The sequence below is a fragment of the Crocodylus siamensis genome, chromosome 1 (assembly GCF_052110815.1).
Source record: "Crocodylus siamensis isolate JL-2025a chromosome 1, ASM5211081v1, whole genome shotgun sequence".
In the NCBI taxonomy this organism is placed as follows: domain Eukaryota; kingdom Metazoa; phylum Chordata; order Crocodylia; family Crocodylidae; genus Crocodylus; species Crocodylus siamensis.
In genome coordinates this window covers 147,309,369-147,597,726 of record NC_143395.1, presented here as the reverse complement: position 1 = coordinate 147,597,726, position 288,358 = coordinate 147,309,369, and the positions used below count along the sequence as shown (strand labels likewise).

At 43.4% G+C, this 288,358-nt stretch overlaps 8 protein-coding genes across 22 annotated transcripts; 4 read left to right on the top strand and 4 right to left on the bottom strand.

Annotated features, from left to right (window-relative positions):
- Positions 1-79,152: 79,152 nt before the first annotated feature.
- LOC149873461 (sulfotransferase 6B1-like) lies at positions 79,153-95,667 on the bottom strand. Its single transcript, XM_090031511.1, has 7 exons — positions 95,572-95,667; positions 84,776-84,888; positions 84,459-84,548; positions 83,368-83,494; positions 82,354-82,448; positions 81,913-82,069; positions 79,153-79,629 (listed from the first exon to the last, which is right to left on the bottom strand). The coding sequence occupies exons 1-7, from the start codon at positions 95,606-95,608 to the stop codon at positions 79,499-79,501; spliced, it is 750 nt and encodes a 249-aa protein (XP_089887637.1). The 5' UTR covers positions 95,609-95,667; the 3' UTR covers positions 79,153-79,498.
- Positions 95,668-96,265: 598 nt separating this feature from the next.
- On the top strand, positions 96,266-104,740 carry LOC149873460 (protein CEBPZOS-like). Of its 4 annotated transcripts, none has more exons than XR_016442017.1 (5): positions 96,266-96,683; positions 97,682-97,726; positions 99,887-99,950; positions 100,069-100,188; positions 101,071-104,740. XR_016442017.1 is itself a non-coding variant. In XM_090045199.1 (4 exons), exons 1-4 carry the CDS (start codon positions 96,539-96,541, stop codon positions 100,124-100,126), a joined length of 312 nt encoding a protein of 103 aa, XP_089901325.1. In that variant the 5' UTR covers positions 96,281-96,538; the 3' UTR covers positions 100,127-100,313. The 4 variants fall into 4 exon arrangements, 2 of the variants coding, with proteins under 2 accessions (XP_089901325.1, XP_089901339.1); XR_016442018.1 differs by having other exon boundaries at positions 96,364-96,683; positions 99,887-99,971; positions 101,071-104,732; XM_090045199.1 differs by lacking the exon at positions 101,071-104,740 and having other exon boundaries at positions 96,281-96,683; positions 100,069-100,313.
- Positions 104,741-106,137: 1,397 nt separating this feature from the next.
- Positions 106,138-126,988, top strand: LOC149873459 (protein CEBPZOS-like). Of its 4 annotated transcripts, none has more exons than XM_090045185.1 (4): positions 106,138-106,372; positions 112,586-112,630; positions 113,192-113,276; positions 115,973-116,195. In XM_090045185.1, the coding sequence occupies exons 1-3, from the start codon at positions 106,270-106,272 to the stop codon at positions 113,272-113,274; spliced, it is 231 nt and encodes a 76-aa protein (XP_089901311.1). In that variant the 5' UTR covers positions 106,138-106,269; the 3' UTR covers positions 113,275-113,276; positions 115,973-116,195. The 4 variants fall into 4 exon arrangements, with proteins under 4 accessions (XP_089901311.1, XP_089901302.1, XP_089901294.1 ...); XM_090045176.1 differs by lacking the exon at positions 115,973-116,195 and adding an exon at positions 125,894-126,988 and having other exon boundaries at positions 106,139-106,372; XM_090045168.1 differs by lacking the exon at positions 115,973-116,195 and adding an exon at positions 113,434-113,618 and having other exon boundaries at positions 106,139-106,372.
- CEBPZ (CCAAT enhancer binding protein zeta) lies at positions 113,335-132,112 on the bottom strand. Its single transcript, XM_090045148.1, has 16 exons — positions 131,957-132,112; positions 129,284-130,803; positions 127,879-128,110; positions 125,813-125,981; positions 125,464-125,552; positions 124,684-124,737; positions 123,752-123,854; positions 123,562-123,630; positions 121,316-121,382; positions 119,649-119,749; positions 118,539-118,599; positions 117,323-117,522; positions 116,255-116,341; positions 114,236-114,297; positions 114,053-114,134; positions 113,335-113,474 (listed from the first exon to the last, which is right to left on the bottom strand). The coding sequence occupies exons 1-16, from the start codon at positions 132,077-132,079 to the stop codon at positions 113,335-113,337; spliced, it is 3,159 nt and encodes a 1,052-aa protein (XP_089901274.1). The 5' UTR covers positions 132,080-132,112.
- A 182-nt stretch (positions 132,113-132,294) lies between these two features.
- NDUFAF7 (NADH:ubiquinone oxidoreductase complex assembly factor 7) lies at positions 132,295-145,287 on the top strand. 4 transcript variants are annotated; one of them, XM_090045120.1, is made up of 9 exons: positions 132,295-132,519; positions 134,661-134,741; positions 135,929-136,039; positions 138,175-138,328; positions 138,908-138,966; positions 141,779-141,892; positions 142,980-143,123; positions 143,501-143,674; positions 144,055-145,287. In XM_090045120.1, exons 1-9 carry the CDS (start codon positions 132,331-132,333, stop codon positions 144,271-144,273), a joined length of 1,245 nt encoding a protein of 414 aa, XP_089901246.1. In that variant the 5' UTR covers positions 132,295-132,330; the 3' UTR covers positions 144,274-145,287. The 4 variants fall into 4 exon arrangements, with proteins under 4 accessions (XP_089901246.1, XP_089901236.1, XP_089901255.1 ...); XM_090045110.1 differs by having other exon boundaries at positions 138,175-138,388; positions 144,055-144,427; XM_090045129.1 differs by having other exon boundaries at positions 132,426-132,566; positions 138,175-138,388; positions 144,055-144,415.
- Positions 145,288-145,645: 358 nt separating this feature from the next.
- On the bottom strand, positions 145,646-210,108 carry PRKD3 (protein kinase D3). 2 transcript variants are annotated; one of them, XM_090045087.1, is made up of 19 exons: positions 209,961-210,108; positions 205,032-206,054; positions 188,214-188,352; positions 180,954-181,085; positions 179,872-180,029; positions 177,284-177,473; positions 171,291-171,368; positions 169,956-170,139; positions 168,057-168,180; positions 167,276-167,353; positions 165,267-165,543; positions 161,571-161,623; positions 160,911-160,983; positions 156,646-156,752; positions 155,911-156,072; positions 155,174-155,272; positions 152,446-152,713; positions 151,538-151,623; positions 145,646-149,456 (listed from the first exon to the last, which is right to left on the bottom strand). In XM_090045087.1, exons 2-19 carry the CDS (start codon positions 205,320-205,322, stop codon positions 149,283-149,285), a joined length of 2,673 nt encoding a protein of 890 aa, XP_089901213.1. In that variant the 5' UTR covers positions 205,323-206,054; positions 209,961-210,108; the 3' UTR covers positions 145,646-149,282. The 2 variants fall into 2 exon arrangements, with proteins under 2 accessions (XP_089901213.1, XP_089901222.1); XM_090045096.1 differs by lacking the exons at positions 188,214-188,352; positions 209,961-210,108 and having other exon boundaries at positions 205,032-205,170.
- A 15,692-nt stretch (positions 210,109-225,800) lies between these two features.
- QPCT (glutaminyl-peptide cyclotransferase) lies at positions 225,801-247,377 on the top strand. 3 transcript variants are annotated; one of them, XM_090045062.1, is made up of 8 exons: positions 225,986-226,118; positions 229,004-229,192; positions 230,523-230,669; positions 234,636-234,917; positions 240,207-240,383; positions 240,897-240,996; positions 242,605-242,721; positions 245,776-247,377. In XM_090045062.1, exons 3-8 carry the CDS (start codon positions 230,595-230,597, stop codon positions 245,919-245,921), a joined length of 897 nt encoding a protein of 298 aa, XP_089901188.1. In that variant the 5' UTR covers positions 225,986-226,118; positions 229,004-229,192; positions 230,523-230,594; the 3' UTR covers positions 245,922-247,377. The 3 variants fall into 3 exon arrangements, with proteins under 3 accessions (XP_089901198.1, XP_089901180.1, XP_089901188.1); XM_090045054.1 differs by lacking the exon at positions 229,004-229,192 and having other exon boundaries at positions 225,804-226,118; XM_090045072.1 differs by lacking the exons at positions 229,004-229,192; positions 234,636-234,917 and having other exon boundaries at positions 225,801-226,118.
- Positions 247,378-252,506: 5,129 nt separating this feature from the next.
- Positions 252,507-285,312, bottom strand: SLC30A6 (solute carrier family 30 member 6). Of its 3 annotated transcripts, none has more exons than XM_090045022.1 (14): positions 285,183-285,312; positions 279,440-279,526; positions 277,747-277,831; positions 276,522-276,564; positions 269,792-269,857; positions 269,108-269,188; positions 265,867-265,902; positions 265,215-265,309; positions 260,168-260,216; positions 257,858-257,977; positions 257,479-257,581; positions 257,087-257,134; positions 255,897-255,965; positions 252,507-253,765 (listed from the first exon to the last, which is right to left on the bottom strand). In XM_090045022.1, the coding sequence occupies exons 1-14, from the start codon at positions 285,183-285,185 to the stop codon at positions 253,265-253,267; spliced, it is 1,386 nt and encodes a 461-aa protein (XP_089901148.1). In that variant the 5' UTR covers positions 285,186-285,312; the 3' UTR covers positions 252,507-253,264. The 3 variants fall into 3 exon arrangements, with proteins under 3 accessions (XP_089901148.1, XP_089901168.1, XP_089901157.1); XM_090045042.1 differs by lacking the exon at positions 285,183-285,312 and adding an exon at positions 281,243-283,212; XM_090045031.1 differs by lacking the exon at positions 269,108-269,188.
- Between the last annotated feature and the right edge of the window lie 3,046 nt (positions 285,313-288,358).

The window sequence follows — 288,358 nt, the reverse complement described above, 5'->3', positions numbered from 1 at the left end:
TAAGGGGTAGTGTCGTTTCTAAAACTACAGGCACTTTTTAGTAAACACACCTATAATTCAGGATCCCACAGCAGTGAGCTCCACAACTAGTTACTTGTTCTGTGATGAAGTATTTCCTTTTATCAGTTCTTGGATTTCCCAACTTTTGATATTACTAAGTGTAATGCAAGAATGAGAATGCAAAACAGTGAACAGAAGCTCCTGAATTACCTATTCTGGACCATTTATTATTTTACATTATTGTATCACACTCCTCATTGCCTTTTTTAAGGCAAACGTTCCTAATAATTTTTAAGAGATTTTTCCAGGTACTGGATCATTCTTGTTACCCCCTCTCTGAACTCTATCTACAACATCATTTTTAGTTATGGTAAGCAGTGTTATATACAACATTCTGGCTGTGTACCTAATCGGGGTGTTTAAGGGAAGATTAGATGGGGTTAAAATGGCCACCCAATCTAACTTAGTTCACCCAAGTGCAGACTTTACATTAGTTAGTCTAATTAGGTGGATCTACTTGCAAACTGTACCAAAGTTCAGGACAGTTAGCTGACCCAATCTAAATTAAGTGTACTTCCAAAGTAATTTAACTGAGCTCAGATCCACAGAAACTGATCTAACTGAACTTCTATACAGTTGCTAATGCAGCGCCAGGGCTAGGAAAGTTTAGCTGCTGGCTCCAGCCCTGAGGGTGCAATTACCTACCCCTTTCCTGGTGCTGAGCTACCTTTAGTACCCTTGCCATGAATCAGCCAGCCCCGCCCTCTCCCCCACCCCCAGCCCACTAAACTCCCGTCCCACAGGCTGCTCCCCATCCCACTGGTATCATCAGTGTTTGCTGATGCTGAGAGCTGAGGAAGAAAAATGGGATGGGGGAGAAGCGGGAGTGGGGGGGTAGGTTCACTGTGGGGGGTTGTTTGTCTAGGAGTGCAGAGTCGGGGGGGTAAAAATAGCCCTTGGCCCTGAGGGATGTAGAATAGAGCCCTCTCATCCCCACAAACTGCCCTGTAGACCCCACAAGCCTCCCTGATTCTGCCAAGCCCTTCCAGCCCCTAGTACTGCCTGCAGACCCTGCCTGCCCCCCAATCCTCCTGCAGACCCTGCCTGCCCTCCCAAAAAAAATCTCCACTGCTCACTACCCCCCTCAACTTACCTTAGATTAGGTGGCTAGTGTTAATGCAATCTAACCTCCCTCTAACCTCCAAATGTCTGTACTCAGCCTCTGTCTAAGATTAACCTATCGATTCTTCTTATTCCTTACATCTCCTAACATCTTGCTTGATGGTTACTGTGGCTGCAAGTTAGACACTTCATTGAGCTGTCCACATGGATAGCCAGCTTCTTTCCTGAGTGGATATTAATTTGGACCCCTGAACGATGCTTGAGACGTTCAAAGATTTCCTCCAATGTGAACTGCTTCGTCCAATGTTCATTTTTCATTAACCATCCCAAAAATGACTTGCACAAACACACATGCAGAGTAAACCTATTGCCACAAACATCAACCATCTATGCCATCTTCCTCTTTGTCTCTCTTTTCTTAGCCAGTTTTGAAACCATGGAAGCTTTACTTCATGATCACTTAAATGACTTTGGTAGCCTTTAGGAGGGACCTTCTCAAGGCCTTTTGAAATACCAACTAATTCTTATTCATATATCAGTTAGATAATTATAAGAGATTAGAGAGGCATGAGTTTCATTTGCAGAAACCATGCTAGTTCAGGTCTATCAGAAAATAATGTATCGTTACTCTATTTTTAATCATCATTTTAATAAACTTAGAGATGTAAAACTTACTGTACTTTCCCATTCAAAAGCAATGCAAAAGGCAAATGGAAAAGTACCCTATTTATGTGAGGTATGAGGAGCATCAAGTTTTGTTGACTGCTTTTTGATCACACAATGTGATCTACCACTCTTCACAGACAAAATATTACTTCCTTAGTTTGCATGCTGCCTGGAGGTTGGATTTCCCTTGTTTAAAAAACGTGGCAGGATGGGAGTCTTATGGGAAAGAAAACTGAGTACTCTCAAAGATTAGTATGTAAATAGCCTATCTTTTCATCATGTAAACACTCTGGTACACTAGCTTCTTTGTATACAAAGCAATTACCTAATTGCTAATTTTCCAGGAATAAAAGACATTAACCTTATTCACATCTTCAGTGATATTACTGGTTTAGCAACAGCAGGTTGCTGGATCAGACTGCAGAGACCAGCCCATCATTTTATTGTGTCAACATCCTACATAAACCAGCTATAAAAAGACATTCAGTATTACCATATAAATACTTGTCCCCAAGTCATATCAAACACGCACTTTCAGAACATGTTTCTTTTATTACCTTTGAAAACTGTTAATACCCAGGAGCTTTTGATTTATACCAAGCAGCCCAAAAGGCTTAAGTCATTTTATTACTGCAAATGTAATACAAACAAAAAATACGCCTTACCAACAATGACAATACCAAATTTGTTACATAACAGAGGCCTCTTGTGCTACTTTCATTTATCTCCTTCAGAAGTGCAAACACCCAGACCTTTCCTCCAACTTTACTTATGAATATTATTAGTCTTAAGGATCCAAAAGAGCCTTGTTATACTGGAGAGACATGGGCTAATCAGCAATGCCATGACCCCCAGAGGGGTCCACAGTCAGTGTGGTGTAAAAGGAACCATTATAGTTAATGGGTTGGTTCTAATTGCACCTAGTTTCCCAAACACCACACTAAAAATGTATCCTATGGAGACAGAGTATGCTGCTTACTCATTTATACAACACTTGGGCACTGAAGGAAACTAATAGATTGCTGGGGGGGGAACAAAGCCTACAACTGTGATGTGATTTGTTCAACTGAAAAGACAGTAAATAGCTGGAAGGAGAGCATGTTACAGAGCAGGTCGACCTAGGTTTTCTTTAAAAAAAACTTTCGCCTTTGCAAAGCCCAGAGTTTAGACAGAATTTTTTCTTCATCTCATTTAAACTATTCCCTTCCGTTTTTCTGTCTGCGGATTACTAATCCCCAGGAAGGTTAAATTATGAGAGTCACAGACTCAAGAAAATTAGAAGTTTTTCAAACAATATCCACAGTTGCATTCAACAGAGTTTAAATGTATAAGGGGTATACCACCTCTTCATGAATCAGGAAACCATCCAAATACTAACACCCTGGGATATGAAGAAACCCTTCCATCAGGACAGGTAAATGCATCAGTACTCACTCAGGTTTCCTGAACCTTGCTCAAAGCCAGTGGTTCTCAACGTTTTTAGACTCGAGACACTCCTCGTTAGACTCAAGGCACAACTCAGAAAACGCCAGCTGCTAGTTTTCACACCTTTTTTGATGATGGAAAAATAACAGAGTAATCCTTCTGTTCCAAAAGCCCCAGCAAGATCACAGCAGGGCAGAATGTTTTTAACACCCTGGAGAGGAATCTCTAGGTTGAAATCTTTGGATTTCTTTTATGAAGCATGTTTTCACACCCAAAAGTGTAGGGATGCAACCAGGTTCACAGGGCACAGGCATCAGTGACTTCTGCTTGCCACCACAGCTGTGATGGTGACTGCATGGCTGCCAGCAGCAGCTGGGTTTTTTTAGCCCTCCCATGTCAGTTCCCAGGGAAGTTGCCCTATTTGCCCCATCCTGATTACCCCACTGTACACACCTAACAGTGCTCACTGTGTGGAACGCCATGCACCCCTGAAAGGATCTCAAGACACACCAGGGCTCCACACGCTGGTTGAAATCACTGCTCTAAACTATCGCCTTGGCAGGATGCACCACTACCCTGGCCACGCATGGGAATTTTTTGTTTCTAGCCACTTCCTTTACATATTTCATAATTTATTGTCAAATATCACTGAGGAAATCCAAGGGGATAAATGTATCTTTAGTGTAATAAAGCTGCATCAGCTATTATGGCTTTAACCTATGTGGCCTATACATAATAAGAGTTGTAGGGTTGTCCTGGCATATCTAATGTTCCCTTCTGTCTGATACTATTCTCCACATCTGAAAGGAAAAGGAGTATGAAGCATATGTTTTTTAGTAGCCTTGCTGGCTTTGTGGCAGCTTTCTGAGCCAAAAAGGTCATTCTTACTTCAATGAAATGCCACAGAAGATTAAAGGTTCATGGGTATGAATCTGTCTGCAGGACAAGAAACAAAAGCTCTTCACAATAAGTGGATCTTCTCTTTTTTACACATCCATAAAGCACCCTCACACCTCACTGGGAACTTTAGGTGGAGTGTTCAAAGCTCAGTGACTTTTGAAAATCTTGCCCTATTTAAATGAAAAATAAGTGAAAAGGGAAGATTTTTTTAATACATTTATTTTTGCTTTTAAAAGGATAGAAAAAGGAAATTATTTTTGCCTCAGGTTCAGTGGGTAGGTGGAGCCAAAATAAGCTTTAGAGATTTGAACAAAATACTCATGATAGCAAAACTTCCAGTCTGCCTCTAAGCTTCACATAAAATAATGCCCAGAATATAGCATTGCTTGAACAGTGAAATAAGTGCTCTGTTGCCTGAATACACAGCAGCTCCATTTTTCAGCCCAGCTCTGTTTGAAGGGAAATTGTTTAGGTGACTAGAGGAGAATATCTGTTTCATGCAAAACCTCCTCCTAGAGCTTTTAATGTGAAAATCCCGTATTTTCACCTAATAGAGATTTTCTACCTCTAGCTAAAAGCTGATGAAAATGCCTCAGTCCAGAGGCAAAAATTATACTAAATGCAAGTTCTTATATACCTAAGCTCTTCCTGCAGCTGCCTCCATCTTCCATGATCAAGGGACACTACCTAGTACTGTACTTTCTTTCTCTGTAGGTGGTTGTGAGAAACAGGACAGTGGCAAGACACTATCCTTTTCCTGAGGCTTAACTCTGCTTCTTGCTTTTGATACTATAGCAATCACCCTTGCAGGTCTCTTCTTCAGAAGAAATCTGCCATTTATGTCACTTGTTAAGAACTACTAGACTTTTTTAAAAACAAAAAAACCCCAAAAATAATGCTATTCAGTGAAAGTGTTATTTTGTACTTTCACAGGCAAATTGTGATTGCCTTGATTATAAAAAGTGTCTTAGCATGGGGCATGCATCCAGTCAGCTAATCTTCTGGTGGATTTAACCCACAAAACTCTCCTCATGCTTTGGATAAGGAGTCTAGGCACTTAATTCAAGACAGAGGATTGCACTGGATGACAGGGCATTGCAACACTGAACATCTAAGTCCCCTTGTGGATTTAGTCCATGTCTATTCTTTAAGTCAGGTTCTCTGCCTTATTGTGCAATTGTGGTGGGAGCAGCCCTGAGTTGGTCAAGTGAATCCCAAATCTCAAGTTATTTTCTGGAGGAAAAAAAGCCCCAAATGCTTGCTTTAATTAGGCAAAAACCCACTAGGTTCATGATCAAAATCTTTGATGAGGCAACAACTAAAGCCAGAAGCCAAGCCTGTATCGTCAGTGAAATTATACTTACCTGAGCAGAGAAAAATCCTCAGACAGTATCAGGGTTAGATGGGATGGTTCTACAAGTCACATGTATGACCCCAGTGCTGCCACCATACACTCCTAAGCCTTTAAATCAATTAGGAGTCCAAGCAGGCACTTGAGCCCCATTTTGCACTCCCAACTTGGTTGTTCTTCTTTCCTTGTCATGGTCACTGGTGCAAGCTCAGGATGCCAAGTTCTGGATTCAGATTGTACTTGGGGCAGTTCCTCCCATGCACATCCTCCCTCTATTACTTCTTCCATACCAGTTGATCACTTGCAGCCCCATGATGATGGGCCCAGGCCAATCCCCTGTCCTTATTTGGCCTGGTCTCAGTTCCTGTTTCAGAATAGCAATCCTCTCCTCTGAGGAGACAAGCTTCCAGTAGGAAGCTGAGTGTGGCGTTTTCTCCAACTCTTCCACTTACATAGGGGTCTAGGGCTAGTTTCCCTATTGCCCACCCCCAAATAAAGCTCCTGGACGTAGGGCTGTCACACTGTCATACTGATTAAATAGCTCCATATATTTGTCCAGTGAGGTTCCAGCACTGATCTAGACTCTGCTAAACAGTAGCCAGATTTTTCAAAGCACTTCATGCCTAAGTCAATGAAGTTAATGGGTGCTCCACCATTTTAAGTCAGGATGCTTACTCAGTGATTGGTTGTAGACCTATGTGTACCACCATACACTCATACTTAACTCCTTCAGCCTACCTCTTTTAAAAAAAATAATCTTGGCCTATTGATCTTCCACTTCAGGCTTCGGAGGCAAAGATAATTGAACATACATGCTCATTTTATAGAACCAAACTAGTTTTTGTCTAAATCAGCATCTAAAGAATCTGAAACCTTGAAAAGTTAGCAGTCCCCCTGTCACTTTATAACTCAAAAAACAGCTTAACAGATCAAAATCATTTTGTATTAAAAAAAAAAAAAAAAATCACACATTTAGGCTGACAACTTGGATATTAAGTTTCAACTCAATGGGATTTAAAATGACTGAGCATAAATCTCTCAAATCAGGTAATGTAAAAGCTGACAAGCCCACGACAGCCAAGCATTTAGCATCTCCAGTGCAACACTAAAATATCTAAGGGGCACTGTAAGATGCTACACTTATTAAACACCACATTTGGTTACACAGCATGCAGGGCTACTATTAACAGGTAAGAGGGAAGCAGAACAAATAAATAATCTGTACAACATCTTGCCTTCTAAAATATGCAAGATTATAATACCATCAAAAGAACAGAGTATAACAAATCCTCATACAAAGCTATTCATCTGACTTCAGTGCCAGACAGCTGCCTTGCTTAGTGATGTGTTTAATGCAAATTATATTTCTTGTCAGTAAGGTTATATTTTGTTTGTTTGTTTATTTAATCACAAATATGAGGAAGAACAAATAGAGTTACAGTGGCTTAATAGGTAAAGCACTAGCCTTTCACTCCTGTTTCCTTTCTGCCATGCGCCCTGAGTACACAAGCTGGCGGTAGCATCTGCCTTGCCAATTTAATGTGGGCTAAAATTAGTTAAGAGGATATTCTCAGAGCTTGACACAAGATGTTTGCATAATTCTCCATAGCTGAAGAAGTTGCCTCCTTTTTATTTATTCCTTGTTTATGGTCACTCTGTAAGATGGGTACAAATCAAAGAGAAGGGCTGCTGAGCTCCTGAATGAATCTGGGTTTTAAATTCTTTCTCAGTCTCAAACCATCTTCCTTAAAGTGCTAGTTCTTGTGTTGGTAGCTGTGTAAAGACATGTTGTAAGCAGGCTTCTCTCATTTACTTGTATTTTTTCATACATAAAATTTACATTGAGATATGGAGTCCAGGTCACTTCCTTGTTGTGGGTAGGTAGAACTCCAGGGAAGTTACGTCACAGGTAAATTTGATCCACTGTCTTCACACAGTAAATTGAATCACACTTGTTTCATTGCTGCATTTGAGCCTTTCCTGTCATATATTTTACAGTTGCCTTTTTGGGTTGTAAATCAACCCAGAATAAATCTTTAAAAGGTGATGGAAAGAAGAGATCGCCATGAAAGTGAAATGCGGATCTTGTCTCTGGAGCTACGTGTGGAAGGAATGGGCTGTCACTGAACACCCAGGTATTTCGGTGAAGAAATTCTCTGCGTGGCTCTGACTCAATGCCCTTCCTCACTCTGCCTTTTTAAAGAAACTAATTCAGCACTTCATAAAATGTTAATTTCCCAGGTGTTTCCTTGCAGGGGAAACATGATTCTCTTCTTTAAAAGACCTACCTAGGCTTCAAACCATTTTTTTAAACAAGCAAGGTTTTGCAAGGCCTTTATGATCATCAGACAGCTGATAAAGCCAAAGTAGTGATGGGCAACCTCTGTTGTACTAAAATCCTAACCCTTGTGTCAAGGAACAAATGATAGGAGCCTTATGCACTCAGAAAACAGTAACGAAACACTTAGAGAAATGAGAGAAGAGCAACATAATTTCTCTCAAAGCCTCAAGGGACAACGCCTATACCTTATAAATAGCATGGCATCATCTGTGCTTCAGATACACAAGCAGGTTCATTGTTTTTGTACCACATTGTCAAACTAGGACTGTCAAGAACCTCAGTTATACTTGTGAAGCTTTCCCCTATAACCCCATCTGGAGATTGCGTACAATCGCTGCCTTTTATCTCTCCTGAGCGTTTGACTGTGCAAAGACAGAAGGGAGGGGTGGGTAGTAGTGGTACAGCTCTGGCTTTGGCCTTCTGCTCCAGGTCAGCCAGCCATGTTGAATCCTAATATGGACAAGTATGTGCTGCTTCCCTTCAAAGGGGGCACAGCCTCCCCGCAGTGATGCTCTCACATACAGAGTACGGCTGTATCACCCTAAACACTACACTCAAATTGAACATCAGATGCTACGAGCTACTCGTGTAGCTGTAGCTCCCTTGTGCTCAATATCCTTTATCACAGGGGCCTGGAAATTGATGGGCTATGGGGTGACCAAAAGAAAGTCAAAAATTTAGACTGAGGCTGGACTGAAAAATATGCAGGGATGGGGTAGGAGGAGTGAAATAGCATAAGAATGAGCTGCTTAATTATACTTCTGGAGAGAAACTGTCCTAGTAAGCATAACAACTTGATGTTACCTATTTGTATCTTATCACATCCATGTCAGGATTGTTTAATTTATTATATACTTGAATAGCCATATTTATATTAGTCTCTGCTCCACACCGTCAACTTGGTTTGTGAAATGCAGGCTGTAATGTTTCCCCATACATCAGCACCACCAATAGCCAGAACACAGAAACAAATTCTGATTCTGGATTGTACACCATGGCTAATAAATTAAACAGCAGAACAAAGACAGCTTGAGTTCATTTTTATTGCTTTTCACAACAGAACTGCAAACCTGTTTTTGTTATTCATCTGGGCAAGATGGCAAGGACGTCACTAAGGGAATACGAATGGAGCACTAGAAGCGGCTGTTTTAACCAGCTGACATTTTCCAAGAGGAGAAGTACACACTTGTGAGAAACACGTGTTTCATTTCATACTGCAAGCATACAACCCCTGGGCCCAGTCCCTCGTCCTTTGTGCAGTGAAGGCAATGGCATACTGGGTCTGGCCCTATCATGATGACCAAGATCCCTGAAAATAAATAGGACTCCATTCCTGCTACAGACTCTCTGTATTAAACACACAAGCCTGAATATTCAGATCACAGCCAAGGGATAAAAACCAACCAAAGAGCCAATCCCACAAGCACTGGAATCCAGCCTGCTTTCCTTCATGTCACTTTTCAGAAGCACTGAAAATGGAGGTCTCTTGCTTATCCTGAAGGAACTCTAATGAAACTTAGTTGTTTCACCTCAGCCTTCATGTAACTCTTCCTCTACTTACATTGCTATGGCACTGATTTTAAGCATCCTTCTTCAATGAGGTATTCTGCATGTTAGATTTTTCCATTAAACCATTCGTTCGATCCACTCTAACTCCATCATAAGGGGTAAATTGACTTCTATAGTTTACATGGCACTTTGCGTATCAGCACATCTTCAATGCAGATAATAATGCTGCTTCTAGCAGCCCGAGCAGTTAGCCAATACTCAAGACTTTGCAGGGTAGATTCCATCAGGGTAAAAAAAAAAAGTTTAAGTCTTAGAGAGTCCTGTTTATTTAAATGGCATATAAATGAGGTCCTCTTCTCCACCCTCAAGAGAAAAACATCAAGCAGCATCACTGTTCAGGTATCCTCATGCATACCACTCCTGTAAGCTCTGTGCCCAAGAATCATTTCTCTATAACACCTCTCAGGGCCTTATTCCTCCTTCCTCCTCCTCCTTCCTCCTCCCTGTTATTTTTCTGGCTTTGTCTACTTCCAGATCTTGTTTGCCTTTGCCTTTGCATCCAGAGAAAACCCCTTCATCCACACGTCTTAGCTCTGACCTTCTATGAAATCTAGGATCTCTGGTCTTAGCCCCGACATTTCTCAGGTCTTTTTACTACAACACTGGATTGCTCCTTCTGTTGAGCTTGAGATTGTGCTTAGCACACCCCTTAGCTATAATGTCTCACTTGCTGACAGGCACTAACACCTCTTAACATCCCATTAATGAACTGAACCTCACAACATCCCTTAACCGGTAGGAAAGTGTACTGTTATCCACACATTACAGGCAGAAGGACTGGTTAAATCACTTGCCTAACCATGTACAGTGAGTCTGACAGAAACAGCAGGAAAACAGATGTAGATCTCTTGACTCCCAATTTCTTTCCTGAAGCACAGCAGTATCCTCCTACATTACAAAACACAAGAGTACCAGGCTGCATATAAACGTCCACTGAAGTAAAGGACAAAGATGTTTATCTTTCATTCTTTGACTTATGGTTAAATAGCTATGAGCACTACTTTTTGTGGTCTCCAGTGAAAAGAAGTCTTTTGTCACTAACTCATCATCTCATATTTGCCTCCCCATCTCATCAGTTATACCATCTGATTGTCCCAGCATGAGCGGTCTGGTATTATCAATTTTCCCTGCTAATGAGCAATGAAGAACAGATAGCGACAGTCTTAAAAATTATCAAAGACTATGCATATGCATTTGCTAAGGAAGGAAAGCTTGTATCCTTTTCTTAGGGTTAGCTCCAACACCCATCAGCTGCAATACAGCTATCACCAGCTCTTTGAATATCTGGACAGCCAAGACGCAGTTCAAATCTTGCACAAGTCCCACTAAAGTCAGTGGCAGCTACTCTGGTGTATAACTTACATAAGCCAGATTGAAATGAGGCTAGTGGAATTACTCCAATATAAAACTCCTGTGATAGGAGAATCTGACCCAGCAGAGATAAGTCAGGTATCCTGACAGCATAAGACTACAATGATAAAACAGGGGGCTCCAAAAACACACGGTAATTCCTGTATTAGAAGTATATTTGTGCCATCGGCAGATGGCAGCAATGGGTAACTATTTTGAGAGAAGGGCATGTTTTAGTTCCTGCTTAGTTTTTAAACATAACCCATTCTAAAAATCAAAGCACTCAGTCCAATCCCCAATGGCCAAATTCCCTGCTGTCCTCAATGGGAAGGAACCCTAAAATGGTTTGTACTCTGCGCTGGCCATGTTTGAGTTTTACCTGATTAAAATTTCAATAGGATGACATGGTTATAGAGCATGGCTCTTGTTACAGCTCCAGAAATGGGCTAAATTCAAGCCTTGCTCCAGACTTCTGCTGAAAGCCACCCCCACCACTACCTATACCCCCATAAACCTAGAAGTAAATGGGTACATTGTCACTTAACCAGGTAGTCAAAGGCAGCCAGACACAATGCTAGTCATATAGAATCATAGAGAAATAGGGCTGGAAGGGACCTTCATAAAGGTCATCTAGTCTACCCCGCTGCCCAAGATAGGACCATCCCTGTGCAAATTGTCTAATCTCTTAGCAAAACTACAGTCTACAAAAGTAGTGACTACAAAACACACACTAACCCAGTGAGCCACCCAGGCTTTGTCAGACACCTGTCCCTTAATGCATCATTATTGACATAACAGTGGGTGTGTCTACAAGAAATGCTACTGTGCAGTCTTAACTGTGCATTTATTTAGTACTTGTATTAGCAATTACTAAATACATGCATGTAGCGCTGATGAACATCTTTCAAGTGACGCCACTGTGCAGTAGCCTAATAATACTGTGCAATAGCATATTATCACTGTCTGTGCTGTGATATGCTACTGCACAGTATTATTCAGCTACTGCGCAGTCAGCATCTCATGTAGACATGCCCAGTAGCTCCTAGATGCCCCAACCACTATGCAAATCTTCCTTGAATAGCTCACATAGTATTATTCTTATTTTATAGGTAGGGAATTGAAGCATGGAGAAAGCAAAGATTCAGTGAAGGTCACACAGGAAGTTTTCAGACAAGCCAGGAAAGGGGCCTGTGTTCCCTGGGGCCCATCTAGCATCTTAAACCACAAGATGTCTTGCTGAGTAACCATTTCAGAAAGTGGACTAGACACCAGAATCATTTGTTCACCCCCAGTACCTTTGTGTCTGCTATAAAGTAAATGTTTGCTTCTAAAGGTTCATTGTCTGCATCTGTTAGTGTAAAGCCACGTGCTTCCTTGCACATTGTAAAAAAAAAAAATGTCCTCTAGCATGCCTGCTATCTCACAGCCCAGATGGAAATCTACTATTTGATGTAAACCTTCAAGAGAAACACAAACACTCCCTGTGGAGAGATAACCTCTGCTTCTATTTGCATATGTCTCATTTGACTCATGACAGAATTATGACCCCAAAATAACATTTTAATAAGTGTTTACATGCTACCACTCCCAAAAGACTAGGCTGATAAAATTCTTCCTCAGAACTAATTATGCTTTAAGACAAGGTTACTCTGGGCACATACAGCACAACAGAGGCAAACTTTAGAGCTAGACCTTTAGGCAAGTAGAGGGCTCCTCCCTGTGGATGTCTTTGCAAGGCACTTGCACACAACACATTAACATGAGAAAGGGAGATGAGGCTGAAGCCACATTTCAGTGGGCCTGGGATTTCTATCATCATACTAAAAATATAAGTTGTGCCACTAAAAAAAAAAAATCAATAGTATGTGTTCTTTCAATGGCTTAGAGCCTGACCAAACAGTTACTTGATTTTCAGGAAAGTTTTCCTTACTACAGCATTCAGATTCATGCTCTTAGTGAAGTAGCATAGGAGCACCCATTCCAGATCATTATCTTTTATATAAATTACCATACAGGGCTATGTTATTCCTTATCCTTTCAAGAAATCAAGTAAAGAGGATATGTGGAGAGAACCTCTTACCCCTTTAGGCCAGCATGTAGGACATAGGCCAAATCTCAGGGCTTGAATATCTATTTGATTTCACAGGTACGATGTCTGTTGAAAATAAATGTTGCTGCATTATGCTGCCCTCTATTTAAAAAAATAAAAATAAAAAAGGTGAAGATTTAAAATCTCAGCCTTTGTGTTTTCCCAATGGAAAAGCTCCCCCGGGGTTCACACTAATGGCCCCCCTGAACTGTCTATTCTGGTACAGGTCATTGGGACTAAGTGATTGGGGCTTTTGTCAAGAGCAGTCCTGGGGTCAGGAGAGAAGTCCCTTGATATGCCAAAGACCAAAGAGACTTTAGCTCTAACAGCAGTGTGGGACCCCACTAGCAACAAAGGGAGGGGACAGATTAAAGCCATCTCTGTGTTAGCAGGTGCATGAGGATAACAAGCTGAACTCTGATAAAGGGTGCAATTAATGCCACTGCTGTGTCAATCCCTGGCAATCCTAAAGGCAATTGTGCCTGCCTCAGGCACAACACCTCTGGGAGCAGCCATCCAACGCACAGCCCTTTGGTACCCTCTCCCATGAAGGCTGTGCTTAAAGCCACAATCCAACCCAAAATAGCACACACTTTTGTGCATGAGCATTAGAGTGCTTTAGGAGTACCTAAAATATATGACAACGGACTGGAAGGGACCTCCAGCTCATGAGTCTAGTCCCCTGCTATCACAGGTAGCTGTATCACAAAATCCTATTTATAAGGTTATTCTAACTCTATATTAAAACTGTCTGGAGGCTAATCTACAGCCTCACTGCTCCAAGTGCACCAACTTCTTCCTTCTTTGGAATTTACTCCCAATAACCTCTCTCAGCCTTTGTTCTGCTAGGCTAAACAAGACAAGCTGTTATGTGAGATAGGCTTTCCATGTCCCTGTTGATTCATGTAGCTCTTTCCTGTGCCTGTTTCAGTTTGAATTAATCTTTCCTCAAGATGGGTGCATACAAGTCTAGATAATGTCTCAGAAGAGCCTTGCCCAATAGTATTAACACTTTCATATGTCTCCTGGCAATTCCTTGATGAATATATCCTACAGTCACATTTACCTTACAACATTGACTCAGTCATCCTGACTAATACTCACCCATCTCCTGCCATTTCCAACTGATGCGCTTACAGCTTATTGGATAAATTGTCATAGATGATGAACCTGGAAATAATCTACTTAAAGATTTAAGTTACCAAATCTAGGAAATAATTTTAATTACTGTTCCAATAATGTTGATTTGTTGTTATTATGTCATGGGAAAATGATTTCTAGTGTCACTCAGGTGAGGAGTTATTTAGTCTCCTTAGCTTTCAACTGTATAATTATGCTTTTAAAAAATATGTTGTATCCCTTTTTCCAAAAGGAGACCTGATTGTGGTCAGTTAATTGAGAATAAAAAGATAAGCCTTGGCTTTCTTCTAATGCTCTGTTTAACACACCTTTAATTAAACAAACTTTTTACATCGATGCTAAGAGTTTTGAGGATCACTTCTATAGGCAACATTGTAGCCCCTTTTATGATGAGACTGAAAAGAGATTACCTCTCCTTCTCCTCAGTGGCCACCCCAGGGGGGAGCCTAAAGCCTTGTGTACCTTGCAGCAATATCATATCCTGGATCACTCACCACCCCTACCTCGCCACACTGGCTTCTGACTGGGAGTGTACAAGCTAGAGCTACACACAAATTCTGGAAATCTCCTGAATCATTAGCAGTGGCTACTCTTAAGCATACCAAAGATAGGAGTCATAAAAGTGTCCTCTCAAGGACACTTCCAGGTTTGGGGGCGGTTACGGGCTTCCCTTCCAGGATACACTACTACTAAGTCCTGTTAAATCCTAGGTACCATGCACTTTGAGAAAGAAGGAAATAAGAGACTTATTCTTTGCCCTAGCCAAAATTCATCACTTCATACAACCAAAGAAGAGCTTTACCCAGACCCCCTGATCAACACACATGTGCATGCTCATGCACATGCATACACACACACACACACTTACTTCTCAAGTCAATATTAGCATGAATCAATGAATGACACTTGAACTTCCAGAGGTTCAAAATCCTGACTGGGACCCAAATCTAAAGGCTTTTTAGCACAGGCCCTGTGAAAGTAAATCAGGCACTTCTAACTGGCCTACTGCATGTGAAATATTGCATGCTAGTTGCCAGATTCTCTCTCAGGTCAAACTGTGCACTATCTATGTTTAAGTCATTATTTTGTGTAGGACTGAGTCAGCTTACCTCTAAAAAGAAGTCATATAATAGTCTCTCTGTTCTGAGGCCCCAGGATCTGTGAAATAAGCATATTTCAGAACATGAATTCACTGTCTCAAATTAAGCTTCATGTTTGCAAATGCTAATTGTTAGTCATTATAAAAACATCTGAAGTGATTGCTGCTTATTGGTGATTAATAGGTTAAACGTCAAAGTAATTTTTAATCCTCCTCCCTCCTTCTCCCCACCTCCCATAAAAGAAAACAAAACAATGCCATGCAATGCAATGCTTTGTCCTGGAAACACGAAAAACAACTTAGCCCTTCACTGATTTTTAAGGTGAAAGTTATCTGCATCTTAGATTACCTGTGAGTGGATAACAGGGGCCACTAGATAGTTATCTTGTGTTGAGATGGGTTTCTATAAATCATTGTAGTGATTTACTTCTTAGTTTTAATTAGAAAAAAGGGATCTCCCACCATGAAGAAATAACCTGTGAGAAATAAGCAAAATAATAGTTTTAGTATAATAACCAAGACTTAAAATATGAACAAGACATGGAAATAAATGTTTTCAGCTATAGAATACTGCCATCTAGCGGCAATTTGTAAATACTGGCAAGTCTGACATGGTATGATTGCTGTCAAGTACTTCTAACAAGATGATAAAAAACCATAATGCATTTATTCCTATTTTACCATCCCACCCTAATCACAACTCACAGGTGGCTTCACAGAGAAATGCACTATGTCAAAATTATCCAAGCCAATTTGTAGCAACCGGTACCGGATATATTTGTATTAAATGCTTTAGATGAATATTAGGACCGCTCTAGTTAGTCAATGGGTTACTAAGAGGGAATTTTTACTAAGCTGGAATTGTCTTATTCCATTTAGAGCCCTTAGCAGTGATTCTCAAGGAGAAGGCTAATAAAAGCAATTAGTCTGGAAGTCTGTGATAAGTCAAACCAATGGAGAACCAGAATAGTTGCACTGAATTAATTCTTTACTTACAGGTTTGAAAACTCAGCAGAAATTATCCAGTGATTACTTTTGGCCACACAGAAGTGGAACCCCAGTAGAGTTATGATCAACTTCCCCTGCACTAAAGTGCTACTAATAACAAGCTATTCTTCATTTTCTATTTCTCTCAATAGTTTACTAACATTCATATGGGAGGAAGGAGAATGGCAGTTGTTGGAAATATAGACAATAAAGAAATAAGGTTCAGAAAATATTCAGTAAAGAATTCAATGATAGAAATAATGAAAATCATTGCAATTGTGTGAAGCTGTCAGTTTCATAACGTAAGGTGTGACCTGGGCAGATTGAGCACTCTAGAGATAATTGGATCCCTATTTCTAAAAAGCCACTTGGTAAGACATTTCACTCTGCATAAGGATGGAGGAACATGTTTCCATATTTGTAATAAGGCCACCTTGTTTTTTTTTGCTAGGGGGCCTCAATCATTTTTAATTTATTGACTTTTTCAGAAATATAAAGACTACACTGGCTCAGTGGCAAAGCATAAGCAACTAGTTTTAAAAGTACATAGCAAAAAAAAAAATAACAGTCAAAACAAATGAACTGTGAAGTATAGAAAATTGATAGGAAAGCTAAAGACATCAAGGAAAAATCCATGGATGGCTGAGCTAAGACCATTTTTTTCTTAATGTTCATTAGACTCAAAAAGAAATGCTAGTGTTATCCAAGGTCTATGCACCCATCAGGCTTCAATCATCCAGTCACGTGCCACTCGTCTTTGGATGTGTAGGGCTGTCCGTCGCTCCATCCCTATGATCTTGCTGCACAGGCATCCTGCTCCAGGGTAGTCTCTTCCCTAATCTCGCCTGCCACGACTTTGTTTGTTCCTTCAGTGGTGGGGTCTGACTACTGGGGCTCACATGTGTCTGGGATCTCTAGACGGCAGTCTTCCGTGAGGCTCCAACCTCCCCTGCACCTCGCCCTGATACCCAGCCTCGATGAGTCATTGATGTTTCTCAGCCTGACCCTTGCCTATTGGTGTTCTGGGCTCTCCTGGGGAGGCGTATTGGGTCTAACCCAAGCCCCAACTCTGAGTTACACCTTATGGGTCTATGCGGTTGTCTCAATTCCCTCTAAAGCAAAACCCTTCTTCTGACTGAGCCCACCCTAGGGCTCTATGCAACCAACCTTCCAACCCCTCCGAAAGAGGGAAACAGAAAGAAACAAAAGAAGAAACACCATTAATCCCAGTAAGCTCCTGACTACCCAAAATGAGCTAGGCTAGCCCCGAGAATTTCTAGCAGGTTCAGTCCTGAGTACACATATGTCTGACGGTTATCACCTTCTCCCTTCCCTACTGTGGACCCCCTGCATGTTAGCTGGACCCTTGGTGGTCCCTCTAGTTCCACCCACTCTGTGTCCCCCGCCGGGCAGCTTTATCCAGTTGGAGCTTGTCTTCTGCAGCCCTTCCCACCGCTTAGGCTCTCCGTTGCCCACCTGGGTTTGCACTTGGAGCCTTTCCAAACCCGCACCGACCCCACCTGGCTCAATGCCTCAAGTTCCGTCACTCTCCCCTCTTCTTCGGGGCAACCTCTGTTGTCACCTTCCTCCTGATTCCTTGAATCCTCTCCCTCAAATCCTTCGTCTGAGTGAGATGCATCCGCCTCCTCTCTCTCTCTGTGCCAATGCTGGTGTCTTCCCTAAGACAGACTTCTGTCTCATGAGAGGCAGTCCTGCCCCCTCTTACCCCTAATTGGGGTTCCAGGGATACCTTCCCTATTGACTCTCCCTCTGGTCTTCCTCTCCCTGCTCCTTTGCCCACACCACCTTTTAACTTCCCATGCTGGCTCCTCCCGCTCCTCTCCACAGCTGGCCGCAGTTTTAAAAAAACGTGGCTAAACAAGCCACATTGGTCTCGCCACCACTTCTGGTTTTGCTGCGGCGCTGGCTGCAGGTAAGGGATTCTCCATTTTTTTCTCTCTCTCCTTGCCTTCCCCATTATGTTCTGGCCCCCAGGGTCCCCCCGCTTGACCCCTCGAGGTCTGTCCCCTGTATCTTCCCTGTGACAGTCTGTTACTAAAAGGAGATGTTAAAAAGTGTTCAAGAAGTATTTCTTTTTCTGTATTTGCAAAAATGCAGAGTACCCTACATTATTTCACATGGAGATAATGAAGTACTTTCCAGCCCATTAGTAACCAAGGATGATGAGACATCATCTACTAAGGCTAAACTTCTTTGGGAGGCAAAAAAGAAAAAAAAAAAATCAGTAGGCACATAATTTACAGCGAAAAGTCTTTTAAGAGCTGTCTGAACATTCTTCCTGCCCACCAGGATTCATTTTCAGTACATTTTTAAGTACTAAGGAAATTCTTGAATACTGTAAACAGCAATAATACTGTGTCAGTATCCAAAAAACAAACAGCAGATAGAAAGTCCAATGCTATTCAACATACCCATTTAAAGATTTGAAACTAAATACAGGATCACTGCTGATAAAGGTTACAGATGACAAAGACTGATAAACCATAAAAAAATGAGAGTAGGACACAGTCAGACAGAGAAATCTTGATCACCTGCTAATCTAGGCCCTTTGTAGAAGAAATGTATTTTAATATAGTCAAATCCAAGTATATATCTATCTAGGAGTGAACAATACCTGCAGAAGTAGGGACTGTATTCTGGAAGGAAGCAACTCTGAAAAGGGATTTGGGGACAAGCAGCTGAACACAAACTTTAATCAGGATACTGTATTAAAATACATTTGTTCTATGAAGAGCCTAGATTAGCAGGTGATCAAGATATCTCTGTAGAAGAGCAGGCCAATATTTCTTGGGTGCATAAACAAGAGATGTGGGCAGCAGCATGTGGCATCAGCAGCACACATCCTGGATTACTGCACACCATTCTGGTTTTCACTTTCAGGAGAAAATTGCCGTGATGTGAGACTGGAGAAGAGCAGAAAGAAGCCAATAGTCACCGAGTGCTAGAATCATTCTACAGACTCAAGAGGACAGTTTGCTCAACTGAGAGGGGACTTGATTATTCAGCACGCAAATTCCTCCAAAGAAAAGCCACTAGGTAGCGAGGACTTTAAAAGAAAAAGGCAAACAAGAACCACAGGCTAGAACTGAAAATAGACAAATTCAAACTGAAAATGAGGCACCTATTTTGGGGGAATTAACCACTGGAACAAACTAGCAAAGAAAGTAATATCTTCAAAGATTTAAACATACTTCAGCCAACAGCTCTGTATTGTGCCAAGGAACTTGTATCTGGAGGAATTTTCAAGTCCCTGTGATATACAAAAGGTCAGGCTGGATGATCTAGGGACCCCTGTGAACTTAAACAAAATGAAACCAAAAAAAAATGTGGCATATTGTTATAGAAGCTGCCCTTTGTTTCTGCAAATGCCTCTTTCATTTTCCTGTGAACCGTCTGTCTGTCAAATGTGGCAGTTATGGCCTATTAGTATCATCTCACAGTAATGAGAATGTGTCAGCAATGCAATGATATGACGTGGGCTATGAGGGAAAAGACTCTGGTGATGAGAAAAGGGAAGGGAAGGTCACACAAGGTTGCAATAGAGTCACTCTTTGTGAGTTTGAGTTTAGTTGTCTGTGACAAATATAATGACCCTGTCTAATAGACATAACTTTGCCTTTTCTACAGAAAAACATCAGGGAAGTCATCTGTAGAGGGAAGTATAATTACAAGCAAAAACCAGCTTCCGGTATGTCAAGGGAACTTGGAAGATAAGACCAGATGCAGTCTTAGGAATCCCTTCCCCTTCTTATTTCCATTAAGAAGCAAAGTCATCTCACTACTGAGAGACTCTACGCCAGCTTACCCTGTTAGACCACTGGGCATTTATCCACATGCTCCATCCCATGTATTCCCACAGCATCACATGTATTCAGCATCCTCCCCTTCAAAATGGTGGTGGGGGCACTTTAAAGCTCGTTTGATAAGCTTTAATTAAAGCACTTCCACCGCCATTTTGAAATGTGGGGGAGCTGAACACATATGATGTGGAAGCTGCTGGAGTGCACTAATTAGCACACTCCAGCAGACTTGCAGCAGACTCAATTAATTGTGTCTAGATTAATTGAGTCTGCTACGACACATGCTAATTAGTGCATTTGAGCAGAGGTCTGTCTCATGTATAGGTTTCCACCATTACTCTTTACTCAACTTATTCTTGTTTCCATGTCATGAGATTCAGAACAAGAAACACAAGGTGCATAGGCATGGCACCCAACCAAAGGGCTAAAGGAAGCATTGAAATCGCCCTCATTCACTAATCACTGTCCATCCTGTGCACAGACTGAGGCAGGGGTCCTGTGGGAAATATAGCGTGTTACTAATGGAGCCTCTACACATTTTACATTTATATTGTGCGGTGTTTAAAGGCCCTGGCAGCAGATGCCCTTCAGCTATCCCCATGAGGAGCCTTTGGTCCCCTATGCCTAGGTAGCCCAGCTTAAGCTGCTGGATGTGGGGGGTTTAAAGTTCTGGTAGGAGAAGTCCTTCATCTGATTATTGGCCTCAGCCTAGATAGCCTCAAGTCTCAAATCAAACCTGGGCTTCCTCTACTGGGGCTTCCTCTGCTGGTGACCCAGGACTGTTCCATATTAGGGTGGACAGCAGACTGATTGTTACTCCTGGCCCCAGGACAACACAGAGTCTCAAACTTGATTGTACCAGGGCCATGGCTGACAATCAGCTCATTATCTGTCCAGGCACCAGGACAGTCCTGGGTCATGATGGGCTGCAGGACCCCAGTTTTCAGCTTGCCACTGCAGAGGACGCCCAAGATCATGATCCCCAGATCTCCCTGCATTGACAAGTAGAACTATGTTGTATATAAATCTTGTAGGGCTAAAACAAGGCTTTGTAATGCTAAAAGTGAGGCCATTTCTTTGTCCTTTCACCTCCATTTCATAAAAGCAGACACAGCACTTACAAGATGGCTGGGAAGGAAGAGGGGTACTGTGTAAGGGTTACTGATAAGATATGAAACTAGCTGAATCCAGTCAACAGAGGAGTCTCGTCAACAGAGAAAACTTGAAGGTGGTACAAGGATTGTTTTTATAAGATAAGATACATCTAGGCAAAAATATATGGGGCATGTAGTCATGAGAGTTAAACTTCAGTGTTCACACTCACAGTATCACTTGATTGAATAGAATAGTGATTTAGTTAATAGATGATTGGGTATTTTTATAAGCACGAGCTAATGACAAACTGATGCTGACGTACTAACAGAGTATAAAATAGTATTATTTCTAGTAGGCAGAGTTCCTCCTCGGAGGCTCCTCACTGCAGCAAATAAAGATTCTGTATCTGACTTTAGATACTTGCTCTGCGTGATCATTGCCCCAGCCTAGAGCGAACTGCACATAGCTTTAAGAGCGTAATTCATAACAACGAGCCCAAAGGGATCTGATCGCTGGCTCTACAATCATAGCTTACTTGTGTGGCATGATAGGGGGCAAGATGGCTGGTGATGGGGTTCAGATCCCCTGGCTCCTTTCACTGAATGTGTACCAGGGATCTAAGGATGCATTATCACATATCCATAAGAGAAGGCAGAACTAAGGCTGCCCATACAATTTGAATTCAATCCATCCCAGGCTAATCACAGCTTTGAAACCAAAATTTTCCTTTTGTAAAAAAAATGGAATTTTTTTATTTTCTGTTAAAAAAATACAGTATGTATTGGGTGCAATTATAATGACCCCCAGAATGGATCATAAGCAGAGATTCAAAGCTGGACCCTGAGGGACAAGCCATTAACTCCTAGAAGTCAAGGACTAATTACACTGGCTGTTACAAAGGCTGTTATCTTCTTCCAGTCAGGCACCATTTGACACAATGCTTTAAATATGTGTGAGTAGCCCCATTTTACACAAAGAATAGCCAGTCTAATAGACCTGGGCTCAAACATACCTAGGTGGCTGAGGCTGGGGTCTGCCATATTAGAGGTCTAGATGCTAGTCCTACTTCCGCTAAGATTGATTCATAAAGCTTTCAGTAATGCCTTCTGTAATGTGAGAGGACTGATATTTGCTTCTCTCCTATGGAAGAGAAGTCACAAGGTTTTACTCAGTATTCATAGATTGTAAGGCCAGAAGGGACCTTGGAAGATCATCAGGTCCAGCCCCCTGCACCAAGCAGGAAAGATGACTGGAGCTCAGGTGACCCCAGCAAGGTGACTGTCCAATCTCCTCTTGAAGATTTCCAGCATAGGTGATTGCACCACCTCTGGAGAGAGCTTATTCCAGTCTGGAAAACCCTGACTGTGAAGAAGTTTTTCCTAATGTTAAGCCTCGATAGGTCTTCCAGGAGTTAGTGGACATTACCCCTAGTTTTCCCCTTGGTGCCCTGGTAAACAGTTGCTCACCAAGCCCATGCTACACCACTAGTGTAGTGGTAAGCTGCTACCAGGTCCCCTCTCAGCCTTCTTTTTCTCAGGCTGAAGAGTCCCAGATCCATCAGCCTTTCCTCATATGGCCTGCCGTGTAAGACTCTGATCATACGGGTGGCTCTTTTTTGGACTCTCCCAAGCTTGTCCACATCCTTGTTAAAGTGCGGTGCCCAGAACTGGATTCAGTACTCCAGCTGCAGTCTCACCAGTGCTGAGTAGAGTGGAAGAATCACCTCTTTGGTTTTGCTGGAGATGCATCGATTGATGCATGCCAGAGTATTGTTTGCCCTACTGGCTACAGCATCGCACTGCTGGCTCATGTTCATACTGTGGTCTGTTATTACCCCCAGGTCCCTTTCATTTGTGGTGCTAGTCAGTTTGGTGCTGCCAAGCCTGTAGATATGTTGGGGGTTGCTTGTCCCAAGGTGGAGCATTTTACATTTCTCAACGTTGAACTTCATTGTTGAGAACTTGGCCAGTGAGCTCTTCACCCCCACATCCAAATCATTAATAAAAATGTTGAAAAGTACTGCATCAAGCACCAACCCCTGCAGGACATGGCTACCCACTTTTTGCCAGGATGACAGATCCATTCACTACAACTCTCTGGGTCCTATCCTGCAGCCAGTTTCTCACCCAGCTGACTGTCTCAGAGTTAAGCCCACAATCCTCCAATTTTCTCATGAGGACATCATGGGATAATAGATCAAAGGCTTTTTGGAAGTCAAGGTATACAATGTTAACCTGCTCTCTCATGGTCAGGTGGTGAGTTACCTGGTCATAGATTTCATAGACATTAGGGCTGGAAGGGACCTCAGGAGATCATTGAGTCCAGCCCCCCGCCCAAAGGGCAGGAAGTCAGTTGGGGTCATAGGATCCCAGCAAGATAAGCATCCATTTTACTCTTGAAGGTGTTCAGTGTAGGTGCTTGAACCACCTCCGCTGGCAGGACTGTTCCAGACCTTGGGGGCTCGGACAGTAAAGAAATTCTTCCTTATGTCCAGCCTAAAACGGTCTTGCAGGAGTTTGTGACCATTTGACCTAGTCATCCCTTGGGGCGCTCTGGTGAACAAACGTTCCCCCAGAACCTGGTGGTCACCCCTGATAAACTTATAGGTGGCCATCAGATCACTATCAACAAGGAGATGAGGTTGGTAAGGCAAGATCTGCCTGTAATGAAGCCATGCTGGCTGTCATTCAGAATCTTACCTTCTGCAAGCTTATCACAGATAGATTCCTTAATGAACTTTTCTAGGATTTTTCCCTAAGATGGAAGTTAGGCTGATTGGCCTATAGTTACCCAGGTCCTTCTTCCTGCCCTTCTTGTGGATGGGCACAACATTGGCCCTCTTCCTGTCCTCATGGACTTCTCCAGAGCACCATGAGTTGTGGAAGAGTTTTGCCAGGGGTTCTGCCATGACTTCAGCCAGCTCCTTCAGCACTCTCAAAGATCATCCAGTCCCGCTGACTTGTATATGTCTAATTTTTTTACTTGGTCATACACTAATTCTACAGCAATAGTAGGAAGGCGATTATTCCTACCATGCTCATCCTCTACTCTACCTGGCGTTCTTTTCCCCTTGGTCTAGTGAAAGACCAAGGCAAAGTAGTCATGGAGTTCAGCTTTCTCCTGGGTGCCGGTAACCAGCTCTCCTGAGCTGTTGAGCAATGGCCCCACACTCTCATTTGTTCTCATCCTGTTCCCTGTGTACTCAAGGAAGGACTTCTTGTTGTCCTTAATTTCTGTTGCAGATATAAGTTTGGTTGCTGCTTTAGCCTTTCTTACCTGTTCCCTGCAAATGTGAGCTGTTGTGGAATAGTCTTCCTTGGGACCTGCCCTGAACTTCCATTGTTTATACGCCTCTTTCTTCTTTCTTAAAAGAACCATGATTTCCTTGTTTAGCCAGGAGGGCTTCCCAGCCTTTCTGTTACCTTTTCTCTGCATGGGAATGGACTTCCTTTGTGCTTCAAGGATTGTGTCCTTAAGGAACAACCACTCTTCCTGCACAACTTTCATCTTCAATCCCTGGTCCCGAAGCACTTCCCCTACTAGTGACCTAAGCTTGTTGAAATAAAATATTAAAAGGCTGCAAAGTACAAGTCTTAATACTAATTAATATAAAAGGCAAAACTTGTTTACTGGCTCCCAGGCACTGCATCTGCCCTTAAACCATGGGGCACTTTAAAAAGAGACAAAAAATGACAGCTATCTTCTATTCTCTCTCCTGTCCATACGTTCTGATCTCTGACTTTTTTTAATTGATGCTGGAGGTTTAGTGCAACAGGAGAGAATACAGAGTACAGATGGAAAACATAGGACAAATCTAAAGAATTCTACTGGGCACGTGCAAAGAGTAAATCTTCCTGTGCTTGCATGGAGAAGATAAAAGGTACCTAGCTAACCTGTGCCCTCTGCGCTACTCCCCTGCCAAATTCTAGGGTCCTATTCCAAGCCTTAGAGGTTGTCAAGCCCCTTTAAAAAATGTAAAAGTTGCCAAGCTGAGAAAAGTATCGGTTTTTCCCCTCCACTTTGTTATTGTCTAAGAGCAGCTGAAATATGGAAGACTCCATAGAAAAACTTTTCCATGGAAAACTTGCACCAAACCTCACCTATAGAAGCAAAGTTCTAAGCAATTGAAAACAAAGTGGAAACCAGAAGATCAGATTCACTACCATTTCCCCTTATAATACTGGAGTATATTGATACATCTTTGTTCAGAGAGTTTCTGAAGGATGTTGCCATGGGCCCCAGAACCAAACAGAATAGTGGCAAGGCTCTGGGGTGGAAAAGTGCAGGCCTTGGCATGGCCCAGACTTAGGCCTGTGCTTCAATCAGAGCACTCAGACTGTGTGTGAGGAAGGGGAACTTGATGGGCCAAAATGGGGAGATTTTGTTCTTTTTGAATTTTGGGGTAGCCAAGACTGTTGAGGCCTGAGCATGAAGAAGGGAGCAGCCCTGGAGGCTTTTGTTGTATCTCTGGGCTGTGCACGATGCTGGCAGGCAAAAGGGGGATGTTTGTAGCTGCCTGTGGCCTGTTCTTGCAGGACACAAGCCCGTCCATCAAGGGTTTAATTTTTTTTTTTTTTTTAAGTGTGGGCTGGAAGTGGGCTAATATATATATGTGAGTCTAGTGCTGGGGAGGCAGGCACGTGGAAAACGTATTTTGTTGTGTTAAGAGCATCCTAAAAGCACTCAATGGCCTTAACATTTCTCATGGAGAGGTTACTAGGCATCTTACCATAACACTTCAATTGGAATAGTTACACCAACATCCAGCACATCTGAAAATCCCTTTAAAGCATGTGTACTTGTATTTATTTTTAATCTGAATACTGAACAAGACTTGGCAGTCAACTGGAGACACCACCATACAATCAATTCTCACCCAGCCAATCCTCCAATAAAATTCCAAAATCAATGTAGAATAGCTGAATGTTTTATCTCCAATTAAAAGAGATGCAGAAAAAGATAGAGAAAAAACAAAATATTGATGCAAAGGTGTTTTCTTGGAACACGGGAAAGTTCCATTTAGCCATGGTCAAAGTCTTGAGAGAAAAAGGCCATAAAGAGGGATGGCCGCTGACCACAAAAGTAAAGAAACAAAGACAAAACAATGAAAAAAAATGCTCCTGCTCATGCTTTACAATTCTTGACAATTTGACAAGGCAATTAATGCCAGCATTTAGACTGATTATTGAGCTCTAGTCCATGTCCTCACTAAGACAAAGCCTAATTTTTCATCCTCTGAAGAAACTCTTCATAGGCAAAGTGTCAAGAATAACACATCAGTTTTTTGTAAACATTCAAAAGAAAATCCATTTGGGGGGGGGTGTCTTTGCTACCCTCCCTCTCCATAATTTGAATGGTTGCTTATAAATGGAAGCACAGCATTCCTCAAAAACAAATTATATGGAATAAAAGCAATATAGCCCTTGAGTCCCCAGTGGGGACAGAAGGGAGGGGAGGGACTGTTTTTCTGTAAGAGGTGTATTGAAAAGATTTACAATTGCCACCAGGGAAGAAGACCCATGCTGTCCACAAAAAGCCAATTATTGCTGAGAATATAGTACAGCAGAAGCTATGAGCATTCATGTTATTTTTTCCCTTCATTATAGATGTAATTAATTCTTAGGAAAAAGAGTTTAACAGGATAGAGATGATCAGCTGGCGAAATTGTACTGTCAGCTTTGCTGACCTCCAGAAGGAGGTTCATTTATAACTAATTTTATATGTAATTTTCCCTTTGTTCTTTTGCAGTTTGTTTTTTTCATTCCCCTGTCTGCTCTTCCATTCTTGGTATTTTAAAGGAATTGGATGCATTTTAGTACTATAAAAGCAAGACCACTTACACTGGCAAAAGCTGTTGGCGCAGGGCCTCATCCAAAATCTATTGCAATCAAAGAAAAGATTGATTTTAGTAGCTTTTGAATCAGATCCATCGCGTTCTGAACATGGCTCTCCCAGCTACACTTCAGCCCTGGCTTCCATTCCCTGTCTACTTCCAGAAAATGGCCTGTTTTCTCTTCTCAAAGGGATGTTTTCCAACCATTCAAGTTTCATATTTTGGGCTCTGCATATAAATACTCCTGGAACAAAAACCAGAATCCACAGACCCCTAACTGAATACCCCAACTGTAGGGTGAGCATATGTTCCAAATTTGCTGGAACAGTTCTGTTTTGAACCTGTCAGGGGCATCCTGTTGGTGCATTCAAATCAATGCTTTTGTCCCATTTTCAGTGGGATGCCTGGGATGGGTATTTAAAATGGCAAAAAAAATGGGAACGGTTCCCCTCTGCTCCCACTCTGAGGAGCTGGTCAGCTGAGACCAGAGCTCCTGCTCTCATTGTCCAATGCTCCATCCCTCTATCCCACTGCTCTGCTCCTGCTCTCCAGCACATTCAGCTGGATCTGGAGCTTGGAGGCAGTTGAGCATGCCGGGGGGAGGGGGTGGGGAAAGAGGGGGTGGGAGGGAAGGTGGAGTATCCTATTCTGCAACCAGAGAAATGTGGTTGCCCTACCCAAACTAACCACTAGGTTAGAATCATGCCTTCATTGCTCTCTCCTTCCGAATGAATCTTAAATTCATTTCTGCATTGACACAGCTTGAACCCAAGTGTCAGAAAGAGCCTACTGCCTGCCCTGGCCTAGTCAACAGCCTGGTGATTAGGGACTTCTCCAAGGAGGTAAGATATATGGTTTGAACCCCCTCAGTCTGAGTAGGAATCTAACCTGAATAACTAACCTAAATCCTTAACTACTAAGCTATTACAGAAAGAGAGACAAGCACCGGTACTTTCTCATCCCATGTTTTAAAAGAAAGTAGCAGCTGTAGCTGCATTTTATAAGGAGCCTGATCCTGTTGTTATGTCATGTTTGAGAACCCTCACAGGAAGAGGAACCAAGTTCCTGGATCCTAAGCAGACCTAGACGTCAGCTGGGCTCTCGCAGGGAAATGGAGTCTGGAAACCCCAGTTCCATGGGTGGAGAAGCATCAGAAGGGCACAAGATACTTTGGTGAATTGCTTGGCAAGGAGTAAAACTGAAGCAAACTTATCTGATTCAGGTGCAGCAATGAGAGGTGGAGAGAGAAGCAGCATGGTTGTGGCGTGCTCTAGTGCAGCACTACCCAGCGTGGGCCATACAGGTTCTTCAGAGGAGATGCCCAGAGGGGCATCTCCTATATCCTACAGCAAACACTGCCCGGAAGAAAAGGAAGGGCCCTAGATCTCAAGGCCCATCAACCAGAAAGATACATGGGAGTGAGGCAGAGCACTACAGCCTCCCCTTTTTTTCTAGTTTCACTTTTGTTTTCTTACTTTGGTCATGACCTCATCCCTGCCAGCCAAGGACTACAGGGCTGAGAAAACCCCGTAGCTTCTCAAAGATATAGGTGGTCCCCAGAACAGGAGGCAGGCGCCAATCCCCATTTTAAGGATGGATCTTTAATGAATTTAAAGTGGTGATTCAGTGTAATTGTGGAATCCTTGTTAGATAGACTGTGACCTAAGGACTGAGAAACCTTTTCTGATTGGGACTTAAGTTTTCGTTCTTTGTGGGGGGGACGGTTCCTGATTGAACTACATGGACAAGCTGCTTAAGCAGACCCCCAGTAGCTCTGGAACTGTCCCCCTCCCACAACAGTATTCACCAGGTCCTGGGATCACCTGACTGAAATATCTGGATAAAAATCTGAGCAGTCAGCACCATACCTTAAGTCACCTACAGGTTGGTGCATGGATGGGGTGTAGGGGGGGAGCCCCAAGACATGTTCATAAGGAGCATGCCTGAGGGTGGTCCATAACAAACAAAAAAACCCTCCCTTATTCAACTTTTAAGACCAAGGCATGGCAGGAAAGTAGGAGACCTCCTTAGAGGAAAGTGCTCAGCAAACTTGGGTAGCCTGACCCCAAGCTGCCCAGGAGGGGCTAATCTGGCATAAATGGGCACACAGGCACTAAGTTGCTCAACCCTGTCATGACAGAAGGACTTCTAGGGATTGCAGAGTTACAGCTCTAGACTTCTGTGGAAGTTTAATGGCAAATATACTCCAGAGGCATCTCCAGGACATATCAACCACCAAGAGGTATGGCAGGAATTCTTAGTGCCAAAATCCTTTCTGAGATCTAGGCATATCTTCGCTATTTCCCTGTATAGTGGAGTTCTTATCCTGAGCTGACACACCTAAGTGCAAGTATTATACCACAGAACCCAGGTATTTGTACCCACATGGTTCATAGCTCATATAAAATTGACAGTAGGTTGGTGAATTGCTGAGTGTAGCCTGCCTTTCATAGCTTTAACTTCAAAGGAAACTGTTTCTCCAATCAGCACCTTGACCATCTCATGTGGCTATTTACTGTTGCTCTCTCTACCCTCGTTACTTTGCAAACCCTGACTTCTTCATGGGGGTTGTGGAGAATAAGGAACCTAATCCTGTGGTGTATCCAGACCCTCCTTTAATAACGGTCAGGAGTTACAGGGAAAACTCAATGTTAGGTCTGATGAGAGACCTGGAATAGCTGTGCTAAAGCAACCAAGTACAGCAGAACCTCGAATAATCACACTCCCATCAACCCCATGTTGTCTCTGCAGTAGTTTCTATTCTTTTAACCACTTCAAAAGAGGGAAAGAAACTATCCCTCCAGAGTCCAAATCAGCTGCAACCCCTGCATGCCTCTGCAGGGATATAAATGAGTTCAAGTCACTGTCAATTTAACCCTAAATAAAGCAGGGGTAAAGCTGCAACAGTTTTACCAGCTTTGCATTGCTTCAGGAGCATGGACAGGTAAGTTATAGCATTCACTTATCAATCAACTACATGGTTTCATAACCTTAGTTCAAAAGGTATCCATCTGAGGACAATTCTACACTACAGTGAGTCTAGTTGCTGAGGTAGGTCCAAGTCAGCTAAGGAAGAGAGAAATAGACTGAGTTATTTTATTCTGAATTTGCTGTCTGTGTTGATTTGGCAATTTTGTGGCCAACAGGATTTGACTTTCTGCAATTGACTGTTTGCTCAATACTTCTCAGTCCTTTCTCACTCTCTCCCCAGAGATATAAACAGGATTTAGCTAAATCTTTACATAGGACAGAAATTAAACCTCTAATTAGACCAGGTGTGTCTATGATTGCTTCCCCAGGAGGATGGCATAATTCCATTTGAGGTTTACGCATTTGTGAACCATTAGAATGCCAAAGCTACAAGAAAGAATTAGGAGTTGAAATGTGCACTGAATTGCTAGGAATTAACCTCCCATGCTAAAAACCCCAACAATGCATTAAAAGTGTGATACACACCTCACTGAAGTCAGTGAAACGTCCCATCAATGGACTTTGAAACAGGCCTTTAATCCCTCCATGCATTTAAAGAGATGGCCTAACCTGGCTTGGAAGATGCATATCCTATTCTGAAACATTCAGAGAGCCAAAGACTCACCCAAGAAGTTACTTAAGCATCTCTATGTCCACATCAGGGCCTCGAATAAAGGCTCTGAGTTGGTATGTTTATGAATCAGTGCATCTTGCAAGCTAATCTATAGTTGCCTATCTATCATTGAAACAGAGCCCTACTTAGAGTGCTAAGTGTGATTCAAACAGTGTGAAAACATCTTTGCCCTGAGAAACTTACAGTTCAGATAAGTAACTTCTCTTGCCTCTGGCTTATCTAAGGTCACACAATAGAAGTAGGAACTGAATCTGTGATACTTTAATGCCATTCTGGTACTGAATTGCTAGTCCTGGGCTGCACAACTCAGCCTTTATGGAGGAGTATTTGTAAGTCACACTTTCAAAGCAGGGTACCACTAGTGAAATCCACTCAGATAAGATGCAAATGGGAAACTGAACTTTATGGTGCATGCACACATTAATGAAACTGCTGTGTAGCAACAGTATGGGACTCACGCTTTCGTCTCTCTTCCAGAGAAAAGGAGCCATCTTGCTAAGTTCATCTTTGATTGTAAGTTGTGGATCAAAGTGGCAGAAGGCAGATCAACAAGCCAGTAAGGGACAGAAGGTATGTCTATACCACATGGCCAATTCCCTCTGGAATGAAAAGTCAAGTAAACCCTGTCCTCCCTTCTCATTCACATGCATCAAGGCCAGAAATCCCAGTGATGCCTCTCTGCAGCAGTCTCCTGCTGCTACTGTCAAGAATGCCTAAGACAGATCAAGAGCCCTGGACAGCCCTGTGCCCTTGGAGCAGCTTCAGCACTGCATTTCTAGGTTTCAGCCATACTCAAGCATTTCACTCCCTACGGGCACCAAGGAGGTGGGGTAGATGTGCCTGAAGTCATTTATATATCAAGATGCCCTAATGCTATAAAAGGCACAGCAGCTAGCTCAGAAGTACCAGGAGTCTGATCTTGCCTGAACTATCAAAATTACTTCTCAAGCATAAAATCTGACCAAATTGCTTGGTTAATGACATTTAATTGGAATGGATATGTAACAGGCTGGCCTTTTAGAGTCGGATCTCAATGCCAGCCACCTGCCTGTTCAAGGCTAAACCTCCGCCTTGCTCTCCTGCCATGCCTTGACGAAAAATAATATGATTGCTGTTTCTAAGGAGGGAGGTTGCCCATTGCTCACCCTCCTGATGCCAAGGCCTTGGTATACTCTCTGACCTCCTCTTACACATGTTCCATGCCTTGCTGATGTTTCTTGGCCTAGCACCTGGCTTCCCTTCTAGTGCACACACCGGGTCTTTCATATGTGACACCTGGCCTCCAACCTGGAGAACACACCAAGCCTTCATCTATGTGGCCTGGCACCTGGCCTCCCATTGAGTGGCACACACTGGGGCTTCCATCCTTTATTAAGTATTCTTTATTGGAGTATCCAGTACTTCCATATTGATGCATCCAGTATTCCTGTAGTCCCATTTCAGTATTTTGCTCCTCACTGGGGCCATTCATTTTACCACCCTTAACTGGGCTGCTTACATTTGGGCCACCTCACTGGGCCACTCTACACTGGACCTTCTTCCCCCTTCCTAGGGCCATACTCAGCCTCACTCTGGGGTTCTTCTCTCACTCAGCCCCCTGGGCCGCTGGGGTCTTTCACCCAGCAGGGATCAGGTGACTGCCACCATGCCTGGCCCCTAACACTGGGATCAGTTAGCCCCAATGTTTTGCTTGCCTGGTCCCACTCTCCTCTGGTATTGTAACCCACCTGTAGATAGGGGCTAGGGATTTCAGGCACCCCTCCTTGCCTTTCACTGGGGAGGTAATTGGCCTGGCATTCCTTGGAGACTCGCCCACCACAGGGAGTCCCACCAGACCACCCTTCCCTGGCAGGGTGAAGTTTTAAGTCACACCCAGGACCAGGACCCTCCAAACCATCCCCTACAGCTCCTGCCTTTACCTCCAAGACATTTCAGGAGCAGCTTGGTCTGATGTTGCCTCTTTGCCTGCTCAGCTCAGACTGCTGCTTTTCTCTCTGAGGGCCTGAATTAAAATGGAGGCTGCTCCACCCCATCAACCAATCCCAGGGTCCTCCTACAGCCATGTGCTAGCCTTGATGAGGCTAACAGCCACCTGCCAGCTGCTCCACTACCAACTAGAAACCTTAAAGTGGCAGGCACTGCAGGTGCCCTGCCACCGGGTATTTGAAAGGAGAAGACAATCAGGGATGTACCACTAGGGAAAATGTGCCCTTTTAGGTATCTACATGAACCTGGGAGACTGAGGGCCCACACTAAGCTGTCAGTCCCAAAGGAAAGGGAAAGAGATACTACTTTTACCTTTTCCCAGCCTTGAATTTAAACAAAAACCCACCATTAGCTGTCATTGTGTCTGGAGAGGTACATGAAACCATGAACCAGTCTGAGAATTCTGGATCCCAAATTTCACTAGGAACTTCCTCTCTTTGAGTTTTTCAAAAGCGTTCTCTATAGCCAACATAGCTCTCAAGGCTTGGGAGGCCTCTCAGCCTCATTGACAGAAAGGTGCACTGAAGGCATCCAGTACTGCACACCAAGTGGCAGCATAAGACAAAGCACATATGACATAGCTCAGTCAAAGAGAGAAAAAGAATCAACAGTTGCTAGCCACCTCCATTCAGGAAAATGTGGAAGTAAGGGCCAGATTTTAGGGTCCTCTTCTGACTTTGCTGTTAAAGAAATAAGTGCTAAATTAAAATGGGTAGAACAAAGGCCTCCCAATAGAAAAACTGATTAAAATACTCCAAGAAAGCCTTTGGCTTCCATATGCAATTTCTACAGTAGTTCCAACCAAGTTGTCCGTAGCAACTTGCAGAGAACTTTCTAACTGGATACATTTATGGAACTGCTCCCTTTGCTTTGGGTCCAAAACTATGAAAGAGATATACTTTAGAAATACTTTTGTTGGAATCATTTGAAGTGGATAAGAGTGAGTTTGGTTTGATTTTTAAAACTAAGACTCAAAGACATCATTGTTTCTTTTATCACATCATCTGCATACCTGCTTCCTTTCATGTTAACTGAAAAGATTAACCTAGGCACAGTATAGCTGGTAGCCCATCTTTCTAGTTTATTATTTGGGGGAGGGGAGCTTGCTGAAAATAATGAATTTGAAAACTCTTCACAAGAAAGAACATTAAAACCAAAGCCTGGAGGCATCTAAATAAAATTTATCTCCCAAACTACAGTGAAATGTCAGGTGAGCCCACAGTCCTTTTGTCTTACCTCGGAGTGCTACAAAACTGATTCATTCCTGTATGCTTTTCCTCTCTGCACAAAGTGATAGATCTTCTAGGATGGTTCTCACTGTTTCCCCATCTGGCAGCACCACTTTTCTTTGCCAAGATGCTCAGAACCCTTTTTGTATCTATCTGGAAAAGCCTCAGGAGGTCTCCACCCAAAGTCTCCCTCCTCAGTAAGGAGAGAATACTTGGTTGCCTCCCTGTTTTGCTTCTTCCCAAGATCTTGAACATGAAATTAACTAAAATGTGAAATGAGGATCTGTCAGGGAATCTGTGTTTGCTTTCCAGTGTAGCAGGCATGCCAGCTGTGTATATAGTTAAGAACACTTTGTGTGGTGTGGCTCTATAGAGAATCGAGGGATCTGTACCTGAGTCACAGCATCCCTCTCACAGCACTGTTGCCTGCCCACCTATCCCATCCAATTGAGGAGGGGGCACACCCTTGGGTGTACCCAGGTTACACCAGCACTTCTTGCACAGGGTCACACAAGTATGTCTACACTGTGGTGGCTGTATGCCCTAGCCAGGCTTTTTCTAAACATGCCACAAACACCCATACACATCCAAACCTCAGGGTACCTCCATGAAGGCACTCTGGTATTGCCCCAAATGACTATTTTCACCTATGCTGGGGACATAGTTTGAAAGCAGCCTTACTGACAATTCCAGTTATGGAGCACAAATGTGGGAATATGAGGTGGATGGTGGGGTATGCTTGGGGAATGGGCTGGCCAGGACATAGACAATATAGTATAGACATACCAATTGAACGGAACCAGAGCCTCCTAAATCCTGCTCCAAGGACCAAACCAAAAGGAAGGTGCTACCACTGTGAACACAGGCAGAACCAGGATTTCCTAAAGGAGGTGCAGCATGCCACCCCTCAACCCACAGCGGAGGGTGGATATGAGGCATGGCTGCAGCCCCTAGGGCAATGGAGAACACTGGGGAGATGGGCAAGGAGCAGACACTGGAAGAAGGAATCCGCTGTCTGCTGCTACCACTGTCTTCAAGTGGACAGGCACAGGGGGAGCTCCAGAGCCATTTCTGCCCTGCTCCGGGCAGGGACTGTGGGGAATATCTGCATGAGGAGCTGCGCTCAGCTGGGCACAGAGGTGGTTGTGCTGTGACAAGCTGGGTGGCAGTGGCCTGGCCCAGGGGTTTTGAAGGGGTAAAAGATGATTGGAGGACTTGGGATTCCCTTTCCTCACCAATCAGGCCCTAGAGACTCCCCCCCCTGTGTCCTGATTGGCTCCTTGGGTCACCTGGAGGGGGATAAAAGGGGCAGCGTGGGCTGACTCAGGAGAGACCAGTGAGGGACAAGGAAGGGGCTTCACAGAGCTGAGCCAGTGGGGCAGGACCTGCAGGCAGCAGTGGGACCCTCAGCAGCGCAGGGTGTAGCCAGCAGGAGAGGCTCCCCACTGGGTCCAGGATCCCCAAGGAGAAGCTGCAGCCAGCAGGAGAGGCTCCCCTGCTCCAGGAAGGATCTGAGCAGTGACCTGAGAGATTCCCAGCTCTGCTTCCAGCTCCTCCAATCAGAGGCCAGGCAGCTTGATGTGAGGCCAGGGCTCTGGGAAGGTCAAGACCCCTCACTGGCTAGAGTAGTGTTATCAGTAGTGGCTGTGTGGCAGTGTTTCTGTTTATCACGTGGGAGATCTGGGTTCAAGCCCTAGCTGGGGTGAGTGAAATAACAAGAAGCAAATCTTTTTGCAGTGGAAAGGGGCCATTGTGTTCTCCCCCCTTCCTCCCCCTCCACGTACCAAGGCCCTATATTTCCTTGTCATTTGACATTTTGCATTTTATGCCTTTTTATATTTCACCAACCTGTATTGTTTGTTCTGCTGTTTGTATTTTATATTTTGTAAACCCTGTTTTTTGTCAATGATTGTAAGTGTCTAACCTTTGCTGAATCCTACACCCTCTGATTTATGCCTGTTATGTTACCAGTATTAAAAGGTATATGGTTAAATCCCCATTGGTGGCATTGCTCTGCTCTATAGGGGAGAAGAGTCCCTACACCTCCCACAGCACTTGTGCACCTGCTTTGATCCCTTCATTTGGAGATGGGGTACCTCTTGGAGTACCACCCGGGTTACAGTGCAAAGGTTCCTCCTTCCAGAACCTATCTCTGCCCATGCCCCCATCTCCTCCACTAGCAGGAGCCGGCACTGGAAGGAGGAACCTTCCCACTGCTGCTGCTATCCCCAACCAAGCCTAGCACCCAGCACACCTGCCCCTGCAGCTCCTTTCACTCCTGGGGCAGCTGGAGGCAGCAGCAGCACAGGGGAGATAGGTTCCTTCTTCTCATCTGCTCCTGACCTGCAGAGTATACAGGGGGCAGGAGGGAGGTGGCAGGGAACAGGTGCAGAAAGGGACACCCCACCTGCTGCCACTGCTGTCCCCCCACAAGCCAGGCACAACACACAACTATAGCCTATGCCTGAAGTTGGGTAGGAGTGGCTCCGCTGCTCCCCTTGCAGCCAGGTCAATGAGGAAGAGCAGTGGCGATAGCAGCTGCGGAAGGAGTGTGACACCACGCTGCTGGTCCATCTTGGATCCAGCCCTGAATGTGACCAACCATTTGGTCCATTAGACATTTGTTTCAAAAGTTTTGTTTATGACTGTAACAAGGCACCATCTCCAAGAGTGGCCATGAAGCCCCTGGAGGCAAATTCCTTATACCCTGTTCTCAGGGCAAGCAGTCCACCCTTCTTTTGCTCACCACACCTTGATGTAAATTATTAAAGCATGGGAGGCTGCCCCAATCTTACACTAATGATCCCCAAGTGTTGGGGGTCCATGTCTTAAGGACTAATTGCATAGCTCCATTCCTTCCTTATACCAGACCCCATGCCTCACAGGTGTTTTGAGTCACCAATCAGGTGGGACTCTTGTCCTTACATCTTCAGGCCACTTCAGGCCTTCCTTCCTTTGTTTGGGTTTTGGCCTTCCCAGAATCCACCCTGCTACTCCAACTGGTCCCACAGCCAAGGACCACTGTTCTAGGCCTGACCTCTGGGCCCCAGCCCTCGTCTTGCTCTTCTCAGGTGCAGGGTCCCCAGCCTCTGTCTCCACCCTGCCCTGGGCTCTGCTCTGCCCTGTTCCAGGCTTAGTACTTGCCCTGCCTTGAACCTGCCCCCAGCAGGGCTCAAGACAATCATGTGCCCTTAGGACACTAATGGGACCTTCAGGCCATCCCTTTCTTCCCAAACTCAAGCAACTTGTACAACTTAAATTAAAACACTTCAGCCTCCAGTTAGGCACCCAAACCCTCACCGGGAATAACATAAAATAAAGACCAGTTTCCTACATAACAAGTCTCCCTCTCTCTGCCCCAAGTAGCTCCTTCTTGTTTCCAGGCTTGCAGAGCTGCTTTCTTCCACCCTGACTGTAGATGCAGGGGCCCCACCATGCTGCTGTCCAGAGCTCCACACTCCACAACTCTCAGGGCTGTCCTCCATGACTGGCTCTATCTCAGGACTTATATAGGTCTGGCCTGAGCCCTTTTGGAGTCATGTGATGCCCCCAGTCAGCTGACCTGACTACAGGGCTGTCCTCTAACTCCCAATCTGCTGGCTGTCCATGCTATAAAGACTCTGTCCTTAAAGGAGTCATACCACTCTCCAGTAACAGGGCTAGGATTTCCTGTTACAATGACAAAGCAGAATTAGGCAGAAAGAAACATTATGCTGCTCCTTCAGTGTGAAATAATCTCCCAATAGCCACCATTGTAAAGCCATTAATCAAGCACATTAGAGGGTTCAAAGATGCTTTTAAGGATGGGGTCTGTCCAAGGAAGGTGCCATTATACAGCTAAGGTCAGTCTCTATACAAAGGGCCAGAGGGGAAATAAATCCTGGCAAAGATGTATGCTAGAAATATTTGGAAATTCAGGAATGTAGAGTAAAGGAACAAATTACTGATACATTGTGTACACTGTATGTGGCAGGGCACTGTTGGTGCCTGCCGTTTTAAGGGATGGGTCAGGCATGCAGAAGGTGCCTCATGGTGGCAGCCATTTTGAGAACCTAGTATATAAAGACAACAGTTTGCTGCTGCCAGCCCAGGTAGAAACATCGCCTAGCTGAGCTGCGGCAAGAACAAGCAGTGGGAAAGGGCAAGAGCTTATGGGGGTGGCTAGGAGGCTCTTGGTCCTGGGGATGGCCCAAAACTGCATCCTCCAAGGGATGGTGACCTGATGGGGCTGCTGGTGGTGCAGGAGTCCCCAGGAAATGCCAGGCCAGTTACCACCCTGGTGAAAGGAGGATCAGGGCACCTTAATAACCCCAGCCCCCACAACTGGGTGGATTACCCCATAGTAGGACCAAGAACACAGACCCATGTGATGCTCAAGAAGCCTGACTTGAAGGACCCTCAACTGGTCAATGCTGGGGCCAGGACCATAAGGGTCAAAAGGACCAGGGGCCCACCGCAAGGGATGCCCAGAGCCAAAGGCCTGGGGGTTCTGACTGGCCTTGGAGATGAGGCCAGGGCCTGTGTGGCCAAAGTTCCTGGGGGGGCCACACGCGAGAGGGTAAAGAGTACAGGGAGCTAGGTAGTCCAGAATGAGGGCAGAGTAGGCAGCCTAATTGCAGGGATCCAATTGGGGTCCAGACTGGAGGATTATGGGGCCCAGTGTGGGACCAGAGACATTAAGAACAGTGATGCCATCTGCAAGACATAGGCTGCGGTGTAGAGGAGGTCAGAACCACACATAATGCCCCCTGGCATCAGGACTTTTCCCGCATTTACCACCAGTTATGAAAACAGCAAAGTCATGGCAGGTAAGACAGGGCAGACTGCCCCATAGAGACAGGTGGGCAAACCAGCATGAGACCTAGCCTTGAGCTTGCCCCCTCAGCAGCCGCAGAGCCCCCCGCCAACCCCCAGCACAGCCGGAGGTAAACGGGCTCGTGGTGGGAAGGGGTTAACTCCTTGCTTGCTGGGAGGAGGCCGCTGCCTGGTGCCGGCCGGGTCAAGCCCCCGCCCAGGCCCCTACTTGGCCCAGCCCCCCAGGGAGCCACGCGACCAGAGCCGCGCGAACAGGCTGCATAAACAGGCGCTCAAATTAGCGCGGAGTTCACGCAGGAGAGGGCGTGGGAGGGCACGAGACCCTGCCTGTGACCCCCCAGAGTAGTCAGCCCCAGCCATAGCCAGCCTACCAAAGGCATGACACGGATGGGCACGCGCTGCACCCCGAGGGTCCCCTCGGGCTCTGTGGCCCCCCCGTCGGGCACCTCAGGGACAGCCACCCAGATGGAGCCCATGGTTCCGGGCTCCTCGCAGACGGAGCCCCTGGCTCTTGGCTGCGGGGGCTGCCTGTCCCTTTTTCAGGCTCTGGGGCCCGGGAGCATGGCCACCTCCCCTTGTGGGGTCTGCTCCCTACTGGGGTCTCTGGCACGCCAGCTGGAGGAGCTCCAGGCCACAGTCCAGAGACTGCGTGCCATCAGGGACTGCGAGCAGGAGATAGACTCCTACTGCCAGGCCCTTCTCCCCCGGGAGCTGCAGGGGAGAGCACCGTCTCCCTCCACGACTAAGGAGGACTCTGGGACCTCCCGCTCTGCCCAGTCAGGGGCATGGACCAAGGTGGTCAAGGGCCCCAAGGCCCGCCGCACCAAGGCCCCTCCCTCGCCAGAGCTTAGCAACAGGTTCACACCTCTTGCAGCCCCAGCAGAGCCTGCTCAGTAGCCAGCTCCCGCAGGCAACCCAGGCTCAACCGCAGCTACTGGCCCCGCTCTCCCCAAGTCAAAGCGAAAGGTGTTTGTTGTGGGAGACTCCATCCTGCGGGGCACTGAGGGGGCAATCTGCCGCCCTCGACCCCTTAGCCCGGGAAGTCTGCTGCTTCCCAGGGGCCCACATCTGAGACATTGCGGAGAGGATCCCGCAGCTCCTCCGGCCCACAGACCACTACCCCATGCTCCTTATTCACGTGGGCACCAATGACACAGCTCAGAGCACCCCCAGCCAGGTCATGAGGCGCTACAGGGAGTTGGGAGCGGGGTTTAGGGGTCTGGGAGCTCAGGTGGTGTTTTCGTCGATCCTCCCAGTCTTGGGCTATGGGCTGAGGAGGGAGAGGAGGATCCACGCAGTGAACCAAAGACTGTGGAGCTGGTGTCATCGGGAAGGCTTTGGCTTCCATGACCACAGCCCGCTCTTTGGTGAGAGAGGCAGCGAGCTGCTGGGAAGAGATGGCCTCCACCTCTCTCCCCTGGGGAGGAGGCTCTTCTCAGCCAGGCTGGCTGACCTGCTCCACCGGGCTTTAAACTAAGCCCGCTGGGGGATGGGGGGACTACTGCCACTGCTGGCCTGCTGAGCAACCCTTGCAAAGCCAGCAGACCAAGGCACTTAAGGGAGCCCACCCCTGCCCCAGCCCTGGCACAATCTGTGGGCAAGGCAAGAGCCCCCAAGGGCACACTTGCCTGCCTGTACACTAATGCCAGGAGCCTGGGTAACAAGCAGGAGGAGCTCATCCTCCTGCTCAGTGCAAAGAATTATGACGTCATTGGGATAACGGAGACCTGGTGGGACTCCACCCATGACTGGACCACGGGTATAGAGGGCTATACCCTGTACAGGAGGGATCGTGTTGACAAAAGAGGGCGGGGTGTAGCTCTCTATGTGAAGGAAAGCTACATGTCCCTGCAAGCTGATGTTGGCGACCGGCATGGACAGCTAGAGACCCTCTGGGTAAAAATTCGTGGGGAAAACGGCACAGGGGACACAACGGTGGGAGTCTACTACAGACCTCCCACTCAAAGTCCTGAGCTTGACCAGGAGTTCGCCCGGGAACTGACTGAGGCCGCTTGCTCCAGGACCTTGGTTGTCATGGGTGACTTCAGTTACCCGGACATCTCCTGGGAAGATCACTCATGCAAAATCTGAGCGGTCGCAAAGCTTTCTCTCGTGCGTGGATGACCTCTACCTGACTCAAGAAGTCTATGGGCCAACGAGAGGCAAAGCGCTGCTCGACCTGGTACTGGCTATGGGGGACGACCTAATCGGCGACCTAGTGATCGTTGGGAAGCTGGGTTACAGCGACCACGAGCTGATCACCTTCACCATCCGCCGTAAAGCTGGCAAGTCAGTCAGCAACACAGAAGTCCTTGACTTCAGAAAAGCCGACTTTGACAAGCTCAAGAGGCTTGTCGGTCAGGCCCTCAGGGACCATGACCCCAGGGAGATGGGAGTTCAAGAAGAGTGGTTGCTTCTCAAGAAAGCGATCCTCAATGCACAAGCTAAATCTATTCCAACACGGAGGAAAGGCAGCAAGAAGGCACAGCAGCCCTCCTGGCTCTCTAGGGACCTAGCGGACCTCCTGCGGCTAAAAAGGAAAGCCTACAAAGGATGGAGGACAGGATTCACCTCCAAGGAGGATTATTCTGCACTGGTCCGGTCCTGCAGGGAGCAAACCAGGAAAGCCAAGGCTGCAACTGAACTCCAACTAGCTTCAAGCATCAAGGACAACAAAAAGTCCTTTTTCAGATATGTGGGGAGCCGGAGGAAAAGCAAGGACAATGTTGGACCCCTGCTAAACCAGATGGGGCAACTGACGCCCAGGAAAAAGCCAACCTATTAAATAGGTACTTTGCGTCAGTCTTTCATCAGTCCCGAGGGATGCCCATGCCTGCTATGGGACAGGGAGATCCGGGTGATGGGGATCCCCTACCCTCCATCAATGCTGACCTCGTGAAGGAACACCTTAAGAAGCTGGATACCTTCAAGTCAGCCGGCCCTGACAATCTGTACCCCAGGGTACTCAAGGAGCTGGCGAGCGTCATAGCCCAGCCCCTGGCACGGATCTTTGAAAACTCCTGGCGCTCTGGTGTAGTCCCCGAAGACTGGAAGAAGGCCAATGTGGTGCCGATCTTCAAGAAAGGGAGGAGAGTGGATCCGGCTAACTACAGGCCCATTAGCCTGACTTCTATCCTGGGGAAGATCTTAGAAAAGTTTATTAAGGAGGCCATCCTTGATGGACTGGCCCAGGCTAACATTCTAAGGGATAGCCAGCACGGGTTTGTTGCGGGTAGGTCTTGTTTGACCAATCTCATTTCCTTCTATGACCAGGTGACCTATCACCTGGACAAGGGAGAAGAGATTGATGTCATATATCTTGACTTCAAAAAAGCCTTTGATCTGGTATCCCATGATCACCTCTTGGCCAAACTGGCCGGTTGTGGCCTTGGCTCCACCACGATCCGCTGGCTGGGAAACTGGCTCCGTGGTCAGACCCAGAGGGTTGTAATCGATGGCAGTCACTCATAGTGGTGCCCTGTGACCAGTGGGGTCCCTCAAGGCTCTGTCCTGGGACCCATCCTGTTCAACATCTTCATTAATGATGTGGACATTGGAGTCAGGAGTGGACTGGCCAAGTTCGCCAATGACACCAAACTTTGGGGCAAAGCATCCACGCCAGAAGATAGGCGGGTGATCCAGGCTGACCTGGACAAGCTCAGCAAATGGGCAGACGAGAACCTCATGGTGTTTAACACCGAAAAATGCAAGGTTCTCCACCTTGGGAGGAAAAACCTGCAGCATCCTTATAGGCTCGGCAGTGCTACGTTGGATAGCACTACGGAAGAAAGAGACTTGGGGGTCATCACTGACCACAAGATGAACATGAGCCTCCAATGCGATGCTGCAGCTAGTAAAGCGACCAAAACGCTGGCGTGCATCCATAGATGCTTCTCGAGCAAATCCCGGGACGTCATTCTCCCCTTGTACTCGGCCTTGGTGAGGCCGCAGCTGGAGTACTGCGTCCAGTTTTGGGCTCCACAATTCAAAAAGGATGTGGAGAAGCTTGAGAGAGTCCAGAGGAGAGCCACACGCATGATCAGAGGTCAGGAAAACAGATCTTACGATGACAGGCTGAGAGCCATGGGACTCTTTAGCCTGGAAAAGCGCAGGCTCAGGGGTGATCTGATGGCCACCTATAAGTTTATCAGGGGTGACCACCAGGATCTGGGGGAACGTTTGTTCACCAGAGCGCCCCAAGGCATGACGAGGTCGAACGGTCACAAACTCCTGCAAGACCGTTTCAGGCTGGACATAAGGAAGAATTTCTTTACTGTCCGAGCCCCCAAGGTCTGAAACAGTCTGCCAGCGGAGGTGGTTCAAGCACCTACACTGAACACCTTCAAGAGTAAATTGGATGCTTATCTTGCTGGGATCCTATGACCCCAGCTGACTTCCTGCCCTTTGGGCAGGGGGCTGGACTCGATGATCTCCCGAGTTCCCTTCCAGCCCTAATGTCTATGAAATATAAGCAATAGGGCTGTGCAAAGCTTTGGTTGCTGATTCGGAGGAGATTCAGCCTGATTCAGCGGCCAAATCTCCAAATCCGAATTACATCAGGAGACTCTTTGATCTCTCCAAATCAAATCAGAAGCCTCCAGATGGATTCAGAGAGATTCGATGATTTGGCCATAGACATACCTTTACATGTTTTTTCTACATATTTTGAGGTACCAGGCATGGCTCATGAACGTTGAGATGGTGGGGCAGATGGAGCATCCCATGGGAGTGCAGGGGGGTGGTCCAGTGCATGCTTGGCAGCAGACCTGGAAGTGGACCAGAAGTACTTCCGGTCCACTTTTGGGTCCACTTCCAAGTGTGCAGGTGACCCTTCTCCCCATCCATGCTCCCATGGGATGCTTCATCTGCCCCACCATCTCAGCATTAATGAGTTGTGTCCATACATGCTGAAAAAACATATAAAGCTGTGTCTATGGCTGAATTGCTGATTCTCTGAATCAGAATCGAATCTTCATATTCAGCTGAACTGAATCAGGACTGTGATCCAAATCAGTTAATCGAATCACTGCCCGCCAAACTGAGCCGAATCCAAATCTGTATTGAATACTGCCCACTTCACACAAGCCTAACAGGCAGCATTAGTAGTTGAATCCAGTTCTTTTTTTTTTTTTTTTTTAAATCTGGAACACATAATATATTCCCTGAGAATAGAACACTGACCAAACAAGAAGTAACACAAAACATGCCACATCAGTGCATTACAAAATTAAGCTGTAAGTAAAATTTACCCTCCAAAATCTGTGTGATGTCACCATGTCAAAGCAGAAACAGCCGAGCTTGGAATATGCAAGCTTGGAATATGGATTTTCTCTTTAAGTCAGTTCTTAAAAGATTAAAGATTAAGCTCCATATTCCTTTCTGGCCTCTTTTCTGAGACTGCCCTGGTTGGGATATGCCTCATTGCTGTCAGAAGCTAAGTTCCCCTGGACCTGGCTTGTCTGTCATGTTTCTCGAGTTCATACTCTGGTTTCCATAGAGGATGAGACAGCAACACAAGTGCCCATAGACCCAGAACTAATGCTAATCTCCCCTTCTCCCCTCCCCTGATGCAGCCAAAGAGCTTAAATTAAGTACATCTTTTCCTGTAGCTCAAACCTTGTAAATTCTCTGGGTTTAGAGTTAAGTATGAAACCTTACACAGAAATCCAAATGTATGTCATTCTTTACATGAGTAGCACAAAAGATATGGGTGATACCTTTTATTGGCCTAACTATAGAGTTAGGAGGGGCATAGACAAGCTTCTGGCTATCACTTTACCCTTCCTCAGACCCAAAAGCTTCATTATGTCCCTTTTAGCTACACGGTTGGTCCAATAAAGGATGTTATCCATGAAAATCCTGGCCTCTCACATCATACCTGAACCCTTATGGCTACAACATCACCGCAGCAATACACCAGACAAACAAATTCTGCAGGCATATCCCTGGCTCAGTTTCCCACCCTTGCTACTCCTCAGCATTTTTAGAACCAAGACAGACTCCTCTGAAGAGCCTGGGATTGTTCTTGTGCAGCTCACAATGTGCCCTTCAAATCATGGAGGGCACCAGATTTGAAGGGCACAACTCTTTGCACCAGTTCAGCTTCTCATAAAATGGCTGGTGAGAGGCCAGCCCCCTTTGGTGGGTGATTTCTTGTTCGGCCTTGTCCGGTGGTCCAAGTCTCCCAAGACATGACCTGTTGCTTAGTTGCCACTCTCTAAAGTTCAGACTCAAAAACTGGTTTGCCATGAGCAGCTGCCATCTTTTAATCCTACGGTGCTCCATATAAGAAAATGAAGAGTGTGGGTAGTCAGACATATACCAAGAGTGTTATCTCATACAGAGGTCTAAGCTGTACATAGATCCATTCTCAAAATTGTCACAGGCATTCTGCTTTTAGTTCCAAATTTTAATACATCCCTAATGCTTTCTGTTACTTAAGGCTTTTGCGTGGGTAATATGCCCTGAAAGGGGTGTTGTCACAGAGCAGCAAAGGCATCTTACTGCTGCTCTAGAGGTGAGAATTTAAGCCTTGGTCCAGATATATGCCAAAAAGGCAGTCTCTGGTCAGCCTAGCTGTAAATGGATACCTAGTCATCAATGCTGGGGAGGCAAAGGCAACTGGATGGGAAGCTAGACATATCCCCACCTTGTGTGCCATTGGCTATAAAAACTGGCATGCCTTAACCATTCCAGTTAAATGGGCTGCTAGGCTTGGGTAGACTTTTGAATATATTAAAAGGTGTCAATACAGAAAACTTCTTACCATTTCTGTTATGTTCCTGTCAAACACAGTTTGATAAATACCAGAGTTCAGCTGTACTTACTTTTGCTATTGCTGAAAGGTCATCAGTTTTTAATATATATAGCTCAATTGATCCAAGGATCTCTTATCTTGGAAATAAAAGAATCTTCATATGAGGCTAAGAATAGATTTATATAATCCTTGACCGTAACCTTTGTCTGTTTATGTGAAGATTATATCAAAGCTATGTTTGAGCCCTTCAGCTAAGAGTGGAGAATTCCCTGTGCTTCTTGAAACGTGGCTAAGCAATTTGCAGTAGGGGCTGTACACTTTACGTAAAGACAACTAGAATTATGCAAAATACTGACAATCAAATACAATGTAACTTAACTAGACCTAGCTGACATGGGAATTTCAGTAGTTCTTTGTTAGACATTGAACTATAACAGGGGTTTTCAATCTTTTTGGTCAGTGTTCCCCCAGTGGCCGGTCAGGAAGTGGGGGATCCTGGCAGCCGGTCAACAAGTGGGAGGGGAGGGGGGTTCCCCACCAGTTGGACGGAGAGACTTGGGTGCAGGGGAGCAGCATGTGGCAGCGGCCCTGCCCACCGCACTACCGTTTCCTAAATACCCCCGCATCTCTGCACCGCCGCCACGTACCCCCTGGGGCCTTCCCAAGTACCCCCAGGTGTACACATACCTCTGGTTGACAACCCCTGATCTATGAAGTGCAGATAGGGTAGATCTGCCTACTATGGGTTTTTTTGTACCTTCCTCTGAAGCATTTGCTGCTGACTATTTTCAGGGAGAGGATACTAAATTAGGCTAATCCTGTGTGGCAATTCCTGTGCTCTTAAGAAAGCCAAACAAATATAAACCAGCCCTCTAGTAAAAAAAAAGTGTCCATCTTCCAAACAATGCAGTCTTGTTGTTTAAAGGGAATTTAGTAGAGCCAAAGAGTTCATCTCCTAGCAAGGTGAGGCACAGAGCCAAAATTCTTGACTGGAACAGCAGCAAGGTTGATGGTGTGGTCTTAAATTTTAACCTGAAATATACCATGCTTTGTGTCCTTGCTATGCAGGGTCTTAAGTCAACAACAACTTCTTAAATTCAACCTTTGTTTTATGGGTGGCTAATGCAGGGATGTCAGGACATATGAAATAGATTTTTGCTTCCTTCTGTGACACTTGCATGAGGCACTGGCAGAAGAATTTTGCTGGAGCTGAAGCTTGGCATTTTGGATTGCAAACCAGAAGGCAGGGCATTAGAATAATCCCGTCAGAGACAGACAAAGTAATGAATTATTCTTTATTATTTATATTACATTTCCAGCCACAGGCCCCAGTCAGAAGCAGGAGTCCATTGTGCTGGGTGCTCTGCCTGTAAGGAAGTACCTCAGCCTGTGAAATTACTTTTTCCCCTCCATTTACTCTCTCTCTTTTAAACGGTCTGTGATATTTTGTAAGAAGGATACTCATATAAAAAAAAATAAATGCTATTGTAGTGAATTTCTTAGCATTTACAGGATAATAGAACTGATCTGTCTCACAGCAGTCTACATTCAGCTGTCATGAGACGTGGGGCCCCAAATTGAAATGCTGCTTGCTCTTGGAGAGGGAGTTTTTCAGAATCCAGATCTACCTTGTTCAGTTGGTTCACTATGGCCCTGATGGCACACACCAATCCCCAGATGTAATACACCCCAATTTCAGGGAAGCTCACAATCTGGATCCAGTTCCTCATCATTGATCTTGGGCCAGTCTAGTTCTCCTGCATACTGAATAGCAAGCAGTGAGTATTTCTGAATACTGGTAGCAAGAGTCAGTTGTGGCAATCTGGTAGTGAGTTTCACATGATATTTAGGGGATTTTATGCTGAACAAGAGGTATACTTTGGCAGTTAGCCTTTGACTTTAGTCCACAAGGGTCTCAGTGGGCCAGGTCCTAGCCACATCAATGACTACTTCCATCTAGAGCTTGCCAAGACAGCTGCACTCCTGTGGGACAACACAGCCCAGCACAAAGACTGCGAGAGCTGGAGAAAAAGCATTCTACGTTTCAGAGGCCAGGTATGAAAGGAAATTTAGAGGAATTCAGCTTAATCCACTAGCTACCCATTTTAGGACACACTTAAAGTCTCCTTCCCCTAAAAGAAGGTAAGACCACCATAATCTGATATTATGAAAAGGAGAATTACTAAGAGTTAAGGGGAAGCCTACAATTATATCTTTAGCCCAGGAAGGGGCAGATGTAGTGGGGGTACAGTGGTGTGGATGCGTCCACCTTCTGCCACTGCCCGCAGCTGCCCTAGCTGCAGAGAAAGACCTGCAGCCACTACTGACCCACTCCAGAGCCAAGCTGCAGTTGCATGGGGTCCTGTGGGGGGCAGCAGTGGCAGCAGGCTGGTTTCCTTTTTCTTCTTCTGCCACTCCCCCACTGTGATCCCCAATGCCCAGGAGCAGGCACTGGAAGGAGAAACCTGCATGCCACCATAGCTGCTGTCCCCGGCTAAGCCCAGCTTCCTGCACAGCTGCTCCTTGCAGCCCACAGGGGTGTGGGGTGCTCTCAGGCTCCGCTCTGTGCCTACACCAGCCAGGGATTACAGCAACAATAGGGGCTGGGTTCCTCCTTCCACTGTCTGCTCCTTGAACCCCTAGGACCCAGGCATTCCCTGCTAGCTAGGAGCAGGCACAGGAAGGAGGAACCCAGCCCTCATTGCTGCTGCTAGCCTTGGCTAATGTAGGCACAGAGCGGAGCCTGAGAGCACCCCACACCCCTGCCAGCTGTGGGCTGCAGGGAGTCAGCTCCAGCACCCAGCCAACCCACCCCCCTCTACTGCTGCTGCTGTCCCTGGTGGAGCCCAGCTCCCTGTGCACCTGCTCCCTGTAGCCCCCAGGGAGTCCACCCATGTCTGGGTCAGCCAGAGTCAGAGCTGGTGTCAGCAACTTGGGTGCCCCTTTCAAGTGTTCAATCCCCGCCTGGCTCCCCATGTCCCCCAACTGCCTGGAGGCTCCAGCTACTCCTCACCTCCATCCCACCATGCTCTGAGGGACAGGGTGCCTCATCCCCTTTTAAGAAATTCTATATCATTAAAGGAGGGAAGGAAGAGATATTTCATGTAGTCCACTAGGGACTTTCTTATGCTGATCTAATAACTAGAAACCATTTTTGCCCCAATTCGGAGAGCCCTTAAGCATATACTTAAAGGTAATCCTGTTCCAAAGCACTTTCCTGAATAGAGACTAACATATCTATAGGCACATGAACAGTTTGCTTGCGAGGTACAAAAGGGCAGAGTTTGGATGTGTATCAGCTGCTCTACAGTTAACTGCCTATATTCATACCCTTACTCCATAGTGGATGAAAGCTAAATTTGAGACAGCTTGTCCCTCTTCTACTGCAAGCTAGTCTTCCACTGTTAGCTTCCATTTACTGTGGGGTAAGAGTGTGTGTATTGTGAGTGACTGAGAAGCAGCTGATGTGTGATAATGCCTTGGCACCCCCCTTAATCAAATATTTTTTTCATTTGTCCACACATCAAGTCCATTCCTACTCAGAAAAACAAAGTGCTTAGGAAAACAAGTTTAGCTTCTCAAGTACATGCTTAAGTCTTTTCCTAAATCAAGGCCTTGGATACTAAGGCAAGGAGCTAAGACACAGATAAATGGAAGTATTATCAGGAGAAGATAGTCAGCTAGGTTCAATTTTAAATGAATACTTTGGGCAAACTAGGTTAAGCATGAGTCTCTGTACACAGATAGAATTTGAAATGAATTTGCAATTGCAAAGGATATAATGCACTTAAATAATCCTTAGCACAGATCTTTCAACAACGGAACAAACACTAAAATCCTGCTAGAGCTAAAATGTTGTCAAATTTCATTAGCAGTAAAGCTAAAAATACTGAACTCAATGCTGGAGATAGGAGTGTAGTTTAGGTGGTCAATAAAGAGTTTCATCCATCGTTTGGGTATTAGCAGGACTAATGAAAGGCTCACAAGAGTGATAATCCAGCACAAATCATGCCTTAATGGACTTCTGTGTGGAAAAAGCAGCCACTGTGCTACTAGAGAGATGTACCTTGCATACATATAAATAACTTCTGAATGGTTCATGGTCTGAGAGAATGAGGACGAGTTGTTTATAATACAACTGACAAAATGGCTGAAACAGGGCTGGAACTCCAGAACTATTAGACTTCTTTTTTCACATCCCTACCATCCAATTTGCCTCTTAGTACCCTCCATTTTGCCCTCCTACCTTTCTTTCATTCTCTGTCCTCCTCCCTTTAGTCCTTGAGTTCTCCAACCTCAAGGCTTTTTCCTTTGCACACTCAACTGGGAATGTCTCACAAGGTTTTTGCCTCTTGGTGGCAACCTAACTGGATCTCTGTTATAGAAACTCTGTAGCCTCAATCTACATGACAGATTTCAGTTCATGCCCTGCTTTGGTAATATGCATGTGTTGGATCACTTTTCTTTGTTCAGCATTACTTCATCACAACACAGGCAAGTTTCTTTGGGCACATCTACACATGCAAATGTTGCAGGGTGGGTTTACTTTAGAGTTACTTTTTCTGAAGTAAATCCACCCTGGGCAGGCATCTACACGTGCAGGATAGGGGGAGCAGATTTCCTGCTCATGGCAGCAGTCTGCTCCCAGGCCTGCCAGCCCTGCACAGGCCCCCCTGCAGCAGCCACGGGGAGCTTTAGGCTCTCCCTGGGTGCTAGCCCAGGGGCTGGTAGACAACACAGGGCCAGGAGACCACTGTCTCCTGGTGGGGGCTGGGACATTATTCTCTGCCACTGGGAGCTGCCTGCTGCTGGGGTGGGCTTTGCCACCAGATCCCTGGCAGGGGCAACATCCCCCTGTCCCAGCAGCAGGGAGCTCCCAGCCCCTGCTCTACAATCATGATCACAGAGAAGGGTCTGGGAGATTCTTTTCTTATCTTAACCTAGCAGGGATTGGAAGATAAGAATCTCCCAGCCCCTGCTTCATGATTGCAATCATGAAGTGGGGGCTGGGAGCTCCCTGCTGCCAGGGTACAGGGACATTTTCCCCACCACAACTCCAGTGGTGGAGCCTGCCTGGACAGCAGGCAGCTCCCCAAGGGCAGGGAGCAATCTCCCACTCCCTGCTGCCTAGAAGCACATTTGCTCCTGGTCGGCCACCTACACGTGCCATACTGCATAGTAATTACTGCGCAGTAAGCATCTGCACATGTAGATGGTGATGCTTACTGCACAGTAATTTGCTCTAATCTCGAGGAAAGCATCTCATGCAGACTCACCCTTTCAGCCCAAAATAGCAGTCAGCAAGCATCTGCAAATATTAAGGGACTAGGAATAATATATTTTAAGGTTTCAGATCACAAATATGAAACTATCTGATCCAAAGTTATTAGCATCAATTGAGTGTTTGTAAACCTCTGTGAAAAAAAGCAAAGGGTCTTAGTTTAGTGTGATGGTATCCACATCACATAAAGCATCGTGACCAATGGCAGACAAATCAATTTTAAGAAAGATCAGAGACTGGATGTAAATGACAGTTGCACTATTTTCTTACCTACAAAAGGTTCCTTCTACAGTGCAGGGATAATGAGCACTGATAGATGAAAAGCCAGAACTGTGGGTGATCATGCTGTACTTACCCTTTGGAAAGATGTCAGGCTAAGAGCCTATAAGCCCATTGCTACCAATTGTACTTAATGTTTTTTGTTAAAATTCAGGTGATTAACAGGAGTACTGTTTTGGAATCCTCATCATGTCAGTGCCAGATGAAGAGTTTTCTTGATAGCCAGCCAAAATGATCAAACAGAGACCTGCCCTTGCCATCTGGAGAGGATTTTGCTAGAATCATCTCTGCAGTAAGGTACTTACTCCCCAGAGAATCAAGGTTCAATGAGAGTTTGCTGCTTGTGACTGAAAAATCTCCCCATGAGACAGCAGAGGAGATCAAGATACTCAGAACTAAAAGTATGCAGTGATGTGTTTAGAGCTATCATGTGCCTTGCTTCTCATGTGAAACGTCTGAATTAGGCAGCTCACCTTATCCCTGCTTAGAATCTCACACGTCCAAGAGCACCGCTAGTATTATCCATATTTTCTCCTTGAGGACACTGGGAAAGAGAGGGAAGGAGAGGGTTGTTGTAAAACAATTGCAAACAAGCAAGGTGCTCTTTTTTGATCTACTTTCTATTTCCTCTGGTGTAGCCAAGCTGGCATAAGGCATCTGGAAGGTGATAGCAGTAACAATGTTTGCACCTGTGTTGTAGGCACTGACTTTTATGTTTGCCAGCAGGAGCAACCTAAAATGATGGACATGTAGAAAGTTTTACACATTTCAGGTGACAGCCCTCTTTCCAAGGGGGACCAGGGCCCTTTGGCCCCCACTTACTTGGCTCCTCTGCCATTCTGATAAGGGAAGTAAGGAGGCCCAGTAAGAGGGGCTTATGAGGACAGTATTGCACAAGGTGAGTGAAACAGCATTCACAGACACCAAAAAGTAATTTAATATTGCAGGAAGATAGTATTTGCTCATGATTTGAGCATAAGACTAAGTATAGAGACTGATGTTTGTTCTCAAGTCTGCTAATAGATCATTGAATAACATTGGATCAGTCTCTAAGAAGATATTTTCATAGCTTGTCACCGATGCTGAGTGTCCAATATTTTATGTAATTTCTTTTCTTTGTGAGATAGTATTTACCCAACCTTGGGCTTCCGTCAGATCTAGGCCTTTCTAGTCCTTGAGCCCCTTTTTCTTCCCAGGCTATCACTTTCCCCTTTCTGTGCATGGTGTGTGGGGAGTTCAGTCCAGGGACCCTGTTGTTAAACAAAAGAGGACTACTCCTTCCTGACCCTCACCATTCCCTAGCCAACATCCTGCCTTTCCTGTTTAATAGTCTTTTACATCTATATTGCTCCTCTCATAATTTATCTCAGCCTGTGCCTCAGAAGTCTCATCTTTACTTTTTTACAACAACTGGTTTCTAACTGGCCACTAGGCAAGATCTGTGGAGGTAATTAAGCGCTTCATTAACCCTTTTTGGACTGCTATTGTCTGAATGCAACATTTCACATTCAACAAGTTAACCCTTTTGGCACAATCATAGAATCATAGAAAATTAATTTGGAAGAGACCTCAGGAGGCCATCTAGTCCAACCCCCTGCTTAAAGCAGGACCATCCTCAGCTAGATCATCCCAGCCACGGCTTTGTCTTTATCCAAGAATAAAGATTCCACCACCCCTCTGGGTAACCTCCTAGTGAGAGTTTTTCCTAATATCCAACCTAAACTTCCTTGCTGAAACTTGAGACCATTGCTCCTTGTTCTGTTATCTGCCACCACTGAAAACAATTTAGTTCCACACAGAACTAGAACATACTGGGTGCATCTACACATGCATTCACATGCCTTAGTTAATGAACATTAAATCTAGTACCTCCATTATGAGGTACTAGGAAAATGCTCATTAGCCTGTCTTAATATGTATTAACTAAAGAACATGTTTTTAAGTGACACTTAATGAGCATTAGCTGATTTTAATGTGCATTAACTAAATAGCATGTTTTAGTGAGTCTTTAATGTGCATTAAAATAAGCTAATGCACATTAAAGCACACATGTAGATGCACCCACTGTCAGCTACATCTTCATCTCAGAGCTTCAGCCTTGTTTGAAATATGCTGACCCCAGGCAACTGAGACCTTGGAAGATAAGACCAACATCTACACCCACAAAATACTAGGCCCAGTGGTGTCTCAGTGGTGTCAATATAGCACTGCCTGGAATCTTATAGATATACCCAAATGGACTTGGGTGCCTTAAGTAGCATTTAGGTAGAATTTAGGCACCTAAAGCCAAATCACAATCCTTACCTAACCCCACAAACATTAAAAAATTCATGGATCTTCACTAGTGAAGTTCTTCTGGAGCCTAAAGTTTGGCTTCTGCACTTGCCCAAAGTGCCCTGGTGTCGTTAGTGCTGAGCACCTCAGCACAACCATCTCACACCTAAGCCCTGCCTACATCCACTTGATATAGCAGGCACAGGCAGAGCACAACTCATGCACATGAACAGAACCAGGCTGAAGACAACCAAACCATTGTCATTTCCATTCCAAAACACAGTCAGAAGAAGGAGTGTCTCTCTTTTACACAACCACTCAATGTTTAGGGAATTCATGCAGGAGGTGGGAGACCCAGGTTCATCTCCTATATGTAGCCACATTTCTCACCTTCCCTAAGTGTCGCCCAACACTAAGCTAAAGAGTCAGTTCTATTCCTTGGGCCAAAAGAAATTTTCATTCTTTCATTCAGGCTTTAACAGGACAGTGCCCTCGCACCAAAACAGCAGTTAGTTTGGTGGCAGGACACTCTCCTGGGAGAAGTGGGCTTGAACCTTCTCAGGCAGAGGAGGGAACTGGACCTGTCTTTGCCACATCTTGGAGAAGTGATCTCACTAGTAGGGTATTGTATAAAGGAGGGAGGAGGGCACCAGTACCTGGGTGGAATTACTGGGTCAAACCTAGCTCTTGTATAATTCCACTGATGCTGCATCCCTTACAGAAGCTGTTTCAAGGGGCAGACTGTAACAACGCTTTTTCTTCTGTTGAATTTAATTTCAGAAAAGATTCACATTCCAGGATAGAAAAAAATGCCTTTTATTTTTATACCAACCCTATTGTTCTGCTGTGCTCTCCCAAAGAAAATAAGGTCTAAAAACAAATTAGCTCCTGATTAGAGTACTAATTGAATGTCAATGAAATGCAAACAGTTTCATAAAATGAAACAAGCAAAAAGATGACTGGAAAGATGTCAAGTACATATCCCCATTGGATAGATCTTTGGTATTTAAAGGGCCAAAGAGAAACAATCCATGTTATTGAATTTGTGCTCAATTACTTACAGCATCAGAATGAGCATAATTCAAACAATAATGGAACTCTTCAAAAGGCTACTGCTGTAGTAATTGCATAAGGCATTATAAAGCGGAAACAAAGCCAGCTGCGAATTTCAGATGTTATTTTATGTAAATAGTGTAGCTGCAATTTTCTGAAGAATTCCATTTTGAACTGAATTTTCCATTTCTGATACTTTGAATAATTGAGCACCAATTCATTTCTAATAACCTATTAATTATGTGTAGTTTCTTTTGTCCCTTCAAATGCCAGACAATCATTTAAAGAAACTACCTACATGACAACTTACGAATTATCCATACAAAACATTGCATTGTTTCAGATTAGTAACTTACATAATTAAAGGCCAACCAACCATTACACTTAAATAAGTTAGCAAAAGTCTGCAGAAACTTGGCAATAGAATACCAGAGCTAATTCCAAACAATTCTTTTCTACAAGGTAGTGCACTCTGTGTAATCTCCTAAGAATGCAATCAAATTTGCACACGGTTGACCATTAAAAAGAATAGTTTGGTTTTGCATCAATATTTAAACATGCAAATAATATTCGTTGTCTTCAGTGATTAATTTCTGTCTTTACTTTTCTAATGTCCTGATCCTGCAACTACTTATGCATGCATACAGCTCTAAGCACAGGAACAATTCCATTGGCACTGTAAGATTTGAATCCCTGCCTTTTAATGATTAACTTGCTCCAAATAAAAAGATGTGCACTTCTTCCAATTGCAGACTCCTGTGTTGCCAAGCCTTGTAATTATATCACATATTTTAAGATATGTGATGTTTTCTTGGTCCTTAGGTCAAGTTATTATGAGTGAATTTCAGTTTTCATTTAAAAAGTAAGTTGCTAGCCTCTACAGCACTGGAGAAAAGTTTGAATATGTGCCCCTGAAAGCTCAAAAAACAGGAGACAAAAGAAAAGAACCCCACAATTACTATTTCTGAAATCTCATGTTTTTAAACCAGTCTCATGATTTTGAACCATTGGGGTTGGCAATACTGAAAGTCAAGATTGAATCTGGGCTAGGCTTTTTCTAATGTACGCACTATACAGCATTGCCAGCAATAAACTTTTGTAACCAAAACATACTTAACAGTTTGTCACAGAATAAAATATAATCAGAAAAGGACAGAATAGAATTCAGCTCAGGGTCTGCGATAGCTCTTTCAATGCTGGCAGGAATAAAAAGTAGCAGGGAAAAAAACCTACATTTTTTTGTCCAGGCTGTCATCATCTAACATCTCAATTACTGTGCCATCTTCTCTGGTCTTGGTAAACAAATGCAATTTTCTCCCTGCTTGTATCCATTCAAAATGGTTTTAAATGGTAACAAGGGAAAATATATTAGATGTTAGGAAGAACTTTATAACTATAAGGGTGGTTTAATACTGGAACAGGTTACTTGGAGAGGTTGTTCAATCTCAGTCTTTAAATGCAGATTAGACAAACAGTGGCAGGAATGATTTAGATAGGGATGGCCCTGCCTTCAGTAGGGGAGTTAGACTAAATTACCTTCTGTGAGATCTTCACCTCTGTCTTTCTATGATTTATGATGAAGTTGTACAAATCATTCCTCTAGTTTGTTGTTTTAACTGTCTCACTCCTGTCTTTGCATCTTTCCCTTGGCCTCCCTTCTTCATAAAATATAAACTACTTGTCTGTACTCTTGATGGCTTTCATGGCCTATCCCCACATCACCTGTGCCCTTTCATACATAGGTGGGATGTAACAATACCAGTCTTCATCAACCACTTCTTACCTTTAGAAAGAAGCACCCTCACACCTTCTCCCATGATGTCCTTCATGGTTGGACAATATTTTCATAACCAACTGCAAAACCATCTCATAGTCTTCTTCAGATTCCTCTTCAAAACTCTCTTTAATGTTGCCTACCAAAAAACTCAACAGCCTGCTGCTGGTGAGCTGAGACCCTTTGCTATTATGATGACCCCTTTTGTCTTGTTCCCTTACGCTCCCCCATCTGCATTTCTTGTTTTATACTGAGAACATCCTTTTGTTCTGCATCTGAAGCATGTGTAGTGCAATGCAGTCCTCATCTGTGACTGGACTCCTAAACTCTATTTCAAAATACAGGTTTCCCTCGATTTGTGCAGGTTCTTTATATGCAAATTTGCTCTTAGGCAATGAGCATATTTAGAGCCATAATTCATTATATGGGAGGTAAATGCACTCTTATGCGATCAGCATAGATCCCCCACCCAAGCAGGTAAGTCTGTAGGGGGAGGGGAAAGGGCTGTGGTTCCACTCACCCCAGCCCTGGCTGCAGCAGCCCCAGAAGCAGCCAACACCAGCTGCCTGCACCAGGGCACTGCGCAGCTCAGAAGCAGAGGTGAGTGGGGACACACGGAGCAAGGTGCAGCCCAGCGGCTGCAGGCAGCTGGTGCTGGCTACTCCCAGGGCCACTGTAGCCAGGGCTGGGGTGAGTGCCACTCTGTTCCCTTTGCTTTGCTGCCTTGTGCAGCCCAGGGAGCAGCACCCTTCTCCCTGCCCCTTCCCTAGTCCCAGCCTCCCTCCCTCCCTCCTTCTCTCACCACCATGGGAACCTATCCCTAGTTGTTACATTGTAAGGTGGGTTCACTTTATGCAAATTTGATTTATGCGCCGTTCTCCAGGAACGCATGTACAGAGTACATCAAGGGAAACCTGTATTTTTATTATCTTGCAACAACTTGGAGGTTCCCTGAAGGCTATAACTGGAGTTGCAGAGGGAATCATTTGGAGGGTGAAGCCAGGAAGCTCCATAGCCTTGGACTGGGCAACAGCTCTGAGCATACAATGCACTACACACTACATGGCTACAAGAAGCAGCACTAAGTACAGTGCACTTCAACAAAGATTCAGGTTGCTACAATGCAAACAGAGTCCCCTTATTGCACAGAGCTCTGTGAATGAAATAATCCTCCCCCTCTTATCTTGGTCAAGCAGGACACAGAACACACACAGAAATCAGAAATGTTAAAGTTCAATTTCCACATAATCACTGTTGTTGAACATGACAGATTTTCAGAGGCGAGAAGGGTGAATCGTTGAGATTCCCAGGGACCACATTTTAATCCCTCAGGGGCTACAGGAAGCCTACAGGCCATCTGTTGGACAGCCCTGCCCCAGGGGAACAACCGACATTGGCCAAAAGGTATCGGGGCAATCTGAAGGTGCAGAACTGACCTTTTAGAGAAAGAGAGAGAGAGAGAGAGGTGAAAAGAGAAAGGATTACTAAGTCAGGTGTATTACTTAGCATTTATGTTTTTGGGACACCTCCTACACCAAAGGAGAGAAGTTTAGAAGTCACACCACTGTAAAACAGAACTTTATGTGCTATTATGTAAATATGTATAAATTTAATAGAGGGACAGGTATGCAAAGGTAGCTTACCTTGTCCCTAGGGAAGTCGGAGTAACTTTTGCTTCTTTTTTAATTTTTTCCTATGGCTCGTGTTTGTCTGAGAAGAGATGCTAAGTTTGGTTTGATTTTGTTTTCCAGCTATGATCAGTGAATGAGAATTGCCAAAATTATTCTTTTGATAGACATTTTGCACTAGCATGTTAGCATTTACCTTCCTTGCCTGTATTAGGACTGTGGTATCACAGTACTCTGGTTAACACTGTCTCTCTTCTTTTTTCCTTCAACTATTTTGATTTAATTCTGAACATGAACAGTTTCCCTTTTGACATAAATTCTAATTCATTCTATTATTGTTATTCAGTAGGATTTGTCATGCTAGTGAACAGCTTTGTATTTACAGCAGTGAATACCGATACCTATTCTATGGCATTGTAGAGTTCTCTTTCTATATTCATGCCTTTTTCAACTCTGCCAGTGCCCTTGGGCTGATAGTGCACAATGTATTTAGAGACAAAGCAGTGTACGGCCCTCTTCTGTAAGCTGTGCAAACATTCCCAGTGAAAAATGTAACAACAGGGAGCCCTAGAGGTCCCACAATGCATTACACCCATATATAAAATTACCCTTCTATAAAATGCATCTTCTATCTGCTGTTTCAACAAACAGGTTGTTTATTTAAAGAAGCAATGTTCACAGCCCAGGAGCAGAAGAGGCAATAGAAGGCTTTCAAAGACAATTAAGTGCCAAAAGGAAACTGATATTTTATACCTAAAACTGATTGTTTTGTGCTTTGTTTACTCCTCCTTACTCCTCCACTGTGAAATTTGTTCCTAATATATGAGAACAGCAAAGGAAAACTAACCAAACCACTACACACACACACACACACACACACACACACACACACACACGCGCGCGCGCGCGCGCGCGCGGGTTCTGTTTAGGTGAGGTGGCCTTCCTATTTATCCCATTGACAATATGTTGCTTTAAATAGCAGTGAGCTGTAAATGATCATCTGAGGAACTCAATCTTTTTTGTTGCACGGAATATACATAGATAATTGCCTATGTCCTTCAAAGCTGCCATTTCCACCTTGCTCACTTGACTGCAGTTTATTCTTGATCTGAGGATGAAAGCAAGGCATCCGTGTGAGAAATTGCTATGAAGAGTCCATTTATAGAGCAAGGAGGACCAAATTTACCATGATCCTACCACTTCTGTGGACTGGCACAAAGAGGCTGTAGGATACACATCATTCTCCACCCAGTGTCCTTTCATCAAGCTGTATGCCCCAGCCTATTCTAGAGCCTGAACTACCTCCAAAATAACTTAGGAGAGGGGAAGTACACGTGATCTTATTCTTAGATGGGGTCTCTCCAGAGCAGAGACTCATGAGTAGGGTGAAGAGCCTCACCCTTCCATTGCACAGGTCCTAGCTATTTTGTAGGGGAGACCCCTATAATATAAGGGTACCTCTTTAGATCCAGGTACGTCTGTTTTAATGGAGTTTTTTTTGCCCTCTCCAGTCCTAAGCAAGTTTCTTTCAACTGCCAGGCCCCCTTGCTGTGGTGCTATGTCTTTCCTTCTGCTCTTTCATCTTCACAATGACTCCTTCCATTTGGGCATCTCTCTCCACTCCACAGATACATCGCCATTCTGATCATGCCTCTTCCAGACACTCTGTAAACCCTTATCTTCAGCTCTCTACTCGATTCAGCTGTCCTGACATAAACAACACTTAACTTGCTGCCCCCTATTTTTTTCTGCTCAGCCTGTCCATTAAATTCTGCTAGGCTTGCTAGTAGGCTGCAGTAATATTGAATGAACTGTAAGTTACGTCTCACCCTCTCCCTGTGTTGAATGTACAACATGCAGAAGACATTCCTGAGATACTCATTTGAGAAATACACACCATCCAAAACTTTCCAGTGTGTATAATATACTGAGTGTTTTTCTCCTTGTTCCTGCCATGGATCCCGTTACCAAATAAGAAAAAAAGTGGAAAATCATTGCGCTCTTTTCCTGGAAGGAGGGGAGGTGCCTTGAAGCCAGACAAGAATCAATGCCCCTTGGTAAATATATTCAGCGCAAGGTGTTTCTTTGGCTGGCATAGAGATACTGCAAAGGCTTTATGCTAGACTTCCTTTGCCTGGTCGTGGCATAGGGCATGCAGCTATGTGGCCATGTTGAACATACATCAAAATAACCCCAAGGCTGCTCTGCATTAGATTAAGGACTGGGCCTAGATTACAGAGAGGCCTTGTGTTGCTATGCCAACTGCATCTTAGCAAGAACACAGCATCAGTGCCAAAATAACCAGCTCTCTGTTTCTTTGCCAAAAGAGGTGATCAGACCTCTTCACAAGCAGTAAGGTCAAGAAGGGTTTGATTCCTTTTAACTATAATGTCAGAGTAAGTATGGCCCAGATCGAAGAAGGGACTAAGGACTTCAGTGTTGAGCACTGCAACATCTAACACTGAGGTGCCTGTTCCCTGAGCTGGTCCTTGGTCCCTAGGAGCCCTGTACAATCCCTTAGGGGAACTGGGCACCCTAGAATGTGACCTAGAATACAACATACTGGGTAAGGAGTTGCCAAGTTATCCAGTAGGGAAATGCTCCGGGCTTTCTTGCTTCCTCCATTCAGGATCCATAACCCTGAAGAACCAAGCAAAAGTGAGGGTTTTATTTTAAAACACAGGCAACACCTCACCCCCTCCTCCCATTTTATTCAGCAGCCCAGGATTCAGCAGCCCTGGGTTCAATTTTCTCCATCCTCTGAAAAGGTTTGAGCCAACAATCCCTCCTTGCAGGAGAACACTTAGCCACCCGGCTGGAAGCTCTCCTCGGGATGAGTTAAGTGATAGTGTCGCCCCCTCCAGTAAAACCTGTTTCCTTGTGGAAAAAAGAATTTCAGATTCGTGGGCCCAGAAAGATGGAGCAAGAAGGATCATGACTCCCCAGCCTAGCATCGGAGATTCTCCTGGGAGCAGGAAGCCTGGGTTCTGGTCCTTCATCTGTTTATATATTTTCCAGGGGAGTGTGCTAACCTCTATCAGAGTAGTATTTCTCACGCTCTTTCTCTGGCTCAGAGACTCTACAATTCTGCTTACTGACCAGCTTCAACAAGAAAGGTTGAGACTACTCCCCTCACTTCAGAACTGCCTGCTGGTTAGCATTTTTTTTCCTAGAAGCTGGATTTGAATCTCCCCAAGCGGAAGTCGAATGGCCTAATGACTGAGCTATTAAATAAAAGGGGAGAGGTGGCTGCACCACTGCAACCTCCTCTTCTGCCTACCATCATTGGTAGTCTCTTGATGATAGGATGATAGTTTTCCAGCAAATAGGGAAGTCACTGGTGAGTCCACATATGACTAAGGAAATCAAGCTGATATCCACATATTCAACTGCAGATGTGGCAAACAGTTCTGGGAGGAAGGAGAAGATCCTGGTGATTGCAGGTCACAGTGTTTTCCCTTTGTCTTTTTCATCTATCCACCTCCATGGTGAGGCAAGTTTGCTCAGATCTGCCTGCCATCTTTTAAAATCATCCCAAGGATCTTAACCTTGACAGAGTGCAGAGGCTACCAGTTAAGTGATGCCATCTGGAACTTTATACTCTTGGCAAGGTCACCCATGGGGGCAAAGTTCCAGACTAATAGCAATCCAAAAATAAAAATAAAAGTCCTCAGCAACAGAATAGGCAGGTGAAGCAAGAACACTTTACAATGACTGGAAAGGCAAATGAAGGCAGCAGCATAATAGAAACTTACGGTCATTTAGGTTTTCCTTGCCATTGGATTAAGTTTCCTTCCTAAAAAGTATTATGTGGTTGCTGATGCCCAACAGCATCCCCATATTAAAAGAAGACATGTCTAGGCATCTTCCTTTAATTAATAGCAAGTCCCATAGCAAAGGAGGAATGGTAACAGTGACAGGTATTAGGGATTACCGGAAGACCCTGGTCACAGATGCAAGTAGAGGCAATTACTGTATGATAGTCATTGTGTACTTGGAACTTAAATAGGAGTGCAATTTGGCAGCTCCAATTATGATTGAGGAGGTCTATTTACACCCTGTATGCAGAGGGAGCTAGAAAAGGAGCCCTAAACACTGTCTGTCTCATTTCACCTAGCTAGAAAACTGCATCTAGTGGAATCTCTCTATCTGCAGTCCACATCAAGTAACAAAGGTTGCAACCTGAAATGTCCACACCTTGATGGACAGCCCTAACAATGAGCAGCCTAAGTGAAAGACAGCACTCATGGCCAGAGAACTTGCATGATTTGACTGCTGCACTTAATGGGCACCTATACACATGACAAACCCCTGCTCTGACACGTGCTAATTAGCACACTCCAGCAGCTTCCACATCACGTATATTCAAAAGCACCCACAGTGCCACATGTATTCAGCATCACGTTTCAAAATGGGAGAAGGGGTGCTTTAACTAAAGCTTGTCAAGCAAGGTTTAGTTAAAGTGCCCCTGCTGCCATTTTGAAGCGTGGGATGCTGAGTACACATGATGCTGCAGGCGCTTTAATTAGAGCAGCTCTCAGAGCCGTTTTAATTAAAGCACCCCCTTCACCCTGGAGCACATGTATAGATACCCAATGAGACCAGACAGGCAGGAAAGGTGCAACTCACAAAGCATGGTGGTGGCTACATATTTTTTTTTGGAAAGGAAAAGCTGAAAAAGACATACACATCCACAGCATTGGTTTTGCTATCATGATTAAGATAGTTACTCGTGTCCAGTTAGCATCTCATTGTAGCAGGCTCACCTTTCAGAGCTTGGGTTGAGCTCCAGGCTTGAGATCCTGCTGTTTTGATTGGTGAAGTCCATCCACCAATCAGGAAGCAGGAGGAGAAATAAAGTCACACCCCTTTCCTGAGGGGAGGGGCAGAAGAGCTCTCCCAGACCTGATTGAAGACTATAAACTTCAGGTCCAGAAGACTTCAGGGGCGGAGCCCTGCAGCGTATAAAAGAAGCTGCATGCCCAGCACAGGGCGCAGATGCAGTGTGGGACTCAAGAAGAGTGGAGCCAAGAAAAGTTGGGGAGCTCTCCCCCAGTGGGCAATAGGCCCAAGGCTCCTGGAGCTGCCACCGGCCACTCAGGCAATTGACTGGCCTCTCGGACCATTCACAGCGTACAGGGATGGTGCACAGAGACCTGGCCCTGGGAGTGGTGTGAGACTGCTTGGACTCATCCCAGTGCACAGTTTGGTGCACAGAGCCCAGGCTTTGGGAGCTGCAAGCAGCGGCTTGAGCCTGCAACCCCAGCAGGATCTTGGGGGCCGCAGTGAGGTGGCTCAGGCCCCATCTCCTGGCAGGCAGCCATGTCCCACAGTGTGCAGGGCACTGCAAGCCTTGGGAGCCAGGGATCCAAGCCTTGGGAGCCACAGAGGCTGCTTGGGTTAGCCACCCAGTATGAGAACAGCTGGCTGGAGCCTGAAGGGCCCAGCCTGTGCTAAGGGAACCCACAGTGTCGAGCCAGGGCATGGGGAAATAGTAGTACTGCAGCATGAGGCTCAGCACCCAGAAGCCAGCCGCAGTGGTGCAGCAGCTGAGAGGAGCTGAGCCCTCAGTGCCCAGAGCAGGGCACAGGGTAGAGAGGAGCCCAGTGGCATGGGAGAGGCCTGGAAAAGCGCTCCAGCAGAGGACCCCATCGAGTTGCACCCTGACCACCACCACCTGAGGGAGCATGAGTCATTGGGCCCTTGGGTCCCATATGGGAAAGACATTTGGGGTGGACAAACCCAGAGAAGGGGCTGGGTGAGCAGCCCCCTCCCACCTAGTCAAGGCCCTAAGGGGAGGGGCCTCTGGTGCTTCCTGGACACCCCCCAAAGGGACCCCATTGGAAGGAGGACTATCTCTTGCCATGGATCAGGGATTGTATTAAGGAATAGATGTTATTAAGATTGTTCAGGTTTGTGCCTTATATTGTGTAATTGAAATGTTGTATTGTGATTTAGGCAAATGTGATATGTTGTACTGTGAAATGTTGTATTGTGATTTAGGTTAGTGTTGTGTGTGTGTGTGTATATATATATGATATTTAGTTTTATGTTTATGTGTATTATAACTTAATAAATTGTATATAGTTAAGAACTTTGGGCTTGGGTTAACTCTATAGAGGAAAGGGATCTGCTTGAAACTCTGGCATCCCTCTCACAGCACCCCTGCCTACCCATCTGATTCAATTGAGAATAGGGCACACCTTTGGGTATACCCAGGTTACATCATAATCCTTCATCTTCAACTGACCAACAGACAAGGTGCAACAGTCCTCAGTGAATACATCCCAACCCTCGATGAAATGGCAAAACAAAATTCTCTTTCTGACTCCATCTTTTAAAAGGAAGTGGTCACTGCTACATTGTGTGTGGTGTCCAATCCAGCAGGCCTCAGAGCTTCCTCAGGCGAACAGTCGGATGAACACACAGTCTGTCAATCTCTATGAGCCTCAGGTGTGTGACAGGTACTAAGCATCTTAGTCCTGTAAGGTAGCACTTTCCAAACCCTGTGGCAACCCCTTGCACCTCAGCCATACTTCAGTCACCACCACTGCTGCTTCCCTTACTACTGATTGTCTCTGTAGCAGGTGCTAGTCCCAGGGGTGGCTGCAACACCCCTGGGTGGCCACAATGCCCCTGCTCTGCCCTTGTTTCTCAAGCTTGCTCCCCTTTACCATGCCTGATACACTTTGTAGTTATTAGATCCTTGGAAAGGGAGGCTGCCCCAGAGATCCCTGATCCCATGTTGCTGTTCAGGTGTCACTACTCAGTGCCTTATGGGCTTATTACATGACTCCAGCAAGCCCATGCCTTACAGATGTTATCCATTAGCACCATTCCTAGGTCTATACCAGGACCCCATGTCTGCTACTGCTGGGACTTGCAGTCCCTGTTTCATCAACCTTTATGGCCCCCTCCTGGGTTCAGGCTGTTGTCTCTGTCTGCCCACACCCAGGCACTTCACCCAGCCTGGCTACTCCTGGGTACCTAGTCCCTCCTCGGCACTGTCAAAGATCAAAGTCTTTGATTTCAGATGCTGATGGCAAAAGGTCAGATGACAAAAGGTCAGAGGCTAACACAACAAACTCTGTGATTGTAATTTATCCCTCTGTATTAACAGTGCTGCATATACACACCCCTGTCTCCGCCTCATTTCAAATCGCTTGAGCTTTTCATACGAAAGAGAGAAACTGACCTTGACAGCCCAGCACAAAAGATAAAGTACCTATAGTAACGAAATTAGCTGACTTTAGTAAAGTTGTAAAATTAAATATACTATGCACGCCATCCTGTGACCAAACAGAACCAGTACCACCCAAGTAAAAATAACTCCCCCTTTTTATGAAACCTGAGCAAACAAAGAAAGCACAAGTGTCAACTCATTAATTATTTATGATTGGCATATAGTAATTGGTCACCTGTGTCAAATAAAACTTTGAAAGAACTTCCGCCTAGAGCAGAGAACGGACAACTGTGTATACACCCAAGAAGAACAGATCGTGCATCTCTCCGCCTATGTTATCTTTCTGGCGTACCCCCATCTCGTGTTACCGGTCCGTTTATCTCTTTATCTTTGACGTTATCTTTCTTATCAAGAGCTCTTAGTAATCTGCAGACTGCAACAGCTTATATGAATCGCTCAGAAGCAACTGTCTTACCCACCCTGTAAATGCTGGGTAACATGATATCTGCATGCTGTAACTAAATCAATCAGCTCCTCTGCCTATGCTGCAGCACATCAGAAGCATAAGTAAAATAAATCTTTTGTGAAACCATCACGCTGTGTTTAAATCATACTGACTCCTGCTCACTGTTATCACCCACCTGCCCGGTCATAAATCCCCCTCCTCACACCAAGCCAGTCATGCTGACTCAGGCTCACAGGTCAAGGGTGCACCAGCGTTATGGAGTGCGACAGGCACCAGAACCTCCTGGTATCCCCAAGCACTGGAACTTCTCTGGTCCTGCCTCTACTCTATTCCCAAGCTCTGGCCCTGCTCTCAGGCCTGTTGAGACTGCCACCTTCCCTTGTCTCAACCCCTCAATCACTAGAGCCTACCTCAGCTCTAAGGCTGCCTTCTCTTAACCTCTGGGATCATAAGTGTAGATAATGGGAGGGGACAGCACAACTCCATGCTGCTACCACCATCCCTGCTGCTGCCAGGTGCTGAGTTGGCACAGAAATCTGGGGGGGCATGTGCCTCCCGTGCTTCACCCCCATGCATCATGTATGTCTGGGGGTGCAGTCTCCCTCTGTCTTGCTCAAGAGTTACTTCCATGTCAGCAGCCAGGTTGAGACAGGATCACTGGCAGGAAAATCAGCAGCATTCACTGGTAAAGGAAACCATTAGCCAAGGAAGCAGCAGAGGTGATGGTGGCTGAAGTCGGGAGTGTGTGCAAGAGAAGCAGTGGGAAGGAAAGAGGCAGAATCAGATGAAGTACAGAGGGCACGAGAATGGAAGAAGGGGGTGACTGCCAGTTGCCACTGTGTTTCTCATGTGCTCCACTTAGGAACTTTTTGCATCCCACAGGAGAACGCACCCAGGAGTTTGGGAAATGCTGCTGCAAAGAATAAGGCATTTCTGGGAATGCGGTGAACCAGAACATGCCCCATGCACATTCACAGCCACAGTGCAGCATGCAGGAAGCCAGAAGCGAAGCCCAGCAGCATAGAGAGCAGCCGGGTCCAGCTTGGGGGTGCAGTCTGTTGTGAGGGAAGAGGCACGGCGGGGGCAGATCAAGGCCCCAGCAGTGAGGGAGGGAGTGGGGCTGGAACTGGGGCAGGGGCAGGCACTGCACAACCAAAGCAAGGTGTGGGATAAAGCTGTGAGTGGCTCGTCCAGAGAGCACAGGGTGGGGGACTGCTCTCACTGCTGCATGCACCCCAGGAGGGCATGGGGGGCGTGTGCCCCTGATCTGCATGCAGGGTGAAGACAGTCTCCCACTGCAGGCTGGGGCCAGGGAGGCGCTGGGCTCTTCTCAGCAGGGTTTGGGCTGCCCTTCACTCAGGGCAGGATGCGGCAGTGCTAGGAGGGGGGCTACAGTGAATTTAGGGGGGGCTGCAGCACCCCCCCGCCGTAGCCACCTACCAGCACCACCACCACTGCCGCTAGCACCACCTGGCCCAGCCCTCTGCTAGAAAGCACCCAGCACTGTCCCGGCCCCAGCCTGCAGTGGCAGCCTGCACTTGCCCCATGCACAGATCTGGGGGCATATGCCCCCCCATGCCATCCCAGAATGTGCATATTGGTAGGAGCCACCTTCCCCACTCTGTACAAGCCGTTTACAGCTCCGTCCCATGCTTTACCGCAGCTGTGCAGCACCTGCCCCTGTTTCTGCCCCAGCCCCAATTCCTCCCTCACTGTGGGGGCCTTGATCATGCCCCTTCCCTCTCCCTTTCCCCCTTCCCTCTTCCCCCACAACAGACTTTCCAGCCAGACACTGCTCTCCAAGCTGCCTGGCTGCATATCAGCAATCAGACCGGTATCGGCCAATGTGGCTCATTAAAAATCAACCATCTGTATCAGCCCAAAAAAACTCTATCAGTCCACCCCTATTCATGACATCACATCATATTGGGGGGAAAAAATCTCCCGGAATAGTGGCAGTCAACCCTAATTTCAACATAAACTGATTAGACATAGAGTGATGTTTTCAACTGGCATCATGATGATGATAAGTTGAAGATGCTCATTAATTCAAAGCTTAAAAAGACAATATTTGTCAATATTAGTTGAATTTTAAAGGCTGCGGGTTTTTATTTGGATTACTGGAGTAGTGTTTTGTTTCTCTCTGCTTTCTTTGCATTAGAAAGAATGTATTCAGTAAAGAGCCTGCATTGTTTGAGGTTTCTGGCTGGATGGTGGCAGTTAATGACCTCACTATTTATTTTCTAGTTGCTTAACATTTGGTATAACTTAGAGAATAGCCACTTTAATGGCTTTGATATGCAGATTTCTTGTTTAGGAAATATACATTACTATACATCACATTAAGGCGACTCCTAAATCTAAACTTTTATTTTGAAAACAAATAAATGACAAACCTGAATGTTCAGAAGATCTCCAGCAAGGATAGTGAACATCTACATTTCCTGGGAATATAACAGGAAGAAATCAGGCAGCTGTCTAGGTAAGTGGCAATCAACAAAAAACTGCTACACCATCAAGTTTTACAGAGGACAGAGTAAAATATGTTGGAACATAAGAAGAGAATGAAAGCTGCACAAAGCACAAATACCTGACCAAAGAATAAGAAAAGAACATGGACTGGTATTCTGCAGAAATGTGTCAAATAAATCTCAGTCCTTTGACAAAATAAATGGCAAAATAGAAAGAAAATAACCCATTGGATTTATTTCTCGTTTTCACTTTTTCAGTTGAAATATGTAATGTCTAAGGTGATCTCTCATATCATCTCACCTTAAATGGAAACATTTTGCTTCTGTGCTTATTGGAAATACAGAGCGATAAAAGCCTGCCTTATTTACTTGTTGGGAAAAGGTTATAATGCACTAATGAGCATTATAGATAGTGAAGACAGTTTTACTACCATATGAGAAGTAAAACAGCAGGGAACCTCTAGAAACTCTAACAGAATATGTCAATAAGATCATATTATTCCCAAGAATGCAAAACTCCTAAGATAATAATTTGAAAGCATACACTCATTCCCCCTACCACCCCATATTTTGTGAATTCTATAAGAAGTCTTCTATATTTCACCATTATTAAGTCTCCATATAGGTTCTCTAGCCAATCCTGCTGAATCCAAATGACCTAATTTAGACAGTTTCCATTCAGGTGCAAATTGAACATTTGCAAGATTAAACACAATTCAGTACTTAGGCACTTCTGTATGATATATTATCAGGAATCTTTCTGAACACTTTCTGTTTAGAATAAATGACTAACTGCAACCTAAAATGTGCCAGCCTTTACATTTATATAACATTTTAGGGGCCATTAACTAAAATAACCAAAATTATTAATGTTAGGAAAGTGCTGTAGCAATTAATGACAATTTACCATAAATACATGGTCATAAATAAATAAGACCATGTTCTAAGAATTTCAGTAATACACCCAACCATTTAATTGATGCAATACCGTATGTTCTCACTCATTATTATGTTGTCTTCCCTCTTTTTTCTCTACAGAGATCCAAAAGCTATTAACATTCATAATAATCATAAAGTAGGTTTATTTCAGTTTCATTGCCAAACTCTGTTAGGACAAGCATAGTCTAGAAAGGTGCTGAAAATTGCCAGTATAGTTTGTTAGCCAAAATTCAGAACAAAGTGTTAGTGTTCCTCACAAAGACCCAACATTAAAGCTAATGCAATTGTAGGTAATTGCTATGGTAATAAAATGGGTATGACTGTATTTCAGGTTCCCTTTCATTATAAATCCATTTGGTATCCATTCTAATTGCCAGCCTACTCTCACAAAGAATTTATTTGATGTTCCTGTGGATGTCATATGTGTCTTGTACTGTTATGGCACTTCTATTGCAATTCAACATTCATTACCTTTCCCATTAATGTGCTGTAAAATGCTGCTATATGAAATGCTTGAGTTTTGCAAATGAGAAAATTGAGCTCATTTCTGTCTGCTTTGATCCCATTTTACCTTTATTATATTTCACCACCATAATTCTCCCTCCGTTTAGTCAAGTTATTGATATCCTGAACAGAGAGCAAGAAGCCATCTTTCACATAGGAAAGATACAGTTCTGTTTCCTTTCTGCATGAACATATCCTGATTTCTTTAATCTCCAACATCAGTTTAATGTATTTTCTTCCTTTGCAATTGTTGCTGAGCTCATAAAATATAACTGGAAAAAAATTAATGGAGCACTGAGTGCTGGTCACTGTATATGTGGAAGATTGTGACAGAAGACTGTCACTGAATAAAAATGTGAGACAGGTAGGCCCATGTACATAGGTCACACACAGAAAGAGCTTGGGAGTGGGGGGATATGTGCCCCCTCTGAGATTGGTCCTTGCCAGCCAGAGATTGGGGACAATGGCCGGTGCCCCCGCCAAGATTGTGAGGGCTCCAAGAGAAGCGCCAGTGGTGCTTCCCGGTTTGCTGCCGGCACTTCCACTGGCGGCGATTAGCCGCTGGACAACGCCCCCCTCCCTGGTCAGCCATCAGCGATCAGCCGCTGGTGCCTCCCCAGTATCAGGAGGCACCAGTTGCCCATGCCTATGTATGAAAAACTGATCTCTGGTACTGCAGTCAACAATGGAAAATACTTTTTCTCTTACCAAATTGAAACAGCTAACCTTTCCCCTAGATGCTGTGTGTCAAAACTACTGTTATTAGTTGAGTCACTAAACACCAAAATATAAAGGACAAACTATAAACATTTATAGAACAGGAGCTACCCCTCTGTACCTATGGCTGGGAGAATTTAAGATGAGTCATTTCCAATTCTTTCAGCTCCAAGTTGTCTGGTAGCTATGGGTGGCTATAGATGTGTGGGGAGGCTGCTCCAATGTGCTGTAATTACAGCGCATCAGGACAGACCTGATTGATCAAGCTTGCTGGAGCATGGTAATTACCATGGCTCCAGCAGCATCTGTGTCTCATGTATCAGTGTCCCTACACTTCAAAACGGCAGTGGAGGCGCTTTAACTAAAGCTTATTCAATGAAGTTAATAAAAGTACTAGCTAATATCTTCAAGCATCATCCACCACCATTTTGAAACGCAGGGCTGCTGATGTACAAGATGCTGTGGGTGCTTTAATTAGAGTGGCTCTCAGAGCTACTCTAATTAAAGCACCCCTCACACACACACCCGAAGCATGTGTAAAAACACCCTATGTGTTCCTTTAATTATTTTTCAGTTGTGATTTATACAATGATTGAGAAAATGGTTGTGGACTGTCCCAAAGCTTTAAATGTCTGAGCTACCTATAGGTGTCTTGAGGCTGATTGGAAGCATTTGGGGATTTGTGGAATTTTTTAGACCAGTTTCTGTTTACAAAAATGGAGATGTTCTTTAAAACAGATACAAGCGGCCTAATCAAACTCCCTTGGGTGATGAAATGACTGCATTCTGACTTGCCAATGGACTTGAGAAGACTTTCTAAATGGAAGCAATCAATCCCCCATCTTTAAGAACATTTGTTGACTTGGTTGCCTGAAACAGATCTTGTCATGGTCTCTAGCCATGTGATGCCATTATACCTAACAAAGAGGCACATGCTTCTTCATCCTTCCCAGCTAGTCACAGAGGGCATCTTTATATGTGCTCTGGGGGTGGAGGTGGGGTTCTTTAATGACAGCGGCTCCCAGAGCTGCTCTCATTAAAGCACCCACAGCATCTCGTGTATTCACAAGATGCAGAGGCTGCTGGAGCACACTAATTAGCCTGCTCCAGCAGACGCAATTAATCAAGTCTGCTTTGACACGCTGTAATTAACATGCATCAGAGCAGTGTCCCCACACATCTACAAGCACCCACAGTGACAGAAATCCAGCTCCCTACAACATCTATGGTTTGACATTTACAAGAAATAGCCATCTGTAGCCAGCCAGACACCTGAACACATAAAGTTAATAAAAGCACTTGCTAATATCTTGAAGAATCAACCATTTTCTGAAATTGAAAGAGACCATAAGAGTCATAAGAAATATCCTGCCTAGACATCAAACTTTTCGGCTTTCATTATCTGTCCAATTTTTATTTCCAGAGAAACACCCCTTCCTCAACATTCTTGTATTTTGGCCTTCATAATTCCAACAGATGACTGGTAGTGTGTGTGTGTGTGTGTGTGTGTGTGTGTGTGTGTGTGTGTAGAGAATTTTGAGGAATTATTTTATAGATGCCATTTTCAGATACCTAAATCTACATGAGGTTGTACTACCTCACCATCTAAAAAGTCACACAGGTCTGCAATTCATATTAAGAGTCGTAACATTTGATCCTAGGAAATCATGTTATTGTCACCTAAATCTGCCACTTGAATAATGAATATAATCATCCATGTCATCTTGAATTGTAATGAAGTATTTCATTTAGCCCCATACGGGGTTAGGGAAGGAGGAGATTGGCTATTGCCAGTCTCCAGTAAGTTGTGCAGCTTACCTGAATTGGCATCGGAGTTGTAATCTTAGCTTCAGCCTTAATGATTTGATCCTCCCCATACCAGGTAGATGTGGGTAGGAAAAAATTAATGCTAACAGAGCGAAGGAGTGAGTGTGAAGTTGCAGAATTTTTGTTGATGAGCATACTTTTCCTATGGAGAATTTGTTAGCCTTCAGCTTGAACCCATCATCCAGAAGCTCCCAGCCCACATTGCTTATTGGAAGAAATAATCAATACAGAAGTCATCTTCCTTTCAAAAGCTATTTGTTTTCTGTCTGGATACCAGGCATGGGAGGACTGCTTGGCGATTCTGAGAACCACCAATAGGAAAGTCATAAAATTCCTTCTTGTATTTATCCCCCAATTCCTCTGAACCCAGCATGTAAGGAAGAAACATTGAGACACATTTTGAATGTTATATATTTCAGTGACACAGCCAAATAAACTCAGTAAAAATAATAAATATAAACACATCTACTTTGAATGAATTGGGCTGAGACCAAACCATCAAAATAATTTAATTATCAAATTGATTAGGCCATACCAAATAAACAAGGAATTATTTACAAGCTGTACATACTCATGTGGAAAGGCAGCAGCCTTGTTTAGAAATCAGTTTGTGTAGTAACAGGGCCCAAATGATCTCAGTGCCAAGTCATACGATTGGTAATGTTTTGATCTATCTTAGCCAGAGCTGGCTAAGGTTGACAATTCCAGTTGTCTGTTCCAGCCTGTGACAGGAGTATCATTATCGGAGCCTCTTCGAGAGTGATTCTGCCCTCCTATAATGGGCCAACCACCTGCTTACTCTCCTGCCATGCCTTGGTCTTAATTAATTAATTGATTGGTGTAATCAGCAGTAGGCTGCCCATTTTATGCGCCCCAGTGCCCGGGGGCACTACCTGCGGCTCCTTTCCTCCCCTACACCGCAGGCCAAGCCTCTCAGATGGAACTGACATGGTTTGACCTAGGCCCTGTTATGCTTTGGCCCTCTCCTTTCCTCCCAGGGCTCCTTGCCACCCCCTTCTCGCCCTGGGGCTCCTCACCGCTCCCCTCTTTCACTCTGGGGGGTTCCTCACTACCCCCCTCTCGCTCTGGGGCTTCACGCTGCCCCCCTCTTGCTCTGGGGCTGGGGCCAATGCACCCCCCCCAAACCACTGTGCCCTTTCTGACACCAGGGTCCCCATGCTACTGTGGAGCTCCTATGAGGCTGGTACCAAACAAGTTCAGAACTGCTGAGTCCTATCTTGTGCTCCAAGCACCACTGCCCTGATATATCATCCCAGCCAAAGCTGCATCCAGCTGCGTCTTTAAAACTTCAAAGGATGGGTACCTCTCTGGGTAACCTGTTCCAGTGCTTTACTACCCCCCTCATGACAGAGTTTTTCCTTATATCTAACCTAAACGTCCCTTGCTGCACTTGAGATCATTGCTCCTTGTTGTGTCATGTGCCACCACTGAGAACAGTTTAGCTCCATCCTCTTATGAACCCCCCTTCAGGTGGTTGAAGCCTGCTACTAAATCCCCTCTTAGTCTTCTCTTCTCCAAGGGTTGTGGTTTAGCCAAAACCATAGTGGTAACTGCAGGTGTAACATTGGGGGCTGGGAGGAAGGGGAGGAAGAGCTGTGATACCAACTTCTGTAAAAGGGAGAAGGGCTTGTAAAAGCAGGCCTTCAGCGTGTTTTGCTATCAAGCTTATAATAGCACTCTCTGTGATGTATATTTAATAGTTCCTGTAAACAGAGGTTGCCCCCCTGGGTATCTTGGGTAGTGTGGAAATATCGGTGTTACACTGACAAAATGCTCCTAGTGTGGACTTTAATATACAAGAAAACACTGCTTGTATGTGAGTAGTAACACTCTTTCCCATCCTCAGAAGAATATTTTAAGCTTAGACTAAGAGAGCTCTTTTGACAGTATACTTATGTCTGCACCAGGGGTTTCCTACCACTACGGCTGTCAGTCAGGTATCACACGTCTTTGTGCACCTGCGTATTGACTTGTAACTGAGGCTCCTCTGCTGTAGGCCTGGCCATGCTGCAAAGACTTAGTGTTTGCAGGGCTGCTATTTTTTATTTTATTTTTTTGCTTGGGTGTGAGGTGGAACTGTTAACTGCATCTGATACAGCATCTTAGTTGGCCGATTGCTTGGTGATCCTCAAGCAATCAGATGCATAAGATGATCTACTTTTTCTTAGTGCTGCTGTTCAGAGCGTCTTCATCATCAGAGTGAAACTTACAAGAAGTGTTTACCACATCTGCCTCTCAGTAAGCTGTAGGTGGTAGCAACATTTAAGTAGGCCTTATTCTTGTTCTGCTGTAGACAAGATCTCTGTTAGAGGTGGCTTTTCTAACAGGGGAGTTATTTTCTACATTAAGTACCAACATTCTTGCCCAAAACTTCAGGGATCTTGTAGAGGGATCTGAATGCAGATGAGAATGAACTAACCAACCAAAGCGCTGATGAGGCCTCAACTATGAGTACTGTGTCCAGTTTTGGATCTCGCACTTCAAGAAGGATGCAGACAGTTTGGAAAGGTCTGGAGAAGAGAAGACTGAAGGGAGATTTGATAACAGTCTTCAAATACCTGAAGGGTGACTACAGAGAAGATGGAGATGGGGTTTTTCTCTGTGGCTGTAGGGGACCAGACTAGGAGTAGTTGCCTCAAGCTGCAGCAGTGAAAATTTAGATTGGAGACTAGGAGGAACTTGCTGACAGCCAACTGCACTTTGCCATGCATCCACAGATCAAGCAGGTCCATCTCAAGCAGGTCCAAGGAGGTGATCCTCCCCCTCCATGCGGCGCTGGTCAGACTGCAGCTGGAGTACTGCGTCCAGTTCTGGGCACCGCATTTCAACAGGGATGTGGAGAACATGGAGAAGGTCCAGAGGAAGGCCACCCACATGATCAGAGGACAGCAGGGCAGGCCCTATGGGGAGAGGCTACGGGACCTGAACCTGTTCAGCCTCCACAAGAGAAGGCTGAGGGGGGGATCTAGTGGCCTGTTACAAACTAGTCAGAGGGGACCAGCAGGCACTGGGGGAGTCCCTGTTCCCCCGAGCACTGCCAGGAGTGACCAGGAATAACGGTCACAAGCTGGCGGAGGATAGATTCAGACTAGACATCAGGAGGTGCTACTTCACGGTCAGGGCGGCTAGGGTCTGGAACCAACTTCCAAGGGAAGTGGTGCAGGCTCCTACCCTGGGGGTCTTTAAGAGGAGGCTAGACAATCACCTTGCTGGGGTCGTTTGACCCCAACACTCTTTCCTGCCATGGCAGGGGGCTGGACTTGATGATCTGCTCAGGTCCCTTCCAACCCTAGAAACTATGAAACTATGAAACATTAGTCCAACGGAAAAAAAAAAACAAGGTCTTAGGGAGAATAGATAAGAAAACAGAAAATGCTTTCTAACTGATGCTGAAGTGCCTTAGAGAGGAGCCTCCCTCACCTCAAACTCTTGGGAGTCTCTTGTATCCTTTGGTCATTTTTGATTTGCCAACAAGGAACATCTCCCATCATTTGGCATAAACTGAACACAGTGTACTTCTATTAAAGCCTCGCATCACTTGTGTGGTCAGGGGGCTTATAGCCCAATTAATTCCTTTCACAGATCAGTGGAAATAAACACACCTTCTGCTAGACCATTCACCAGCACTCAGACAATTATTACTTCTCTGACAGAAACTGGCAGATAGTGCAGAAAAAATTGAAAAGGAAAAGAAACAAAGGGCAGAAGCAGGGCAGCAAGAGCATGGGGCGAGTGCCACATCCTAGCAGGCTTCTTCCCTTCACAGAGATCTCCTTCTAAGCATTTGCCCATGCTGAGCTCTCACAGGAGCAATGGACAGATCAGCAAGGGGAGCTAGCACTTCAAGTCTGCTGACATGTATTCTTTCTCTAGGAACAATGCCAGGTAGTTAGAAATTATTCTGAATGTCTTTAGCTCACGCCAAGTTCCAGAAATATTAGATCAAATATAGACTTTTGGACAAAGCCTAGTGACTAGCAAGAGGTGTTTTTCTGGCAGGATGCATATTTTTTGTCTGCACCTTTCACATTTTCCTGTTTTTCTCCTTTTTTTTCTTTTTCGGCCTCCTTTTCTCCTTCCATCATACTTTTCCTCCTTGTCTCTTCCACCTATACAATTATGTCACCAAGAACTGCACCTGAAACTGCAAAATGTGAGAAAAAGTAATGGAGACAGACAGACACATCACCACCTTCCCAATGCCACTTCTCTCTGACTGACTGTAAGCAGGAGGAAAGGTGACACGTCACCAGTAGCACTTTCAACCCACACTTGTAAAAGAGACTAGAGACCGACCTTCCTCACATTTATATCAACTGCCCCATTAATTTTGTTCCAGATTCAAAAAGTGGAGATGTGACAGCCAGCTCTGGCTAAGATAGACAAAATCATTAACGAAACATCCCCTACTTTAAGGATCTTTTCTGATGGTGGAAACAAACAGCAGAGGACTTGAAAGAGGAAAGAGTGCAGTCTACAAAGTCTGCAAAACATCAGACGGTTCTTAGTCGTGCTGACCTGCTGACATCAACCTTTTCATGAAGGCAAAGCAAAACCATGCCACCAGTGAGTATGTTTTAGAAAGTAGCCAAGCCATAAGGCAGAATTCAACATAAGACAGACCTTCACTTTGCTCTGGAATGACATGTGCTACTGCTGTGCATTAGGCAACCACAATCCAGCCCTCGCCTTTGCAGGGGTAAAGTAACAGCAGTATTTATTTATCAGTTCAAAACAGCTTTCTTCCTGCAGGTTGATGACCAGGTGGCTGCACCAATTCCCCGAAGGGACCAGTGCCACAAAGCGACCAAGATACACAACAATCTCTGCCTGAAGAGATTTAGGAAATATTGCTCCTGTTGAGTTCACTGAAGTTTTCCAAAATTCAAGGTGAGACAAAGAAGGTCATAGGTCTGGGACAGAAGTTTCATAAACCGGTTTGACTTATATCAGGTAAGTCGGATACTACATTCAACCAGGTTTATCGTAAACCAGTTTTAGCCATTTTGAAATTAGTTTATGTGCACTGAACTTCTGCTCTGTTACAGGTTTAAACCAATTTCTGATCACTTAAACTGGTTTATGTGTAACTTCTGTCCCTAGCCTTTATGACAACCTCTCTCAAGGAGTTGGATAGAGAGCATCAGCTCATCAACTTTGACAGCTCAGACCTTCCAACCTGCTGGGCCAGAGAGTGAGTATGTTCTGCTAGCAAACCCAGGGTCTCCAGTCTTAAACTATGGAAGGTCACTTTGAATGGTATTTAGCAGTATTTCTTGGCTAGAAGTCAAGAGAGACAAAGTCAAGTTTTTGCATGGGCTTCTGCTGCCCTGGCAAACTAGGATGTAGGACTGCATTAAGTCAGTCGAGAGCCAAAGGTACATTACAGAATCCACCATCCACCATTAAAGAATCACAGGACTAAGCACTGATGTCTTCTTTATCAAATGAGGTGCAGTCATGCCGGTCCCTGCACAAACCAGGTCTCTCTCTGTCTTAGAGCTCCCCCATCTGACTCATCTGCTACACTTTGTTGTTAACTCAATAAGCAAGTCACCAAGAGAGAGGGCCTTCCTTGCAGGGGCGCAGCATCTCTCATGATGGAGCCTCTTCTGGGTCTCCTTATGTACAGCCTCTTAACAGCAATGTTACAATGTCCTTGGAGATTATTATCATTCCTCTTGGGAGTCTCTTACAACTATTCAGTCTCTATGGGTGCTTCACAGCACCAGCCTTTCCTTAGACTTCTTTTGGTCCTTCTAATCAGTAACCCAGCCTTCCTTCTGGCCTGCTTGGTCTTAGTCATATGTGGATGTAGGATTAAGAAAAGTGGACTGAAGCAGATGCAATCACTGCTGTAGCTCAGACCATGGAGGGATGGAGGTGAAGTCTGGTTGGAGACCCTGGGACAGCAGGGAAGCCAGGGAGGCCAGGCTGAGAGCAAATGCAGGAAGGGGGTACCCACCTACCACTGCTGCTATCCACAGCTGACCCAAGAGCTGGGGGAACCTGCAGGACACTCCTGGTCTGCTGCAGCTGAGTCAGGCAGGTGTGTCCCTGGGTCAGCTGTGGACAGCAGCAGCAGCAGCAACAGATGGGTCCCCCCCTTCAGGTGCCTGCTCCTGGCTGGTACCCCAAAAATACCCCACTGGCTGGGGGACAGTGCTTCACAGTGCAAGAGGGGATGCAATCACATCATTATCACTGCTCCCCACTCACCACCACCACCCCACCAGCTCCACACCTGGTGTTAGTCTGGTTCCTCTCTACTCTGGCCTTTCCCCAAGCCTACTCATGGTATCTACATCCTGGGTCCATCCTTCTCCTACAAGAGCTCCACTCCTGCCCTTTACTGCTGTGGCCATCCCCTTATACCCGTGAAGACAGGACTCCTAGTCTGTGCTGTCCCTCTTAAAAGGCCCTATTCTCTTTTTCCCTTCCTTCTTTGTAACAGGGGACCCTGTTACACACCCAGGCTAAGTATATGCTAATCAATTCAATCTTTATGGGTTAGTCTAAGCTGCATAGACTAAACTGATAAACAAGTGAACAGACATTGATTAATGTCCACTGCAGACATATGCCTGCAGTGGTCATGTGCCTGCACTGAGGACACATGCCCACAGACATATGCCTGCAGTGGTCCAGGCCAGAAGCCAGGGGGTGCTAGAACATACCTCCCTGCTGGGCTGGAGCAGACAGCTTGGGCCAAGATTAGCCTGCCCAGCCTGCGGGGTAGGGAGGAGAGGAGGGTGTTGCAGGGGAGGTGCAAAGCCTCCTGGGATGCTTGGGGACTGTGTGTTAACTTGAGCCTGGAGGGGGTCTGGAACATAAGGTCAATAAACCAGTTTAACCTAAATTAGTCAAGTCAGATACTACGTCCATCCAGGTTCATCTTAAACAGGCTTCAGCCATTTAGAAAGTGGTTTATGTGCACTGAACTTCTGTTGTGTTACAGATTTGAACTGGTTTCCAATCACTTATACTGGTTTATGTGTAATTTCTGTCCCTATCCCCAGTGACTCCATACCCCACTTGGAGAGACAGTCCTCAGCAACTGTTCTGGAGTGTAGTGTGGGGACACTACACTCTTCTCCTCATCCCACACAGTTCTCCACTGAGATGATATTGATTGAGCACTGCTTCCAGACCAGTGGGTCTTGGAGCTGTAGTGGTGAACTTAGACAGCCTGCACCTCTTTAAGGTTCCTGTCTCTGTAACTTTGTTGTGAAAAAGTTTTAATTATGAGACAGACACTGCAAGTTGGTGTTAAGCATTCTCAACTCACACTGATTTCCTTGGGTTTGTGGGTGCTCCACACCCCTCAGAATAGCCCTCATTTTACTGAGAGACAAATATGTGTTGGAGAAGGAAAGAATTTAAAGTATTCAAGAGTTTTTCCTACCGCTCAATTCCCCTGCTTTTTCATGGAATAACATCATCACTTGGAAAACAGGAAAACATAACACCAAGCAAAACAAAGGTTCACTTTTTATACTGAAATATTAAGAGTTTACAAAGTAGAAAGCAAAAGAACATTCATAGTGATTGCTGTGTAAGATCTCTTGGAAAAAAATCACTCTAACATGTTGAATGGATTTCCAATAATTTCATCATATCCAAATAATCTAGCACTTACATACTGTAGTTTACATAGAGTTCTACTAAATAGCATAGCATTGTAGCTAAAATGAGTTTAAGGACCAAGGTCAGGCCCTATAACCCTTATATATCCAGGAAATCCTATTGGCACCACCTGCCTAAACAAGGATTATTCATGTGACTATAGGCTGAATGATCAAGGTGAAAATACAGGACTATTTGTCCTGATTTAAACAATTCCACTTAGAATAGAAGTGAATGAAAAGCTGGCACAGAAGCAAAACTTTTCTGTAACCCATTTCAGGCTTTGCAGTGTACATCATACTTCAGCATTGCTCCCAACTTCGTTCCATCTAAAGACTCTTTAAATTTGGCATCCATTTGCTGGTTCTGAGCTTCAGTGAAAAGGCTCTTCCAATCACCAATGGTTCCTGGAATTGAAAAAAAAAGCAAGTAAAGGATAATCTATCCCTACAGTGACTGAGAGACTTACTGTATGTATTTATTTATACACAAGATGACTCTGATTATAAGAAGGTCCCTCAATAATTAGATTCTATATATAGAAAATGTGTAAATTTGATAGAATTTTCCAGGTATAGCATCTAGGGAGGCTTGCCTTGAATTTGTCCCCCTCCTACTGCTATAGCTGGGAGAATAAATCTGGTGGATCAGGTAGTCCCTTTGCAACCTCCCTACTTTTCCCCACTTCAGCTCCTACCCTTTCTTCCTGTCAGCTCTCTCCCTGAGTACATGGAAGTGAGGAGCATATTTGCACATTTGAAAAAACTGAGCATGAAATAAACACAGCTGTAGTAATTTGCATATAGTACCCATAGACTTAGTTGATCCAGAATTGATGCATTTTACCTTTTTTGAAACTGCTGCAAGCTTTAGCACAGGTACTCCATCAACACACTTTCAAGCAGCACATTAGTACCTACTTACATATAGTACAAATTATGCATGATATTAGTCCAAAGCCAAAAGGCTCATGATTTACCTATAGTTAATTGGGTTGGGCCCCAGCAGAGTCAACAGCATTTCAAACCATAGTGACCCCACAGCTCAGCACTGTTCACTACACCCCAGATACACCCCACAAAAAAGCCATGTGCTATTTAGCCCCCACTCATGACTGGAACCAGCTGTTCTTGTCACAAGTCCTTGGATCCTGCAAAAATGTATATGCATAGGAAGCAAGGGAGCAATCCAGTCCTGCTTCACCTCATGGAGGGTGGGGGCCAGACTAATCAGCTGTGACAGGCTGAATGAGGAGACCACCAAGGGATCCTGAGTAAACTGTTTGAGGCCCTGTTTGGTAATGTTTGCCAGATATTTAAGGCTGATATAGAAACTGGAATCATCAGAAATGGGAAAGAAAGACACAGCTCAGCTGTGGGAGTGAAGAGGAAGTCAAAATGTATGCAATGTAGTGGCTCACTATGACTTGGAAAGTCAGCATTCAGGGGTACTACACTCAATAGGCACTATCATATATCTTTTCCAGGTGGATTGCATTAACTTATCTTTGTGGTAGGTTCCCGTTAACATGTTTGCCCACTATGGGCCATGTACATTATAGTCATGCTCAGTCTTGGCTGCATTTAATCAGCTTCATCATTAATTTCCATTATCAAGTACATGCTTCCTTTAACAGCAGTTCAAAGATAAGCAGTGCATTTAATGTGGTTTCCTTGTATGTGAATATAAGATAAGGTGTCCTTTCCCCCTATACTTATTGGGGGGGGGGGACCTAATCTTGTATTTGAGTAAATATAGTATTTATAAGAAAGAAGAATTCCCCAATCTCCTTTATTACCATATTTGAAGACAACACACATTTATGTTCATGAACAGTGCAACTGACTAGGGAGAAAAAGTATATATATACCTGCCTCAGAATGGGCACAATAATTTTCACTACTGCAAAGTGAATCTAAAGAGTATATAACATAATGCAGTTCTAATGTGGTTGCTTTTGCACCTGCTTTTGCACTGGTGTAAAAAACATACCAGATGAATGGCACTGCGAGATCAGGCCCTAAAAGTTCATAAACATAACTCACAACTGCAAGGACCAATCATATTATAGTCAAGGGCTGTCTTTAAGCTGCAAAAAAATGAATATAGATTCTGGACACCTGAAATTGAAGGGCTTTTGAATCTGGGACTCTGATTGGACAATGACAGAAGTCAACCGATGGAGAAGTTTTTCCCTTACTGTGGTCTGAGGCTATGAAAGGTGATACCTGGTTCATCTACAAATAACACCATCCCCTGACCCATTACTTAATTTTTAACAGTTTGATAGTAAGGATGCATGGTGCTCCAGAAGAAATGCTGAGAAATGAAAGTAATCCATTGGTTCAAAAAAGCTGGAACCACAGCTATAGTTTTTGGATTGAAATTTTTATTCGGATTCACATTTAATCACACTAGCTGCCTAAGAAACTTAAGAAGAAAACTCTATGGAAATATGCCATAAATTGAGTTTTAGAACCTTCTCCAGCTTCTACAGCAATTAGTAAGAACCTTTCCTTGATTTTCATACGAACTGATTCCAGCCATGACCAAACACCATGATTTCACTGTGCTTCATTGCTAGAAAATAAGGTAATCAGAAGGGACTGATCAACCACTGCTTCAAGTTCCTGTCATAGTTAAATGAAGTGTAGCCTCCACCTAGGGGATATTTTGTTTGGGATTTTTACCTTTCCGGAAGAGAATTGGGCCAACTGAGCCATGCGTCTCCTGGGATTTATCCCTCACTGCTTGGAAGCTGGCCCTGTCTGCAATAGACTGAATTTGCTCTGCCTTCGGAGAGAATCCAAAGAAGTCAGCAATTTGCTTTACTGCTGAAGCCAGGTTCTGAAAGCAATTTAGTGAAACGATACACATTATAGAGAAATATAAAATGCTTCCTCTAAAAAAAGTGTTCTGTGTTTGAGAGGTATATGACCTTGACTTATCGATAAGGGTCCCAAGTAGTATATTCGCTATGAGACCTTGATGTTCAGCTCTAAAAACCTGCATCCACATTTAGCTTTTTGCTATGAGATAATCATATTGCCACTGAAATCACTCTGAGTTTTGCCATCAACTTTAGTGGGAGGGGGAATCAGATACTTGCCTGTAAGTATCAATGCCTTTACCTCTTTCATGTCTTCATATATCAAAATCTGAACATTTTCATCCTCAATGTGTTTATTCCAAGCAACTGCATGGTCAAAATAGGATCCCCAGCTGACTGCAAAGCAGACAGAAAAGCTTCACCCTGAACATTTTTAGAATTAAGTTTTTATTTCTCTCTCACTGGGCACGTCTAAACGTGCATTAATGCACCATGATTTCTGTGCATAAGTTTAGTACTTGTAATAAGAGGTACTAACTAAATGAGCAATATTCAGCACTACCGTGTAGTAGCGCAGGCACATGCCTTTTAAGTGATGCTAATGTGCAGTAGACTAATTCTACTGCACATTAGTGCAATAGCATAGCTTTTGCCATGATGCGCTAATTCACAGTAGAATTAATCTATTGCACATTTAGTGTCTCATGTCCCACTAAGAACCAATTTCTGCTGCCCACAAGTTACCCCCATGTAGACAAGAATTAAATAGTTGCTGTATATGCTGTACATATGGAGAAGCAAAGATTTCTTGTTGAAAGCAATGGCTTTGTCTAGAAGCATGGACTTCATTACTCTGTATCACTGTTTTAGCTTCCAGTGCTATACATATGGTTACTAAAGATGGCTCTGAGCAGTCAAATCCAAATCTGAATCCAGATCCAATTGGGCCCATATTTAAGGAGGGGGTATTTAGGACCGGGATTTTTGTTGGCCTCAGTAGCCAAAACTGAAATGCCTTCGTTAGTACTGCTGACTCTGATCAACTCTTGCATCTGCAGGTGGCAAAGATTTTGAACAAAATCTTGTTAAGCTATCATTCAAGTGCTTGACTCCTAGAATAACTTGATGCTCAGAAGCAAAGTTACCTTAAAACATGCATCACACACTGGAATTCAGTTGCATCTTATCCTGGGGAATTATCCCCAGTGAATCTCACCATTACACAGCTGTTTTCCCACTGTCTTCATTCAGTTGTTTTCAAATATTTGTTATTCTGCTTATCTTTTTCAGATACACTCAGAGACAGAAATTATACCTTTTCCATTCATGAACTCTGAGAAGAACTCATCCCAAGAGCTATAACTGGGGATGGATGGGACGTTGTTGTGAAAATGGAAAAATGATGCAGCTGTATCTTTAGGATTTCGAAACAACACCAGTATCTGAAATGGGAGGAAGAGGTCAGCAATTTTTTGATCATTTTTTTCCCCTGGTAAACTAAAAGGATAGTACAACTAACATTCTGTAATCAATACTGTACTATAGCTATGAAATATTTTCATTAGTATGTGGGGCACAAAAACAAATTTAAAAATTGGTAATAAAGTCCCTGTGGACACTTTTAAAGCATGATCTTGTGGTAAAAGAATCAAAGAATTGAGAGACTGAAAAGACTGTAATATTGCCAAAAATCCTTCTGTGTCCAGGTTACCCAAGACTGGGGAATTTCTAGAGAATCTTACAGCCCATTCTCTGTAAAATACTACTGCATTCCCCTTTGGGAAACTGTACTAGTGCTATTCATTTTCCCCGCTTTCTCAGGAATCATGTCACACCTCTTAGAGTAAATACAAGCATTTCTAAAAAAATAAAATAGGCAAAAATGAGAAAAAACTTTTATAATAAATATCAACTGAAAAAATCACTAAGAATTATCACTCCTCTCCCCTTGTTTAACTATTGCTTCTATCCTGCACCTAATGTATCTGCCATAGCTCCATGATGAACTGTCACTGGCTTGAAATAAAATTCAGCAACTTGTCCATGTGTGTAAGGCTTCAACAGGTTGTTCTTGTGCATAAAAGAAAACGTAAGTCATTAAGGTAACCATAGCCAACCTCTACACTATTCACACCAACCTTTCTGGTATAAAGGAGAAGCAGTAGCTGTAAGGCTCTTCAACAATTCCGAGCCAACAACCAAGACTTACTGGTAATGTCAATTAAAACAACTCTAACTGTGATCTAAGTTGCATCAAATGCCAAAGCAGCATCCAGCGGGCCCCAGAATTTAGTAGTATTAAGGTGTCTTAGAGCCACCTTCTCCTCACCACCACCTGGGTTCTAGTCCAATTAAGGTTCTGTCCCCAAAATTACACTTCAAATGCTATAGATGTGGGGCACTCACCTTGGCTTTATTCTTAAAGATAGACTTGGGGATCATATCATAGGGAACATGAGTTGCCAAAATCCTGGGAGATGGGAACTGTTTCAACCTCTTTAAAAGCAAACCAAAGAATGAGAATCACTTTGTTATACTTGTACAAGAGTGTTGGCATATGTGAGCTAGCCCCTTATACTAATCAAAGAACATCAATTATCTAAGTCTTTTTTCTTCAGGAGAAAAACCCCCACATGCTACATGACTAGTGTGCATGTATGTGTGTAGGTAGCAGGTAGAAAAACAATGCACTTCATTTGTTTTAATCATTTCTCCCCACTAACCTGATATTTTTCTGGATCTCCACATTCAATAAATGGCAGTTCTAAGGTTTCACTTTTTTTCTGTAAAGTTGTAAAGATCAGGTCATTTAAGATCTGGATAAGCCAGTTGGCACCTGGGCAAAGAAACAAGCAAACTAAAATAAATACAATAGATAAGAAGCTTATAAAAGATCTCAGAACCTTCCCATTATAGTGGTTTAGTACTGTGGAAAATGCATTTGTCAATGTGCAAATAATACTCTCCCAAAACTCTCAAGACACTAAGCAAAATTAAATCTTCAGTATAAAGAAGCTAAATAGATACCTAACAGCCTGCACCTTAGGCTGTATGTTGCCCAGATTCCATAAAGGTCAACCATACTTAGAATTGGTGACATTTGACTTCATTGGAATCCAACTTAGTCATGAATGTACTTGTGTTTTTTAAAAAATATATATTTATAAAACAGAAGGTAACAGTAAAGGGAACCTAGCTCTTATCTATGAAAAAACAAATGCAGAAGATGGGGGGGAGGGGGAGAAAGACCAGCAAGATGCTAAATTATTAAATCTGATGGAAAGTTATCAGCCATCTACCATACGGAGCAAACAAGAGGTACCACACATAGATTTTATAAATCTTCCTCTGTATGGAGTCTGAAGCACGCTATCACATCTGCTCTTTGCCACCTGATGGAGTTGCTCTAATGAAGTTATACCATTGGGTCATTCCCACCAATGTCTGTCTCTTGCGGTCTCCTCTTCAAAGGTTTCTAGGCACTAAGAATGCTCTGCTCAAAAGACAATGAAGCACGGTACTACTGGTTGTTGAAGGAATACTAGGTGACAATCTGTTTTCTCCCTGGGCCACAGCATCATTCCCCTGTCCTTGTGGAGAGCTCCTTGGAAGGCTTTCCTCAGGGTATGTGCAGATAATGCTGTAATACTGGCTGACCCAACCTTTTGTGCATTGAGACTCCCATGTGCATGGAGCTGCTAGAGATGGTAATGAGAAATGCAAGAGGCAAACTGTTTAAACTTCAGGCTCTCTGTGGAAAAGCTGTTCCCTGAAAGACTATCCTTGCCTGACTCTTCTTTTCTCTGACTTCCTCACTCTGCACAGACTGCTGTTTTCTTCAGATTGTAAGCCCACTTGAGTAGAGACTTTTCTGTCTTTATATTAGTCTGGAAAGCACTATACATACCTGTGGTGCTAGATAAATAAAAATCTCTATTGTGGTTTCTTTCTCTGTAAAAGACAGTTAATTACACACACACAGCCCCCCCAGACTGAATTCATGAAGAGATGATATTTGCCCTCAAACAAATCTTAAGCAACACTGTCCTGAATAGATATACCCTTCAATCCAACTTAAGAGCTAGGAGTCTTAAGAACTGTAAATAGAAGCTAGAACATTAGTATCTCATAGTTTCATAGTTTCTCCACAGACATGTCCCTGCCTGCACGTTGCATAACATCCATGCACAAATAAGAATTTGATTTCTAAAGGTTATCCGATAGGCCTAAAATAACAAATCTTTTATTTTCCCACCCGCTTCTCAAATATCTGGTATAACATAAATCGACATGTTCCTTCAACTCACACCTTGCCAAATATTTTCCACATCAGTTGTTGTTTACTCATCTATTATAGGCCATAGAGTTGTGGGAAACATTTCATATAAGTGAGATTTTTTCTGAAGATTAACTTTCATAATCTGTAATGAATTGCAGGGGATAGGATAATGCTAAAGCTCTGGAGGAAAAAAGGAAACTTGGAGAACTTTCCTCAGGTCTGATCCAAAGAGGTGCTGAATATCTAAAGTCAGTGGGAGACAGGGAGTTCAGGAGATAGTCAGCTCCTTGAAAGTTTGGGCCCAACAGAAGAAACATGATAACTTAAGAAGCCAGAATCTTGATTTTATGGCACGGCCAAATAGCTGGACTCTGTTCCTGTAGTGATGATGATGATGGTGATGATGTGATGATGATGAAGTGTCGCCACACTCATATGTCAGAAGCACAAAGGCCAGAAAGCCAGCAACAGGTAGAATGATCAATGTCAGTAAGACCATGGGCAACCGAAGAAGGGCCATAAGGGCATTCAAAGATGATGTAGTCAGCCATCAGAGTTTGAGCACTACAGCAGCAGCCAACATCGCTGAAGAGGCCCCAAAAGTGCATGCTCATCTTAAATCGTCCAACACCCATTCTAAGACAGTTAAGAGCAGTCAGCCTGCAGGGCAGAAGCTGGTGCTGGGAATGAAGGGCACCTGTACGCAAGCATGGAGGCTGCTCTGACATGCTGTAATTACAGTGTGTTGGAGCAGATTCAATTAATAAAGCCTGCTGGAGCATGGTAATTATCCCCATGCTTAAAAATGGTGGTATTTCTAAGCACAGGAATGCTGATACACGAGACACAGTGGTGTTTTAATTAGAGTGGCTCCCAGAGCCACTCCTCACCCCCAGAGCATGTGTAAAAGTGCCCAAAGTCCTTTAGCTACAGTTCTTCTGCAGAACGTTCCTGCAGTAAAAAGGTGTGCAGGCTAATTTGTGACTCTTGGGCTCAGTCCTAGAAAGTGCTAAGCAACCTTCTGACTGCTATACCAGTGGGACAAGAGCATGCACAGCAACTCACAGTTTTAAACTGCACAAACCAATTTCTTCTTTTTTCATCTAATTCTTATCCCCCCCCATACACACACACCTTTTTCCTCAAACTCACAAGATCAAATTAAGAAAATATCCATTTAATACTAGTTATGAGTGTGAGCTCAAATATCCATGTGATATGAAATTCAAGTAGGCAAATATAAAGGTTTCCCCAGCAATGCTCGCTGCTTTAACATGCACATATGAAGTATTCCCTATTCCTTTCTCCCTTGTTCGGTGTACCCTTTAACAAATGTCTTCCATAAATGTATGCTGCCTCCCTTTGCTGCCTATAACACAGTGGCAGGTTTCTCCTTCTGCCCCACACAGTTACAGGTACAGGAACCCTGCTGGGAACTGTTGGGTCATTCTCGCTGAATGATTACTAATGTTTGTCACTCATCTAAATTTCCCACCCATGATTTATCACCAGCTGTCTTCGTGTCAGCAGAGGTGACATCATGCAAAGCTATTAAACAGGGGTGGCATTTGAAATTTAAGCCAAATCCAAACTATATAAATGGCCCCCTCCCCTTATATTGTGGCAGATGTAGCACAAATACTGCATTCTGAGCCCATCTCCCACACTTTGCATTTGTCCTCACCTCCTCCTACCCCCAGCTTCCTGCCTCACCAGAGCATTTTTTCAACAACATAAGCATATTTCTTAAGCCCTTACTAAGGCAAACCCCCATGGCAGTCATTGGGAGTTTGTGCCTGAATTAAAACTGAGTGCTGAACACAACAACTCCAGGTGACTTAGTGGGAATGACAGGTGCTTTGCATATTTCAGAATAATTTAACTGGATCCTTTGTTCATTTTAACATAATGTATTTCTCAACCAAATAAATAAATAAATAAACTAAATGCATATATGCATGTATTTCTAGTGGTTGTCCTCTGTAGATTATTTTGTCCATTTCTGGATCCCTACACTTTCCTACAACCCCAACTCTGCACCCCCTCCCCGCCAAATGCACACAACCTGGTACCCAAAACAAAAATAGATGACTGGAAGGGACTTGGGTCTTGAAATCCTGTCCTCTGCTCTCACAGGCAAGCACAACATACAATCCCTGCCATGAGCTGACAAAGCTCCATCTCAAAACTGACTAGGAATTTGAGCATTCTGCTCCCATGGGAAGTCTGTTTCTCTTTGAAAAGCACCAGAAAAAAGAGCATGGACTACTAGCATATTATGTTGTAGACCCTTTTTGTAGCCCAAAGGTGAACTCTATTATATTTATCAAAACCAACTTAAAACTGAAAAATGTTATAGAGCAGTTTCAACTTCTGAAAAGAACATACACTATGTCCTGTCATGTTCTCTCCTAATTGACACCAATTATTCCTGCATTGTGACATACAACTCCGTTCCACTTTCACACAGCTCACTAAGGTAATTACAAGATGAAGAGCATTGAGTTTCTTCCCCATTGCACATATAAGAGACTATTTTGTTTTCATGCATCTTCTCCAGTACACAACAACCCACAGCACTAAACAATTACATTGAGTACCCCCTTTCAGATCAACATATTGAAAAGAAACAGTCTAAAAGACTGCAGAATTAAAATAAAACATTCTTGTCTCTGTATCAGAAATGCCTACGGTAATATCCCTGCAAAATAATTATTCAGCATTAAAAAACACCATTAATTTCTTATTTTCCCTCTTATAACTTACTACATGTTTTAGTATAGCAAGTAATAATTATTTATGCTGTATTCACCACATTTGGGATAGGACACCAGCACGATATCATCTTTTCTGGCTTCTAAGTTCTCCATAGCCTGGAATGTCTCTGCACTGCACACAGTGGAGGGGTACGGGATTCCCTTATAAGAGAACAGCAGATCCTTAAGGGCAAACCCTTCAGACTTTGCTAACGCTTTCTCTATTTCATCAACCAATTTGCTCTGGTTACCAGCCATTTTTGTCGCCTTTGGTGTGTGAAATTACTGTATCTAAGTAACAAGTGCCTTTAAATAGGCATCTGAAGGGGTGGAGTGAAAAATGCTGGCATTATTTGTCTCAATACAACACAAAGCAGGTCATGTTGCACACCATGTGCAAACCCAAAGCGATCAAATACTTTTTCATCTCTCTTCCCTCCCCATCCTCCTAGGAATAGAGGCCGGGCTTGATCTTGCCATTCTTCCAAAGAGTAGGACTGACTCTTGTTAGAAGTCCCAGAGAAGACAAGAAAGAGGATTAAGCCCCCTGAGAGAAATGGCAATAGGAAATGGATTACATTGTAGGAATAGGCTGCAAAATGTTAAATTTAATCCTATGTAACATTAGCAGGAGGAAAGCTTCTCACAGGAAAGCAGAGAACGCAAGGAGGGGATACAACGCCCTGGGAAGGGCTGGACTTCAGAGGTTTGTTTCAGCCCCGTGTAGGCATAGGATAGTTTAAGGGACAGCATATTTGCCAGAAAGGGTGGGGGGGGCCTTCAGCAGGTCGATTGCGACGTTGAATATGTGAATATTATGTAATAAGGTTGGATTCTGGTTCAACAGTGTGTTTAATAGTGCCTGTTTTTGTTTTTTTCCCCTGTGATAAAATGGAGAAGGGGCTCCAAGAGTGGGTGAGGGTACTTGCAATTATATAAGAAACAAGTTAAATGATTTCTAAATGGGTTTTCAGGAAGTCACAAGTGATTTTATTTGTTCTGTGAATGTTAGAAAAATTTGTAAAAGTGAGTTTCTATTAACTTTGTGAAACCTCAGGTGCATTTTGTTTACTTGTAGTTTTTCTTAATGTGTTTCATAGTGACAGCTTTTACTAATAAAATGTTTTTAATAAAAAAAAAAAAAAAAAAAAAAAAAAAAGCTTCTCACACCAATGTTAAGTGGTTTCAGTTTTGTCACCAAGTCCAACCCTATGCAGAGGCAATGTATACGGGACACACGTGGGTACACTTGTGCCCCTGAACATGGCGGTGCACCCCCTACAAAAAGGCACTGCCGACACTGTTGGTGGTGCCTGCATGCGGTCACCGCTTGCCCTTGCACCCCACCACCGGCAGCATCATCTGTGGGAGCTCCCACTTACCGCCACTGTGTTACCGCTATGCTCCCGCCACACCCCCCACCCACTGGGGGCACACATCATTCATGACCCTATGTCACTGATTTAAAAGAAACAGAAAGTGTACAGGTACTAAGTAATAAAAGACAAGACTATAAAAGCCATAAAACAAAACAAAATAAAAAAATCCACTTAATTCAAGGGCAGTACAGTAAAAGCTTTGTTATCAGGCACCCCCGGGAAACAGAGGGTGCCAGATAACAAAATAGGTCGGATAACTGAGCGCCCGGAACAGGCGTCTTTGCCTGTTTGGACCACTGCCTGTCCCACTGTGTCTGGGGTGTCGCCACTCCTCCAACCATCCGGCCGCCCCTCCCGCGGGCTCCGGGGGCCACGCAGGACAGGGAGGAGGGACCCGCGTAGGCTGCTTTGGCTGTGGGGGCTCCACGAAACCGGAAATGCCATGGTGGGCACTTCTGATTTCACTTTTCCCTTACAAGCCCTTACAAGCCGACATGCTGGTTAACAGAGCATGCTGGCTTGTAAGGTGCCGGTTAACACAGCTTTTGCTGTAATGCTAATATCATAGCCTAAAAGTACCAGAGGCCTTTTAGACACTAAGGCCCATTCTGAAGGCTACTGTATATTAATGTCTCTCTTTTATGTTAAAAGACAATGAAAGCTGAAATCTTAACTAATTTTGCAGTCCCAAAGATAAGCATTAGATCGTTTCCTAATGGTTTGGTTTTACATGTTTAATCAAGTTTCCCTGTAGCAGTGAGCTCAAAGACAAAACAGGACTTCCTAGTTAGCAACTAAGGGGCTTTTCATAAAAAAGGAGAAAAATAGGCCTAGAAGGTCATCTAGTCCAACCTCCTGCTCAAGAAAAGATCACCCTCAGATAATCTATCGCATAGGAATATCTAAGGATTTCTTAAAACATGGCACTGGGATTGGTGGCTACGGAGGGGGCTACGGCAAATTTTGAGGTTGCTATAGCCCTCCCTAGCACCTCCCTAGCACCTCCCCACCACCACGGGTGGTGCTATAGTCCGATCCCTAGCACCACCCATGGAAATAAACAAGCTTGGGGGAAGCAGACTGAAACAACTGTGCCTATTACAGCAGTGATGCTCAACCTTTCAGCCCTGCTGCCTGCATTAGTGGTGCAGGCACCACATGCCAAATCCAACTGCAGAGTAACCCCGTGCATCGGCTTGGGCCTGCATGTGTCCAATCATGGAGTGACCCGGAGTACTAGTTCTTGTTGAGCACCACTGCAATACAGCAATCTCCCTTCCAAAGTCTAGAAAGGAATATGAGATCCCTTCATTCCTCTGCTGCCAGCAAATAGCTGTGAAAGGCACTGACAAAGTGTGCACCACAGTGACTGTCACTTAGAGAACAAGAACCTGCTATTGCTAGTGCTACATGTTACTGTCAGCTCATGTGGCAAAGGTCAGCGTATGCAGGATGCATGAAGGCTTTAATCCAGCTCATGGTTCATGTGCATGCCAATAGAATGCCACATAATAGAAAAACTGGAAGCTAAAGTCTACCACTGGTGGTGGACAGGTCGATGTCGACCTGGGAGGGTGTGGGCAGTGGAGTCCCCCAGGGCTCGGTCCTTGGGCCGGTGCTGCTCAACATCTTCATTAGGGTGTGGAGAGCATCTTCACGAGGGTGTGGAGAGCACCCTGTTCAAGTTCGCTGATGACACCAAGCTGTGGGGTAAAGTGAATACACCAGCAGGCAGGGACCGCATCCAGGCAGACCTGGATACGTTAGAGACGTGGGCGGACCTGAACAGGATGCGGTTCAACAAGGGCAAGTGCAGGGTGCTGCACCTGGGGAGAGGGAACCAGCATTATGGTTATAGGTTAGGGGCTGACCCTCTCGGCAGCACAGAGGCAGAGAGGGATCTTGGAGTCAGGATTGACTCCAGGATGAATATGAGTCGCCAATGCAATGAAGCAATAGGCAGAGCCAACCGCACCCTGTCATGCATCAACGGGGGCATTGCTAACAGGTCCGGAGCCTTGCTCCCCCTCTATGCGGCGCTGGTCAGGCTGCAGCTGGAGTACTGTGTCCAGTTCTGGGCGCCGCACTTCAAGTAGGACGTGGAAAATCTGGAGAGGGTCCAGGAGGCCACTCGTATGGTTGGGGGCCTCCTTGGCCAGCCCTATGAGGAGAGGCTGAGGGACCTGAATCTCTTCAATCTCTGCAAGAGGAGACTGAGGGGGGGTCTTGTGGATGCCTACAACCTTATCAAGGGCTAGCAGCAGGGACTCGGGGAAAGTCTGTTCACCAGGGCCCCCCTTGGAGTCCCCAGGAACAATGGCCACAAGCTGAGGGAGGAAAGGTTTAGGTTAGATATTACGAAGAACTACTTCACTGTAAGGGTGGCCAGAGCCTGGAATAGGCTTCCCAGAAAGGTGGTGCTCTCACCTTCCCTGGAGATCTTCAAGAGGAGACTGGACAGGCACCTGGCTGGGGTCTAATGACCCCTGCCACCCCCAGTGCTCCTTCCTGCCCATGGCAGGGGGTTGGACTTGATGATCTGTCTAGGTCCCTTCCCACTCATTGGTTCTATGATTCTATGATTCTGTGATAAACTCAAGTTATTGCACCACACTGATGTGGATGGAGAAGGGAACATCTGATTTCTTGGGCTCTATTCCTCACTTTCAGGTTTGTGCCTCTTAGAAAGTTACTGCAAGACATACTGTTTATGAGTTGAGGTCTTCTGTATGATCAATGTAAACTGGTTTCTCATTCTTTTGATTGAGACAAGTTCAAGAAAAGATGTTCAAGCTGTCTGCAACATCTGTGAGCCCCATACAGCCACAAAAGCAGAAAAACTACCACCTTTGCTTCTGCACCCCCAATTCTAAATTCCCTACCCTCTGGTGTTACCTGATGCATCAGGCAACTGCAAATCAAAGCAGCAATCACTGTGTGTTGTCAGTCTTGTACTTTCTTCAATAGGAGCAGTCACACAAAGCTCCACTTTCTTGCTCTACTTGCAAATGGGGAGAAGCCCTTGGTAGGGAATTGCAGCAAGAGAATCCTTCTGTCAGAGGGTCTGAAGCTGAACAACATGGACCACCTACAGCCAGCAGAAGTTTTTGCTATTAATGTTATTTAGCCCTCTGCCATACTTTACATATATTATGCAATTAACTGGTGGATTGCACAATAAATTTTGACCAGCCACACTACGTAAAATCATTACTAGCTACAATGGTGACATGTAGGGGGAACACAGGGTGCGGTACATGCACCCCCTGACTGGCCGCACTCGCCACTTGGGTGATGAGCAGGGGGGCAGGTGGGAGCATCAGTGCCCCCCTGCAAGTGCTGGTGATTGCTATAGCCGCTCCCGGAAGTGGCCAAGCCACTCCTAGAAGCAGCTGCAGCGATCAGCTGTTGCAGGATTGGCCACAGGGGTTGCAACATCAGCCACGGAGGGACCCCCCCAGTTGGTAGGACCAGCTGTGGGGGGGCCCCCCAGGTTGGAGGGACAGGTTATGGGAGGGTGGGGTATGTGTCTCCCCAACTAAGGCGGCACCAGTTGCCCGTTACTACCCATGAAAATGTCCATCCAGATATACAGAGAGCTAACTAGCTACCAAATTAGAGCTTGAAAATGTGTAACAATTTTGCAGCTGGTTTCTAGCCAGCTTGCATTTGAACATGCCAGAGGAAATGCTACAAGGACACATTGAAGGCATAGCTCAAGAAAACAGAAGCCAAGAATCATAGAAAATGAAGGTTGGATGGGACTTCAGCAGGTCATCTAGTCCAACCCCCTACTTCAAGTAGGACCATCTCCAGCTATCTCATCCCAGCCAAAGCTTTGTCTAGGCAGGTCTTAAAAGCTCAAGGATGGAGATTTGACAACCTCTATGGCAGGGGTGGGCAATTATTTTGGGCGGAGGGCCACTTACCTAGTTTCGGCAAACTCTTGAGGGCTGCATGGGTAGCCCCACCCCTTGACAGGTGCCCCACCCCCTGGTCACCATCTTGTGACCAATGTCCCAATGTCTTGGGACCAATGTCCCAGGGCCAGCACCGGTGGGGCCCAAAGCAGGGCACAGGCTGGCAGGGGTCTGTGGAGCCAGGCTGGGCTGCACCAGCAGGGAGAGGAGGAAGATGGCCCAGCTCCATAAAGCCCCTGCCAGCTGGGACCCTGCGCTCCTGCCACCCTGCTCTGGACCCCACCGGCACTGGCCCCAGGACACTGGTGTTGGCCCTGTGCTTCCACTGGCTCCCACACTGCTCACTGCCAGTGCCCCCGCAACCCTGCAGTATAGGCGGGGGGCAGTGTGCAGCCCCAATCCCCTGCTCCCTGGCAGGGAAGGAGGTGGTGCTTAGTGCGCAGGAAAAGTGGCCCCTCCCCCTGCCCCATGGCCCACACTCCCTGCTGCAGCCACTCGCAGCCCAAACAGAGCTGTCCTGAGCAGGCACAGGCAGCCCCAAGCAGGCTGCGAGTGGCTGCAGTGGGGGGCATCGGGCACAGGGCAGGGTAGGGGCTGCTTTTTCCCCATGCTCAGCTCCATCTCGTAACCTGCCCCCACTGCCAGTCTAGGCCCTGCATTGGCTCTGGGCTCACCCACTGGGGCTGCATTTAGCGGCAACAACTGCTCGGCGTGAAGGAAAGTGGCTCCCCCACTTGCCGCGCTGGGCAGTGTTTGCTGCTACTGCCCACCCAGAGGTTGTGCACTGGGCAGCACAGAGGCGGCAGTGGCAAACACTGCCCAGCCTGGCAAGTGTGGGGGCTGCAGCTGCTGCCACTGTGTGCAGCCCCAATGGGCAAGCCCGGAGCTGGCACAGGGCCCAGGCTGGCAGCAGGGCCAGGTTACAACCTGGTTCTGAGCGTGGGAAAAGTGGCCCCTCCCCCACCTTGTGCCCAATGCCCTGCACTGCAGCCACTCACAGCCCACGTGGGGCTGCCTGTGCCTGCTCAGGACAGCTCCGTGCAGGCTGCAAACAGCTGCAGCAGCGAGCACCCGCCACAGAGTGGGTGAGGGGCCACATTTCCCCATGCTCAGCTCCCCCCCCCGTGCTCAGCTCTTCCCCAGGCCACTTTTCCCTGGGCTCCTCCCCTGCCCTCCCACCCATACCTGAGCTTCCTGAGCCAGTGCAGCCACATGGTCCCATGCCAGAAGGCCCTGCTGTAGCCCCTGGCTGGGGGTGGGGCAGGGCCAGGTAGGCCCTGCTGTTACAGGAGCCACTGGGGCTTCCCCTAGGTCCTACTGCCCCTGGCTCCTATCATATTTTGACAGGAAACAAGGGCAGATAAATATTAATTTTCTAAAATTTTTAAGGACCCCGCAGGCAGTTTTTTGGCCACTCCTGCTCTACCAGGAACCTGGGTCCATGCTTTACTACCCTCCTGATAAGAAAGGTTTTCTTAATATCTTACCTAAACGTCTCTTGCTGCAACTTGAGACCATTGCTCCTTGTTCCGTCATCTACCACTGAGAACAGTCTAGCTCAGGGGTGAGCAGTTTGGCTGGAGCGCTTTTAACCAGTTTTGGTCAGCAGTCAAGGGAAGGTCACCATAAAATTACCATACTGATTTTCTGACCAAATCACCAATTTGGTCACCATAAAATTTTTCAGACCATTTTAACACATTATGGATAAAATATAAATCACATACTAAAAAAAAAAAAAAATCAAATGTCTACTATAGCATGTATTTTACCTTTATTTCAAAAAATAATTTTGTCCTGATTTATGTTTTGAGCAACATAAATAGAGGGGATGACATAACAGCTCAAATTAAAGTCTAACTCTTGTGTATTGTGTGCAGAACCTCCAGGTCAGGCACCCAGATGTGCACTGCTGCCTGTGTATGGAGCGGCGCTGTTTACGTGCTCGGAAGAAGTGCGAGACACTGCGCATGACGCCACAAGAGCGGGGGTGAGGCCAAGGAGGCCGACGGCGCCAAAAAGCCGCAGGGGCAAGGCAGCGGGGTAGGCCGGAAAAGCAACTGCCGCCTCCGGAGGGCGTGGGCGCTCCAGTACAGCGCGGTAGAGCTGAGGTGTTGATGGCGGAAGTCGGGCCGCCTTCTGCTTCCGGGTCATGCCCGGGGCATCCGTGCAGCGTGCCCGCTCGTGCGGAGCCATGGACCCCTCGACCAAGAACCTCATCCGCAAGCTACTGCTGGCAGAGCTGGTCGGCGTGGTCGGCTTCTACGCAATCTATTTCCGCTTGCACGCCAACCAAGGTAGCCCCACGGGCGTCCCGAGGAGGCGCATTTCGCCTCACTGGCAGAGGCTTCAGAGGACCCGGAGCATCGCTTCTCGGCGCAAGCGCACATCCGCTCCGCGTTTTAGCCCCGTCTCCCGTCACTGGGGAGGGGCTCGCCGCGCATGCGCGGGGGAGGGGTTGTTTATGTAGTTGTGGGGCGTCTTGCGTTCTGTGTGAAGGGTGGGACTTGTATATGGAAGAATGTGGTAGGCGTTATACCGTAGTTGCTGGAATGAAGTGAGCAGTACATGCACCCTGGGGAAACTATGCAATGATGTGCCCGTGCAATTTTGCACATAAAAGGCATGACTGTGTGTATTGCATAATTTAACAGCAATGGCGGCACAGAGCCGAGCGACTGGGTAGGTGGGGAGGGGAGCTCCTGCCCGCGGTGAGCGGGTATGGGCAGTGTGCCAGTTGGGTTGGACCAGCCAGCTCCATCCCTCCATGTGGGGCTTGCAGCACTCCAACAGGAAGCCACGCATGGAGGCATGGAGCCCACCTAACCTGATAGAGCTCGACTCCCTACCTCCACGTGGAGCTTTCCACTGGAGTGCTGGAGGTCAGGCTCAACGGTGGGTGGACTTCAAGCCACATGCCATCAGGCCAAGCAGGAAGCCACATAAGGAGGCATGGAGACGCACATTATCAGGCTGTGCAGGCTCCAACTCGCTTCCTCATGAGGCTTCTCACTGGAGTACTGGAAGTCCCACATGGAGGCACAGGGCCCGCCCATCCAATGGCACACAGCTCCAGGCCAACATCCCATTGGGCTGGGAACTACAATGGGAAGCTGTACATGGAGGCAGTGAGGCTCCAGCTGGGGAAACCGACTGTCAGAGGCCACATGAGAATGAGTGAGACAGTGGGTTAAAGGAAGGGCTGTTTAAAAATGTAAAAAAGTACTTTTGATTAGTAACTGATTACCTAAGCTTTTCAGAAAAAAGAGTTTGTAACTTTTTCTTGTTTTGTCAGATTTCAGGCATACAGTGCACAAGAAATTTCCAGCCATTCTGGAAGGTAAGTTACTTGCTGCCACCTAGACTACAGGTTGGTGGCTGTTTGCAGCCACAGGGCATGATTCACAATTTTGACTGCCTCCACAGATTACAAATCTCTGTTTTCTCAGACTGTCCAAGCTGCTGCCCTTGCCACCAATTCAGGTGGCTGACAGCAATGGGAAGGGTTCAGCTTCACTGTAGGAGCAGAGCAGGGAGACCTGGGAATTCAGTAAAAGGAGCAGATGGAAAGACACAGGCAGTAGGAGTGGGGAAATGACCACTTTGCTCCCCAAGCTGCTCTGGGGTGCTGATACTCTGAGCTTCATAGATTTCATAGACATTAGGGCTGGAAGGGGCCTCACAAGATCATAGGGTCCAGCCCTCTGCCCAAGGGGCAGGAAGTCAGCTAGGGTCAAAGGATCCCAGCAAGGTAAACATCCAAATGTTTCTTAAAAGTGTCCAGAGTAGGTGCTTGCACCACCTCTCGGGGGAGTCTTTCAGGCCATGGGGACTTGGACAGTAAAGATCTTCCTTATGTCCAGCCTAAAATGGTCTTTGCAGGAATTTGTGACCATTGGACCTTGTCATCCCCTGGGGTGTTCTGGTGAGCAGGTTTTCCCCCAAATCCTGATGCACACCCCTTATGTACTTGTAGGCTGCCAGCATGCCACCCCTGAGCCTGCGCTTCTCCAGGCTGAAGAGTTCCATACTTTGCAGCCTCTCTTCATAAGGCCTCTACTCTTGCCCTTTGACCATGTGCATGGTTCTCCTCTAGACTGTTTCAAGCTTCTCCACATCCTTCCTAAATTGTAGAGCCCAGAATTGGATGCACTACTCTAGCTGTGGCCTCACCAAGGCCGAGTACAATGGGAGGATGACATCCTGGATCTTGCTTAAGATGCAAGCCAGAGTTTTGTTTACTTTGCCAGCTGCGGTGTCACATTGGTGGCTCATAGTAATCCTGTGGTCAGTCATGACCCCCAAGTCTGTCATGGTGCTAGTGACTGTAGCATTGCCAAGCCTGTAAATGTGATGCAGGTTTTGATTCCAGAGGTGGAGCACCTTGCATTTCTCTGTATTGAATGCCATCAGGTTTTTATCTGCCCACCTTGCAAACCTATCGAGGTTGGCCTGAATCACCAGCTTATCCTCAAGTGTGGAGAGTCTTCCCCAGAGTTTGGTGTTGTCGACAAACTTGGCCGATCCACTTTTGACACCAGTGTCCAGATTGTTTATGAAAACGTTAAAAGGAGCAGGTCTGAGAACAGATCCTTGGGGGACACCACTAGTCACCAAGTACCATGTTGATTCAGTTCTGTCAACTACTACTCTCTGGGTCTGACCTCGGAGCCAGATCTCCAGCCATTGGACTGTGGAGGCTGCAGTTGCCCAATTTTTCCATTAGGACAACATGGGACACCAGGTCAAAGGCTTTTTTTAAAGTCCAAATATATGACATCAGCCCCTTCCCTTTTGTCTATGGTGATACGTCTCCTGGTCATAGAAGGAAATGAGATTGGTGGAGCAAGACCTACCCACAACAAATCCATGTTGGCTGCTGCAGGCTGGATCTAGCCCATGGGCCACAGGTTTCCAACTCCTGAACTAGAGAATTGAAATGTGGCAAAACCCTTTTACAGTAAAAGTTCTGTTAACTGGCACCTTACAAGCCAGCATGCTCAATTAATCAGCATGCTGGCTTGTAAGATAAAGTGAAACTGGAAGTGCCCACCATGGCACTTCCGGTTTCTCAGAGCCTCCGCTGCCCGGAGCAAAGCAGCCTGCACTGCCAGGTCTCCACAGCCCAGGGGCATAACAGGCTGCATGGGGTCCGCTTCCCTGGGCCTGCGGGAAGGGCAGCAATGCCATGGGAGCAGCTGTGGGATGCCCTTCCAGCGGCAACCTGGGTTGCTCGGTTAACTGGCATATTTTGTTATCTGGCATCCCTCATTCCTGGGGGATGCAGTATAACAGAGCTTTTACCGTATATCATTCCTGAAAGTGAATTATTCCCTGCTTTTGCATTACTGCTTAACATTTAGAAACAGAGGTTTTAAAAACTTGTGTTTGAAGTTAGGGAAACATGTAATAAGTGTTTTTCATGCTGAGAAAATTACCTGGAAATTCCACCTGCATTCTGTCACCCAGGCAATACAGATACCTTTTATTTATTTTTCAGCTTATTACAAATGGAATGAGCGGTGTGGAATCCATGGCGTAAGGGAGAAAGACCAAATGAAATGGTCAGACAGCGAAAATTAGATGCAAGTAGAAATGAAGTCTGGGATTTGGTTTTTAAAAGCCCATAGAAAAGTGTATGATTCATTTTCTTGACTTTTTTCTTTTATGTTTGTTTTTCAGCCCTTTCTGTTTGAACTGCTTTTTCTTCTTGATAATACTCTTCACATCTCTGTTGTGAAGTCGTGTCACGCTCAGTCTCCCACTTGAGTTGTTTGACACCTACCAGAGAGGAGAAGGCAGGTGAGATGTCAGAGCAGCTGGTGCATAATTATTACTTACGAACACTATGTGGAATCTGAGTAAATTATGTATTGGCTAATATTGAGCCACCATGTATAGAAAATGTCAATAAAGTGTGAACGATGCCTTTTTTTGCATCTAGAGGGCACCCCCCTAGGGCCAAAGCCACCCAGCCTAAACAGTTGCTAGGAAGACAATGGAGCAGCCTTGGCCCCAAGCAAGTATGCAGCAGGCAGCCTGCTCTTGCCCCATGCACAGATCTGAGGAGGACATGCTCCCCTGGGGGTGCGCACAGCAGTGGGGGCTGCCCCTCCCAGCACCACCAAGATGAGCTGCTGGCTCCGTCCCCTGTCCCACCTCAGCCTGCCTGGGCAGCACCTGCCCCAGCCCTACCTCCTCCCTCACCACAGGGCCTTGATCTGCCCACCCCACCCCCCTGTGGCCCCCCTTTTCCCCTTCACCCAAACAAACTTATCAGCCGGATGCTGCTCTCCATGCCACCAGGTTGCGTATCGGCAGTCAGATTTCTATCGGCCAGTATGGCTGGTCAGTAATCAGCTGTTGGTATCAGCTCAAAGTATCTGTCGGTACACCCCTAATTTTCTTACCTTCAAATGTTATAGTAAAATCTATATCTTTCTTCCTTTTGCCTTTTTTAGTGAGAGACTTGATTTTACCTTAACTGTTTACATCTATTCTCAAGGAAAAGTACACAGATCACTAATTTGAATACTATCATGCATTTTAATGTCCAGGCAAATATATCTGTTACCCTAAATAAATATTATAATAGCCATACCCATGGCCAAATTTTAGTATAAACCCACAGAAAACATGAGAAATACCAAGTTTTTCTTGCCATTTTGTATTGCTCTTTTTCAGGTATCAGCAATACAGAAAAGGAGTAACAAACACTGATCTCAGCCACCCTTGCTATGAAATTCAGTGGAATAAGTTTGATAAAAATACTAAGTTATGTAAACCCTGATGGCATGCTTAACAAACAAGCTGACACATTATGTAACAGCACACACACAAAAATATCAATTTACTAATGTCCACTTAAACAAGCTGGTTCTGTTCCTGATCACTTCCCTGTCTTCTCAACAATGCATTATTTATAAGCACTACCTTTTAATCTTCTTGTTTGTGCATACCTTTCAGTGTTTACCATGTAAACTGCATCTCTGGATGCATAAAGTGATCAAACTGTTGGAAGGTTAAATCAAAGCAATGAATTCTTATTACACGTATAGCTTTTTAAAAAATTAAAAACATTGAAAAATCATTACTTAAGAGCCACCAACTTGAAGAAGGTAAATGGTCTAAAACTAACTAGGGAAGGATTTAATAAATGAGAAGTAGCTAAATGCTTGCTTCAAATGAGAGTTGTTCCAAACATCTTGGAAAATTTCTTTCTACTCCTCCCCAAGTGTTCTGTAAAGGTCTTTAAGCAAATGACTATAAAATGACCAAACTTTTTGCTGTTTCCAAACTGCAAAGAATGATGGCGCTTGCTTGCAAAGTATCTGAACTAAAGTTTTCAAAACTGGGTACCTATATCCAGACAACTACTCCTAGATCTGGGCTCCTAAAGAAAATAAGCATTATTTTCATAAGCATAAGCAACAAGCACTGTCAGTTCCCACTGCTGTTGAAATCCAGCAATACCACTGTCTGAGTCCCTTTACAAAGAAAGGAGCAGAGTCACTCAAGATTCACTCCATATACTCTGGCTGGAGTCCTCAAGCAGGTCAAGAGCAATGGATAGTATTACAGTAGAACTGGTAGTACCACCTCTTATGCAGGATGCCCAACATTTTCTATTACATAAACCTGTCTTCAGTTGCTTATAACTTTGCCAAATGTTTACTATTTGGTCTGAAAATTCCACACCAAGTATCTGCTGCTCATATAGGTCTGATGAGGCCAAAAAATGGGTAACTACTGGTTGCTTCCATGAGAAACTGGTAGCCTGTTGATGGTTTTGTTGGCTTTGAAATTTTCACCCTGACACATTCTGCTATGTCAAAGAACGAGACTAGGAAAATATGCACTGGGACCAGATGAATCAGAAGCCTGGGGCTGGGCATAGGAAGGTGTAGTAAAGGAAGTGCAGCTAGGGGAAACTGAGGGTCTGGCAAGCCCAGAGGTTTTCTGGGATTTGAATGAGAAGTTTGGAGCATGGGAAATGGGACTGCAATGAGGTGAAGTAACAGGTGAAAAAAGAGTAACACATTAGAAGGGTCAGCACAGAATTAAACAAGTGTGCAGGAAGCAGACTGAAGCAAATGTGCCTACTACAGCAGTGATGCTCAACTTTTCAGCCCTGCTGGCTGTACTAGTGGTGCAGGCACCACATGCCAAATCCAACTGCAGAGAAACCCTGTGAGTTGGCTTGGTCCTCCATGCTTCCGGTCATGGAGTGACCCCGAGTACTGGTTCTCATTGAGCACCACTGCACTACAGCAATCTCCCTTCCAAAGTCAAGAAAGAACCATGAGCTCCCTGACTCTCCTGATTCGTCTGCTGCCAGCAAACACCCGTGAAAGCCACAAAGTGTGCACCACAGTGACCATCACTTAGAGAATAACAATCTGCTATTACTATTGTTATATGTTACTGTCAGCTCATGTGGCAAAGGTATGCAGGATATTTGAAGGCTTCAATCCAGCTCATGGTCCATGTGTATGCCAGTACGGTGCCACATAATAGAAAAATTGGAAGCTAAACTCAGGATATTGTACCACACTGATGCAGAAGAAGAGAATATTTGAGTTCTTGGGCTGTATTGCTTACTTCAAGGCTTGTGGTCCTTAAAAAGTTACTGCAAGACATACTGCTTATGAGTTAAGGTCTTCTGTGTGATCTGCTTAAACTGGTTTCTCATTCTTCTGATGAGAGTGAGTTCAAGAAAAGTTCAAGCTGTCTTCAGTATGTGTGAACCCCTTAAACCAGAGATGGGCAAAGCTATAGCCTTGCCCCCCACCCCCACAGCCCGCCTCCCCCTTCCAGTACCACGCCTGCTGGCAGGGTGGGGAGCTGCTCTGGATCTCAGCTGGGATCTTACAGTGGTGACAGCATGGTCCAGAGCCAGGTCAGAGCCGTGATCTGCAACCTGCATGCCCCAGGCAGGGACATGCAGCCAGCAGACTGCAGCTATGCCCTAGCGCTGGACCGTGCTGTCACCACTGCAAGGAGCTGGGGCACAGCTGTGATCCACTGCCTACACATCCCTGTCTGGGGCATGCAGGCTGCAGATTGCAGTTCTGCCCTGGCTCTGCACCATGCTGTCACCACCACAAGATCCCAGCCCAGCTCCAGAGCAGGTCCATGCCCTGCCAGTGCTGCTAGGGCCAGTCTTTATGGAAACTGACATCATGCTATCAGAATGCAGCTGCTACTGGGATCTCCCTGGAAACCAGCCCCCAACCACATGGCCAGGAGCTGCTGGGAAATGAAGTCCAGCCACCAGCTGGATCCACCATTTTGCCCACCTCTGCCATAAGCCCACAAAAACAGAAACCCCCTCACCTTTGCTCCTGCTCCCCTAACTCTAGTTTTTAAGCCTAATTCCCTACCCTCTGGAATTAGAGGCAGACGGAACTGCAAGTCAGAGCAGCAATCACTGTGAGTTGTCAGCCTTGTACTGTCTTCGGTGGGAGCACTCATACAGAGCTCCAATTTCCTGCTGTACTTACAGTTGGGAATAGGCCCTCGGTGGGGAATTACAGCAAGAAAAGAATCCTATCAGAGGGCCTGAATCTGAGCAACATCAAGCACCTACAGCCCTGAACCCAATAGGAGTTACTGTTTTTGCGATTACTATTGTTTAGACCTCTGCCACATTTTACATATATTACACAATTAACTGGTGAGTTGCATAATAAATTTAGACTGGCCTCACTGTACAAAATCATTATTGCTCATTATTGTCCAACCAGCTATCAAGTTAGCACTTGAAAATGTGTAACAATTTTACAGCTGGTTTCTAAGCCAGCTTGCATTTGATCATGCCAGAGGAAATGCTACAAGGACACATTGAAGGTATAGCTCAGGAAAACAGAAGCCAAGAATCATAGAAAAAGAAGGTTGGATGGGACTTCAGGAGGTCATCTAGGATGCCCTACTTCAAGCAGGACCATCCCCAACTAACTCATTCCAGCCAAGGCTTTGTCTAGGCAGGTCTTAGAAGCTCTCCAAGGATGGAGATTTGACAGCCTTTATGGGGAGCCTGGTCCAATGCTTTACTCCCCTGCTGGTAAGAAAGGTTTTCTTAATATCTAACCTAAATGTCCCTTGCTGCAGCTTGAGACCAGCTCCTTGTTCCATCATCTGCCACCACTGAGAACAGTCTAGCTCAGGGGTGGGCAGTTATTTTGGCTGGAAGAACCTGAATGAGTTTTGATCAGCAGTTAAGGGCCACACCTATAAAATCTTTCAGAAGAGATACTTTTAACAAATTATAGTTTAGAAAAAACAAATATACTAAAAATAAAATGTCTGCTAGAGCATATTTTAATTTTAGTTCAGAAAAAGAATTTTTGTCCTGATATATGTTTTTTTCTGAGTAGCATATATAGAGGTGATTACATAATAGCTCAAAATAAAGTGTAACTCTTGTATATTGTGTGGAGGGGTTGGGGTGGAGTGTACAGGGTGTGGGGGGGGGGCACGGTCTGTGAGGATTCACCTGTGTATGAGGAGCTGCCTGTGTGATCGGTCCCAGGAGCTTGCTGGGGTGGAGGGAGAGAGGGGAAGCAGGGTGTACATGCACCAGAGCTCATAAGGGGGGTGCTGGTACGTTCCCCCCGCCCCTCTGTTTCCAGTGTCCCTATGGCACTCCACATGGCACCACATGCCCCTGCCCACACCTGCTAAACAGTTCCAGTCCCATCCAGTGTGCACAGCTTTCAGGGAGGAGGTGCTGCCAGTGCAACTGCAGGTGCCTGGGTGCTGTTCAGCTGCCCTTGTCTCCAGTAGCTTCTCCTCCTCCTGCCCCTGCTGTGCCACTTCAGGCAGGGGAAGCTGCAGCCAGGTGACTCCTGCCCCAGTCCACAGGGCTGCAGGTCCAGCTCCCAGTTGCCTTCCACTCCACTTGCCTGGCACCAGAAGCAGCCCCTTGTGGGTGGCCAAGTGGGCGGAAGGCAGCGGGGTGCTGGGTCCCTGAGTGCTGGGGCAGGAGCCACCCATCTGCAGCTTCCCTCCCGTGTGGCTGAGTGTGTTGTGCCCAGTACACATCCCCACAGCCATCACTGCTTCCTTGCACTGCCTGCTGCCGGGAGCAGTATAGTAGGAGCCAGTGGAGGTGAGGGGAGCCAGGCTGCACATGGGTGGCTGCAGGCATACTGGGAGCAGCCCCACAGTGCACTGTAGCAGGGGCTGGCAGGAGCGTGGTGCTAGCTGCCCTAGGCACAGGCTGGTGGAGCTCAGCCCCAAGAGGAGTACTGCTGGGGCAGCTTGGGCCAGATCCAATCAGTTGGGCCAAATCCGGCCCACGAGCCATAATTTGCCCACCCCGGGCTAGCTCCATCTTCTTTGTAACCAGTCTTTGTATCCCATCCCCATCCCCCAGTCTCTCCCCTCCAAACTAAATTAGCCCAGTTTGCTCACCCCCCTCCCCAAAGTCAGGTTCCTAGTCCCCAGCCAACAAGGCACGGCGGAGCTGGTGCCACAACTCCACCGCGGACCGCACCTCCCGGAGAAAGCCTCCGGCCTCCCAGCAGAGAGCGCAGGAAGGGGAAGGAGGAATCCCCTCCTGGGGCTCTGGGTCTAGACATGGCTCCTGACACCACAATGGACGGGACCAACAAAGCGAAAACGTTTATGCAACTGCGATAACCATCCGCGTTCTTTAACAGCTGACCGCCCACCCCGCCCCAAGCAAAGCGAACTGCGCCTGCGCCCAATGGCCTCGGGCTCTCTAAGAGCCGCTGCGCTTGCGCAGTAGCGGCGGGGCGGGGAAGCGGATGCGGTTTAAGGAGCTGAGGGGAGGGAGCCTGGAGTGGTAGTTTGGCCGCCCTCTGTTTCTGCGTCGTGGGGTCATACGCGATACACGTGGGCGGCCGCTCGCTCTGGGCTATGGATCCCTTTGCCCAGAACGTGTTCCGCGTGTTGGTGGTGCTGAACACGACCGCGGTCTGCGCCACCGTCGGAACCTTTTGGCGCATAAACGAAAGCCAAGGTAACGCCCGGGTGGGGAGGGTGCTCGCACTGCCTCACCACTCTACGCAGTGCTTCGCTGTGCCCAGAACGTTGGTTTTTGGCGCAGGCGCACAGCCGCTCCGTGCCTCGGCTGCGCTCCGCGCTTCTAATGTCACCCCCTCAGGGCGCCCCTGCGTGCGCATGCGCGGAGTGAGGTATCCATGTTCTTGTGGGGTGTCTTACGTTCGATGTAAAGCGTGAGGCTTGTCTTTGAAGGAATACAGTAGGCGTCCTACCGTAGTTGCTGGAATGAACCAGGCACTGCAGAGAGGCTCCAGCTGGGGAAACCCACTGCCACAGGCCACCTGAGGAACAGCAAGGCAGCGTGCAGCTGCAATGCACAACCCGTGTTATAGCATGTAAGCCAGTGCTAGCTGGTGTAACACTGCCGGGAGCAAAGTTGATGTGTTAAGGCTGTGAGGGAACATGGCTACCAAAACAGACCCTCACACTGCCTCTACCCACCTGGGACCAGGCTGTGGGGCCCCTGTTTGCTGGAATATGGCCACACACCCAGTCTGGCACCCAAGAAAGTGAGGCTCTCCACAAATTCGTGTACATGGGGCTGAAGTTGGTTCCTTATTCCTGGTTCCTTATTCCCGGTTCCTTTTCCAAAGCTAATCTAGACCCAAGAAAAAATTGTTATTAATGAATTCCTAAAGAAAGATAACTTCATTAGCTATGCATATATACTAATTAATATGTAAAATAATATTCCACATCAAGTACAAAGCCCTAAATGAAGGTCAGATTAGGATGGGATTATGGGGCAAAATATTTCTTGGGCCACCCCAGATTTCATGGCGATGCCACTGAGGAACTGTCCCAAACAACCCTGCCATAGTCCCACCTGGCCTTAAGCAAAGTTTGGCTGTGCCAGGCTGCCAACTAACAGCCCCCATGCCTACTGTACTAAGTATATAATGGTTTAAATAGAGGAACTGGCATTCAGGCTAGGATTATGGCTAGAAACTCTGCTTGGGCCACCTATCAGAATACCTGTGCGCCCCCCGGGGACTGTCCTGGACATCTGTGACCAGAGACTTCTCCGGCCCAAAGTGCATTTTGACCGTGCCAGGCTGCCAACAGACAGCATCCCAGCCACTGTGCTAAATATATGGAACTGAATAAGGAACTGGGATTATACCAAGAAATCCTTCTTGGGTATATGGACAACATTGAAAGGGTCCAGAGGAGGGCCACCCACATGATCCAGGGACTACAGGGCAGACCCTACAATGAAAGACTGCGGGACCTAAACCTGTTCAGGCTTCACAAGAGGAGGCTGAGGGGGAACCTGGTGACTGTCTATAAATTCACTAGGGGGGGCCAGAAGGGGTTGGGAGAGACACTGTTTCCCTTAGCACCCCCTGGCATGACAAGGAATAACGGACACAAGTTATTGGAGAGTCGGTTTAGATTAGACATCCCCAAGAACTACTTCACAGTTAGGGCGGCTAGGAGCTGGAACCAACTTCCAAGGGAAGTGGTCCTGGCTCCTACCCTGGGGGTCTTTAAGAAGAGGCTTGCTGCCTGTCTGGCTGGACTCGTTTGAGTCCAGTTTTTCTCCCGCCCAGGCAGGGGGTCAGGCTTGAAGATCTACAATGTCCCTTCCTACCCTACTTCTATGATTCTGTGATTGGGCCACCCCAGGCCATGTCTCTGTGCCGCAAGGGGACACTTCTGGACATCTCTGACCATGGACCTCCCCAACCTAAAATGCGGTTTGGCCATACCAGGCCGTCGACTGACAGCATGGTGGCTTGGGTGCTAAGTGTATGGAACTGAATAGGCAACTTGATTATGGGCTGGGATGATACCCAGAAATCTTTCTTGGGCCACTGCAAACCACACCTCTGCTCCATGAGGGGGATGCCTCTGGACATCCCTGAATAAAGACTTGCCTGGCCCAAAGCGCGGTTTGGCCATACCAGGCTGCCAACAGATGGCATCCCAGCCACTGTGCTAAGTATATGATCTTGAATTAGGAATTGGTTGATGGGCTAGGATTAGAGATGGAAATGCTTCTTGGGCTACCCCATGCCATGACTCTGCAGCATCGGGCCACTCTCCTGAACGCCTCTAACCAGAATCTTGCCCGGACCAAAGCACATCTTGGTGGTGCCAGGCTGCCAACTGACAGTTCCCCAGTCCCACTCTATGAAATGCATTGTCTTAAATAAGGACTTTTGGACTGGGATTATACTTAGAAATCCTTTTTGGGCTACTCCTTGATTTATCTCTGTACTACCGGGGAACTGTCTGACAAGAGACTTGCCCTGCCCAAAAGGTGGTTTGGCTGTGCCAGGGTGCTAACTGACAGCACCCCAGCCACTGTGCTAGATATATGGATCTGAATAAGGAACAGGCTTTTGGGCTAGGATTACAGCTACTAATCCTTCTTGGGCCACCTCATGGCATACCTCTGTGCCCCCAGAGGACTATCTTGGACATCTTTGATCAGAAATTTGCCCGGCCCAAAAGGCGGTTTGGCTGTGCCTGGCTGCTATCTGACAGTCCCCCAGCCACTGTTCAAGTATAATGGCTTGAATAAGGAACTGTTTTGGGGGCTGGGATTAAAGATGGTAGTCCTTGTTGGGCCACCCCACTCCATGACTCTGTGGCACTGGGGGATTCTCCCAGGCATCCCTGACCAGAGCGTGGCCCAAAGTGTGGTTTGGCTCTGCCACACTGTCAACTCAGAGCACACCCCCCCCCACCCTCAGCAACTATACTAAGGACAATGGCTTGTGTGGCAAAGTGGGTATCCCTGCTACCTGCAGCTAGTGTCCCACCTGCCTCTGGGCATGCTGCCCACCTGTCTTGTGCGCCATGCCTTGTTGGTTAATAATAATAAGCTGTTAAATAAGGCGGAAGGCTGCCCATTATTGCACCCCAATATTTGGGGGTGTCCGCAGCTCTGTACCTCCCCTATGCTGCGGCCCAACCCTCGCAGATGGCATCCAGATGTTACCATGTCCCATGCTTAGGCCATGCTGTCAGGCCTTAGTCACACAGTCATACCGCTCGCCTCTCACTCGGGCCTCACTCCACCTTCTCACAGGGTCTCTTTCTCGCGTCAACAATTTATGCTGCCTAGCTCTCTCGGAGCAAACACCCTTTGGCCATAGGCTTAGCTAGTCCATTCCTTGGGAGGCAGACAGATGGTCTGTTGGGTGTCTCCCGCGACCCTCACCAGAGTAGTGGCCAGCCAATTACCCAACTGGGTCTAAGCACACTCAGGGCCCTTTTCAGGGTAACACTCAGGGTCTGTATGTGTACTGGGCTCTCAGACCTCTATTTCTTCTCCCCCTTTACTCAGGGTCTTGGGACTTCCCTCCTTGGGTAGGCTCAGGTGGCCGTAGCTGTGCCTGGCCCCCTCTACCTCCATTATCACCTGACCCACCCAAAGGTGAGAGCTGGGGTTAAGGTGCCCCAACCTCCCTTTCACCAGTAACTGGCCTGGCATTTCATGGGGAATGGGGGTGGCTCACTCACTAGCAGATGTTAAAAGAAGTTTATTACAAGAGAAAAGGGAAACAGTGGTACCCAGTTCCTTTTTCAAGCCAATATACTTAGTACTAGTAAATTGCCCATCAAGAATGATGGGGAGTAGGGAGGAGGGCACGGGTATGGAGCCCCGCGACTGGCCCCACTGCCCCCACCCTGCTCTACCCACATCTCCGTCCCACCACTTCAGGTCTGACCCCAAGCCACTCCCATCCCCCCCTCCACCACTTCGGGTCTGACCCCAATCCCCTCCTCCCTCCCACCACTTCAGTCTGGTCCCACTCACACCCCCTCCCTGCCACTTCAGGTCCAACCCCTCCCCTCCTTCCCCCCACAGCCACTTTGGGTCTTCCTGGCCTGTGTTTGCCTACCTCCCTGTCCCTGCCAGCTGTCCAGGGGGGGCATCCAGGACAGGCGACCACCATGTTACCCCATTGGCCCTCAGGCAGGAAGACAGGGGCAGCCTGGCTGCTCAGATGGCTGGGGCACGTCCCCCACTGCCAAAATTCCCTGGCAGCAGTGCAGATTTGGGGCCACACAGCATGTGCCACCCAGCCAGTTGCTACCAGCCCTCTCGGGGGCGCATGCGCAGCTGGCTAAAAGCATTACAGACAGACATACAGACAGCCAGACTAAGCCTTTTATTATGTTAATGGATATGGGGACTGCAGTTAGCAGCATGGCATGAAGAAACTGTGCTCTGAGCCAAGCAAGGCTCTGGTCAGGGATGTTCAGGGGAGTCCACTGGTGCCACAGAGGTGTGACGTGGGGTAGCCAAGAAGGATTTCCATTTCTAATCCCAGCCCAAAAAGAGTTAGGAGTTTGGAGTGGGTGGCACCCGGCCCCCCCACCGGGGTGAACTGCCCAAAGTGTCCGCCCTTCTGGATCCAAGGGTCGGATGCCGCGTTCAAAAACGACCTCATACGGACTTCCGGGCAGCGCTGGAGGGCCCAGGTCAACCGCCGCCTCGCGACGCCGCGAAATTTTTCTAAGTCCCGTGAGTTCCCTATTCAAGCCATTGTCCTTAGTACAGTTGCTTGGGGTGGGCGGGGTGCTCCGAGTTGACAGCGTGGCAGAGCCAAACTGTGCTTTGGACCAAAAAATACTTTGGTCAGGGATGCCTGGGAGAATCACCCAGTGCCAGAGTCATAGTGTGGGGTGGCCAACAAGGACTTCCATCTCTAATCTCAGCCCCCAAAACAGTTCCTTATTCAAGCCATTATACTTAGAACAGTGGCTGGGGGCTGTCAGATAGCCTTTTGGGCTGGGCAGGTCTCTTTTCAGAGATGTCTACAAGAGTTCCTCAGTGATACACGAAGGATTTCTGGGTATAATCCCAGACCAAAATCCAATTCCTTATTCAGGTTCATTCATTTAGCACAGTGGCCCGGGTGGTGTCAATTGGCAACCTGGAGGGGCTAAACCGTGCTTTGGGCCAGGCATGTCCAGGAGTATCCCCTGGTGCCAGAGGTGCACTTTGGGGTGGCCTGAGGATTTCTGGGTATAATCCTAGCCTATATTCCAATTCCTTATTTGGTTCCATATACTTAGCACAGTGGCTGGGGTAGTTAGGTGGCACCCTGGCATGGCCAAACCGCGTTTTCAGTGGGGCAAGTCTCTGGTCAGAGATGTGCAGAAGTGTCCCCTGGTGGCACAGAGACATGGTCTGGAGTGGCCCAAGAAGGATTTCTTGGTATAATCCCAGTCCAAAATCCAATTCCTTATTCAGTTCCATGCATTTAGGGTGCTGTCTGTTGGCAGCCTGGCAGTGCCAAACCACGCTTTGGGCTGGACAAGTCTCTGGTCACAGATGTCCAGGACAGTCCCTGGGTGGCACAGAGGTATTCTGATGTCTGGCCCAAGCAGAATTTCTAGCCATAATCCCAGTCTGAATGCCAGTGCCTTATTCAAGCCATTATACTTAGTACAGTAGGCATGGGGGCTGTTAGTTGGCAGCCTGGCACAGCCAAACTTTGCTTTGGGTCAGGCGGGACTGTGGCAGGGTTGTTTGGGACAGTTCCCCAGTGGCATTGCCATGAAATCTGGGGTGGCCCAAGAAATATTTTGCCCCATAATCCCATCCTAATCTGACCTGCATTTAGGGCTCTGTACTTGATGTGGAATATTATTTTACATATTAATTAGTATGTTTGTATAGCTAATAAAGTTCTCTTTATTTAGGATGAGGAATTTATTGATAAAAAGTTTTTATTGGGTCTAGATTAGCTTTGAAAAAGGAACCAGGAACTGGGAATAAGGAACCAACTTCAGCCTCATTCTGTGTACTGCCTGACATGACCATAGGGGCCAGGTCTGGCGTGTGGGTCAGGGGTTGAGCATCTCTGGTTTAAGGGATAACAGGGCAGCTTGAGAGACAGGTTTGTGAGAGGTTGGAATTGGTTTCTCAGCCTCAGTGGGAACTGACAAAGGAATTGGGCCAGTGAGGGGAAACAGCAGTCTGGAAGAGGAGCTTATGTATTTAATAATGGGGATCTAACCCAATACCTCAAGGACTTCCCTTTCAACACAGCTGTAATTAACTTGAGGTAACAATATTCAAAGTACCTGGGACATGGCTTAAAGGAAGGGATGTTTAAAAAATATAAGAACAAGTACTTTTGATTAGTAACTGACCACCTAAACTTCAGAAAAAGGAGTTTGTAACTTTTTCTTGTTTTGTCAGATTTCAGGCGTAAAATGCACAAGGTATTTCCGTACATGCTGGAAGGTAAGTTACTTGCTGCCACCTATACGACAGGTTGGTGGCTATTTGTAGCCACAGGCCATCATGATTTGCCATTTTGAATGCTGCCGCAGACTACAAATCTCTAGTTTCTGACTGTCTGAATTGCCACCCTTGCCACCAATTCAGGTGGCTGACAGTAATGGGAAGGGTTAAAGTTCACTGTAGGAGCAGAGCAGCAAGACCTGGGAATTCAGCAGAAGGAGCAGATGGAAAGACACAGACAGTAGGAGCCAGGGAATGACCCCTGTGCTCCCCAAACTGTCCTGGAGTGCTGATATTCTGAGCTGCTGCAGCTTGGATACAGCTCATGGGCCACAGGTTTCCAACCCCTGAACTAGAAGACTGAAATGCAGCAAGACTCTTGTATCTCACTCCTGAAAGTGAATTATTCTCTGCTTTTGCATTACTACTTAACATTTAGAAAACTTTAGAAAAAATTTTAAAACTTGTGTTTTAAAGTTAGGGAAACTTAGAAAATTAGCTCAAAACTCCACCTGCATTCTGTCACCCAGGCGCTACAAATACCTTTTACTTATTTTTCAGCTTATTACATATTCCAAGAGGCAGGTGGATACTATGGCATTAGAGAGAGAGACGAAATGGAATGGCTTAGCCGTGAAGAGTAGATGTAAGTAGAAATGAAGTCTGGGACTTGGTTTAAAAAGGTCCATAATAAAGTATATGATTTATTTTCTTGACTTTTTGCTTTTAGGTTTGTTTTTCAGCCCTTTGTGTTTGAACTGCTTTTTCTTCTTGATAATACTTTTCACATCTCTGTTTTGAAGCCATCTGTCACGCTCCATCTCCCACTTGAGTTGTTTGACACCTACCAGAGAAGAGAAAGTAGATGAGATGTCAGTGCAGCTGGTGTATAATTACTACTTATGAACACGATGTGAAATCTGAGTCAATCATGTATTGGCTAATAATTGAGCTATGTATAGAAAATGTCAATAAAGTGTGAACTATGCCTTTTTTTGTATTTCAAGATTTGTTTTAGTTATACAGATTAATGCCATGCTATGCCCAAACATCCCAGGCCTGCTGCAGATATTCAGATTTTAGAACTGCTTTTCACATATTTTTTCGCTTCCATTAACCCTATTTAAGTTTGAGCAGAAATGTAACATTGGAAGACCTGCTGTTAGAAGGTTGGGGGTTTTTTTTTAACTAGGCACAGGTATTTTGTATCTCAATGAACAGACCAAATCTAGTTTTGAAATTGAGACAGTCAAACAATCTTTTGAGGCAGTTTGTGGTTTTGTTCCATCTATACCAGAAATGTCAAAATCACCTATGCCTGCACGCTTTATGTTTGACATCTCTTCTCTACACCAACACTGGCGGGGGGGGGTGTTGAATATCGTGCACATACTTAAAGGACAAAATATAGAATGTACTTACTTGCATTATCTTTGTTAGCCATTGCATTCATGCCAATATTGTCAAACTGGGACCCAATGTTTTCATCCAGCAGGTAGCCAAACTTTAGAGAGAGAGAATGCAAAATAATATTTTGTTTAGGGAAAGAAATATTAAGGCAAAATATAAAATCAACATTTTTTCTTAAGTGTTAATCACACTTACCTCTTCTGCAGCAGCCAGCATGCCAGCATCTTTGAGTTTTCTTTTCTTTCCTTGTTTTGATCCTTTGAATAAGGAAAAAAAAGTTATCAGGTAAAATTCTGAGTTATACTAGTCACCACGTACATAACCTTAAAAAGGTTGCAGGGTTTTTTTGTTATCTGTAATTAGAACCAAAGGTGGTAGGTTTAAGTAGATTTCTTATCAAAAGTTTAATTGACTATGTATATTGTACTTAGTACACATGCAAATAGATTTTCTTAACTGTTTGGTACTAACAGTAATAGCGTGGTGCTATTCTGTAAAGTGCATAATCATGGAACAGAATAAAAGTTAGGAAACAGGGATATCATCCAATATGCACACACATTTTATATAAACACCTGCATGTTATTGCAGATGCATCATCAGCTGCCTAGAGCTGTCCTTCAACCTAGCGGTCGCTAATTTAACTGGTCAATTTCTAAATCAGCGCTGCAGCAGAAACAGGCCTGGAGGGGACACTGGTTCTATCAATCAGTTCAGAAAGGATGTAACATTTGCATGGAGTATTATTAGAAAGAAGTGCTCATGAGGAAGAGTCTGCTTGTGCAGAGGGGTACATGTTTGTTTGTAAAGAAATGCACAGAGGGGTTCAAAACCTATACAGTTTAACATAAGAGAGTCCAGAGGAGCAGTTTCTCAGAGATGGGTGACTGCAGATAAAGGATTTTGTACCAAAAAAGCTTTCCCACAAAAGGACTGCCTCAAGAATACACAGGGGCAATTCAAAGAATTTGAAAAGCTTAAAATGCCTTTTGGCACGTAGTCTGTTTATATCAGGATTTGATATTTTCTAATTCAGACTGGCTAGTTTGAAGGGTTTTACTTTTACCCTTTGCATGCTATTCTATTTTTCTTAAAACATTCAAAATATAGGGAATGTCAACTCCAGTCTTCCCTGAATTTCATCTGTTTCTACAGCCTTTGTATTTTAATAAACATCAGTGACAATTTAGGATAAGGGGTATAAGCATGGAAGAATTAAATAATTAAAAATCCCTTCTGATTGCTCATAATTCTTACTGTCCTGATTCTTGTGATTTTTGCCTTTTGCTTTAAAGTCATCACGATCTTCCAGAGCAGCAAAACCTAATTTTTTAACATAATAAGAAGAATTTAAAAAACACTTGTGTGCACACAATAATCCCTACATAAACTACCTTTACATATCACGGGATGGAGCTACACAAGATGCTAAAAGTGCAGTAGACTAATTCTACTGTGCCTTAGCGCATCTCAGCAAAAGCCAGTGTGCATTAGCATCACCTAAAAAGCATGTGCCAGTGCTACCATGCATGGGTGTCCTTACAGTGCATTAAGTTTATTGGTAATAACAGGTACCAACCTTAATGCACCATAAAGGTGCATTAATGCACATGTAGATGGTCCACAAAGTAGGAACAAAGGGCAGGGACTTGCAGATTGTTTTTAAGATCAAAATAAGAGTGTTCTGAGGTTACTGGGCAAGGGACTGGAAAAGAGGAAATATCCCCATCTGTTTACTTAAAATGTCAAAGCCTAAACTGCAAACTACTTTTACAGCATACTTAAGTTTTGCTTTTATACTAGCAGCGGGCTGCTACTAAGGAATCCAAGAATTTTCCTTTTTGAAGAATTCTGCATGAAATACTGTGAACTGATTACCCAAATTTCTGGTCTCTCCAGTGTGGCCAAGTATAAACACACATTTCTCTACAGATACCTGCTAACTGAATATTAACTTGTAATGGACCCTGCTACTCCAATCCAGAGCCTTCCAGGTGGAGAAAGCGATACTGGATTCTGCCAAATGACCAGATTAACGATGGGGAGGAGAGCGAAATGCTCATTTTCATTTTTAACTAAAGTGAAATTTGAAGTCACCTTTCCAGAGTGCACTAATCCCCCACTCCAATAAACTAGTTGTGATTCGACCAGTTTCCCCGATGTATGTTTGTATTAACCCTTCTCAAACACAAAATGCAAATATAATTTTCCTACCTTCAAATGATCCAGCAAAATCTGTATCTTTCTTCCTTTTGCCTTTTTTAGTGGTGACAGACTTGATCTGATCTTCACTGTTTACATCTATCATCAAGGAAAAGCACGCAGATCACTATTTGAATACCAACGTGTATTTTAACTCCCATTTACGCAAATATATGTTAATATTCCCCGAAGCAAACATTATAATAACCATACCCATGGTCAAATTTTAGTATAAACCCACAGAAAACATGAGAAATACCAAGTTTTTCTTGACATTTTGTATTGCTCTTTTTCTAGTATCAGCAATACGGAAAAGGAGTAACAAACACTGATCTCAGCCACCCTTGATATGAAATTCAATGAAATAAGTTTATTAAATATATGAAATTATGTAAACTGGTGGCATGCTCAACAAACAAGCTGGCACATTATGTAACAGCACCCACATAAAAATATCAATTTACTAATGTCCACCTAAACAAGTTGGTTCTGTTCATGATCACTTCCCTGTCTTCTCAACATGTATAGCCTTTTTTAAAAATTAAAAACATTGATTGAAAAATCATTACTTAAGAGCTACCAACTTAAAGAAGGTAAATGGTCTAAAACTAATTAGGAAATAATTTAATAAATGCAAAGTAGCTTAATGCTTGCTTAAAATTGAGAGCTTTTCCAAACTCCTTGAAAGATTTCTCTCTACTCCTTCCCAAGTGTTTTGTGATGGTCTAACTTTTTGGTGCTGGTGTTTCTAAACTACAGAGAATGACGGCACTTGTTTACAAAGTATCTGAACTAAAGTTTTCAAAACCAGGTACCTAACTCCAGACAACTACTCCCTGATTTGGGCTCCTAAACAAAATAAGTCTTATTGCCATAAGCAATAAATGCTGGCAGTTCCCACCACTGCTAGAATCACCTCAGACAAAGAGGGACTTCAGTGATAGCTGCTGAATTGCTCAGCACCCCCAAAAAGCAGGCTACTTAAGGACCTAATTCTAGATTTAAACTACCTAATCTAGGCACATGACATGAAAGCACTGACCTGTCCATCTTCAATCCTGGTGATGGCTGTTAACCTACCTTCATCACCTGTGACATCCATAAATGCACCTCCTTCTTCATCTATATCTTCTCCAAAGTCTTCTTCCATACTCCCCAGGGAGACTTCTTCATCATCCAGCTCACTGAATTCACCTTGGTCATCAGAATCTTCCCAGTCAGCATTGGATTCCTCCCCTCCTTTGTGCTTCTTACCACCTTTGGGCTGCTTTTTAACATTGCTAAAATACATAATTGTACTTTAGACTCGCAGTATCCACAGATACTAACAAATAACATCAGTCTTAGCTCTGAGCACTTTACTGACAAGTTAAGCAATGTTACAAAGAAGTTTAAACACAGACCACTTCAATGAACTGACAAGTATGGAAAATGCATTCAAGTATCATTCCAGTATTAATGGAGTTTTAAAAAATATCCATGCATTTCAATTCACTTTCAGAATCTTTTTCCACAGGAGACAGCCTCAGAAAGTATAGCATCTATAACACTGTATTTGTGGGGGAGAGGGAAGCAGTGACCCTGTGTACCATTTTAATGGATTAAAAGAATGGAAGCTGACTATACTGGGAACACTATAAGGTTGGATTTTGATGGGGAAAAAGTGGCAACAAAGGGGATAAACTTGAGTATGAATATAATCTGACTCAATTCTGGTAGGGGGGTGGGGATTTGATATAAACATAAAGCCATAAAAACTCAGGAAAGAGGGGGAAGAGGGAAACAATTAATTTTGGTACTAATCTTTAAGATTACATTTCAAATGTTTTAAACAGTAAGATATTTAATCATTAATGCAGCCAACAATTTACTGAGATTTAAGTTATTTAACTTGAAACTATAACCATGGGATAAAAGTCCTGGATTTCAGATTTCATTTCTAATACACTGTTCCAATTTATTTATAGTCAGCATTGTCAGGCTGTGAAACTTCAGACAGTGAAAACAGAGATGATAACTGAACATATTGGGTCATTTTATGGCATAAATCAAGTGTAAAAGGTCTCACGCTTTTCTGAACCATGGTGAGCATGCTTTCTGAGCCTGCTCTGTCCAGTGGGAAATTGGGGGTGGGGGGGGGGGAAATCACCCTGTGTTCGATAGTGATCCCTTTGGCAAAACAAGGTAGGCTGCACCGTCTCCTAAAAACTTATTCAGATGCATGTAATAAAAAAACCCAAAAAAACTATAGAAGCAGCATTACATCCATGAAAGAAGAGGGGAAAAAGAGTCTTACCCAGCAAAATCAAGGTTATCCTGGCGACCAGCATCAAAGTAATTATCACCCTCAAATGAATCTGGAAAAAGCAAGGGGAATTTCTTTTTAATTTCTTATTACAATTCAACTTCAAAATGTTTCTTTTGAGTTTCAAAATACAGCCTGACTGCTCATAGCAAAATGGATTACTATTTTCATGCAAGAGGCTATGATTTTTATTGGGATGATACCTTTAGCTGGGTCCAATAAAAGGTATCACCCAAAAAAATCCTTGTCCCTTGCATAATCCCTGGACCATCAGGGCTACAACATCACTCTAACATTACTATTTTTAGTAAGCCATCCGTTTTATTAAGCATACACTATGTATATTTGTTGATTCATTATGAAAGAATCTCATACAGAAACCTGTTCAATTAGCCTACATTCATTTAACTACAGCTGGTTGGGAATTTTTGTAAAAATGTCTTTTCATTAAAAAAATGCACAGATGTTTCCCGGATTCAGGATAGAGATGGCCTTGCTGCTCAAAACCAGGGAGAGGGACCACAGGCAAGGAGAGACAAGCCTAGCGATCAATGGCCACACCCCCCCACGTCCACTGCACAGGCAGTATTGCCGAAGCTACGCAGTCTCTGGTTTAAGACTACCCATACTTCACAACAGAAAACCAACAGCACTGATAATGGAAAACAGAAAGCCTCTTTTGTCACTGATACACTACAGAAACAGATCCAAGTACGAGAAGGCACACCACAACTGAGAAGAGCGTGTCACAAACCTAGAACTCTTCTGTTCAAGGAGTTTAAAGGGAGTGAATACTAGGGTACCTTGGATCTAAAAACATAAAAGGGGTCATAAGTACTTTGATATAATTTAGACACAATTCTCAGATACATGGGCCTAAATTACACAAGTAAAATATGAAACTGCAAATTTAACACAATAATCACAACAGGCACAGGCAAGCTTGAATTCTGGAGCACGCTATCCACTAACTCCAAAAGAAAAGGCTTTGATATAGCCATTTGCTTAAACGTATACTTAGTACACACTTTATAAAATCAAGAAGTGAAATATCAGTGGTCTGTCAACACTAATGGAGCACGTGCTTCACCACCACCTTACCCAGTATTTTTTCAAACTCGTCATCATCCACATCTTCCACACTTTCTTCATCCACCTGATGTTTTCGTCTCTCTTTTTCTTTATCAAACTTTTTATAAAATCTAGAATAGTAAAGAAGTTGTCTGCTGCGGTCACGTGCAACGTTACAATGTGTTCTTATGACATACAGATTTTAAATCAAGCCACCACGTGGATTATATGCATTATATACACATTCTGACGGTTATCCTTTTAAGCATCAGTTAATAGTTTCAAACATGGAACCCAATTCAGAGGGTCATAATTCCATTTATTTTTCACTTAAAGTATAAACTGGCAACATCATAAATACAAGCAGAAATGGCTAGTTACTGGTGTGAACTGTGAAACCTTGAACATGGTGTACTACAAAATGACCTGAACAACACAACACATATTATGAAGCAAATACAGGAAGCAGTTAAGAGGTAGTTTAGGTTATCATAGTTGGCCTTAAGTTCTCGTACCCAAGTGAAAAATTGTGTGTGTGTGTCTGTGTGTGTTCTGTTCATCTCATTTGCCTATTTTTAAACAATTTTCCTCCATGAAAGATGCATACATGAGAAGGGAATGCCTGTTCAGGGAGGAAGGGGAGTAGGAAATTTTACTGTCCACTTAATATTCTCAAAAGTGCACAAAATAAAAAAAGGAAAGGCAACCTATTTCAGCTATAGTAACAATTCAGTTACTTGTAGTTGCTATTTTAAAAACAGAAGCATGAATTGAAGTTGGTCCCCTTTAATATTTATGAAAAGCCTCTGGTGCCAACAAAAGCTGCTCCTACATCTGCACTAACAAGAGAATGGTCTGAAAATGTCAGAAACAAAGGTAAATGCCCTGTACATGGGAGCATCCCACTTTCCTCGTTCTACAATTCAAAATACCTTCCCATGACTTGAAATCGGCTGAAACTGATTAGACCAGTTAGAATTTGAGGGGAGAGGGTAGGAAGGAATCCATCATTGCTTGCTTAAAACATTCTTTGAAAGAAATTCTAACACAAAGGCTTTTACTTATGTAAGAAAGGTAAATGAATAATTCCACAATTTACAATCAAAATAAAAATCAATCAATCATTAAACAAACCAAGCAACCTAAGGAACTAGAGCAACAAAAATTCAGAACAAAGAACTACATCATGGCCTCCTACAGACACTCACTCACAGACACTCATTTTTAGGCTTAGCAAAAAAATAACTTGTGAAACCCAAAACCAACAGAAAAGAATCTGTGAATAAAAAAAAATAAAAAAACAAGTAAAAAAAATTGTTTTCTTTTGTTTTCATAAAAAACCTCCCCTGCAATATTTGCAATACAACTATAGCAGAACTGTTAGGAGTACAACCAACCTGAAATGGAAATTGGCTTAACAGGAAAACATAACATGATACAAAATTAAGCACACAACAAAGATCTAAAAGTTCATTAGACTTTCAAAAAAAAAGAAGAAAAAGCCAATTTGTGTTACTATTGATAATGTAAGCTACATTTTTTAAAAACTGGGTTCTTTCCTGAGATCTATTATATCAACCTGTTGTGCACAGGTATTAAAAAGTACACAAAAGTACACAAGTACAAAAGTTTGAACTGGAATTTGAGACACATCATAAAAAAAAAAAATTTCAGAGTATTCACAAAGATTTTGTTACCTGTGGAAAAACACTTCATCCACTGGAATTTTGCTTTCATCATGGGCTAGGAATTCCTTACTGTTGACTAGAAAAAACAAGAAAATTGACTTTATGCTTTGCTTTACTAATGGGGCAAAGTTTCATAGAAAATTGAACAACTTTTTATTACATTTATAAGTAGATATACCTTATTTTGTAGACAAAGTAAAAACTGAAATATAGTGTAATGTTCTCAGTTCCTAAAATATTAACTTTCTTTACTATGTTTACACATTAAAGTGCTAGGTATGGGTAAGCCTAGTAGGAATTATTCGCACCATGAGAATACAGGACCCCAACTACGCCCCAGACCTCCATTTATATATAATACCTAAGTAGGGTTAACACAGCATGGGTATAATTTTTGGGGAAAAAAAAAATGTTTGTGAGAAAGTACATTTAGAGCAATGGTCTCCAAAGTGGGGTGTGCGAGTCACTCCCAGGGGGTGCGTGAAGAAAATATTAGAACTTGTCTTTTTATTTTTTATCTAAAAAAATAAGAAAGAAATTAAGCTTTACTAATATTTAATATACGGATTGACACTGGCGCCCTCACTCAGTCCGCATGTCGGATGGTCACGTGTCACGTATGGTATCCTGAGGGAAGAAGCGTTTGTTCGCTTTCAGCGTACTGCAACACATTGCAGTTTACGTGTGCCCAGTTAAGTGGATTTACAGATTATATTATCTAGTTTTAACTAAACTAACCCTCACAAAATGGACAAGTGGCTTAAAAAGATTCCTGCAAAGAAACCGTGGATTGAAGATAATACCAATAATACGAGCACAAACAAACAGCAAGAAAATGGCAGAGCTGGCACTTGTTCTACTCCTAGTACGAGCTCTTTGTCAGCCACATTATGAGGTTAAAACAATGACGATTTAATTTCTTTTTTGCGTATGTTTTATAACGTACATAATATATTAGTACAGTAGTACATGTATATAATTTATAAATAAATATACATATATTGGGGGGGTGTGCTCAAAAATTTTTTACTGATGGGGTGTGCAATCAAAAGTTTGGAGACCACTGATTTAGAGGGCCCTATAACCTCCCACACCCACCACACAAGCGTGACCCTCACACAGCAGCAAGGGAATTAGCAGTCTATGAAGAAAAGCTATTTGGCAGATGTACAGCAGAGGCAGGATCAAGCATCCCTCTCTCAAAGCCCAGCACTAACTGGACTGCGGAGAAAAGGATAGGTAACTGCAACCTCTTTCCTCTCTCAAACATCCAACAAGTGAAGCATAAATTCCCCTTGTAATGGCAATGGGGGAAACAACTTAGAGCAGAAATGAAGACAAGTATTACTGGAGAGAAGCACTTCATTCTCTCTCTCCTTCCCTCTCAGCATGGTAAAGCACAGCAAAAAAGTAAAACTATTTCAGGAAACAAGCATTTCAGACAGTGGATGGTGAAAATCAAGTTTCAGACAATCAGAACGACAAGAGTCCTTTGCTTTAAATACTCTACAACTCAGACAGCCTGGCACAAGAACTGATCATACAGGTGTTATTCCACCATATTTTCAGACTATACTACACAAACTACAAATTTTTACTGTACGTAACCTGTCCAATTCCATTCTTAAATGCTAAGTCTGCTTCTTGAACCCAAAACGAATGACTGTAATAAAAAAGGTCATCCATCTGAAGTAAAATTCCTACCATATGTTCATATCATCACAAGACCTTGTGTATTATAATACTACCTTATACGCTAACATGTCATAGTAATGCTAGGTAACAGAGTCGAAGGCATAAATAAGAAAAGTCCTAAAAAGTGACAGAAATCTATCAGCAGAAATAGTAACTATCCTCAGTATCTTTCAGCAAAGGACTGAAAGATTATTTCTATTTAGGGGGAAGAATGCACCTTAACTATATTTTCCCAGGTATCAATTTTCACTGTCAAAGTAGCTGTGACCATTAAATCTCTCTGTTCAAGTCCACACTCCCTTCTGTTAAGATGGGTTACTGGCTTCAAATTCTGAGGTGTGCACATGCCATACATATTCACCTGAAGAAATGGAGCTCACACAAAATCTCCCTCTGTTACCACATTTTTCCAGCCATAGGAATGATGGGCATGGTACAGGTTACACATACACATTTGGTGAAGTAGAAATAATTTTCACAATATGGGGTCCAGACTCAAAATAACCAGGAACAATGTCACTCCTGAGCCATCCCAATCTTTTGCTTGAACACAACCTTACCAGCAAGATTTCTCACGTCATTCATTGACTGTTTCTTCTTTGGCTGCATTACTACACTGCTGGTGTTCTCTGTAGTAAAATAAATTAATCAAACATAATAGGTCCAAATTACTAAATTTTGCTTTTTCATTAGTGCTACATGCATCAAACAATGAAAATCAAGTATTACAATGTAGAGAAAGGTTCACACCTTTGCCTTTATGAAGCTTGGGATTTCGGTACACAAAGCGATCCAAGAACCTCATTACTGTGAAATCCTGTAGAGGGTCACCTGAGTACTGAATGTAATCGCCCTGGAAAAAACAGAAGCCAAAAAAAAAAAAAAATTAAGGTCTTAATTTCACCCTTGCAAGAGAAAAACTCAGACTGTACTCATATAGCATCCAAAACTTGGGCACAAAACAAGAATACAATCCTAAACTTTATTTAAAAAAAAGAAAAGAGCTAGCTAGAGGGCATCTAGTTATGTGAACCTATGAAATTAATACACAATTGCTTAGTTCCTATAGTCTGTTTTATTTTCTTCTTAAAATTACAATGTCCTCGTTAGCCCTGGACAACTGCAACAGGATTCCCCGGTTTAGCTAGTACACTAAAGGTCTTTATCAACTAAAAAAAATCTGTTTAGGTAAGATGCACGTATCAAAGTAAACACAATTCTCACACAGCACAAGTAGGTTAGGACAGCCAACCCAAAAAAACTATCAGAAGAAATAATGATAATTTTAAAAAAATGTACCTCAAAACTTAAGTTCCAAGATAGGGCAGCAGTGAAAGTGCTGTTAATTGGTTCTATATTTTCAATATACATGACTTTCCTTTGGAGTGCCCAACTCTTTTTCAAGCAAGTTTAATTAGATGTTACTAATAAATTAGATGTTAGATTAAATATTTAATTTGTTGATATAGTAATGTTTTCTTCAATGGAATATGCAGGGTTGCAGAGTTTCTAGCTATACCTGCAGTGTTCAAGTGCCATTACACCCCAGAAAGCAGACAGCCGTGCTAGACCATCAAGTCCTGAGTTATTCCTGGAAGTTTAATAACAATTTTTCACCTTTCTTTGTAACCCACCAACACACAATCTAAATTCCATGCTGTAGAATAGAAAAAGTCACTTACTTCTAGAATCGTTTTTGCGAAGAGGGCCACAGATGGATGAAAGTGTTCAGAAAGCTAAAAAGCAAAAATAAAGAACATGTATTTGTATACATCACAAAAAAACATGTTATCAGAGAAGAAAAGCCTCTGTCATTTGACTACAACTACAACATAATGTTTTACCAGAATCTAGGAATGGCCCTATTCTAAGAATCTAGGGAAGTGGATCCCCACCCATGACTCAAAAGCCACCCTCCAATATTGTTTTCCAATATTGCTGGAACAGCTGAATAACAGGAAGAGTGATGTATGAGCGGCCCACAGCATGCAACTTGCTCGGTACTGTTCCACATGGGTCACTGATTGCAGGGGCCCTCTGATGTAGATGCTCATTCAATTACTTGCTAGATAAATCATAGCCACTTTGAATTAATAAAAATGTGATTTGTACTGCCTAAGAACAGCTAAAGAATTTATCACAGAGAATAAAACATGTTACAACTGGAGCATACAGTCTCAATTTATTTTGCAGGAAAAAAGATGTCCTGCAAAGCTATAATGTCAGGGGATGAAAAGGTGTTACTATTATTCTAATTCCCCCTCCCAATTACTGGCACCATATGTAACATCATTAAAACTCAATGACTGATGTCCTTTACCCTAATGTTACCCCATCCAAATAAAACTTCACAAGAGTTAAAGGGCAAGCTCAAGCAGAAGTAAATCAGAAAGTGAAATTTGTTTTTCTTGACAAGCTGGTCCTTGCATATATAAAGAGACACGCTCATAAGAACACTTTACCTTTTTTAGCTCCCAAAGACTTGTACTATCAGCACCACTGTATAAAGGATTTCGGTGCAATGGATTATAGTAATGTAAATTCTTTCCACCTAATAAGAATAAAAGCATTAAAAGTTTCACCAAGCCACATACTGAAATTTATAAGTACACAGAAATGCTACTGAAATTCTAAATACATTCTCAGATACTAAAGTCTTAATTGAAGACTGACTCCTTTGAATCACACTCATTTGGAAACATTTTAAAAGGAGTATCTTAAATAATTCTTTCTTTTTTCCAATGAGTCTTGATTAATATGCTAAAGGCAACAGTGTAACTGAACATGACTTAGATTTTCAAGTTGATCTACCTCCCATATTCTGATGATGTACCCATGAGGTTGCTGAATTTGGATCTTTGACAGAATGTTCTGTTATGTTTTCTCTTTCAGCTTCCATTTCTTTGTCTGCGTCTGTGAACCTTTCCTCCTCTTCGTCAGCTTCTTCCTGGTCATGGAAGCATTCTTCTTCATCTGACTCCTGGGAAAAAAAAAATCTTTCAAGCATTACTCTGTTTCTTTACAGCACTGTTACAAAATCAAGTTTGACAAGTTTACATAATTACCCTGAAGATGACCTACAAGAGTATAAACTGAATTAAGCCAATATGCAAGTTATACATGCTATGCAAGTTATTGTGCTTGAAGCAGGAATTACTAGGTGAAGTTCTCTGGCCTGTGTTACACTACGGACTGACTTCGACATCAATAACAGTCACTTCTGGCTTTAAGACACTATTAAAACTTAAAACAGTTGGAGGGAAACTTGGCAAGTAAAACTCTTTGAAATATAGCACCAGACTCTTAATATGCAGGGACCTAAGATTGTTATCTTAGGTTCAGAGTGCTAAAAAAATATTGTGGCACCAAAAAACAACCTCTTTCTGAGATTCTTCCCAACTAGTCTAGAAAACACTTAGGCTGCTAAAGACTAATTTTTTCAGTACCATTACACAAAGCACACTGGACACTAAGTCCAACAGTGTTTACTAAACTTTCTGGAATGTGTTTGAAAACAAATTGGTCCCTACAGCCTAGCTAGTATAGCAGCCCTTGGTCAAAGGAAAAGGTTAAGGATAGGGCAAACCGAATTACAATAAAAAGCAGATCATTTCACTGGTGCATCGAAGACCCAAGAAAAATCAAAATACCACTGTAAATAGGGGCAACAAAAGAAGTGGCAGCAAAACAACATTATAAAACACCCAACAGAATTTAGTTCCACCATTCTTTCAATTGTGGGTTTTCAGGCAGCTTGTTCCAGTAAGTTTTGTGTTAAAACAAATCAAACAAATTGGCATAATCTAGTCTAAAATGTGGATTAAAAAATGTGAAGACTGAATTGCTGACACTGATCAAACCATGATCAGTTAGCTCTAGTGATAATGCTGATACTGGAATAATATTAGATATAATATGAAGTGCTATAACTTTTACACTACTTTACAGAATAAAGATGCAATTTGTGCTCAAACAGATTACAACAAAGACATGTTCTTTTACCCATTACAGACATGCTCCTTTATCCATTACAGTCAAAGACAAAATTTCTATGAACTTCAACAAAATCAGAAGGAAGTCCATTTAGGAACTGGCAGATTGCAGATGTGACTGAGAAAAAAGGCAAAGATAAGATATGCTCCTGGAAAAATAAGTTTCAAGGAGGGGTGCATTTGTATGACAAAAATGGAAGTCTGTTCCAGACACAATGGAAGGAAAAAAGCTGAGAGTCAAGCAGCAACGGACACTGAGTACAGGAGGGCTGGAAGAAACACGGGTGGGGAGTTAGGGTAGGGGAAATGAGTGACAAACATAAATTTAGAGAAGCATGGTTGGGGCAAGGACTGTATTTTATTATGCATCTGTACAGTATCTAGAAACAAAATGGCCCTTGGTCACGAATGGGCCAGTGGAGTATCAATTGAAAACAATTATCCTGTGTTATGCTGCTTTTCACCATACATATAACTGCTTGGTGGGTGCCCCTGAAGTAATTGCCTGGCAAAAGAAAATAGTGGTAATTTAGCATACATCAGCTGCTCCACAATTACTTTACCCTATAGTAGACAAAAATGAAACCATGGTAGCATACTTCTTTTTCATCTACCCATGTGTGCATGCTCTTATCCAGGCAGTTACTAAGGGGCAGTACACATCCTTGTGATACAACAGATCATGTACCCTAACCTTGTGCCAGGGCAAAAGCCAAATCACCAATCACCTCATTCAGGCACATGTTTAAGGAAGTCAGCGTTTCCAGGGATAGGAATCACTTGTAAAAGGGAAGAGATGGGAAAGATAACAAGTTTCAGTGACACTAAAGACGGTAGATAGAAGACCAACACAAAAAATAAATGTTTTTAAAAGTAACGTTATACCACATGATCCTGTAACTGGACTCGTAGCCCTGGTTTTATTTTAAGAAGCTCAGACACAAGGTACAGGGCTCCACAAATGAACGGAGGCATTTGTCCACATGTGACTTGGAGCAACCTCTTCACAAAGGCTTTCACCCGCCGCAGCACTACATCTGCCTTCAGAGACTTGTACACAAGGTTAAGAAACATGGACTGCTTTGAACACAGTGCTAGCCCTGGATCAAGCAGCTTCCTGCAGAAAACAGATCATGATTATTAGTAACTCTTCCTTCTAGTTCTCCATAAGATAAATACATTACTATTAATGTCAGCAATAACCTACTGGGTAACCTACATTACACAATGAAATCTAAAATATCTCAGTTAATATTTTTACTAAAGAGTATAAAATATGACAGTAAATGCTGACTAGCTATTGAAGTCTACTATAAGTACATTTACACATAATATTTAATGTCAAAAAACCTTTTTGAACTGTTAGGTGATAGCCTCAATAGAGAAAGTGGCCCATGCAAAAGAAGAAGATAAGGCAGTCGCCGCCGCCCCCAGAAAAAAAAAATTTAATTTGGTTTTCAAATATCAGAACAGACTCACCTCCATGTAAGCTACTCTAACTCTCAATGAATGGAAACAACAGTTTTAAAAAGGGGAAAGAAAAGCAGTAGTTCATAGCATCACCATATAGTCAGACCAGACACATGTAGAGTCCCATCCCCTTACACTTCAGGTTCCCAAACCCTGAAAACCCCAAGTAACCCACAAAAAATAAGGAGGAAATTAGTGCCCCATGTTAAATTAGGGCTTCTCTTTAGTGAGTAAAGCAGTAGCATGTAAGGATTGCAAAGATGCTTTCAAGAGGTCTAGAAAAGGATGGCTCTGTAACACAGGACCTCTAACATAGTCTCATCTCTGGATTTTCAATGTTTCATATACACAGGGGACCCCTCCTCTCTACCCACCCTCCTGACGCACAAAGCGCAATAATATGGAGTTTTCTAGGCAAATGCATTGATAAAATAGTAATCAGACAGCTGAAAGAGGAGTTACAGAAGAGGGCACTATTCAGTACTTTCAGACTTAAGCATGGGACTAAAATATGCAACTGGAAATCAGAAACGGCAGGGTTATATAAATTCTGTGTATACAGAACATGTATGTTCTGTTTTCATGACCTGTGCAGCTACAACAAGTGCAACTTCTTGCGTTGCAAGACTAATGGACATTTTCTTCCAGCATATAAAGAAACAACAAGAAGCAATGTGACAAATGGACAGGTAGATATGAAACACTGGAAAAGATGTTAAAGGCAAATTATATACATATGTTTCTCCAATGAAATTTTTAGATAACAATTTCCGTTTTGCAAAATGAAGTGTTGAACAGGCAATAAAAGTTAATCACTTACTTGTACAGTGCTGCATAGTATCTGTCCGACACTGTCTGATGAGAGTCCATTACTTGGAAAAGCAACATTAAGGCCTGGACACTAGTGCTGAAGTTCACAAGATGTAGTACTTTAAACAAAGTATTCATTTGCTCTTTCACTTTCTCATCACCAGTCTGAGCATAGGGGTAAGCTCTGTTCACACCAGTCAGAAGAGCGCTAAGCATTTTAGATTCAACATCCTTTTTCTTGATACAAGTCCGAAAAAAGCAGAAATACAGGGTTATCAGCTTATTAGCCAGCTCGCTCTCCTCATGGCTGAGGACAACCTGATTTAAAAAACAAATTGCATAATATTGGGCTTTCACGCTAATGTTTGATCGGTATAGAAGCCGTTCCACTTCATTACACACTACTCCTTTCATGTTTGGGTGTTTATGAAGTAAGATCTCCAGCAGATAAGAGGCTTTGGTGGCAATTTTGTTTTGAGGATCTCCCAGTTTATTTACCAGCTGCACAAGAAGAGCTTTCTCCTCTTCTGGCTTATTACAGAGAAGTTCATAAGCCACTGCAAGCGCTCGGGCCTTCGTTGCCACCAGAGCATCGTGGCTCAGCGATTCTAATGTCTGCACAAACTCTGCTACCAATTGCTTCAGATGATGCTCAAAGTACCACAGCATCAGTCGCCTGTCCCTCGAGTCTCTGTTACCACTGGATAGCTTCTCTAGTTTGTGGAAAGGATGTTGAGAGAAAGTGCACAGCTTACGATTGTCTGGTAGAAGATCTGAAACAAGGAGTTCCTTGCAAGTATCCAAAGCCATTAGGCTCTGGCGCCTGCTGCCCTTCTTTTTGATAAGGTTCACCAAGGTCTCAACAAATTGGAGAGAGTGGACAGCACTGTCCTGGATAAGAAGGGTCATGGCTGCCATCCTGTCAGCTAGCGTCCCGGATGACACAACGGTTTTCATCCAAGCTGAAGAGGATCCCTTCTGAAGATCTGTTTTGTTCTTGTACATCTCTGCCTCATGCTGGTACAGCTTTTGGGCTAAAGTTTTATAACTTGACACAAGAGCCTGATTTTGTTGCTCAGAAGAGAATTCCTTGGTATACTCTAGATCATGCCACTTTCCCCCAGGTTTGATCAGCAAGACTTGCCTAGCATGAAATTCAAAGACGTCTTCCTGCTTCTCTTTCTTTGCTACTGGATCGTCACTACAAGGAGCTGACTTTTTCTTACCATCTTTACTGACACTGATCTGCTCTTTGCCTTTCTTTTCTTTGACTTGATTTGCTTTCTTTCCTTCCAATGAAGAGGCACCACTTTCCTTTTTGCTGACTTTCTCCTTCTTTGTCTGTTTCTCTTTTCCTCCTTCTTCCTCCTCCTCCTCTACCACAAGGAAATTGTTTGAGTACTTGAACACACCTAGTGAATTAATGAATGCTTCTAATTCACCTTGCTCCAGGTCATCTATTGCTCCTTTCTTCCCACCGTCCACAAGCTCTTCCGTCTCATCCAAAGCAGCAAGCATGACATAATCTTGCTGCGTGCAACACAAACACATTAAAAATTATTTTTACAAAAGATCTAAATCAGCAATTCTCAACCAGGGAACCACAGCACCCTGTGATGCCTTGAGATCTTTTCAAGGGTGACACAGGATGCCATGCAATTTTAGTGCTGTGAGGTACGCAAACATGATTCACAGGATAAATCCAAAGATTTCAAACTGGAATCCACAGCAAGAAAACCATTCTGCACTGTTGAGGTCTTTTGTAAGTGGAGAACTGCTCTATTATTTTTCTCTAGTCGAGAAATGAGCAAAAACCAAGGGCTGGCATTTTCAAAGGGCAGCCTTGAGTCTAGCAGGGGCACCCAAAGCCTAGAAAGGTTGAGAACCTAGGGAACAGCTCGAAACTGAGTGGCAGCGCAAGAGACAGAGCAGACATGGATACAGAAATCAAAACACCCATCGTAAATGCTACAAAGGAAGAAGAAAGCAGCAGTGAAACATATCAGGGACCCTGGGTGGGTCAGGGGAGGACAGAATTGTTACACCGCGAGGAAGGGCCCTCACAGCAGTGTTTCTACGGCAGTTCTCAGTCCTGCCAGACACGTGGCGCTGCAGGCAGCTCTGGGATCTGAGAAGAGGGGTGCAGATGCCATGGGTCTGGGACAAACTCCCCCAGAGGTGGTGCAGTCACCCACTCCGGTCCTCTTCAAAAACAGTCTCGATGCCCATCTTGCTGGAGTCACAGCAGTCTTTCCCACCCACGTGCAGGGAGCTGGACCCGATGATCTGTAAGCCCCTAACAACTATGAATCATCGTGTTCAACAGGACACGCCAAGCCTAGCAGGGTTAGGAGCACGCTGGGGGCCAGACAAAGCAAAAAACCAGGGCAACTGCTGGAAGGTCCCGGCCGGGCTGGAGCAGGAGCGCTCATCCTCTGGCCCGGGGCCCCCGCAGAGCTCCCTGCGCCCGGGCGGTCATCGATACCACCAGCCTCTCCCTGCCCAATGCCCCAGCCCCCAACTCCGTGCAGAGGCCAGGGCTGGGCTGGGCTGGGCTGGGCTGGGCTGGGCTGGGCTGTGTCCCTCCCCCCCAGGCCACTGCAGACCCCGGGAGCGCGGACCGCGGGGGACAGGGGGGTCGAAGGCCACGTGATGGAACGCGCCCCCCCCCGCGAGCCCTCACCTTGGTCCCGCCCAGGCGCAGCACCTCGCGCAACGAGAAGCCGTCGGCGTCACCATCGCTGTCGTACGCCGCCTCATCCTCGCTCCCGCCCGGCTCCCTCACGCCCCGCGCCGCCGCCGCCATGCCGCCCTCTGCGCATGCGCCGCGCCTACTTCCGCCCTCCGGTCCTGCCAGGTTCGTAGAGAGCGAAGTGGGGCCGGGCGAGGAGGAGGGAGCAGGCTGAGTTGCGCCTGCGGGGAAGCGTGTTGACCGCAGAAGGGTTGTCTAGGCTGGGTGGCGGGCTGGAGCTGGGGCTCGGCCAGGCCGCGCTCGGGGGAGGGAAGGGTTACGGGGCGGCCAGGACCCCGCGCGCAGAGGCGGGGCGAGCGACAGCCATGAGCGTGGCGGTGGGCGCGGGGCGCCGCCTGCTCGGGGCTTTGCGGCGCGTGGCTGGGCAGCGCGCGGGCGGGTCGGGGCCGGAGCCGGGGTTGCTGCAGCTGCAGCGCCTGGCGCTCCGTATCCGCACCGCGGGGCCCCTCTCGGTGGCCGAGTACATGCGGGAGGCGCTCACCCACCCCGCGCAGGTGTGTGTGTGTCCACGTGTGTGTGCGTGTTACGTGTGCACGCCTAGGTAAGAGGGCAGGGGGGATTTGCGCCTTATCGACTGACCCAAGAAGAAAGATACGTCTCACACACACACCACAGGCTTCTGTGAGCTGGCGTCAAGTGAAGAGAACTTCAGCTCACAAAAACTGCCTGTGTGCGTGCGTGCACGTGTGTGTGTGTGTGTGTGCGCATGCATGTCTCTGGGTGTCCGTGTGTCTGTGTGTGCATGTGGGTGTGTGTATGTTCAGGTGTATCTCTTGGCCTCAAAGCAGAGAAGAAACAGCAGAAAAAGGGAAAGAGAAGTAGGGGCCTTCAGCCGTCCCCTGCAGAAAGACCTGCAACTTCTGCAGACAGGCCTGTGGCTCAAGGGTGGGACTCTTAAGTCACCTCAAGACCCATCAACAAGCTGTGGCAAAGGCCTTCCTCAATGCAGGGGTTTGCAGATGATGATGTGTATGCATGTGTTTGTATATATGCATGCGTGTCTGTCACTCAGATCGTATGTATATATGTGCATGTATATGTATGTTCTTTGGTTAGTCTATGAAGTCTAAATCTCGCCTGCTTTCTTAACAGAGTGCCAAACCAGAGGACTCAAGTCCAGTGAACGGGGCCACATCATCTGGCTTATAGGGCTCCCCAGCAGCGGCAGCAATTGGCACAGCCACTGTTCCCCTGCCACCAAATGTCCAAACCCATGTGGGGCCCCATACACCAGACTGCACCCACAGCCCAACCCCATGTGCCATCCTTCTTCCCCTCCCCCCCCAGCAAGCACTGAACAGTTGCTGGCCTGGCTGGTTCTACATGTCACTCGTGGGTCAGCTACCCCCGATCATGAGAAGTTGTTCAGTTTGGCCCCAAGATACCTTCCTCTAATGGGATGGGCAAGCCAGAGCTTGTGGGGGGAGGGAGTGGTTTGCACTATGGCTGCATAACTTTGGGCATCTTGCCAGGAAAGTGGCCAGATTGGTAATGTTGCAACTGGTAAAAGCACAACCCCTGCCCCCACCCCGCCCCCACATGCGCACACTGCATCTCGCATTGAATCATAACAAATGAGGGTTGGAAAGGACCTCAGGTGGTCGATCATCTAGTTCAACCCCCTGCTCTAACCGGGACCATCCCCAACTAGATCATTCAAGCCATTTCATTCCATTATGCCATCTTCCTACCTAGCGCCGTTGTCCACATTTTTCCAGTAAGAAAGAATGTGATAGCATGAGATAAAATTAGCACCTTTTCCCTTGAGGAAACAGCACCCTAGAAATAGACTCATGATTGATTGGCAGATGTGGACAAAACTCTAATTCTCTCTGAGGAAGCCTGAAAGAGGAATAGTGTTTTGTTAAGGCAATTTTTTTTTTCTTACATTCAAACTGTTTCCTGTGTAAAATTTGACAAGTGGTTTTCACATAGGCTGCACTGTCATCAGCATCATTGTATCAAAAAAAAAAAAAAAGCACCTGAGGTTTAGTTTGCCTGTGGTTTACAGCCTACTTCTTAAATATCTCACACGATGTGTTTCCAGCTAGCTAACCAACCACCATCTCATCCTCTACCTTGTTCATTCCAGTTGTCGAGGCAGCACTCCATTCTGTGGCTTGCCAGTATTTGAAGAATGACTTCTCCTCTAGATGGCCATGACGTTTATAAACTAATTCAGAATGCTGCACAGAGTGGACTGGCCTCTCCAATGGACGTGACATCTTCGTACTTTAAAGTTCTGCTGATTAGCAGTCTGAATTTCATAAGGAGCAGTGAGTCTCAGATTTCAGTGGACTGGACATGGGCAGTAGTTACACAGATTGGTTCACTAACAAAAATCTTTTATTTTAAATGTTTGACTTTTAACATTTGATATTTTTCCTTAAGAAACCAAATTCTTTTTTTAACTTTTCCTTGGTAAAAAATTTGCTTGTACAGCCTCAGTTTCCCTTAGGAGTTGAATTGTAGAGTATTTTGGATTTGCTTTGGTTTCTTCAGCATTCAAACTACTTTACTCTTTTAGCACTCTGGAAAATGATTTTGTTTTTAAAGTTGGGTTGCATAGTAAGAGCTGCACTTCAGCACTGAGGCAATAACATTTTATGGTCACTTCTCCCTTTTCTTTCCCTAGGGTTACTACATGCATCATGACATGCTTGGAGAAAAGGGGGACTTTGTGACTTCACCTGAAATAAGCCAGATCTTTGGGGAGGTAAAAGAAAATAGTGCTTCAAATACATTTTGAGAACCTGTGGTTAAATGTGTTACTGATGTCAGTAACAGAAGTATTCTGAACAAAAATTAACACAGGTTAGAACAGGGGTGGCCAACATGCGGCACTGCTGGGCAGCCTGTTTGGGTGGCACACTGTAGAGTGGGGAGGGGACAGGCAGCATAGAGGCAGATAGAGCAGGGAGTGGAAAGCAGAGCAGCAGCTTGGGAAGGGAGCAGAAAGCTAACCAGCAGATGGAGTAAAGGAAAGCATTGGAGCAGCACTTGGGGAAAATGCAGAATGAATTTGTGGCATGCCGGCCAGATTGGTTGGCTCCCACTGCTTTAGAGTTCTAGGCGGAAAAGGGGAAGTTGTAAAAGACACAGAGCACAGCTCTTTTTTTTGTTCCACATAGTGTACATTGATCCTCTTAATGTAAAAGTTGTTACTTGTACAAGTAAAATCTATCAGAACTTCCAAAGACTTGAAAAATTCAGCCTGGGATCTGAAGGCCAAGTCTGGGTTCTCTCGTTATAGATCATCACTAGTAATAAAGGTTGCGTGCAGGTTAAATTGGTCTCTCTGGGACACTTGGGCAAATGTATTGTTAGCAGAGATTGCTGCTCAGGTGTAACTGAGGTTGCAACCCCTATTTGATACATAGTTAACTATTATTTTCAGGCACTAGTCAAGAAACTCACTTGCAGGGATACATTGGTTCTTCAGGGCTGTCAGTAGGTAACAAATAGAAGTCCAGAATCCTTAGACCAGTGATTCTTAACTAGGATGCTGCAGGGTGCCACACAATGCATTGATGGGTTTGCAAACATGATTCACAAGATGACCCCAGAGATTTCAAATCGAAATCCATAGCTGGGGTCTTCTAGAGCTCTTTGCCACAGAAAAACTCAAAAAAAGAGTGAAAACTAAGAACTGCCATTTTTCAAGAGGTGCCTCAAGTCCTAAAAAGGTTGAGAACCAGTGCCTTAGACAAAGCATGTGGGCTGAGTAAAATTTCCACAGCCAGGTTTCTGAGCAGAGTAATGCTTTAAGACCAGAAAACTATAAATTGTCAGAGAATATATTAAGACAAACTGATTTTACAGGTTGAAATGCAAGAATGTATCTCTACCCCTGAACATCATCAAGTCTTGCAGTAAAAGTATTCCTTGTGTTTTTCTTTTCAGTTAATAGGGATATGGTATGTTAGTGAATGGATGGCCACTGGCAAACCTAAAACTTTTCAGCTTGTGGAACTGGGCCCTGGTAGAGGCACTCTTACAGATGATATTTTACGGGTAGGTATAAATAACGCATTCTTTAGGCTTGACTTGCCTATCTCAAGAGTTCTCATAATGCATTGAACCCTGAAATCAGGAATGAAATGCCATTGCATCTGGTGAAGTTTTCATAGCAACTGAATCTGTTTTGATTACTAAAGTACAACTTGAATTTTACCTAGAATTTCTCGGTGTACTCCTGTTATTTTGGTGGAGTTGGGGCTCATAATGAAAAGAAAATACTGAATGCCCCAAGCCTATTTTGCAGATTCACTTCTATTCTAAATACATCTTCACAGAGAGGGTGAGATTATCTCTGTAACATAACCTATAGAAAAGCACTATCTAAGGAAGCAAGTAGATGATGGGATGTTGGTGATATGTAATTTATAGCTCACATTTGAGCCTGCCAAAACCGGACAGCGTTCTAAATACTGAGCATTGTGAACTCCCTTGACTCCACAGGGAATTTTGGAGGCTCATCTTCTTTCAGTGCAAGACTTTCTGATCTTCTGCCGTTTCTCATTTATTCACTTATATGTGCAGTTTGGTTGGTAAAATTTAATTAGTCCTCAATAGAATACAGGAATCCAGTGAAAATATTACAGCTGCTACTTTTTCGTTCATAAACAAGTCAAATGTAATAACGATTGTAAGTATGTGTTTGTAGATGGCTCCTATGAACTCTGTTTTGAAAAACTTGGGTATTGCAGGTGAGCCATTGAACTCTGAAAGCTGTGTTCATTGCAGAGCTCAGTGGAACTGCTCCCTTTATGTCAGGGTTCTTTTGTCATTCTTTAATAGCTAGCATTCAGTTTCATTGCCTTTTTTGTCTCTAAGATATATATATGGCACTGGATTTCTGTCCTCTAGTTCAGTGGTTTTCAAACCTCCAAAAATCACAAAACCCTTTTATATCACTTTTGCTGTGGAACCCCAGCCCATGGGTCTGGACCATCTGAGCTGACATAGAGCCAGGCGATCCAACCCAGTAATGGCAGCGTACCATCTCCTGGCCTGCTTCCCTATTACCCCCCCAGTCTCTTTGCAGAACCTCTAAAGACCTGTTGTGGAAGCCTAAGGTTCTGCCAAACACAGGCTGAAAACCACTGATCTAATTTAAAGACTTCTGTAGAGTCATAGGCCATCCTTTTGCTCTTCTTGCACTCTGTGCCAGGGTTCCTACTGACTTAAAAAGGAGCAAGATTTAATTACTGTAAATGAGCATGGTAGTTCTATGAGAGGCAAAGGTTTTTTGTGGTATCTTTTATTGGACCAACTTGGGACAGATATTAGACCAACTTCTGGGCATAAAGTGTCCTTCCTCAGGTCACAAAAACCCTTTTTTAATATTATAAAAGATATCACTCCTTAATGTCTCAAAAAATCTCTTGCCCCTCATACATTTCTGGATTACCATATCCTGGCTTTCATGTCCTTACTCATATGTTGGACCTTGATTTCTTTTATTTTCCTATCTAATCACACTGATCTCATATTTTGTCATAAGCCAGAGGAAAGAGGACACGAAATTTCCTTAGAGTAGTGCTTTTCAGCCCATGGGTCACAATCCAAAAGCGGGTCGCAAGATTTCAGAGAGTTGCAAGCCACAGGTTGAGAAACACTGATTCCGGGAAAGCACCAAGACTGCAGCAGGACATAGTGGTGGCAGGAAGTTGTCTGCCCCTTCCAGTGGGGGAAGGGGGCAGGGGAGAGCTGCAAGGTTGGGCTGGGTGTTCACAGGGGCAGAGTGGCTGGGAGACGCTGTTCAGGGGGTGGAAGAGGCTGTGACCAGGCTGCCTGGCACAGGACAGCAGCCCCAGCCCAGGGCGGGGGCTACCACAGGCCTCCCCTCCTCCTCCCTCCAACCTATGTCAGGGCAACTCTCGCTCTGCTGCCACCCATGAGCCGGAGCCACTGTGCTTCGGCCCAAGTGGGACAGGGCAGCTGGGGACCCCTCCAGCAGGGCTGGGAGGCAGGAGGGTGGGGGAGGGGGCTGTGGGTTGGGAGTGAGGTACAGTGGCAGGGCTGCGGGGTGGGGGCTGGGGGTCAGGAGTTAGGGATACCAGCATGGTCAGGGGAGTGGAGGGGGCAGCATATAAAGGCCTGCAGCATGTAACTGCTTACCAAATTTATCCTTTTTGTATTTACAGGTCTTTCACCAGCTTGGCTCTTTACTCAATAAATGTAACATTTCTATTCATCTGGTAGAAGTGAGCCCCAAATTAAGTGAGATCCAAGCACTGGCCCTGACAGGGGAGAATATACAACCAGAATCAGATGATACTTCCTCTTTCTACATGAAAGGTACTAGTAAGACTGGAATTCCAATTTTCTGGTACAGAACCCTTCAAGATGTGCCAGAAGGTAGGTGGTTTGAATGTTCTGGTAATGATTGCTTCCTTCTCTAATTCTTGATCTTTTTTTAAACCAGAGAGCTTCTTGGTAGAGTGGTTATAGGTGGAAACATAATTTTGCATAAAATGATTACTACTTATGAGTTTGGGCAGGAGGGGGGGCATAGTCTCAGTAATGGCCACTGCTTCAGGTTTCCCCATGCTTGGGATACCCAGCGTGAGACATTTTGTGAGCCTGTGCAGGTCCCATTGCCTTCAGTTGCACTTGTGGGTTTATGATACAGCAGACAATCAAGCTCATACAGTCCTGGGTTGGGAGTCCAAAAATATAAGCACCTGAAATTAGGGACCAGTTGTGAAAATGTGGTTCTCACAATCTGGGCTTCTGTTGGGGAATAATGGTAATCAGCTATTTCTCAGGGACACTGACTGCCTTCATTTGTTAGAGTGCTTCTTGATTTCCAAATGGAACATGCTGTGGAAGTTTATGTTGAAATATGAAGTAATCTTTTTTCATTTCCTTTTACAGGTAACAGCTTTTATTTAGCACATGAATTTTTTGATGCTCTACCAATACATAAATTCCAGGTACAGCTAGAAGCCCATTGAGAGTGGGACTTTTCTATTTAAAGGATGCTTAGACTATAGAAGTCTACACTATAGTGTAGCACTACAGTGCTAGATTGGGGCTTGTCTTTAACCATATCATTTAAATTTTAAAATACATTTCTCTAATGCAGAGGTGTCAAAGATATGGCCCACAGAGCTCCTGGATAGGCTGGAAATGTAGGGGCATGGCCCACTGCTGAAAACAAGTATATGGAGCCAGATTGAAGACACATTTCAGAGGCAGTGGGGTATAAGCAATGGCTGCATTACAGGACTGTACAAAATTTCATTGGGTGTTTCATTTTGAAGCTGTTTCGATGGGTTTCAAGCTCGAAACAGCGAAATCAAAATGAAACAAAAGACTTTGAAATGAAACAAGGACACTTGAAACATTTCGAAGCCAGGCTTTCTTGGCTTCAGTGCTGGTCCCAGCTGGCAGCAACAGCCTCCTCTCATCCTGTGTGCAGATCTGGGCTCCATGCCCCTCAGGAGTCTGGCACAGCCCTGCAGCCCTCCCAAAGGTGTGAGCCCCCAGATCTGCACACAGGATGACAGCGTGCTGCTGTTCCTGGCTGGAGGCAGCAGCAGCAGTCTTCCTGGCACTTGGCATGGGCTGCACCCAGCACCAGTCCCGGGCAGCAACGGGATAGCCTCTCATCCTGCATGCGGATCTAGGGACCCACACCCCTGCAAGGAGTCCAGCACAGCTCCACAGCCTTCCTGAGGGTGCAGGACCGTGGGTGTCTGGTGCCTCTTGAGTCACCAGTCAGTGACCAGGACGGGGTCCCCCACAGCCAGTCTTACTCCCTGAACTCTCGCAGCCACTTTTGCTGGCAGCCCCGCTCCCCAGCTGGCGCTCGCAAGGGGGAGCACTGGTGCTGCCGTCTGCCCACCAGCTTAATGGGGAGTGCAGCCTGACAGGCAGTGCACATGCACCCCTGTGCACCCCCTACATGTCACCTCTGTGCAGGACCCCAGATCTGCACACGGGATGACAGGAGGTTGCCACTACCGGCAAGTGTCACAAGTTTTGCTTTGAACAGTTTGAGGTGCAGTTTCCCAGAAACTTCTGCACCTATCCCCTTGAAACTTGGGTTTCATGCCCTTGGAAGGGGCTACCATCCCCACAATTTTCATCCGAATCAGGCAAGCAATGACAAAGTTTTAGGCATTTTCATGACCCATTATAGCCTATGGGCGTAACAGTTTTGACAAAACAAAATGAAACAGTGCTTCAGAACGACAAAACAAAACAGTATCCCTTCAAAACGGTGCTGTTTTGCACAGCCCTAGCCTATGCTATTACCACTCACCCTGCTATTATAGAAACTCATTCCCAACAGGACAACACCCTGTCCCTGCTCAAATTCACAGCCCCGCTAGGAACCCTGCATCCTGGGGTGAAAGATGGAGCCTGTGGTCCAGATCTGGCTCTGCAAGGGTGAGTGAGAAGGGAGTGAGTTCGACAATACTGCTCTAAAGGATTTTGCATGACTTAGTGTTCTCAATTTAACTGCTGTAAAATTAAGAGCAATAAAATATAAGCTGTATAGCAGAATGGTTCATTAATGGAAAACATTTTCTTCGTCAGCAGAACTTAATAGGCTTTCAGTTCTGCACAAATAAAAAGTCATGTTGTGATTTATATTGGACTAATAAAAGATGCAAGAGAAATAGATATTCTTATTTCATTGAGTATTACATACCAGTAATGTGATTGGTACAGTATGAAACAGAAAATGAGCAGTTTTAAAGAGCCTTCATTTGTATTCATGACTGTAACAGTTGAAGTAATGGTTTCTAACCTCAGAATAAATTTAAATCTCTTCTGAATGTTGAAACAGGAACTATTCCTGTAAGTTTAAAGCCCAAAGATTGGTTATACACAATTTTTGTGTAATATACACCACATATAATACTCACCTTGTTTTTGAAAGGCAGAATGAATAAGAAAAGGTTTTTCCAGTTATGGCTGCATAGAGCAAGGACAGAGCCTAGTCTTCAGTTGACTCCCCCTCCCTTTCCAGCTTAAGCAGTAGCTAAGGCCTTAACTTTAGTTGAAACTTATTTCCATAGGTGGATCTATGGTTTTGAAAAGAAATAAAGAGTCTCCGAGGCTGTGAAATAGGAGCAGACAGCCAACTTCTCAGAAGAAATGTTAGCTTGATTGGTGGAACATCAAGACCATTAAAAAGGATGAGCAATTATTAATACTTCTGGAGTGAAGAACAAGGAGCCATTAAGTTAACTGACTCTCTCAGCAGCCTGAATAATAATGCGAGAGCTGCTGCACTGTGGAGTGGAAATCTAGGCAGGGTGTTTCTTGCCCAGTCAGAAAGCCACCTTCCCCACATAATACATACATCCCAATTTTGAGGCAAAAGGGGAGTATTGTACATAAGAAAAACACAGTAGTATTTAAATTATGGTAAAAAAAAGTGTGCAGCTAGGTGACTTGTTAGAGCCCTTCATTTACAGAGGAGGGAGCTGAAGGCAGATTTTTTTTCCATGAAGTCTTCTTTATTCAAACTTACTCCCTACATTGCTCTATCTTAGCAGTTGATTCCACTATACCAGTTCCCCCAAGCCTTCGCTAAGACTCATTCAGTTGCCTGAATGAATTAGTTAAGTTTGGTAAATGGGGTGGTCTTTTCTAGGCATGGGCCTAGTACTGTTTTTCCTAAAATATTCAAAAATATATACAAGCCTCTGTGGTTTGGTAAGCTATTTAGATCAGATTGGAGTCTTCATAAGTTACAGTTTGGAATGTAAAATAGCTTTTATTTATCAGAGAACAGAAAAGGGCTGGCGTGAAGTGTTGATTGATATAGATCCAGAAGTTCCAGATAAGCTGCGGTTTGTTCTGGCACCAGCTGTCACCCCAGCTGCCAAATATTTTATACAGGTAAGATTCAAGCTACTGTCAAGCATCTAGTTATTTCCTCTTCCAGTTACTATTTTTGAATCCATCCATTTCTCACCCCAATCGCAACTTATTCAGCAGGGAATATTTGGTTTCATACTACATCATCAGGTGAGTGATTTATCACCATATATGCTGTGTGAGGCTTGTAATTTCTGGAACAGTGTTATCTGGGTATATTAGAAACAACAAACAATTACAATTTTGACATTTGGAAGACAGCCAAGTCCTTACACATTTCAGTATTTTAAGTTAGAGCAGATGAGCTCAATGCAACACTTTTCCAGATGAATGCCACTTTTCTTTCCTAAATCATTGTCTAGTTTTAAATAGCAGTTTAACTGAATAAAGCCTTTGGTGATAGTGTTATGGTAATGTCATGACAGTTGAACCTGATGGAGGTGGTCTGCCTTCTGATTAGAAAGACAGTTCTCTTCATGCTCCACTGGGGAACGGTGCATGAGCTTGTCCTCTGTTAACATTTTAATGAGAGAATTGTGACATGCTGTCTGAAAAAGCCATAGCCAAAACCAACTTGAGTATCTATGAAGACAGCCTAGAGCCTGATTCTCAAACAGGGTACTGTAGGAATGGGGTGCCTCAGCATTAGCCTTGTAAAAGAGAGAATGGAGGAAGGAAAAGGAAACAAATCCTAGCCTACAGCCTACTCTTCCCTGCAACTACAGATCTGTGGCTCAGGCTTAGACTCTTTATAAAGTCATCTCAAGACCCCTGGTAGAGATCATCCTTGAATTGAGGGATTGCTGATGAGGAGCCATGTTAGGGGTGCAAGTATAAAAGTCACAAGATAAACCCAGAGATTGCCAGAAAACTCCTGACCTGGAGGAATTGCTTTATTTTCCTGTAGTAAAACAAGCTACTAAAAACTAAAGAGTTCACATTTTCAGGAGTCTAATGAGGTTGAGAGCCACCAGCCTGCAGTATGATGTACAACCCTAGTAAGACAAAGCAAATTACAAGGGAGGAAGTAAGAGTGAAAAACTCTCATTTCTCCAGTTACTCAGCATGCTCGTCAATTTCTGTAGTTTAACCCTTGATCCTGCATTAGGATGAAGAACCAAGGGACCATGTGGAAGTATGTCCTGATGCTGGTGTCCTCATTCAGAAACTCGCTTGCCGCATTGAAAAGGATGGAGGAGCTGCATTGATTGCTGATTATGGTCATGATGGAACCAAGACTGACACTTTCAGGGTAAATTTGGTAGTTACCTTGCTCTTTTCTGGATCACACTATAGGAAATTGCTGTCATTAGTAGCACAAGCCAACATTCTGAAAAAAGTGTATCCAGGTGAGACGCACCTTAATGGCATTACTGTTAAATGGTATTAACAAACTGCTGCAGTCTAGACTACATTTGGGCAAAGAACTGCTTATTTGAAGGGTATAGAGAAATAGGGGCTTGTGTGGCAGGGGAGGGATGAAGGAGAAGGATCCTTTCCACCGGTAATTCAATTTTAAAATTACTTTTTGCCCCACATGCATCTTTTCCCAGTTTATTCTTGGTCTTCTGTCACGTTTTGGTGACAGGGAGGGTAGTGGTTGAGGAGGCGTTTCTGTTATTTTTTCAGGGCTTCCGCAATCATAAGCTTCATGATGTTTTGATAGCACCGGGTACTGCAGACTTGACAGCAGATGTTGACTTCAGCTACCTCCGAAGGATGACCCAGGGAAGAGTAGCTGCCTTGGGGCCTATAGCACAACAAGAATTCTTAAAAAATATGGGCATTGATGTCCGGCTACAGGTATGGTTCTGTATGTGCACATAGACACTACTGCTGATCCATAGGTGCTACTTCTGGTACCAGATCTTTTTTTATTTAAAAACCTCTTGTTTTAAATAGGCCAAGGCTATTGGTATTTCTGGGCAAATCAAAACCATTTCCAATTCCTTAAATAATTATCCATTAACTTATATTTGAAATGGCTCTACCATCCATGGTCTGTATTTTAAAAGTAATTTTATGCCAACAGTTGATCCTCCACTCAACAGCGTGGCTCTCACCTTTCTACACTTGTATTATCCTACACAGTAAATGGAAGGAGGAGGTGGACAGTGTATCTGAAGTGAGAGAGAGAAGACAAGTAGTTACCATATAGCAAACATTAATTGTTTTCCTTCCAGGTACTGTTGCAGAATTCACACGATGTGACAGTTCGTGAGCAGTTGATTCGTGGCTACCAGATGCTTACCGATCCCAAGAAAATGGGAGAGCGTTTTTATTTTTTTGCACTGCTGCCTCATCATAGACTTAAAAGTTCTGACAAGCAAGTGAATCCAGGTCACGCAAAATCTCCTGTCTCTGCACCTATTGCTGGATTTGGTGAACTGCTGTGGCAGTAAATCCAAAAGTTCCTATTCTTAATAAAAGAGGAAAGTTTTCCATGCTAACCTATTAAAAGAATGACAGTAAAAAGTCTATCTTTACACACACACACACAAAATTAAGAAAATAACCATGGAATTTTCTTGCGAAAGTCACCACCTTGCATAATTACAAATACTGTCAAGATGTATCCACATTAGTCTGTCTTCGTGCTAATCTGTAAACACGAAATCTCCCACTTTTGTCCTACTTTCCCAGGCAGCTTCCTTGTTTATTACCTCAGGTGTATCAGCACTTCAGTGCTGGCTGGAGTCCTAAGAAAAAGGGTCAGACACATGCCCCACCCCCACTTTTGTAAGTATTTCCTGCCAGTCACAAGCAATTTTATTTTCAGCCCTGCTATTCACTGTTGTTACTGCAACATCCTGTAGTTTAATCAGTTGGAGGCAACTAGAATGACCTGCCAGAAATGGAGCAAGTTTTACACACTAACAAACTCACTGGACATTAATGAAAATAGGTTTCAGTAGAGTTTTACTCTTCAGCTTAAGTCTTGCTATAAAGCTTAGCAAAGCACCCTGTGAAGTTAAAGGTTACTATTTCTTTTCGACAGTCTAGCAGCCAGCCATGTTTTTTGGCAGCAGGTCAGAATAGTCCAGTTCATGTCCAAAGCAAGCCAGCACTGGACCTAGCCATTGCCACTGCTTCCCCATGCTGGCACATCTATGTGGAACACAGCACAGGTGAATACCCTGCCACCTGGTTGCAACATGGGCAACACCCCCTCTACAAACCACTCCTAAAGCTCCAGATCTGCAGGCCAGGTCTAATGGCTCCATGGGTCAGATCCAGCTGATAGGCTATAGACTGCCAACCTCTCACCTACTGGACGCGAAAAATGAGTGGTCATATACAACTACTTCTTTCTCTTCTGCTCCATGGAAGAAGCAAGCTGACAGTACAGTGTGGGAACAGGAACAAGGAATCTCTTCTTCCCATTCTTAATGCAGCTGCTCCAGATAGGGAAGCATAATTATGACTTGAATTAAAGGGGAAATAGTGAAGTACCTAATAGCAGGCCTCCTTTGTACACCTAATAAGTATTTTATGTTTTACCACTGCTTGTCACATGCCAGGTTGCAGTCTCCCTTCAGTGTTGTTACAACGTCACTGTTACAATGAACAGGAATTATGTACAACCTACAATATAGCGTATGCAGTAGGTGCGTTTTTCTTTCCTCACAGTTCTAAGCCAGATTCTGCACCACTGCAGTAAACAGGAGTTAAATCAAGCTTTAAGAGCTGTTACGTTAATGAAAGATTAGGCTCTTTAATAAACTTTAAACAAAAGAAGAAAAGATTTTACATCTCTCATGTAGCAGTATTGAGAATACACTAGTATTCTGGTACAGCTTCAGGACATTAAACAAAATATATAGAGAATAAAAATAAGTGATCTCTTACAGCATTCAAAATTAAATAGCAGCATCTGGAACTGAGCAAAGCTTTAAAAAAAGGCAATTAAATATAGCAAAGGAATGTGTAAAATTCTTAAATTTGAACTATAGGATGTTCCTGAATTTCTACTGGTTTGGTAAAAGAATGAACTACAAGAAGAAACTGCTACAAGAGGATACTGGACTATAATCCAGAATTCAGCAATATGAAAGTGAAAATCCAAAACATTTCCCATTAAGGGATACTACAACAGATAAACCCTCACACACTTTTAATATATTACAATTTAATAGTAAGTAAAGTAGTTGTGAAATGTCCTCTGGATTCTAAATATGGAGGTCAGGAACCATCTTCCAAGTCACTGTTCATAAGATTTGTGCTAAAGAGCTGTTGTTTTTGTAGGTGCAGTAAATTAACCCAATTTCCACAGCTATGAATGGATCAACACAAGTACAGACACAAAAAGTTGTTTCAAAGGACATTTTAAAGCAAGGGGAAGGAAGGAATTCATGCAAATGGAACAGGACAAATCTGATAGGGAAATAAATTTTATTTTCAAGCTTATCAGAGGATATTTACAAACAATGGGAAGTATAAAAATATAAAAAGTACTTGACAGTGTCCTTTTGAGGCTATAAGTTTTACAAGAGCTTTTTTTCTAGCATCATAGCACTACTTGCATGAATGCAATGTATTTCATTGGCGGAGGATTTTTTTTTTTAAATGCATCTTACCGCCATGAAAAAGTCACAGGATAAGAGAAAGGGGCATGAAAAACTAAGCAAATTTTACTAATAATTTCTCTTCTAAATTTTTTGGTTTTGGTAGGTTAACTTTCAACTCCATAATCTTATCTCCCAACCTCGTGAAATCTAGATTTTAACAATCTGTACTTTAATATTAAGCCCATTCTCATTTTTTTAATTGAAATTGGGAATTCTGAGTAGCTCCTTTTTGGAAAGCAGCGCTTCAGAGGGGAAATGGAGCATAGGCCTCTTACTCCACTAAAACTAGCTTCTCCTCCAAGCCTGCTTCAGTGCTCCCCCCAGTCCCTGCCTTTAAATGCAACTGAAGGTCTTGAAATGAGTTAACAACATCAAGTCAAAGTTTAGAAGCAGCCCAACCACATCTGAAGTGAAGGCAGGCTAAGGGGAAAATGGCGTCTCTGAAATTTGTCACCTGAGAAACGGAAACAGCTAAAAAAGAAAGCATTTCTTCCAAAAACTGGTCGCTAACAGCCCGACAACTCCAGAAGCTATCATTCTACTTCAAAAACTAAAATTATTCCTTCCTCTCAGTAAAAAGACCAATCTGCAAATCTTCCTTGGACGGAGCTGCAAAGATAAAGAATAAATTTCATCTCCCAGTGTAATTCCCTTACACTGCTTCAGCAGCACACGTGGGAGTGAATTTGCCCAGTGTAGGAATGATGTATAAAGCCCACTGCATTAGCCTGAGACTATGGGCATGCTAGGAGATGGCATACGTAAGGCAAGGAGTATACAGAGCACAAATCACCCCATTGGTGGCTGTAGGGAGAAATCATATAATGACACAGTCTCAGAAACAAACCAGTATTCCAGGTAATGGGGTAAAGGTGACTGCTGTCCCATTTGGGAAGGCAGTTCAGAATTTCACTCTATGGGGATTAAGCTGCTTGTAACATGGATCTCTACAAAATGGAGCAACAGAATCTGGGCTGAGAAAGACCAACACGAAAAGGGTATGTTATGGACCCAGCTCTACTCTCAGATATGCACTTGTGCCATATCCACTGATATCACTGCCAGTTCACATGTGTATGTAAGAACAGCTGATAACCCTGAAACAACTTTGCAAAACCATCATTAAAAATCTACTTCCCTGCCCTTACCTGAATAATGACAATGAAAAATTAACATTTTAATACAAAAAGTTAGCTCTTCTAAGAAACTGGGGCTGCACCAAAGGTTTCTACTGCCCTTGCAGTTAAAACCTAGGAGTATTTACTTAAAAAATAAAATCATGACAGAGGTGTCCAAAGCTAACTTCAGTTTCAGAACTGGGAGTGGTTATCTGGGATATACAGAACCATGCATCAACTCCCAATGTGACTGCATTCACATGATGCAAAGAGAAAATCTATGCTCATTAAACAAATTAAAAAATGTTACATGGAAGATTTTTTTCCCCCCCTTCTGCCTCCATGTAAAATACTGGGCACAGGATTTTCTTGAAACCATAGACTTGGGATGCTGACCTATCTTCTGGCAGCATCATTTCTGAAGGAAGCTGCAGCACTCAATGGCTGAGCATCTGTAAACCGAGGTCTATTAAAAAGCTACTTGGGAGTGTCTCTGGGCCTCACAAATTCAGTTTCATAAAAATTACAGGGTTAAGGAAAGTAGCAGAGGAAAAAAGGTGAGAGGGGAGTGCAGGTGAAAGACTGGAAAGCAAAATGTGGTAGTAGGTTGAACTAGGAGAGACTGATGCTTTGTTATATTGTCCCAGCAGCAGCCATATGTAGGCCTGCAGCCACTTTAACTTCTGTTCTCTTGAAACTGGAAGTGGGGCCCTAATTCCATTTAGAAAAGGAGTACAGAAAGCACCTGTTAGGCCACAAATATTGGTGAAAAGGTAAGTTCAGGGCACCTACAATGAGTATTCAATATTAAAATGTTTGGTTATTCAAACTAGAAGAAATGCATTTTATATGGTTTCTGTAGTTTTTCACACCCTCCCACAAGAAACTATTTTCCCAGGGGAAGGATATGCTACATAAAGCCTTGTGAGCTATTTGTGTATTATATGGGAAATTAAGGCAAAACGCCATTGGTATTTATCCAAGGCATGTGCAAATCTTGGACACTAATGTACATCCTACCGTGGTTTAACGGACAGCATTAGGGACTTGGATTTTTGATTGTCTTTTCTTTAGATTGTCAGTTAACATTCATTAGGAACATAAAATGAGGTCTTGCTATCTTCTTCCAACATCTGGAGAAAGGTCTTTCAATTTGACAGGGCTATAAGCAACCAGTCTAACAGTAACAAACTGTTCTTTCACCTGTCAGAGTATACAACCTAATTCAGCATATTTTGATGCAATTTAGTCAAGGTATACAATATTGAGTTCTTTTTACAGCCTCTTGCCACAATTTACAACCTAGCAAAGGGGAGATGTATCTAAATACCAGAAAACAGTACTCTATGGCTTAGTAAATAAGGGAGTAGGAAACAATAAAAAATTGTTATTGCGTAGGCTACAAAAACGTGGAAAATGCACACCACACATTCAGTCTGTATGCATTACACATCAGCAATGGCTTTGTAACCATGTAGCTAGTGAAATGTTACCTAACTTGTTATGGGCTTATCCCACTGTCAGATCACATTTCATAGTTGAAGTTAAGAGATGGAGAAACATTTTTCAGATCACTTCATCTAGCTGCCTGCCAGTGCAGGATCCTTCATGGTTTGGGGACTGAATCAATGAACATCATCCAAAGGAGTAACAGCTGTTCAGGAGAATATCAGCATCAGTTTCTGCCTGGAGTGCCTTTCTGTAATGCAGTTAGCATGATGAAAATTAAGGGTCTTCTTCCATATCGTCTGGATTTGGAGCCATAATGAAATGTTGGGGGTATTCAAGGTTGTGCTCATGAGCATGTTCTTTCCAGCGAGCGTCATCACTCTCATGGGTAATGTAACGCTCTCCAATGCGAGTTTCAAACTCTCTCAGGTCAAGCCAAGTCTGATAATCCTTTAAAAACAAAACGGGGACTAGTTCAAGAAACTTTATAGCAGCACAATAGTCAGAGAAATTTCGCAGTTCTAGATTTTAATTGAAGATGATTAACTGGAAGACAAAGATCAATCAAAATGAGACTAGGTTCCCATGCAGTAGCCTAACCTGAAATAAATTAAATCCCTCCGATTTTAATTCTACAATTAAATTTAATATCTGTAATTTATCAAAGGTAAATGATTCCAAAACAGACATATAACAACTGTGACACTAGGTTAAAATTAAATTATGTATATAAAAATATTATCGTTGCAATTAAAACACTAATCTCAAAGAACTGCCGACTGGGCTTTTCCTTCAGAATTCCCTAGACACAAAAACAGAGATTAAATAAAGAAGGGAGAGGAAGCCATAGGGCTGTGCAAAACAGCACTGTTCTGTTTTGACTTGAGTTTCAAGGTTTGAACAGGACAGTGTTTTATTTTGAATTTCACTGAGTTGAAACACCTGTTCCATTTCGCTTCATCCAAACAGGCTGTCCCGACGTTTTGCCTGACCATCCCACTGGGGAAACGAACACAGCCCAGTGGGGCTGAGTTCCCATCTCTCTTTCCCTTGCTAGATTGGGCTGGGGATGGGAAGTCAGCCCAGCTGGGCTCAGTTCCTTTCCCTAGCTCAATAGTCGAACTCAGCCCACCTGGGCTGACTTCCCAACCCCAGCCCAATCATAGCACTGGGGATGGGAACCAAGCAAATCAGGCTCGGTTCCTTTCCCCAGCCCAATCGCAGCACTTGGGAGAGGAACTGAGCCCGGGTTCAATTCCCTTCCCCTGCACTGTGATCAGCTTCTCGCAGTCCAGCGGCGAGGGATGGGGAGAGCCAGGGCTGCACTCCCACGTGCTGCTGAGCGCGCAGCCCTGGTTCCCTGCCCCCCACCCCCATCTCCCACCACTTCGTTGCTGCCTTTGAAACGTGAAACATTTCAAAACTTTCGAAACATTTCAATTAGTCTCATTTTGTTTCAAGGCTGTTTTGAAGCCCTTGTTTCAATTCGATTTCACTGTTTCAAGCTCAAAATGAGTTGAAACAGTGTCGAATCAAAACAGCTGGCAAAATTTCACACAGCCCTAGAAGCCAAGCATAAACCACACTGGCAGTTTTCTCTCAACTCCATCCCCCAGCTACAAGTTGCCTCTTCTGGAATGAGTACAAATCATGTTATAAATTACACTTTGTTCTGTTCCTAAGATCCATGCACAAGCCTGGTGAAGCTGAGTGTATCAATAATTGACAGAACTGAGTGGAAAAAGAAGTGGGCTATAATGAGCAAAACTCTACATACTACTGTTAGATAGGAAATAAAGTAAGTCTGGGACAGACCAAAAAAACTGATACACTATTGTCTTTCCAATTATAGGCTGGCCCTGCATATAAACTGATCTCAGATTTTCAGGTTTAATTTTTGGAAGAATATCCTCTCCTCACTACGCAAGTCACTAAGTACAGATAAAATCCTTGATCAGTTACCCAGCCATTGAGACCTTTCCCCACACAAGCTGAGCTCACCATCTTGCAGCCACTGTAATTAAGCACTCATAAGGACACTCACTATTGTACAGAGTAGATGACAGTACGGCACTATTATGGGCCTGCTGCAGTTATCTGCTCTGCCATCACTATGACCAACCACTGTGGCCCCAAAAGGAGCCATGAGTTATCTTCTCCTATGTACAACAGTGCCATATTCTGGTTACAGGTCAACTCTATGCAAGTCAAGGGTGTTTTTATAGGTCTTTTGAAGGGGAAAAGGCAGACCTCTAATGAGAACACTACAGTAACCCTTGAAAGTACAAGGCAAGAATCCTATCAACATGATGAAGGAAGCCATCAGGAGATGGAGGGTTCCCAAAGATGAGGGGGGAGAAGGAATGGGCACATTCAATGTTAAAGTGTTATCCTAGTTGCCGCCTCAGTGGTTACAAAGCATGGCAGTAGTATTTTAAACATAAAATCAATCTTTTATAAAGTTCTCTGAATCTAAAATGACAGACATACAGCTCTTAGCCTAGCAAATAAAAGAGACATTAAGTTTCTACCTGTAGCCATGGGTGACTAAGAGATTTGTCAACACTGAAACGTTTCCTCATCTTCACTTGAAGCAGATTGTTGATTAAATCAATGGCTGGAAGGAAGAGACAATAATAAAAAAAGTTCAGCAATTTTACAGCATTAATACAAAATTTATTTATAGTACGTGCAACACCAAAATGGTGACCTAAAATATATACCCTATCTTTATGAAGCTGAATCATACCAATGATTTCTAAGACTTAACACAAGTGATAGGTCCAAGCATGAACAATCCTAAGCCTTGGTGATGTTTGGCTTTAGATCTGCATATTCTGGTTCATCCACTTCATTAAAAAGACTGGACCAAAACTCCAGATACAAACTACCCTGGACTTAAGATTGCTCCGGAGCAAAATTCCAACTATATGCAGATATTTTATATGTATCTGTATATCTGAATGTACATACACAGTTGTACTTAAACAGTCAATAACATATTTTAAAATATGAAACAACATGTAGCCTTGCAAAATGTAACCTTTTATTGGCTTTCAGAAAAGATACACATCCTTAATTCTAGTTCTCCTGTTTTTAACCTCAGCAAAGTTATCCAAGCTATATTTTTTTCCATAAAATAAGCTATTGTGTCAACTTTTATCAAAACACTTTCTGAAAATCTGGATATTAAATCCATTGGTCCCTCTCTTCACAAGAATAATACTTAAATGTAATTACATTTAAACAAGATTTTTCACATCTATTATATTACTTTGCCAGAGAGTCATTAAGCTGTCAGCAATTTTCACACTTCTGTGGGACTCAAACTCATAATACAATTCAAAAACAATTAATTAAAAAAAAAAAAAACCAAACAAACTATACAATATAACAATTTTAAAGAACATATTATAAGTGTTCTCTCCAATTTCTTTACCTTCGCTAGAAATTTCCTTCCAAGGGTTTGGTGGATACATAAATGCTGCGTTTTGGATTTGATCATTTATATCTTCATCCTCGTTAAATGGGAATGTACCACTAAGGCTTACATAGATGATAACTCCCACTGACCACATATCCAGAGAGCGATTGTAACCTTTACTCCTGAGCACTTCAGGGGCAAGATAAGCAGGGGTTCCCACCACAGAGCGCCTAAAAGACTTTTCACCTATGATGCGGGCAAAGCCAAAGTCACACAACTTCACCTGTAAAAGTAGCACAGAACCGTTAAACTGACAATCTTCTGGTTAACTTCACAGATGTTTGAGTGCCCAAAAAAGAGACCCCTGGCATAAATTATAATTCTGGGGTGATTAGAGTATTAATCATGCAATAAAAATGGCAACTGGCCACAATTTCATCATATTTATGATAGCACAGAACACCAAACCAGCCACAAAGATATTACTCAAAAAACATCTTTGTGGCTGGTTCGTATGGCACCATAAACTGAATGTGTGGAATGCCCCATCACCCCAATACTGACAATCAGTTGATAGTCCATGTCAGGATGCAGGCTTACCAGGACGTGGCACCTTGGAAAGCCTTGCTCTACAGCCTGCAACCTTTAAAGCTTTTTATGGTGCCAGGTCCTGGCAAGGCTCAGGACATGAAGCAGCTCTGGGGGTCTGGCACACAGACAGCTCCTTCCTGGAGGTGGGGAGATGACACAGCCCATCCTCAGCTGCATACACCAGTTTGGAGGAGGCGCCTGACATGAGAAGTGTGTGTGGGGGGGGAGGCGCGGAGGAATGCTCCCCCATCCCCAGCTGCTCGTGCCAAGCAGCTCTTTACATGGAGCAAGTGCAACCAGGAATGGAATAGCTTTCCCATCCCCAGCCGCACAGGCCCCTTTAAAAATGGATCAGGCACGAAGAAGCATCTCCCATCTGCTGCTGCCTGCACTAGTTTAGGGAGGCCCCCAACATGTGTAGTGAGGAATGGGGAAAGCTCCCCCATCTCCAGCTGCATTTGTCTGTTAAAAGAGCTGGTCAGTGTTAGCAGCTGGGGATGAGGGAGGTACATCTTTAAACTGGCTTCCGCACCTCCAGCTGTGGCATGGGGGGCACCATGAGCTCAACATCAAGGAGCTTCTCCCCAGTGTCAGGCTTACAATGCTTGGGAACATATAAAAGCATGCAGGCATTCAGCCAGGGCTCCCAGCTGCACACATGCTTTTTAAAAGTCCAGGGTGTCACGGATCCAACAACTGGGGAGGGTCTGCTTCCATGTTCAAAGTGAGGTACAGCCCCTCCCCACATGCTGGCATGTGATTGGGGTTTGAGGAAGTATGTCCCATTCCCACTGCTACACAAAGCATGGTGTCTGCAATTTGGGGAATAGGGTTTATACTTTTTCAGACTCTAGTCACTCAACTGCCTTAGCATCTACCAGCAGCCAGAGTGTGGTACTTAGCATTAGTTCTGTCAACATATTTAACAAATCAGACATATTGGGGGAAAGTATTATGAATAATATTAGTGCTGCATTATAGAATGATACACAAAGTTAGCCTGCTACAAAAAAATCATGCTAGTTAGAGGAACTAAACTATTAGCAGTTTGTATTCTGTTCATGCCTCCGGGTCCTAACCAAGATCAAGGAATGACCCACTGATCAGTCCCTATCAGAATGTTAGCCAGACCCAACCAAGGGGGACTTTCAACCTGCATCTCTGACTTCTTAGCCCACTGCTCTAATCATCTCACCACAGGCTAGCCATTATCAGTCTCCTCTCTAGCATTTCTTTTTGAGCCATCCCATTGGGCATTCACAAGAGGGAGATATGTGGGGTAAGGAAGAACAGAGTGAGCTTGAGGGTGAGCTTGTGTGGCTCAGCAAAAAAGGGTCTTGATCTGGAAGCAGGGAGTGAGGGGTGTTATTTTCTTGCCTAATTCCTTGTTCCTGGTGAGGCAGAAACTTCCCCACTGCCCTGTTCTCCATGTATCAAGTATTAAATGCAAAGTGCAGTGGCTCAGCTTCACAAAGAACACTGGAAAGGAGACTAGATAATACCTAACCTGTGGTGCTGTGGTAATAGAAGGGAAGAGGCAGAGAGAGGCAGGTCCAAGGGGGAGGACACCTAGAACCTGACTGTCCTACTTCTTGGTCAAGTGTCATAATCACTCAGCCATTTCGACCAAAATATGTGACGGCCCTCCTTTGTCTCTCCCCCACACCCATTAGTTATGGTTTTCTGGCCAGCTACATGTTCATGACTTCCCCATCCCCAGCTGTACCATGAGGGACAATACATCCAAGCAGTACATACAGGTCAGGTGTGCTTACACATCCATGCACATACCTAGGCAGCCCATAGTCTATTGTGCATATTCAGTCTGCATGTGAATGCTTATGTATCCACACTGTAAGGGTAACAATCACAACCTGTGTGAAAGCACCAAAAATCCACTTACACAGCTAGAAAGCTCTCATTTAGATTGGAATCTTATTTCCCTTTACACACTGAAGGTCAGGCACAGTACTTAAAGAGAAGAACAAACTAAACTAAATTCAGGCAAATTCAAGTAATTCTAGCTAGATTTTGGCTGCAATCAGCATAACACTGCCACGTGACAGGCTAATTTTGAATCCTCAAATCCAAAAAAATTAACAGCAAAAGGAGATTAACAGCAAAAGGAGATATTAGTTAAACCTTTACTCACTTGAGGGAATGGCTCTGCTGATGCTAGTAGTACATTTTCCGGTTTTAAATCACAGTGCACAATATTTTTGAAGTGTAAATTTCTCAAAGCAACAAGTATCTAAAAAAAGAGAAAACACATTTTCAGAATTAACAGAGGCACAACAAGTGCAAGCGTCTGGGCACTAAAGATGACATACTAAGTCAGGGTCAGCAACCTAGGGCCCAAAAGAACAATTTTATTTGGTGTGCAAAGCCCAGCTATTAGTGGTGATTCGCATGCACACAGGCAAGTCAAAAGCTCCAGCCCATTGCTCCTAAATGTAGCTGAGCCCTATAATAAGCAATGCAATAATTCAGGGCTGAAGACTTCAGTTTTTCAGCACATTGATGGAATACAAAGGTGTTTTTTCTTCTTGCTTCCCTAATCAAACTTTCAACTGGTGTTATTTTTTTGTTTTTTTTAAACCACACATACATGTACCTTTGAAAAAACTTAACTTTTGATGTCCCTTTAAATGTAAACAATTAACCTTAAAAAAACTACTAGTGAAGACTGCCATTCAAAATAAAAATCTGAATTCTTTTCACATCATTTCAACCTCTATTAGATATGAAGCCTACCATTATTGCTGTGTCCCCTGAAAAATAATGACTGAATCTAGACTATCCTTTAGGGTACATTCAGTTACTACACAAGCATAAGAGATCAAAATCTGCCTATGAAGTAAAGGGGTCAGACGGCAATGGAATACCAACCTGGGTTACCATGAATTTGGTTATTCGTTCTGGGAGCCTACTTTTCTCACTGGACAAAATCATCTCTAGCATATCTCCATGCAGCTTTTCCATCACAACAAAGACCCGTTCTGGAGTTTCAAACATACATTCCAGGTTTACAATCCCAGGGTGGTGCAAATTCTAGAGAAAGGTTAACATGAAGAATGTGAATCTCAGACAACTGGCTCTACACTTCATTGATACAAATACAGAAACAAAGTTCTGAATTACGATCACAAAAGCAAATCAATTGAGAGTTATATAAGAAACAAAGGCCTAAGACAAACAAATGAAAATATTTTAAGGTAGAAAGACTTAGCACATGAAGTGTTGGCAGGCTGACCATTGGAACTAACTGTTCTATTTAACTGAAATTATATCCATGGACTGTCTACAAAATAAGCCACTTCAAAATCAGACACAATTAGATAATACAGAGGTAAGAAGAAAATATATGGACAGATGGGCAAGAAAAGTAGCTATCCAAAAATCACATGAATTTGTCTGCTTCTTGGGGCAGTCACCAGTAAGCCAAGGTACATGTCACTGGGCCTAGTGACAGCAGCAAATAAACAGCAGCTAGCAAAAATGTATTGATTTTGCTGACAATCAGGCTCCCTGTTCTTTCAGGGTGGCTTGGCACATTAGTTACAAATCTACATTTTTTCTAGAACAATAAGCTCAAACGTATATTAAAAATGCATCTCCCTGTACCTGCAGAATGGCCACTTCATTGCGAAGCTGACTTTCCTGTTTTGTAGGGAATCTCATTTTATCAATGACTTTAATGGCCACATCTCTTCCAGTCTTCCTATGTTTTCCTGAAAGAAAAGTGACATCAGTTATCATATGGCTGAAATAATCATTGCTCTTTATAAAAAGTTACAGGGAAAAGGTATATTTTCCAGAAGTATAAGTGTTCAATACCTGCCTGACACGAGTCTGACAAGTTCTAATCCTGAAATGCAGGCATTTTCTGTGCATACTGCTTTGCTGTCTAGTCTACACATTGATAAATGGTACACTAAGTAAAATTCTCTCTTATGCAGATGACCTATACATCATTAATCCCACATGAAACTACAAAATCCCGGCTCCCACTTCCAGGCTGATGTTCATGGCAGGAATGGCTATGAGGAAACAGTAGGAATCCTCTCTTGTGTTGTTCCAGAGCTCAGAAAGAATACTTTTACAGTGTGCAGGAACCTACCATAAAGATTTCATAGACATCAGGGCTGGAAGGGACCTCGGGAGATCATCGAGTCCAGCCCCCTGCCCAAAGGGCAGGAAGTCAGCTGGGGTCATAGGATCCCAGCAAGATAAGCATCCAATTTACTCTTGAAGGTGTTCAATGTAGGTGCTTGAACCACCTCCGCTTACAAGCCTACACATATCACCATTCCCCCCCGTCTTCCACGTTCTCATACAGGTACTTAAATGCCTGCCTCTGACTTAGCTGGTACAAACTCCAGTGCCAGCAAGGCAGCACATCCTTATGCAGACGCAGAATACATGAACTAGAAAGGAAATGGATAAGTGCCAGGGAGCAACATTATGTACAAGCTTAACCTCGAGTAAGAGTTGTATGCATGAAGGACAACACAGCATTCCCCAGGAGATACAACACCATCATCAAAAACACTGACTTGAGGTTAGGGGAAGCATGTAGGTGCTGGGGCTGCACCACTCAAGTGGAATTTATACCAATTCAAGGTGAAACAGCCTGCCTTGCCTTACAGAGAAGAAATGTTTCAAGTGCTGAGTGTAGCTGTCTACCCAGTTTCGCTCCCCGCAACCCGCTGTACCTACACCAAGCTGTTTTCTAAAACATCAAAATTAAGCTCTTAATTAAGAGGCAATGTTAATTAGATCAGACACAGGAAAAACTAATAATCTAACAAATTAATATTAAATCTAGAATGAGTTTGTAACAAAACAAGAACATGGAAATATCTGCTCGAAAGTGCTGAAATCTTTCAGAAAAGTATACAGAAAAATATACAACTGTAGTGAGAAAGGCATAGAGAATGCTATATACATTGTCAGACATACGCTACAAGGTCGCCAAACTACAGTCACATAAAACAACCTAGCTAGTAATTCTGTATTCGGTATGGGTGGCCTTGACTTACTCAGGTTATAGCAAGTTCATGAAGTAATCAACATGACACTGTACCTGCCTTAAAAATTTACATATAAATAAATGATCAAAAGCATAAGCTAATTTCCACTGGACAAAATGAGGTCAATGTAATGAAGACCTGATTCAAGTTCCAACTGCCAGCAAGGCAATCAATCAGTGATTGCAAAACAAAATAATTAAGGCAGATTAAAAGGTCTATGAAAATGTGATGTAGCCTAGAATGACAGAGGAAAAAGTTTTGCGTGGATTTTAAAATACCTATTTGCACTTTTTTTTTTGTTATTCATTATCAATACTAAACAAATCCTTGGGTGACAGGAGCCACAGAAATAAATCTAAAAATTACAGACCTCCACAGGGTTAAAAATATCTAACAAATGCCAAGGAAGAGATCCTAGCTCTACTAGATAGTACATTATGCCAAAGTGCAAAAGAAATAACATCAATAGTAGACTAACACAAAAACCAAAATATAAACATTAAACTTCAGACTATATAAGCAGGTGACCATTAGACTGACAGATATGTAGTACAGGAGGATAAACTAGAGTTGCATGAACACAAAAAAGAATTAATATTAAAAATGCAGGTTCAAAACCATTTTAATGCATAGGCCTTGAATTTGAGAGTGCTAGCAAACCTTTCTACCAGTCAATCTTCCCCTCTATTCCTCAGTATTTTCAACTCCTTTAATTCCTGTTTCTTCTAATTGTTTAGAGGGGACAAAAAGAAATAAAATTATGTACTGTGTTCTGCAAAAAAGAGAAGGGGTCTCCATTCTAAGCAGTAAATGGAGTGCCTTAGTAAAACTCTCAAATCCATGGGTTTATAACAATGAAAACAATGCCTTAAATTACTCATTGAACATTATTTTGAAGCAAGTAGAACCAAGTTTTTATTTCATTAAAAAAATAATTTTATATGAGGCTATGAGAGGCAACCTGTACTGTCAGCAATAAAGGAATACAGTATAATCAATGCAGTCAGTATGCAGCACTAATATTAGATTACTGTTATGGGCTCTATCATTTTCTTGTATTTTTATTATCCTAAGATAAATTGTAAATGATGTAATTGAAGAATCTGAACAAATGTTTTCATCTGAACATTAAACGTGTCAGCCACAGAATCAAGGAGCAACTGTACAAAACATCAAGGGAGTTATATACAAAGGACAGAATAACTGTGGGAGTAAGCCAGAAAGTGAATACAAATATAGTTTAATTGTCTGTATTTGTATTATAGTCATTCATCCCCTGGTCCATATTTTAAAGGGACTCCTTTATGTACAATATTGCACTTTAGAGACTCAAAAAGGCAAAAAGTTTTTGGATTAAGCAACCAGCCTGTTAATGTACATCTCTATCACAAAAACTTGCAAAATAAGGAAAAAAATTTAAGCAGCACAGCTAATACACAAAGGTAAAGTCACAATGCTTCCTTGACAAAGGAGACAAAATGACAAGCGGAAAGAATGGTTGCTGCCTTTAAATTAATCATTAATTATTCATTATTCTTCTGCCTCCCTCCTTGCTTTCTGGCAGATCGAACTCTTTGGTATTGGAAAAGAATGCATGAGATAAAAGAAATTCAGATCCTGTTTTATTTTCTAAGATTTCTTCATGCTTTTAATATTGCAAACAAATTTAATGTTGCAGGATAATCATTTTGTTTATAAAGTGACAACAGAACTAAATCCAGATCCTAAAATGTAGACCTGTGATGAAAACAATTATGCTTAACATCTCCCTGTGCTGCTGAAAGGACTGAGAAGTAGTCTCAAATGCTATACATGAACCTATGCCATTAAAGAATGCAATTACAAAACCACACAATTTATTTCTCAGTTATTGTACTAAAGATAAGCACAGAAACAGGAGACACAGTGAAATGTATTATTTAAAAAGTATTGCAAGAAGGATACAGGAAACAAGGTGAAAATATTTTTTTCCCCTTCTGAGCATAAGAACTTCAGGTACAACTTACTACAGTTTTCAGTTTTACAATTTACACAAATACTGATTTTTCAGACAAATGCAACTAACTTGACTGCGTCTCAATAAGTATAACTTTTTATGTTGAATTTGCACACATTAGACATCAAGGGATTCAGCCCTATATGATATAGCTAGCTTGAAGTTAACATTTTACCTTTTTAAAAAACCAAAATGGAACCTGTCGAAACAACGTACAAAATACAGTAGATTCCAAGCCAAAATTGTAGTTTGTTCTCAAGTCTATTCAAATACTAAGTAAACCCCACTAAATATTTTTTAAAGATAAAACATTAAGCTAATTTAAAAATGGAGTTACATGGAACACAGAGCTGTACTCTGAAGGTACTATATCTAAAGAACAGATGCAACTAAACCAGGGCTGTCCAGTATGCAAGCTGTGGACTACATACAGCCCACAGGTTCTTGCCTAGAGCATTTGCCCCCTCCCTCCTCTGGCTTCAGCTTCCTGTCCCCACTTCTACTTCTAGGAGTGGTGCAACATGGCTCATGGGGCCCCTGGAGCTTATGGGTCTGGGAGACCCAGGGCTACAGCACAGTACAGTAAGAGGAGGAATGGGGTGCCAGCAGCATGCAACCTGGGGGAATCGCAGGCTCCAGATATAAAGTTGGACAGCCTTAATCCAAAACAAAAGATGTGTCACGGGTATTTTTTTTACATTAAAAACTATAGCAACAGAACTGTATGCCACCAAGACAACTTAGTTATGAGTACACAGATACAAAATATTTAACTTTATAGAAAGGTATCTAAACAGATACACTGACCAACTATACTGCCAGTATGAGTAAATAAATAATGAGAACCTACAGTAACTTACCTCCATATACAATGCCAAACTGACCAGAACCCAGCACCTCATCAGCAAAGATCTGGTACACAGAGCTGATATCCTATTGTATGAAATACGTAAGCTATAAATATCATGAGTAAATCAGAGAACAAACATCCATTCTAAGATTCATTGGTACTGGTTAAATTATGCTAAAATAACTTTATTAACAAATAGCTTAAAAAATTCAAACACTATGCTGAACGGTCAGAACTCCACAAACTTCAGTAAACCTATGATAATTTACACCAGCTGAGAATCTGCCACTCTGAATTAAACAGAGTAAGACATAGTTCAGAGAAAAAAAGAGAAAAGAAAGGATTATTTTGTACTGATACCCATACCCAGTTTCCATCCAATTATTCTGAGAATTTATGGATCTCAACTTTCTCATTCCTCCCATTCTTTTTCTGAAACTAACTCCATTTGTTCTTGGGTTTTCATAAAAGACAGTCAAGCAAGCAGTTAAAAACAGGCTGCTAACATTCATTATCCTTTACTAACGTCTCCATCCCTTAGTGAAGGAGATTTATCAAGCCAGAGTATTTGGAGCACTACTCCAAAGCTTAAGTAAACTTCCCCTATTTTGTATGCCACATTTAAGAAAAGTCTGGGTATATAACATTATTATTTATTTCTGAGACTCACCACATTCTCTTGGATCTGGCAATTTGAAACAGAGATGCTGAGAGATAATTCCTCTGGAATAAGAAGGAAAATATACTACCATAAGAGAATAGCAGAAAAAGCTTTGTTAACGATTAAAAATCTTTGCAACTGAAATCCAGAAACGTTGCCACAGTGAAAGAATGTATCCCAACATTCTGCAGGAATATCACATTCAGATTCAAATGTGAGTACTCATGTTGATTTAGGTAAAGTGGTCTTGGGTTGAATTTCTGCAACACATTTTTTGGAAAAGCACTAAAATGCCAGCATTGAGGAAAACAGGTAGAAAATGTAGCACAATTTACACAGGCTCAGGAGCTGGGAACTGAAGCTGATCATGACCTACTGACTGCTTCATTAAATCAAGTGACACTCAGATTTTCAGGTAGTGAGCTAGACAAAACAGGGAAGCATGTAAAAAATAGCATTTCCTTTGGTTAAGAAACTAAGTAACAGCAGAGTCAAGAAAGGCATAGGTTCTTCTTTATTATATTCATCTATTCTAAAGCAAGCTATAGAAGATCCCCATTTAGAAAATAACGGAAAAATCTCTCTCATGTTTGGCAGATAAAGGACACCATAAATCCCCTAGATTTAAGGAAGCCTCTAAAAGATGCGATGAGAAGCACTTAGCAAGTTTAAAAAAATAACAGACAATTGATAATTAAGAGTACATAGAATTTCTCATCAGGCAACCAACTTAAGCTATGGCAAGAATATAATCATATGATGCATAGGCAAAAAAACTAATTCAGGAAAAACTGCCTTGCCCTTAGACTCCAAAATGGAAGTCAAGCTTCTCAGACAAAACAAAAACCAAGTTGATCCACAGTGAAACAAATTCATGGATAGTATACACAAATAAATATGGTACTGTTATCATACCATCTATCACTCAAAAATGGCCTTTGGGAACACAGTCCCACAGCCCAAAGAGGAAGCCTGCTGCTGCTTTTCTAACCATCCATGTTCCCCTGAAAGCAAGGCTCTACTGAGCTAACATGGTAACAAACACCAGCTCACAGGAATTAATTTCCTGTTAACATTACAGCTGAAAACTGAAGAAATTGTGGTTCAATTTCACATTTGCACACTGGTTGTTCTCTTCTACTTGAGCAGGTTAGGCTTCAGTATTCAATTTAGATCAAGAAACAGAAGCACTCAGGAGAAGAAAAATAAGATATACTCTTCCTGAACTTGGGAAAATAAAGTAGATTAAGTGAAGAATAATGATTGCAGAATTCCTGTTACTAAGACCATTGAATAGCCAAATGCAAGAAAGCCTGAACAGTAGGCACATCTACACAAGACATTTACTGTAGAGTAGGCTGGCTCTGTAGTAAACATCTTGCATCTACGCATGCGGTCCTTTTGGGCCACAGGAAACTAATTAACTCCACAGCAGGATAGTACTTGTAAATACAAGTGTGCACCACACATGTAGACGCTGATGCAGCTAACTGGGACACATGGGTGCTTCAATGGGGAGGTTGCCTGCTGGCTAGTCCCACACTAGAGCACCGTCGTGCCCCAGCCAGTTCTTCTGCACCATGCTGATCTGGGTCAGGGCAGCCCTGGGCTGACAGCCTGAACCCCTGGGCTCACCGCCAACCAAGCTACTCAGACCCAGCTCAATGTGCTACAGTCCCACGTGCATGTGTAACTGCACTATCCAGGAGTAATAAACTCCAGTGTGATATATGCTGGAGTTTATTGCTGCATGCTAACAGCACATGTAGACATGCCCAGTAAGAAATTGGACTGGTCACCATAAAACTGATGGTGACCCACTATAGAACCCTCCCAAAAACAGATCCTACAAAACATACAAAAACCAGACTGACCATTCTCTATTCAATACACATTTGAAGAGACACAAGAATTCTACTTCATGCCATCATTAATTTATACTCAAAATATTCTTCTCAAGAGCTACTTCTACTCATATAGTACCATACTGAATTCTCCTTCCCCCAACTCTTCCACTTTAAGTCTCGTCATACTCCTTAAAGAGAGTTCTGTCACTCCACATACACTGAGACCTGGAGAACTATCTTTGTAAAGACATGCCCTATGATCATCAATGAATAAAAGATGCAACTACAAGGACCTTACTTACATACAAAAATACTAGACCTATAATGCACATGTAAACAAAATAGTTTGCCTCCTAGACAATTAAGGATTTTACACCTGATAGATCAACAGCTGTATGTCTATATGCAGCCATTATTTTTTTTAGTTTCTATTGCCAGATTAATGACTACTTTCACCAACAACTCATTTACTAACAGATTTTCAGAATATATCATCTTATCAAGAAAGCTATATATTGTGTATATGTGCACATGTGTGTGCACACACAGACACGCACACTTTTTTTTTTTTATATACATGAAGTTTGGATACTATATATATTACTTCATGGGTTCTCAAACTTTGTAATACCATGACCCCAAGTGCTGGATGGCGGTAGGGGACGGGAAGCTCACACAAAGCAGCCGCTGATGTGCACCACTTTCCCACGCATACCCCCTTGGAAGTTTGTGGCCCCCTTTTAAGTTGCTCACAACCCCCCCGGAGAGTCGCAACCCACAGTTTGAGAACCCCACTATTACTTAATTGCCTGTTGGGGGAGAGCACATTTTCAATACCAAAAAAAGACTCTAGTCTTTATTAGTATTTTGAAGGAATTCATTTTGAGAAGCTGGCTTATATAGAAAGGCTGCTTGGAATGCTTTTTTGGACTAAAAAACTAATCCCCCAATTTAAATACCAATACAGGTCTTTGTTAAACCTCATGCTAATCCCTCATCATTATTTGTGTTTTCAGGATATGCCTTCCCTTCTTGCTTAAAAGCTGATAGCTGAATGCTGCTGCAGACATCACTAACCGTGCAGAATAAGCAGGTATCTTTGTAGCTAGAGATTTAAAGAAGGAAGAGAAGGGAAGCACCAGCAACAGAGAACAGTGAAGGGGAAGCTCAGGAGAGGGGAAATAAACTAGAGAAGGGGTAAGAATGAATGTTTTTACCAAGCTGCTGCGAAGAAGCACTTGAAGAGACAGACTGGAATGTCTGATTCAGAGCGGCAAGGACAGTGAATCTGATCCTCTGCTAGAGAAAGAAGGGGGCAGGGAAAAGAAGGGCGATGTCTTCCTTTTGCCCTTTTAGTACCCACAGCACAGCAGGAGTTCCTTCCACCACTGGAAACATTTACTTCCCACCATCAGCTCCTTTCCATCTTCCAGCATATAGAATTTACAAGGGCATTGTAAGATTTGAAAGGAATGATAAGAGAAGTCTACCAAAGAAGATCTGAATCCAATAAATTTAAATGAGTAATACCCCATGTTTTACTATTTATATTATAAATACTGTAGTCAAGGATCTGCATTACATTCATAAGCCACATGTGAATTGTATACTCTTACAATAAAGGTTCTCCCATATGTGTTCATAATGAAAATATTACAGATTCTTGACTACCATTTAATGCTACATAAGATGAAAAATTCCCAGTTAAAATGATAAAATTCCATAAGTTCATAAAAAGAAAGTCCCAATTCACCAAACATGTGCTTAGCATTAATTATGTGCATAAGTGCCTTGAAATGAAGCCTATACCAATTACAGCTTGAGTATAGGAACAACAGTGCCTTGTCTGCCTGCTTACTGTGATCTTTTCCTTGTCCTGGTGCAGTGCAAACGCTAGCTTGAGGAGTGACTGGCATCAAGGCCTGACGAATGGCTTTCTCCCAGCCCTGAGCTACGTCAAGTCCAACTCCGGTGGCAGCAAGAACAGGACTGTGATGGCTGCTGCCAATGTTTTCGCCAACAAAGTACACCATGGTGTCAGTGATGATCTCAAAACAATGTGGGTTGCTGCCCTGCACCATGTTTGAGAAATCTCGAGGCTGAATCACCTGGAGAATTTCTGAAAGTGGAATCTCCTGAAGAAAAATATGAAGCATTAAGAAAAACAGGAAGTGTACATGTATCTATAACATACTGGTGCACAGAACTTTAAATAACAAGTTAAAAGCCACAACAAATTAACCACATGAGTAACTGTAAGTGTCAAGCTCCATATTGCTACCAACTCCCCAACCTTCCCAAACTGTTCTGTACTTGGCCAGAAGGAATTCTAAGCTTGCTTCTGATCCTGTTTGATACACTTGGTATTTAACCAGGACTGCTATGAGCTTAAATAGAAGCACATTCCAGATCAGTAGCATGGGATCAGGTAACTTTTTGCTTTCATACATAGCAATATTGCTTTAAATTTGGACCAGTGAATTCAGTGCAGAAAAATATATACAAGGTAACACCATTTTTTTCTTGAAGAAGTTACAGTCTAACTAAGATGACACAACAAGTAAACATGACAAGGAATGGTGAAAGGAGAGACAAGGGGAGCAATAATAAAGAATGTGGTTACACAGGGTAGCTCATGAGCACAACTTCACAGGTCTGATTTCATTATTTTTTTAATAAAACAAATCATTGCTACATTAGCAATCCCCACTGTTCCTCTACCTTGCCATTATCAACTGGCAATTTCCAATAAGATGATGGTAGAAGTGGTCTTGGGGAAGAGATTTTAAAAAGAAGTGGTTTTAAATTTCCAGACTAGTTAGGGGAGGGTATTCCATGCTCATGTGAAGGTACCAGCAAAGATGCTTGAAAGAATAGACAAGCAGGTGAACTAGGTTGGCATTGCAGGAGTAAGAGGGAACAACAAGATACAAGAGTAGAAAAGTATGGCAGGCAAAACTGTGAAGGGTTTTAAAGGTGAAGACAAAAAGGCCTGAACTTAAGTGATAGAAAACAGGGAGTAAGTGAAAGGTTTCAAAAAGGCAGTGCAGTAACAAGGTGGGAGCAACAGGCAAAGAAGATAACCTTAACACATGTGTGTTGAAAGTGGGGCAACATAAATGTCACAAATGTCCAAGAGGAGAAGACTGTATTGGTCAAGAAAAGGATGAGGAGGACCTGGATAAGAATTGTAGCTGTTTGCACAGGTGAAAAGGCTGAATCAAAGACCATACGGAGAAAGAAACTGCAAGATTTGGACAATTCTTAAAGGTGTAGGGGAAGAGAGAAAGATAAATTATTTGTTTATATTTTAATTAGAGACATTTCAAGTACCTTACCACAAAATACACGACTATATTAATGCCATGCTAAACTTATTTTTAAGCCTCCATTATTAAAGGGCTACACAACATGGTATAACTACAAAGATGACATTTGCTAATCTTGCTTAGATGTTCCTCCCAGCTTTACAACTGCGATTTTTTTGCTCAGGAACTTTAAAATAAACATATGGGCACAAAAACTTTACAGTCAACATCTATGGTAGGAGAAAAATCCTAGCCTTTAGCTAACTTCTTGCCTTGTTAAACTCTCCAAAATATTGTTCAGATAAACTGTTCAGAGTACTACATTTTCTTAACAAGATTTTTAACAGTAAACAACTAAAATAACTGAGGGATAAGTGTTAATTTTTGAGGTGCTAGTACTGACTCTTCTTATCTCTGACCTTTGACAACTCATTTAACTTTTCTGCCTCAGCTCTGATCTGCAAAACAGGAATAGTAAATTTTCATTAGCGTGCTGCAAACACTTTACAACCCAGTGTTTGTAAAGTATCTTGGAAAACCAGAGTGTATTATAACTTACTTTATAATACTTTGTTCCAGATTCATTTTGAAATAGCGTGAGGCATTTGCTGTCCAGTCTCCAGTAATGTCTCTTTCGCTACAAGACACATAGCAGAATATCATAAGGCAAAAATGCAATGGCTAAAATTTCAGTTTCCAGACATTTAAATTTTTACAGAAGCTTCACGGTACATACTGCCAATGGAAATCAAACGAGATGGCTGCTTCATTTGCTGGATGAAGTTGAGTAGGTTCATCTAGCAAATGAGTAGTAGAATAACCTACATTACTATGGAATTATAATTCTTTAAGTTCACATGCATATTGATCATTGTTAACTAATCTGTTTCACTGATCATAATTTTAATATGTCTGTATGGTGGATATTGCTGGTTACAGTGGTGCCACTTGCACATAAATACAAAAATGTAACTGCTGAATAAAAAAGGGATGAAACAAGTAAACAACTTCATATACACAATTTATATTAGAATAATAGGATTTTCTTTAAGTATATTTTAAATATGTAGTTAAAATAAGGCAATTTAGAAACTTCTAGGGAATAGAAAACAAGACAAAAATACAGTTGAATTACCAGAATAAGCGTTTTGGGAACTCTAGAGTCTCACCACTATAACTTTCTGGCTATTGTGTTCTTGTAAATAAATACAAAAAAATAAATATATCAAATGAAATGAAATAAAATAAGAACATCTCTACATTTTAAATAGAAAGAAAATTCATTTATTAAATTTAAACAAGTGATCTTTGAAATACATAAGGAAACTCGAATTACTGACCAGGTTGTCTCTGCTGGTATAGTGAACCATCCATCCTTCCTTTACCATTGTACTGCTCTTCCTTTTTGTATGCTTGATTGACTGTACAACCCTCATTAATGGAATATTGTTGCTTGTTGATGGACTACGTTAAAGAAGTATTTATGATATAATTAAATAGTTAAGATGTAAAAATATATCACTACTGAAATATAATTCACCCGTGCTTAGGAAGACGCATCTTTTCTCATCTAAACATGCTATGTTTTGATAGGTAAAGGTCAACCTCTACATTAAAAAGTATACAGTAGTGGCATCCCTTTAATGAGTATCCAATGAATGAGAGGATTTGGGGGTCCAAGTAGGCATCAAAAAGTTCCTATTAGCTTCCCCAGTGCAAATGTTATGCCACTTATAAGATGTAAACATGCATCTTATAATAAGATGCAAGATAAGGCACAATTGACTAAAATGAAAATGATTAAAGAAATAAGGCTCTCTTATTAAGAGAAATATCAACTGAATGTTTTCCCCTATCTACCTTCACTAAAATTACAGTAATGCCATTAATGCTATATCAGAGCTGTCTAACTTCTAAGCGGCTGGAGGCCACTTGCATCCCCAACCATGTAACCATGCAGACCACATACCAGACCAGAAGACCCCCTCTACTTTATGCTGCTGCACCATGTGGAAGCCCAACGTGCCTTGCCACACAGGCCCCTGACACACCATGCAAGCTCCCAGTGCCCTATGGCTCTAATGTGCAGATAAGCCACAGATATGCAGACCTCCAGTGCATGTGGACATAATACATAGTGCAATCCCACCAGGCAGGAAGGAACTTCCACTGCATTGCACCAATGCATAGATGAGGCATAGGGTCCCCGAGTTCAGGCCCTCCAGCCACTGGCTCCCTCAGCCCAGTGGGCCATATCACTCTGCCCTACTCCCAGGGGGAGAGGCAGGCAGCTGAAGCTGGAGGGGGGGGATGGAAAGCCCACACTCTCTGGCAACAGCTACAACAGAGCAAAGAGGGGGAGCAGCATCTGGGCCAGGAGTCCAGGGGCTACAGTTCATCCCTTGGGGTCTCCATGCAGACCACCAACTGGACAGCCCTGGCCTATATTATTATTCTATTCCATGCTATTCTATTCAAACAATGAACCTACTTAAGTGTGACATAAGCCAAAAGCAATTTTAGATAAGACACCAATAAAATTTGTCTACCTCAGAGCTCCCATCTCTGAAAGTGGCTGTAAGACTGACAGGAATGGTTGTAAACATGGTTTAAGAGAATGAGGTTGATGTTATTCAATTTATGTAGAAAGTAAAAGTTAAACTTGAAAAAAGAAACAAGGCAAACAATGACCTGATGCAAGCCCTACAAAATATGCACATGCTAACAAATTTTGCCTTGCATGCTAACAATACCCTACCACCTAAGACATATTTACTGGTCAAAACCAAAACTTCAAAAACTAAAAATATCACTTTCATTAGTCTAGTTCACAAATAATTCAAATATGATTACTAAACTCATCCTCTATATAACTCATGTATTTATAGTAAGAATGAATTTAGTCCACGTCAGCAGCATAAAATAGGCATGAAGATCTTGGTTAGCATGGCATTGTCCATTAACTAAGCTGTAGTTTTAACCATTTTTCAATATGGAGATTCGCTTCTGTTTTGATAGCTTCTATTGCTAAAAAAAAGTCTGCATCATTTTTACGCTTTTAATTAACTTTGTTTTCAGCTTTACTTGAGACTAGAAATGTTTTGTAAAATTATCCAAATTAAAATATTTGGCTAGCCATAACAAACACTGAATTATGCAAAGGCATTGTTTTTCATCTGAGGCCTTACTTAACAGCACTGAGTTAAAGTGAGTCAGTAACTAATCAGGCTGCTGTTTACCTGATAGTTTTGACAGCTTCTTCATCTTTATCTACATCAAGATCAGATGGGTCCATAAAAAACATTTTGTCCTCTGGGGGAGAGGGTTCTTCTACATCATCCAAACCTCGACTGCCATCACTGTTCATTTCACTGCTGTCAACTTCCATTGGCATATCCAAATCTTGGCCAGGACTTGCAGGTTCTAGCAACAAAATAGGATTATTTTAAGCAAGTGAAAAGCAACAAAAAACACAGTCCAAAAAGGCAAAAAATTATCAATCCATAGATAAAAATAAAATGAAAATATATTTTAAAATTCTCAAACTCTTTATTAATTATGCACAAAGAATTAACATTTGTAAAGTGAAGCTTACAAATACATCAAATCAAGCAGAGTGAGGGGGTCACAGACAAAACAGTTCTCATAAAAGAACCATACAAAAAGTCTTGGGGTTCAATTCACTTGTTTATTAAGGTCTTTTTGTGCCACTCGCTTATGTGCTGGTACCAAATTACAGTGACTTGAGACAGCCAGTGGAGAATTTCTATGGCTACACCTAGTGCCACCTAACCTCCCACCCACATAGATGAGGGGTATTTTGGGAAAGGTTTGGGGTGGCTTGCAAAAAAGCAGGTGCAACAGAGCACAGCCAGCCACTCCAGAGCACATGGAGCCCCACAGAAGCAGCCCTGGGCTAGCTGCTTCAACAGGTCTCCACGTGCTGCAGAGCATCTGGCTGGGACGGGAGGATGTGTGGGGGCTGCCTGCCAGCGAGGCCAACACTGAAGCACCCTCATGCCCCAGCCATCCCCATCATCACCCACACATGCATTTAAGCACAGTAATTTACTGTCCTGTCAGATAGTACTTGTGTAAGACAGGACTATCCAACGGCACAGTAAATTAGTCTATACCGGCCTAATTGCCGCACATGTGTAGACAGTAATGCTTTACTGCACAGTAAATTAGTCTACTGTGCAGTAAAGTGCACGGGCAGACATGCCCAATGAGAAAAAGCAGTTGTTTTCATCCTTCATGGTAAACAGTAAGCAGACTGAGCACAATTTTAATTCATTTTTTTGCACAAAAACCTCTCTTAACTCCAGACTTCAAGAGAAAGCTCAAAGTGTATTGAGTTCGCCAAGAATTTGAATTTAAAATTAGTATTACAATGAAAAACCTTAAATCAATTACCTCATAGGTACAAATTTTCCTTAAAAAACAAAAAGTAACAAAAAGAAGGAATTTATCTTTAAAATATTCAGAGATGAAAAGACCAGGCAGTAACAAAGCCTGCATATTTTGTCAAGTCTCCAGAGATATGTCACTACGTGAAAATATTTTTTTCCTACCTCCATTGAAAACCACTTCTCCAAGACAGTCTCTAGGTACTTTAGAAGCACAACGTTTGTGACAGTTAAATCTACAATCTGAAATGGAAAAACACAGATTAATATTATATTATTATAGTTGAATTTGTATTCAGAAGGAACCTGTGAAATATCTATTATTCACTGATTTCACAAGATATTCATTGGTTTTGGGCTAGATTTTAATCATAGCATAAAAGCCAAAAGGCAGCATCAGCAAGCTCATGGCAAAATGATTCCTGACCTCAAGATACGTGAATTACCACCACGCAGTTTAATCACATGCTGACATCTAACAACATCTTTTCAATCTTTCAATCTTTTCCTTCCAGAAAATATACTGTTCCTTTCTTCTTCTCTGTCTCAATTTGTATATTCATATCCTCATTTAGTTTCTTTCCTGCTGTATTTTAAGTCTTTCGTTCTTTTTTCTCCACTCAGTCCCCCCCCTCCCTTGCTACTAAATGCTATGGGATCAAAGTTGGTCCCCCTCCATAGCTTTTGTTCGAAGTACTGCTATGGGTCTAAATATCTGTCCCTACAGTTGTGGCAGCCACAACACTATTCTGGAACTCAGTATTTCATCGCATCATTTTCTAGTTTACAATGCTATCCTACCATGACTCTCCAGTAACACCAGGCCTTGCTAAAAGTTTCCCTATTATCTCTGAGACGATGCACGAACCAACAATTTGGCCCTTTTCTGTTGCTCCTGCCCACCTGAAGCAAGGTACTCTTATTCAGACTTAAGAGAAACACCAGTGTCCTACTTTTTAAATTAAGTAGCTAGATTCTGGAACCTGACCACCAACCTCTTTAACAGTCTGAGTGCCTAGGGTGATCACGTCTGTGCAAACTGATCATTTCCCCTTTTCTCTAGGCTGTTTTCAGTCAAATTTGCAAATTTTCGTCACTTTCTTAGTTATGAACGTTTGGAAGTAGAGCACTGAAGACATTAAAAAAAATCCCAATATAAACCAAAGAAATTAAGAGCATGTCTACATAGTGGCAACAGTGTCTTAATCAAGGATAGCCCTAAACCTAGCCCATTCACTGCTCCTGCATGCTTCAAACTAGAGATACAACAACAGGGAGCTGCTCCAAGCCGCTGCTGAGACCTTGGTTTCCTGCATGTTTGACTTCAGCACCTCTGGGATAGTCGTCTCCAACTTCATTTTCAGATCTGGAGCATGCAAGTAGGAAAGGCTGAGGGTTAGCCCTGCTAAGACATGTTGGTCTAACAGCACAGCTATACCCCAGGACTCCCAGTGGTTTGCTTAGAATCCAAGTAGGAATTTTGGTGGTACTGAAGGATACAAATGCTTTACTGGAGGTTCAGAGGCCCAGAGGCTGATCAAAGAGTCCAACAGATTGGAAAGGGCTCAGATTCTCATCTATCTTTAAGATGTCAAAGTGATTCGCACAGTTTTTAATGCCACTTACATACATTAGCATTATTTTTCTAGGAGTATATGTAGCCACTCATATGCATATGACTGTTACAGGAACAGAGTGCTAACCTGTGTGAAAGTGGCATTTTTGGGACTTAGATGACCATACCTGGTCATCTAGATTAGTAGTCTCCAAACTTTTTTAAATCGCACACCCCTATCAGTAAAAATTTTTGAGCACGCACCCCCAATATATTTCACAATACGCTGAAAGCGAACAAATGAGTGAGGGCACCACTGTCAGCCTCTCTGTGTTGTGGAAATTGGTAGTCTGCAATCCGGCAGAGTTTGGGAATCACTCCATTAAGCCTCACCCTTTTCATTATGCATCTCCATTTTGGCCTGAAAAATCCCTAAGCAATTAGTCTTGGAATAGCATATGCACAGAAGCAAGTCAGAATGACTACCTAAATGCCTCACCAGCACCTAATCATACAACAATCCTTCTTCTATCTGGGAAATGCATAAAATCATCCTAATTCCTTAGATAGCAAAAATCTTGACAAACAACTGCCTGAAGCTGAGGGGTGGAGAAAAAGTAGGCCCCACACAGATTTTGCACAATAGCCAAATGATTAGAACACTCGCCCAAGAAGTAGGAGACTTGGATTCCAGGCCCCACTCAGGCCACAGACAACTGAACCCACACCTCTCACTTCATAGGACAGTATTCTAAGTCATAAGCCCATGGGTTAGGCTAGGCTGCTGGTATACTCTTGTTACACTTGGGTCTCTAGACAGCCAAGAATTAAAGATTCAAGAGGTCAGGACAGCAAGCAAGAGGATATGTGACTTGCAGCCTACTGAGGCATTCCCCTGGATTCCGCTGTCAGCTTCCAAACCTGTTTAGGTCTTTTGGTAAAACAATTAATCCAAAACTTTGTAATCATCTATGAGTTATTGGCAACATCTTTCAATGTATTTGGGGGCTGACTCCACTAATTTACTGCACACATCCAACACTGTCATATTTCAGGTACAGTGTCACTTACTGGCAAAAGCCCTATTTACTTTGATAATTTCTTTAACTCACTCTAGCATATTTTGTTTTGTTTCTGTGGTTCAAAACCTACTCATGCGTGGATGATCTCTACCTGACTCAAGAAGTCTACAGGCCAACAAGAGGCAAAGCGCTACTCGACCTGGTACTGGCTACAGGGGATGACCTAATCGGCGACCTAGTGATCAATGGGAAACTGGGTGACAGCAACCACGAGCTGATCACCTTCACCATCCGCCATAAAGCTGGCAAGTCAGTCAGCAACAAGGAAGTCCCTGACTTCAGAAAAGCCGACTCTGACAAGCTCAGGAGGCTTGTCAGTCAAGCCCTAAGGGACCATGACCCCAGGGAGAGGGGAGTTCAAGAAGGGTGGCTGCTCCTCAAGGGAGCGATCCTCAGTGCACAAGCTAAGTCTATTCCATCTCGAAGGAAAGGCAGCAAGAGGGCACAGCAGCCCCCCGGCTCTCCAGGGACCTAGGAGACCTCCTAAGGCTAAAAAGAAAAGCCTACAAAGGATGGAGGACAGGATTCCTCTCCAAGGAGGATTATTCTGCACTGGTCCGGTCCTGCAGGGAGCAAACCAGGAAAGCCAAAGCTGTGACTGAACTCCAACTAACTTCAAGCATCAAGGACAACAAAAAGTCCTTTTTCAGATATGTGGGGAGCCGGAGGAAAAGCAAGGGCAACGCTGGACCCCTGCTAAACCAGATGGGGGAACTGGCAACTGACGCCCAGGAAAAAGCCAACCTAATAAATAGGTACTTTGCATCGGTCTTTCAGTCCCATGAGACGCCCATGCCCGCTACGGGACAGGGAGGTCCGGGTCGGGGGAGATCCCCTACCCTCCATAAATGCTGACCTCGTGAAGGAACATCTTGAGAAGCTGGATACCTTCAAGTCAGCCGGCCCTGAGAACCTATGCCTCGGGGTACTCAAGGAGCTGGAGAGCATCATAGCCCAGCCCCTGGCACAGATCTTTGAAAACTCGTGGCGCTCTGGTGTAGTACCCGAAGTCTGGGAGAAGGCCAATGTGGTGCCTATCTTCAAGAAAGGGAGGAAAGTGGATCTGGCTAACTGTAGACCAATCAGCCTGACTTGTATCCTGGGGAAGATCTTAGAAAAATTTATTAAAGAGGCCATCCTTAACAGACTGGCCGACACCAACATCCTGAGGGATAGCCAGCACAGGTTTGTTGTGGGTAGGTCTTGCTTGACCGATCTCATTTCCTTCTACAACCAGGTGACCTATCACCTGGACAAGGGAGAAGAGATTGATGTCATATATCTTGACTTCAAAAAAGCCTTCGATCTGGTATCCCACGATCACCTCTTGGCAAAACTGGCCAATTGTGGCCTTGGGTCCACCATGATCCGCTGGCTGGGAAATTGGCTCCGTAGTCAGACCCAGAGGGTTTTAATTGATGGCAGTCACTCATCATGGTGCCCTGTGACCAGTGGGGTCCTCCAAGGCTCTGTCCTTGGACCCATATTGCTCAACATCTTCATTAATGATGTGGACATTGGAGTCAGGAGCGGACTGGCATAGTTCGCCGATGACACCAAACTTTAGGGCAAAGCATCCACACCAGAAGAGAGGCGGGTGATCCAGGCTGACCTGGACAGGCTCAACAAATGGGTGGATGAGAACCTGATGGTGTTTAACACTGAAAAAATGCAAGGTTCTCCACCTTGGGAAGAAAAACCTGCAGCATCCTTATAGGCTCGGCAGTGCTACACTGGCTAGCACTATGGAAGAAAGAGACTTGGGGGTCATCATTGACCACAAGATGAACATGAGCCTGTAATGCAATGCTGCGGCTAGTAGAGCAACCAAAACACCGGCTTGCATCCATAGATGCTTCTCAAGCAAATCCCAGGACATCACTCTCCCCTTGTACTCGGCCTTGGTGAGGCCGCAGCTGGAGTACTGCGTCCAGTTTTGGGCTCCACAATTCAAAAACAATGTGGAGAAGCTTGAGAGTCCAGAGAAGAGCCACGCATATGATCAGAGGACAGGAAAACAGACCTTACGATGACAGGCTGAGAGCCATGGGGCACTTTAGCCTGGAAAAGCGCAGGCTCAGGGGTGATCTGATGGCCACCTATAAGTTTACTAGGGGTGAACACCAGGATCTGGGGGAATATTTGTTCACCAGAGCACCCCAAGGGATGACAAGGTCGAACAGCGTTAAACTACTCCAAGACCATTTCAGGCTGGACATAAGGAAGAATTTCTTTACTGTCCGAGCCCCCAAGGTCTTGAACAGCCTGCCATCAGAGGTGGTTCAAGCACCTATACGGAACACCTTCAAGAGCAAATTGGATGCTTATCTTGCTGGGATCCTATGACCCCAGCTGACTTCCCGTCCTTTGGGTGAGAGGCTGGACTTGATGATCTTCCAAGGTCCCTTCCAGCCCTAATGTCTACGAAATCTATGAAATTCACTACTTTGAGTAAACCCTGCTTGGCATTCTGTTAATTCAGAGACAGAGAAAAACAAGGCAACATGCCATATATTAAGCATGATGGTGATATAAACAAAGATATGAAAATATAATAATAGGAATATAAATAATGGGATGGAGATGTTAAGCTACATTCCAAGGCAAGGCACACAGCTGAAAGGTACTGAACAGCAGGGCTGTGCGAAGCTCCGGTCGCTGATTTGATTTAGTGGAGATTTGGCCCAATTCAACGGCCGAATCTTCGGATCCAAATTGAATCCGGAGACTGTTAAATCTCTCTGAATCAAATCGGAACCCTTCAAATAGATTCAGAAAGATTCAACGATTCAGACATAGATACAGCTTTGTGTTTTTTCTTCATACCTCAAGGTACCAGGCAGCTCATGAACACTGAGATGGTGGGGCAGATGGAACATCCCGCAGGAGCATGAAAGGGTCTCCAACACGCTCAGCGGTGGACCTGGAGGTGGACCAGAGGCACTTCCAGGTCTGCTGCAGTGTGTGGAGGACCCCCCCCCCCCCCCCGCCCCAGCAACTGGTGCCTTCTGGGTCTGGGGGGGCAGCCAGGGTCCCCGTGTGGCTGATCCCCAAGCTGGGGGGTAGGGGGAGGCAAGCGCGAAAGGGTCCCCCGCAGGCTTAGCCATGGACCCAGAAGTAGACCGGAAGTCCTTTGGGCTTCTTTCCTATTAATTCCATCCAGGAAGAGCACACACTAGCTGCAGAAGCTTCCTCAGCCTGACGGAGGGTTTTTAAACCTGAAAGCTTGCCAAGAAAATTTTTTTTTCCAACTATTTAAGTTAGTTTAATAAAAAAAATATCATATTCATCCACAGAACCTTGTCTGCCTATGTCCTCAGACCAACACGGCTACAACCTACACGCCTATATGCATTATATATGCACTTAATAGAACTTGCTGAATAAAACTGTAATTATCTTAAATAGTCACAAAACTGTTCAAATAGTACTGTGGTTCTAGGTAGATATTTTTAAAAACAGTTAAATATTGTAACTTTAACAAGAATTAATTTTACCACCATAGAATAATAAACTTCTACCTTTACACTGCATTCCTTGGCGAAAAAGGCCCTTGAGCAGGCGTTTGCAGTACTGGCATATGGTGGGACGAGTGTAAGAATGAACAGCAAAGGTATGTGGAACTTTCACTCTGCAAAGCACCATCTTTTCCATCCATATTGGACGGCCACTCCAAGAAGGAATCCTTTTACTGGGTTCTGGGCAGCAGCGCTGAAGTAAGAGGCACATAAGATTCCATAAGAACATGCCACATTTAAATGTGATTTTTCAACAAAGTTTGCTTCAGAAACTGAACATGCAAATCTTCTTTAAATATTTTCCTTAGACAGCCTAACAAAAATCACTGATAGCATAAAGAAAGCATGAGATTGAGAAGCAGGGATCCAGATTTTCTGTTCCCCATTGGACAGGGCAGGGAAGCTCACTGCCATGAACGCACATCACCCTGTTGAAGCACCCTCTGCCTGCCTGGCAGCAGCAAGGGGCACAATTCTGTGCCGTTGCCCCCACTGCTGCCCAGTAGGCAAGGGGCTCCTCATCAAGGCAGTGTAGTTTGCAGCAGCAAGACAAGCTTCCCCACCCCACACTGCCCTGCTGCACCAGGTCCCACATGCTGGGCCACTGAGGCCCCAGGGGTAGGGCAGCAGGGTGGGGAAGCCCACATCCATCCCCCTGCAACAGTCTCCACTCCAGCCATGCCGCACATGAGAGAGGGGGAGGTGGGCTCCATGCTCTGCAGTGCAGGTGGCGACTGAGGCTCAGGCCACTATATATAGTGAAATTTCATTTTAAATCAGTGTTTTCTGCTTTGATGTCTAAAGCTAATAGTGTGGTGTGATGACTGTCTACTTAGAATGTAAAGTACTAGCGGCAATCAACCTAAGTAGACAGCCACCACACCACACTATTAGCTTTAGACATCAAAGCAGAAAACACTGTATATGCCTGGACTAAAAGAATAAAACAAATAAAGATAAATTTATAGTTTTGGAAACCATAACAAAAGATTCAGTATCTTACCACTGCCCCAGCTGTATCATTTAGGAAAATAAAATACCAAAAACTTGGGTTTGGCAGGGGAGGGTTGGGAAGAGGGCGGGGGGGGGGAAGTGTGGGGAGAAAGCACAAGAGAAATAGTGGTGTGTGAAGGAATGAGGGAGGACCTACTGACAGAGAGATTACAAATCCCATAACAGCTGCTATGAGTAAAACCTTCTTAGAATCTAAGATGCACTAAATAGATGCATTGAATATGGATGAAAAAAATAAATGCAACTATGATACAGGGTGGAAAAATGCTGACTATTGCATCTTCATTCAAACAAACATCTGCCGAGATTTTCAATGATTTATAGTGGTCTTCACTGATCTAAGGCTGGACCTACCTGTCACTGGCCAAAAAACCTGTTCTTAAACTGAACTTTCTATACAATTTATCATTTAAGTTTGTTTGGGTAAGAAAATGCATCTCCATTTATGTACAATACCAAACTCAACAATGAAAATAACATCCAACATTAAGACCAGAAAACTATTTTGCTTAAAATACTTTGGATCAGATCCTCAGCTAACAAAGTAAAGTCTCTCCACTGAAGTTTAATTTTCTCAGAATGGAGCCCAATCACTCACTCAGGGAAGCAACAGCTTTACCAAACAGTTCTGGAAGGGCTGAGATGCCTCTGTGGGTTTCAAATTGTTAATACAGAAGAAAACCCATATATTCTAGAATTATATGTTAAAAAAGAAATAGGACAAAAACTTAGGGGGCTAAGCCCTGGTTGATTATAACTGAAACTTTACACCTGCAACAGAAAAATATCATTCTTTATACAGTTATATAAACGGCAACCAACTCAACAGTAAATTAATATTTAGATCATTAGAAATTAGCCCAATGTTGGTTAAACTGTGCTCATCTGTCACTGATGATTTTACTGATTTAATAAAATAATGTGTCCTTTAATCTTTTTAGGTATGTTAGGAATGCAATACCAGAGTTTCACTTCTCATTTTCCCTTAAGGAGGACGATGACTGTGGACAACTACAAAAATGCTCTATTCTATTGATTTTACTCTCTACAAGAGTTTGAAGTGAGAGGGAGGAGGGAGCATTTTGGTTATTTTTGTTTTTTGTATCGTTCTGGGTTTATTGCTGAATAATTCTCTCTGGAAAGTTTAACAGGCTATCAGTAACATTTCTCTCAGAAACGTACAATTTGTACCATGTTATATAGTGATACAGTAATTACAGACTAAATCTGTATCACAGAGAAAGCACTGTATTTTATCTTCTAACCCAAGGTTTTTAAAAAGAGTAAATAGCTCTGTGAATGACACACTAATGGTAAAATTATACATAAAAGTTGAAATCCACTTTCAGTTTCGTTTTTCACAATGCCAGTAATAATACAGAATTATCCTCAATCGTCAGAGTATAAAAGACTTAGCAACTTAAAAACGAAAAAGTACTGATTGAAATGGTTAATCTGAACTAGTTTTTCTCATTCTAAGTCAATTTAAAGTTGTTTCTAGTTCCCAGAAATTTGATGAATTTAACTCCGTATTATTTTATTCTAAGTCTACTTTGTTTTCACTTTCTATTACATACCTCTTCAGTAGCAGAGGCCGTGTATTCAGTTTGCGCTGGTCTTGGAACGGAAAGCCCAGTGCTTGGTAAAGAAACATTAGACAAACGCCTCTTTCTCACTCCGCTACAGTTGTTTGGGATCTTGAAGGCACATCGTTTATGGTAGTTTAACCCACAGCCTGAAAGTGTCAGTTTGAAAAAACGATGAAAGAGAAGCCTCTCTTTAGGTAAAATAATTAAGAAAAAAAAAATTAAGAGTCCAGTATTTATTATTTAAAAAGCAGTTGAAAGAGAAGGAAAATAATCCAAGAATATTAAAAAGACAGAAACACAACATCTTGTTTAGATTTCTTATAACACAATAGGGAGCACACTGTATTTCTTCTTAATATAATTTACAGCAGAATCTTCTTTTGTACTAAAAAACATACACCATTTGTCTGAATACTAATTTCCAATGATCCTGCCTGACATTCGTAAATACCTAAAAAACAGGGTCTTTAAGACGTTATATGGTTGTTGATCTTCCTCACTTTTCTTCCTGCTGGGAGGCTCTCTTGGCTCTGCTGGGGCCACAGGAGTAAAGAGGAAGTCAACTGACAGGAAATGCTGGGTTTCTAGTACCTGGACACCAGCCTGCTGAAAGCAGGCTGCAGTATATTCCACAATCCAGCTGGACAAAGACTGTATGGAAAGGGACTCCCATTTGGGATGCTCTGTAAATTAAGACAAGCTGAAGCAAGGATCTTAAACTTAATTTACAACACCCCTGTACATCAAATGTTAAAAGCTATGATTGTTTTTCATCAGGTGGGAAAGGCACAGAAAAATTACGTGATATGCCCAAGGTCATACACAGTCTGTATCAGAGCCAAGAGAGAGCTCACATTTCCTGACAAAGTCCATTGCGTCTTGCTTCAAGTACTAGACTGTGCTATTTTACAGAAGCTAAACTCATACTGGGCCAACAAATTAAATGTATAAAACACAATATCCAATATCTCCCGCCACATCCAAAAGTTTGCTTTTCCAATAACTTGCTGCTAAGGCAGAAGCTAGGATCACGTACTTCACGTGTTAACAAAAGTTAACATTTAACTTACCTTCACATTTTAATCCTTGTCGTACCAAGCCCCAAAGCATCTCTCCACAATAGTCACAAAAAGTAGGGGCCTTGTAGGAATGCACATAAAGCGCGTGAGGACGAATCTGGAAATCTTCAACTGTAGCTAAAGCTTTAAAAAAATTGCAGTAAGTCATTTTTATTGCAAGATTAATGAAGATTTACTAGACATAGTACTGTTTTAGAAAAAACAGCAGTTTCAAGAGGACACCACTGAGCTGTTTAGATACCAAAATTACACCCCAAATCCCATAGAGCATATTTGGAAGATTACACGTTCAGATGCACACAGTTTTTAGCCATTTTTTTTAATTAAAAAAAAAGTCTGTTGGAATTTCTAAGACAGTAAAACCTTGAGGAATAAACATTACCAGCTACTACATTATATTTAATGCTGATAAAGGGTATGGTTACTATAGAATTCTTAATATTAACCTGTTTTTTTTCTGGAGTTTCAAAATATGAATGAAGGGGGGGGAAAAATTAAAAAAAAAAAAAAAAATCAAGAATCTTTAATGAAATAAAGTGCTACTAAACACTGAATAGAGCACCTCACAAACCATTTACCAGAAAACTAATTCAAGGAGTACTGTGTCCAGTTCTGGGTGCCACACTTCAAGAAGGATGTGGGGAACCTGGAGAGGGTCCAGAGGAGGCCACTCCTATGGTTGAAGGCCTCCATGGCCAGCCCTATGAGGAGAGGCTGAGGGACCTGAATCTCTTCAGTCTCCGCAAGAGGAGACTGAGGGGGGGATCTTGTGGCTGCCTACAACCTTATCAGGGGCCAGCAGCAAGGACTCAGGGAAAGTCTGTTCACCAGGGCCCCCTTGGAGTCCCCAGGAACAATGGCCACAAGCTGAGGGAGGATAGGTTTAGGTTAGATATTATGAAGAACTACTTCACTGTAAGGGTGGCCAGAGCCTGGAATAGGCTTCCCAGAGAGGTGGTGCTCTCACCTTCCCTGGAAATCTTCAAGAGGAGACTGGATAGGCACCTGGCTGGGGTTTTATGACCCCTGCCACCCCCAGTGCTCCTTCCTGCCCATGGCGGGGATCGGACTAGATGATCTGTCTAGGTCCCTTCCAACTCATTGATTCTATGATTCTACGAAGTTAACTTGAAACTATATATATGGAGAATTGTAAGCAACAGTACAATACTAGACCAGATCTTGCTATCTTTGGTACCCTTCCATTTAGATGAAAGAAATTAGGCCACCAGTCTGAACTTCCAAGAACAAGAAAGCTCTGCTCTGTGATGACATATGGTTCCTAGAAAATGCATTCACAGTTTGAGACAAATTAAAGAGTACACCAATCAATGGAGCTCGCATTTCCCTACTTAAATCTAACCAGGTTCCAATATTAGGCAATCAATCCTCCCTTGTGTGGTTCTTCTGAGCCTCAGTTATCTTACTCCTACCTCCCTATACCCCTTGTTTACATACATGAACTTGCTGGTATTATAATGTTTAGACCCCTAGGCCTTGCATTTCAAAACCCAACAAATACATGCATGTGTGTCACACATGCTTATTCAATCAATAGGAAGACCATTAGAAGCCAACAGTAACAAGCAGGCCCAGCTTCACTTGGAGATTCAAGTGGACACACCAACCCAAACAGCTTGTACAGTATGCACATTAAACTATACAGAACAATTGAACAGAAAGTACATAAAAGCGTCAAAGAACAGGGATTATTAGTCTGGAGAAAAGAGGAGGAATTTGATACCTGACTTCAAATATCTGAAGGGTGGTTACATGGAGAGAATGGTGATAGGACTTCTCTGTGACTACAGGAGTACTAGTCAAACTGAAGCAAGGGAAATTTAGGCTGGGAATTAGCAAGAAGTTTCTCTCTATGGGGGATGGTTACGAATTGGAAAAGATTACCTTTAGAGGCTACCTCAACCCTTGGAAATTTTTAAGAGCAGGCAAAAACTTGTCTGTGATATTTTTGACAAGGATGATCCTGCCTTAGGCAGGGGATAGACTAAATGATCTCACTAGGTCTCTTCCAACCCTACTTTTCTATGGTTGGAAGAGGTTTTCATGATTGTATAGTGGTTTCCAAGTGTTGTTGACCAGCAGTACAAGAAAAAGGTCAGTCCAAAATAAACAACAGCCACACAACTTGTAAAAGTGTGCTTTGAGCCCTCCATGCAGTCGCAAAACCCAATTCCAAGACACAGAAGAGAGCATTTTACCAACCAGAGTTACAAACCTAACTCTGCAATGGATTAAATCCTAGGAAAGCTATTTTGGCTTGGTTTAGCACTTAGTTCTGAGAGTCAAAAAATCAAAACAAAAACAAAAAAACCCCAATTTCTTATGTAACCCGCATCCCAGGGTTGCCAAAGGTTAAGATAAGAAGGGTGCGCCCACTCCAGGCCCAGGAAAACCAGACCCAGGGAGTGGGGTTGAACTACAGATCCCAACCTGCCCTGGGAGCTGGCAGGAAGTTGCCACCAGGTAATATGAGGGAGGACAGGGCTACAAAAAGCCCATGAAAATGAAAAGCAGGGAATGATGGATTGAACTACAACCCCCAGGCTGCTTTGAGGGTAAGCAGGAAGGGAAGCAGTAAAGCATGGGGAGGGCATTAGAGCCAGTATGGCTGGAGCAGGCCTTATCCCCAGGTATGCTCCAAGCACCACTGAAAAAGGCCCTGGGAGATAGTGGACACGCCTGGTCTAAGTGCAGCTGGGAGAAGGATGGACTTCCCCACAGAGAAAGAAACTGACTGCTGCTATAGAGCAGGGCCCAAGTTGCTAAAAGGCTGCAGAAGTTAGTGCAACCAGTGTAATTATGGAGGTCTTTGTGCAGTGGAAGTCTTTGTGCCATCTGGAACAGCTTAGGCTGTGCACAAGGTGCAGATTCTCACCCTGAAAAGTCCTTAAGACTGTTTGGACTTGGAAATTTAAGTTTCACTGAAATAATTCTGTTATCAGGTTTCCATGCTGGGTTCCAGCTTGTGGCTCTGATCCTTATGGGTATAAATAAATCCAGCTTTTCTATACCATTTTGTTAAACTGAGGTACTACTGGGGACACTGAATCACCACTGCCACACACCCGCACCCTCTAGTGAGAAAGGCTACACTTACTACACTACAAAGCTAATAAAGCTAGCTTCTATTTCTATCACCAACACCAATCATAAGGTCTGTATCCATCTTTTAAACGATTCCAGCAAGTTTTAGATCAAAGACCAATATTTCATGTTTTGTGAATCCGTACAATACTAACCACAACTGTTCAGGACTTTTCATAGAATCATAGAAGTAGGGTTGGAAGGGACCTTGTAGATCTTCAAGTCCGACTCCCCGCCTGGGCGGGAGAAAAGACTGTACTCAAATGAGTCCAGCCAGTCCAGTGTAACTTTTGTTTCCCCTATAAAAACATAGGGCTGAAAGGCATCTCCCAGGCCACTGAGTCTACTTCCCTGTGTTCACTGGAAAACATTTACCCAAAGCTTCCCCTAAAAATTATCCATTCTAAACCTTTACACAACCCCAAGATGAAACCAAAAACACCTACAACACGCCACAGGTAAAAAGCAGGGGAGATGAGGCCACTGCAAGTAACTTAGCACTATAATGACAGAGACGCAATTGATCTACACAGGCTCAGATCTCAACAAGAGGAACATACTCCATTCTACAGAGCAGAGGTTTTCAAACTGTGGTCCGTAGACCACTGCTAGTCCGCAAGCTCCATTCAGGTGGTCCGTAGAAAGGTTGCAGAACAAATCGAGAATATATGTACTTGTAAGGCAAGACTACTGATATTAAAATATGAGTTGTGTGCTTTGATTTGCAGAAAAAAAAACTGTATTAAGTGGTCTGCCAAGACGCTCAGCAATTTTCAAGTGGTCCGCAAAAAGGTTTCAGAACAACTGCTATAGAGGAAGGCCAGTTTGCCTGTATTTCTTGCCCATGAGTTGGGGAAAAATTGCTTCCTGACCCTAAATCTGGCAATCGCTATTGACCCTGAGCAGAGGAGCAGAAACCTCAAATTAGGAACTGTACTAGGGCCCTGACCCCATAACAAAGAGGGGTACAGTTCCTTTAATAAGACCTTTTTGTGAATATAGACTGATTCTAACTGCAGAGGGATCCCTGCTAGGTCCAGAGGTTTTTTGGGGAGGAGCAGCTGCCAGATCCCAGAGCACCATGAGAAGTGCTGCCCAAGCCCTGCCATCAAGGGTGGCACCAGGGTGCAGAATTAAAAGAGCTGCAGCCCCCAGCGTGTAAATAGCAGGTTGCAAGGACCAAGCCAAAGGCAACTGATTGAGGGAGGCAGGACTGCAGCAGAGGAGAGCAGAAGGCCCCTTAATCAGGCCAATTAGGCTAATAGGAAACTACTGGTCCCTGTTAAGGAAGCCCAGGTCAAGTGAGCAAAAGGCACATACACGCCAGGCTCAGGGGCAGGAGCTGCAGTCTGGGCAGGAACAGGACTCTGTGTGCCCTGAAGAGAAAAAGCTCGACAAAACTTGAAGGGCAAGAGCTCACACACCCTAAAGAGAAGGAAACCCAGGAGACGTTAAAGTAAAGGGACTGCTTAACAGATAAGCAATTTAGAGTTTATATTTGGTTTGTGTCAGTGGTGCCTAACCTTTTTGGCCCACAAGGCTGTATGAGCAATGCCAGGTCCATCTGTGAGCCAGATTCGGTCTGCAGACCTGATCCCTCTGCAGGGCCCAGCCAGGACCAATCCATCTGCATGGGGCTTGGAAATCTGGCAGTGGGGGAGTGGTGGCAATATTAATTGCCACCGTTCCCCTGCTGCCAATTTTCCAGACCAACAGGAAGCCTCCCTGGCAAAGAAGTTGAGCACCCCTGATTTTTGTTGTTGATCATTCATACCCACAAGGCATGATCATGGCTATGGAGGAGACTGGAGGCCATGACTAGTAATAAGAAGACTTGGAGTGTTGATTAGTGGACTACCAGAGGCCTAAAGGCTGAGATAGGAAGGTGAGAGTTATAGGACAGCCAATCTTTTGTCCCTTGCAGGCAACGAGCAAAAGTCCTGGAACACAGCATTGCCCAGCAGCTGTCGTACTGAAAAAGCAACTTCTATGCCCCAAATGTCAGAATTGCAAATATCAGATTCCACATATCACACTAGCTAACAAACTAACACAAACTCTCTATCCTGTCATGCCACCCCTTCCATATACTTAATTAAGTTTGAACTTAAAAACAATTCATAACCTTTGACCCAACTAATGTGCTTGGAAAACCATTCCAAAATGCCACTCTTCTGAAGTTAGAAGTCTTTTAATTTTCAAATCTGTCTTTTTCAAAACCTTTTTGCAGCCCTTTGATCTTATACAGGCATTGTTTTTAGCCTAAATACTACTTCTTCCTAATACCTGCCCCAGAAGTATATTTGTAAAAAGTAATCCTATGCATTCTCAATCTGTTCTGTTAAACTAAATGACCCCTGTTATCATCTTTCCCTTAACCACTTCAGTGTCTCTCTCTGTACCTGTTCCAGTTTAAGTTAATCTTTTTTTGAACAACCACTACTAGAACTGTACACTGCATCCTAAATGAGGTCATAACAATACCTTACTTTGTACAGACCACGGGTAGGCAACATTTTTTTGGCCAGAGTGCTGAAAAAAACTACAATGTCTACCTTGGAAGGTGACAGAGTGCTGGCATGCCAGAAAAACAAAATGGTGGGGGGGTGAGTACATGGCAAGATGCACTGCATATTAGTATATTTACTAATCATAAATGTTGCCTTTGTTGTTGCGTATTCCTTTTTTGTTGAGCACGTTGCAATGAGAGAGAGAGAGAAAAAAAAAGAGACAAATACTAGAGAGAGACAGAGAGAGAGAAAGAAAAAGGAGAACAGAAAGAAAACCAGACATACGCACACAGAGAACCACGTGCACAAACAGAGAACCAGAATACACTCAGAACAGACATGTATGGGCACACAGACACACAGAACCAGACAGAGGCAGACAAACACACAGAACCAGCTACATGGGCACATGGAGCCAGGCTCCTGGGCCACTGGACAAAGTCCAACCCAACAATGTCCTGGTCCCACCAGAGCCCCTGTGCTTCCCCAGGGAGCCAGCCCCCAGGCTGCAGTGCTTCCCCAGAGCCTGCCCATCAGCCCAACCACCCACCCACTCACCCCGCACAGCTAAGCCTGCAAAAGGTGCGATGCTCCTGGCAAGGAGCAGCATCAGCCTCATCCCAGTGGTGGGGCTGGGTTCAGAGCAGGTGGGAGTCAGGCAGGCTCAGCTGCAAGCCCTGGGCTCTGTGGCTGGCAGCAGCTCCCAGAGCCTGTGCCGGTGGCAGCCAGGAGGCTGCAAACAGCTGCTCCAGGCTTCCGCATCAGCTCCATACCAGCGGGTACATGTGCACCTCAAAGCAGACAGTGGGGATAGGGCCTGAGGCAGCACAGCCCTCCCACTGTCCACTCTGAGGTGCACATGCAGTTGCCACCAGCATGGAGCTGATGCCAGGGCTGTGGAGCCTGACACAGCTGTTTGTAGCCTGCCCGCTGAACCTGCCCAGAGCCCAGGCTGGCTACAAAAAGCTGCACCAGGCTCTGGAGCCCAGTCATCAGCTCTGTGCCAGCAGCAGGGGAGAAGCCGGGGTTGCGCTGCCTCAGGCCCCTCCCCCACCGTCTGCTCCAACACACATGCACCCGCCGGTATAGAGCTAATACCAGAGCAGACGTTTGCAGCCTCCTGGCTGCAGCCAGCCCAGGCTCTGGGTAGCTGCTGCCAACCACAGAGCCCTGTATACTTGCAGCAGGGCATGCAGCCACACAGCCGCCTGCTGGGAGCAGCCCAGGCTTCATGGCTGGCAGCAGCTGCCTAGAGCAGCAGGCTGGCAGTGGCGTACCTAGCAAAATGGCCTTGGATACCGTGCTCAGCACACATGCCAGGGGTTGCTGACCCCTGGTATAGACTCTACAAGTCTCTACTGAATACATCTCAGCCTAATATATAGTAGAATAGTGTTAGCTTATTTCCCAGCTACATCATTTTGGTAGGTAGGTTGTGGTCATCCCACAACAGACCATTACACCCAGCTCTCTCTCCTTCTCAGTTGCCTCCAATCTATATACTCTCATTTTACAGCTGAAGTCCTTGTTAGCCCCAAGTCACACTTCCTACCACTTACGAATCTTTTAAGATTATCTTAAAAATGTTTCCAATAAAATGTTCCATGCACTGTCTGATACTGATTCAGAAGCTTACCAGAGAGGACTACCTCAACAAGGTCTCCTTCATGAATCTCTTCTGCTGATGTAATCCGCTGCAAAATATTTTCCGAGTTCAGGTCATGGCGAAAGAGCAGAATTTTGTCATACATGCCAAAGAAACCACACTCTGGAAACTGTAAAGGAAAGACTTTAAAATTAGCGTATGCCACAATTTGCTAAACAGTTAAAGATTTTTGTTTTTTTGTTTTTCTCAACATGACTACAGAAGATTTAAGCACTGCATTAGTGCACCAATGATCTGGTTATTACTTAAGCTTATTTTTCAGAAGCTTGGTCCCAAAACAAAGGACAGGCTGAAAGTGGCAAAAATCCCAAAAGAGGAAAATGTCTAAAACACTGCTGCTACGAGAGCACTTGCTATCAATGACATAAATGGGTTAGAAAATAACTTAATTTTGTCAACATAGATACAGCCAATGACTGTATAACAAATGCAATTCATTTGAAATAAAGTAGTATTTCTAGCGCCCAGACCTACATTCTTAAAGTTACCTTAAGTCAATCTTATTCTTGTCAGCTTGGCATGCAGCCACACAGCCGCCTGCTGGGAGCAGCCCAGGCTTCATGGCTGGCAGCAGCTGCCTATCACTACCTGTATTCCTGACCTCACAGATGTTATTCAGGCATATACCTCTGTACAGATGTGAAGACTGCCACTAGAATCTTAGTAACACTTTTGTTGATGTGTAACCGAGAGGAATCTATTGAACTATCCCATGATTTATCAGATGGGCAGGCAGAGGAAGACAAAGATATGACTTAATCTATACGAGGAACACACATGCCAAATAAAGAGTGGCTTTTTCACATTGCCAACTTTTTGCTCAGCCTTTAAAAACACTGCCAAGGCAATGCCAAATAAGCTATGGTTTAAAGTGTCAGTCTCTTAAAACAATAAATAAAACAAGTTTTATTTTCTTCTGCCTAAGGCAGGAGTCTGCGATACCTTTTGCAACAAGGACTGCTTTAATGGAGCCTAGCTCATCACAAACCACTTCCAACCTGGTCTGTAATACTGCCACAGCCAAAATCAGAGCTCAAGTCACTGTTTCTCCCAAGTCCGCTAAACATCGTTGCACTGTACAGGTGAAGTTTCTTTCCTGCCACCCTCTCCCCACTTCAGAAACACTGCCAAAGCCCCTCTATCTCCATGAGATGAATAAAATGGCTCTGCAGGCCAGACCCCTCGCCTGGGGCCTTTTGCCTAGTTCACACAGGAGAACTAGAATGGATTCTGAAGTAGTTAATATCTGCCAGTCTACCTCCCCAACCCCACATCAAAATGGAAATACAGATTGGATGCAAGCAAAGTATACAGAAGCAGTTGGTCCACGGAAGATGGCAGAATACAGAAAGGTCTGCACATAATATAAAACAAGAAACAAAACTATTAATTAATGCAAAGATGGGCTTACAGCATCTTACACAGCCAGTACATACATGCATTACATCTGTAACGTGTTACAGGCCACATTAAAGTTGTACCTTATGGCACCTAGAACTTTAACATTATTTAGTCAACAGAGAATCTCTGCCTGGATTATTGTACTGACTGATTGCGTCCATACTTTCTGTACTACTTTGCCCTTCAGTGGTAATCATTTCCTTTTTTCTGATAGCATTTCCCCTAACAATATTACTGTGGTCATGTGTATTTCAGCCATGTAGGCTATCAACCTTTCCTTTGGATAACCACTGTGTAAAACTGAACATTCAAAAGACTGCCATAGAGTAAACAGTACACACAGCAGCCACCAAATCCCTGAAGTGCCACAAAAAGGAAATGTTCTTGTTCAGTATCAACAGATCTCATACATGCACCAGGCAATAAAAAAAGACCTGTAGGAGAGATAGTTTACTGGACATTGTCAAATAATCTAATCTCCAAAAACTGACTGAGATTATCCATTCCATCTGACAGCCACTGGGGTAAGCATTTACTGTATGATGGAAAAGGAGAAGAGTGTTTTTTCTTCCTTTCTGATCAGTTTGCATAGGTTCCACAAACAAGCATATTTACTCTCTTATTCTTGACAGTGGCCCTGAGAGCACAGCAATACGTCGCAACCATATTTATTTTTATTACAAGCTTAAAACACAAGCTGATAGAAAACAAATTACAACAACTGTGGAGAGCCTCCCCCAACTTTTTTCCCATCTGACATTAATTTCCAAGTATTTGCTTTCACACCTTGCAACTTGACTGCTAACTAAGTAATTTGCAGCACTCGTTGCCAGCTTCATTCTTTTTCTCAGCACAGTCCTCCACAGATGAGTCTTGGTAACTGGCATCTGTCCCTGAATTATCTGGAAATGGCAGTTTTTCCATGAATCTTCTGAATGAGAATGTGTGTCAGGGGAAGGAGATAAAGAGGGTAGGAATGTATGGTCATGGCTTGTGCCTGGAACATCAGAAGAGATTTCACAGCATTATGCTGTATTCAGAACACACACACTGATACACTGTAGTAGTAATATTTCCCATACTTGTCTAACTGAAGTCCTGCCTTTACCTCAAACCACCTCAGTACAGACACCACCACCATGGGTTTGTAATCATATATTAGTTTGTTTTAAGTTGCTTTTGTTCAGAATATTGGTGGTATTTTACCACTGGGCTTCTGGACTTGGTTCTTAAAATCTTGGTCGCTGTGTATTTGTGGGTATTTTTTTGTTGGCATAGCCAACTTCTCAGGGTGACCTCATCTGCACTTTCCTTGGCCTTAGAAGCATACTTTGGCTTCCAACATCTTTTGGTACAACTCCAACTCACTACAGCTGTCTGAGAGGAAAATAGGATATGGAGGAATATGTTAGGATAGAAAACATGCTGCTAAGAGCATTAATTCTGTATGATGTCCATGCTTAAATGCTGCAAATAATGGCAATATGTAGTACCTTGTGATTTAAAGATGGAGATCTAAAACTCCAGATTTCATAAATGTATTGTCAAGATTGTTTCTTCAGCAAGCCTGGTATCAATCGTATCGGTAACACAATCTTTCTGGTGAATAAGACAACCTAAAGCCAAAGAGCAGATATCTGAAGGGTTGGTTAACCACGGTGATGTCTCATAGATCTGGTCTTCTATACCTTTAAACCAGGGATTTTCAACCATTTTTTAATAAGTGTATCCCCAGCAACCAGATTTTCGGGGGGGCGGGGCCACGTTTTGCAACTGGATGCGGAGTGGCAGCAGTGCAGGGTGGTGGGTGGCGGCTGCCACTGCCGCCACATGCAGGCTCCCGTAAGTTCTAGTAAAAAAGTCTAGAAAAATGTGTCAGAAAATGTTCCCGTCTTTTCTCCCTTTCAAAACAAATTAAAACTTCTTGGATGCACAATATTCATTCACAGAGTTGTAAATGATCTAAATAATGTTGTTCAGGGCTCACTGGTACAGAAACCAGACCCATACTTCCCCACTCCACAAGTAAAAAGTTCTGCATTTAGCTACAGCAGGACCCTATATCTACATACTAGATCTCATCATCGCCACAGCTTTATACTGTATTGAAGATGCATTTCCCACAGTCACGTAAAAACTGACACACTTATTTAATTTTTAAAAAGAAACTTATTTTCACTTAAGATACTTCAACCATTGAATTTAGTATATTAAAGAGATTTAACTGAATACAAAGAAGTTCCCAGAACAGCCACAAAAGCCCTCATCTTTTTTATAAAATATCTATGGCATGTAGAGGATTACATGACTGTTCAATATACATTTCATTAAGAAATTCTGGATAATTCACTCGTGACCTTTTACTTACAAGTAGTGTAATATTATGTAAACTTTAACACACCACACTGCATAGCAGCTGTATCATAGGCCAGATTCTACCCACAGAGCAACATCATCCAGTTCCCAGTGCTGGCCCTGGGTCTCGTGGCACACACCAAACCGGTTCTGCATGCACAAGTCTCCTGCACGTGACACCTGCCCTGGGACCTGCACTGCCCATGGCATCTGCATACAGCCAGTCTGAGACACCCCCTCACCGCCATGCTGGATCCAGTGCACACCATGCTTGCTTCAGCTGGTCTGGGACACTCACAGTCCACAGTACCCACACGATGTCAAGTCCAGGACACCTCTCCACCTTCCATATATAGGCTCCAGCACCCGTGCTGCTCGTTCTAGCCAGTCCATGATGCATGCTGCGCAAGTCCTGAATTAGGCACAACGGTCCCAGACCTGCTGGAACAAGCACTTGATCCAGCATGCAGGGGGTGGGCAATGTCCGTGGCCCCAATCCAGCCCATGGGGCCAGTTCACTGCCATTCATCCAACCCATGGACCAGTCCCAAGTCATAAAGTCATACACCATCCTGGCCCTAAATGAGTTTTCCACTTCTGCTATATAGCAATTTCTATTAAGATCTTCTTTGCATATAGTTTGCAGAATAAAGCCTCTGTCATCATTTAAGGGTCTGCTTCTTTCAAGGCCTCAAGAGTTCTCATAGTTGTATGGTTGGATTTATTGGGGGGGTTTGTGGAGGGGGAACAGAATCTATATAAAAGTTATACCAACTACCTGATTATTGTGGGAAAAGTTTACCAAAGAGAAAGTTATTGCAGCTTGACCTCACCTTAATATACTGGATTAGTTATCTTTACAGCAAACTGGTTCCACAGGTACATCTCCAACTATGAAGACCTTATCTCTTGCCTACACACATTTTAACACGTAAACTACTGGTGCTTAAATATAAGATATAAGCTTTCCCCAATTTTGGTGGAATTTATCCCCTTTTCTGAATTCTTCTAAACCAACAGTATCAAACATACAGCCTGCGGAGCCCTGCCATCACCCCAGTGCTGTCCCTGGATCTGATCAGACCCACATAGGACACAGGGCACACCCACAGCACAGGACTGGTCCAAGGGCCAGACAGAGCCCACAAACCCCTCTCTCATCCCCCTCTCCATCCTGCCCCCTCTGGCATACCTGATCAAGTGGCCACTCCAGCCATTCTGGGAACCATGCTGTGTGCACTGCAGATGCCAGAGCTGATGGAATGAGTATCACACACAATGCAGTCTGTCTGGAGCTGCAGCAGAGCTGCACACAGCAGCTGCCCTGGCCAGACTGTACCACATGCAGCACCACACTACACATGGTGCTCACAGGTGCCACATGCATTCCAGACTAGCTAAAGCAGGTGCCACATGCAGCTCAGTCAGATAGGACAAGCACTGTATGCAGCTCAGCTGACACCCTAAAAGAACTGCACTGCACACGATGCCTATTCCAGCCACTCCAGGATTTGCACCACACGCAACACAAGGTAAGCGTCTTCCTGAGGAGCCATTCAGTACTATGCTTACCTTGCCAAGACAGTCACACTCAGTCACTGAAGGCACAACTGGAAAGTATCAGAGCACTTACCACTCTGGGCCTATATACCCTGAAAGACCTGCTGGCAACCTAACCACTGCTCCCTGAAAGACAGAAAAGTGTCTTGAATCTTCCATAGCCTGTACTCAATCATCAACATACCAACAGTCATCTAGTCAAAGCCCTCAAACCATTCCATACAAACCATAATCTAGACTCTATATAAGACAACTGTCATCCATCACACAACACAGACCTAGCACCCTAACCTGCCCTATCACCGTAACCTGTAAAGCAGGAGAACCACAGCAGGCAGTGTCCTGTTTCTGTTAAAGTGTTATCAATATACACTGAAGAGATCCTGGGTAGGAGGGCCATGCTCCTCACTACAAGCAAAAAAACCCCAGTCCATACCAATCTAACCATGAGGTAAAATTCCTTCCCGACCCCAGATACGGTGATTGGTCTGACCTGGAGTGGAAGGGCAAGACCCTCTAGCTAGGAACCTCTGACTTTGGTCCCAGCAGGAGCACTGGCATACCCCAGTCAAAGTACCCAGCATTGACTGTAGCCAACACCCGATGTCTCTGGGAAGGCTTAAAAACACCTTGACATACATAGCAGAAAAAAGGGATGGGAAGGGGGGAGCAGGAGCAAGCAGGAGAGCCCAGAAGCATAGAAAATACCCACAGAAGAACATAGGTGTAGCTATGCCTAGATTATCCCCGACCAGTGGCTGTCAAGCCTCTTCTTGAACATCTCCAGTGATAGAGAGTCCCCAACTTCCCTAGGCATTTATTCTACTGCCTCACTGTTCTAACAGTGAAGAAGTTTTCCAGATATCCAGTCTAAACTAACTTTGCTGCAACTTCAAGCAACTTGCTCGCATCTTCCTCTGTAGCAAGAGGGAAAAGTACTTTTCTTCTTCTTTATGACAACCCATCAAGTATTTCAAGACTTCTGTCACATCCCCTCTAAAGTGTCTTTTCTGCAAGCTGAACATGCCTGGCTCCTTCAGCCTCTCCACACATGACATGCTTTCCAAGTCCTTTATCATCCTTATTATCACCCACCACTGGGCCCTCTCCAACTTCTCCACAATTTAAAAAAAGACATGGAGTCCAGAAATGCACACAAGTACTCCACATGAAACCTAACCAACAGTGAGCTGAGAGGCACTATCACCTCCCAAGTCTTTCACCTAATGCTTCTATTAATGCATTAATCCCAAAACTGCATTCACCTTTTGTGTGGCTCCACACTGGAGACTCGTATTAAGTCTGTGATCTACCAAGACTCCCAAGTGTTTTTCCATCAACCATTTTCCATGTGTGTTTTTGATTATTCCTCCCTCTGTAACACATTGCATTTGTTTGCACTAAATTTCACCCCGTTAGCTCTAGCCCAACTTTCCATTCTGTCGAGATCCTACTGAATTGCGCTTACATTCTTCATGTTCTCAATTCTCACATTTTTAATCTGCAAATTTCTTCAAAAAACTTACAATGCCAGCACCCAGTCAATGAACACATTAAACAGCACCAGGCCCAGAACAGACCCCTGTGGCACTCCACTCAAAAATCACCTGCCATTCTCGCATGGATCCATTAATAATTACCCTTTGCTTGGGGCTATTGATCCAGTTATCTACCCACCATATCATAGTTTTATCTATCCTCATTTCTCCAACTTCTTTACAAGAAGGTCATGCAGGACTTTGTCTTCCCCAGTACTCTTTCCTGCCACGGCAGGGGGTCGGACTCGATGATCTGCTCAGGTCCCTTCCAACCCTAGAAACCATGAAACGCGTTGCTGAAGTCCAGATACAATAAATCCACAGTATTCCCTTCATCCACCCAATTAGTTACTTTGTCAAAGAAGGAAATCAGGTTTGTCTGACATGATTTGCTTTTTGTAAATCCATACTGGCTGCTTGGGATCAGCTGTTCCTCCTCCAGATGCCTGTAAATGGTCTTCCTTAGGATATGCTTCAGCTAACCAGTCTGTAGTTTCCCAATTCCTCCCCAATTCCTCCTTTTTGCCTTTCTTTAAAGAGAGGCCATTAAGTTGCCTAAGTGTGGAGAGCAGCTCCCTGCAGGTAAGTCTGTGAAAGGGAAGGAGGTACGGGGCAAAGGGGGGAGCAGGGGCAGAGGCTGGGGGTGCTGGCCAGCGAGGGCAGCAAATGGGACCCAGGGCAGGGGCAGGGAACAGGACTGAGCTGTGTGCAGCTCATCCAGAGGATCAGGGTCCCGGTGTTTAAAAATGGTGGTGGGGGTGCTTGCACTACAGCTCATCATATGAGCTTTAATTCAAGTACCGCCACCAGTATTTTTAAGCGTGGAGATGCTTTAACCAGAGCAGAACCAAGCAGGGCAAGAGTGGATGCAGGCTGCTTGCTGTGGACTTGGGGCTCCCCCCTCTGCTGCCTTTGTCCCAGGGTCCTGTGTTGGATGCATGTCCCCTGCCTGCGCAACAGCTGGAGGCACACATGTTAAGGTTCTGAACAGGTTTGTTTATAACATTTATGTAGAACCATTTATATTGTTGACTTCATTTTTCCATCCCCAGGTACCTGTGTACCAGATGTGTAATTATTTTAAATTAACTCTTTTAACATTTACAACAATTAATTCTAAATACTTAAAACTGATTAGCTTACAGGAAAAAAAGCTATAGCAAATGTACATGCCAGTCTCCTCTAAAACAGCAAACAATCACACCATATCCAGAAAATACTTTTAGTCCCAGAAAAACACTTCAAGGGGTGATATCCAACTTGTTCATTGAAAAACTGCTGAAAACAGCCTAAAACTTTTGAGATCCGACTCAAACAAATGAAACAGTCTCGATGGCAAGAAAGAAACCAGCTTTTGTAAAGGAAGATTTGATGAAAGAGGTCAATGTCAAAGTTAAACTGTTTTTGAAGCACTCTTATCTGCGTGCTACAAATACAGGTTATATAACACACACTGTCACTGCTTTTTATGTTTATGCAGATTTTCATTCATGTCAACATATCATTTGTATGATGTTACACTGCAGCTGGAAACTAAAAGGTCTGTTTCATTATTTATGAGTAACTGCAACTTTATCATCTCTTTCCTTCGCCTTAAAAACACCTTTGCCTTTAAAAACAGTAACTTTATTTTAGGGAAATTTATTTTCATACTGTTGCCAACATCTGGAGATATACTTGTGAGCTAAGAGTGGTAAGAAGTTCATCTCAAAATCTGCACTCCATTTCCCCTCCTGAAGGGAATTTGTTACAGACAAAACCTTCATTTGCTAACCAATTTTGAATCAGTCATTCAAGAGACTAAAACTTTTGCTAGATAATACTCAATTATCTGCATTTCAATTGATGCAAAAGAAGTAAGTGATAGAATGCATCTCTACAAGCCATCAAAACTGGTATAAAAGTTTACTATTATACCCAAGCAAGGGACATTTCACATCAATTAAGATTTTAAATATATATTTAAAAATAAATAAATAAACAAATAAGCTTCCTCAGCAAGCTCTTTAGTTCATGAGGTAAAAAAGTCTTCTTTCTGGCTCTTCCACTCCTCAAACTAGGCACTAACCAAACCCCACTAGTGATCCATATCACACCCTTCACATTAACCTGCCCTTTTCCTCTTGGACTCTAAAGCTCAGAGGTCATAACAATCCTGCTGTAGATCTCCAGCTGAGCCTGTACAGTCTCCCCCGCTCCCAAAGATGCTCCATAGTATCCTTCCCCCTTGGTCATAACTCCTGCCACCTCCAGCTCTGGAATTCTTCAGCTGGAGAAACTCTGACCATTTGCCAGCTCAAGTCCCACTCTGATGAGCCACAGGTGCTTCATCATGGAGCTGGCTGGACTTCAGCAGGAGGAACTGTGCTGGCAGCTTCCTTCTCCACAGCCATAAGCTACCAGCTCTCTCCTCCATTCCCTGTTAAATCTGTAGAAGCCACAAGGGGCTCAGCTACCAGCTATGTTCCTCTTCTTGACACTTCAGCGAGCCAGCCATCTACACTAGCCAACAGCAGTCTTACTGATGAATGATCTGTTGGGGGGGGTTTTTTATCCCAAAGGGTATCTTAACAAAAACAGCTTAAGATTAAATTTGACAGATATTCTTCTTTTCAAATTGTACATTACCAAAACTACAAGTAGTTCTTCACTTGGTAGTACAATAAAGTAGTAAAGCTATTCCAGCTTCTCCTTCAGATATTATTGTAAGACTTAAGAGGAAAATGCCACAAACATTTTCAACAACTTTAAGAGATGCACAAAGTACATTTCAAAACAAAATAAAATTTTTTTCAAAAAAACTGTTTGAGCTTCCAGGGTTATGTAGCTGCTATGTTCCTGTTTAAAGCCCCAAACAATCTGCAGAGTGACTCTAAATGTATAAACTGTTAATCCCAGTATTACTAAATTTCCTAAAAGCAAACTGGAACATAGTCCTTAATATAACAGTTCTAAAAAAGCATCTAACTACAGGAAATCACTTAGGGAAGTCTGCTTATGCAACAGGCTATGCCGAGTGCACCCCTGGTGCAAGTATGTCAGCATTGTTAGTGCTACACCAGGAACGGCCTGAGACCTTTATGCTCTAGTAGTACTCACTAATATATCAGCAATAACATTATTAGACTACCAGGATTAAATTGACAAAGAAAAGACATATTTTGTGTAAAACTTGGTTCTTATATAGGTGTTATAATTATAATACAAAAATCCATTTAACTTTTATGTATAGTGTTTTACATCCATTATTTCTACAAGGACTTCAACCTACAACAGCCAGAACTGCTGAAGTGAAAAAAACCACTGGGTTTTTTTCTGTCTTGGCAATAACAGAAAATCACTCTGGTTCAAGTTTCAGGACTTACTTTACACAGTTCTGGACCAGTCGCCAAAAAATCTCACACAAGGGACAAGCGTAGGCGGATATTGTTTTAAAGGTCCAATATCTCATGACCCACCATAACTCAAAACAAATGCTTTATACCATTCCCAACTTCTTTCTAGCGACACAAAACATCACTTATCTTGGTTTTTATCATCACTCTTTTAAGTCACTCCACTCTGATTATTGGCTACCCAACCCTCCCGCACTTAAAATTAAATGTCATGAATTTATGACACCACTCTCTGAAGAACTAGACTTCAATATTCAACCTTGGCACAGACCCATTCTACTGTCTTGGTAATGTCACTTGCTATAAAAGAGGGGCCCATGAAGTGCCAATGCCTCATCTCAAATGCTCATCTCCACACAGACACACACAGAAATGTTAACCCTTCTGCTCTCAGTTGCCCAAACCCATGCTAGCTCTTTGTGTTCCACACCTAAGTCACTCTGCTGACCTCCATACAGATCCACTCGTGTCCTTTTATTAGCCACTTAAGGCTTCTTTTCCCCAGAGCCTATGAATATGCCATGTTCCTGAACATGCCTCCCCTGATTACCAGGGACAGGTAGAGAGTACAGCTGGTAAGTCAAGAAAACAGACTGCACCAACAGAAAACATGCATCACTGATGAAGCTGAGGCATTCCATAGCTAATTTTTTTTTTAATCCAAAGAGGCATCCCAAATTATATTTAATATATTTAATAAATATAAAATGAATACACACACACACACACACAAAATGAATTACACAAGATTTCACCAGGAAAAGAACCTAAAGAACCAGTAGTGGTACATTCCCCATGTGCTACTCACTCATTAAACCAAAACAATACTGTTCAGAGTAGGTAGGTAATTTAGATCTTTATAACTGCAATCCTGCTCTCATTTCTCATTAACTAATTAACTGCTGATAAAAGTAACCACCAAAAGGTTCCAGTAAGAAAAACGGATGCAAGTCATCCACATGAAACACAGGGGGTTTTTTGTTTGTTTTTTTAAGTACGTGGAAAATGCAAAGTGGTTAAACAGGGATATCAAAGGTACAGTGCATCGGGATGGGGAAGAGGGGGCTGGGCAAGTTTGACACCAGAGTTAAAATCCTTTTTAAGCAGACATGTGCAAATAAATGCCAAGCAGAAATTTCAAATTAAATTAATCTTATTTTAAATAATTTTAAATATTTTGAATTGGTTAAATTACCATAAACTCAAGAAGTTTAAAATAATCTCATCAAAAGTTTGCAAAAAACAAAAACCACAAACACCCCACTTTTTCCACCAATTTGGAAACAGGCCAATTTTCAGGTTCATTTTGTTCTAGAGAGTACGTTACATAAGGATAAAAAAAAATAGGTTTGTGCTAGAGCTTGGCTGTATCCCCAAGTGACACATTGACCACTCAAATTAAATCCTATTTTCTGCCTCATTTTTACTCACTGTAGTTACAAGTAGTATCCAAGATTAACTGAAGAAAACAAAGATAAGAGTATTTACATCAATTTATTGGAAGTCAACGCATGAAATTGCTGTCAAGTAGTTTAAAAACTAAAATATTTAGCATCAGAATCAAATTACTCTTTTAGAAAAAAGTTTAAATTTCAAGATGAATTCTCCTTTCCACGTCAAGAGCTTACAATTTAAGGCCATGGTCCCACACAGACACACACTGTATTAGGGCCTAATGGACAGAGGCCTAAAGGCAGACAAGACAAAGCAGTGGGTAATGGTTCAGGGAACAGTGGACAAGATAAACGGTTATTAGTAGATATAAAGAACTGCGTAGGGAGGAGATGGCTATAAAGAGATCTGAAGTAAACAAGAGAATTCTTGGCAGATGAGAACAGAAAGACTGGACTGGGTACATAAACCCAAGTATAGACAGAAGGGACCAAGGTAGCAATTAGGTGAAAGGTTGAAGAATACAAGGTACTGGAGACAAAAATGAAGACATAAGAGGCCCATTTTTAATCTGATGCTTGGAAAGACTGCAACTGAAAATGGGGCTGACAGGCATCAAGTGGAGAGAGAGGATTTTACTTCAGAATATTCAAGAAGTCTCCACTGTGAAGAGGAGAGAAGAGCTGCCAAACCATAGAAGATTTCAGTAATCAAGGTAAGAGATAACCAGGGTTTCAGCAATGCAGACAAACAGCTAGTCTAGCTTTTCAGGATACTACAGATGAGAAACGATGAGATAACAAGAGACTAGATATAGAAGAAAACTACCAGGGTTCTGAGCTTCAAAGACAGAAAAGTTGTTAAACAGACTCAAAATTAGAAGAAACTTGGCTCTAAAGTTTCCATCATTAAGACGTTGCTAGAATCCACTGGATAGAGCAAGAGATACGAGATTGAATAATGTAAAGAGATAGATTTAGGAATAAATATGAAGGTAGGGTTGAACAAGTAGAAATAGATGAGAAGAAAAGGGACAAGACTGAGAAAAATAATCTCTCAAAAGACATGAAAGACAGGAGAATCAGCAAAGCAAACAACGAAACAAACCAAAAAAGAGAAAATGAGTGATCGGTTCAACTAAGCAGCCTACTTTTGGTTTTGCTAAATGGTGACCATTGTTAGTTGGGACTGCATACTCTGAATTTAGGGCAGTAGTTAGAAAGGAAAATGAGAAACAAACACGCATCCATGCATATATACAAAGTTAGAGAAAAATGCTTCACAGCAAAAGAAAGTGAGACAACAAAAAAAAAAAGCATGGAAAGATAAGAGAGGGTCTGAACAACAGAATAAGACCAGAAAAAAAGAGCAGAAGCAATAAGGTACAGTCAGTAAGCACGGAGATGGAAAATAGAAGAGAAGCTTCAGAACAAGAAATGAGAGTAAATTAGATGTTTAAGAAAGACAGGACAGCAAGAAAAGTTCTCGCCCCATGTTATTGTTATCAAGGTAAAAGTGAAAAAAAGAATTTAGCTGGTATCTCTTGTTTATTTATAAACAGCTCTGAGACCTCTGCCTCCACTGTAGCTAGAAGAAACCAACAGCACCAACAATTTATAATTTATAGCAAGCTGTCAGCTGAACACCTCACAAAGAGCATTACAGTATTCTAGTGAAAACTGCTGTATAGTCCTACATTTCATTAGATTCCTGACGCAAGAGAATGTGCATGGGAAGAGACAGCAGTTGAAGTGAATGGCAGATTTAAATACAGCCATGTATTACAGAAGGTTCCTAAATCTTATCACAGGGTGAGACTCTCTCTTCTTTAAAAATTCAAGTTCATATTGTTTTGTTTGCTTGTCTGTTTTAATCATATCATGATAACTGCTCACGGTACTCCAGGTAAAAAGACTCATCAGGGCTGAAGAGTGGAAGAATTCCTTCCCATTCGGATACAGAATACCCTCTAAACCAGTGTTTCTCAACCCATTGGTCACAACCCAAAAGTGGGTTGCAAGAATATATGAAAGGGTTGCAAACAAACTTTAAAAATGGATTCTCCTTTAAAGATGAAAACCATGGGAAACAGTGGCTTTTTCCCTTGTAGGCTGGCAGAGGTCCAGCCTGAAAGGGGCTGCATGGAGACCCATATGCCCCACATACACCCTTTGCCCCACACACTGGGTGACTGAGGGCAGCGGGTCAGGAACAAGGGACACTGGGTCAGGACTAGGCATTGATGTTTACAAATGGGTCCTGGTACAGAAAAGGTTGAGAAGCACTGCTCTAAACAGCATTCCCTGAGAACATATTTGGCTCGCTCATCTTCACTCCTTTTCAATGAAAAATACATGCCTTTTGTCCCTCCATTTTCAGTTCTGTCACCGATATTATTCAGTGCCCTTTTGCAAGACTTGGATAATAACTTCTGTCCCTTAAAAGTAGTGCACATAAGATACAAAGTTCAAGTAACCATCAACAAAATTATTATATACAAAATGCTGTCAAATGGACAAAGCGAATAGAAAAAAAAGAGTCAAATACCTCTCAGATCTCTCTCAGTTACTGGTTTTTTTGGCAATTACTTGTAACAGCAATATATATAATATTTTCTGATGGAAGTACAATTTTAACTGGATTATTACAAAAGAAGTTAAGACATGCCTGAAGATGAGCATTTTAAGAGAGGCTAAGGCCAGGCATTTGGAAGGACTTTTGAGGACATCCTACCCCAGTGTAACTAGATTATGACTGGGAAAAAGGACTATGCTCCAAACTTCTGTGGGACAGCTGGAACCCCAACCAACATTTTTTGATAACCTGAACCTGCCCTCAATGAAAGAGGTTCCAAGCTGGAGCTCCTAAAGGAGACAGGCAGGCAATTCAACTTCAAATTCAAAAGTGACTGAGGCTGTTGAAGGTTGGCATCAAGAGCAGCTGCCCCTAATCCCAGCTTCACAAAAATGCTACCAAAATATGTCCTTGCAGCAGTAATGAAAAATACAGAAATGAATGTTGCCTTTTGATTTTGGCACTCCCAGAATTTAAAAACAGTTAAATTAATAATTAGAAATAAACCAAGGATTTTGGTTAAGGAAGTAACAGAAATATATTTTAAAAAGCAAATTCTAAAATTTTACGTATTTACTATTACATATTTCCAGAACATACATGAGATCAAGCTATGTATCATCCTAAAGCTAGGAAAAGTTAATAGAAGAAGACATGAGAGAATAAAACAGCTGTAAACTGCCACAGGTAGGAAAGGCTTGAACATTACAGAATTCTAATTCCCACAAATTTCAGTGATATTGACTGGGGAAACAAGTGGCTATATGCAGGGCAGTTTTCTAAGAAAATCATAAGAGCTCTATATTAATATGAAAATACATTTATGGGTATAATTATAACTATTGTCTGATCTACAGACACATTGTGATGTTATCAACTTGCAGAGGGGATAATAATGACACGTCTGCAGTCACTGCAAAAGTACTTATGAAAGAAGAATCCACCATACATAAGCACATCCCCTCCCCCTCATTTCCTGATCAGTGTCTGCTGCCTGCATAAAACATCTTCTCACTAAGCAGCTGCTTCTATTGGTATGAGCCACAACAGTTAGCATAAAACTCAACTGAAGTTTGCCGAAGACCAAAAAAACAAAGATCTTGAAATACGGGTAAGGTTTATAATACATGGACTCCACATATAATATGCCCCTGAACTTGAGCTGTGCACTGACTATAGCTAAAGCAGCCTGACAGACAGGAAGAGCCGAAGAGGGAGAGAAACCGAACAGAAAGAAAGGTGAGAGAAACATGAGACGGGCAGAAACAAAGATAACACATAGATGCAAAGAGAAGGGGACAGTAAAACAGGCAGAAAGGACACTAAATGGTGTAAAATAATTAGCCTAATATTTATGCCACTAAAATTCCCTAGGCCAAAGCCAAGACAAGACCCACCTGAACTGTTTTGATAATTTAGGTAACTACCACAAAAATAGGTTTCTTACTGTATTATTTCTAATGCAATATAAGACATATGAAGAAAATACAACAAAATTCTAAGGGTCTAAGGAGTACATAGATATTTGTGTTTGTGTGTTTACCTCTACCTTCTCAAATGGATTCTGCATCCTAGGTTTGATAAGCCTTATTCTGAACCATAATAATATAGTTGAGAGAAGCACCTTAGCCCACAATCCTGTTGTCTCTCTAGTGTTTTCATTTCTATAGAGGTGTCTAGTTCAAGAACTCTTTATTTGCTTGAAACATACTGTGAACTAACTTCTAATATAGTTAACAGCACATAACCTTTACATAAAGAACAATACATAAACAAAAACAACAAGATGTGCATTATTTCCTTTCTAAGTCAGGGCTTTGAGATGGTTAAAGCAAAGTGCATTTAAGCATTACACTAAGGTTCTCAAATTTTTTTCAGTGTGAACAATGTCTTACTAAAAAAACTGTCTTGTTGATACTTCCCTTTCCATTCAACAGCTTACTGCTTCCCTTTGACAACTGAAGCAATTGTTTACATGTAAAAGTGCTGTTAGAAAAGTATTAGCTAAGTAAAAGTAAAGATGGCATTAGCTGTTTTTTTAACAATATTTTAAGAGATAAATATAAGAACAACCCATATTACATTGCCTTTCGGATTTCTAAGACCACTAGAAAATGCTGCATCTTGCCACTGCTTCACAGATTATGATTTGAAAATTACCATATTATACCAAGGACATTACTGAACAGCGTTTCCTTCAACTCGTATCCACAGCAGCAATGAGTACCAAAGGAAAACGTTAAAAATACAACAACACTAACTGCAATCACAAGATGGGAGGAAAAAACACTTTCCATATTATTATTATGAAAATGAATTACTTCATGAAGATTCCAAGCTTATTAACATACCTTCTTTTGCTAAATTTTGCCAAGCCAGACCTAAAGGAACAGACTACTTCCTTAAATTTAAACATCATCTAGAACTAAGTAGGGACCAACCTTTGTACAAGTCTAACACTGCCTTGCCTCCATACCTAGCCCGCTGGGATGCCTAAATTACACCAACGTTCTTATGAATACATTAACAATGTAAAGTTATCAGTAAGATCATTGTATGATTCCATACTATACCTTCTGGTAAACTATAGAACACACAAGGTCTTTGACAGCAGAAAGGGACAGGTCCTGAGCTTCAATGGTGACAGTTTCTCGAGTAAGACCAATCTGCAGTAGGAATGAGATCCCATGCATAGAGCCCCTGGAGTTAGTGAGACTCTGTGTACTGAGGCTGCCATTGGACAGTCGGCTGGAGAGTCCAGACTGGGGACTTGAAGATAAAGAAGGCGTTGGCGGTGCAGCAGCATGAGATGCAGGTGGGGAAAACTTCTGTAAGGATGGAGGAGAGGAGTCGTTTCCTGACATCTGACTTGCTTTAAATCTGTAGAGATTTGCCTAGTAGTCAAATTTTAAGAAAAATATTCTACCAGTTTGTTGGTTTAAATTGTAAAATTAAAGAGTCTAATGTTCCCTTTTTTATAGTTCACTTGAAGGCCTCTGACCTGTAAGTCACGTTCATTTTCCCTTTCATTCCGTTTACACTGGCTGATGAGTAACAGTATTTCAGCCGGAAGTTATTTTAAATGAAAGGTCCTCTTCCCAGAGTTTCAATCAGCTGATCCAAAAACACAGACTTGCCTTTAGCACCACATCCAAATGAGGCTTAAATCACACAACTGCCCACTTCAGAAGGGCACAAGGATCTTTCATTTCATTACTTTTGAGAAACGTCAGTCCCAAATTAAACAAAAGCAGTAGTAGCTCTTTAAAAAATATATATATTCCTTCTGTGACTTAACTCCAGAGACTAAAATAACAAACGCAGGTTCATCTTCACCAAGCTGTCTTTTTAACCTTGACCAAAAGGTGTGGACAACGTCCTGAGCAAACAGTAATGTTTATATCAAGGTTTAGGTGGGTCTATTCCTTCCTCTGAAGTTTTCCAAGTTTGCTGGCATGTAAGGGCATAGTTAAAAGGTTACCTTCACCGGTCTCCAAATTTTCATTTTCGTAAAATGTTTTCTCTCATGAAAGAAACAAACCCATTAATCTCTTGGGTCACCCAGAAAATCTGCAGCATTTTGAAACGTATTCTGCCTATAGAAGAAAAAAATTGAAGTCATTATTTCAAATTGCTCCATAACATTGCTTAATGGCAGTATAACCACACTAGTTTTAAAGCTAGTTAATCAATTTTTACATTCATTTTGCTGGTTAGCAACTGATGCTTAAAACGTTCCCTGACACGTGATATAGCAGGTTAAGGATGTCTACAGCTTCCTGACATGGCTGCCATATTTAGCATTTTATGGTTGTTTGAGTAGACCACAGCTCTGCTGTATGAGTATATAGTCTGCAGGTGATGAGTGGAGAAGTAAATGTATTAAGTGAAAAACCATAGTCCCATCATCAAAAAAAAGTGTACACAATGTGCACGTAACATGGAATTTAACAACTACTCTTATTCGAGTTGACATTAAACTGTGAAACATTTATTATTCCATATAGCACTTAGAAAAGCTTAATTACATCCCCAGAATACATTTATATAACGTTTTCAGAAGAGCTAGAAGTAGCACATGATTTTAACTAGAAATAATAAACCTACCATATTCTGTTTTATTATTGTTCTGTGACGCATTTGGGGGGTTTTGCTCTGCTTTGGTGACCATGGACGCTCTGTATTTTTGTTACAAGATTTTGTTGTTGCCCAAACCAGTTTTTCAAGCAGGAAGGAATGCTGAATACCAGTTTAAGTCATTTGAATCTGTACCAGCTGTTATGTTAATAGTACTGAGCAGTTTTAGTCAGATATATTAAAAATCAAGGCGACTCAAATGTCTATTTCTAGAAGAACTAACCTTCTTCCACATTTATATTATAAATAGGTTTAAAATACAAAGAAGTGGGTGGAGTTGCAAATGCTTATGAGAACTGAGCTAGGATCCAGAAAGACCTTAATTGACTGTGTAACATTTCTCAGACAAAATGCATGACAAGGGCAAGTGCAAAGTCCTCCACTTGGGATAGAATAACTGCATGCACAAATAGAGACCAGGGAATGACTGGCTAGGCTGCAGTACTGCAGAAAAGGGCCTGGGGGGGGTTACAGTAGCTCATAAAGCTGAATACAAGCCAACAGGGATCTCCTGCAAAACAGACAGGCCAATAGCATGCTGAGTTGTATTAGCAAGAATGTCACTTGCAAATCAAGGGAAGTGGTTCTGCTCTATTCAGGACTGTTCAAGCCACATGAAGTACAGTGCCCAGTTTTGGGCCCCACACTTCAAGAAGGATTTGGACAGTTTGGAAAGTCTAGCACAGAGCAACAAAAATGATTAGGGACCTGCGAAACAAGATTATGAGAAAAGGCTAAAAGAACTAGGGTTAATTAGTCTGGAGAAGAGAAAACTGAGGGGGGATTTGATAACAGTCTTCAAATATCTGAAGGGTGACTACAGCCAGGATGAAGATGGGCTTTTCTGTGTGCTTGCAGGGGACAGGACTGAGGAGCAATGTCCTCAGGCTGCAGCAGTAATGTAAATTAGAGATTAAAAGGGACTTTCAGACTATGTGGGTGGTCAAGCACTTGAACAGACTACCTAGGGGAGTTGTGCAATCTCCATCCTTGGAAGATTTCAAGAGCAGATTAAACAGACACTTGTATGAGATAGTTTAGTCAGGGATGATCCTGTCTTGAGCAGGGGACTAGACTAGATCAGTGGTTCTCAACCCTTTGCGCCTTACGTCCCACAAATCGTCTTGGTCAAAAAACCCTGGTCCCACCATGATAAAAACAAAACCCCACAAAATTGAACTGTTCAAGGTACCTGTTGATTCATCTATCTGAAGTGCAAACAACTGATTTTTTTCAATCAGGCAATGAGCTGAAGTTCCACCTACCTGACCTTTGACTCCCACTGGTTGAGAAACATTGGACTAGATAACCTCTCGAGGTCCCTTCTAGCACTACTTTCCTATGATGTTATGATCCTAAGCATCTCATCACATTTCTGAAACATGAACATGAGCCCAATTTTATGAGATGTCGAACACAATTTTATCTCACTTCCTTCCCCCAGGGTACTCAGCATCTAACAAAGGTGCCCAGGATTTAGGAAAGCATAATAAATGCTCCCACTTAAGTTTCACCTACACATCTTCTCCAGTTTGGAACAGTAAGAGAAATGCTAGCAAATAAATCATTCTGCCTTGCCCCATATAACTCTTGTTTCCATAAAAAAAGAAACATCTACAAATGAACCAGGTGACTTAAGTAGCAGGATACCATCTACAATGCTTCTCCTTCAAGGAGAACAGACCAACATAGGAAACGAAAGCAAATCAAGCTACCCTGCTTTTTTGAGACAAAGGAATTTTGACAATTTTTTTTTTTATGGACCAACTGCATATTTGACAGATGTTAGACAAGCTTTTGAGCATAGAAGTGACCTCCAGGATGGGAAAGAATCAGACACAACCATACACCTGACTATCATCTCAAGCAATGGTCTCAAGTTGCAGCAAGGGAAGTTCAGATCAGCTATTAGGAAAAACTCTCTCACCAGGCAGGTAGTAAAGCCATTGGAACAGGTTACCCAGAAGTGGTGGAATCTCTCTCCTCAGAGATCTTTTAAGTCCCACCTAGACAAAGCCTCAACTGGGATGATGCATTTTGGGATGGTCCTGCTCAAAGCAGGGGCTTGAACTAGATGACCTCCTGCGGTCCTTTCCCCAACCCTAATTTCCTATGGTCCTACGACTTCCTGCACCGCCTCAGCTACAACACTCCAACCCTACTACATAATTTTTGTGACATTTTCTGTAGATGAAGGACTCTCAGACAGTGTTTCACTATTTCACTGCTTCTAACAAGTCACACACATGCACACCCACCCTCCCCCAGTTTCCTTCAGCACTAACTTCAGAAGGAATCAACCTAATTCAAATCCTGCAGGTTTAATTTAACAAATTAAACCAACTAACAAATACTGGCCCACCGCACAACTAAAGTATCTGTTTCAGCGTTTTGTTTGGTTCTAAATTGGTTACACTTGGGGGAAAAAAATACAAAGGGTTGCAATCTTAAGGGGGGGGGAAATGGATCGGGGGGATGATCCTGAAAAAACAGCAGCAATAACAAGGCTAACTCAGATCAAAGTGGCCAACTGCAAAATTGGTGCCTGAGCTTGTAGCAGCCCTTCTTCCCCAGGCAAAACACAAACAAACAAGCAACTACTCTGGTTTCTGGTGTAATAGTTACAATATTATGCTTTAAGCACTCAAGTATATATGGGGGTGGCGGGGGCAGACAGGTCCCACCTCAAAGAGCACCCTGCTCTTGCCACCCGCCCGAGCTCAGCTGGGACATGAGAGGAAGAACAAGGGTGACAGTAACGAGAGTGGGCAGCAACTGCTCAGCCAGGCATGTGCGTAGCACAGCTGTGCCCGCAAACAGTCAGGGGCCCAGCTGATCCACGCTGGTGGGGCGTGACTGCCTTGCCCTGAGGAGCCAAGGGCCTTCACCACCCGCACGGGGCAGGACAGCGGGGCCAGGGGAACAAGGCAACCTGGGCCAAGCATGGCCCTCTCCCTACCCCCACCACCTTCACTTTTATTTCTTTCCTGAAGAGTAATATCTGCCTTACCTTCATAACTACCATATTTACACAAATACAAGACCAGGTCCCGTGTGGCCCCCTCAATTGGCATGAGAAAAAAAACACCTCCTCATTCTTATCACCTTATAAAAGGGGCTCCCACTAAATGCAGTGGCTAGTATTAAACTCCCCCACCCCGGCCCCTCGCAGCTACCTGCCCTCCCGGGGGGGAAAACCTGCTCATTACCATTAAGCGACGTCACAAAGGGGGGGGAGGCGGAGGCAGCACCACAGGGCAGCGGGGAACCCCTCCCCCCCGGTCGCGGGCCGCAACAGCCGGAGATGATGTGGCCTCGGCTGCACCCCACCCCCACCCCCGGCCCGGCGCCCCCCGCGCACCCACCTGCTGGATGGAGCGAGGCCGGCGGCGCGGAGCCGCTTCACGCGCATCTCCGGCTCGGCGCAGCCTGCGGCTGCCCGCGCGTACCCGCCCTCCCTCACGCAGCGCCGCCCGGCAGTGAGGGCGGGCTACTGGTGGGGGGGGGGGGACAGGGAAACAGCGGCGGGAGGGGGGGGATGCAGGGGCATGCTGGGAGCCGCAGTCCCGCTGTGCCTCCAGCACGCCGCCCCGCGCGGCGCGAGGGACTACAAGTCCCGCGAAGCACCGCGCGGGGCAACGGGCGGGGGGGTGGCGCGGCGCATGTGCAGGCGCCCGCTGGAGTTTCCGTTAGGTGGTGGCGGTTGCTGCCCCGACCCGCTAACGGGGCAGCAGAAGGGGCGGGGTTTCCAACGCGCTCTGTGCCGGCGGCTGCTCAGACGTTTCGTGCCAACCTCCGGCCCCGTTACCTCTTCCCCTCCCCCCAGCGTTTCTCTGGCGCTGCCCCCCTTTGCTCTGACTGGCGCAGTCTTAACCCCTCCGGCCTCTGACTCCTGCCTCTCCACCCCCTAGGGTGGCCATCATAGAGGACAGTCCGGTTGTCCTCTGTTGATACAAAACCAGTCACCTTTATGTCCTCTATTTTTCTTTTCTTGGAGAGAAAAACAGAGGCCATGAAGGCATCTGGTTTAATACCAGTAGAGAAAAGAGTAGCAGAAAACGGGAACGTCCTCTATGACGGCCCCAGGAACCCTCACAGTGCTCTGTACCCACCCTGAGGGCACAGCTATGGCAGACTGTGGTGGTCAGTGCTGCCAGCGCAGGGTTTCCCCGCAGGAGTTTTGTATTCTTAAGCAGTTCTGCTACACTTGACATACTACATGCATGGTTCAAAGGTGAATCATGCAAAAAATTTCAACCAGCCACAGGTGCAAAGGCTTATCATGCTATATGAATGGCTCTCCAGGTACAAAAAAAGCCAACCAGTTATCAAGTTAGTGCTTGGGAATGTGTAGCAATTCTATGGCTGGTTTCTATTAAGCTTTAATTTGAAGTGGAGCAGGGCCCAAGATGAGGTATCTTCCTCTAGAGGCTGACCAGATATTCACAAGGCTGCTGAAGGCCTCTGCTACACCTTACATATATTGCGCAGTTGATTAGATGTAGCCAGGTCACATGGGCAACACAATTCTGACACAATAAAAACGACTAGCCCAGCTCTAAAAAGAGCCAACCAGCTACTAAGTTAGGGCTTGAAAATGCGTAACAACACAGATCCCTGGGAGGACCCCCTGGTTTATCTCTTTCCATCCCAAATACCGTTCGGAGTCACTCTATGTTCTACCCTTAAGCCAATTGCTATTCCACAAGTGGACCTTCCCATGACTACCTAATGTTATTAAGAGCCTTTGATGGGGGGGCCTTGCCAAAGGGGTTTTGGAAGTCTGATATACTACTTCAACTGGATAACCCTGATCCACCTGCTTACTGACACATTCAAGAAACTCTAATAGGTTCGTGGTGGTAGTGGCGATCAGTGGCACACAGTGGCCAGGGCACTTTCTCCACCCTGGGCTGTGCATTGCTCTGCTGCATGTCACCAGTCCCCTGAACAGCACTGCAGCCATTCTTGCTCTGGGGTGTGGGATGTGAGATCAGCCCTCAACTGCAGCCTGCATTTACCCTTGCCACTGCATTCAGGGCTACCCATCGCCACTGGTGACACATATTGATGACAGCTGGTAGCAATGGTAGGTGGAAGCTGCAGTAGTGGGGTGAGGGAGTAGCCACAGACGCACCGCAGGGGGGAGCTGGGGGGCTGCACAGACAAATGGCAGGAGGAGTCAAAGGCAAATGTGTCTCAAGCAGTGGCCCACAATTTTTAAATGTCACTGAACACTAGTCTAACACATTATTAATGTAGACTATAACTCCACCACCTTTACCTTTATTTCTATCTTTCCTGAATAATGCATGCCCTGCAATATCTGCCTTACATTCATAATTACTGTATGTACTCAAATACAAGACAAGGTTTTTTCACCCAGTTAGCTGGCATAAGAAAAAAGCCCCTCATTTCTTGTAATCTTCTACAAGGAACTCTCACTAAATGCACTGTCTGTTATTAAACTGCTGCTAAAAGCAACATGTGCTCAGCCACGGAAAGCAACTATGAAGTTGATTCAATGCAGCCAAAACTGAGCTTGACTATAAAACACATGGCGAGCATACTTTTTTATATTTTTTGGTGACATCCTACATGCAAGCCCCAGGCCTGGATGCCTTCGAGCTCAGATGCCCCCTAGTCTTGCTTTCTCCTAGCTAAAAGGCTGAGAAGCAGCTAGGGGAAAAGCGCAAAAGCAGCCCCCATTCCCACAAAATTGATAGGAACCTACCACAAGGATAGGTCAGTGAACCCTTTTTCTTTTTCTTTTTGCAAATTTTATTAAAAACACACTTATCACCCTACATGTACAAAGCTTCACATATTAAGCATCCTTGTTTTACCAAAACTTCATATTGCAAAAACAACTACATATCCAAAACCATACAGCCACACATATATTAAACACATTAACAACATACATCAGAAACAAAGAAACCCCTTACAGAACTCTTTTTCTTCATACAAAATCCCAAGAAAAACTATTACCTCGCTAACCACCTGCAACACTCCACCCCTCCAATCAGTCCTCTCTGTTGGTACAGTGAAACAAGTGTTTCTAGTCCTTTTTCCTCCATTTCTTCTCTGCCTTTTTTTCTCCATCTCTTCCTAGTCCTAATCAATGTAATATTTTAATTCCTGCAGCCCCAGCTTCAGGCACTCTCTTTCAGTAAAAGCCAAAAAACCCCAGAGATTTCTTACTTTCCATAAACTAGTTTTAACACATGGGCTAGGGACAGATATTCAAAAAGCCTGAACCTGAATTGCTTCAATCTTTGCAGGTTAGTCTAACCTGGCTAGGCTGGGCCAGTTCGTAACTGTGCAGACATCCCAAAAATGCAGGCACATGCTTGCAGTGGCTCAGGCTAGAAGCCAGGGGGCAAGAGAACAGCCCTCCTTTCCCTTCTACACTGCTGAGCTGAGGGGGACATGGCAAAGCCCCAGCAGGATACTCTGATTAGGGAGGGGTTCCCCTTGCCCAAAAGCCCAGCAGGCAATTGATAACACAGTGTTTATCACCCCTTTCTCAGTGGTTATTACTCCATCAGAAAACAAAGCCTCCATTAGTTCAAGCTCTTCTTAAACAGTTTTTCCAAGGAAGGAACCAGCCTCCCACAGCACGGACCATAGCCAGCATGTGGTCTGCTAGCTAATGCTGAGTGGTATCTATGTAAGGCAGAGAGGAGGGGAAAACCCTGCTTAGCAGGGAGTGGGGAGGGGAGAGGGGGGAATGGGAAAGCCAGGCAGTCTCTGCTGGAGCTCCAGCCAGGGAGCAAAGGGAGGGGGGGGCACAGCTCAGCTGTGGTGCAGACAGCCCAGCCCAGAAAGCATGCTGAGATGCTGGGGAAGTCTAATTTAACTTAAACTAGGAAGAGGACTGGGACAGATATTGCATAAACCAGTTTGACCCAAATCAGTTAAGTCTGATACTACATTCAACCAGGATTATCTCAAACCTGTTTCAGCCATTTGCAAGCTGGTTTACGTGCACCGAACATATGTGCTGTTACAGGTTTAAACCAGTTTCTGATCATTTGAACCGGTTTATGTATAATGTTTGTTCCTAGCCATGCTAATAAAGTCCTTAATAACATTTCCTCCACGCCTTTTGGTATGATCCCATATAGTACCATTTCCTGTGCTATCACAGTTTTATTTTGGTGACACTCAAAAAGCAGTGGCCCCTTTCCCACAACTCTTTTGCATATGTACACTCCCAAAACACACATCCCACCATTTCTTCTTCCCCTTACCTTGATGAGCTTGTCCAGCTCCATGTGTGTTGTACCTCTCTCACCACCAAGACCTTTGTTACTATCTATGCTAGGTCAGCATGTTCCCCTTTTAGTTGTTTACCCACCACTGCTCCACATACCTTCTTCACTGAGCTGGGGGGTCACTGTGGCTTGAAATACTGTTGACTCTGATGGGGCCCAGACATGGGCAACTGGTGCCTCCTGAGTCTGGGGGGGGCACCTCGCCAGCCCTGTCCATTGGTAGCAGGGACAGGGCTGGCGAGCACCTGTAGATGCCACCAGCAGTGCCGGCAACAGGGTTGGCCCTGTCAGGGGGGGCATATGCCCCCTCTACCAGTCGCCTATGGGCCCAGCCCAATGAACTGTGTGGTAAATCACAAGTCGTTGACTTTGGACTAATATTTATGCATGGATGGTACTACATGTAAGATGATACTAAAGTGCTACTCAAAAGTGTGTTTGTGGAGTATTGTGCTAAAACTTGCAACAGTGTACAAAAATGATGATAATCATCAATCCTGGATGAATTAATTGTGTGGGTATTATATGCAAATTACTATAGCCATGTTTAATTTAAAGGTTATTGTTTTCAAATTTGCTCCTCACTTTTACGTGCTGAGGGAGAGCAGGGTCTGACAGTAAGGAGCAGGGAACAGGATCCCAAGGGAAAAAGTTACGAGAAAAGCAGAAACAAAGGGACTACCTTACCCCCAATTTATTTTCCTTGTTGTGGCATTGGGAGGGAGACAAATTCAAGGCAAACTCCAAAAATTAGATTCTATACCTGGAAAATTATAACGAATTTATAAATTTTCCATATATAGAATCTAATTATGGGGGGGGGTCATCTTATAATCAAAGCCATCTTCTATTTGAGTAAATACAGTATTATTCTATTTAATTTCTCCTGTTCATATAACACCTGGTTTCACACTGTGTATCCACAGTTCTAGTTTCTCCACATTTTTGCCAGAATTCATTACATTACGCAAATATTTCAGTTCTTAAGCTTCCCTTTTACTAGATTCTTCCAAAGACTTCTAGACATTTGTCCATTCCTTCCATGATCATCTTTGCTTCATAAACTGAAGGACACAGACTCCTGAGATACCTGCCAGGAGCACTCTTGTTCAACACAAGGGTGGATGGACATTATATGGAGCAAAATACCATATAACAGAGGTTCCTAAACTTACCAACAGAGCACTTGCTCAACAACTTCTCCTTGGTGAGTTGGCTGGTCACATAGCTAGTTCATGTTTTCGGTTACTAAATCATATCAGCCATAAAGATGGTTGTGTAGTAAACACTAACCTATCATGTAAGCAATTGTTTTGTGTAGTTGGCTGGGGTGTTATCTGATAAAGAATGGAGGGAATGCATGGAACTGTGTATAGAAGGAATGTGGTCCATGATACAATCTCCCCTTCAAGATGTGATTCATACAGCAAAATGTCTAAATGTTCCTAACATGTACTTCAAGACATCACATTCACTAACATCCCCTGCACACCTTTTCCCCAAAAATCAGCCCTCCAAATTTGGGCTGAACATCTTAAGAAGAGAAACAGATTTCTGTGCCAGAATTGAAGCATAGCAATGCTGTAGTGGCTGCACAGGGATGCTCTGATGGGTGCCAGGAGGCTGTCAGTCTACCTCAAGTCATCATAATTAGTTTTAACCATTTCAAAGCTGCTACCATTTGGTCAGTATTCCTTGTAGCCAGGATTCAGCCAGGACCTTGGAAAGTACCTGACCCCCAGTTATCTTTCCTGTTTGGTACAGAGGGCTGGACCTGATGATCTTCCAAGGGTCTCTTCTGGCCTTACAATCTATGAAAAATCTTTTTTTTTTTTACTCTGCCTTCCTGAAGTAAATTATGTATCTTATTCGGTGCATGTGGTATGCAAAAAAATATAGCAGGTTTGATGGAGTGCATTTACACCAAGGGGGCAAGATGGCCCCAAGCAAGTTCAACCTGCCTGCCCCTGCTGATATTCTCCAAACCAGGCAATGTAACAGTGAGGCTACTTCAGGCCAATTCTCTACTGCCACTCTCAAGTGGATTGGAAACTTAGGTCCCACGAGTAGCACCAGCTGGAGCAAACTGCCATCACAGCATAGACCCGCTCTGGAAGTCCCCAGATAGATCATGTGCTTAACATTTACATGCTATTAGTAGACTCAATGATTTAATTAGATAATTCTTCATGTAAAAAGTTAAAAATATCTGTCAGTTTTTGTTGAATCAGAACCTTACATGCAAATTTTCAAAAGTAGCCATCAATTTTTATCACATCTATTTTTGAGTGCTCAATATGAACAAAATAAGTATCTAAATATTTAAAAATAAGTGGCCACTTTTGACCCAAAGCCAGTTAAAGCCAATTGGGAGGATTTTTCTAGTGATTTCAATGGGCTTTGGATCAGGTCCTTAAACAGTATAGTTGATAGGACTGTACACCCATATTTGATCACGGGGGAGGGGGAAGATGAGGGCGGAGGAGACGATGACATACCAGGCCCAGCAACAGCCAGCGAGCCCAGACCAATGGTCAAAACGGAGAAACAGGTAAGCGATAGGGGACGGGGCATTGCTGAGACTAGGGGGTCAGTGGGCACAACCGCTGAAGGCCTCAAATGCCTCTACACGAATGCTCGAAGTATGGGGAAGAAGCAGGAGGAACTCGCCCTCCTCCTAGCTGTCACCAGCCCTGACATAGTAGGGATCACAGAAACGTGGTGGGACTCATCGCATGACTGGGCGGTGAGTGTCAAGGGCTATAGGCTATACAGGAAGGACAGGATAGGAAGGAAAGGTGGAGGAGTAGCACTCTACATCAAGGAGGAATATACTTCCTCGTTAATTAGCATGGGGGTAGAGGGGGGGCACTCTGAGGTGCTCTGGGTTAGAGTAAAAGGCAGTCCAGGGGAGAGAGACTTAACGGTGGGAGTCTACTATAGACCTCCCAACCAGGGAGAAGAGCTCGACCTGGAATTCTTAGGTCAGCTTACAGAGGCAGTGAGGGCTAAGGATGTGGTCATCATGGGGGACCTAAACTTCCCAGACATCTGCTGGGAGGAGCAGTCAGCCAAGTCTGATCGCTCACGTCGGTTCTTAGCCAGACTGCAGGACCTCCATCTAACCCAGGAGGTGCACAGCCCCACCAGGGGAGACGCCTTGTTGGACCTAGTGCTGGCCACGGGTGATGACCTGGTGAGGGGGCTGCGGGTGATGGGCCACCTGGGAGACAGTGATCATCGCTTGCTGGAATTCACCATCCAGCGTAAGGTGGCAAAGGGCTGCAGCAAGGCAACAGCCCTAGACTTTAGGAGGGCTGACTTCAACAAGCTAAGGAGGATAGTTGGGGAAGCGCTGAGGACCCAGAGGGGAAGGGAATCAGATGTCGAAGGTGAGTGGTTGCTCCTTAAGGAGACGATCCTCCATGCCCAAAGGGAGGTAATCCCAACAAGGGTCAAAGGGAGCAGGAGGGCACATAAACCCCCATGGCTCACTAAGAGCATCCGGGAATGTCTCCTTGCTAAAAGGGAGGCATATACCCAATGGAGAGATGGGGTCATCGCCAAGAAGGACTATGTTATAGTCGCCCGAGGATGTAGGGGGGCAGTCAGGAGGGCCAAGGCAGAGTTGGAGATAGGACTAGCTTCCCGGATTAAGGACAATAAGAAGTCCTTCTTCAAATACATAGGGGGTAAAAAGAGGGTCCCGGGTAATGTGGGGCCCCTGCAGGACACGATGGGCAACTTAGTCATCACGCCAGATGACAAAGCTAACATATTTAACGATTTCTTTGCCTCTGTCTTCCTAAGTAGGGACCAGTTCAGCCACCTCCCTGCTGGGCCCCCCTCGGGCCCCGAGAGAGACACGCCTGGGCCAAGGGTTAGCGAGGAGTTAGTTAGGGTACTTCTGGAGAAGCTGGACGTGTTCAAGTCCGCTGGTCCGGACGATCTTCACCCTAGGGTTCTACAGGAACTGGCTGAGGTCATTGCGGGACCCCTGGCACGGCTCTATGAGCACTCGTGGTGCTCTGGCGAGGTGCCGGAGGACTGGAAGAGGGCCAATGTGGTCCCTATCTTCAAAAAGGGAAAAAAAGAGGACCCGGGAAATTACAGGCCAGTTAGTCTGACCTCAATCCCGGGTAAGCTCTTTGAAAAAATTATCCTGGCACACATCCAGGAGGGCCTTGCGGGGGAATGCATGCTCAGGGGCAACCAACATGGGTTTATCAGTGGCAGGTCTTGTCAGACCAACCTGGTGGCCTTTTACGATCAGGTCACCAAATCATTAGACGCAGGGGTTGCTGTGGATGTAGTCTTTTTGGACTTCCGGAAGGCTTTCGACACTGTCTCTCACCCTGTCCTCATCAAAAAGCTGAGAGACTGTGGTGTCGATGCCCACACGGTCAAATGGGTCGCCAACTGGTTGGAGGGCCGCACCCAGAGGGTGGTAGTGGATGGGTTCTTCTCGACCTGGAAGGATGTGGGCAGTGGGGTTCCGCAGGGCTCGGTCCTCGGGCCTGCACTGTTCAACATCTTCATCAGTGACTTGGATGAGGGGGTAGAAAGCACCCTGTTCAAGTTTGCTGATGACACTAAGATGTGGGGGGATGTGGGTGCACTAGAAGGGTGCAATAGGCTACAAGCTGACCTTGACAGGTTGCAACGGTGGGCGGATGAGAATAGGATGGGGTTTAACACTGATAAGTGCAAGGTGTTGCACATGGGGAGGAAGAACCGGCACCACACTTACAGGTTGGGGAACTCTCCTCTTGCCAGCACGGAGACGGAAAAGGATCTTGGAGTCGTCATTGACTCCACGATGAACATGGGCCGGCAGTGTGGGGAGGCAGTCAAGAAGGCCAATCGTACCCTATCATGCATCCACAGATGCATCTCGAGCAGGTCCAGGGAGGTGATCCTCCCCCTCTATGCGGCACTGGTCAGGCCGCAGCTGGAGTACTGCGTCCAGTTCTGGGCGCCACACTTCAAGAGGGACGTGGACAATATGGAAAGAGTTCAGAGGAGGGCCACTCGTATGATCAGGGGTCAGCAGGGCAGGCCTTATGAGGATAGGCTACGGGACCTGAACCTGTTTAGCCTCCACAAGAGAAGGCTAAGGGGGGACCTTGTGGCCTGCTACAAACTGGTCAGGGGGGATCAGCAGGTATTGGGGGAGTCCCTGTTCCCCCGTGCTCTGCCAGGAGTGACCAGGAATAACGGTCACAAACTGGCGGAGGGTAAGTTTAGATTAGATATTAGGAGGCGCTACTTCACAGTCAGGGTGGCTAGGGCCTGGAACCAGCTTCCAGGGGAAGTGGTGCAGGCTCCGAGCCTGGGGATTTTTAAAAGGAAGTTAGATGAGCACCTTGCCGGGGTCATCTGACCCCGGTGCTCTTTCCTGCTAAGGCAGGGGGTCGGACTAGATGATCTACCTAGGTCCCTTCCGACTCTAGCTACTATGAAACTATGAAACTATGAAACATAATTAGCCTGGAGCTTCCTGTTGAAATCTGCAATTGTTTTAAACTAAGATTGCAGAAGTTAACGTCTGCTTGTGCTTTTAACTGCTTTTGAATGCTAAAACACCCTGGGACTTTGTAGTGCAGGATATTCTACGAATAGATTATGTTGTTGCCAAAGTGCTATACAACATAATTCTGAGCAATCTTTGTTTCTTTTTTCCCCATAAAGTGGGACACCCACACAACAACATTATAAACACAGAGATCACCTTCATTAGCATGATTTCTGTTCTTTGGCACAGCAAGGATTCATACTCTACAGTTTTAAGTTCAGCAGGCTTTTCACATAATGAGCAGCAACCCAAAAATAGTGATTTCTGGACCATAACAGATGGTCATTAGGTATTACCACAGTCACTGGTCAGCAATTAAGCTTCTTTGTAAAGAAGCTCAGCCCTACATCATCCAGTGTGGTTGATGCTGTTTTATTTGCTACCCTAAGCCATAATAGTTGCTTTTTCATAAATTAAAATCAAGGATGGATTAGTTAAACTCTAGTTATTATAGCATATAAAATAGCATTAGCACAAACCCAAAACAAATTGCTTTAAGCACATTCAAAACTACCTTCAGTGTTGAGTAACTGTTGCTGAAGAACCCAAAATGTTTTGTTCATATTTACAGATTTATAAGTAAAACAAATCTAAATTCAGTTCTTCACTTCAATATCTATATATAGTTACACATATGGCTGTACAAATTACAATATATAATATTGCTTACAATTACAATATATAATATTGCTACAACATGAGCATTCATGTCTGGATCATCTGCATTAATTGACAGTATAGGTAGCCTAATTTACTGTTTTCATAGCTAGAGCAATCTGTAATTATTTAACACTGGCCAATTGCCCATCAAGAATGACAGGGGATGGGGAGGGGAGGGACTGGGGCTGGGATGGAGTGCCGCCACCTAATGTCCCATGCTGTTACTGCTCTGCCTCTTGCAGAGAGCAGGGTGGGGAGCTGAGGCCAGTACCTCCCCCAACCCCATCCAGTCCTTGGGGTCGCTTGTAGGGAGGAGGGTGGGGGAGCTGAAGCCAGTAGCTCCCCCACTCTGTCTGGTCCTCGGCATGGCTTAGGAATCATGGCAGTGCTCCCCCACACTTGAAGCACTGTGATTGGCTGTTTCTGTCAGCCAATCAGAGTGCATATAAAGCGTTACAGCTGGACAGACAGACAGACAGACTTAGGCTTTTATAATATTAGAATTTCTGGTGGATTTCAAGCATTTATATGTGATTAATACTCATCTCTTTCTCTCTGTCCTGTGTGTGGGTGGGTAGATCTATCTATCTATCTATCTTCAGATATATTATTCATACACAAAAATATATATATGTATATGTGTATATATTATATATATGTATGTATGTGAATGTATTTGTGTGTGTGTCTGTAGTAGTGAAATGTTTGGGTTTGGGGCTTATGTATATTTGGGCTTCTGAGACAGTCTTCACAACTCAGATATTTTGCTACTAAAACCACCTGATTTCTCAATGTACAATTTTATCTCTGCATGACCCACTGGCTAAGCCAATGGTAATTCTAGCATTCTGTCTCGAAAAAGGTTAACTGGCTCTTCGCTAATTTTTTTTGTAAAATGTCTTGTATTCTACATGTAATACCATTTAAGATAGACAGATATCACTTTTTAGCAACTGTTTAATGACAGAAAATTTACATAGAGTTTTTCAACTCAGTGCCCTTGACATAGAGGTATGTTGCAATTATAGAGGGAAAACAAATCTATTCCTTTTCACTTTAGCACTCCAGTGTTTACAGAATTCTTGTAGCATCTAAATTATTTACAAATGGGGGAAAGTCCCAAGGGATTTGACTTCTGCCTTTATTTGTAGAATGTACAGATGTGGTTATTGCTCACTGTGCCAATCATGCATACCTGACACAGTCAATGCTCCCCTTTCAGTGAACAGGAATTTGGGCTTTGCAAGGAATGCTAGTTCAGGCCCTAAGATAGAAACTGATATTTACACAGGCAAAACTCATGATTATTTTTTGCCTTCTCAGCAGGTCACATCTTCTAATATTTTTCTATTCTTGTTGCTATGAAACCTCAGAGGTCTGGAGTTCAGACTTGGTTTGGATAAAATCCTGAAATTTGGGTGCATGTCTGAATTATCTCAGTCTTTCTACGGGGCTAACATTCTTCTCTACAAAGTCAAACCTTGTATCAAACCTTGTAATTGAAAAACCACCTACGATGGGAGAGTGGAAAGTAAAATTCACTGTTTAAAAAGTCAAATGTATGGGTCAAATTCATGCCTTGTATAAGTCCACTGAAAACAGTGGCATTACCCCACAGAAGTGTTTGATCTTTTGGAGTACAACCACCCACAGCTGTAGAAACATAAGGCTCCAATCCTGTGACCCAACTGAAGTGAGCAGTTCTGGCTCAGGTTAGTACTCTCATTCCAATTATGTAGTCCTGTTGCCCTAGTTATAAAATTAACATGACATTAAACCTAGTAAGGTCCTACATATTTAAGTAAGGGTTCAAGAATTAAATTCTGCAATACTATTAATATGCCAACAATTATATTTGGAGGCAATATAAGGAAACCAAGGCCCTGAATTATGTCACCATAAACATTACTTATATTAATTAAAAAAGGGCTGGTTCCAATACCCACTTCAATTAACAGAGATGTTCCAAATGCCTTTAGTGGTCCTTTGGTTAAGTATACTTACAAATAGTGCATATATGTCAAAGCAGTTTCGCCAAGTACAGGTATATATGTACAGTTCTGCTAAAAATATATCTCAAATGGCTTATGGGGGATTTAAATAAATGTGAAAACTGTATTACCTTCCCTCCTAGGATCTATTAGAAGAACTGAGCATCAAAAGCTCCAGTAACATTTAGAGGGGAAGCTCTATCCCTCTGAAAATCAGACCCCACATTAAATCAACAGCTTTTGATGTGTGCTTTTTCAGAGTTTAGAACAACAGGATATTCAGAGAATAATCAGAAAGAATCTGATTTTGGCTAAGACACTCATATGATGTAGTCTAATTGAGAGTACAAGTCGTGCACAGTGAACTCCACAAATATTTTATCTGGATGATGTCCCAGTCTGAGTCCACCAGATGGCACTATTATGGTGCCTGGTGTAAAGACAAGGGGTCCTCATAAAAAGCCCTGTAGAATCAATTTTTGCAGATAATTCACTTGTCATTTTTCTTGAAATAAACAGTTTGTACATACATTCTGGCCACCTTAGAAGACATCTATGTTGTAAAAAATATTTTAAATATTTTTATTCATTATAAAAAGTATGCTATTTTAAAAGGTCTAAAACACAATAAAAATAATAATTACAAGTCAAAGAGGGTATTGACATCTTGTTAATTTGATGGTGCAAAGTAGAACTAAGTTTCCCTTTAGAAATCACTGGGAATTGAATATTTAAAATCTTCTCTTCTTTGCATTTTCTTGTTATTGTTGAACCGAGTGTTATTATTTTTTAAATAATTTTAAAATTCCCTTGATGGTAAAGGTGATTTTCCCAGTCCTCCTCATATCATCACCAAGGACTGTTCCTAGGAAGTCTCATGAAGGCTCCTAAGCACTTAGTATTAAGTAACTATGTGATTACATCCTGATGAAGTTACTGGGGACTAAACTTCATGCTTGATGTTGAATGTGTGCTTAACTGTTTTGCTGGATGACTTAAGCTATACGTAAGTGCTTTGCTGATCTGAGGCACAATATAGCAACTCCGCCTGAGAAAGAAAACAGCTCCACACAAAGAATGAAGGTATTGAAACAGGTGTTTCTAACAAGCTGCTTTGAAGTTTTGTTTTTGATACATAGCAAAAGCTGCACTAAAGCAGTTAACTTCCTGCTATCTTCAGGTTGAAATAAAAGACCTTATATTTTTCCTAAACAGGATGTCAAAGTATCAGTTTTAATTTCAAAGTTTTCGTCCAAAGCCTTGACTGTTGCAAGAAATGTTTTCAGAAATGTTCTCCCTTAGGGAGAACCCCACTGCCCTCTGAATCTATATTATATGTATTCCCATTTCAATTTTTCCACCAGTCACATTTCCTGTTTCCCAAACCTCTAAAGTGGTCTAGCGTGCATGGGACAATTTTTAATATTAGGAAGTGGCTTTTGTGACCCAATTGCTTACCTGTACAGCAACTTTGAATCTACCACAGTGTTTGATATTTAAACAATAGTTAACATTTTCCTTTTTTTTTAAATGCTAATGAAACAGAACTCAGGTGGATAAACGGGAACTGAAACTGTTGATCTTTGTTCCATTTGCTTCTTCATGCTACCTCTCTATTTAAATATCATTTAGTGCCACTGATTTTAAGCCAAAAGTAATTTCCTGTGCAAGTACCATTTATAACTTGTAATTATTATTTATAATTAACTAGTTATTCTAGGAACAATGCAAGGGCTTTGTCCAGAATTTAGGTTCCTGTGATTCTTTTGTCTTCAGCCTTATGTACCACCTGAACATATTTGAAGGGTTGATTTCTGGGATGGGAAATCTCTGAATCTGAGTGGGTAAGAGAAGGATGGCTATTTTACCCATTTTCAACCTTTTTATGCCATTTTCTGGGATCCTTCTTAGTTTGGATAGTACTGGGTAGCCTGTAGGCATGTCTAAGCACTGCACTACAGGACTGAGGAGCACTAGACTGAGACATGCTATCTATGCCTGTGTCACGCTCACTAGTTCCTTAGCAGGAAACAGTGTAGCCAGCTGAGTGGGATGCTGCATGGGCACCAGCAAACTCTTCTGAGAGAAATTGTTTATTAGTTCATGGCCACAATTGCACTAAGCTACTCACACTCCTTCTCGAATGGGAGGAAGGACAGCATCTCAACACAATGGTCCTTGGCACCATAATGGGATGGTAGAGCCATGTTCTCTGAGTACAAAAGGAAATGTATAAGTGGAGACTTTAAAACAAATCTCTCTGAACCAAGCCAGTGATAGCCCAGGTTGTCAACTGACCTTGTACTTTAGCATTAATAAAAATCCTATAAAAAGATGTATAGCTTTGCTAGTATCACTGCAAAATTAAAGGAAGGTAGTCAAGATACATACTTGTGCAGATGACTGCAGGTCTATGCATGAGAAGCCCCTTCTGTTACCCTATTTGCAGCACTACCCAATATTATATATGGACTGCAAAGTAATTACTTTTGGCAGGGATAGATTGAGTTGGGGCATGGCTTTTTTAGCCCACTTTTTGTAGGACGTTCCTCAAGAGAGGCAAGCAGATCAACCCTGAATAGGGCTGCATGGGTGACTTGGGAGCTGTCTCAGGTTCCTTATGCCCCTTATGGAGTCCTGTGACCATCACACCAAGATCCTCAATGCATGCACTTAGGCAGGGGTATGGAGAAGTGGAGGCTGTCCTACCATTCTCCCCTTTAGACCACTGAGACAGAGTACAAGGCCAGACCAAGTCCAGATGTTCAGTGCCTTGATGGTTGTAGCTTCTGCCAAAGAGCAACACATTAGACCTGCTGTTGACTGCCTAATGCCTCAGTGAGGGAATACTTTTGTCAGGGTGATGTCCCTTAGCCTTACTCCAACCAAGGAATACCCATAAGGCAGTGGAGGGTAGTTTTTGTTCCTGGGTATGAGTGTAAACTGCATCTGACTGGAGGGCATGGTGACAACATAGTAGGACTACTCATGGTAGGGTAGCTCCTATAGAACACCATGATCTTGTAACCTCAAGAGTAAGGTGAGTATAGGGTGCCTCAAAACCCTAGCAAAGTAATAATACATGACAATAATGCTTTGCAGTTACATACATCTAAGCAATTTCAAAACACTTTACAATTATTCCTTAAAAAATAATTGTAATTAGCTAGTAATGTCCTACACTTGCAAGTAATAGGGACCTACAGCTAGGCTTACTGAAGTAAGTAGCCTGGAAGTAAAGGGTCTGATGTTCAGACATATGGAAGTCAAGGGGTACTGAGCTCTCAGCCTATTTGAATTCATTCAGCCTGTATGCAAAAACAAAAAAAATACATGCTTTATGATCCTCATTGGTCATCACAAAGAATAGCAAAAAACACAAACTGCAACTCTTGTCACTGTTGCCAGTAAGAAACAAACCCCACCATGGAGGCTCATTGCAACACTGGAGAAAGAAAGGAGGAAATGGGGGAGGGCAGAATTGGGAGAGAGGGAGAGATCATCCCACACTAATTACTGCCTGAGGGCTTGGGGATTAGTCACATGCAGCTCTCCTGATGGTGCTGACGTGGTGCTAGGGACAAGGCTCATTTCACAAGGGAACTGCATTGGGAAGGGGTGGTTAATAGTAGATATTGCTGAATAAATCACATAGAGAGAGCCAAGTGCCTGCTCCTGCTGCAGCACACTGGAAAGTCTCCCCCCCTCCACCCCAGCACTGCTCCTTTTCCTCCTCCCTCAGCACAGACCCCGGATCTCCCCTTCCAACCCCCAGACACTTATAGAAAGCAGAAGGGAGGGGAAGGGGTGGCCTGCAGGAGGAGCTGACCCGGCTTTTGACACATGATCAGGAGGAACAGCAGTGGTAGCTGCAGAAGAGGGATGGCAGGGGGAAGCAGAGGTAAGACCCAGGCAGCAGCATCCTTCTGCCAGGCCTGGGCACTCTGCCTGGCAGCAGTCACTCTCTCTCAGCTGGTGGATGGGAGGGAAGCCACAAAGGACTGGACACAGGAGAAGGTGGGTCATGCTTGCATTTCTCAGACTGTTTTTTATCCACCCCCCTGCTTCCCCCAACTTGCTTGCAGAGTGGGGATTTGATCTCTCTTGTAGAGGGGAAGAGAGATCAGCAGATGAAAGCCATTTAATGCCCCAGAGCAGTTTCTCTGTGCCAGTCAGGAGGCTTCTAATATGATCTTCATAAGATCCCTTCTCTTTCCTTACTAGAGAGAGAGGTAGTTAGCCCTGTCAGTCTAAACACAGGCTGCCCTCCCCTCTTCCTTACTAGAGACAGTCAGATGAATTGCATCTTTACTGCAGAGCCATCTCTGATCAGTGGGGATCCAGGTTTTCTCTGTTTACAAAGCCCAAATTCTTGGATTAAAACCCTGCCTTTAAAGCAATTTGGAAACCTACCAGCACCAAAATATATAGGTATTTAGAATTTAATTTTATTATAAATAATAAAATAAATTCTAAATACCTATATATTTTGGCATTTGATATCACTTTTTTTATCATGGGAAATCAGAGCTCCCCCTGTCCCCTTCACTCACCAGTCTGTGGGTCCAGTTGTGGCTGCACCCCCCTTCTCCCCACTGGTTTGTGGCACTGAGCAGCTCTGATATGCCATTGCCTCTCACTCACATGCCAACCCCACCCCAGCCCTGCTGGTGCCCCTTACTCCTGACCTGCTGCCCCCACCCCTGCCCCCCAGTGCACGAGGAAGGGAATGGGTGTGTGGGGAATGAGGGGGCGTGGGCACTGGTGATGCCCGGGGGGCCAGGGAGGACCAAGGCAATGCAGCAGGAGGTCTGGGGGGCATGTGCACCCCAAGACTTCTGTGTCCAGAGCAGGGCATGAGACTGCAGCTGGGCCGGACCAGCTCTGGGCAGGAGCTGCTTCCACAGCCCAGTGGGCAGGACTTGGTGTGGGAGTGAGCGCCAAGCTGCCATGGTGAGGCAGGGCAGCAGCACAGAGTTGTGGCAAGGGGAGACCCACAGTTTACCATGTTTTTCTTCTTTAAAGGGGGAAAACCCGTTATTTTCCCAGTTAAAGAGAAAATCTGCCCTTTTTTTCTCTGTTAAAGGAGAAAATCCACATTTTTCCACAGCAAATGGAAAACCCAGATCCTTGATTATCAGGCAGCTATGCCCCTTTGTGTAAGCAGCATAGTTTAGATCAGTAGTGAACAGAACACACATTCACCCTTTGGGGGATAGGGGGCAAATCTTAGACCAGTTCTGCCATGTTTAAACCAGTCTTCATGTGCCAGACTTCTGTTCTGTTACAGGTATAGGCCAGTTTTCAATCACTTATACTGGTGAAAGGGTAACGTTTGTACCTCGCCTATGTGATGCTACCAACATAAAGATCAGAAATCTTAACCTATTATTTAAGAGGTGCTGTTATTAGGAGGTACCAGTATACATGGCAGTGGCAGATAAAGAGATAACATGGTCTCTATCTTTTGTAATTTAACATCTGTACAGAGAATTGTTTTTCCTGAATTTACCATTGTGATGATATATGATTTACACCAAGTTGGAACTGGTAGAACAACAATGTAAATGTTTAACAGTGAGTGCTGCTGAATTGGAAAAAAGTTGATGGGACTCTGGAAAAGAAATCAAAATACAATTAAGGTGATTCAAAGAGGCTTTAATTAGATCTTAGTTGAGGAAACAAAGGGTTCCTTGGTGAACTATGTCTAGCTGACAAATATGAGTATTGTTATGGCTGAAAGCCAGGGATCCTGGTTTCCCATGGAAAAATGGGGGGAAATGGGGATTTTCCCTTTTACCCAAGGAAAAACATGGATTTTTAATTTTAACAGAGAAACATGCAGATTTTACTCTTTTGCAAAGAGTTCCAGCCTGCAAGGGGCTGGGGGCAGCAGGAGGAGGGTGGTCAGGCAGAGTGTATATGCACATGGCCGCTAGACAGCTTGGAGAGCAGCTCCTGCAGGTAAGTCTGATGTGGGGGGTGGTTTTGAGGCCCTCACAGGGAGGGAGTTGGGCAGGGCTGGGTCCCCTCGCTGCTCTGGGGTGAGCAGGGGGTATGTTGTCAGGGCAGCATCAAGGAGCTTCTCTGCCTGGCCCGGCTCTGCTCTGCCCTGCCATGCCTGCCCTCCTGGGCTGTGAAGGCCCTGCGGGGAGGGCAGCAGGGTGGGGAGCCCGAGCCCACAGCTGGCACTGGCTATGCTGCCTGTGGGAGGGTGGGACCTGACCTTCCCCCAGGCTGCGGTAGCTGCTGCCTCCTGTGGATGGTAGCCAGGCCTTGGGTGCTTCCGTGGGGGGGAAGAGGGCTGCGGACATGACTCTGGACCTGGGTCCCTGGTCTCATAAGCTGTCAGCTGGGGGCCCCTCTGGCAGGGCTGGGGGAGGCAGGAGGCTGTGGGCGGGGGGCACCAACAAGGCCAGGGGACTGTAGTTGGAGAGTGGCCCAGTCCCTCCTTTTCTCCAGGTAGAGGCAATGCAAAAGGGTCAATGCTGGGAAAGAGGAGTTGACAGTGCACTTCATGCTGCTGATCTTTTCTATTTCATAGGTATTGTCAAAGCAAAATCTAACTCGTATCTTCTATTTTCCTTAGTTCTTGTTATAAATCTGCGTCCCTTTCTGGATAGGTAAATTATGTGACTATATCATAAAAATGGGGATTTTGTTCCTCTTCCTCTTTCATGAGTTTGTATCTTTGCAACACTGCCTCCTTTCACAATAACTATGCAGCCACTGTGGTGTACCCTCTTCTTGTGTTGCTTCAGCTAGACATGATTCACCATTTTAACCAAGCCCATCATTTCCTCAGACCAAGATATGCTACTCTCTGAATTCCCTTAATTATATTTTTGCTGGCTTCTTTTGTAGAGACTGCAGTTTTAGGTCTTGTCTTTTTTTTTCAACAGTGCTCTCCACCAAACTTGTTTTCTCAATGATCTGCTACTCCAAGGCTGATATAAACCTGATGTTATCAAACACTTTCTTCAGTTGCTAAGACACAATCATGCCTCTCCTCATTTGTGATCACTTCTAATAGGTCCATTTTACACAATATCAGGTGCTACACTTAGAGGAAGTGTTTCACAGTGTAATGGGTGAGTCACATAACTGTGCTGTAAGATTGCTGAAGACCTCACATCCTCTAATGGTCAGTCTGCTTTTTGTTTTAAAGTGTGACTCTAAAACAAAAGTCAACATTGTTGTGTCACTCTGCTTCCTATGTGAAATTTGCAAATAAAAAAGATATTTTCTCTAAGTATCTGCCCTGAATAGGCGGATCTAGGGTTTTTGAAAAACAGGGAGCAAATAGCGTGGTGCATCATCATCCCATACAACACAGCACATGGTTTTTTCTCCAGTTAAAGACAAACTAGAAGCTTTCCTAGCATACTGGGGGGGTAGCGTTATATTATTCATGTTAAGCTCAAAGTAGAAATAAATATAACTATTGGAATGTGCACTGATTTGCTAGATAATATATTCAATTTATAAAAACATTACAAACTAGGCAAAACAGTCCTATACTCATTACAGTTAAATGTACATCTCTTATTCAGATTGGAGTGCCTCCAATATTTCACTGACAGTCATTTCTATATCTGAGTTAATATTACCACACCCAAGTTGAGGTTTTTAGCTAAAGTTAACAGTCTGCAGGGCTGTGAAACAGAAGAGAGACATCACCAGGAATGGCTAAGAGACAGCACAAATGCAGAAGAAAGGACAGCTTGAACAGTGGAACAACAAGGTCATTAAAAAGGACAGCCAATCATTAACGCATGTAGAGTTGAGAGAGATTAGCAGAAATGAGGAAGATAATTTTAACTCCCTCAACCCTGCCTGAACAGAAGGGCCTCTTCCCCTCCCAGGCAGTTGGTTTTAAGTTAAAAAGACACCCCTGCTGTTCTGTAACCTCCACTTGTGTGATATGCTCTTCAGACATCATTAATAGTAATAGGTCAAATAGTGCTCTCAGATATATCGTAATCAAGACCCTACTTAAAACACAATAGCTTACCCAGATGTAATATTATTACTGGTAATGATGTGTGAGATAGAAGGAACCCGACTAAAATAAATGGTTGGATTTGCAGTGCTGGCACCTAGAAAAATAATTTTTTTCTATAGAAACTAAGCACATTCTGTCTGGAAATAAGTACATTTTTTAAAGGACACAGAACTCCATAATGCCACTTCTAGAGAGACTTCTTGAGAGATAAACCATACTTTAAAAGGAGTTGCTTTGTTTTCCATATTATTGTAGAATGCCAGGACAAATCAGAATGGCACTCAAGCTACTAATAATACAGCAGAAGATAGCAGTTGCATTCAAGTGTACTGTATTTCCTGTAATGTTTAAGAAAATCAAGTTTAAGAGATGAAATTAGCAATGATTATTGTAATATTTACTTTTTCCTTTTGCAGTATTCCCACCAACCAAATATTTTAAATTCTACCAGTATCCAGCAAATTGCAGCAAACACAAATGTTTCTCTAATGTGGCAAAGTGATTTGCACCCTATGCTGATAGAGAGATACTCAGGATCACCAGGAAATTATGCTGTGCGTCAGGTAAGACTGCATCTTCTGAAGATATTAGGGGACCCTCTAGACATTCAGGTAAAGGCGTGATAGGATCTGACGCGCGGTCCACACAATCATACCTCTTGCCATGCCACTCATTGGATGCAGGAGGCATCGCTGTGGTATTCAGCATCAGATCCAATCATACCTTATTGCTGGTGCAGGGGAAGCCCAGGATTGCAACCCCACTGCACCAGCTCTCTGGCCGTCAGCTCCACAGTTAACAAGGCTCACAGCATTCCCCGCACTGCCCCCACTGCAGGCTGCACAGCAGACAAGGTTCAGAGCAGGTAAGCACATAGCTACAGGTTCAATGAATGGTATGATAAGAACAAGCTACAAAGTAATTACACATGTTAAGGCATCATTAACTGGTTAATCAAGCCTTAAGCATACTGTGTAGATGAGGCCTTTGGCTACTATATATTCTTTGTATCCTGATAGTGCTCTCAATGTACTAGGCACTGATTACTAATATGGAAGGACACATTCCCTGCATTCTGTAAATACTGAAAAAAATGCTGTTCACAATGTGAAGGTTGATTGATCCCAAACTTAATTTACATCAGGTTCTACTCCCTAATCCCATTTCTGAGCTCGGTATTAGTTTTCATAGTAAAACAGAATTTGAACACACATTTTAATAAAAAAAATCCTTCTATGTTTCATAAACAAAAATCAAGTCTGCCTTTCGCTCCTTTATTGACGCGCACATACCATGTGGATATCTGTCCCGTACAGTGGACAAGCCAAGTGCTTTCCCTAAAGATTTCTTGCTAGTTTGGGGATTGGGCTACCGAGTTGCCGAAGAGATTTTGTTCTAGTGCTGCTCTGCTAGTATTCTAGTAGACACAGTACCACTTGCCATTTAACTTGTTTTGGATTATTACAGTCTGTCAAGAAGCCACAAAAGGGCCATGAGACCAGAAGTCAGGAGCTTGAGGTTTCTTTGCTATGTCTGACATCTACCCCTTGGGCAATGTTGGGCAAGTTATTTTTGCCCTAGTTCATTTCCCATTCATATAACATGGAGGTACTGATTGTTCCCTACTTCAGAGGAGCAATGTGAGGCTTCATTAATTAATGTTTATAAAGCACTTTGAGATCCCTGAAAGAAAGGTGCTTTCGAATTTCATAGTAGTAGAACAAAATGCAACCCTTAGTGTTGCTCCAATAACTTCCAGAGAGTTGCACTTGCAAACACCAGGTCTACTCTTTGGTCACCCATTAAGAAAAGTCCTGTGGAACTTCAGGAAATTAATAAACCATAATTATGTACTTGAAAAAGGACTTTAACAACCTAGAGAATTTAAAAGGATACTATTCACTTAATCAGCTTCCAAACAAGGTTCCAAAAAGACCTGCAACTGGCCACATGTTGTAAAACTTTAATCAAATAGAGTGAGCCCTATATAATATTTATGACAATGTTATTGTATGTATTGGCAACTGATTACTGATTGTATGTAAGATTATTAGAAGATTAGACACAAATAAGTAAACAGAATCAGTCATCCCATGGAGCACTGACTTCTACACCCAATGTTAATCTTTTTTCATGTTAAAAACTGAGAGTTCATTCTTGTTTCTTGTTTCCCCTTGATACATTTCTGTTTAAAAAAAAAAAAAAAAGATTGTGGCTGACTCTACATAGGTTTACACAAGGAGAATGAAGGATTCTTTTTCCAGTAATCTTTATTCCTTTTTCAAGGACTAGAGCAAATCTAATCCTCATGCTCTACCAGATTGCAAGCATCAAATGTATCTTTCTCCTGCCCAAGCTGCTAGATGCACTAGTAAGATGAAGCGAATCAAAAGCTGAGTTGCAGCAACCCCTTTACCAAGTAAGAAAGTTGAACCTGTACGTTTTAAACACATACTGAATCTGTTAAATGGTCTCTGCTCTGGTTCCCTCAGCCACACCAGGACTCAGCTACACGCCTACTCTATGGAAATAGGCAACTGCTCCTTTGCTTGCTCCTGTGGCTGTTGGCTAAGGGACTTAGGGGCATCTGGACCCCAAGACCTCTGGCCTTGGGCCTGCATGTAGGATGCATGCCAAATGGATCTGAGAGTATGTGAAACTCCAGACTGTGAAGTCTGGGGTGGAGGAGGCTTGCTGGTTGTAGCACCACATATGGTTTTTTAATGATTGAGTTTTGATCAGTTGATAGGATTCAGAACTGATTTGGCTAATTTGGCCTAGGATACGAAACCCCCGACCCCACCCCCCACAACCAAACAAACCCCAGGATACCTCTAAAGGAGGCTTACCCATGTAGGGCTGCTTTGCGCACACACCCCTGCAATGCAGACTTAACAGCTACAACAATGGTTTTCAACCTTTTTTCATTTGCGGGCCCCGAAAAGATTTCAAATGGAGGTGAGGACCCCTTTGGAAATTTCAGGTGGAGGTTGAATTGTAAATGTGGGTATTCACATACTTTTGATTGATCACAGGCATTACTGCAGACCCCTTAGACAGTCTGCAGCCCCCCAGGTGTCCACAGACCACAGGTTAAAAACCACTGAGCATAGCCCTAATTGTTGCGTAAATTAATTTGCCAATCTGTAACTGGGGGAGCAGAAAAATGCAGCTTGTTTCAAAGTCAAATGAGCCTCCATGCCATCCAGTCCTCGTTTCCATGGTGATGCTGGCAGACAGCCAAAAGAAAGAAAATAGAGCAGAAAGAGGTCTGGAAACCACACAGCCACTAACCTGGAGCTCTCTGCTGCTGCTGGGTAACAACACTGCATAAAAACAAAGCTCCTATGAAAATGTAACAAATAAGCATCTCTGATTTTATACTCCACTGTGCCTTGGCATTTCTAAGACCCAGTAGGCTGGGGGGGGTGGGGGACAGTCAAAGTCATTCTGTGGAGTGGGCCAAATTCAACTTTGAATTATTACCTGATCACTAGCAAGTAGGTGCAGAACTATGTATTCCACTTAATTCAGAGCAGAACTCCAAGTGATTCCCAATGGCTGGCTGGCACAGACAGAAGGTAGCACGTACCTTCTTACTGCATGGATTTTCAAAACAACACTAAACAAAATTAAAACAGCTTGAAGGAGGTGTCTCTGCCAGCACTGAAACTAATGACAACGTTCATGCTGCCTTCAGTAAGAACAAGATTGGATCTCAATGTTCTCAAAGACTTTACCCTCCTGCTTATCTAAATAGATGAAACTACGTTATCACAGTACTCGGGAACCAGTAAAAATCAACTGCTTTGAAGAGATGGTCTTCAGATGAAACTGAAGCAGAACTCTCTATACTGAATACATATAGAGCTATTCAGAGGCAATTTCTTAAGGCAGGAGCTGTCCAAGATGAGTGCTCTTGTATAGATTTTACTGTCTACATTTTTGTCACCACCCTGAATTATAGTCTGTGAAATTGCATTATTTTAAATTAGCTGTCCTCAGATGTTCTATATTTGTTGACTTTATGGAGAAGAAAGTTTCCTTTTGAACATCCAAGCCTTGTTCACTTGAAATTGTGCGGGAAGTCAAAAAATCAACATATTATTTACACTGCCGTACCTAGAGGCCCTAATGAGCAGCCAAAATCCCATTATGTTGGACACAGTATAAGAGTATAATAAAAATATCTATTTAAAAATGATCCTTGCCCCAAAGAGCTTCCAGTTTTAGGAGACAAATGGAACAATTGTGAGAGGAGGGATAAAGTAGCAGTGAAACAGTGATGTGTAGTATTTTAAGCACCAGTCATGGTACTGATGCTTAAATATTTGAATATGTCACTCCATTGAATGTCACTACAGTGCCTTGTTACAGAATAAACTTTTATTAAAAATGCTGTGACTTTTGCAGAAATATTTAAGTATAGCTATTCTAAACTAGCTACCGACTGGAGAGTTTGTTTGAACTAGAACATTATCTAATTATAATAATAATAATAATTATTATTATTATTATTATTATTCCAGCATATCAAGCACCGTCTTCAAAGATTACAGGCTGGCTGGGTAATTGAAGAAGATACATTTCAGAGATACACACCCTATGGATATCGAACCTTTTCAAATATCATTAGTACTCACGACTCCAGTGCCAAACGCCATCTGGTACTTGCTTGTCACTACGACTCAAAATATTTTGGCCTACAATGGGATGGCAGAGTGTTTGTGGGGGCCACAGACGCAGCTGTGCCCTGTGCTATGCTGTTAGAGTTAGCACGCGCCCTGGACAGCCAGCTTCATACAATGGAGGTATTTATGTCATTTTCTCTATCACTTCTTTTCTATCACAAATTGTAAGCCTTAAGTTGCTTCTGTGTCATCTCAGTGATCCTGCAGATACCCTTGCTCCCAAAATTACGGTATCTAATATCACATAATAGGTCAATTTATTATCCTAACTGATAAAGGACTATATGGGGCCTCCTAGACCATGGAGTCCAGTCCCCTGCACTCACAGGCAACTATTTTCTCAAGGATCATCCCAAGTAACTCTCAAACACAACTACAAGGCACAAAACCAGAAATAACAAAAACATCCTACAACATGTCATGCAGAGGCGATAAGGGCACTGCCAGTGCCATACTACTGCAATGACAAATGAGGATAAATGTGCAATGATAACAGTGTTTTGAGCATTTCAGTAATACACAGTGGAAGTTAACGGAAGACTTAAAAAAAATATTTCTCATCATGTATTCAATCCTGGGTTATAACATAATAATAGATACATACATAAAGTTGATTCCATTAAAGGGCAGATAACAGGCTTTTGATGAGTTCTGATATGAAATAATTAAATATTCTAAAAATTGGGAATAAATATACACAGTGTCACTTCTTCTTTTTTTTGTGGCTCATATTGTCCCCAGAAAATTATACACATTTGCTTTTTAATGGAAGAAATATATCTGGAAACTGCTTATTACAAAAATAAGCACTTCTATAATACATAATTTATCAGAGTATTTTACTTATTCATTTTCATTTAGAAAGGTTGATTTTTTTGTATGTCCTCCCCCAGCCATTTGTGTGAACAATCATCAGCATCAATTTGGAGATTTTAATTTTTAGCAAATAATAGATTTAATTACAGCTTTTTATCTTATGAGGTGGGCAAATACTTTTCATAGACTGGTAGCAAAACCGTTTGGGATATATATGAAGAATACATTATCTGTGACCTTTTGGTTCTGCCTTGGTAGTACAATGCTATGTTATTCTCTCAGCCAGATCTATTTATACTATGAGTTTGAGCTGCGATTTCCATTGCATTCTTCTTCCAAGTATATAAAGGAAGTATAAAATAATGTAGGTCAAAGATATCTTTCTACAATATTCAGACCTAGGACCAAGCAAATATGAAAACCTAAGAAACATGGAAGCAAACAAAATGCCTGTGCATAATATGGCTTTTCTTATAATAGGTATTCTGGGGATGACTCATGTTATGAGGGGTGGAAGTTCCAGTGGAAGGAATGAACAGGAATAAATGTAATGTCTACCAGAAAAAATAGTCACCATGGAGTGAATATCATTATAGCCCTAACTCCACAAAGGAAATTTTATAGGAATTACATATTTTATAAAAAAAAATATTTTCTACAGAATTTCCCTTGCACAGTTAGAGCTGAACTGTTTCAGCTCATAACAACATAAGAAGTGCCATACTGGGTAAAACCAATGGTCTGTCTATTCCAGTAGCCTGTCTTCAACAGTGGCAGGAATAGATGCTTTAGAGGCAGAGCATATAAACAGGGTATATCTAGAGTGATCTCTGTCATACCTTCCCTGGCACCCACCATCATTGATTTACATCTCTGTTTTGTTTAATAGCTATTAATGATTCTATCATCGACCTAGTGATCGATGGGAAGCTGGGTGACAGCGACCACGAGCTGATCACCTTCACCATCCGCCGTAAAGCTGGCAAGTCAGTCAGCAACACAGAAGTCCTTGACTTTAGAAAAGCCGACTCTGACAAGCTTAAGAGGCTTGTCGGTCAGGCCCTTAGGGACCATGACCCCAGGGAGATGGGAGTTCAAGAAGAGTGGTTGCTTCTCAAGGAAGCAATCCTCAATGCACAAGCTAAATCTATCCCAACACGGAGGAAAGGCAGCAAGAAGGCACAGCAGCCCCCCTGGCTCTCCAGGGACCTAGCGGACCTCCTGTGGCTAAAAAGGAAAGTCTACAAAGGATGGAGGACGGGATTCACCTCCAAGGAGGATTACTCTGCGCTGGTCCGGTCCTGCAGGGACCAAACCAGGAAAGCCAAGGCTGCAACTGAACTCCAACTAGCTTCAGGCATCAAGGACAACAAAAAGTCCTTTTTCAGATATGTGGGGAGCCGGAGGAAAAGCAAGGGCAATGTTGGACCCCTGCTAAACCAGATGGGGCAACTGACAACTGACACCCAGGAAAAAGCCAACCTATTAAATAGGTACTTTGCGTCAGTCTTTCATCAGTCCCATGGGACGCCCATGCCTGCTATGGGACAGGGAGATCTGGGTGATGGGGATCCCCTACCCTCCATAAATGCTGACCTCGTGAAGGAACACCTTGAGAAGCTGGATACCTTCAAGTCAGCCGGCCCTGACAATCTGTACCCCAGGGTACTCAAGGAGCTGGCGAGCGTCATAGCCCAGCCCCTGGCATGGATCTTTGAAAACTCCTGGCGCTCTGGTGTAGTGCCCGAAGACTGGAAGAAGGCCAATGTGGTGCCGATCTTCAAGAAAGGGAGGAGAGTGGATCCGGCTAACTACAGGCCCATTAGCCTGACTTCTATCCTGGGGAAGATCTTAGAAGAGTTTATTAAGGAGGCCATCCTTGAGGGACTGGCCCAGGCTAACATCCTAAGGGATAGCCAGCATGGGTTTGTTGCGGGTAGGTCTTGTTTGACCAATCTCATTTCCTTCTATGACCAGGTGACCTATCACCTGGACGAGGGAGAAGAGATTGATGTCATATATCTTGACTTCAGAAAAGGTTTTGATCTGGTATCCCATGATCACCTCTTGGCCAAACTGGCCAGTTGTGGCCTTGGTTCCACCACGATCCGCTGGCTGGGAAACTGGCTCCGTGGTCAGACCCAGAGGGTTGTAATTGATGGCAGTCACTCATCATGGTGCCCTGTGACCAGTGGGGTCCCTCAAGGCTCTGTCCTGGGACCCATCCTGTTCAACATCTTCATTAATTACGTGGACATTGGAGTCAGGAGTGGACTGGCCAAGTTCACCAATGACACCAAACTTTGGGGCAAAGCATCCATGCCAGAAGATAAGCGGGTGATCCAGGCTGACCTGGACAAGCTCAGCAAATGGGCGGACAAGAACCTGATGGTGTTTAACACCGAAAAATGCAAGGTTCTCCACCTTGGGAGGAAAAACCTGCAGCATCCTTATAGGCTCGGCAGTGCTACGTTGGATAGCACTACAGAAGAAAGAGACTTGGGGGTCATCATTGACCACAAGATGAACATGAGCCTCCAATGCGATGCTGCGGCTAGTAAAGCGACCAAAACGCTGGCTTGCATCCGTAGATGCTTCTCGAGCAAATCCCGGGACGTCATTCTCCCCTTGTACTCGGCCTTGGTGAGGCCGCAGCTGGAGTACTGCGTCCAGTTTTGGGCTCCACAATTCAAAAAGGATGTGGAGAAGCTTGAGAGAGTCCAGAGGAGAGCCACGCACATGATCAGAGGTCAGGAAAACAGATCTTACGATGACAGGCTGAGAGACATGGGACTCTTTAGCCTGGAAAAGCGTAGGCTCAGGGGTGATCTGATGGCCACCTGTAAGTTTATCAGGGGTGACCACCAGGATCTGGGGGAACGTTTGTTCACCAGAGCACCCCAAGGGATGACGAGGTCAAACGGTCACAAACTCCTGCAAGACCGTTTCAGGCTGGACATAAGGAAGAATTTCTTTACTGTCCGAGCCCCCAAGGTCTGGAACAGTCTGCCAGCGGAGGTGGTTCAAGCACCTACACTGAACACCTTCAAGAATAAATTGGATGCTTATCTTGCTGGGATCCTATGACCCCAACTGACTTCCTGCCCTTTGGGCAGGGGGCTGGACTCAATGATCTCCCGAGGTCCCTTCCAGCCCTAATGTCTATGAAATCTATGAAATGTTTTAGTCTCTTTCTGAACCCAGGTATATTACCTGCCTTTACCATCTCCTGTGGTAATGAATTCCTCAAGTTAGCTATGCACCACATAAAAAAGTACTTTCGCTTGCTAGCTTTAAACATGTCTCATGGTAATTTTAGGTCCCCCTTAGTTCTAGTATGCTGGGACTTAGTGAATAACAGTTTCCTGTTCACTTTGTCCACACCCTTCATGATTTTATAGACTTATCACCCCTTGGCCTTCTCCTTTTCAAACTGAAGTATTCTAGCCTCTTTTGTTTCTCCTAGTACGGAACTCCACCCATGGTAGCAAAGTTGAGTCACAATTCATATGGGACACTACTTGTTGACCCTGCTCCTACCATTTTAACTGTATTGTATATAACCCCGATACGGTTTGAAGCTCTGACTAGTGGACATAATAGTTAAAACACCAAGGCTAAATTGCTTAGACTAATTTTAGGCTAATTCCTAAAAATCTTAGGAAATATCCTGAGTACAGCTAAAGCCTCTATCTGTACTAAGAAAAGGGAAGGGGAAGATCTTTCATATGGATAGCTCTTTGCAACCCTAAACAGAAAAGTTGTCTTTTCTGCAGTGGACTGGATTACCTTGATTTTTTGGCGACTAAAGAGGAAGGGTGTGACCAACAGGCACCCTTTGCTTTGGGTTGAGGGTCAAATATAACCCCTACAGTTGGCTGCCCGTTACGCTACAGGAAGAGGCCGTCACTGGTTTCATGGCTGATGGCTCTTTGTTCCTCACTAAGGTTTCATGAGACCCAGCACACAGAAGCTTTACAAAAAACACAGCTTGTGTGTGTGTGTGTGTGTGTGTGTGTGTGTGTGTGTGTGTGTGTGTGTGTGTGTGTGTGTGTGTGTGTGTGTGTGTGTGTGTGTGTGTGTGTGTGTGTGTGTGTGTGTGTGTGTGTGTGTGTGTGTGTACACAGAGACAGACCTGCAGCCAGACATCCATGATGAGTTGTCAGCCGAGTCAGACCTCAGTTGGGTGTTGTTGCAGACCCACGTCTTTCATGTCCTGACTTGTCCCATATGCTGCTCCTATCTGACATCAGCTTTTTCAGCTACCTGGTTTTATAGATGGTTCTCAAGTTATTGGATTTATTCTCAAAAAAGGCAGAGATGTAACCTACAACATCCTTGTAAATAAACTATATCATCAAATGCTGGTGTACAAGCAAATGGCAGCCATCATGATGTGGCAGAGATTGAAAAAATTGGAAGATCTGGATATGATGTCCTGAAAATAGGCTAATGCTGAAGTTTCTTATTGACTAGTTCAAAAGGATGACTCATGCAAGTAACAGGTGCAGGATTAGATCAAGGATCAATGTTCTGTCTATATGTATTAAAAAAAAAAGCATCAGTGATACCATTATTAACATTTCTCAACAGAACGGCTCCACCTCCAGACCAGATCTTTCACTTCAGCTCATTTTCTTTGATGGTGAAGAAGCCTTTGTTCAGTGGTCACCTTTTGATTCGCTCTACGGATCTCAACACCTAGCTCAGAAAATGGCATCTACACCACATCCACCTGGTACCACTACCACAAGTCAGCTACAAGGCATTGTAAGTGAAAACCCTTTTCCTTTTAAAATAAGAAATAGTTAAACTTCATGCACATTATTACTGTGAAATAATTGGCCAAACTTCCCTTGGAACTGAACAGTTTCTCAAGAACTACATTCAAGTTAATAGCAGTTTTTTGAGAGGTCCTACTTCTGTTATCTTTCTTCAGCATGGCCAACTTCACCTAGATAAGAACAGGGACAAATGGAGGGACAACATGCTCTCTTTCTGAAAGCAGAAACTGCTTGCACCAGATGTTCTGAGTCTGGGCCATTGTATTTTGCAAATTATGCTGTTCCATTTTTCCTTGTTAAATGTACTCTCATATTAGAACTGGCTACTACCTCTGCCAACTAGATCTTTTCAGACATGGTGGTGATATCATTGGTTCTTTGATGAGGCTTATTGAGTTAGAGAAGAGGGAATGTTACACTTCCACTTGTATAAAAGTAGGACAGCTTATTTATTTAAAAAAACCATGGTCTTTAACAAGCTTTTGTTTTCCTCTTACAGGATCTACTTGTGTTATTGGATTTGATTGGTGCACCAAACCCCACTTTTCCCAACTATTTTCCAAAAACTGCCCGGTGGTTTAACAGGCTTCAAGCAACTGGTAAGGTGTGGGTTACCCATGATTAAAAGCAGGGCTGTCAATTAGTCACAGTTAACGTGTGTGATTAACACATTAATTGGTTCTTGAGTTAATTTTTTTAACACGTGGATCATGCATGCACCCAGTAAAGTGGCAGCAGCAATGCAGAGGACTGCAGGGCAGCCTGGTGTGGGCTCCTGGCGGCTGCAGTGGGTGGGGGAGAGGAGGGGGGAGGTACGTGCACAGGCACAGGCACAGATTAGCAGCTGCAGCCTGTATATGGCCAGGAACGCAGCCCGGTAGTGTGTAGAGTAGTGTCCTGCAGGTAAGTATGTGGAAGGGAGGGTGGGGGGAGAAGGAAGGGTCAGGGGGTGGTAGATTGAGGCCTGCACAGTGAGGGAGGGAATGAGGCAGGGGCAGGTCATGGGATGGAGCTGTGGGTGACTTGTTCAGGGGTGCGGCTCTCTGACACTGTGCACACCCTTGGGCATATGCCTCCTAGATTTGTGCATGTGGTGAAGGTGTGCTGCCGGCTGGGGCTCTGTCTCTGCTGCCTTTGCCCTGGGAGCAGCGCAACGCCAAGCCATATTGTGCCTCCAGCTGCCGGGTGGGCAGGGGATACAGCACAGCCAATGTGTGGCTCCAGGGGCAAAGGCAGCAGGGTGCAGAGCCCTAGCCTGCATCCGCCCTGCACGTGCCCCCCCCATGCCTCCCCCAGGGATGCACATAGCAGCAGGGAGCCGTGCCCCTAGATGAGCCACCCATGGCTCCATCCCATGATCTGCCCCAGCCCAACTCCCTCACTCACTATGTGGGCCTCGATCTGCGCCCCCTGCCCCTCCCTTACACAGATTTACTTGCATAATTTTGCAAAACTTTGATTTTTTTCTGCACGTAATTCTGAGGTTTTAGCTGTGCGATTAAAATCATGGTTAATCAAGACTTTTTTTTTAATTGCGCAACTAATCACGATCAAATTTTTTAATAATTTGACAAGTCCTAAAATTCCTGTGTAAAAGAGGCCACTTTTTTTTCCTGGAATTCCACGGACTGTTTAATACAGACAGCTTGTAGACTTGCAATTGAAAATTGTTAACCATTTCTAACAAAAGCAAGTTACCAGCATTTTAAGGGGCATGTGTTTTTAGTAAGATCCTCCTTGCTAAAGTCATTTTGTTTTATCATCAATCATGAGGTTTCACAATTTCTGATTCACACCATTCCATTTTCAGGAACTGGGAATCTTATGACTAAAATTAAAAGAAAATAACAACCCTGCCCCCCAATTCTAAAATTGGCATATCTATTATAAAGACTCTCACATTTGTAACCTGTAATAAGGGAAGTCTAGAAGTATTAGGGCCATGAAATCAGGGTTCTAGGAGTGTCTCTGTGTAACCTTGGACAAATTGTTTAACTTTAGTGTGCCTTAGTTTTCTTGTATGTACAATAAGGAAAGCAAAACCAATCCTGAGATCCTGTACTGAACAATGCAAAGTAAATGCAAATAGTTTGTTTCTAATATTTTCCCTTTGGTGGGAAAAGGATCCTCATACTAGAGGACAAAAGATGTTCAAATGACTATACTGTCATGCATAGCTTAATTTTTATTTCAATTGTGAATTACAGAACGAAAGCTACACGGGTTGGGTTTGCTGAAGAATCACCCATTTGAAAGGCAGTACTTCCAGGGTAACTCACATCGGGGCATGATTGAGGATGACCATGTTCCATTTTTAATAAGAGGTACAGTAAAAGCTGCATTAATATTTCCTGCCTACTGTATGATCACTCTGTAATTTCAGGGTTGGGTGCTCATTATTGTGCCTGAACAGGTGCTTACTTCAGGATGCATGCAAATGAGCATTTTTAGCACTAAGCCTCTGAATTGGAGACCTTTAAATCCATTTTTCAGAAGAACCACAACTCTCAGAGAAATGCCATAGCCAAAGTAGTACTAAAACCCAGATCTGCCCAGCTACTTGGTTATAATACTACTGCAACAGTGAAATAAGGCTCTAGGATCCATATTTACAGGACTGAATTCACAAACCTGAACTAGGTGTCTACATTCTCACTGCAGCTCAGGGGAGGAGCTACACACCTAAGAATGGAGTTCACAACAGGCAGCATTGCTGAGTCAGGAGATACCAGAGAAAGCCAATTATTCTGCCTCTCTCCCAGATTTAAGCACCAATCTGAGATTGAGATTCAGAGCATGAGGCACCCAAGTCATACTTCTGTCTTCAGAGACTGGGTGGCCCATTCATTTGTTTGTTGTTTTTTTTTAAAGATGCCCAAGGAAGGAGGAGAGGGTACATTTCATGTAAGAGCAAGTGCTCCATTAGGATCAGGAAGCAGGAGACTTGGATTCAAGTCTGTTTTCCCCTTGTCCCAAGACAGTCCTTGCCTAACCATCAGGCTGCCATCTAGGCTGAGGCCACCTCTGCCTTTCCTATTGAAGTTATATCACTGTGTAGCCAAGAACACCAGATTCATGGGGCCACGGACAGCATAAGCAAGAGGGGAAGGACTGTAGCCCAGGAATGAAGTCAGTCTCTTGGCAGGTGGAAGTTTGCATTCTGATCCTTGTTCCCAGGTGTGTTTATATATTTTGCATTAAAGAATCATTGGATGAGGGCTGAAAAATGTCACAGCTTGCTTCCAGCCTAGTAGTTAGAGCAGAGAGATCAGAGAAGTGGGTTTGAATCCTTAAGGTATTGAACTCGGGTCACCCACCTCCCCCACCAATGCTTTGATGATATAAAAGGTGGTCATAGTACCACTACCTCCATCCTGGATGATGAATAGGAATGAGGCTGAACTGAACTCTTGCTTGTCAGCATATTAGGCTGATGTGGGCTCCCCCATGGCCTTGCACATGGTGTCATCTCGTTTGGGAATCCCAAACAACTTTTGGCAGGGAACAGGCACCAAGATACTCAGCACAGCTAAAATCGTAGTGTACCTAAGAAACAGAATTTAAATCCAAAAATACAGGTAGCTGCAGGCCCAAGTAATTAGACAGTTGTTGTGGATCACATGCTTAAGCTTAGGAACCTGTACCCTTTGCTGGATCTGGCTCCTGTTTTTCTTGCACTCTGGACCCATACAGTAGTGAGGAGTTTCATCAGGGAGAGAATTAGGCATAGACATTTGATTAAGCTGACAGTCCAAAGTAGTGGTTCCCAAATCCCAAGTTCTTGTTCATCTGTTTTCTCTTCAAATGTAACAAGGATTGTACTGCTCCACAGCACAGTCTCCCATATAGCTGTCTGCAGGAATTAAGCTCAAGCAGTTGCAAAGGTGAAGGCCATAAAAATCCAAGTTTCCCTGCAAGATTATGCCCAACTAGATGATGTGGTAAGTACTTGGTATTATAGCCAAGGAAGAGGCCAGCAAGGACAGGGAAGAGGATTAAGAAAGGAAAAATGACTCTGACTCTGAGGTACAGAACCAATTTAAATCCTGCCCCCTACCCCCCCTGGCTTCTCTGGATGCGTCTACACAAGACGTTTACTACAGAGTAGACAAATCAGTTCTACAACAAACTAAGCATCTACATGTGCAGGGCTATTAGGCTGGAGTAAATAAATAAACTTTGCAGCAGCGTAGTACTTTTAAATACAGTGCATGTGTAGACAGTCTATGTGGCTGGCTAGGGCAGGAGGATGCATCAATGTCAGGGCTGCCTGCTGGCTAGCTCTACAATGGAGCACCCTCGTGCTCCAGCCAACTCCTCCACAGCATGTTGAGCTCGGTCGGAGCAGTCCCAGGCTGGCAGGCTGACTGCCTGGACCCTCTGCCAGCCAGGGCTGCCTTGACTCAGCTCAATGCGCTGTGGTCCCAGGTACATGTTTAAATGTTATGCCCAGGAGCAATAAACTCTGGCTCAGTAAGCACCACAGTTTATTGCTTCGAATTAATTGTGTGTGTAGATGTGCCCTCTGACACTTAAGATCAACCTCCTCTGTTGGCTTGATGCCCAAGGTGCCATAAGCAGCTATTCAGGAGATTCTCTCTTCTGAGGAAAATGAGCAATGCTCTGTTTCAATAATATGGTAGAGTGAGGGATCCTCATCCATCCCAACAAGGGAACTGAATAATGGCTATGGAGAATAGAGCAACAGTAAAGCTACAGCAACATGCCCAAGTTACTGGGAGGTAAAAGAGTGTAAGGCTTTGCCTTATGTCAGCTGCCCCATAGTGCGTGCCTGCATGCATGAGCTTACCTTACAGCAAAGTTGACCCAAAAGTGGGAAGTATTTGTAGCCTGAAATGAAACCATGCTAAACTACTGTGGGATAGATTTCAGTTACCATGGGATATGGGCATCTCCTCAGCTGGCACTGTCCCACAGGAACTTGCCTATGGTCCAACATTATGCTGCAATAGCAACAGGGATCAGAGTGGATTTGGAGGGGCTACAGTAACTACTTTTGCTGCTCCCCTGTTGCTCAGTCACAAGCATGGTAAAAGCATGACCACAAACCTAAGCACTGCCTTTAGAGTCCAAACAACTATAGCCACAGATGTTGAAAGAAAAACAGCAGGAGTAGCAGCAGCAGGTGGGAAGGAGAAGAGAAAAACAGTTTTTGAGAACTGTGCAATGAAACCGGTGTGTTTACTAACTGAAAAAGAGGAACAGTAAAAGGAAGCTGTAGCAAGATTATCTCTTTATGCAGTAATCTTATTGAATAATAATCTGACTGTAGTTCTGCAGTCAGAGTGACCACAATGTACATTAATTTATGAACCATAAAGGCTGGTCTCATCTCCAGCTGAATTCTTCTCTCACAGGAGTTCCTGTGTTGCACCTGATCCCATCCCCTTTCCCTTCAGTATGGCACACCATGGAAGACACTGAAGAAAATCTTGACAGAACCATCATTGATAATCTCAACAAAATCCTGCAAGTGTTTGTGCTGGAATATCTTAATCTGTAATAACATACTGGCACTAAATTACTGCTCTGTTTTAAATACTGCTACCAGCCCTCTGGGGAAGTTCTTCATCATCTCACTTGGAGCCAAGTGTGGTAGAAAGCACTAAAGCAAAGGTGATGCAGCAACAACTCTCTGCTCTCCCCACCTGCATACTCCAGTGAAGTCAGATAAACCATAACCTCTAAACAAGAATTACTGCCAGCCTAGAAGGAGCAAGGTCCTGCATGTCTGATGAGCAGAAGAGAGGGGAATTACATTTTTCATTCACCCTGTTTTGTAGTCAACACTTTAAAACTAAATGGAATCAGCCTCAGTCTAGTTTAGAATTTAGCTACAGTTTTTTGCAAAGTAGAAGAAGTAAGCTTCTTAGCATCCAGAGCAGGTTACCATAGTCAGAGCATGTTATCATCATAAGAGGCCAGATGACAAGAAAGCACATGCTGCTCTCAGTGGGAGGCATGCCTTTAATTCCTGGTAGGCAGAGGGAACTCTGTCAGACCTTTAGCACATGCTCTGTAAATAAATGGCAGACCATGCTGAAGCAAGGGAAGAGCCATGTCCTTTGTGTCCAAGAAGGTGCTAGCAGAACCCATCAGACCACTTTATTATTGCAACCCAAAGTGAAATCTGAACGGCTTGCATATTAGTTGGCTACATTTTTTTAAACTAAGGTTTTGTATACAGGTTTAAATAAAATGCAATGAGAATAATAATGCACACAGACACTGCGCTGCCACCGCTCGCCATGCCCTTGCACTGCATCCGGCCACTCACCATCCCCATCCTCTCCCCCTGTCCCCCAGTAGTACATTTATTAAAAAGGGGGCCACCAGGGGTACACTTATTAAAAAAAGGTTAAAAACCCCTGATCTAAAGGGTTATTATCCAGTTTTGGCCATATCTTGGGCTGTGGTTCAAAAAGCTCACTTTTACACAGTCCAATATTTTTGTTATTATAAAAAAACCCCAGAAAAACAAAACAAAGTGAACAACACTGCAACAGAAATTTGTCAGAAGCACTAACAAGCCCCGGTACTGTTTTCAGGTCAAAATTACAACCCTGAAACCTGAAGATGAAGATAATTAACAGAAATGCAAAAGGTTAAAAAACTAGTGCTGTTGAAGTGGAAAAAAATTAAGTCATTTCTTATAAGACAAGTGAGAATTTTTTAATGTGATTTTTAAATTTCACATTATCCTATCCTGGATGCAATCTCTAAAACAGAGCACAATAATTTTAAATTTAGATTTTTTTTTTTAAATGTAAAATCATAAAGTAAACATTATGCCATTAAAGTTATTTGGAGTTTTTGCTATTTGAAATTATAAAAATCGCTGACATTTGAATACTGAAATTTTATACTTTATGTCTGAACAGTGTAACACACATACACAGCCAGTAGGCAAAAAAAAAGGTATTTACAAAATAGAAAAAAAATAAAATGTGAACATGAAGTTTAAAGATATGTTTTTTTAATATTTAAGAAGTGAACTGTGTCCTGTAGTTTTGTGCCTTATCACACTTCCAAAAGCAAAGTATGTTGGTGCTTGAAATATGAATTAGTATGAGATTTGCTAGATGCTAGAAGCATCTACTCTGGATATCTTTAAGAAATGCCTGGATGCTTATCTTGCTGTGGTGATCTGACCCCAGCTGACCTCCTGCTCCTTGGGCAGGGGGCTGGACCCGATGCTTATGCGAGGTCCCTTTCAGCCCTAATGTCTATGAAATCTAAGATATATGACTGGTGTCATTTAGAAACTGTTTCAAGTATATTAATTGTTTTGCACTATAACTCAGCCATATTATTCCAATCTGAAGATTGACTTGCAAGAAGCCATTACATAGTATTTGGAGGTCACCACTGTTATCAGTGGTTTTATCGGAGAATTGTAACACTTGTTATCCCCATGCCTGCTAACTGAAATCACAGTCTGAGATTTCTTTTGGAGATAATTGTGTTTACTGTGTCTTGGACTCCTCATTCAGGGCCTGAGCTTGAAGGTCATTGAACACATGTAGTCCTCACTGACATCAGTGAGTTGCAGTTGCTCAGCTCCAGGAATGATGGTACTGGTTCCCATGACAAGAAGGTTCGAAGACCCTCCTGGAAAATGAAGCATCACTACTCTGGGCTCAAAAGAAAACAGAAATGTTTTGAAACTACATGTAGGCTCTAAAGCTCATCAAAAGAGGCTTACCTGGAATTGTATAAGGAAGCCGTCAGAAATGGAGATGGTGCGTCGTACAGTTAGCAAGGGACAGCTGCTGAAAGGAAAAGGAATAAAAGCCTTATGATTTTGAAAAATAGGAGCCTGTATGTCAGCTAAAGACACAGCCTTAGAGGGATCCTTCAAGTAACTGACAAGCTAAAGCAGGGGTGGGCAAAATGCAGCCCATGGGCCGGATGTGGCCCACCAGGCCATTCTATCTGGCCCATAGGACCCCTAAAATTTTAAAAAATTAATATTTATCTGCCCCTGGCTGCTGTCATGTGGTGCTCAATGGCTTGCCAAAACTCAATAAGCAGCCCTCTGCCTGAAATAATTGCCCATCCCTGAGCTAAAGACTCAGTGCAATATATGGGCTCACTGGTCCATCTAGGAGAGGTACAACATTGAGTAGATGAAAATCTGGGCTACCAGATAACACTGCCTCAGGATGCAAATTATGAGAATGGACCCTCAAGGCATCGGGCTCAATAGTGGATAGTGAGATGAAAACAGCAATTCTCAACCTTTTTAGATTCAAGATACCCCTTGGGAAATGCTAGCCCTTAGCTTTCACACATTTCTTGGCCATGACAAAAATAACAGAGCAATTCTTCTGCTGCCAGGAACTCAGAAAGATTAAGGCAGGGCAGAATGCTTTATTATGATTAATATGAATTCCTATTTGAAATCTCTGGGGTTGCCTTATGAATGATGTGTAGGTAGTTGCATGGATAACAATGCTAATGCTGTGCAACACCCTTAAGAGTACATCATAGCATCTTGGTTGAGAATCTCTAGATTATGAGCATATTATGTCAGTTAAGACTATGTTAAAGGAACGAGCTGGGCTTTGGATCCAAGGCAGTACTCCCTTTCTGTATGTAGTGGGAGCATGCTAATGCTTGGACCTACTTCTTCACCTAGAGCTGTCACCAGTCAGTTAGCTAAATATGGTAGTTCTTGCCTTTTCTATTCCAGAAGGGGCACACAGGTATCCCAGATTCTTTGTAGAGGTGGCTGTGGAAAACTGAACAAAGGTTGTCTTACATTTTTGTAAGACATGCATCACCCATTTCTACTGTGGTAGCAGCCAGGAGCTCCAGTTATGAACCAGAAGCTTATTGTGCTGTGTATGCACTGTACCCACACACCAAGACTGCCCCTGTCCCCCAACAGTTTACAGTTGATATGCTTACATTACATATCATTACTGTAAACTCCACTAGTCTACCAAGGCCCTACAATTTTCTTCACTACCATTGCAGCAATCACTATCCTGCAAGACTGCTTTTGCAATAGGTAACTGGTTGACCCATTCTGAGTTCCCTAGTAGGCAGAATAATCTCAGCCTCTAAAGACTTGCATGTTACAGGGAGTTGAGCACTGGGTGCCCAGGCTGATGGCCAGAAGAGCAGAAACAAAATTAACCCTTTCTCACTTAATCCAGACAAACATTTGAGAGTGCAACAGACCACATAATAGTAAAGCCTGAAATACAGGTAAGCACAGGTAAAAGAGCAACAAAAATCCTTTTGACAAAAAAAGTGTCATAAGGAGTTATTTATAGCACCCTTCTAAGGAGCCTTATGAATTAGTACAGAGCTAATTTCATTTCAATAGCTCAGCTAATAACATGCATGGGTCGTTATAAAGGTAGAAACCCTGCATGCGAGTCAGTGATGCAAAAATTAACATGTGAAAATGCAACTGTAGAATTCTGTAAACAATTTATCTGAAAAAAAAAATCAATTTATTTTCCTCATATAATGGAATTGTAAGGATGGGAAAAAAATTAATCTTTTTTAACATCTATCCTGATCTTTCAAATATTGTGAAAATGTTCCAGTGGTAGATCAGCTGAAGAACTTACCCATTTCCATCATATACATGATCACTTTAGAAACACTTTTTGAATGCAATAGCATTACATGCTTGGAAACCTTCTGAACATACTGGCTTGTCCCAATGGAAAGCTGCAGATCCTAATTTCCCCTTCTATCTTTAATGAAAGGCAGCTTCACTTAAAGTGCATCTTTTAAGAAGTGGGGATATATGATAAATAAAACAGAAATACGTTTCACAATAATAGAGGGAAAGATTAATAAAAGTACTATCCTGGAAAAATCATATTAAGTTGCTGCAGCTGTTCTATTGCAGGTGAAATAGCTCAGGACGTACAAGAGGCAGAGGACGTTTTTAAAACCTCTCTACTGAGGTGAATTTCATAGGAACATAGGACTAGGAGGAATCTCCTAGAATCAACCATTCAGTTTAGTTCCCTCATTTCCAGGTATTCAATTAAAGCAAAGAATCCCCAAAGTTGCTATTTGAAACCTTCACCTGCAAGTACAAGGAACAAACCCAAACATCGCATAAAACCTGCCTGCTCACTGAGGGCAGTTTCTATTAAAACTGTATTCTAAAAGGCAGCTACTAAACAAAAGGCTATTACAGAACCATTTGGTACTTCTAGATGAAGATATTCAGTATTTGGAATTAAGTACTTGAACTGAGAACCAGCAATTCAAATTAAGAACTAGCATTTGTTACAATGGTTTTCCATATTCTGTCACGCATTGACACAGTACTGCAGTGAGTTGATCATTCATCTACTAGGAACAGTATTAGATCCCCACTTGTAAACTTACTTGATTAAGTTGTATATCTGTGATTGTCAGCATGTGGTTCCCAGATCACATGTAGTCTCACCAAAATGCTATCACGCACAGTGCTGCCTTGTTCTTAGTGGGAAGCCAGGATTTCTTTGGTGTATCTTTTATTGAACCAACTACATGGTTGGAAAAGTCAGAAAAGCTTTTGAATGCAAGACATTCTTCATCAGATCTGAGGAGGAAAGCAAGCAAACACAGCAAAAGTAAAGAGCCGAAAGTAGAACTGTGAAAACGGAGGAGGGAGGGAAATTCCCCAGGGGTAGCAGACAAATAATTAGCAGAAGCAGCTGATTACTGGCAGATCAAGTCCCATCAAAAGCAAGGGAAGTCATTTGTATTGGTTGTATGTAGGAAAAAAATATTCAGGAATCAGGTAGATTATAGTGTGTCAGAAAATCAGTATCAGCATTCAGCCTGTGGTTCTTAAAGAGGGGAAACCCTCATCCAAACCTCAGAGTGAAGTGACATGGGTAGAGACGAGGAGGAAGTGGTCTTTGAGAATAACAACAAAACTGCACAAGTAGTGCCTCGAGACAGAAGTCTCAGAATCCATGTGCTGATTTACACACAAGTGTTGTTCCTGTATCAACTTAGCAGGGTGAACACATTGTTCCACACAAAAATATACAAACAAGGGTGGGGAGTTGGAAATCTCTTATTGGATCAAATGCATAGTCAGGAGGACTCCAGCATCTCTCTCCTTTCTCTCAACCTAGGTCTACAAGAAAAAGCCTTGCCCATCAGTCAAATACCTCCAGAAAACATCTTAATATATCTCAGCATCTCATTGAGATGCTACAGTGACTGGTGCCTGGTAACTTAGTGTGGATGGGTGGATTGATTTCACAGATTTACAGAAGTTGAGGCCTGAAAGGGACCTTGTGAAATCATAACTCCAGCAACGTGTGCATCCAGCACACTGAACTCTTCCTCTCTCTCGTCTCACAGTCTTGGAGGTCCTATAACCACCTTAACTAAGGTCTTCTATTTCCTCTTATTGTGTGCAATCTCTTTCCACACCTTGTCACAATCTTTGCCTGTCCCTTCCAGATCAGTTTTTATATTATCATCCCATCATTGTATTGGATTTGGTGAACATCCAAGTTAAATCCAAGGACCCTTCCAGCCTTACAATCTATGCATAAATAAGTGCAAGGCATGCTAAGTGGCAAGGCAGACAATTGGAACAGTGTGTCAACTAAAAGATACAGAAGGCACTGGAAAGGAGCCTGGTGTAGATCATATAGAAAGCTGGGGAAAAAACAACAGAAAAAAGCAATGTTGCCAGACTTTGTTTTGTATGAAGAACAAAGGAGAAGAAAAAAAGGAGTAGGGGGAAGAAACGCCAACAAAAGCCACTCTAGGACCCCTCTAGAAATATGTCTATCTGGATATAGATTACGAAAATTATATCACACACCACACATTGCACCCTCAGTACCAAGAAAGCTAAGCACCCATTGCAGTGCACTGCATTATCTATCTGTGCATCTCTGAAATGCATCCTGTTCATCTTTATTGTTTAAGTGCTGAATTATTTTCCTTAAATTCTACAGGAGAAACAAAGTCAGCAACCAAATCAAAAGGTATCTGCAACCAACTTAAGGATGAGGTAGCAAGCTTAATGAGAGATAAGGCCATCTGTATATTCTTTAAACAGGACTGACAGCAGTTAAAAAAGAGGTGCCCCTAGAAATGGCAGTTTTCAGTATTTTATTTCCAAGTATATTGCCAAGGAATTTTGCAGTTAAACCAAAAAAAAATAAAAAAATACAGAAGTGAATATGGAACTATTACAACTAAAAACAGTTGTTTGAACCCTTTGTATGTCAATAATACAAATCAATAATAAATATAAAATGAACACACGGCCAATTAGATTTTAAAAAATTGAAGTTTGTCCTCAAGATGTCCAATAAAATGTGTTGATTAAAAAAAAAGGACAGACTTCTCCAGTGAAGGAGAAACTAGCTGCAACTTTGCCACAGGTTTATTACACAGTAGTCAAAGAAATATAATAAAAACTTGTTTGGAACAGCAACATTCCCCATTCTCTTAACTGGTCACCAATCAGGAAACAATTCGAAAACAATTCTCAGTTGAAGAAAAGAATGCTACTCATTCACAGTTTTGCTCTCATGGAGCTATGATAATGCTGTATTTTGATATGGTATGGGGAGGAGGGAGTGGGAGAAACATGAATAGAAAAACTGAATAGGAATAAACTCAGTAACTATAAAATGTATCTAAAATTTCACAAGCTTGTAGAATACTTGCAGCATCATATAGTTTAGTGTAAAAAAAGTAAATGCATTTCAATTGTTTTATGAATATGAACAATGCAATTGTTCCCAGTCATTTAGAGAATGCTCTAATATTTTATAAAAATTGGGCAATAAAAGAAAAACAACTGAGAAGTCAATAGCCTTCAGTACAATAAATAATGAAAAATGGAGTTTATTGTGGTCTGGGTTGCCCTTTCACATTAGTTCCATATCTGTTTGGAACATTTGTAAAACCAGTCCGGAATCCTTGAGCTGCTCCCATTCCTGGTACTCCAAATCCTGGATTGAACATATGACTGTATGGTGCAGATCCATGATTGAAGGCTAATCCATATGGCCTTGTCTGAGTGTTCAGAAGAATAACTGGATTCATATTTTTGCCTGGTGTGTTAAAAGAAAATTCTGGAGGCGGGCTGCTAGGTTTAGCTGGTGTTGATGTAACAGGGCTCAAATTATCAGCAGCCTTTAAAGGTGGCATTGGAATAATATGATGATCTGAAAGGCTCAATATATTGTTTGCAAGAGGCCCAGACGATAAAGTCGGTCTGATCCAATCATCTTTGAAAATCTGAACAGTCAAAGTAGACACAAGGGTATACAGCCGATTAGTCACATGAGCAAGAACCATTTGTTCATTGGCATCTCTCCGAATGCGTACGTGTACTGATCCAGCCTAGAAAGTGAAAAAAAAAAGAGTCTGTGAAGAGTCCTTCAGGTAATTAATCTAATTTTCTTTCAGTATTTTAACTACCAGTGGAGCTAAATGTCTTACTGTGCACAATCTAAGGCAGTAGTTCTCAAACTTTTTAGACTGAAGCAACCCTTGGAAAGTGCCAGCTCTTAGATTACACTCATTTCTTGAGTGCAGTAAAACAGTAGACCAACTCAAACACCACAATAGCTCAGAATGTTTTTGAAACTTTGGATTCCTTTTTGAAATCTCTCTGTTTGTCTTGTGAATCATGCGTAGGTGTTGCAAACCAAACTGTGCTAATGTTGCAAATTACCCTTAAAAGGGTCTCTCAGCATCCTGGCTGAGAATCAGTGGGATAAGGCCTACTCATCAGCTCTACTCCTTACTCATCAGAGTAAATTGAACCACATTAAGTGACTTCACTATCAAGACACATTTCTGTAAAGGGAAATTCTTAAGAACATTAGTCAATTAGCTGCTAATATAATTTATGGCAGGCAGCAATGAGGGCAGCAGCTATAAAAATCGTATGAGCAAGCACAGAGGGGAGGAAAACAAGTACACACTGACTCAAAGCACTGAGCGTACAAAACATACCAGAGAGCCAGTGCCGAATGCTATCAGGAACAGCTGTAATTGACAAGCTTCAGTCACCTGCCCCCTTGTAGGAAGAGCAACACTGCCACTGGTAAAAGTCAGAACTCCATGCCTAAAGTGCACAGGCTATTGGTTGTAATCCGACCATCTACACCTTAATATCACCAATCTGCAACATTAGTTAGTTGCAGGAGTGGTAAGTGAAAGTAAACTTCTGTTCCTTCTGTGCCTTTAGAATGCAAAGGAAATAAAGCAGTTGGCTTAGAAAGGGGTGTTGACAGCTGTTTTCATTTTGATGGCAAAAACAGATTTTTATTTTATTTTATTTTACAAATCTTATGAGTCTTATAAAGCAATCTAGTTTCTACAGCAGGATATAATGGGCAACCTTTAAACCTACAAATGCTTTGTAAACACTTGGGGAGAACCAATTATGTCCAGGGATGTTGTTTGATTCATCCAACATTTCAGATAACATAATGGGTAACTCCAAGGTCCCCCTTTTCTTTACAGCCAATAGGAGTAAATTAACTTTGGCCAAAGAAAGGATCCCTCAGGAGACGACGTACCACAAGAATACAAGGAGGAAAAGGTTTAAAAATACTTACTCCCCTGGTTATTACCATGCGTCTGATCCCCTAAACTTTGGCATCTAAGTGTATTTTTATATATCCATTTTATGTTATAGAAAAAAACAATTGACAGACATCTTTAATAAATTCTGTACTTTGCATTTATGAAGTCTGAAGGTCACTGCTTCCATTTGGAAGTTAGTGCTGATAATTAGGAGAACAATTGTACTTATGCTTCAGGACTGCTATGAAATGCATGGTCTGGCTGAAAAGACCATGGTTTCCTTTTAATTTCTTCAAGCTGAGTTTTAATTTGTTTTCTCAGAAAAGTCACATCCCTATAGAAAACAGCCTTCAGGAGATTCCCTTAATTTTAGTTCAGGACTTCAACACTTTTGATATTTGGTAGAAATGTTTTAAGGATCCAAAATAGTTGCCATAAATATTACAGTACAGTACTAAGATAATTCAGCTCTAATATACTGCAAAACCAGAAAGTTGGAATTACTGTTTAGTCATAGAAGAAAACCACATTTTTAAGGGAAAAAGCATTATAAGAACCAAGAAGTGATCTATCCTAGAGTAAGAAGCCTGGTTGAAAAAACATGCAAAATAACTACTGCTGTTCTCTCTCAGATGTCAACTGCCTCTACAACCATGACACACAGACCTGTGGTATAACACCTCTGTATGCACAACCAAAAACTACATCCTGTTTAAGATGGGGGTGGAGGTGAAGATCTCAAGTTTCAGAAACATGCCCCAATGAAAATAGTCCACTCATTTTATTTTACAACAAAGGGAAAAGCAGTATTTTATGGCACCTGAATTCCTACATTCCATGCAAAATACAGAAGAGATCACATTTATTTGCTCATATTTAACTAAAGAATTAAAAATAGTGACTGACATTCCCTTTTTATGAGTAAAAGGCAACATACCAAAGTACCAAAGCCCAATGTCCAGAAATGTTCATTTCGAACCTCCAGAACACCATCCAAAGTAGAAACCTAATTGAAGACATAAACAGAGGGTAAAATTAATCATTAAATAGGACAACTGCATTATTAAACAGGATTAATTGCTTTCAGAAATGTGTATTCAATAAAAGTAGTGAGCCTGTTGAGCACTTTTAAAATATTCTTGACCTTCCCCTTGACTAAATTTTCTGAAGGGGTTTTACTATAGATCATCTAACCAGCTCAGTACAGTTATATCTAATGGATTTAGGCTATGAGCAAATGAATGAAGTTATCAGATTTGTACAGCAAATGTTTTAAGCAGTCAAAGCTCTCTGTTGTAAGCATTTAGATGAAATGCTGTCATTTTATCAAAAGAAATGCAAAAACTCTAGAACTCTTGGTCCAGAAATGATACCTTTTATTAGATCAACTAAGAAATCACAAAAAAAAAATCTTCTTATCATTTTATCAAATATTTCCTGCATTATAAATAAAAATCCCTTCTTTAGCCTTCCTTTAAAAAGCCCCCTTCAAACCCTACCAACAATAATTCAAAATTGCTAGAATGCACATTTTAAGCTGCACAGCAAGCTCAGTTAGCATCCACAAAATTGCCCAATGTATGCAATGGTCAGCTAATCCTTTAAACTCTGAGGCTGAGCAACTTTCCTTGTCTGCTGTTGCAGCTAAGTGCCTTGAGTTACTCCATGTGTCTGCTGGCACTCTGAATAACAATACAAGTCACAATGAGACGCCTATAGCCAGGCCCCTGCTGAGCACACCTCATTAAGGAATAAGGTAATGGCCTTTAATGAGATACAAAAAACTAAGCAAATGAGCCATCAAATGTAAAATGATTTAATCAATACCTTCAATATAGAAATCAATAGGATTTGGCAAACAGTTTTGCACGTTTCACCCACAAATACCTTAAGTGGTTCACACTGTTTACAGATTGGTACAGATCATTTTCTAAGACATACAAGCCACTCCAGGCATCAAAATGATATTTAGGATTGCAAGTTTCATATTTCTCATATATAGCAAAAGCAAACAAAAATTTCTTTGGTAATCAAAATTTATTTTTATGTGCCCTTTATACACACTTGGCCTTTGTACTGAAGTTTTTAGCCATGCACCTTCTTTAACATGATACATGCTTAACTTACCTCTCTAAGAAGTTTATCTAGCTGACCAATCACATGAGGTGGGGTAGTCTGAAAAAGGCCAAAAGAAAGTTACAAGAAAGAAGCAGATGTTTAATTGGCTTTATCTTAAAAATTCCTAACTTTATCATCTGCCTTTTTAGTCAACAAAAATATTAAATATAGCGCTGGATATTTTAATATCCATGTACGTATAGTAAACTGCAATGATTCCGTGATATGTATGTGTTTTGATTTGGAAATTCCTTTGGAGTCTAACCACAGGTGATTTCTCTCTGAACCTTTTTCATTTAAACACTTAATGTTAATCACCTTAAACACAGACACTTACAAATGTAAAAGTCAAACATACATTTAAAAATGTAAAATTAACACATTTTGTGGCATTGTCTCACCTGAAGTAATACTTTTCCACTGTACACACTCATAGGATACATGGTGCCAAAGGTCATCAAAGCAATAGCTACTGCAGAGGCTGTATCTACAGCAAAATAATTGCTGGGGGAAAAAAAGAAACTCTGAATCTTGTTTCTGTTTCTTAAGCTATCTGCAAAGGTTTTCTTTTAAATGGTTACTGCTGTACAACAGGGTAGAGAAACTAGGCAAATGTGTGCATCTGAAACGCACATCTCTACAAACCAAACTTATCCAAAAGCTACATAAGCAAAATTCAGCTTACAACTCCAATGGCCAATGCTTCTAAATCTAAAAGACTTCTCTGAATTAGAAACCAAAATACATATAATATTTAACGTAAACAATGATCATACGTACTTGATTTCAATTAACATATACGTGATACAAAGAGCTAAAGCCCCAGCAAGATCAATCAATACAAAAGGATTCATTCGTGGAAGGAAAATGCTGCTCAACCCTGGAATGATTCCACAGAGACTGCAATAAAACAGAGAAAAATGACTGTCAGATAACTATTTATCATAGGTGCTGGAAAACAATAATTAAAGACAGTTACACCCACCTATTTCAACAATCACTAACGCATCCACTTTGGGGCTTGTACAAACTTAGTGATGTAACTGACTGGTTTCAGCATTTTCATTCCTGATGGAAGCTAAATCATCTTTTTTGTACATCACAAAGATTACTCGCATCTAAATCTCACCATCTGAAATCAAGTGCTTTGTGCATCCAACTTGCAAAGCTTTTGCACTTAATACTAACACTCAAAACAGAGTTTAAAAAGTTTCTAGTCTTACAAGGAAAAACTGAAGACAATATTCAATAAAGTACACTAAAATAACTGATCAGAAAATGCTTTTCTATATTTAAACTGCAACCCTGCATTGCACCTTTTCTGTTAAAAAAAAAAAAAATCTATGCATGTGAAAGTCGTAAGCTTTGTGTTTTTCCCAATAAAAATTAGCAGCCACCACATAAAAAATCCTTAATGCTCTTCTCTGCACTCTACTACCTGTAATGTTTTTTAGATGCAACTACCAATTCTCCAGGAACTAGTCTAGAGATGCTTTGTTAATGCCTTAAGTGCTTGGCACTTCCCTTTACGATTACAACACTTCTTCAGTTGCACCTCGTAGCTCATTGTTCATCCCACACCTGAAATGCCCTAGGGAACAGAAGGGTTTTGTAGTGTGTCTAAGATGTTACACAACACGGTACAGCAGTTTCTATTACCCTATTTTCATATTACCGCAATTACTCTAATAGAAGACATTATTACAAGACGACCACCCCCCAGTAATTAGATTTGATATATGGAAAATTTATAAATTTGTTATAATTTCCAGGTATGGAATCTTAATTATTGGAGGTTTGCCTTGAGTTTGTCCCCTTCCACTGCTACAGCAGGGATATAGATTGGCGGGGAAGGGGGGTCAGGCAGGCCTGTTGCTCTCTGCTTCCCCCAATTTTTTCCTCTGACAGACTCTTCCCCCTCTCCTTACTGTCAGACCCTGTTCTCCCTGAGCACATAACTGAGGAGAAAATTTGAAAACAATAACTCTGAAATCAAACACAGCTGTAGGAATGTGCATGTAATACCCATACACTCAGTTCATCCAGAATTGATGCATGTTACTTTTTTTGAAACTGCAGCAAGTTTTAGCACAGATACTCTATACATACACTTCAAGTACCATTTTTGTACCTACTTATATGTAGTACAAACTATGAATGATATTAGTTCAAAGCCAAAAGCTTGCACTTTATCACATAGTTCCTTGGGCTGGGCCCCACCAGAGTCAACAGCATTTCAAGCCATGGTGACCTCACAGCTCAGCATTGCTCAGGAAGTGCATTCTCCAGATACCCCCCACAAAAGATCCATGTGCTAATTAAACACCACTGACAACTGGAGCTCGGTGTTCTTCTCATGAGTCCTGAGAGACGCCAAAAATGTATATGCAGATGGATGAGGCACAGGGCAACCTCACCTGGCTTCACCTCATGGAGGGCAGGGCCACACTAATCATATGCCCTGGGCTGAAAGAAGGCAGCAGAGAGATGCTGGGTGAACTCTTTCGGGAGGGTGTCAGGGCTGGCTCTGGCCCTCCAAGCCCAGTACCACTTCCCTGTGGAGGGAATATCTGCCTGTTTTCTCAAGGGACAAAAAAAGGTTCCCATCAGAATGTTTCTCCAGAGTGGGCCATGTATTTTATAGTCATGCTCAGTGTTGGCTGCATTTAATCAGCTTCATAGTTGGTTTTCATTGTTGAACACATGCTGCTTTTGCCAACAATTTAATGACAGACAATGTATTTAGTGAGATTTCCTTATATGTGATTTTAAGACAAGGGGCTTTCCCCCCGCATGCTGATTATAGCGGGGGGGAAGGGGGAGAGGACACTTTATCTTGTATTCTAGTAAATATGGCACTCTATTTACTTGCATCTAAGACCACCCTGGTTTTATACAAATTTATAATGTTTCCGTATACAGAATCTAATTACTGGGGGGGTTACCCCCTCTCCCCCACTGTCTTGTGTGTTAGTAGCCCCAGAGGGGCCTAAATTGGTCTGAAATAATCAAATATAAACTTGATACAATGCAACAGTGACTAATATATTTTAAATAGTAGGTACTATGAAAAAGACTGTGAATCCTCACCTTCTACTAAGATCTGCAACATGCTCCTGAAGCCAACTGGTACTAGCAGCTGCACACAAACAAATTACAAATTTTAATTAAAACTCATCTTAAATATACACTTAACATAACACTTTAGAGAAAGGGCATGTAATCTATGAATGAATGACATCATCTCAACATATACCCCAGAGATCAAAGGAATTAATTTGTTGCTTGAGAAAGAGAGAAATTTTGTTTTTTCTGAGCTATGGCTGTGTAAAAATGGGTGTCATGTATTATGCATGCAAATGGATTACCATATTTACCCGGATCCAAGACAAGTCCAAATTTAAGACAACCGTCTATACATGGAAAATTACAAAAACACATGTATAATTTTCCACATATGGACTCTAACAATTGAACAGTCATCTTAAATTTATTCCCCCCACCCAACTGCTGAGGCATAGAAGCAGCAGCAGCAGCAGGGAGTGAGGGTATAGACCTCTGTCCCTCACCTCCCTGCCTGTCCCCCCGCATCCTTTACCTGCCCATATGCCTACCCCTGATGTCCCCGTCTTGTGTCCCTGTGCCCGTGTCACCAGTGTTTGCCCCCCTGCCTGTGCCTGACCCTGCTCCCTACCCGGCCCCACCCCCTTGCTTACCTTTGCCACTGCTTAATTTCTGTGGCGGGTTTGCTTTGGTTCAGCTCAGCCAGGCAGAAGCAGCGACAGCAGCTCCAGGCCTAGTCAGGATCGGGGCCAGAGCCAAAGCAGAAGGTAAGCAGTAGAGGTGAGGGGAGGGGGTAGGCTGCAGAGGTCTCCCCTCAAACTCCCCCACAAGTGACATACTGCAGATCTTCCTTGTACACCCCCATCATGGAGTCTTTCCCAGCCTCCCCCCACCACGAGTCCTCTCCCCTGCCATGAGCCACCCTAGCCTGAGGCAGGCAGCAGCTCAATTCTGGCTTTGGCCCAGAACTGAAACAGGAGCGGAACTGCTGTATGCCCCAGGTGGGTACTCAGGTCTAAAATAACACTGGTTTTTGCCCCCACGCTGACTGAGGGGGGACAGGGGACGATGACCTTGTACTGGATTTGAATAAATACAGTAAGTTCAAGTGAAACTGCAAAGTCCCTGGGCTAAAGAAAATATTGCCTTTGGTAATACATGTAAAAAGGGATTATACTAATGGTATTCAGTAGACTATCTATGCAAGATGCTTACTGTGGAGCTGACTACTTAGCGCCACAGTAAAATAGCACTTCATGTATAGACACTGACATTAGGCTGGAGTAAACTCATTAATTCCGCTGTAGGATAGTGCTGCCAGACACAAGACAAGATTTATCTTTTCTTAAAATCAAATAATCGAGACAATGAAATATTTAAGTGAGGATATGTGGTACAATGTGGTCATAGTAATCTTCTGGGGCTTTTTCATTCTTTTTAAATGAGAACTCTATGTGCTTTAACTACTGGTATACTTTGTGCACATGTTTTCACTGAAACGCCATGAATATATGCATTTGTTTCTTGACAGAATCCTAATAGTTCCTTCACGTGGGAGAAATGTAGATAAGCTTTCCTGTAACTTGTCTGGATGTTGCCTTGATATGCCATTAAGTAATATTTCCAACCTTAACACTCATGATCATTTTACTAAATCTTCTTCAACAATTTTCCTTCATTTTCACTAGCCAAAATAGTTGCCATCAGCACATTTCATTATCTCCTTGTCTGCAGCTTCCTTTGATCCTTCAGACAGACACCTACGGATATTTCACCTGGTTTTTTTTCCTCACTGCGTAGGAGGAAAAAACATTTATGACCATTTATTTCCTCATTTTATACCATCACAGGCCTGTCCTTCAGTTGTTTGTGAAGGACAAAAGCAAGAAATTAATTTTCTGTATCAGAAGCCATTCTGGAACTTTACCTATTCTGGTTTTGTTACTAAGCCAATTCACTCAATTTTCATGGAAAAATGATGATTTCATCAATCTTCTCAGCGTAGGTCTAAACCTGAGCCTCACATTACTATGGTTTTGACTTTCAAAATATACTTTGGTACAAATTATAAATAACAATAAGCATTGATAAAACATTAAAACTGATACAATATAGCACCAAGGGAACTGAGGGAGCTAGCCATTATCTCTGAAAACCTGCCACAATCAGGAGAGATTCCAGACAACTGGAAAAGGGCAAATATAGTCCCTACCTTTAAGAAAGGAAAGAAGAAGGATATGGGGAACTACAGAAAGGTCAGCCTCACTTAAGTCACTGGAAAAAAAATTATGGAACAGATCCTCAAGGAATACATTTCTGAGCACTTGGAGAAAGCGATTAGGAATAGTCAGCATGGATTCACCAAGGGCGAGTCATGCCTGACCAACCCGATTGTCTTCTGTGACGAAATGACTGGCTCTGGGGATGTGGGGAGACCAGTAGACATGCTATACCTTGACTTTGGCAAGGTTTTTGATACGGTCTCCCACAACATTCTTGTAAGAAAACTTGGGAAGTACAGGATGGATGAATAGACTCGAAGGTGGATAGAAAATTGGCTGGCTCATTGGGCTCAAAGGATAGTAGGTAGTAGAGCTGTGTGAAGCTTCGGTAGCCAATACAGTTCGGAGGAGATTCGGCCTAATTTGGCAGCCAAATCTCTGAATCCAGATCAAATCAGGAGACCCATTCATCTGTCCTAATTGAATCAGAAGCCTCTAAATTGCTTCAGAGAGATTTGGAGATTTGGCCATAGACTGTACAGGCAGGCACTAGGCAGTGCTGGTGGGAGAAGTTAGGGAAACAGGCATGGCTTCAGCCAGCAGCCCCAGGAGAAGCCATGGCTCCCCTGGCTGCCTCCCTGCCAGGGTGAGGCAAGCAGTGCTGGCAGCCCCAGGAGAAACTGCGGGGGCTGAGAGGAATGATTGGGAGCTGAGGGATCAAACTGGGAACTGGGGGATTGATCAAGGGCTGAGGGAATAAACAGGGGCTTCCCCTCAGTTCCCGGTTCGATGCCCCAGTTCCACAATCATTCCCCACAGCCCCTGCAGCTTCTCCCAGGGCTAAAGGCTCAAGCCACGGCTCATCCAGCTGCCCACCACACTGTTGCCAGCACTGCCTGCCTCACCCCAATCTGGAAGATGGGAGGAAGCGTACTCTCAGCCAGTTTGCAGAGGATACCAAGTTAAGGGGTAGTAGCAGCTGCACTGGAGGGTATGACTATGATTCAAAGAGACCTAGACAAATTGGAGGACTGGAGCAAAAGAAATCTCATCAAGTTAATAAGGACAAGTGCAAAGTCCCGCACTTAGGATGGAACAATCCCATGCACTGGAACAGGCTGGGGCCTGACTGGCTAAGCAGCAGCTCTGCAGAAAAGGACTTGGGGATTACAGTGGACAATAATCTGAATATGAGTCAACAGTGCACCCGTGTTGCCAGAAGGCTAACGACATACTGGGCTGCACTAGTAGGAGTGTTGCCAGCAGATGGAGGGAAGTGATTCTTTTCTCCTATTTGACACTGGTGAGACCACACCTAGAGTACTGTGTCCAGTTTTGGGCCCCTCACTACAGAAAGGATGTAGACAAATTGAAGAGGGTCTAGCAGAGGGCAACAAAAGTGGCTAAGTGGATTGGAGCCATGACTTCTGAGGAGAGGTTGAGGGAATTGGGTTTATTTAATCGGAAGAAGGGAAGATGGGGGGGTGGGAGTGTTAATAAAAGCCTTCAATTCTTTGAAGAGTGGATCCAAAGAGGATGGAGCTAGACTGTTCTCAGTGGTGGTAGATGACAGAATAAGAAGTAATGGTTTCAAGTTGCAGCAAGGGAAGTTTAAGTTAAATGGTAGGAAAAACTCTCTCACTAGGAGGGCAGTAAAATACTGGAACGGGTACCCAGAGTGGTGGTAGAATCTCCATCCTATGATGTTTTCAAGACCTGGCTAAACAAAGGCTTGGCTGGGATGATCTAGTTGGGAAATAGCCCTGCTTTTAGCAGGGGGTTGGACTAGATCAGTGTTTCTCAATCCATGGGTTGCATCCTACAAGTGTGTCACAAGAACATATGAAAGGGTTGCAAACAAACTTTAAAAATGGATTCTGTTTTAAAGGAGAAAACTTTGGGAAACCGTGGCTTTTCCCTCACAGGGTGTCAGAGTTCCAGCCTGCAATGGGCTACTTGGGGTCCTCATACACCCCACCACACACACCCCCACCTCCTGCCCCGCATACTGTGGGGCAGCAAGTCAGGAGTGAGGGGCTCTGGGTTGGGACTAGCCATCGACGTTTACAAATGGGTCCTACTACAGAAAAGGTTGAGAACCACTGGACTAGGGCTTCTGAGGTCCCTCCCAACCCTAAACTTTCTGATTCTGTGTTTTTCAAAGCAGAGCACAATAAATCCTGTTCCACAGCTGAAAAATCTAAGGTGCAGAATGTTTAATATTTAGTCAAGGAAGTTGGATTAGAACTTACATGTTTTCCAACTCCTAGTTCAATTTACTCAGACTTTTTACAACATGTTAAAATATTATATAAAATCATAAACAACAAAGATACAGTCACCCAACTAAATCAATGTTTTATAGTGCAGCAGCTTTTAAATAAAAGTAGTGTTTGCTAATGACTGCAATCACTCAGCATTATGGAAAATTATGGAGAATGGTTGTGATTCTACTGAAAAAAGGAAAAATTCCAGGGTGGAAGTAGTATATAGAAGAGTTGTGTTTTTCTGGGGGTTTTTAATAAACCTTTCCAGCTTTTACAGAGGACCATTAGTAGCCCTGCTAGATTACATCTGTTTGAGAAAAGGAGGTAAAACAAAAGAATAAAGTGCATCTTAGCATAAAAATAGTGGTGATATCTCAAATTAAATTTAATTACTCTCATTGGTGTTTGTATAGTACTGTTTGAAACCTAGAGGCAACAAAACAGTTTAATTAACCATGCTTAAACTCAGTAATCAGAAGTGACACCACAGTAACTGTGTTCATGTCTAACAAAGAAAACATATCTAGAGAAAAATACATTGATACCTTTTTCTTAATTCTTGTTATAGGTTCTTTCATCACATACCTTCAGAGACATAAGCAAAAGGCTTATTCCTTATGGAAAGCATTGTAAACAAGTTGAAAAAAAGAGCCACAAAAGTACCAACTAACAGTCGCCCCCTAGAAGACAGAAAAAGAAATGCATTTTCATTTTTTTATAACTTATGCTATCATATAAAATTAAACTAAGATTAAGGGCTGGTGCCTTGGAAAGAACAATTGTCTGAAGATACTCTATCAAGACAAAAACAAGACTAAGATAAATTCTAGCTGACTGTAAAATATCAGCCAGCTTTCTACCATTTTAAGAGAATATTTGTAAATTTTGCATGTTAAAGATGAGCTGATGACAATTCTCAGAATAACTGCTTGTCCTCAAGGCTGAAACAAATAATAAAAATGGAAGAAATAACTAGTAAGTTTGCTAAATTATCAGGAACAAATATGTAACTATTACTCAGCTACACAATCATTTATAGGTTCATTTATATCTGTACCTAAAAAGATCAAAAAGTTATTACCACAAAAGTTTACATACATTTTGGAATTTAAATGCCAAGGTACCAAACACAATTTGGTGTTGGATATGCCAGTCACTCATATATGCCAGATTAAGAACCAGAAAAAATAAGGAAAGTGAAAAAAAGATAGTTTTACATATTAAAATCACATCTTACGTGTGTATCTCAGGTTGTTCCAGAAACCGTTTTGCACTGCAAGAAATAAATTGTAATTTCTAATTATATTAACAGAATTACATGAAAAATTACAAATATAAGGAAAACTTTTCATTTGTGGACATCTAATCCATATCCCTCTCTCTCACTAAACTGAATTAGGGTATAATTTACAGAAAAGAAGGTAACTCTAGTAACCCTCTCAACAGCAGAGCCAGAGGCAGTGCAATGGCATAGCTGCACCCTCTTTTTGGCTGTGCCACATGTGAACTCTCAGCATGGAATCTGGCCTGAGCCCCTGCTTTCCATAAATCGGGACTCCAAGGGGTGAGAGTTGCCAATGTCTCCTCTCCCCACTTTTTCTTGCTGCTGAATTCAGAAGGGAGAGGAAAGGTGAACAGCAGCAGTCCAGAATCACAAATGATGGCAGGGACTCCAGTCAGACCCTACTCCAATCAGCCGGTGAGCTCAGAGCTCGCTGCTAATATGCAGCTCCAGCAGGAGGGGTACCCTTTTTTCCCATTCCTGGATCTACTACTGTAACCTTCTACACGTATAAGGAACATTATAATAAAGATAAGAATCAGTTCTTCTCAGTCAGCAAGCACTAAAACAAGATTAAGCTTCAGCTGGGCAGAGAAAATCTAGGATAAATTTCAGAAAAAACAAGAGTTAAACAGTAAAGCGTACTGTTCCAGATACGGTGCAATTGCCATTACTAAAAACAGTCTAGGCTATGCTAGGCATCCAGCTGTTAGGGCTACTTTAAAAATATAAATCATTTTTTCCCCAGAGCCCATTACAACAGACCCTTCTGTCAAATGAAGGAATGAAAAGAAATATTTTCAAACAAGTTTCAGTCAAAATAAATTAAATCTTAATTAGAAATGAGATACAGCAATGCAACTTGTCTCAGTAAAATGAAGGGCCAATTTCACAAACTGTTGAGCATTCACCTTTTCACTGAAACCAGGAGGGCAGCACTCCCTAAAGAAGCTCCAGAGATATTTCAGGACTGCATTTAAATTACCTAACGATACTTGCTAAATCCCATAAACGCAAAAAAAATTCAATACTACATCTTGACACATTGCATATCATGGACAATGGCTTGTTAAACATGACCACAAAGTATGGATGGAATTCTTTTACCTTTGTGCATCTAAATAGCAGTTTTCCAGCTGTAAGTGGCCTTTCTGGCATTTACCACAGTTTGTGATTCTATCACCCGTGCAGTGTAAATGCATAAGTATGCACACATATACTGCATGTGCTCAGTTTGACTGGGTTGGTCCATGGCTGCACATGCATATCCAGGGAATGTGTGTCAATTACAAGATCACAGTCAGATAAAAAAAACCATGGTTATATGCAGATGCAATTTTTTATAGTACTATGGGCAGGTGCTATGTGGACAGTCCCCCTATCTGGATCATACCACTGACATGCTTGCCTGATTAAAGTTGCTATACCAACAAGCTGATCAAGACCTGAGACCCACCTCTTTTATGGCGGTTCCCCCATCTTGGGCTGCCCAGGAGACCTTTAAAGCTTCTAGTTCCTGGACAACCCAACAGGCAGCTCAAGCCAGTCTCGGGTTGTCTAGGAGCCCTTTAAAAGTCCCAGCTCGCAGATGGGTTCGCTGCAGCTGGGTTATCCTGTCTCAAGCTAACTGCCAGTCAGAACTTCAGGGGGCTCCCAGTGAGTCCCAGACAGAGAACACCACCAGAAGGCAAAGTTTTGCCCTGTTCTGCAAAAAGCCTGGCAACTGCCCAAGGAACAGACCCTATTCTTGGGCTTTTGGTAGGGTTCTGGTCACTGTCTCCCTCCCCGGAGGCAAGAGACCCAAGTTCTAGGATTCCCTCACCCAGAAGAGATTTGAATCTGCAGATCTCTAACTTCTCACTGCAGTGCTCTTACCACTACACCACAGGTCAGGCAGTGGTTCAGTGAGATGGGTGTTCCACTGGAAGGCCCTGGGCCCTACCCTGGACCACTGGCACTGTCTCCACTGAAGTGGGTCTCCATCCATCTTATCTAGTGACTATTAAATGTAAGGTGCAGTAGCTCAGCTTCAGAAGTGCTGGAAAATGGACTTCATAATGCCTAACTTCGGGCACCGTGGCTACTGGCTACATCGCTTTGCTGGGAAGTCAGAGAGATGTAGATTCAAACCCTTCCTGAGGCCAGGGGGAAGGGCTTAGAACCTAGGTCTTTGGCCTGCTGGCCAAGAGCTCCAACCACTCGGCTACTGGGGTTAAAACAGATGCAGGGTTGATTGGGTGGGGAGGAATTTGTCTTCCTCCTCACTTTTTTTAGGACTTTGCCAATGTGCACACACTTACCTGGCAAATGCGTAGCCTATTAAGCATGCTTCATATACATGTGTACATTTCCATCTCCACACAGCACGGGTAATAGAATAGTAAACTGTCTTTAAGTGCCATTCAGGTACATGAAGGATAACAGAATTCCATCCTATTCTGTAAATGACCTGCAACAGGTCAATCTGGAATATGATATCATTAGGCCAGTATCATAGCTTTATGCACTTAGGAAGAAGTTGCTGTACACACATAATAGCCAATTTTCAGCAATTTTATTTTCTTAACTGGTTCTTAAATAAGTTTTGAACATAAACACTTGAAATCAGTAAAAGAACTGCACTTTATAACATGCTGAAAATTTATTGAAACAAGTCATGTGCCTAGAATTAATTATTTGCGTATCTAATATTGGCATGGAGACGCATAAATGTTGATGGATTACTAACCCATTTAAAATAGAAAAATCCACACCTTCCCACTTCTATAGTTACTTTAGAAAATAAGGTGCTACTTAACACCTGAACACTTGAAAATACTGGAGTTAAATAATTACACAAAATTGTGTTTTCATTATTGCTTGATTGATCACAATGATCAAACAATATCGTTTATCAGGTCTTAAGAGAGCACTTGGAATGTGCCATGAACAGTACTATCAATTTTTTCCCTTTAAAAATTGCTCACATACATTTTCCCATGGCCCACATGGAGAACAATCAGGATAATTAGTGAAATAAGGTTCTACAACATCACCCCTTGCTGCAAATCCATTTTGTCTAAGAAGTCTGGAGCTATTTCTGAAAAAAATCACCCTTTCTTTTACAGTACTTTAAAAATATATAAGCTTTACTCAAGCTGAATGGAAAATTCTCGCCAAAAATTCATCATAAAAGAAAGAATGCATATATTCCTACCTTTCTTTTAGGATAAAAAGAGCTCCTAGCTGTGCCAGAACTGTGGATGCAAATACTGCTAGCACTTCAAACCTCTCAAACCTGAAATTTGAGAAATTAGTTAAAAACTTTGAACTACACATACAAAGACCTTTCATCCTGATATGTGTGCAATTAGCCTGCCTCCTACTCTCTCCCTCTCATGTGAGGGACAAAAGGGAAGGATTCACAGATTTTTGGGAAAAGGAATTTTTTCTAAGTTCTATTAAGCCAACTATCTGTTTAACAAGGGTAATTAATTGATCTGACAACCAGTGGAAATACAGACTACAATTCCAATCATAAATACAATCCATTTGCTACCCTACTAACCTCTCTTCTCTTTATCTCAAATATGGGACTTTTTGTTTAGGCTTTGCAATTCCTTGCATGTCCTTGAATTTTAGGATTAAAAAAAAAATAAAGATGTTTATTCTACATATCATGTACTTTATGTACCACAACTGTCAAACCATACATATTGAACAAGCACAGTGTAATATGTTAATAGGAATAAAGTAAAAAGATTCTCATGATAAGCAAGCTATTTTAACATGCACACAAATATTTATACATGTGTTCAGGAACTCAAAAAAAAACTGAGTCAGCCTACTATAGTACTGTTCATGGCACATTAAATAATTAATGCTCCATATCAGTACTTACCCAAATGAATAGACTGGGCTAGGTTTCTTCATCATTACCCAGTAGCTTATTAGACATGTTATCAAACTGAAACAAAAGGGGACACTGCTGTTAAGATGATAAACTTAAGCTACTAAGCCAGCATAATTTATACACAAAACATACTCCAGCTTCCAGAATTCAAAGTGGAATCTTTCAGTAACATTTAAATTACTCCATGCATTCAACCCTGCTGTTATACTAGCAAGGTTTTTCTTGAATCCAATGAAAGTACTGTCAGGATTAGGACTTTGGAACCAAGTCTATGCATTTCATAGGAATACCTAATGAGGTCAAGTTGAGTAAGTGATAACCTTATGACAGAGATGATCAGAGATGCACTGTATTTACAGTGGACATCATCATCCTTCCCCAGCATCATTCAGTACTACAATAAAGGTGCCTCAACTTCAAAAACTGCTATAAGAAACAGAAGTTAAATGTTAAATCAGTGGCTGTGTCTACACAAGATACTGACTGTGCAGTAACTCATTGCTACTGTGCAGTAGTGTCACATGGCACAAAGTGTGACGCAATGCTACTGTGCAGTAGTAATGAGCCACTGTACGGTCAGCATCACCTAAAAGCTGTCTGTGAATACTTTTAAATGCACAAACATAGAAGCAAGATTTATATTGTGATTCTCAGGTGGAAACCAAATTAATTTTTGAAGTGTCTGAAAAGTGAATCAGAACAGTTGGGCTTTCCTAGTTTGTGTGCAGCAGGCTGGGCACCAGAGTAGACAGACACTGTGATGGCTCCAAGTACATAACCAAAACCAAACTTGCATTTTTGGCTGTGAATTTCAGTTGTGGTTTTGGCTGCAACTTACTCAAAGCTTACAGAAAATATCAAGAACCAACTGGATTTCTCACTTGGACTGAATATATGTGATTCAAATTATTTTCTCCCTGATGTATTAGGTTGAATTTTTCAAGGATGAAACTTATTTCCTGTACTTATTTCTCTCTGCAGATCCCTTTGGATTCTGTTTGCACTGGAATGCACACCAAAGTAATACCATCTGTAAATGTTCATGCAACATACTGTTTACCACTTTTTCTTTCCTCCAGATCATTAAAACATCAAATAAAACTGGATGCAGAACTTTTCCCCAAAGCAACTTGAGATACCCTCCCAGTTTGATCCAAGCTGTTTATCGTTGCTCTTTGTTCACAGTATACAGAAGAAAAACAAGCTGAAGTGACTGACTGTTCATATCCAACACACTAAAATAAATTTTTCCAGTAACATTTTAATTTATTATAAACAACCCAGAAGGTCAGAAGTTGAAAAAGAAAGGTTTTTTGCAACAAAACTGAGCATTGCTTATTCTTGACAGGTCAATATTCTCTAAAGAGTTCTGTGATCAAGTTGGAAAAATGTTCAAGTCTACTACATTCCCATCGCACTTGATAAATCAATATTTCAGGGCATTTTATGTTACTGGGTCCCTAAAACTGTGCATTTTAAGAGCTATTTGCAAATATATTACTTTTCAAAGATTAGGTTTTCTTCAAAATCAGTTGTCTTATGCTTGATGCGTTGTAGTACATGCTGATTTTTTACAAAATATTAAAATAGCCCAAAAGTTGTTTTTTTTCCTTCTTGGTCTGAGACTACAATGTACTCCCGATTTTTAAGACTTCCAAACTATGCAGGTGAAACTAGACATGGGCTGCATACAGGCATTATGTTTCTACCAGGAGAATCACCGTTCTCCCAGCAGAAACTACAAATGTTCACTCAACCTCTACCAGGGGAAACATCCCCTCCAAGAGAAAGGTCTTCCAGGTTCACACCTGGAAGATCTCCCCACTGAGACAAACTCTCCTGCAAAAACAAACACCAGTATGCTCCCTCCTGATCTGGTCTGGGAGGAGAATGGAACATAAGGGCACTACTCCCTGCTCGCTTCCTATACCAAGGAGTCCCACCCTGGGGAACTGGTAGAGGATTTAGGCTATTTAAGGAACACGTTAGACATAAGTGTCTCTCTCTTGCCTACGTCTTCCATTACCTGAAGATAGTAACTGTATGATGTTGCTGCAAACGTGTAAAAGAAAGGCTTACAAGGTCAGAGTCCATGTTTTTGCTGATTTAAACAGGAAAGTACGGATGAAATGTTTGACTATAGGCTAGAAACAGACATTGCCACATGAAGTTGATCACCTGTACCAGGATCTGTCCTGCCACAGCTGATCTGCTTCAATGGGCAAAACACATCTTACCCATTCATCCTGTGGAACAACAGGACATATTCCCTAGGGCTGTGCGAAGCTTCAGTCTCTGATTCAATTCAGCCCCGTTTGGTGGCCAAATCTCCAAATCCAAATCAAACCAGGAGACCCTTTAATCTCTCCAAATCGAATCGGAACCCTCCGAATTGATTTGGAGAGATTCGGAAAGATTAAACTCTGTCTGTCTGAATCGCTGAAAATGTTTTTTCTATATAGCTCAAGGTACCAGGCAGCTTGAGAATGTGGAGATGGTGGGACAGATGCAGTGTCCCACAGGAGTGGAGGGGGCTCCCCCATGTGGTTGGCAGCAGACCTGGAAGTGGACCAGAAGCACTTCCAGTCCACTTCTGGGTCCACCAGGGAGCATGCTGGGGACCTCCCCCAGCACCCACCCCCCTGGCTCAGTGACTGGTGCCTCCTGGGTCTGAGGGGGCACCTAGGATCCCCCTGCAGCTGATCACTGAGTCAGGGGGGCACGGGGAGGTTGTAGGGGGGGTCACCCCACATGCTCTCTGGTGGACCCGTTAGTGAACTGGAAGTACTTCCAGTCTACTTCCAGGTTCACCGCCGAGCATGTGGGGCCCCCGCCACGTTCCTGTGGGATGCTCCATCCACTCCAGCATTGTAGCATTAATGAGCCACGCCCAGTACCTAGAGATATGTAGAAAAAACATTTAAAGCTATGTTTATGGCCGAATCGCCAATTCTCTGAATCAGTATCAAATCTTCAGATTTGGATTTGGCTGAATCAAATCAGGGTCAGTTATCTGAATCAACTAATCAAATCACTGTCCCCAATTTGAGCCGAATTTTGATTTTGATGCATATACATGAATATGCCAGCATTGTAGATGGGATGGGTAGAGAAGCAATAAGGAGCCGACTTAAGCAGTGCTATGTACTAGGCAAGTTAAAGTTGCAACTTTGGAACACACATCTGCCTAGGAAATTTGTGCCTTAGCCGATTTTAAGTTGTAGCAAGGAATCGAATATGGCCCATTTTGCACACCCCTAATATTCCCCACTTCCAAAGACATGCCCTCAGCAATATCCAGGGCACGTCTCTGGAAGCAGGGAAAGCCAGGAAGGTGCTCCTGGGCTTGCTTTAGAGTCTAAGTCCTGCACAGGAATTCCTGGAGTGCATAGGACCAGGCCCCAAGCCCCAGAAGCACCTGCCTGAGGTGGCAGGAGAGTGTAGGCAGCTTCAGCCCATATTCCCATACAAAAAGTATGGATGTCTATTTCCTGTTGCTTTGTACCACCATAAAAATCTGTAAGGTGGTACAACAGCAGCAAAAGGTGACTTCTGTTTCCATGCATAGTAACACAAACAAAGTAACTGAAGCCCACTAGCATATGAAATAGTCAAGAGCAAAGTTAACAAAACCCACTATCACTGTCAAGAGCCAAAACCACAATGAGAACCTCTGAAAGCCCTTCTAATTAAACTTATAATAAATTCTTCACTTAGCTGGGGGTGGTCCTTCATAATCAACCCCCACATACCCAACAAACATATACCCAACCAAACTGTACATAGATACATGTCATTAATGACTGTATGATTGTAAACCTGGGGAGGATCAGAAGGGAATAATGTGCCTGAGTTGTTGGGGGAACAGAACAATTAAGAAGAACCCAGAGATCTTGAGGTCCAACCTACATCCATCCTCCCAGGTGTGAGTACATTTTTGTATTTCCTTTGCCTGATCTGAACGCTTCTTAATGTTTAGCTTTCCAATAAGGTGGTTCTCTTGAGAAGACACAGATGTGCTCTTTCTTTATTCCAAGGTCCTGCCTGACAAAGTAAGCTCCCTTTTGTTCCAATTTGGGATAAAGGTTTCCCTTTAGTCCAGCTGCTCCAGGCCCCTCCCAGGCTAGTCCAGGGCATGGAAGGCAAGGCAGAGATGTATCTCTGATTCAGTTAGTCTATAAGGTGCATCTTAACTCTGCCTTAAGGAAACTCTTTTCATTTACATATAGAGTAATGCATATGCTTTTGTTTTATCTGCTACTTAGCTCAAGCTGTATCTGCTTTCCCCTCAAACCTGAAGAAGAGTAGTGTGAGCCTGAAAGCTTGTCTAACCATTCTCCCAACTATACAGTTGGTTTAATAAAAGGTCACTCACCCAGCCCCCCTCACTTGGCTCTTCACCCATCAAGATATTCATCTCTCAGTTGCCTTTTCCTTTGTGTGTTTATATTTAGAGATGTTTTGCTGGCATTCAGATAACCTGTATGATATATATGGGCCTCTTAATGATTAAACCAGACTATTTTCCTTGCTGCAACTTAAAATTGGCCAAGTCACAAATTTCCTAGCAAACACATTCTCCAAAGTTGAAACTTTAACTTGCCTAGTACATAACACTGGTTAAGTCAGCCCCTTATTGCTTCTCTCCCCATCCCATCTACAATACTGGCATATTCATGTACATGCATCAAAATCCTGCATGCTAATATCTCCAATCTGTTATAAAGTGAAAAATACCTTTCAATAGTGTCTGCAAACCAGAGGAATCTATTTTTGAAAGCAACAACCTGCTCTAGTTATGCTTCCTCATAAAAGCTATGAACAACAAATCTTTACGGGAGTCACACATGAAAAAGTACCAAAAGCTACTTATAATTAAACGGTAAAATTAAAGAAAAGGTGAACAGAATTGTTCTAACAAAATTCATAGTCTTCCTCACTTTACCAGATATTCAACAAAGAATCTAGATGGTACCACATCCTGTAACAGTGGTCAGCAACCTTTAATAACCTGCAGGCTGGATTACCTGGCTCTGGTCTAACATGAGCCAGGTGGCTTTGGCAGCACATCAGCAACTGGAAGGTAGTGGGGGAAAGGCGAGGAGGAAAGGTGGGGCGCTGTCCCTGCAGGAGCCTTCCCTGCAACTGTGCTGAGGCAACCAGCTGGGAGCTTCACCTACATCCCCACTCCCACTCCTCTTCCTGACTCAGTTTTGAGCTGGTGGGGGGTTACACCAGGATTGGGGAGCTGCAAACTACATCTGCAATGCTTCTACCCCCTCCCTCCTGGAAGGGGTGGGGAGTACGCTGAGGCAGAAAGAGAAAAATTTATTTGGGGGTGCACCTCCCCAGTAGGTAAGTCCCACCCAGCCAGGGCCCCACTCAACTTACCCCTGTTCCTGCCTCTGTGGCACTGTCCCTCAACCACGGGGGCCTCAGTCTAACCCCCGACCCTCCCCCACAGACTGACCTGCTGGGCTGGGGCACACGTGTGCATACACATGGGCACTCAGCCCCCCACCCCAGCCTCAGATCAACTCCAAGAGGCTCTGAGATCTACCACAAGAGGCTCCAAGATTTACCAGTGGATTGAGATTCACTGGTTGGTGACCACTGTTCTAGCTCATTTCCTCACAATCCATACTATATTGCAGTTGAGTCCATTTAGAGAAAAAAAAATCATCATTGTTTTTATAGAACATAGTGATGTGCTGGTGATGGCTGAAGACTAATAAAACTTGGAATTATTTGGAAAGTTTCAAAAACACCAGAATCAATAAATAGACATTAAATTTTATTTAAACCAGCAATCTCACTGAAGTCAAAGACCCTATTCCACATACTGAGCACACAAATGGTACATAGGTATTTAAGTATGACTACACACACACAAGTTAACCCAAAAGGTGACTGGTTTTTCTTCCATCTCATTGCTTTTGAAACTCCATGCTAAGAAGTACAAGGGTAGACTTATTAGCAGCTGTTCAGGGACTTAAGCAAGGCAGAGTAGGTTGTGTTTAGATGCCTAGTAAATGGAATAGGATCTGGCTCTTGGTGCATTTTTAAACCATAAGTAAAACTAAACCAGGTTTTTCCACTTACAGTTAAACCAAATACATTTTGGTACTAATAGCTGTGGCATTAGTGAGGTGCTCTAATGCCAAAGAACCTTGAAGTGCTGTATCAGGGACTGCAGGCCAACCCCTGTATATCAGCTTGATCCAAAAATGTAGTGGCAGGAGCACAGTGGCAGCATTAAATGCCACAGGGCTTGCAGAGCTGCGGCAATTAACACTGCCACTGCTCTCTTCCCACCAAATTTCCAGACCTGTGGGGAACCCCACAGGCTGGATGACTCAGTTTGCAAGTCACAGTTTGAGCACCACTAAATTAAAAGGTACTAGTTTGACACAGTAAGAGTTCTGTTGTCAATTTACTGAGTTACAGCAGTATCAGGCAGCTGTATACAGAAATCTAACTATAGTTCATTTGTTAATTATTCAGATCACAGCTACAGTATTTGTTGTTTTACTCTTAAATAAAATTATTTTATTTGGCATAGTCTTACATGTGTATGAAAAAAATAACTAAAAAATCATGTAGTTGGTAGGTCTTTGTTCACTGTTTATTTACTATTTTTCTTACTTTCAAACTTAGTTATAAAGAAGATTCTTTGCAAGCATTGATATATCATCAGATCATGTGAAAAAAGTCCTACCTGAAAAGATCAAAGATTGTCAGGTACGTATATGCAGTTAATGCTGTAAAAACAAAATTTAGTATTAAATACTTCACCATAAGTAATAGCAGAAAAAATACATGTGCTTTTGCTTTCAAAAACTGCTTCTCTATGACAGCTCCCTATCATTTGCTACCTGAACAAGATCCTTCTGCTAAAACACAGCCCTGTAACAGTATAAAAAATATGGTACATTTTGAATGTTATGAAAGAAAAATTATAGACCAGTTGATTAAAGTAAGACCGGGTCTACATAAAATACTAAGATATTTAGTAGTGTTGGGGTGATGATGTAACCATGATGGTCCAGGAAACATGTAAGGAGATAAGGATTTTTGTGGATGATATCTTATATTGGACCAACTGCATGACTGGGATATACCAAGACAAGGTTAGACCTAATGAAGTATCAATTGCATTTGAAAACTTGTCTCAGTTTATCCCAAACATACAATCGGTCCAGTAAAAGATATTTAGCATCTTGTTGAGCAGCTATTAATGAAGTTAGGAAAATTGAAACATGGAAAGAGACATTTCACAGTTAAGGTTCTACCCTAACAGTAACAGCACCTTTATATATTTGTGTTACAATAAGAGGTGGGTGGAACCGGTTCAACTACAGCAGGAATTGGAGCAAAATTTTGCTCATCATTTGAACACTTGGACTTTTTTTTTGTTTTGTTTTTCCAGTTGTGGTAAGACACCACATGTTAAAGATGTAACCAACGCAGTCCCTCGGCAATGCAAACAGATGGGAAACCTTTTGTGTACTGTAAGGGAAGCATGCTGTAAGGACAACTTTTTCTTGAATTTGAAGAAACCCAATAAGTCCTGCTAACTGACTTCAATTTAAAGCTTTACCTCCATAGGTTATTTATGAAAGTAAAAAGTTCAAAGGATGGTCCAAAGACCTAAAATCCTATATGAGTGAAGCTTGAAAGGACTGTCAGACACATCAGAAGTGCTAGCAAAAATTGGGAAGTTTAAGATGCTAACAGTGACATGCAAATTCTAAAACCTACAAAAGAGGAGTTTTACCCTAAACACATTATGTAAAATCTCAAAAGGGATAAATTGTGAAGCCATTTGCACAGCCAAATAATACTAGTATACACTGGGCCCTGCTTGTCTATTATGCTAGAAGTGTAAAGTTAAACACAGTAAGAGAGTCAACAATTATTTAGATGCAAGAACAGCTACATACCTATACTGTTAGTAGAGCTGCACCACATAAGCAGAAAACCAGTACATATTAAGTTTATTGCACCAAACAGCAAGATCTTCCAGGACTGTAAATTAGAAGAATTACACCATTAACCACATTTTAACTTGTAAAGTCACTACTGTTCTAGTAGAACCAGAGATGAACATTAAATAAAAACAAAGCTAATTTTACAGCTACTGTTCACAGCAAAATAGCACTTTATTTTCAATCCACTGTTCTTGCAACAAGTCATACTGCTTTATATAGAATTTGAGGGACAATTCTCTGAGACTATTAAGAGGATTTGTGCATGTTTATAAGGAGAAGAGATATGAAGTCTTCAGCAGTTATTGAACAACTTTAGACAGAGCCCAACCTAGTACCCTTCACATAGCCAAAATTCCACACTTCACAAGGGAATTTTATCTAAGCAAGGAATGTAGGAGTTACAATTTAAAAAAGGGGCAGGCAACACCTGGCACACGTACCAGAGTGCGGCACATGATGGTATTTTGCTTGGCACACCAGCCCTTGGGGGAGATGGTGGGGGAGCCATGAGGGGCCCAATCCTTGTTGCAGCAGTGCAGTCTCGACCCCTTCCTTCCCTCCCATTCATCTCAAGATATGTATACATCTGCCAGCAACAAGCCATGCCAGGGCTCCACAGACTCCAGTGCAGCTGCTTTGCAGCCTCCCTGCCACCTGCTATGAACAGCCTGGGCACTGTGGTGGGCACATGAACCTTGGGACAGATGGCAGAGAGGGGGCCAGAGCTCCACTGCCACAACAAGGATCTAGCCCCTCATGACTCCCTTGCTGTCTGCCCCTGGCACACCAACATCTTACAAATCAAGGTTGTGGGTGTTTCTGGCACTTTACCCAAAAACACTGCCAACATCTGTTTTAAAGTGTTTAAGGCAGCCTTGATAAATTCTACTCATCCATTCACCATGAGAAAGTAATTATTTTTGATGGCAAATCAAATATATTTTTAAGTATAATCACTCAAAGCAAAGAGCAGGTAGATTTTCTGCCCAGGCTGGTACATATATATATGATAGTTTCGCAAAGGCAATATTAATTTCTTTTTACTAAGTTGGAAACTTATCTTAAACCCTTAATTAAGGCATTACATGTACCATGATCATTGCTGTCCATTTTTTGTTTCTGAGGACATAGGTCTTGATTCAGTTCTATCGGAAACGAATGGGAGTTGGACAGAACTTGTAACTCCCACTTGTGTTATAACAGTATTATAAAGCTACTTGATTAAGACATATTTGTTTTCTTATCTACAAAGCCGCCGAATTGATGGTAATAAATACTATAAAAGTTCAACAAAATTTTCAACAAACTCAACAAAAAACAATGCAACTGCAGTTAACAGTTGCATAAAGCATTAGGTGGGATATTAGTGTTGAGCCCACCAATAAAATTCAATCTGTGCTTCGTCTATTCCAAAATATCTTTGTCCATTTTTCCAGTTCTGTGATTACTGTAAGATGCACTTTGTGACAAATGCACAACACATGAATATTCCAGAACAATTAAAAATCAAAATGTCCTAAAGACAGCTTTGTCAGGACAGGACAAACTCAACATTATGGGGGAAAGTTAAGAATATATTTGTCACTTGCATATAATTACAACTACTTTTTTTAAAATACAGTTAACAAAAACTAAATTAACTTACCCTTCTATCAGCTGCTACCAATCTAAATTCCTGTGTTAATTTGCCAACTACTGATCTTTGTGATTTGCGAAATAGATGTATTGTCCCCTTTAGGAAAAAAAAAAAAACACACAAAAAATTAGTGTTTTTCTTGTTCAAAACTTAAAAATTTTATTATTTTTTTTACTTACATTTCTCTCAGGAACTTTTTGGAAAGAAATGTGTGCGATTAAATGAATATGCCAATAAACACGTACCAAGAACTATTATTTTAAATATTACTCAGCAAAGGGAAGCAAACAGTGCAGTAGATAAATTCCAAATAGGCTTTGGGAGATCCCATGATTTGCAACAGAGCAAGCAGTAACAACATCAAACTGCAAGTGCTTGTCTAACTTGTCTCTAAAACCTTTCCCTACTCTTCCTCAATAGGGTGGATTGATCTAAATCCAACTTAAAATTCCCACTGTAATAATTTAAATCAACAAGCAGGAAATGTTTATTTAAATAATTAATTTTAATTTAGGTTTGTACATTTTAATTATTTTCCTGAAGAATGAACTTCTCATTGGGTAGAAAAGCATTAAAACATACACACATAAAAGCATAAAACATATATATACATACATGCAGCCAAGTACAACATTTACACTAAATTTTATATTAATTTCTTGCTAACAAGAGCATACACTACATCAAACCACAGTTACTTACTAAACTTTTATTCCAATTTTAAATTTTTACATTTGCATTATGTAAGAAAGTGGTGAATCATTTTCATTTTTGATTTACAGTATATTTTTACTTGGTATGTGTGTCAAGCAGCACTTGTATGGAAACTGGAATACAAGTTCATTAAAAAAATGTTCAAAAGTAGCATTTTGTATTGTTTTTATTATATAAAACCACTTCCAATATGTTAGAGAGACAACTTTTCCTCATCAAGAAGTTTTGCATTTAATATGGATTTATTATTAACTGCACACAATGATTATACGGATAGTTTCTCATCACGCTAGGCCGGATTTCCAAAATCTGTAGGCACTTAAAGATGCATGCAGGGACCAATTGGGATTTTCAAAACCACCTATTACTCACTGAAATCAATAAGGATTAGTGATGCTAACCTGCTTAGATTAGGGGTGTCAAACTTGCCCAGCTCCACAGGACCAGAGAGCATACCTGGAGCAGGGCTCCTTGTTTTCTTGCTTACAGGGCTACCCCAGGTTGCCAGAAATGTTGGTGGGGTGAGCGGCAGCAGCATGAGTTGCTGTGGCAACCACCGCTTGCCGGCCAGATCTGCTATATTGCCCACCCCAGCACTGCAGAAACACGGTTGGTGATCATGTGTATACACACAATCGCTATGGCAATGTAGGGTGATATGTAGACACACCCAACAGGAGGGATCCATCTACTGTGTGACTGCAGATAAAAATACATTGGTAATCCATTTAATTATTGTCTGTTTATATCCCCAGAGAAGGGGCTTTTTCTTATCAAGGTAGCGTGCAAAAAACTTTAAAAATACCCATGATTTGGAGTTTCTTTTAGCCTGAACAGGTACAGGATTTGAGAGAGAAAATGAGGCAATGAAAAGTTAGATTCATATGGAAAACTGACAACTGAAAATAAATTTGGTCCTAGCACCAAAATGTGGTCTCTGGGAAACACTTTGTAAGGAGGATCTGCTACAAAAGCTTGGAGTTCATGGACTCATCTATTTGATGTAATGGCCATAAACTTTCTAAGTCAGACAACTCAATTTTGCAAACATGACAATTTGCAATTCACAGATAAAATGGTGGGACAAATAAGTCTTACTTGAAACAAGATCAACTTCTTTGGGTCTTTGTAGGAAAGTTCTTGAATTACTTTGTGTTCTTACTGAGTACAAAGGCTACTAAAACCCCTCATTCTGGGACAGTACAAAACTTCTTCGAACACCTTTTGAAGTACTTTGCCACTATTTTGCCACTCTTTCAGCAGGTGGAGACAGTGTCACTGGCAACTCCCATAAAGCTTCTCAGATTCTAATATGCTCCTATGAATTGGTAATGCATTTCTGGCAAGAATGGCATAATGCAGTGGATCAAGAAGTTTGTATCAGTCTTCAACAGAGGGCGTGGGCTTTACAAGGAAGCTATTTTTGGAAGGCTTTACAGTCATATGGCTGATACAGGAGCTGAGGAACCTGTTTCAACAGGAGAAAATGATAACAGATCTCTAGGAAAAAAATAATGGTATGAGGCACAAAACATGCTTTTCCTCCTATGCAAGCTGTTCCTGTTCTTCCTGCCTGCCAAGAGAGAACTGATAAGTGATGAGGGGGCAGAGCGTGACCTTCTTGAAAGATCATCTCTTGCATGCTTTAGAGACAAACCACCAGTTTGTTCCAAAAGGGCTAAGATGTATCACTGTGGGGATAAACCTGGTTCTCATAGGACTGACCAAGTCTATGACCATGTTTCACATGCTCTGAAACAAGCATTCGTGATCTGTAGGAGAGAAATTTCCCAGGTGGAAGGATGGAGAGGAAAAACTATGTGCTGCTATGATTAGGACAACTTCAGTTTCATGAGAACAGAGGTATGTATCCCTGAACATAGTGATAGGAATGCTGAAACATTGCTGTGATCACTAACAGCAGACTGGCTGGTACCATTCATGTTTCTATCACTAGTACTGATGCTTGTGCCAGTGCAACAGTCAGCGGTCAACAGCAGGGTTTGGCATAAGAACTAAGGTTAATTATTCAGGCTCAGTTCAAAAAGAAAGCTAAGCCAGCACCATTTGCCCCCGCCTGGAGTTGGCAAGATTAGGATCATACACTCAGAAGAAAAGCAAGTGGGCAAATTTTTCCTTTATTCAGTGACAAGAGTCAGGACCAGTCTTGTATTCTGATCTTGCCCATCTTGGGCAAAAGTTACCAGCCAGTTTCAAGGCAGTATTGATGGGCTCAGGTCACTGGCTGACAGTACTGATCTTCGGTGTTGTTTAGCAAACAGCTACAGCATTAGCCTGCCTAGGACTTGAACACCAGTCCCATCTTGGAAGTTGATGCCCATTATTCCAGGTTTACAGGTCAATTTGATTAGAACCAGGCTCCTCCCTAAAACAATTCAAGAAGGGATAACAACTTCAGGAAAGTATTCCTAGATTTCCCCATCCTGGTTGAGAAGAAATATAACAAGCAACAATGTGGTACTCAGCTCTTACAGAGAAGCCCTCCCCCACACACACACACAAACAGAAACTAGTAGCTGTGGCTATCTGTAGGTAAAAGGAGTCAGTGGTTTTCAAACTTTTTTGTACCAGGACCCATTTGTAAACATCAACAGCCAGTACCGACCCAGTGTCTGTTACTCCCAACCCACTGCCCCCCACTCCCCAATGTGTGAGGGGCATAGTCCCAAGTAGCCTCTCACAGGCTGGAGCTCTATCAGCCTGCAAGGGAAAGGCCATGGGTTCCCACATTTCTCTCCTTTCAAGGAGAATCCATTTTTGAAGTTTGTTGATCCATTTTTAGAGTTTGTTTGCAACCCTTTCATACACTCTTGCAACCCACTTTTGGGCCGTGGCCCATGGGTTGAGAAATGCTGCTTACAAAACAGGTACAGTTTGAAGCTTGACAGTTTTGAAGCTAAAGTAGTGGAGTAAAACGCTGCAATTGCTGAAAAACTGATATAGACTGTCAGTTAACTGCAGTTAACATAGGCCATTAACACAAAATAAATTAATGTGTTAATTTTTGTAACAAGCATTAATTGTACACATCCATTTTGAGCAGGGGTGGGCAAAATATGGCCTGTCCCATGCCCTCTCCAGACTCAGCCCAGCAGAGCGGACCAGCAGAACCTGCATGTGCAGGCCTGACCCCATCCCATCCCACATCTGTTCTCAACCTCCTGCCCATACCAAGCAGAGGCTGCTGCTGCTTCTGGGCAGAAGCTGCTGCTCTGCAAAAGGAAAAATTGGCCATCCCCCCTCACCGCTGCCAGGCCCTTCTTGCTGCAGTTGCCCAATCCCAGGTTGACCCATGGCTCCTCTCTGTCACTGCCACCCAGCAGGACAGCAGTGGCAATGCACAGGAGCCACAAGGCAGCCTGGGTGTGGCCTCCAGGTGGTTGCAGCAAAAAGGGCTGGCCTAGCAGTGGTAAGGGGCTGCTCCCTACCTCCAGCACCAGCTTCTGCCTGGCCACCAACACTGCTGCTGAGCATGGGTGTGTGAGCCTGGAGTGGACACAGGGTGGGCCAGGGTCCAGGCTGTTTACACAGGTTCCAGCTGGTCTGCTCCAGCTGGCATGAGCCCAGAGCAGGGTCAGGGCTGGGGCTCTGTGCTGCTGGTGGTGGTAGGGGAGGAGCCACAGGGCATGCAGGCTCTAGGCTGTTGGGTAGAATGGTGCTGACTACTGTTTAACTGCAATCAAAATTACATTTAATTGCAACCATTTTTTAATCTCGCAATTAACTGCAATTTATTTTCTAATTTTTTGTCAGCCCTAATAAAAGTCCTTGATTTATCACTGAATTTCATTCAAAAGCTGAGCACCAGTGACTACAGCTTTCAAGATCCCACATGCACAAAGTACGTGCACACCCACAGCGGCACCTCCTCAGACATACATTTAAAGAGTAACCATTCCCCTCCTCATTTGCAATCTGCAGGAAAGCACTGGCAGCCGAGCAAGACACTGACAGAGCTTGAATATTTTAAAAGAGGCTAAAGACACAGCTGAAGGAGCAACACTGTGAACAGCTGCCATACCAGGAACACCTACAAGCTACTGAAGCAGCTGTAGCTTTGGGGGGACTGACACAGGAAAGGAAGAAGAGGGTCAAGCTACTGCACCCCCAAGCAAGGCTTCAGTGGTAGCTCATTTCCACACCCTCTACTGAGGATACCAGAGTGGTCATCCCTCACCCAAACACTTCTGCCTGGCTGGACTCTTTCAGTCACAATCTCTGCTCCCCCCTCCAATCAAATGGGGCACCCTGCCCAGTTAACAGGCTTCTTTTGCAGTTGATTAGCAAGCTTTGGGAGACTCCAGACATAGAAGGCTGGTCTGTGCTTCCTTACCAAAGGCTGGAGCAGAGCTGCAAAGAGGACATGCATGTACAGATGCACACAGACAGGCGCGCACACATATGTTTTTAACAGGCTGTGGCTGAAATTTCCAAAGGACCCACATAGGAGGTAGGAAAGGCCCAAACCCCCAGTGCCTTGCCACCCCCATGGGCACAGCCCGTGACCAGCTAGGAGCACCAGCCCCGGCAACTGTACCCCATAATCCTTTCCCAAACAGCCCTATTTTCCAATCAAGGGATTATAAACCCATTTAGAGAATACAGTAAAAGTCCCTGCAGTCTTGACGACAGGTTTACTGGCACCCCCGGCCTTACGTTAACGTTTAATTCAGGCTTTGAATTAAACGAAGACGCAGCGAGGAGTTAATCAGAACTACAGCCGGCAGCACTGGCGCGGCAGCAAACCGGCTCTGACCTATCAGCGAGTCAGACTGCACACCGTTTTCGCTCTGCGGCTGGGCAACGGGCGCGGGGCGGGTCTGTGGGCCGGAGCCGCTCCACAGGCCCAGGGCCCACCGCCTGCCCCGCTCCCCCGGCCACGTCATCGGGGGGGGGAGAGGTCCACACGCGAGCCTGGCCCTGGCCCCGCCCCCGGCCCGGGACAGGCCCCGCCACCCGCTTCCCGAGCCTTCCCGGGCACCAGCCCCTCCCCCCGCCGCTGCCGGCGGGAACTCACCATGTTTGTCCCGCGCCCGGCGCCGGAAGTGGCGACGCCATGCGGGGCCGGAAAAGGCGGGCCCCTCCGTTGCCATAGAGAGGCCACCCCAGCGACAGCAAAGGGCCGGCGTGCGACTCGCGCTTGGGGCTCTGGGTTGGCCGGGAACCGGAAGTGACGCCAAGACGTCTCACAGCTCCCTGCATGGCTTGATGTGGCGGGGGGGCCGAGGCGCACGCGCGCGGGGAGCCGGGGGGGAAGTATCAAGGTACATGCGCAGGGGCTGGTGTGCTGGGATTGGCGGTTTGCGTGCCGCCGGGGCCCGGGCGCTCTAGTTCCGGCTCTTCTGCGGGCCCTGGGGAACTCTGGGCTGGCGGGATTGGGTGCAGGCTGCTGGGTCACCCGCAGCAGCGTCTGTGACATGAGCCCGTGTCCGCAGTTTAAAACACTCCGTCCTGTGGCCTAGGAGCTGCACCTTTGTTGTGCCAGGACTCAGTCCTGGCCAGCGCCCCTCACTCCCGCCCCCAGTGGGTGGGGCCGAGGGGGCCCTAAGCAACCTTCAAAAGGAAACCAGGGTTTCCCAAATTTATCTTCTCTAAAAGAGAACCCATTTTTCAAGTTTCTTCCCAACCCTTTCAGATATTCTTGTGGGACACACCTTTGGGTCATAACCCACAGATTCAGAAAGGCAGCTCTAACCTCCATGTAGGGCGACCATCAGGCCTGAAGCAACACAGATGAAGCACCTGAACCTACAGCAGGGGAGGCACACCACAATATTTGTGCCCCCCCTCCAACTATGTTAAGACCTCAAGCAGAGTTTGCACCTTTCAAAAGCTGTGGGTAGTTTCAGGGTTGTGCTGGAAGGGGAAAGGTGAAAGGAAATCCACCGCCTTCTGCCAGGATTGATCCTGGCTCCATCTTGCCCAGCTAGCTGCAGACAGCTGATCCATGCCACTGAGAAACATCAGGCAGGTTCTTGACATTGGAACTACGAACACAACAGCCAAGGCTTCCATTCAAGGGTCAACAGGACACAACCAGAGCAGAAAGCTGACTTCTAAGGAGTCCAGCCCCCACTGGAGGATGGGCTTGAAGAACAGCTAACAGTGGCAGCAGGAAAGAGGGCAGCTGATGGGGCACTTGTGCACAAGGCTGAGGAGAGAGTCTCCCTCCCCCCCCCCCCCATCATAATTGTTTATGTAAATGTATTTCTCACCTTGTGCTACTGTTCCCAGCAAGATGCAGGCACCAGGACACACTTAAGGGACAGGCTAATGCTCTAGTCTACACTAGAATGAGATTAACCAGATGGGTTACAAGAGGTGCTCCCAGGGACACTCACTTTACACTTGGGTACAATTTCTTTGCCTCAAGTAATTCTACTACCTCATCTGTATAGGTCTCTGTCACAACAAGAGATCGAGTTAGGGGGAAAAGGAAAATATGTTCTTCCTGACTAAGCTGCCTTTGATGACTATCCTTTGGGTACAGGAGTCTTTATTCTCTAGGGCTGCATCCACATTAGCACAGAGGTTTGGATCCCCAGGGACAAGTAGCAGTGGCACACCTTGCATCCCTGCTACTTGTCCCTGGGAATGCCTATGCCATGCCCTTCAGCATGTGGCAGGTTACACCAGGTAAGGTAGGGGAGGTTGAAGCCAGCAATTCAGCCTGTCCTGGGGGTTAGGATAGCTTGTCACATTTAGCTTTAGTTGTACCTGCTGGAATGGTGAATTATAGCATTATTTGAACTTTTCCTTTATATTCACCCTTATTTAGCCATTGCTTAAGTTTTTGTATAGCTTCATTATTATTTGAACTGTTCTTTTGCATTCTGTGTCTGCACTATCAGCTAGGTGTGAGCTCACTTTCACAGGCAGCTTATGTTCCAGCTTTATCAACATTGGCATGTAGGCCTTGTTACTAGCTCAAATTAGTTTGGCACTAACCAACTGAATTAGAGGGAAGATATGATTGGATGTTACTGAAAGGTGATAAGAGGGGACCAACTGGACTGCCCCACTGCAGAGCCCTTGGAATTTCCAGTTTTCTAATCCCTTTTTTGAAAATATATTACCTGCAATGCTAGGGGAAACATTAAATATATGGGGTAGAGGTGGAAATAGCCAGGAATAACACTCTATGGAAGCCAGTTTGATGAAGTTCAAGTCTCCTACTGACAAAAGGCTACATACACTGCCTACTGAGTTTTAAGTTCATATATGAAAGGAAGACCTGAGAGTTACTTTACCATTTCCTAACAGCTGAAACCTAATGAAACAGCAAACATCTAGTGAAGGCTAGACAAGGCTATCCATACTTCTGAGGACCCAGCTCTAAAAGCTGCCCTAGAAATCTCAGGTGTACTTGCTATGACATCTGCTGTTGGCTAAGTTGTCTTGTTGCCACATTAGCTGGAAGCATAATAGTTCCTTCATTCATATTTACATCAAAACTAAAACTTCAAAATCTAAAAACATCATGTTCATTAGTTTAACTGACAACTAACAAATGTAATGATCAAATTCATCCTTCTGTGACAAATCTGAGTTAGAACTTGGGATGGATCCTCAAGGATACTTAGAAAGTTGTTGATATAGAGAGGATCCATCATAGGGCTTGCATCTCACCCACCCTCATTGCCAAAGTGCTAGGTCCAGGACTCTGTTTTCATGAAGCAGTGAAGCAAGCAGCGTGTAAACTGTAGGGTCAAATGACAGCCCCATTGGAGCTGCAAGGATTGAAGTCCCTTCTGTAAAAAAAGGAATCTTTAACCAGAGAGAAAACATTGAGTCGTCGCAAGCAGTTCAGGACAGGCAAGTGAGAAGGCCCATGCAGGCACTCAACTGGGGGATAGTGGACTTTGGCCAAGCTGATATACAGGCCTACATCTTTGAAGCCCAGCAGATGTTCTAATACGGCTATAGAGGAAGCACCAGGGGAGGGGTTTCTCCAACATGATTTAGGGAATCCAGGCCTTTTAGGCTATGAATGAGACTGTCTATCTGGAGTATAACACTTCCTCCTTGAGATCCATCCAGTATCAAGTTGAGACATAGAGAATGCAGATATTGGTTAAGGATTTTCCCTTTGTCTTGGGTAAAAAAGTTCAGACCCAGGGGCAGAACCATGAGCTCTCTCAGATGTCCAGAACTCAGCCATGCAGTAGCCCTCATGATCATCTGTACTACATC

Excerpts from the sequence above, each read along its gene's own strand:
- LOC149873461 (XM_090031511.1), bottom strand. The coding sequence starts at position 95,608 with ATGGGACCATGTGGCTGCACTGGCTCAGGAAGCTCAG. Across the intron at positions 83,495-84,458 it reads TCTTTAAGAATAAAGCCAAG|ATACTGGTGTTGTTTCGAAA; the intron begins GTGAGTGCCCCA and ends CTCCCATTTCAG. Across the intron at positions 82,449-83,367 it reads AGAGTTCATGAATGGAAAAG|TCAGCTGGGGATCCTATTTT; the intron begins GTATAATTTCTG and ends TCTGCTTTGCAG.
- LOC149873460 (XM_090045199.1), top strand. The coding sequence starts at position 96,539 with ATGCCCGGGGCATCCGTGCAGCGTGCCCGCTCGTGCGGAGCCATGGAC. Across the intron at positions 97,727-99,886 it reads ATTTCCAGCCATTCTGGAAG|CTTATTACAAATGGAATGAG; the intron begins GTAAGTTACTTG and ends TTTATTTTTCAG. Across the intron at positions 99,951-100,068 it reads GAGAAAGACCAAATGAAATG|CCCTTTCTGTTTGAACTGCT; the intron begins GTCAGACAGCGA and ends TTTGTTTTTCAG.
- LOC149873459 (XM_090045176.1), top strand. The coding sequence starts at position 106,270 with ATGGATCCCTTTGCCCAGAACGTGTTCCGCGTGTTGGTGGTGCTGAAC. Across the intron at positions 106,373-112,585 it reads GCGCATAAACGAAAGCCAAG|ATTTCAGGCGTAAAATGCAC; the intron begins GTAACGCCCGGG and ends TTGTTTTGTCAG. Across the intron at positions 112,631-113,191 it reads ATTTCCGTACATGCTGGAAG|CTTATTACATATTCCAAGAG; the intron begins GTAAGTTACTTG and ends CTTATTTTTCAG.
- CEBPZ (XM_090045148.1), bottom strand. The coding sequence starts at position 132,079 with ATGGCGGCGGCGGCGCGGGGCGTGAGGGAGCCGGGCGGGAGCGAGGAT. Across the intron at positions 121,383-123,561 it reads TGACGTGAGAAATCTTGCTG|TCAACAGTAAGGAATTCCTA; the intron begins GTAAGGTTGTGT and ends TGTTTTTTCTAG. Across the intron at positions 119,750-121,315 it reads GATGAAGTGTTTTTCCACAG|ATTTTATAAAAAGTTTGATA; the intron begins GTAACAAAATCT and ends TTACTATTCTAG.
- NDUFAF7 (XM_090045110.1), top strand. The coding sequence starts at position 132,331 with ATGAGCGTGGCGGTGGGCGCGGGGCGCCGCCTGCTCGGGGCTTTGCGG. Across the intron at positions 132,520-134,660 it reads CGCTCACCCACCCCGCGCAG|GGTTACTACATGCATCATGA; the intron begins GTGTGTGTGTGT and ends TTCTTTCCCTAG. Across the intron at positions 138,389-138,907 it reads CCTTCAAGATGTGCCAGAAG|GTAACAGCTTTTATTTAGCA; the intron begins GTAGGTGGTTTG and ends TTCCTTTTACAG.
- PRKD3 (XM_090045087.1), bottom strand. The coding sequence starts at position 205,322 with ATGTCAGGAAACGACTCCTCTCCTCCATCCTTACAGAAGTTTTCCCCA. Across the intron at positions 177,474-179,871 it reads CGGCCTCTGCTACTGAAGAG|CGCTGCTGCCCAGAACCCAG; the intron begins GTATGTAATAGA and ends CTCTTACTTCAG. Across the intron at positions 170,140-171,290 it reads AGAAGTGGTTTTCAATGGAG|AACCTGCAAGTCCTGGCCAA; the intron begins GTAGGAAAAAAA and ends TTTTGTTGCTAG.
- QPCT (XM_090045054.1), top strand. The coding sequence starts at position 225,945 with ATGATCAGGAGGAACAGCAGTGGTAGCTGCAGAAGAGGGATGGCAGGG. Across the intron at positions 226,119-230,522 it reads AGGACTGGACACAGGAGAAG|TATTCCCACCAACCAAATAT; the intron begins GTGGGTCATGCT and ends TTCCTTTTGCAG. Across the intron at positions 240,997-242,604 it reads TAACAGGCTTCAAGCAACTG|AACGAAAGCTACACGGGTTG; the intron begins GTAAGGTGTGGG and ends TGTGAATTACAG.
- SLC30A6 (XM_090045022.1), bottom strand. Across the intron at positions 269,858-276,521 it reads ACAATCTTTGATCTTTTCAG|TTTGATAACATGTCTAATAA; the intron begins GTAGGACTTTTT and ends CTTTTGTTTCAG. Across the intron at positions 257,582-257,857 it reads TATATGTTAATTGAAATCAA|CAATTATTTTGCTGTAGATA; the intron begins GTACGTATGATC and ends TTTTTCCCCCAG.